The sequence below is a fragment of the Rhipicephalus microplus genome, chromosome 3, assembly GCF_043290135.1.
Source record: "Rhipicephalus microplus isolate Deutch F79 chromosome 3, USDA_Rmic, whole genome shotgun sequence".
Classification (NCBI taxonomy): domain Eukaryota; kingdom Metazoa; phylum Arthropoda; class Arachnida; order Ixodida; family Ixodidae; genus Rhipicephalus; species Rhipicephalus microplus.
Genome location: NC_134702.1, coordinates 13213801 through 13458818, shown reverse-complemented (window position 1 = coordinate 13458818; position 245018 = coordinate 13213801). Strand labels below are relative to the sequence as shown.

At 43.3% G+C, this 245018-nt stretch overlaps 6 protein-coding genes and 1 long non-coding RNA gene across 14 annotated transcripts; 3 read left to right on the top strand and 4 right to left on the bottom strand.

Moving 5' to 3' along the window:
• The first annotated feature begins 2089 nt into the window (after positions 1-2089).
• Positions 2090-43030, top strand: LOC119181932 (carboxypeptidase D-like). 2 transcript variants are annotated; one of them, XM_075888919.1, is made up of 26 exons: positions 2090-2987; positions 5144-5286; positions 7969-8138; positions 8768-8861; positions 10551-10761; positions 11905-12096; positions 12977-13266; positions 13904-14006; positions 15035-15177; positions 16035-16201; positions 21087-21351; positions 22266-22368; positions 23617-23878; positions 24933-25101; positions 25632-25740; positions 26613-26753; positions 29059-29239; positions 30260-30458; positions 32423-32552; positions 33427-33642; positions 33986-34050; positions 34269-34400; positions 35871-36056; positions 38555-38657; positions 39756-40050; positions 42674-43030. In XM_075888919.1, exons 1-26 carry the CDS (start codon positions 2123-2125, stop codon positions 42681-42683), a joined length of 4944 nt encoding a protein of 1647 aa, XP_075745034.1. In that variant the 5' UTR covers positions 2090-2122; the 3' UTR covers positions 42684-43030. The 2 variants fall into 2 exon arrangements, with proteins under 2 accessions (XP_075745034.1, XP_075745035.1); XM_075888920.1 differs by having other exon boundaries at positions 39756-40054; positions 42674-42991.
• Positions 43031-45936: 2906 nt separating this feature from the next.
• Positions 45937-123828, bottom strand: Usp32 (Ubiquitin specific protease 32). Of its 6 annotated transcripts, none has more exons than XM_037433185.2 (32): positions 123645-123827; positions 119005-119132; positions 115632-115737; positions 114921-115042; positions 112817-112976; positions 112206-112337; positions 111259-111366; positions 108798-108907; positions 103960-104043; positions 100736-100819; positions 100565-100626; positions 98761-98866; positions 96634-96888; positions 93509-93637; positions 92436-92718; positions 91563-91726; positions 91099-91180; positions 90670-90744; positions 87570-87708; positions 85673-85778; positions 85157-85260; positions 83912-84187; positions 81910-82211; positions 73886-74103; positions 71605-71808; positions 67794-67984; positions 66751-66837; positions 54991-55111; positions 54683-54874; positions 50216-50683; positions 47956-48048; positions 45937-47044 (listed from the first exon to the last, which is right to left on the bottom strand). In XM_037433185.2, exons 1-32 carry the CDS (start codon positions 123700-123702, stop codon positions 46874-46876), a joined length of 4920 nt encoding a protein of 1639 aa, XP_037289082.2. In that variant the 5' UTR covers positions 123703-123827; the 3' UTR covers positions 45937-46873. The 6 variants fall into 6 exon arrangements, with proteins under 6 accessions (XP_037289082.2, XP_037289087.2, XP_037289083.2 ...); XM_037433190.2 differs by having other exon boundaries at positions 73961-74103; XM_037433186.2 differs by having other exon boundaries at positions 91563-91723.
• A 4024-nt stretch (positions 123829-127852) lies between these two features.
• On the bottom strand, positions 127853-176444 carry Mondo (MLX interacting protein mondo). 2 transcript variants are annotated; one of them, XM_075888909.1, is made up of 20 exons: positions 175728-176444; positions 165396-165502; positions 162432-162505; positions 159313-159438; positions 158626-158758; positions 156600-156695; positions 155960-156030; positions 154263-154700; positions 153377-153823; positions 151084-151339; positions 149547-149719; positions 148088-148181; positions 146834-146877; positions 146227-146355; positions 145783-145870; positions 144448-144547; positions 142516-142639; positions 139791-139920; positions 137616-137727; positions 127853-137009 (listed from the first exon to the last, which is right to left on the bottom strand). In XM_075888909.1, the coding sequence occupies exons 1-20, from the start codon at positions 176072-176074 to the stop codon at positions 136973-136975; spliced, it is 3126 nt and encodes a 1041-aa protein (XP_075745024.1). In that variant the 5' UTR covers positions 176075-176444; the 3' UTR covers positions 127853-136972. The 2 variants fall into 2 exon arrangements, with proteins under 2 accessions (XP_075745024.1, XP_075745025.1); XM_075888910.1 differs by having other exon boundaries at positions 151084-151336; positions 175728-176443.
• A 131-nt stretch (positions 176445-176575) lies between these two features.
• Positions 176576-189025, top strand: LOC119182012 (NFATC2-interacting protein). Its single transcript, XM_037433191.2, has 8 exons — positions 176576-176765; positions 176892-177071; positions 178836-178929; positions 181128-181253; positions 183087-183261; positions 185187-185331; positions 185731-185840; positions 187859-189025. Exons 1-8 carry the CDS (start codon positions 176762-176764, stop codon positions 188021-188023), a joined length of 999 nt encoding a protein of 332 aa, XP_037289088.2. The 5' UTR covers positions 176576-176761; the 3' UTR covers positions 188024-189025.
• Positions 189026-189560: 535 nt separating this feature from the next.
• Positions 189561-225502, bottom strand: LOC119182028 (rabankyrin-5). Its single transcript, XM_075888908.1, has 23 exons — positions 225349-225502; positions 220458-220644; positions 220108-220226; positions 218564-218699; positions 217084-217207; positions 216535-216684; positions 215611-215776; positions 213944-214139; positions 213307-213521; positions 206706-206803; positions 203838-204039; positions 202642-202874; positions 201581-201775; positions 201215-201333; positions 198846-199002; positions 197697-197897; positions 196432-196608; positions 195583-195730; positions 194605-194695; positions 193188-193312; positions 192740-192886; positions 191699-191789; positions 189561-190057 (listed from the first exon to the last, which is right to left on the bottom strand). The coding sequence occupies exons 1-23, from the start codon at positions 225359-225361 to the stop codon at positions 189922-189924; spliced, it is 3426 nt and encodes a 1141-aa protein (XP_075745023.1). The 5' UTR covers positions 225362-225502; the 3' UTR covers positions 189561-189921.
• A 4241-nt stretch (positions 225503-229743) lies between these two features.
• Positions 229744-230844, top strand: LOC142802735 (uncharacterized). The gene is made up of 2 exons (XR_012893973.1): positions 229744-229825; positions 230309-230844. It is a non-coding gene; the product is annotated as an uncharacterized LOC142802735 (long non-coding RNA).
• Positions 230845-241032: 10188 nt separating this feature from the next.
• LOC142803602 (uncharacterized) lies at positions 241033-244146 on the bottom strand. The gene is made up of 3 exons (XM_075888918.1): positions 244037-244146; positions 243135-243427; positions 241033-241496 (listed from the first exon to the last, which is right to left on the bottom strand). The coding sequence occupies exons 1-3, from the start codon at positions 244116-244118 to the stop codon at positions 241227-241229; spliced, it is 645 nt and encodes a 214-aa protein (XP_075745033.1). The 5' UTR covers positions 244119-244146; the 3' UTR covers positions 241033-241226.
• Between the last annotated feature and the right edge of the window lie 872 nt (positions 244147-245018).

Sequence of the window (245018 nt, the reverse complement as noted above, 5' to 3'; positions counted from 1 at the left end):
ACAAAGATGGCACGTCGGATATAAATTTGTTTGGTCCAACGCAGATATAGGATCTCGTTCAGCGCTACACAATTATTTATAAGTAATTAAGTTGGTTTCACACCGCTAAGCGACGTGAATGCTTCAAAGCTTTAAAATAAAAAAAAAGCGAGAAAGCGTTCAAAACAGGAAACAACGTAAACCGCAAGATGTAGTTTTATTAGAGAGCTTACAGGCGGAAAAAGAGAGAGACATCAATAATTATCCCAAGCGTGTGAATGTGCTATTTTTTAAGAGGTGGCTGTAAGACATCATCACACGGATGATGTCTTATATGACTAAGAGTTGGTATTATGTAAAAATGCCTTTTCAGAGCGACGGTGCGTCCATGTTATCAGCGGGATCAGCCGGCCACCACATGGTAGGGGATAAAACTTATAAGACTACTATGGAATGATTGGCGTAAGCTTTCACCACTCCATGATTTTAAATCGAGGAGTGAAGAACGCGTATAGAAAAATACAGCACCGAGCTACACTGCATTGGAAGACATAAACAAATAATTTCGCACGCTCATCCGTCATTTTTCAGCATTTACAAAGCACTGGTCCAAATTATATATATATATATATATATATATATATATATATATATATATATATATATATATATATATATATATATATATATATATATATATATATATATATATATATATATATATATATATATATATATGCGTGTGTGTGTGTGTGTTTAGCAATACATATATTTTTCCTTAAAACTATAATTTATAGGCACTTGTCTTTGCAGCCAGGCGCTGAGGCAGAAACATTCTGCCACTAATTAAACTACTTAGGGATGAATAATTGATAAAAATAGTTAAATTAACTATTATATTATTTTCATGGTGGTTGTTTATATGGCAAAATTGTTCTGCGTCACAAATTATGGCGAGCCTAGTTTTTGAAGATTTAAATGACGACGCGTGGTTTCAGAGATTCATCGTCAGATTTCCAAACCATGGTGCCGGAGAAACCGAAACTAACGCACTGAGTGCAGCAAAACCAGCCAAGTGGGTTAGTTTCGGTTTCTTCGGCGCCGCTATCTGGGAATTCGACGATGAATCTCGGAAACCACGCGTCAAATTTTAAATTAAAAAAAAAACTAGGCTCACCATAATTTGGGGCGTAGAACAACTTTTCCATATAAAAAACAACCTTAAAATTATTATAAGGAAGTTAATTTAGTTATTTTGATCAATTATTCATATTTAAGTGATCTATCCAGTGACAAAATCTTTCCGCTTCGCTCTGTAAACTGCCTGCAAAGACGACAAGTGCCTATCTATTATAATTTTTCAATAAAAAAGTTTTTATTGATTAAAGAAAATACTCTGAGAGATTAGATAGGAAGAAACAGACATAAAAATATTTAGACAAAGAACAAAACCGGCTGACCTCCTCCAGTTTTTTTTTTTTGGGGGGGGGGGGGGGGAAGAAGGGGGGAACAAAGAGCGGAAAACTTGACTTTCGACGTAAACTTGCCGCCTGGCAGGTGTTTATCTTGCCAGCGCCTCATTCTGCGGACAAGTAGAAAGACGCATTATGCCCGAAGTGAGCATTGCATAATTTGCCGGAATCACTGGTATATGTGCTTTCTTACATAGCTTATTTTTGCCGCGACCATATCCTAAAGTTTCAACATCACCACCGCGACCACATACTAATCTTGTTGATACCCATTGCAAAAAACTTCAGGAAGTAAACAACTTAAAGTTTCGGGGGGCTATTCTGGACATCGTCAAATTCTGCCATGTTGTCAGATTGCGCCATTGATCGATGGTAATTGGCCAAGTGAGCTGCTACGAGCTCTATGATTGGTTTAAAATGCCGCCCTTACAAAATCTGACAATACGGTGGAATTAGACCCTCGGTTTCGGTTTCAACAAAACTACATTCTAAGCTTTAACAAATTTAAAGTGCATTTAAGTCATTATTGTGCAATAATTTATTATTATTGTTAATTTATGTAATGTAATATTTATAATAATATATTTTAGCTCTGAGTGCGTGATGAGTGCTATGGAGGCACCGACAGGATCGCGGTTGGGTACCATGGGCGCCTTCAACTGGCGACGAACATGGCACCAAGCCGTGCTCCCGACGTGTATGATCGCTCTTGGTGTTTAATGACTCCACTTGTGATCGCGCTGGTTTCGCTCGTATTTTCGAGTGCAGCGAGTGAAAGTGATGCGTCTTTCCCCGTGCCCAAGTATCTGGACTACAATGAGACCACAACTTTCTTGCACGATCTCGCTAGCAAGCATCGGTCGCTAGCGTCTGTTTACAGCATCGGTAAGAGTGTGCAGGGGCGCGAGCTGTGGGTGCTGAAAATCACCACCGATCCCAACGTACGGAGCATCGGCAAGCCTCTGTTCAGGTACACGGCCAACATCCACGGCAACGAGGCTCTGGGACGCCAGCTGCTCTTGTATCTCGCGGAGTATATGTTGGAAAACTACGGCAACGATAGCCGCATCACGCGACTCGTCAACAACACAGAATTGCATTTCTGCCCATCGCTTAACCCGGATGGATACGCAAATGCGAGCGAAGGTGACTGCGAGGGAGCCAGTCGAGACTCGGGTCGCTTTAACAGCCATACTGTGGACCTCAACAGTAACTTCCCGGGTACCGAAACCGATTTGACAAAAATGACAGTCGGCCGGGAGCCGGAGACGTTAGCGATCATGAAGTGGTCGGTTCTCAATCCTTTCGTGCTTTCGGCGAGTCTGCACGGCGGATTGGTCGTTGTCGTCTATCCGTACGACTATCGCTCGCCCGATGCGCCGATGGACAGCCCCAACCTGACCCCCGATGACGACGTGTTTCGACATCTGGCGGGTACCTACGCGAGGAAACACAGTGACATGTTTCGAAGCCCTCAGTGCCAGGAGTATTTTGACGGCGGCATCACAAACGGTGCAGAATGGATCCCCGTGTCAGGTATGCGACCGCCGCGTAGCTTGTTTGTGTTTTCTTTTTTCTTCTTTCTTACGTTGCGCGAGAGAGAGTCGCTTTAAAAGGTCACATCCACGTCCGTCACACCCGTCGACGGCGCGTCGCATCGCAGCGCGCAACATCCGTTGCCGCTCCAAAATGCAACTTGTCCGCGGAGAGGCTTTGCTTTTTGCTTTTGCCCGCGCTCTGTGAGACCACGTGAACCTCGGCGCCCCTGGGCTTTATCGACCCCGGGCCACGACTCCTTTTTTACGGGAGCGCTGGCGAAGACGCCGAGGAGCAATCACCCGAAAAAAGGAAAAGAAAGAAAAGCGAAACGGGCAGCGTAAAGACCCGTGTGGAACGCGGTGGGTGCTTGCTCCGAGGAAAAACCAGTTACGGCCTGCGTAGCCGAGCAGAACCGAAATCAGGGGGCGGCTTCCGCGCAGAAGGGCCACTGAGTGAAGCTGTCGTCGGGGTTTGCCCGCCGGCCGCGTACTCATTGCTCGATGCTCTCTTTCCTTGATGCTTGTCGCTCGCGTTTACTAGGAGGCAAAATAGTCAGCTCAGAGTGCTTTTCTTTGCTCTTTTTTTGTTTCCCGCAGATAATAGTTCATTTCCCGTTTCCGCACCGGCCCCGCGCGACCGACCGGCCCCCTAAACTGGCTGTGACATTTGCCGTCACCATATGCAGGACGTGCATTTGCCGTGTTCGGAGATCTGTGCATCGCTTTGCAGTTTTTTTTTTCTTTTAGATTATTTTTACGTTGCCGTTGCTATCGAAGTAAACAGACATATCTTCCACGTGGAACCTTTTGCGGCAATGATTTGTGCGCTGGGGATCAATGAATCGACAGCGCGTTATCCCAGATGCATGTAGCGTGATTGAGTTGGACGTCTTCAGTGTGCTCATGTCATAAGCGTGTAGCAGCGCACCCTTGAAAGCGTCGGTCTTTCGCTGGCATGTGGACGGATATGTATAACGATATGCGCACGGGACGAAGATAGATTGGATGTAGCGAACGCCGTCCGCTGGCTGCATTTTACGCACCGTATTTGCCCCAAATACGTGCCTTTGTGTCATTTCCATCAGTTTATTCCCTCACGAGGAAACCGCTTTACTGTATAGGTCTTTTTATTTTTGAAAATTTGAAGACCAGCAGACCGATTTCCAGCCTGCCGTTACGCATTTATAGGTCGTACAAAGAACGCACTGCGCTCATGAATGCGCTCAGTGTGGTGTACTGGGAATCGAACCCGGACCATCTGCACTTGAAGCGGGCGCTTCAACCACTTGACCACTGCAGCGGTGGAGTGCTCGTCTCGAAAGGATGACCTCTCCTTTCCGCTCTCTTCTTTCATCCCCTTTTCACCCCCCTTTCTTTCCAAGGATACCGCTGGGCATGGACTGCACAAAAAAAAAAAAAAAGCAATCCTGTTTCAACCGACCACAGTGCTCCAAAATAAGTACACAAAAATACTAGTCATACCTCGATTATCTACTGTAAACCATTTTGGCATGGCTGCATAGAAGCACAGCCATATGCAATGAAACCTAAAGCCATAGAGTTTCATACTGTATGAAATTCTATGCCTAATGCAATCACTGCGTATCTTGAACACTAGTGTTGCCTGCACTGCAGTTATTATGGAAATAGCAAGCACATTCTCAACAGCAATCCAGTGAAGCATAAATCAGCCTAACACGAACAATTATGTGAACACTTATTCAGTCAACTTTTAGAACTTCCAGCGTTTTGATATAAATGTGTCCCACTGCTGCAGTGGTCAAAGTATGTTATGATGTTTTCAGTATATTTCTAGCTAATCATTGAATAATGATTTGCTCATGCCATTAATTATTAAGGTATTATGCAAGGTTACTCGTTCTGCAATGTCTCGAACTGTGAGACAGCAGTATTTGTAAATAATAATAATAAAAAACATTTTTTTATAATGGGCACAGTTTGACAAACACCATTTTCTGATGAAATTTTTAAAGATGTATATATATTGTCAGTGTGCTGCTTTGCACTGTACGACCTTGTGCGGTTTAGAGAGTGGGTTTAGCTTGTACAGTGATTTAAAGTTGATTTCTTTTTCTGTACCTTAGAGCTGTGCAATTGGAGTCACATTCACTGCTTTGTTTGTTTTTGAAATAGGGAGCATGCAAGATTTCAGCTACATCTACACAAACTGCTACGAGGTCACCCTAGAGATATCCTGTTGCAAGTATCCAATGGCAAACACGCTTGTCAGTGAATGGGAGAAAAACAAAAATGCCCTCTTGAGCTACATGGAACAGGTGAGGAGACCTTATCTAAAGTTTCTCATGAGGCTTTCAGTTTTCAAGATGCCGTATGTCACCCTCGGATTATTTGATATTGGGCATTACATTTATTTGATTTACATGAGCTGCACCCTTGAAAACACCATGAAAATTTTTAAAGGTGGAATGCTGATCACTGCTCTGATATCTGGCTCCTTTCCAGTGCTGTAAAATTAACTTTGACACACTGAATACAGTCTGAGGTCATTTGTGCAAATCGATTGCGATCTGCATGATGATAGAGAGTCATATACTTTGCACGATAACACCATGCTATCCTGTAGAAATTTGTTCTTCATAGGCAAATTGTTTTTTTTTTTATTTTAACAACTTCAAAGCCAAGGCATTGTCTGTATACTGACATTATTGCGTTAGGGTCTGTGCCAGCAAGTTTCACTGCATAATAAAAGCGACCGTTCAGAATGCTTGGCATTCCTGTGTTCTCAGACTTCTTTTTTTTTGTAACTTGTTCATTGCACAGAACTATAATGAAAATCTTGTGTTCTTCCCTGCTAAGTCACTACTTCTTGCTCAACAACGTAGAATCTGCAAGAATATTCATAATTTATTTCTCACATAACAGTGTCAGCACTGACAGTGGAGGTAATCACTGCATATGTAGTTATTTCTTGAAGTTACTCGTTCTGCACTTTAACAATGTTTTTTATAATTACTGTTAATTTAATTTTTCTTCCTCAGCCCTCAGAATAACAGTTCGGAGATTGCAGGGAAGTACAACATGCACCGTGAACGAGCAGTTTTTTCAGAAGCTGCAGGATAAATGCAGCATCATTAATACATCTGCTAGGTGCTGGGACAGAGTTGGTTGCACAGCTGTGCTTCATTCAATACTACTCTTTTTTTTTACTTTTGTGTGTGCATGCACATTTCTTACATTGCTGCCGCTGTGGCTGCTACACGTCATGAGCAACGACAAGCTTTTACTAACAGCGACATTGTGCCGAACAAAAGCATAATTTACTGCAGCCTTTGTAGCAAACCACTTGAAAGTGCTTTTGTATGCCTGTCATGTGCTAAGTTAATTAAATTGTTAATATCCAAAATATTATTGGGTGATTTTTTATTAATGGAGGTTCGTCGGATGATTTGTTCATAGCTTTGGCAGGTGACAGTACATTTTGAAATATTTTGATTAGAACTAGAGAAATTTCTTGTTTCATTTGGTTACTTCATATTATACCCTGCTTAATAATAAAGGAACTTATATTCCTAGATGTGTTTTTAGTGTAATTGCTTTCTGCTTCATCAAAGAAAATAAGCAGATGCCCCTAGAACAGTTAATAACAAGTTTAGGTAATTGCTTGCCTATGTTATGCCAGCTCCTTTAATTGCATTCTCTAGTGGTTACAATATGGAAATGAACACGTGAGGTGCAAGTAAAGGGCTAAAGGGGTATTCTTTCAAAAGACATGGCTGCATCTGCAAGACACCAGAGGTCGTCGCTATAGCTCATGCACTGAACGGAACTGCATTGAAAGGGGTGGAAGTTTGCCCGTGGCACCATTTTCCTTTCCCACTCACTTGAGACCTTGCTCAACTAGTTTTGCTGTGGGCCAGCTTTTGGGGCAGCCAGAGTAGGTCGTGAGCACCAGAAAGAAAATATCAACTGCATACCTGTCATGGAAGTTGCCTAACTGCTCACTCAGGCATGAATGATGCACGTGAATTGAAAGGCAGGTGGCAAGGGTCGGGAAAGTGCTGTACTGGTTTTGCACGCAAAGCATTCGAACAGGTTCCGTGTCCCAGGCATTGGGCATAGTCACACTCGCTCTTTCTTTTTACTTTTTCCGTATTATGCAAGGCATTCCTTTTCTGTCATTGAATTGCTTCTTAGGATAGCAAAGAAATTTAGAAAACAAAGCCTGATTTTTTTTATTCTCTACTAATTTTGCTTACTTCATAAAGAGAGCCTATGAAAAAAAATGGCAATAGAGTTATTACATTCAGGGCATTTTTTGGATATTTTTGTACTAGAAGACACGGGGACAAGCTTGATTTATTCACTTGCCAATTCGTTTGGTGATGAGATTTTTAATTTAGCAACAAGGAGCCACCTTAGTGTAATGCTCACTTTTGTAACTTTCTAGTGTCATATTAAACATATTGCTAGATCAATAAAAATAAAGTGAAAAAAAAGTTGCTGATTTAATATTTTGCTTTATGTTTGGGTTGTCTAATGGAGCCATCTGTTTTTCAGAAGGTTCCGTATTGCACGTGTTGCATCTATGCTTTAGCACAGCATACACAACAAAATGGACTTTTTTATAGAATGTTATGCTGCAGCTGCTATATAGTGCATGCAATAATTTAATAGACAGGAAGGTTCTTTATTATTCTTTGCCTTATTTGTAAAAATGCATGCATGCCCACTCTGTTTTCTCGGTTCTACAGCGGAGCTTGTTCCCATCCTGATAGGCACTTGCCGTAAGAAACAGCTGCACCAAAATACATGCACAAGATGTAGGGATGAAATAAAGGCCGTCATGTTCGTGTTTCATTTGTTTTTACTTTTTGTACATCTTTCTAGTGCCTGTTATAACATAACTAGTATCTGAGTATGATTGTACGCAATGACATCTTTAATTTGACTCTTTCCTCTATGCTTCCTTTCGCATTTGCACTTTCTGCCAACTCAAGGTTCACATGGGTGTAAAAGGAGTGGTCAAGGAATTCCGCACGGGCAAGGCCATTGCTAAAGCTACAGTCATCGTGCAAGGCATCGATCACAACATAACGACCACAGAACGTGGAGAGTTCTGGAGGCTTCTGCTTCCTGGCCAATATTCTCTCATCGTGTCCAGCCCAGGGTGCGTGCCTGTCCCCTTGTCCAATGCCAGTGTTACACAGACAGTATGTGAGATCGGTGATTCGGTGAAATAAGACTGTCTAAAGTCAATCGCTCTTTGTTCCTGTTATCTTTAAAGCCCCTGTTGCCACCCTGTTTTTAATGTCATTAAATGACACAATGATGATGCATTCATGTAATGCAGCAAGTAAGTTATGAACCATTAAGCAGAAGCAATGTTTGCAAGCTGAAATGGGCAAATTTTTGCTGGTACGTATTGGTCGGTTCATTTCATGTGCAGTACATTTAGTAATGCTCTTATCGATAGATAATGTGTGATGAACTTTAGATGTGTGGCACAAGCAAAAAGAAAAAGCAGGAACAAAGGAAAGCGCACAGTCGCTGCGGTCCTTTCCATGTTCTTGCACTTTCTACTCGAGCAGCATGTCTAAAGTTCAAGTATGAACTTCGAGGAAGTGCTGCTCTGTAATTAAGCTTGTGAACCTGTGAGCTCGCATTTACTGAGCATCTATTCCTCTAACAGTTTCAATAGTTTGTTGGCACGAAGATCCCAATGCCTTTTTTTTATTGTAACTTCAAGTAGTATGTTTGAAATGGTGCAGTCCTTTTTACGTCTCTGTTTACGGTCAGGTATGAGAGCACCGTGAGACGCAATATCACTGTGATGACGGGAGCTGCGACATGGGTTGACGTGGTTCTGACACCTGTGCCGACAACCAAGCCTGTGAGTCTTTTTCGTAGCAGCTACAGACTATTTGCTGGAGTTGTGGACAGTGCATTATCTGTAACAGCACATAGCTCCGAGATGAATCGCGCTGCACGGTACTCTCCTGTGGCATTTACTATTGCAGGCATGTCTTTTTGACCATTCCTTCATAGAGCGTGCACGATGCTTTATGAAGTGGCAGTTTTATTTACTTGTCCCTCTGTTAATGTTTCTTATGGCCACCTTAAAAGTTGGTGTCTATTTAGCATATTCCTTTCAACTAAGTTTAGTCTTAACACTTGAGCACTTCTTCCTTTGTGTGCAAGATTTATCCTAGGACAATAATAGCCCTTAATCATTATTAACTGCCGTCATACAAAAGGTTGCTGTTTTAAAAAAAGATTTTACTGTTTGCGTGCATATGAATGTACAAGTCATGACTAAATATAATTGCGAAGAAGTGCCTAGAATTCATGCTGACACTGCTCGCTTGAAAGTGGAGTGCAGGAAGTGAATGAGTTATCTGAGGCTTTCCTATCTGCTGCTTGATAGCCCTTGACTGCTCTCTAGCGTAGCTATGCTGCAGGGATATTTTTTATGCTTTATTTGGAAACCCTTGCTTATCATAGGCTGTGTGGGTATATGCACATCTGTCTGCTGTTTCTACACAGCAGATATGGTGCTGTACAGGAAACTGTTATCATTTCCCATGGAGACATTGGGGCATTGTGCTAAGTGAGTGTATCACAGAAATAGGGCTCCATATTTCTAAAAGGCTTTGTGTTCGTGATAATATTGTGGTGGGTTTGGGCTCCTACACTATTTTTAAATTCTGAAAGTGTGAAGCAAGCTTAATCTGCCCCCCGTTCCAAAACACAAGCTTTCACAGGTTATGTTTTCACAGTAAAGTGCTGAAGAATGAAAAGTATTTGGGTTGTCAAACCTCATCACTAAAATTAAGAACGAGCACAGTCTTAAATTTAAGATGCGCAACAGCTTTCATATTCACAGCAAAAAAGGGGCTTAGAGAAGTATGATGCAACTTTTTGTGTTACTGTGGCTGCTAATTCTTTTGCTACAGCTTTAATTTTTCTTCTGTTATTTGTCATTCATGCCACTGTTCTGCCATGTCATATTTTAGTAAAACTAGTTTAAGAGAGCATCCCAAAATGTAACAACATTTTTTAATGAAAGAGAGAAAATCAGTAGAGATGACTCTGGCTTTATCATTTTATTCAGTTTGTATTACCTAATCAAAAGGCTTTGGTAACTTAGTGTTCATGAGGATATCAAAGTATAGCATACAAAGTGTGCTACTCTGAAGTTATACGACTTTTGCTTAAAAATTGGCAAAACCAATTTCTGATGGGAGCACTGATATAGGATTATAGTCTTTGCACTTGATTCCTACATTACCTGAAAGACGACTTTTTGGATAGGGGTATGGCCTAGCTCAGCTTGGTAAGCAAAAAAATTGGGAGTAAGTGTGTTTTATATAAAAAAAAAACATTGCTTTAGTCCTTTTCATTTGTCCGTCATGATTGTTATTCATGCTAATGTCTAAAGCTGCTTGGTTTGAAAAAGTAAAGTGATTTAATTGCCTTCCTTCTTGCAATGTGTTTAGAACAACGAGCGCAGTTTAGACTTGCACTTAAGTCAAGTCTGCATGTGTCTTCGTAACCATAAGATGCTGTCTTCGAATTTCAGCCCAAACAGTATGCTCCTCTCGATACAGACTTTGTGTTTACCACAAAGCCTGAATTCAAGCACCACAGCCAAGAGGAACTGGTTGCCATCTTCACAAATGTTACCGAGAAATGCCCTGCCATCACTCGACTCTTCAGCATTGGCAAATCTGTGGAAGACAGAGATCTCTACTTCCTCGAGTTTAGTGACAATCCTGGTCACCATGAACCAGGTACAGTTCTTTTTATTGTTGTCCTTGGCACATTCTAGGAAAACGAAAAAATATCTTAGGAACTAAAGTAACTTGCTTGTGTGCTTTGCTTTTTCTCAGTACTCGCTGTAAGATACACCTAGCTTGCATCTAAACTTGCTTATTGAATATTATGCAAACTGCCTGTGTAACCTGAGTAGACCTATCATTTGATTTGCACCGTTAAAACGTTAAAACGGCCATGCGTTGCTAACATAGCTCGAACCTGCACCTTATTAAGTTGGAAAGCTTGCCAACAGAAGCACTGAGATTATCTGCCAGAGAGCTAAAATGTGTTTGTAGCACTGGAATTCTAACTCATCTTGTTCCAGTTTAGGGGACTAACTGATGCTCAAAACAATATAAAAAGAGTGTGGGGCTTAGGAGCACATACAGGTAATCGTTTAGCATGGAAATTTTTAACAAGGGCTTCTTGGTTGCTGCCATAATCCCCTCTAGTCTGCTGTAAATATACTGACCCCCTGAAAACTGGACAGCTGAGGTAGCGACGTCAGCTTTAGTAATCCTGTACAACAGCCCTGAAAGAAAGTGCTCGTTCTCTCCCTTGGAAAGGTCTATTGGCTCAAACCTTTGTTATTTGTTTTAATGGAAAACAAAATTTTCTGTTTTGTTTAGCTGTTTCAGTGAATGATGCTTCACGTATATGTTAAGCACTGCCTAGCAGAAAAGTACTGCTTTTGCATAAGACAGCCCCAAGTGAAAAGTGTAAGAAGCAGGTGATTGTGTTGATAGAGCTTTATATTTTAGACACCCACATAATTTACGAGCTAACTTGTAAAACTACTCCTTCCACGTCTTTAATCTGAATGCTAGATTTAGTGAAGTCTATCAATTGCTGTTCATGTATACTAGTTTGAGCATGTTATTGTTATCAGCAGTGCTGTTAGAGCATAATGACCGGCTGGCTGTGCGACTTTGTAAGTGTAGTTGGCGGTTATTCTTATCGTTTAATCATGTGCCACATGGCTGCTTTCTCTTCTATTTTCGTGACCTGCCAGGATTCCTGACACCTATGTCCATGTGTGGAACCACCCTGAATTCTCTCTTGTTCTTCCTCTCTTTTGAAAGCTACTAGTTTATGTTACTGCATTCACCCAATTCCAGGTGAACCAGAGTTCAAGTATGTTGCGAATATTCACGGAAATGAGGTGATTGGCCGTGAAGCTGTTCTGCTGCTGGCACAGCTCCTGTGTGAGCAGTATGGCAAGTCTCGCCGCTTGACAACCCTTGTGAACAACACACGCATCTTCCTAATGGCTTCAATGAACCCCGATGGCTATGAAAAGGCCAACGTTGGTAAGGAACCTTCGCCAAATGTTTCACTAGCTTCAGTTTTTTTCACTTAAAACTACCACTGTTACTACCTAGTCTAATTTATTGAACACAAGAAATACCAAGGATTAGTGTGTTGATGTAGTTCAGAAGCATTTTTCAGTAATTTGGGAAGCCCTGGTGCCTTTGTGCATATGTTTGTGTAATGCTCACAGTGACATATTCATTGTAGCTAGCCGTAAATTCAGTGCTCTAAATATTCACACATTGTTCCTGATCTCTCGTGAAGTCATAAGCAAGCTTATTGACCAGAAGAAAAGAAGACCCTTTGGCAAAAGCATTGTGCAGCCATCCAACGCATCAATTAAGCATGGACTTCATACAGAAAAAACAAAAGCATATAGCAATCTGCGGTAGGGGACACATGTATGTTAATCACAGAATAAAATACCATAAAGATGAATGGATTTTTACTAGAGTTGAGGTTTGAGATTATTCAGTTGTGAGCTGTACAGCATCATAGTACTAAGTCATATATCAATAACTGCTCAATTTATTCATAGTTATTTATTTTCTCAGCTTTACGTGTACCTATTGTCGTAGCATATTTCCAGATTGGCTGTGAAATAGTGATGCTGAGCTTAATGTCACAGGTTTGATTCTAGCCATAAAAACTGAATTTGATTGGGAGCGAAATGCAGAAAACACTCACTCTCTTAGGTTTAAGTGCATGTAAAAGGACTCCAGGTGAATGACATCAACCTGCAGCCTCTCAGTGTGGAATGCCTCAGAATCAAATTATGGGTTTAGCACATAAGGACACTCGGGGGTTTGATTTTAATCTCGCTCTGCATACATGCGCATGTGCAAGACCTAATGCTACTGTGAAATGCTTGCTTTTCAGGTGACTACAATAGCGTGGTGGGCCGATTCAATGCTCACAATGTGGACCTGAATCGCAACTTTCCTGACCAGTATGAGCCCGAGAAGGTGCACCATCACCCGCGAGAGCCGGAGACGAGGGCCATGATGAACTTCATATTGGCACGGCCCATAGTGCTATCGGGCAGTCTTCACGGAGGTGCTCTGGTTGCAAACTACCCCTACGACGGCAACAAGGAGAAAGTGGAGCGTATCTACAGTGCCACGCCTGATGACTCCCTCTTCCGGTACCTGGCTCGCACCTATGCCCGGGTACGTGCCATGTTGCTCCTCATGTGTGAGCACGTTGTTAGTTTCAGGAAGGTACATTGGTGTGCTAGTTAACATCGATTCATTGTAAAAAACTTGAAAGCACAAACAAATGGTCTTGCATGTGTCCACCCATCTTGCAGAGTGTGGTTACATATTACAATTTATGCACTCCTCAGTATTTTATTCTAATCATGACCCAGAAACTGAGGAGATTGCTGGAGCCCATTTTTTTTAAAAGAAAAACCCCAATATTTGTGTCAGTTAGCCCTCTGTATTGCTTTTAAATTGTGGGATCTCATGTCTGGATGGCACTTAGGTTAACCCTTCCTTGTTGTATCTTTCATTCTTCTCGAGTTTTTGTGGTATATATTTCTTCTGTGAATAAATTCAAGTTTCAGTCTTCACTTGTTTGTTAGTGACTAGTCAAATTACTTTTTAATGCAACCAAATTTATTAATGATTCAGAGCCATATTTATATTTGTTTGACCCTCACTCGTTTGAATGTTGCTTTGTTTCCATTCACACTTGAGGCATTTGGCATGGCAGAAATACTCCTCTAATTCATTGCTTTCAAGTTTGTAGTAAGCAGCTGCTACTGGTTTTGATACTCTTTGGTTGGTTTTACGACTGCTGCAGGCTCATCCAACCATGAGTTTCGGAAAGCCTTGTCCTAAAGGACCCATGGATGATGCATTCAAGGATGGAATCACTAATGGGGCGGCATGGTACAATGTCTATGGTGAGAAGTGTTTTGACTGTTTCCTGTATGATGACTTATGCATTTTCCGCATTCCTTTTTTTTTCTTGGTGTATGCGACTAGGTGTTCAGCGCTTGTGCAAGAGTGAAAGCAAAACTTGGTGTGTTAGTATGAGCTTTCGTATGGTTGCTTAAAATAATTATGGAAAAAAAAAACACCAAACCTGCGTGGAATCTGTGACTGTGCTGCGCGGAAGGCGCAGTACAGTCACAGAGAAAGCTAGAAGAGCGGCCTTTCAGAGCCTTTTTAAAACACTCATTGGGTAACTAGTGCAAACACACTTGCTTGATACCCACTAGGGCAATGATAATAAACATTTGGGTAGTAGGCCGGCATTCGCTATGCTATTTTTCGTCATTCTTCTGAGAAGCGTGGTATTCGCTAAACACTTGCTAGGGATTTCGTGCCAATTGTTCATGCAGTGGCTGACAATGATGAGGAGTTATGCCTCAAGTCGGTATGCGCCACAGTTAATAGGGGAACAAGAACATGCTTTTGTAATGGGTTGGAGCATTGGACGGCCCGCTCGTTACGCTATGCGCATTGTGTGACGACTGGTTGTTCTTTCACTGTTTTAAAACGCTTTATAAGTCGTAATAACGCGATTGCTCTCCCGACATCAAGCCTGCCTAGGGCAAGTTCGCTAACAAGTCACAAGCACCAGCATAGCTCAGTGGTAGAATACTGGGCTGGCACCCAGCAGACCCGGGTTTTGAGCTCCACTGTGTCTTTGGAGCTAGTTTTTTTTTTTTTTCCTAATTTCGTGCGATGTGATTACGAACACCGGCGGCGGCTGCGGAGGCGGACAACTGCACGTGACCCGAATTGTGATCTCATAACAGCTTTCGCTGTAAAGGTGAGCGAAGGTGTAGAATGCATTCTTGTAAATTTTTATAGGGGCTACTACGTCCTCCAGAACACTGCAGTTACCCTATGGCTTTCTTTTTTCCTTAAAGGGGAGAAATGTTTTGTGACAGTTATTCAACTGTCTTCTCTTTTTTTTCTATAGGTGGAATGCAAGACTTCAATTACCTGCATAGCAACAGCTATGAGCTAACAATTGAAATGGGCTGCTACAAGTATCCACCTGCGTCTGACTTGCCAAAATATTGGGATGAGCACAAGCACGCACTCGTGACTTTTATGGAAAAGGTAAGCCACCGGCTGTCTCTAATATACATACAATGTGATGGTTTTTTGGTCACAATGTTATATGTAATTCTGATGGAGTATTTATAAGTTATTTGCTCTGCAAGGTGGCTTTCATCACAAAAGTGCTTTTATTTTACCTTAACAGTTTTCAACTATTACAGTCGAACCCCTTTATAAGAGACACTGATTTATGATAGAAATGGGTATGAGAGAGACTGATGTGCCTACGTCAAAAATAGGGGATGATATAAGAAAAAGCATACATAGTTACTGTGCTAATACGAGACACCTCATATAAAGGACAAGAATCAAATTCTCTATAAAGGGGTTCACCTGTAATGACAGATATGTTAAGTTGTTTGTAACATGTGGCACAGGTACTGTGACATGACCTGTAACATTTCAAAATTGGGGACCAATTACTATTGTCATGTAAATGCAATTAAATGGTAGCAGAAAGGCAATAAATGACAATAAAAAGAAAAAGCATGAACAGAATATGTTGAGCAAAATTGAGAATAAAAATCTTTAATTAGCTACTGCATAGGTCAAATGAGTTACATTGGGCAATTGTTTGTAGTACATCATCGTGCATTCTATATAATAAAACTGCAGTCATTACAGCATTTCAAAAACAACTACTTTCATTATATACCTTTCAATCAGTAACCATGTTTTCATGGTATAGAAAGAGCGTACTTCACGCTTTAGCTACAGCTTAAGCATCATGAAGTAAAACTTGAAGTTTTCATCACTCTGGCTGCAAATGACCCATACGGCCTTGCTCGCTTTGCTGTGATGCAGCGTATTTTAGAAAGTGGTGCAGAGTTTCTATGTTATTTTTAAAATACTTGCAGGTTCACCAGGGTGTGAAGGGATTCGTCAAGGATGAGGAGGGGCTGCCAGTGCCTAATGCCACAATCCATGTCCTTGGAATTCATCATGATGTACACTCAGCTGTGGACGGAGACTTCTGGCGTCTGCTGATGCCTGCGACCTACTCTGTCAGGGCCTATGTTGACGGGTATGACTGCCCGCCTAATGAAGGGCTTCATGCATAATTAAGTGTCGAATGTTGTGTGTATATCCACACCGCATATAACTTCTAACTAAATTGATGGCATGTTTTCACACAAAGTTTGCACAATCTATGTGTCATGCTCGGTTTCTTATTTGGCTGACAGTTTTATGCCACATTTGAGGCTGTTGCTTGGTTGCTTAAAACATAATCAGAAGTAAATGCCGTCTATGAGGACACTAGAAAAAGAAAAAAGTTGATTTCGCTCTGTTGCCATTTTTAAACGTAACGGAAAAACACAATGTGTCTCCTATGACACTATCCCAAAACTGAATTACATTCCCACTTCTTGAAGGCCTTAGTGCTGTTAGGAATTTTGCTCTGTCGCGATGGTAGCGGTGGCGAAGAGCGGCGGGCCGTCCAGCGGACTTCGATGAAGCCTTAGCCCGAAGGTGAAACAGGGAGGCAATCCGTTTGGAAAACAGCAACAAAAGTAGCGTTTACTATCGCAGGTTGTCGTTTTACAGAGCCAGCCAGCACGACAACGTCGGCTGGGGCAAAATCTCCTAACATGGGGCCGGCTCGGCCTTAAATAGCGTCTTTGGTCCATTCTCTTAGACCAGTTCTCGGGCTCGGAGGGGGGAGACGTAGCCGTACCCGGAACTGCAAAGTGGTCCGGCCGAGGAAACGACGTTATCCCCGGACTGCACGGTTCTTCTGCACGGAAGGCGGCGCTGGGAGGGGGGGGAGACAGTTCGTCGAAACAGGGCTCGATCCTGCGAGACGCGCTCCCGAACGAGGAACATGTCTGTGGCACAACAGCACCCCCGCCGCCAGACAATGCATCCGGAGTTTTGAGCCGTCAGCGCGGCTCGGAAGGAGGGATGCTGGTTGACCATCGGTAGCCGTTCCGCTCTCTCCGCCCGTTGAGACTTCCAAAGGCCTGCAGATGTTCACTGGAACGACGGAGTCGAACACAAAGGCGAACCACTCCGGCCAAAGCAAGCACCCTCCAAATGCTGATCAAGTCGCCAGACCAGCAGACACCAAATGTTTCCTCGAGATTACGCTGGGCTAACAAATAGCATCACGAGCAACGAATCTCGGGAGGAATACACAATGTGGACACTCCTTTACAGTGCATGACACTGCTAAACCAATCAGAATTTTTGTTTTCGTGAGCGATTTTCGATTGTGACCCGGGCAGATTAGGGACGATCGAAGCTGCCGAGGTTAACTCAATTTGGCCCCGAATCTACAATTTAGAACACCAAGAGTTTTCGAATCACGCACATTTGCGTCGCCTGCAAGAATAAGACTGTTAAACATAACAAACTTCGTCATCCTACAAGCAATCATTCAATGCGCGCCGCCAACGATCATCACGACAAGAGTAAGCACGCTTGAAAAAACTAAGAAAATAAGACTGAAAATCAAACTTGCGCACGTTAAACAAAACAAAGCGAAAAGTTGACCTACATTTACGTACATACTAACACGTAATGCAAAACACAGAAGGTACTTTAAACAGGGGTTTTTCTCAGCCTTCTCTGTTAAAATAGAACACGTCAACTGTTACCTTTCGAGCTATAAGGAAAACGAAAGTAATAAACCAAACATATCAATTATATCTACTTCTGCGACGACAAGAAAAGTAAAACTTACAAAATTTTAGATCCATTCCTTGCTCATCGGCACAAGACAAAACTAGAAAAAGTTATTCTCAAAATTAAATACAAAAAATACACTCTTGGTATTAGCGAGGCCGCACTCTCTCAAGCGAACTCTGGGGAGTCGCGCATTCCACAGCTTCTGAGGGTTGCGGTCTGGACAAAAGGACGACGAATCACCCGGTTCGCCGAACTCAGCAGCAGCGACTTTTGACCCGCAGCTGCTGAACTCGAAGAAAGGGGCATCTGCACTGCATCGTTTACGCCGCCCGTTCGACCAGTGACCCTTTCGCCACGGTGGGGAACTATAGCCTTTGTTACTGCTCAGGCGTACGCGATGCTTCTCCACGTGATTGCCTCTACGCGGTAGCGAAAAAGATGAGACCAGGCGATGATCTCGGCGTCCGAATTTCACTGAAACTCGGTTTTTCTTGATGGACTTCCCGTCTGATCTCAATCTCGGTGATGGTCTGAGATTCAAACATTTCCCACAGAGCGTTTTCGCGATCCTACGCCTACTACTAAACCCGGCGCCTCGAATGAAAACGTCACAGCATTTAACGGCGGCTTTAGCGTGCTTGGCGTGAGTCGTCTTTACCGCGCTATGCTTATGCCGGCGCCTCTTTCTGTCGGAACTTCTCCCAATACTGGCAGTCTCGGCACACTTACCCACAAGTGTGCTGCCTTCTTTGTGTGGAGTTGAAGCTCCCGATTTGTTAGCTAGCGTTCCCTCGGGCCCGTTGCTAGCTGTCCCTGGCTGTGACAGAACGGGAGTCCCGATGACTTTGCAGCCAACAAGCGCACTTACAGAGCCTTCGATCGGTGGGTGTCTATCGCTGTCGTCGATAGCCTTTGTTTTCTGGCCCTCGAAGTCGGCCTCATGCTCTCTTTCACGAGCTTCATTCTGTAGCGCTTTATGTCGCGCATCCTGCTCAAGCTCTTGTCGGCAGGCGTCAACCTCTAGCGCCCTGCGACGCGACTCGTTGTCAAGCTCCTTTGTACGCGACTCATCTCGATCATTTGCGCTGCGAAGCGGCTCCGTCTCTAGCGCTTCGCGATGCGCCTCGGCGTCCTTAGCCGTGCGATGGGCCTCGGCCCCAAACTTCTTGCGATGCACCTCGGCGTCTGGCTCTATTCGACGCACTTCGGCGTCTCGCTCTCTCTGGCACACTTCTGCGGCTTGTGCTTCGCGACGGGCCTCAGCTTCCATCGCTTTTCGGCATGCCTTATCTTTAAGCGCTTCTCGACGCGCTTCTACTGCTAGCGCTCTTCGTGGCGCTTCAACCTTGTCTTCATCGCTCCGACTTTCCTCGTCAGCATGAATTGAAAGAAAAAAATATCTTATCAAGGCATATCTAACATAACTGAAGTCTCTTGCTTCCTCGAAGGGTAAGCAATTCAAAACATGCGCTATCTTGCGTGGCAACAGCGTGGCGAGCTTCTCCACCCAAAGGTCGCGGCTAACACCAACATCACAGCAGACAACTTCAAAATCCTCAAGAAAATGCGCGATGTTCTCGCCTGTCTGAAAGTTGTGGAGCTGGTGTTTCGCTCGCTCCCACTTAAGGGCTTGAATTTTAAGATCAAGCTCTCTCATTTTGAGAGCATGCTCTGTCCTTTTTCTGCTCTCCTCGGCCTTCCGCTTTTGCTCACAAATGAGCTCCCAAAACTCGTCAGCCTCATCGGCCGTCACATTCTCTGCCCACATCACCTCGAGAATCGCTTCCTTTGTTTTAGCGGACCCGGCGGAAATCCCCATGGCTCCACAAATTTCGAGGAGGTCCTCCACAAGGTATTGCTCCATCGCGATCTCGTTCCTCGTGATGCTCGACTACTGATATTCACCGTACTCTAAAACTAATCTCGTGGTTTAAAGTAGGTGAATATAAATTTTAACCAACAAAACAAATCAAAACAAAACACTCTCCTAACATCTGCCTGTGCTAGAGAGGTCTGGCGAAGTGAACAGTAAACGTTGGGCACTCACCCAACCAAAGTAGCCGACGATGGTCCAACTCGTGGCTGCCGTCGAACTGTGTCAGGCCTTAAGGGATCCGGTCCAACTTGCCAATGTTGAGATCCGGGGTTGCTTGTCCCAGCTTGCCGAACGATGAGAACGGGGTAGCGTATCGCAGCGTAGCCAAACGCTATCACGGCGGTCGTCCTCGTGCTCGGAGATCCGATCCAACTTATCAGCCGTTGAGATCGGGGTAGCGGGTCCCAGAGCAGCAAAACGTTGAGGACAGGGGTCTGATCCGGCGTGCCAAACGTAGGATATCGCATCCCGAAGCTGCCAACCACTGTTATGAATCTTGCTCTGTCGCGATGGTAGCGGTGGCGAAGAGCGGCGGGCCGTCCAGCGGACTTCGATGAAGCCTTAGCCCGAAGGTGAAACAGGGAGGCAATCCGTTTGGAAAACAGCAACAAAAGTAGCGTTTACTATCGCAGGTTGTCGTTTTACAGAGCCAGCCAGCACGACAACGTCGGCTGGGGCAAAATCTCCTAACATGGGGCCGGCTCGGCCTTAAATAGCGTCTTTGGTCCATTCTCTTAGACCAGTTCTCGGGCTCGGAGGGGGGAGACGTAGCCGTACCCGGAACTGCAAAGTGGTCCGGCCGAGGAAACGACGTTATCCCCGGACTGCACGGTTCTTCTGCACGGAAGGCGGCGCTGGGAGGGGGGGGAGACAGTTCGTCGAAACAGGGCTCGATCCTGCGAGACGCGCTCCCGAACGAGGAACATGTCTGTGGCACAACAGTGCCTTTATATCTGTGCTCTGGAGGAGAACAAGTGCATATTGATCACAATTCTGGTTATGTTTTTCATAACACCTAGGTGCTTAGTATTCAAGATGGAATTCACATACTTGGGGGAATAATGCCAGCTATTATTTAAAAACATTGCCATAAACAGTCAAAATTATACATACCCATAAAGTGTGCTATGTGTTCATCATCAAGATGAACACATATTGTGTGGATATTTATGACCTGTCTTAGGCCTACTTCGAAACACATGTAGGGCATATGCTCGCGCATTACTCAATTGTGCACAGCTCCTGCCCAAATGAGGCCCAAATGAGCACTTTAGTGCAGGCAAGTGATGGGCCTTTAATGCTTAGTTACTCAGTACTGTATTGAGTTAGAATGCCTTGTTGGGACAGCAGCTTGTCAGACAACGGAACTCCCTTGGTTTATCCACACATTGCTCTTTTTTCACAGCTTTCCACTGCCTGTACAACGAGTGACTGTTTTGGAAGGCAATGCAACTTGGGCGAATTTCACCGTTGATCGCCGTTATGCCAAGTGGTCAAGGGAGCACGACTTCCTCATTGGCGAAAATGGAGAACCCAAGTATCTGGGTGCTGATGAACTCGCCAACCTGTTGATGCAGCTGCGTCAGAACTACTCTGATATTGTTGAGGTCAAGGACAGCTTTGGCCCACCCGGTGAAACTGCACTGCAGTTCCTGCGAATAACTGTGCCGGTGAGATGACCTACGTTCTGCTTATAAGACTGAATATCAACTGTGACGCGTGTTCATCACAGGCAGCAGGAGTTATGCTTACATATATAGAATATGGTCTAGTTCACATGTAGCTTTGCTTTTTGCCTGATTTCATGTGACTTATCTTTTATACTGGATAATGTTTTATTGGGGAGTTGTGGTGCATCTGGTTGTTGGCAGGGTCTTGCATGCATTGTTTCCAATGAAATAAGAACCAAATAATCCTATTGGAAAGTCATAAATTGGTGCAGGAGTGGGCATATGAAGTTCAGTTTACAAAAGCTTTTCACTCTTGTATAGATATGTATAAATGCTTGCTCTTTTAAATAAATGTGTGCTTCCTAATACACAGCTAATAAGCATGTTTGTGAAATTTCATAATTAGTGTTGTTGTCACTGTAAGGTTCACCTACAGCGAAAAAGGTACTGGAACTGAGCTTATTGTAAGTTCAAGTGAGTGGAAATTCTCCGACTTTGAAAAAAAAAAAAAAAGAAATGTGTTATGCTAAAAGCAGTATCAACAGTTATCAAGCCATTAAATAGTCTCTCAGAAAAGCATATCATATATTCACAGTATTGGAGATCAGAAATTAAAGTGACAGTGCATACTCTAATCAGATAGGAGCTGCTTTTTTTTTTCTTTTCAGCCGATTCTCTCTCATTTTTTTGCTTGTGCAAATTGCTATAAATGTGCAATCTGGTGAATATTAAAATTTTAGATCATCAATGTTGTGTTTAGCATAAACATACGTGAGCATATGTAAAGAATAAACTGGTTGAGACTAAATAAAATTTTCTCATTTTCATTTTCTCATTGTATCTGGCTTGTCAGTGGCTTTCTTCTTACTTTTTTATTGTGAGATTTTTTCTCACTCTTATGATTCATCCTCCAGAGCAAAAAAATGAAGCCAGAAGTTGTCCTCATTGGAGGTCTCAACGGAGGACGTCCTGCCGGAAGGGAGATGTTGATACGCCTAGCCAGGCACCTTGTCACAGGTAACATCTCATGCTAGTTGTGTGTGTTTAACCACTCCTTCTCTAGACAGCTGTGACAGATCATGTCTTGTCATGAAGAGACTTGGTAGCTCAGAACAGAGTTGCGAATATTGGCATGTGAATGCCATTTTGTAGACCTATGTAGACCTATGCATTGTAGGACAATTTATGTCAGCACAATGTGGTCAAGAAATTTTTGGTTGGCTTTCAGAAAACCTTCAGTCTTACCTGTCTCTACTTGGTCAGTGCTGTCAGCTAAATCTTGCAAAACTAGCTTATAACCAATCTCTCGTGCACAAACTTCGTTAGCTGTCAGAAGAAGAAAAAAAAAGGAGAGTTGTGACCTTATAAATTTTATGATCTTTTAACACATATATAGTAATTTTGTTAGAGCATACATAGGAGAACTCAAAACCAACTTATATGCTTATTTTAGTTTGAGGAATTAGATTGCGTCTGGGCAGTAGTATGTTGTCACCGATCGTAACGTGACCCACAGTGGTGGCATGGTGCTCGAATGCCTCCCCGAATCTCGTGGATCCTGGCCACAAAAGCCACTATTCAATGGAGGCAAAGTGCTACAGGTCCTCTGCTTAGACATTAAGAATCCCTGGTGGTCGAAATTTCTTGAGCCCTCTACTACGGCATCTCTCATAATCGTATCGTGGTTTTGCGATGTAAAAACCCCAACTATTACGTAATTATATCTGCGACGTGCAGTATTTCCTCTGACCTTTTAAGCCCTGTTATCAGAAACTTGGCAGATAAGTGTGCTTTATCTTACATTGCTTTTGCATTCAGTTCTGCATTTGTTATGCAGAGTACTTTGCTGATTAAGGAATATAAATTCCTTTGATGTAAGTGTGCAACCATGGACGATTTCATCTTACCGACGGGGGTGCATCTCGATGTGACCAGGCTGCTCTGCTGACTTTTGTGAACCAAACTGATCTGGCTGCTCACTTAGGAATGCTTTTTTTTTTCACGTTCTTTACTCATTTTTTCCAAGTCTTCATAATTTTTTTGTCTCTCTTAGCTTCTTTTTAGTTTTTCTCTCCTCCCATTTTTCTTTTCTTTATCTCTTCTTTTTTCTCGAAATAGTAGGCGGGCCTTTATAGGTGGCAGCTGTCAGCCTGTTGTTTCCCTCTTTCCTCTGTGTCCTGGCATATTTGCGTATGCAAATCAAATATATACATAAATATCCATCCAGGAGGACAGAAGGCTTACGATTGTGCATCTCATGTGCAGGCTACAGGCTGCGATCCCAGCGCATAGTGGACCTTCTGGAAAAAGTGGCGGTGCATATTGTGCCCTCAGTGGACAAGGCGGGCTTCAGCCACAACGAAGAAGGCATCTGCAACTCTGACCAGTCGGAAGAGCTAAACATGGAGGACCACTTCAGCAGTGAATTTACGGGCCAGTTCCCGATTGTGGAAGCCGTCAAGGAGGGCCTGGGAGTGTCTCACTATGTGGCAGGTCTTGTTCTTGATACGGGAGGTGTTGGTGTCAGGTGAGCCCCAGGTCATTTGCTCTGTTGGCACTCAAAGGCGTGGTGTGATAAAATTGGTCTGACTATAGGCAGGTCTCAATAAGTGTCACAGAATGTTTAACCTTCCCTCTGCTGTTTGGACGAATACAGTCATGAGACATCGTAACAAAATGACCGATGATGACTGTACTCATCATAACAAAAATGGAGACTGCACTTGTCATACTTGTGTTTTCTGATGCTCACTAGTCGCTCGCTTGTTCATGTTGGGCAATATGTGTCTGTGCTCTCCTTTTATTGCTACTCTTCATTAATTGCTATGCAGTGAAGCCACTTTCGAGTTACCTCTATTTTTATGCAATTAGTAGAATGAAAGAACCCCACTGAACTGAAAGAATGATACTATTTTATTCAGTAAAAAGAAATCTTTACAAATTGAGCGAACAAATTTTTTGGGTAACTTTGGCCCATTCTTTTTTTTTCTTACAGTAGTGGAAGGGTTAAAATAGTACCAAGCAAAGAAAACAAAAATTTTGGGAAAGCTGAAGTCAATATTATTATAAGCGCTAATATATATAAAATCTGCATGGTTAGGCAAAAATTCGTAGGACAAAAAGATAAGCCATATTTGAGGCAGCTTCAAGTGAATGCAGATGTTTCTTGCCATACTATGATTTCTGTTTGGAATCATTAAAAATAAATTGAACCGTATGCAAGCTATTTCGGTCATTTGTTTCTTTAGTGTATTTTTGAGGTGTGTAAATGTAAACGCGATAAAAAAAGAAAAGGACAATAAAATCAAACGTCACCATCTGTGATGTCTCTTTTTGCAGAAAAAAAATAACAAAAACAAACTGTTTATTGCTGCACTTGGCAGTACAAACTGCCCCTTTCTTGCAGCTATTAATAAGTGTAGTTCACAGTTACAAATTGAATACTATTTACAGTTTCAGTATCATTGCTTTGTAGACAAGTTCCAGCGATTAAGCACTCATTGGCTAGACTCTTCTGCAGCAGTGAAGTTTCACTGATTGTCGCAACTGTGATGTAACTAGCCCGCGGTTGCGATGTGCAGGATTGCTCTGAATGAGACGAATAGTGGCCTGCTAGACAACATGACCATGGATGGCCTCGTAGCTGGCTTCCAGAAAAGGATTGATCAGTCCAAGTGCGAAAAGGAGCTGAGACCTGTTCAAGATGGCTCCTTGCTGCAGTATGCCTACAATAAACACGGGACTTTGATGGTAAACGTGATTTTAAGATGCATTTATAACATACCACACTCCTGGGTAGATTTAGTGTTGTTTTTATAACACATTGTGGCCTTTATGTTATCACATTATGTTAGTTTTAATCAGTTGCTTTTGTCTCAGATATGGCATGGCTTTGCCAACGTTATAAGAAATGGATGAAAGAGCATAAGATTATATCTCATTGCATCTCATTGCTGTTGTAAGATGATTATGTTTTGTTTTTGCTGGTTTCAGTTGCAGGAAGGAAAGGAGGCTTGAGTATTTGAACAGCTTGTTAAAGTTTAAGCAGGCTTGTGCTAATGTGAGATGGACATAAACGTAGTTCGTCATGGCAGAAAAGAAAATTGGTTCCGTGCGTTATGCCAATAAATTGAGGACTCATTTTTTACTAGTCAACATCTTTTCCTCTCTGCCGTTGATGAACTTGGAAATTCATTGAGTAACAGGGTCTTATTATTGTTGTTCCTTTTGTATCTCACTGCTTTTGTAAACATTGGTCCACAAACTTGCTTTTCGTGCAGGCATCTGTGCTATTGGATTGTTGCGACTTCCCTGCCAGAAAAGAAATTCCCAAGCTTTGGATGCGCACACTACACCCCCTTCTTGAATTCTTGGAGGCTGCAAAGACAAGTGAGATTCATTTTCTTCCCTTTTCGATGGCATTACCATGGTGTGCCTCAGTGTACATTTTTCTTAGGCTGGTGCTATAGTGTAAAAGTTGTGTTTCAGGTCCGTTCCTTTTCACACTTTCAACTTTGAACTTTCATTATGATCAGTATCAGCTGCTTGTGTGAAAAAAAAAGTGATCAAGCAACAGAATCAAGTGAAAGAAATCTTTACACCCCCAGCCCTCGATTTATTCTAAAATGTGTACATCAACCCCGATTTTTAAAAAGTGTTTGAAATGTGCCAAGTCACCAAACTTTTCATGTCTTTATTATTTTTTTAATATCTGAAGCAAATTGAACAAGTAGGCATCCTTGGAGCCGGTATAGGCACAGAACAAAAATAGTGGTCATCGTAAATAATAGCAGAAAAAAAGTGGTCCAAAGTTAAATTACTGACTGGGTAACTGTCATAGCAAAACTGCCTTGTTGCCCCACTTGGCAGAATGAACAGTCCAGAAATATCTTTAACAAGGCTGGCAAGTTTCAGTCCCAATCAAACAGATGAACAGAGAGCATGAACTCCGTAGTAGAAGTAAAAACTATGAGGCAGAGTTTAATTATGTATTTGTAAACCGCCCCCCCCCCCCCCCCCCCCCCGAAGATACTATTTAATCTTTTAATGGCCAGTCCCCACAGTTAAAAGCAGGGTAAGAGGTGTCACTCACACAAGAAAATCTATCTTGCAGACAACAAATTTTTTTTAATTGGAAATGAAGAGCTTCTTAACTCCTTGCTTTCTGATTATGATACCGACTTGGTGCATTCTTTCGAGCCCTTTCAGGATTGTTAATACGGGCTTCAGTGTTTTTGTTTTTCCTTCTCTGCTCATGCCAGGCGTCCATGGCAGTGTTACCGACGAGTACGGTACAACACTCACAAAGGCAACTGTTGGCGTACATACGAGCAAACGTCCTATCGAAACGACTAGTGGTGCTTTCTGCCTTGCTGTACCCCCCGGAAAGGTGGTGCTCACAGGTAAGCAGTGAGTGACCAGTATTATTCTCACGGCCACCATACGTGGCAAAACACTGGATTGATTGTGTGTTTGTTTGCTTCCTGACCAATATAAAAAAAAGAGAACGTTTATTGTAGAAAAAGACTGGAGTTTAAAGGTAGCCTAGACAGATGTGCTGACAGAGACCCGTTTTTGACTTATCATCACACACCGAGAATACATATCAGCTCAAGATTAGCATGTTACACTTTGTCATGTCTGCGATATTAAGGTTGTATAGGAAGTTGCCAGGTATTGTTTCAGAGTTGAGACTGATCACTTCAGGAGACAAAAAAAAAAAAAAAAAGTTGTGCTCAGAGCACATAACTGACTCTCTGTCTTCTTTTGTCATTACTTTTCTTTGGTGTTTTGTTGCTTCATCAAACCGAGTTTCAGAAATGCTGTGTACCTATGACTGACATATAATTGAAGCTTCTGGCAAATAACTTATGGCAAATACTCAAGCTAATGTCAAGCTGTTTCATTCATTAGTTTGCATTTGCTCTGGTTTGACATGCGATTTGGTACAAAATATAGCTCAATACATTTACTGTTGAAGAGTGCATATCATCAACAAAGTGGACAAGACCAGTGTACAAGAGGCTAAGAAAATGTCAAGTGTAACCAATTATCCTTTGCTTTGCCATTGTTTTTCTTTTTTTATTTTATGAGCATGCAATAATTATAATTAAGCACACATATTTACACAATTTCTGAAACGGAGTGTCACCTTGGCACTTGTATCGCTTGTGGCTTTGCGTTTCCTTGCTTCACCGACAGTTGCATACATCTTTGCAAGTGTGGGGCACCCTTTTCTGTTTTTTCAGTTCTCCAAGTCTGCATTTTTAGCGGACTGCAACTGCTCCACTCGAAAGAATGGACTCTATTCGTGGTCTTAGCTGCCGCTTACGCACATCTTCTGTCCACACTATAGCAAATTATCACCATTACACTTGTTATCATACCATTTATATAATTTATTTTCTTAGAAATAAATTATAGGTTCTTCGTATATGCACTTGTGTTGATGTCATCATCTGCATGCTCATTGTCATCACTAGTTTATATATATAAAAAAAAAAACGCATCAAATGCCTTCTGTATGAATATCAAAAAAACTGCTTTTGGTGTCTTTTTTTTCTTTTCTCATAAATTCATTTTTCATTGTCTAAAGGAATAAATTGTCTTGAATTCATGCACAGCATAGTTTCTTCATTTTTGAGCAGACAGTGACTCCTCTATGTAATCATTTTTCTGCACGTAGAGAATCCACTCTTCTTTATAATACAGACTGCTGAACTGTTATATTTACACATTGATTTTCGGCTATACAAAACACATACACACAGAGCAGTTGCCCTTCAATGATGTATTGTGTCATCCATGTTCAAGAGTGCCTAAGGGCCCTTTGTAGCAATTTCTAAATAGAGCACTTCGTCTCTCAATACATGCAGCACTGGTGGTGGTGTTGAAAGTAAGTGAAATCTACATTTTAGCCTACGCGTAGCCTCTCTGTGTAACTGCTAGCAACATTTAGTGGCTGTTTGTCATTTGCATATGACAAATGGAGACACATCTCAAATTCACAAATGACTCCTAACCTTAGCAAATATAGTACAGTGAGCATGCTGTGGTATGTGCATGAAACTCCATATGCATGTATGTAAGCATGGTGCCGTGTGAAATTAGCATGCTTATTACATGTTACAATATTGTTGGTGTGGAAGACATCATGTAGCAATAATGATGGCCTAAAGTAAGAATGCTCTAAATAATATCTCAATAAGATGCAATTTCAGACAAAGATCCTTTAAAGAATCCTTGTTCCGAAGTAAACCTTTTTTTTTTTTTTACAGCACTGAGTCGCTCTGTAAGTTTGCAGTCGTGCAGTCAAGCACAATGGACCATATGCCATGTATATAAAAATAAGCTTTTGATTACAGTTTAACTCAGCAATTCATTTAAGTGTGATGCAGTGTGGGTGACCAGGGTACTAAGGACTGTGTCTCCAACAGTTGAAAAATAATGTTTTCATAGCCAAACTCTCTGCTCAACTGAAACTGCTTCTTGCAAATGCATACCATGGCTCTGCCAGGTCTTCCTCATTTAGCCATACTTCTGCTCGCCCCACTTAGTGACAAGGCTAGGCTGTGACCCTGACTTCTGACATTTGTCACCTCATTCCTGAGCTTGCTTGCTTTGGGTAGTTGCCTGTTGCTGTGGCATGAGCTGACGCCAAAGCACGTTTGCCCATTGCATCGTCCTGATCCAAGCCTCCTCTTGCAGCGTCTGCAAATGAGTTTGAGATGAGGGTGGAGCGGGTGACGGTGTCGGCGGGCGAGGGGACCAGCCTCGTGCTGGTACTTGAGCCAGACACGTATGAGCACAAGTACCACAGCTACACCGAGGCCCTGCAGCTGCTCAGATACATCGCCCACAAGTATCCCAACACCACCTACCTCTACAGGCAAGTGGCTCCGAATTTCAGCCATGCGCATGTCAACTGTGTGCAGCATGTGTCAGAGAAGTATTTCTAATAACATGACTAGACACTGTACAAATCTAAGGAAATTATTTAATGTCCTGAATCCTCCCTTGTGTGTGGCTGGACTGTACCATATAGTGTATGGCATGTGACACATTGGCAAACTTGTCTTTTGCAACCACGTCACTGGAACATTACTGGTTTTCAAACAAATCTAATTTAATAATTGGCCTTATGCAGCCGTACAATCATCGCCATGATTCACCATCTCAGCATTGCCTCTTTTCCCCCACCTAAAAAAGAAAGAAAGGGAAACAGGATCTCTATCTGAGCAAGACCAGCCCTTTGTGTACCACTGGCGCCTCTGGCTGGTTCTTGTCAGAAAGTAGCGCGGTAGTGTGCAGTTTTGTTATGATATTAGCACAAAGTTACAAGGAAATCTATGCAGGTTTCTCAGAAAAAAAAAAAGCTTCTTAGCTGATGAAAAGTTCGTACTTGTCCGGAGATTAAAATTAAATGCCGGATTAATTAAATGCTGGAAAATCTGCACCTTTATAAGGCATCATGTTTTATGGGAAATCGGCTGTCATTACAGAGCTAAAGTTTTTGTTGCTAGATAGTATTCACAATGAAATAACTAGGTGTAGTGATGGCTATGTGTTAAGCATGACACCATTACCAGATAATGAATTATTGATCCTTTTTAAACAAGTCAACTGATTAAAGCAATATTTGCTGCACCTTTGCTACCTGCAGTTGCATTAAAATGAAACTGTTATTTCCCAATTCAGCAAGAACTGCTGCGTGAGGTATTGAGGTACGTTTTACCTTGTCCCTTATGTATGCACTGTGACCCATGAAGATGCACTTGGCACGTGAGTAAGCCTGGATGAATTTGTGCCCTGCAATGGACTTTTGTATAGAGGAAGCATAGCAAGTAGACAATATTATTTGTGTTTCATTCTGGATCACAATTTGAACATTCTAAGTAATATCCTGCAGCCTGGGCAGCAGTGCGGGCGGGCGGGACCTGCCTGCACTGGTGCTGGGTGCTACCCCCCGGGTGCACCGGCCAGGTGTCCCCGAGATCCGGCTGCAGGCCGGCCTGGCTGGGGGCCTCCAGCTGGCAGCCACCGAGATGCTCCTCCACTTGGCCCACACACTGGCCACCCGCTACAAGCACAACAGCCTCGTCACCCAGGTACCATACACTGCCGATTCAAACGGGGCTCAGAGTGGCAACACTCCACCAGAGAAGTGGTGGCATTCGTTGAGGAATGCTGCACTTGCAGAAAAGTTTTCTTGGCATTGAAGCGAAAGCGACAGAGCCGAATTGCACGATTGCTACCGTTAATGAAAGCGGCTTCACAATTGCCTCCTTGAAACGAAATAAAACTTCCTCATTTTGTACGGGAAGTTCCTTGAGGCATGACACAGCACATGCTAGTGAGATAATTATATTTGTTTAAACTCAGACAATGTCATTTCGCCCATTTGTATGCGTGAGAAAGTCACGCCTTTCACGTGTACCTCAAACACTAAGTGGCATTCGCACCTTCAGATGAGCATCTGTCTCATCCTGATAATTCCGTCCCCTCGCCTAAAGAACTTATAACAAATCTTATCCACATTTGGTTGTCTAAGCAGCAAATCAAATGCCATGGGATGCTTTTGCCTCCCAGTGATCACTTTCCACAGTGTATTAAATGCACGTCAGACTAAACTAGTACTTTGCATTAGAGTACATGTGCAGAAGTTCCGCCCCCATAGCTTTCCTTTCATTGCCGAGAAAAGTTGTCCGCGAGTATACTTTCTTCATAGCCGCTGTCATCATTGGCTGGTTCTTGTCGGAGAGTACTGCGGTAGTGCGCCATTTTGTTATGTTATTAGCGCAAAGCTACAAGGAAATCTGTGCAGATTTCTCACGAAAAAAAAAAGCTTTTTAGTTGGTGAAAAATTTGTCCTAGTCTGGGAATGTAACCTGGGACCAATCAGTGACTTTCTTGGGTGGTTGCTCTACCAATTGAGCTAACCAGAATGTAGTGTGAGGCTGAGTGAATCGACTACTTGAAACTCACGGAAATTGAGCATTGCAAACCAGTTCTGCAGAATCCCACAAAGTGACAGAAGGGTTATAAAAGAGAAAATACATGGCCCATTTGTAGCACAGAGCTTAGAGAAAACCCACTATCTTATGTTATTCATGTTAACATGTAGTATAACAGTGTTACTGTTAGCAGTTAAAGTGCGTGCAAGAATAAAAGAGAGATGCGTGCAATGGACAAGGTCCCACCAACATACACGTTGCCCTTCACTTCTCTCTCTCTTCTCCTTTAATCCCCTCACCCCTTCCCCCAGTGCAGGGTAGCAAACCGGACGTGCGTCTGGTTGACCTCCCTGCCTTTCATTTCTTCCCTTCCTCCTCCTCCTGGGAATAAAACGAGAAACGTTACTGTTTCGTGAACGATTAACTCGACATTTGTAAGTCCGTACCATTTGGCACTGAAAATCCTGCAGAAGACGAGCATTGGACTGTACAAGAAAATGGAACCAAGAGCAAACTGGTGCAGAGAGCAGCTACCCTTTCATAATTAAGAAAAATAAAATTGAATTGTGTTGAACCGAAATGGAAAAACAGTTCGTGTCAAGGCTTCAGATAATTTCGTTACGTTTATTGCGTTTGGATGCACTTTATTTATTCATTTTATGCTTATCTCACTGCTAGTCCCACTTCATTAATTTGACCTTTTCTATTCTTCTACAGAACAGCTCATGATGCAGTTTCTAACTTGTGCTGGTGCCATTGTTTAATTTTGTGATGCAAACTATCAAATATCTCCACAGTTCACTTTATTGAAGTACCAAGGAGAGTCTGCTAGTTAGTTGTGAAGAAAGCTGTGCATAATTTTTTGATTTCTTTCGTGATTTCTCATTTTGCGCTCGTGCACTGGAAGAAGTGACTGAGATGATTACATTTCTTAGCACACAAGCTGTGGCAATCCGTGTAATCCGTAGTAACGAGTGCAACATTCTTCCTTTGCCAACAGAGTTGGTGATTAAGACATCTGAGTAAGTACCTGATGAGACCTGTATGTAACACAAACGTGTTTTAAGAATCATGGTTCTGTTTGGAAGTAATACCCATTTGTTCCCATGTCATTGCAGATTATGGCATCTTCCAGAATTCACATTGCTCCACTGCTTGATCCTGATGGTATCACCAACTCATCTATTGGAAAATGTGATGCAAATGAATCCAGTCCTAGTGGCAGCAATCTGTTCTTTATGTTTGATGGTAAGTAAGTAGTTCCTGGATCACTTTACAGAGTTCTCATGTGTCTAGTTAAAGAACGGCAGGGCACAATTTGGCACAAGTAAAAATGGATGCAAAGGCAGTAACAAGGCATTCCAGAGTAATGTAATATAAAAGATTTTAAATGCCAACCTGCGATGTGATTATTAGGGTAGCCGTAGTGAGGCTGTGAATTACTTTTGACCAGCTGGTGTTATTTAACATGCCCCTAAATATCAGCACACAGGTGTTGCATTTTACAACCAATGAAATGAAGGGTATTCCAGAATAAGGCTGAATAATTAACGTATCAATGTAAGAAATGAGGAGCGCCATCGTATTCAGGAAACTTAACATGAGCATGGTGCCTTTCAGCTGAAAGATGGATTCACAAACGTGCACAAACATTAACATGCACGCACACACAAAAACAAACAGTATGGACTCCTTTAAATAGAACTAAGGAAGGCCAAGGAAATGGCTTGCCTGTAAGGAGTTTCATTTAGTGAAAGATCAGGTCAATGCGAACACAGCTTGCTCAACCACCACAGACTGCCCGAATTAGTCTGCTAACATTAGCGCTGGAGTCATCAAAGTACCTCTGTGCTTCGTACTGCGTGCTGTTGTGTCTATCTTTATTTACTGGCTTGCGGCCTTCTTATCTGCTCTGTAAATATGAAAGATATTGTGGAGTGTTGTGGTAGTAGCACTTTGCTGCTATCTCCCTCTCTTTACTGGTACTTGTTTTATTGTATCTTTTTTTCTCTCTTTTTTTAAATTTACAGACCAAGTTTATTTGGCACTGCAAAGAAAACACTGCATTTTCCAATGAGACAGTGCAGCTCAAGTCTTCATTTTTTTTTTACACTCATTCCAGGAAGCAGTTCACGTCCGGAGGTTCGTGCTGTGCAACAGTGGACAGATCGGTACCACTTTGTCACCTCGCTTAATGTATTGACTGGTGGCTTGGCACTGGCACTGCCCAAAGGTGCTGGTGCCATCGACACGGCAGTGCTCAGAAGACTGGCCAAGACTTATGCATACCACAATGACGACATGCTTAACGGCACTTTTGCCTGTGGAAGCAAGAGCTGTGAGTGTACAAGAATGCCCACTGTTTTATCTAGTTTTAGACTGCAGCGCTAGCAATATGAGGATAAGCAGCATTCAACCAAGCATCTCAGCATGTGGTTCATTTTTTTTATACAACAGGGTTGAGTATCTTGGTACGTGTGAAGTGTTGAAGTGAATTGAAAAGACAGTTTGTGTCAAGGCTTCTGAAAATCACGTTACGTCTACTGCACTTGCATGCACTTAGTTCATTGCCGATTTTATTCTTATTTTCGTGCACTGAATGTAACAACCTCGGTGTGCTCAAGTTATTGCTTTCTTCAGCATGTCTAGTGATTATTGCAAACATGTGCTCACACTTGCAGACAACACATCTGATGGAATTTTGCCGGAGTCTGCGGACCTAGGTCATCTCAATGGTTCTGTGATGGTAAGTATGCACCATATTCATCACTTGACTTTTTTTTTTCATAGAAAGTCTGTTATATTGTGATGCTTTTATACAACATATTATCAAAGCTTATCAAGAGTGTTCTTTTGTATCAAGAAGCTCTACATTTGTTTTACCTGCTCCTAGTGCTCTATGTTGTCGAAAAGGCATTCACTCCTGCATTTCTAATAGTTAAACATCTCATTGTCGCCTCACAGGACTTCAGCTACAGATATAGTGGAACGTACGAGACAGCAGCCTTCATCTCTTGCTGTCCAGCACCTAACATCAGCGAGTTCTCAGCTCTGTGGGTTCAGAACAAGCAGTCAATACTCAACTACCTTCTCCAGGTCAGTAACTAGACTGCTGATTGGTAGACAAACTTGTGAATGTATGGGGCATATGAACTTGTTTTAACTTTTAATATAAATTAATGCATACCATCAATGTACTGTTAAATTCCTGCATTTTTTTGTGCTCATCACTGAACTCTTTATGTTAGCATGAAGCACACAGGTGTGTACCTTATTGAATCTTTGAGACATTGCAGGTCTGTGTGTGCCGAAAAACTCGTACTTGGCTATTCTTGATGTCTGTTCATTGTAGACAAATATTCCTCATGATGACGACATAGCTGCATTACAAAACATGTACACAGACCATAGACAATCTGACACCCCAGATTTCTCTGCCATCGCAACTTTGACGAGGATGGTCCTCGAATTAAATTTATTCGAATGCAGAAGCATAAAAGAATGTTTCATGTATATAAAAACTTCAATTTTCCATTCCAGCTCATTTGTATTACACTCTTAATAAAAATGTTAATGCAGGTGAAACAGTATTGCCTGACAACCTCTTAACAAGACAATTTTACGTGATACGGGTGCATATCTGTTAGCCAGAAATGGAATTACCTTGATTCAAACTAGTCTAGTCTCAGAATGTGCAATAATAATGTTTTTAATGATGGGTGCAGTAGGCTGGACATAAGCTTTTGCAAGTATGCTCAAACCTTATTATGACAAAGTTGCATCTTACAAGAAAATAAGTTTGTTGTTAATTTGTTGTTAATAAAAATTCGTTATAAAGGTTATTACTAACACTGTATCTACTGGAAGACTATTCTTTTAATTTACTTTGTTATAATCGATATTTTGTTATATCTGTTTTTGTTTGAGTGTAGATTAGTCATAAATATAGAAAAATAATAGTCAATAACGTGTATGATGTATGGTAATGTGTATGGTGCACGGTAACGTGCATGTTGTGGTGATGCTCAGATCACTGCGAGGGGAATTACTGTTTAGACGTCACGTGCGACTCGTGTTCCTTTGTTGTTGTTTTTTGTATTTTTTGGTACACGTGCTATGCTTTTTCCCAAATTTTGTGTAGTCAGGTTTTTCCCCTAAAACTTTAAGCAAGCTGTCACTTTCATTATTTTTGTTTGCAGATAAGTTGGGTACCGCTGTATTTTAGTGAATGTCAGCTCATACACAAATGCCTTCCATCTGGTACATTACTCACATATTAAGAAAGGTGCCACCAAGAGAACAATATTATCTCTTTCAACTTGAGTACAAACAGTGCAGAGGCAGATGACACCTGAAGGGACATGCAATAGTGCCATTGAATGTCTTCTCTTATGTCCTTTTCCTGCACGCTTTTTCCTCTGAAGTCATGAGTCAACCTGACTAGATGCATACACCACTGTGTTCTACTTACATATCTTTATCATGTATGGCCATATTTCTTGATAGTGCTTCTCCAGTGGGGTAGAGGAAAGTGTTCTGACAACCCTGATAACCTCTCAATTGCAGGCCACCCAGGGGCTGGTAGGTTACGTGCGCACAAAGAGCCGCGATCCCATTCCTGGTGCCAACATCAGCATTGAGGGCCAGCCTCTGCACAGGCCAAGCACCAAGCTGGGCGAGTTCTGGGTTCCACTGGGAGAGGGAAGCTACCAGGTGGTGATCAGCGCACCCGACTATTATACCATGACCAAGGTAGGGCCCATGTGGGTGCCTCACATCTGTTCTTAGACATGCAGATGTTTCAACATCAGTAAATGTGGCTGGAAATCAGCTCATGCTCGTATTAAGTCGTTTTTAGAACTTTCCTTGCCTTCCCCACCTCCTTTAACGTTTTGCTTTCACACTTAAGCTTTGGTAGTCATTGGTAATGACTACCAAAGCTTAAGTGCTTGACAGCTGGCAGAGAGGTACAAGAGGTGCTTATGCTGCACAAACAATGCCTAGAGCACTGGCACAGCTAATTTGCATGCCTGTTTTTGTTGAGGCTTTGTTGTGTTACTTAGAGAGAAAATGACATAAAATGCCTGCATGATCGATTTACATGAATGTGCATATATCATCTACTAAGTTTCAATGGCAAGTATGTAGTTGGGATGGCAATTTATATGAATATCAAAGCACATGTACGCAGTTGAGTACTGTAAACTGCACTTCGTGACATTGACATTGCCTTGGGTGACCTGATGGGGACCCCTAATTTCTCGACATCACCACTGAAGTCAAGCTCCAAACTGGCACAGCAAGTAATGGTGGCATAGTTGCTATTGCCATTTTGCCGTGCTTGCCCCAGCAGACTCCTGTGGCAGTTGCTTGCAAGCACATGCCTGCAGTAAAGACATAGAAAGCCTAGAGAAAATCACCACCAGACAACGATGATGATAGCGATGACGCCGCGCAGCACGTGTGGCAGGTGAAAGAAAGTGAGCAGACAATGCAGGCAGCTTGGAAGTGCATTACACTTGTATGTGCTCACGTGGTTAAATTTGTGTACCGCGTTGTACACGCTAGGTGGCGTTTGTTACACCCGGCAGCTTGTCGCATTCGAAGCTCTCCTGAACTTAAACTAGTCTGTAATGAACAGACTGTAAATAATTATCTAACACACACTGCAGCAAGTAACGTGCAATGTTGTGACTTAACAGGCCCCCAGCTAGGTATTGCAACAAAAGAACCCCAGACCAAGATTTTTGTGTCAGTGCTTCTGTGTACAGCAGTTAAGTGGAGTTGTGCTGTCAGCATATTGATGTACTAAAGTGCTTGCTTGGCATCAGAGATAATCGAATAAAACTGACATTTGCTGGAAGAATGTTGTGTTAAACACCTCAGTAAAATGTGCTGAATGAAAATTCTAAACTGCCAAGAGCAACTCTAGCTCTGTTGAAAAATTTTGACAGCTTGCTATGCTAATGCAGATATTAACTCATTGAGAACTGGCCACAGTATGTCACTTACTGCAACAAGACAACCTTGCCAGCATGTGTAGAGGCTCTTGGTGCTGCTGTGGCGCTACTATTACTGCAGCAAAGGAATAGGGGAACATTGGGACATTTTTGGAAGACAGATGTTCGTGCTTTCAACATGGTAATCAGAAACCTTTGGGGCATCCGTACGTTCCCTATAAGAGTGCATATAGCAATTAAAGTGGTATGACCGCATGAGCACAGGGGCGTAGCTAGGGGGAAGCACACTGAGCTCATGGATCCCCCCTTCTTCCCTCCGAATTACAACGAAAACTGTTATGAGATCACAACTCTGGTCTCGCGCAACGCCGTAGTTGTCAGCCGCCGCCACCGCCGCCAATGTCCGTAACCACATCGCGCAAAATAGCAAAAAAAAAAAAAAAAACTTATTTCCAATGACACAGTGGGGCTCGACCCCGGGTCCGTTGGGTGCCAGCCTAGTATTCTACCGCTGAGCCATGCTGGTGCTTGGGACTTGTTGACAAACTTGCTTTAGGCAGGCTTAATGTGTCCGGAAAGCAATCGCGGTAATACAACTTATAAAGTGTTTTATATCAGCGAAAGAACAAGCAGTCAATGCACAATATGAATAGCGTAACGAGTGGGCCTTCCAATGCTCTAATCCATTACAAAAGCTTGTTTTTGTTCAGCTATTAACTGTGGCCCATACCCACTTCAAGCATAATTCCTAATCATTGTCAGACACTGCAAGAACAATTGGCACAACATTCCTCGCAGTAGTTTAGTGAATACCACGCTTCTCAGAAGAATGACGGAAAATAGCATGGCGAATGTCGGCCTACTACCCCAAAATTTTTTATTAATGCCATAATGGGCATCAAGCAAGTGTGCTTGCAGCAGTTACCCAATGAGTGTTTAGAAAAGGCTCCGAAAGGCCGCTCCGCTAGCTTTTGCTGTGACTATGCTGCGCCTTCCGCATAGGCCTGGCGTTTTTTATTCCGCCATGGCATAGGGAGCGAAAAGTTACCATTTCAAAGGGGTGCCCCTCTCAAAATAAAGGAGTTTATGGCTATGCGCCTGCATGAGCACCATTACTTTTACTTTCTGGGGACCTGAGGGGCTGCGGATTACGAGCAGCTTTAGTCCAAATGCAGAGATAAGGTTAAGAAAAAGTTAATCAATAAACGCCATGGAACCAGTAAAAACTTTATGCAAGAAAAATGAATGCATTATGATGCAGAGCACTTCTTCCTGTTTTACACTGCGCAGATTGTGGAAGTCTATGCTGGTCGTAGCACTACAGTCGAGTTCCTCTTGCAAGAGAACATTGTGATTGCTGGCCTGCCAAAACATGTGTTTGTTGTTCTTACAGGTGAGTGAGGAATTTGATGTGCTATTTTTTTCTACTTACTGGCGAGTACCGTACTTATATTCTAATTTTCTACTTACTGGCGAGTACCGTACTTATATTCTAATTTTACTTATAGTAGTTAATTTCATAACTAAACTAGTTAGAAACCTAGCATAGTTAAGTTTATTTTCAACAAGTTTAGACTCTAATCTAACAAACTCGCCTACACATCTACTTAGTAATACTGGCATCGTAACACTACAAAATTGGACCAAGGTTACCCAACTAGCTGATGTTCCAGATACATGACACATAGATTTATACATAAAGAATTATATCCTTATACTATGGAAGGTCTACCTGTCATAAGCATTCCCATACAGTAACTGCATACTTTTTTAACACTAATTGCTTCAAATATTAATTTTTTTCCTCTACCAATCAAAGACAAACTCACTGAAACCTACTGTAACTAACAAATCAAGCAATTTTAAAGCAAGTCTATAAGTGAGATCGAAGCGGGAGTGCTTGCTTCACAAGCAGCACTAATGTCATTCTAGAATTATTGAACTTGTTAATGAGCCTATGTAATGTTACTAATGTATTGCTTTTGTCTTTTACAATTTATTTTCGGTGAAATACTCTTCAATTAATTTATTATAAAATGGTTTTTATAATGTGTTTTTCTAATGGTAATGTATGACATCATTATTGGATCTTATGATGCCAGATAATTTTTCTGTGTTCCTTCCTGTTTATAATCTCTAATGAGAGTGGCAGTGATCTTAGATTTGTAAATAAATGAAATATGTTAACAGTTTCTTGGTAAATATACCTTATGTTAAGCCTTGCATAGGTGTTCCAGCTTAATCGCAATCGGTAGCATGTCGATACAGCTTGGTCAGTGTTGTTATTGCTCGTTATTTTCACATTTTCTTCTTGCGCAGTTAGTGTTAACAAAGAGTGGTGCCTCAACTCGCCTGTGGCATGGCATAAGAAGACGGAACAAAAAACAGTGGCCCTTAGCGGTCTTGAAGTCGTGCCTCAGTTCGTCCCAGCATACTGTGTATGACATCCCATGTGACGAGCGTTTTTTTTTTTCCGTCATTGCTAATGCAGGTTCTCTGGTGCTGCTGCTTATGGTGAGTGCGCTCTGCCTGTACACTGTGGTGATGAGCCAGCGACAGCCCGAAAGGGCTGGCTTCATGCCCGTGCAAAGCAACGGTGGAACGTTGTTTGATGACGATGAGGACGATGACAATGGAATAGGACAGCACAAGAGCCGCAAGAGTGCCAACAACAGTGGCTCTGGTGGCAGTGTGCACAGCAAATTGCTCAAGACAGCGGAGTACCACGACGACACTTCCTCGGAGGATGAAATCTACAACACCCGCAATTGGAAAAGCAGTGCGAAGTGAGTGAGTAGAGGTAACATACAATCTCTGGACTACTCGTACGGGTGCACCATTGTCAAAGTGAGAAAATTGCCTGCAGTTTGCACTATTTAGAATGCTAATTTGTCAATAATTTTAGGGAGCAGTCAGCTAACGCAATGAAGCTGTGCCCTACGTGATTTACCGGCTGCGAGTTATCCCAGTGCAGAGTAACTAGCCTAGAGATATGCATCTCAGGTTGACTACTTTGCTTTTCTTATCAATGAACTTTCTCATTCTGTTTTACCTGACTGGTCTCACCATACACGCTGCACTTAACATTTATCTTGGAGTTCACCTAGTTTAGTACTTGCAGATAGTACTTAATGTTTACAGATGTATTATTTTGTGCACAACTCTAAATTTTATAGAAACCTCCTATAAAATATTCATTTCCTGTAAGGTACAGGAACAGTTCAGGTAGTAGTAGCAAAATTGAGGCTGTTCATTTCTGAGAGAACAGGAACATTGACATGTACTTTTTCAATAACTGTATGATAGACTAATTAGTAACTCCCATACTCGTTTGACATCTGGTGTCAAAGATGTAAATATTACAAAGTCTGAAGCTACACACCTTCATAGTGCAGAACAAAAGGTGTTCAGGCACCTAACCTAAGCACGAGAAAATGCAACAGTAAATTAAAACAATAATAAGGATGTAAAATTTTCACATAATGATGATGTAAGATAATAATAATAATAATAATGTAAGATTCTCACATGTCAGTCAACCTAAGCGCGAGAAAATGAAATAGTAAATTAAAACAATATTAAGGATGTAAGATTTCTGAAACTCTGCTCCTCATAGTGTAGAGAGCAGCAGCAGGTGCTAGCAGGTAGCATGCAGAGTTGCGCTAGGCCAGCATAACGTCTTTGATACCTGCGTCTACGTTTGTGGACATGACTATGGCAAAGTGTTCAGTGTCGTTGAAAAAGACATGCCTCGGTCACCCACACTCCAAGACTGAGCAGCTAAAGTCAACTTTAGCAGCTCCTGTGTGGACAAAATGAAGTGGTGGGGTGCAGTGCGAGGTTGCTCAGGCCTGAAACAAAAGTTTCACGCTATTAGTCTTTTTGAGTCATCTTAAATTACTTAAAGCACTGAAAGCCCGAACTTTCATTTATCAGAGGTGTTTTTATGATGTTCAGAACGAATGTTGCCATATGTAGACACAAATTTTTACTTTTGGAAAATGAAATTTTATATGTAGTGCATAGTTTGAGGGGGCCATTTACAGGCACACAGATATTTTTTTTCCTGGTGATACGATATTAAAGTATATATATATATATACACACACACACACACACACACACACACACACACACACACACACACACACACACACACGAACGCACGCACACACGCACACACACACACAGAGAGAGAGAGAGAGAGAGAGAGAGAGAGAGAGAGAGAGAGAGAGAGAGAGAAGGATGCGCTAACCTCCTCTTTCTGCGGAGAGAACATCGCCTTTTCGTCTGGGTGCACTTATCTCGCGAGTGAACAAGGGTGCGACGCTTGTGGTTGGGCGTTATGGCGACCACAATCAGCACTTACCTTGTGCCCCCACAGCAGGCGGGAGCTGCTGTGGGCTGCGCTCTCAACACGAAAACACGGTGCCAAAAGTGTACCTAGAGTGGCCATGTTGTCTTACATCAGCTTTTAGATTTACGTGAGATTGGATCTAAATGAGTTGACTGCCAGCCTCACTTCGTATATTGACGCTGCCACTACGCTCGAGCCTTGTTGTGGTCATCTACTGTGGCCCGCAGCAGGAAACTTTCTGCTAGCCTTAATTCCTTCGTAAAACATTCGAATATATTTCCATCACATTTTATTGCTTCGCCCTTTTGGAGAGACTGTCACTTTTTTAATCTTGTGCAGGTGTGCTTAACACTTTATGTATAAAGCATGTGATGCTCTTTAGTTGAATTGAGTTGGCTGCCACTCAACTCAAGCAGCCAACTTAGCCAGCTTTCTGCCTTAAACATTCCCTATTTTCTATCGCAAATTATGACATTTGGATGGTCCATACAGAGAGATTTTGACGACCATGTACAGACACGAGTGGCATACAACCTGTGTTCCCTGAAAGCAGGCTGCTTGTTACTCGAGTGTTTTGCAACACTATAGGCCTTATTGCTTAAAAAAAATTGTGCTAGGCCAAGTTTACATTTTAGTACAGGCAACAAATCTGTGCAGCAAGTGCATTGATCTATTTGGTGGTACTGACTAGGTTAGGTCCAGAGCTACAAAAAGCAGACAATATGAGTATACCTTCCTTCAGACAATAAGCAGCCATTTGCAAATGGTGCATTGCTTAGCAGGGAGGTGTATTGATCATTTGAGCTTGGCTGAACTACTAAGTCTCTAATTTTGCTTGCTTTGCATTTGCACTTGTCGTTGGTAGTAACACCCCAAGCGCTCCCTCTCTTTCCCTTGCTTCCACTTCTGGTTGTTTATAGAGTTCCTTAGGTACATTGATGAGATCTGCAAACTGAAAAATCTTGCGCGACACTAGTTTTGAGCTGTAATGTCTTCAGAAATTATGGGGGAGGGGTTCACGCATTACAAATATCTTTGCACTTCTTGTACAGGTCGATATAATCAGCACTTGTGGCATTGACAGTCGAGAACCTCTCCTTGTCACCATCTTTGGTACTGATGGAGCTTCCGGACTATCAGTGCACTCATCGAGGGAGCAGCAAGGAGTGCCAATCGAAATGCCCGATTGCCACCTGCTCAGCTGCCATAGGCAGGGACTGACGTGATTTTGGCATCCAGATGCTTCCAGAGCTTTACTGCATTTTAATCTTTACTTACTTCCGAGAAGAAGGATGTGAAAGCGACATTGTGTTACCTCGAAGCCTGCTTGCACAGATAGCAAATGGAATTGGGCCAGCATATGGTAAAGTAGAGCAATAGTTCAGATATGCAGGTACAGGTGCTTTCTTGACATTGTAAGCCATAGAGTTGCGAACTGGGCATGTGCCGCAACTGGTGACATACCTGGCTGTGAGAGGATTTGCTGCATTCTTGGCTTTGCATTAAAAAAAAAAAAAATAGGCTGTGAGCAGCTGCACACGAGTCTGTAAATATGGTAGGGATAGTCTCCATAAGCGGCTTTTGTTTTTCGCTGAATTATTTACGAAAGCAGGCTTCTAGGAACAATATCGCTTGGGCAAAAAACAAATTCTATGGGAGAAGTGCTTCTGGTTTCATTCCATATACCACCATAAACACATTACATGCACGGTACATGTGAGGGGTCAAGTGAATGTTCGGCATGGATGTGAAACTGAGCACTGCCAGTACTTCAGCAGAGGTTCAAGCCCTGGACATCGTTTTGCTGTTAATAAGTGACAAGCACATATGCAGTCACGATACGTTAAACTGACTGATGTTCTGAAAAAAAAATTCTGTTGTGTACTGGTGATGAACAGCTGTGAATTGAAGTGTGTAGGCTTAAGTTGAACAAACAAGTGTATTAGATTAGTTTGACATTTGAATATACAGCTGTCGAACATTTTATACCAAGAGCGCTTGGGTAGTGCTGGCATATTTTAACACTTTTTTACGATGGTGCAATCACTTTTATTTGTAACCTTGTTTTTTTTACGCTCTTTTCTCTGTATTTTTGGACTTGTGCTACTTTTTTATGATGGTTAACAGCAACCCGACTTCGCTGCTAGCTGGTGTGGCCATTGTGATGATACTAATCGGGGGAGCCACCTGGGTGGCGCTTCATCTCTCACATCTATATGTCTGTGCCGAGATACGAGGAATTGTAGGGTGATGTTTCGGAGCAGCCGCACGCTGGGCCACGTGATATAGCATCTAATATATTTGAGACACGAGTGTGACAAAAGCGAAATTTCCCGTTATTGCGTATCCAGTGCAGTGTGTTGAGCGTGTACATAGAAAGTTGTGAAAGTCTGCACACACGTGCAGCAAAAAAAAAGAGAGAGAGAGAAAAAGTTATACATTGTTTTAGTAAATAGTTACAATATGTGCAGTGGCCTTATTTCATTTCAGTGTATGGACTACTGTGATTGCACCCACACCCAAAAATGGTTCCTGCTAGGAAGCATATTTGTTGAGGTTTCATTCTAAACATAATCAGCCACATTTCTGTCTACTGAGTCAGCGGAGTGAGTTCTTTGGCTTTGTTGTGCAAGTTTTGTAGACCATCAGCACATTTTTTTTACTATCCACTCTTTGTGATGTGTATCAGAAAATACCAAATTTGCATTAATATAACAGCCTTGATCATAATATTTGTCTTTTGACAACTCCAAACAGAGAAATATTACATCTATAGTATGAACTAATACATAGTGTAATCGTATCTATAATCATAAATTTTAAATGAAAATGCTTTAGCATCATGTAATACGCAGTGTGTTGTGGGCATAAATTGTGATGGTAGACTACCCCTTGCACAACACTTTAGGAGGGTGTCGCATCACCATGAGGGTTCAAATCAAATTCAACCAAAGTAGTGGCATCTCATGCAAGCAAGGTTCCTGAAATGCCACCACCACCTTTTTCATGCAGTGCACTTGCATCCATAAATGTGCAGCTGTCTCTAGAAATTCCAAGTTTAGATATTTTGGCGAAGCTCCATTATCTAGCGATTTGAACTAGCTGCACTTTGAAAGGGCAAGCTGCCAAAAAAATTTTGCAGTAGTAGGTTGTAAATTCTTTGGCTTACTAACGCAAACATTCAAAGGCTTACATTAACTTGTGCAAGTCCTGTAATAACGCCGAGACATTTAAGTTCAGTGTGTGAATGTAGCCAGATTCCATCACAGTTGTGCCAGACTTCACTGTGCTACGGTTGTGTCAAAGTCCAACCTTAATACAGGCTGCGCTATTACAAGATTCCACTTGATTACCACGTAACTCCTCCCCATGTTCATTCATACAGTGCCAAAGCCAAAGAGCCATTTTCGCCGAGTCCAACTTCTGTCCTATTTTGTACAAGTATAGATGCTGAAAGCTTTTGCATATAGATGTTGACAGTCCTGTTGTGTGGAATGAGCATTGTACCTATTTAGTTTTCGTACAGCAACTGGCGCACTGGCCAGTAATTTAATTCTTTGGGTTGGGTTAGGCTGTTTGGGAGGTTGCACGTCTTTCAAGCGTACTTAGCAAAACTGTGCCGTTGTCGTGTTGCATGTTACATAAGAAAATTTCCAGACACACACACACACATCCTAAAGCAACCAAAGTTCATGCATAATGCCCAATGGTGTCTGTCTCTTAGTTCTGCTGCTCAGTCACGAGACTTGTTGAAATGTTACCCCCATCTGTTTTATCCAGAATGTACTGCACATCAAGTATGTAACAGATTGTCTATTGTGGGATGTGTGTGTACATGTTACATGTTATGGGAGCAGTGTATTTACAGGACCTTGACAAGAGCTTTTCATTGTAGTGCTTGCAGATATGAGAAGCAGATGCAGATTGCTGGATAGGGTCCGTTTGTATCCCTGTACAGTGAATAACCCTTACACTGGTGGAGGACAGTGCAGTTCATGTGCAGTAGCTGCCTCACAAGACAGTCGGTCCAGAAATTCGGTGCAAAGTCCTAGTGCAATTACACTTAAAAAAAAAAAGTACAACATGCTTACATTGAACGGCTACTGTCCTCTGCCATTTCAGCTTCACACACCTACTACTGCACCCACCCTGTGTCATTGTCATGTCTTCCAAGAAACAAAGTTGAACACATTGTTGACATTTGTTTTTTTTTTTCTTGTAACAAAAAAATTTAACTAAAGTGTGCTCAGATGAGGAAAAATTGCAACTACTCACCTCTAGTCATTCTCATGCAGAAATAAAAGAATCAAAACACTTTCTCCGTGGCAACGAGTATTTTTAATACTTTTTCCATCTTCACTCAATAGACTATACCTGCACAGCCTCTCTTCAAGCAACAAACTAATGAAAGCCGCAATAAAAACAGAAGGTCTGCCATATCACATTAATGGGCACTTCCATGGCCGGCTCTTCAAAACAGGCAGCACAGATATGCATAATTATGTATAATCTTCATGTAGTGTGTATATATATATATGTACATTTATTAAGCATTCGTTTCTCTTTATATTAAACCTTGCCATTTGCTCTTTCTAAAAAAAATGTAAAAACACCAGAAAACTGACTTTTTTGATTAGAAAATTGACCTAGCACACAACTAGCATGACTTCCGTGGCAGCATTTCCTCCTTGTGGCGGCACAAGTTACACCTCTGCGTTGACACTGACTGCAATGGCTTAAGAGAAAAAGAAAGTGCACAAAATAAAAACGATTCATTTCGTCCACCCAATGATGGCTTACAGGTAAATCCTGCCGTGATTTAAGTCTGCAACCACAACACACTCCTGTCAGCTTTATGAACCAGCACAGCTGCAAGCATTCTACTACATCTCGCGTTCGTTTCTTTGTACAGAAGGGAAAAAAAAAGAAAATCTTGATGCACACGTGTATATTGAAGAGTTCAGAGAGCTTTAAAGGCATTTAGAAAATTGGGAAGCTGGGGTAGGTATAGCACAACTATTGTTTAAAACGCAATATAGTGCCACCCACTTCACAAAGATGCAAATTGAGCCAAACGCAAGAAATGGGAGGGCTCATCAAATCCGAGCCTGGTACAAGTGCGTCGTCTTTTCCACAGGAATGGCATGCCTGAACATGGCATTTTTTAGAGTCAATTTTTTTTTTTAAAGATTTTCACACCAACGTGAGTCTGGGAGCAAGAAGGCAAGGAACAATCCTTGCCGACGTAGTGCCTACTGCAAGACGCACATTTTGCGGAAGTCACTTTCAAACTCGTCATCGATGTCCCTCGCGTCGGGAACTTTGCCTTCTGTGTTTGGCATGTATGCCTCATAGTTGATGCCTTCTCGCTCATAGAATAACATATATGCAGAGTCAGAGTCTATTTGATCCAGCTGAACTTCCTGCATGGCAAAAAAGACATGGTGCGAAACATTAACGAAAGCAATGCATTAAAAAAAATACAGTCCTCCAAAAAAACTAATTTAAAACTGCCAGTCTCTTGCAAGTCACACAAATCAAATCACGTTTGTAAGACAAGATGAAGTGGAACTTTACAAACAAAAACACATATCAGTCTTGACAAACAAACCAACACATGTGTGATGGAAGTGAATTTTCACTTTTTTTTAAAAACACATTTCAGAGCAAAAAAATTGCCATTTTCAAGCAACTATTGGCACTTTAAAAAGGAGATGGCAAAATGTGCCATACAAGTTTTAACATTCAAAGCATCGCCGAAGTGTCTCATAATATTTATGGCAAAAAAATATTTTGCAAACAACCATCAATGTAAATTGGAAGAAATGAAAAATTAAAATGACGGTTATCAAATGTGACGTGAAATTAGCTATATATTTGAAATACCAGTACTTGTGGTAGAAATGAGATCAAAGTGGTAAAGCTGAGTGCCACATTATTGAAGTTACTACAGCCACATACAATTAAAGCGACAGTTGACAAACCGTGTGACATGAAAGCAATCTGCCTGTTTCACATTTCACGAAAATACCAGTTCTTACACAGCCAATAAAGCTGCACGCTAGTAGCATACTAGAATACTACAACACAAGATTCTCAGTTTGTTCCACACTCGGTAGTTGGTCGCACAGTTAACGGCCTTCATTAAAATTTTTGTAGAGCTGTTTTGGAGCAGGTTCAGAGCATCCGGAGATTGCGACAACCTCACTGCTACGCACAGTTACAGGTGCCCAAGTGAGCTTGTCACAAACTCACTTGGGCACAATTAAATTTTGTTTTATTCTGGAACAAGCTTCGCCTGAAAATGGTTAGTCACAAGCAACACCCAACTCACCTTGCAACTACTGTCATTGTAGCAGTACCACTTGTTGTTTGGATTGCAAGCATAAGAGACATAATGCCCTCCCCCCAGAATGCCAGTGTGGCACTGCAAGAACAGGAGAAGAAACAAAATTATATTTAGCAAATAGGTTACTAATGCATGGTTACAATTATGTGAGCACTTGCAAGCATTAAAACAACATAAAGGAACTAGTACAAAGAATTCCTGTCATGAAAAGTAAGGTGGCTAAACTAACTAAACAATTAAATATGTACTAGACAAGTCACACGTGTGAAACCTGAATAAAATCTTGCATCCAAAATTAGTGTTGACCTGACACTACGGTTTATTAAAAATTGCTTGGATTGTTAGCTTGAACCACTACAAACTTTAATGTGCCATTAGATACATGCTAACAAGCATACGGGCACAAATAACAATTAAAAAACTAAAACAGCATCACTGCTACTCCTTAAAATATACGGACTGCTAGAATCACTGACACACTGCATTTTCCCATCTTGCCTGACAGCAAAAGCAGCTCTAGTGACTCAGCCTCCTTTCTTGGATATTTTCTGCACAGGCCGACCATGTACTCACATGTGTATCCTTGAGGGGGCATATAAGGGCTTTTGTTTGGATCCGCTGTGGGGGTGCCGACACCCCCTGTAAAGTTGTTTGCGCGGTGTGGCGCACTTGGCTCACACAGAAGCCGTATTTTGGGGTCACAACTATTGAGTGGTAGGCGGCGTTGTGTTTGCGAGTGTAGATCACCGCTATCATAACCATGGTTGTTAGATCAGTAGCACCGGCGGTGACCCCTGGTGGCAAGCTTTGGTGGCGGCAGAGAGAGTTGAGCGAGTCTTTTTTGCGGGTGGCACGAACTATTCTCTCTTGCAGTGAGATCCCGGTGCACGGCACCGCGGGCCGTCTGCCGGGTGCCCTTGCGGTAAGTCAGGCGTTGGCGACACCACCTTGTTTGTCATGTTGTTGAGTGTTGTGTAATATAGTGTAAGGTTGTTTTAGCGTGTTCATCACAATTGATGTATATTAATTTGGCTGACGATACCGTTGTTCTAAACGTAAATAAATGGATATTGTTTGGTTTGTTCCGATTGTGTCTACTGTGTCCGTTCACCTCAAGAGCGTGGCGCTTTCTATATCGAGACCCCACACCGCCTAGCACCGGCGTGTGAAGGCAACTATTTCTACAGTTACTACGAAAAAAAGATTAGCACAACTGAACAGTAGCCGGAGCCTCTAAATTGCAACAAGCTATGCTGTCACCATATTGTAAAGAAACGCTTGTTCATTGTTTGTCAGCAGATGTGGCTATGAACACGATTCCTTTCTTAGGGGGGGGGGGGGGGGGACATTAGGGTCAAGGCTTTATCGTCCGCATTTGTGCCAATCACCTAGAGATCTGTGGATGTGAGACACAAGAAAAAGTTTAACAATACATTAATATCAGCCATAATTGTGAAAGGATGACAAAATCCTTTATACTAGTCAGCGACTTCAACGTACACATTACGGACCTTGGCATCTATCTTTGTTGTCGACGCTCACAGTCCGCTGTCATGGTGCATAGAAACAATTGCTATAGTTGACACGCGAGTGCGAATAATAATAAGCATAAAAATAAACTTTACAATAGACGAACAACAATCATAACTGGGACGGAACAATATAAAACACCTAAAAGCACAAACCCTTTACACTAGTTGGCAATGCAGACATTATGAATCTACATTGAACCAAGCTTGGCCCATTTGTCATCATTCACTTTGTGTGGAGGCATGGAATTTTTCGCCGTAGCTGCAAACAACTGTATTGCTATTTAAATTTTCCCAAAAGGCTGTTTGTTGGAGTGATTTCCTTGATCCACCCCTGCACGCACTATATTGGCGTGCTTGGGAAAAACAGCACTGCGTGTGGCGATCTTGTCATCCTTACAAGAAACGAACTTCATCAGCTAGCAAACATTATTGCTTGTAATAAAAAGCCAATAATTTTCTTTGTATATTAGGACCCTGGTTAGTGTCATTTTCTCCTGAAGATTGATCAACTTCGTAGCATGACGACCATGCACTGCATGAATCAGGAGCACATGAACAAGAATGAACATGAACATGAATGAACATGAACAGAACAAGAACAACAGCACTTAATAACAGAATAAGTGTGCAATGTAATGAAGGTAAATAACAACATGATCAGAGAGGGTTAACATGCTCAGAGCAGCAAAGCGCAATCATAAAATAACACTCACTGCTAGGGCGTACATCTGGTACTTGAGGTCGAGCGGGCTGTACCCGGGATGCAGCCGATGCTTGTGATGGTCTTGAGGCTCACCACCACCGCCAGTGTCAATGTCACCGTTCAACAGCAGTGCACCATTGTGAGGTGATGAGCCAACTGCTGCGACACCTGATGCTGCCTGTGCCTGAGAGGCGGCAGAGAAAGCAGAAGTTGAGCGCAGTTCGGCGACGTCAGGCCGGCTGCGAACTGGGCTTGCTAGGCTGGACCGTGATGGCAGCTCAGGGGCCAGCCGCTTGACTAGAGGGGAGGAGGCCTTCTGCGGCACTGTCTGCTGGTAGCGTCGAAAGCTGAGTGCCGCCTTGCGCGGCACAGGTGACAGGTAGTCAGTTGGGTCGAAATCTTTGAAGGGGAAACGCACAATTTTCTGCGACTTGACCCACTTTCCATTGAGCAGTTGGAAGCGTTTCAGGTGGATGATCTGCAGCAAAAGACAAAACAAAAACGAAAACAATTACCATGAAGGAGCCACGCAAAGAAACAGGCCTTTCCTTTTTTGTCAGCCACATGCAGTATAGTCGAGCCCACATATAACTGCCCCACTTAAATCGAATTTTTGCTTACAATGAATGACATCCACGTGACCGTACAAATGTACATTATTTCAATGGCACGAAATCGCAGTTACAAAGAACATCTCTGAGCATCGTCGAACGGCTACAGTGAACGGAGTGGGGCTCAGGTGAACTTCCAGGAGGAAAACTGCTTTCGACCACCCATTAGTCATAGGCGAGGTGCCCATAGATTCTTAACGCCAACCCCGTTTCCGCAGCCCTCTAGTTGTCACTCTCCCCGACCACATTTCATAACGCACCCCTTCGTCTTTTGTCCCTACGCTACTCTGAGCACCCCGCATCGACAGACGAGGCCCGTGTTTTCACACTGCCATGGATCTTTTTGACGAGTGGTCAGCCAACTAGTCTCCCCTCAGTTTTTGATCGCTGGTTTTGTTACGCTATCACTCACATTACCGGCCTGGGGTGACCAGCCATTTACCAACATTGTTGGCCATCGACTGTACAGGCCGGACCCCGAGCTAACCGCCCAGCCGCAACGCACCTGACGGGACACCTGACTTACCCAAGTGGGCTGCAAATGACTGAATCAGCGATGCTCCTTCACCCTCTGGTGCTTGCGCCAGCGTCACTGCATGCGCTTGCACGCAACCACCGACTTTGCTAACTTTTAACTCGCGATTCGTTCAGTGTTTTGGACCTTTTCTCGCTCACTTCGCACTCGGCTCAGCATGCCTTACGCACATGTTCGGAAGTATAAAAACAGCTTTTACACGGAACCAGTCGCGAATGATAGAAGTCGGCGGGGCCGCGCAAGTTTGCTGGCGCCACAATGCACTTCCTTGAGCTCTGCGAGCGGAGACCGCTCTCCCAGGTTTTCCTACACACGAGTTGCACGCGTTTCATGAACCCTGCAAGCAAGCAAGCAAGCTACTCGACCTGCCTTCTTCCCGTGTGTTTTTATTTTCAAGGTTGCCTTCCCTCCCCTCCGTATGCTCCCCTCTCATCACTCTGTTAAGAGTGTACTATAAACTCTGTTGCAACTCTCCCACTGCTCCACAAGCCAGCCACGCTGGCGACGCTGGCTCGAATTTAGAAGTTTCGTTTTCTGACCCCAACCGGCCCAGAGCAGTTCCATGCATGCTGGCTTCTGCGTCGTACGTGCACGTCTTACTCGCTGCTGTGCGTGTGTGGTCAGGATGGCAGATGGAAGGCCTTTTGTGGTTTGTTGTGCCGCTTGACAAAACGTCGAAATTGTGACCGCTTGGCTCATGCGTAATCCGCGCGTTTAGGTCTTACTATAGGTGCCGTGTTGTGGAGCGCTTGCTCAAATTTGTTGACCTCCCGGCAGCTAACCTTTCGCTTTGTGGGCCGGGATGAAGCCGCATGTGTGCGAAGCCGTTTTCGCGAGGCTGACTTCGTCGATGTTGGACACGATGTCGCGCCTGAAGCTTCCGAACAGAACCATTTTAGCGGCGATTTGTGGCAGCGCGTTGTTGACTCGGACATGGGAGGGCATGTGACACATCTGCTGTGCTGATTTCATTACAGCTGATAATAATGTTGACACTATGGAACCATGCATGGCAAAATCGATTTGGAGGAATCGGACAGTGAGGGTGATAGAACTTTGGAGCTAGTGCCTACAAGCGTGCTTGTACCAGTTTTCCACATTAATAACCCTAGGCAGCCTGTATGGGGAACCAGCACTGGAGTTTTCGTGGACATGGAGTGCTGCCCTGTTGAGCGTGGCCGGGAACATTGGGGCGTACAAACAAATACTAACGTGAACCATGTCTCCGTGTGCAATGATCGGACGAGGAAAAAGAAGCTTTGAGACTGGTGTTATTGTTGTATTCACAAATGCCACAACCGCAAAAAGTATTTAATAACAGGAAAAAAATAGTCCAGAGCATGTATAGTTCAACTCCCTCTGGCGTCGTTTTCCACCAATGGACATGGGTTGGTGCTCTGAAAAATATCACAAGTAGTTTAATTGAAGCTTCACTTGAAAATGTTCAAGAAAGCACATGAAAAGCACCATATATTATTTATTCAGTAGTAACAACCACAATTGTAACGCGAGGGGTGACGTTTTATGATGCCTGGGAATAAAAAATAAAATTTCGGTACTTTGTATGAGAGGGTCAAGTTAAGAAGCAAAAATTAAAAAAAAAGCTCGTCCCGTTCGAATAAATATGGTATTAGTATATCTGACTGTCATGTGCACTGCTCCAGAAGGTTACTCACCTAGAAAAACAGTGATAATCTACGCATGTTCCATTACTGACCACACTGCATGTCAACTACGGAACCACCGCAAAGTCAAATTACTACCAGGTTGTTCAAAAGCATTTTTTTAAAGTATCAGGCTTACATGACTGCCAGCCGCAAGCTTACAAATTATCTGCGGACGATGGTGAGTCAACTTCGTTAGAGCATGACCGCGGCGACTTGTTTGCATTTCCGCTAACACCACCAATCTCCGCTTTACACTGGCCTTTCGTGTGAAGGTTGCCTTAGACATTCATTTCACGATTCACCCTCAGCTTCAAAAACTTATTTTAAGACTGTGATACGGGCATTTTGTGGGTACACGCTAGCCGTTGAACACACCGTAAAAAAAAGCCCGTAGCGGAACAGCTTTTGTTATATATCGAGCAAGACTTGCGGCTACCAACTACGTAAATGATATGTTCCCGCTCAATACAATTGTCACTTGGCTGAATGCTATCTCAGTGCTGCCTGAGAAACTACTACTAATTTTACTTCAATGTAGGTGCACAATGAGCAACCTGCACACCGTGTCGAGCTTCGCAAGCGCTACTTGAGCACACTTACCCGTGAATTCACGCCGTAGGATGCTTGGCACAACGTTGAAAGGTCACAATGTTTCTTCCGCGTCATAGACGTACTTGATAACAAACAGCGTCCCTCCTTTCAACAACAGTCTCGTGAAGGTGCGCACACCACATCGCTGAAACTGTGGGGGAGAACAGTCGCTGGCATCGCTGCTCACCCGCTGCATCCCTGTTTTTAACAGTGTCTAAATCTTCGCTGGTCTTGCGCGTTCCAGATTACCTGCCTACAGCACGACGCACATTGGGCAAAACCGGCGGTAGTGTCGCATGACGTTCATGATGCGTTGCAGCGCAAGCGGCGAGTACAAAAGCTAAAACGTGCCCACAGTACACCTCGCGGCGGGTCTGTCCTGCTAGCTGGCTCTCAGCCAGTTCACCAGGGGGCCACGTCGCGTAAATTTTAGGCGCTCCACCTGGGCAGCGCTGGCTTCCCATATGCCACAGGCATCAGCAAAAGGCATACTGCCCCTTTAAATAAACTCCTCATCGCTTCTGCTAGCACATGCATCACGGACTTTTTTGGGAAAAAAAATTGTGTTTTCACTCGCAACTTTTGTTTAAAGCTGTGTTTCATTTACTAAGAACTTCGGGATACAGCGAACGGATGCCACGTCTAGCTCATGTTCGTTATAAGCAGGCTTGACTGTATTAATGAATAGTGCTCCAGCCAAGCACCTCGCTGGAGTGGTGCACAATCCTCACCAATGGGTACAGCCAAATATTGATGTATAAACAATGGCAGGGGCTGTTCTAGACTAAAACCACCTTGTCTTGCACTATTTCTTGGCACACAAGTCGACATGCACATATTGAAACTGAAGCAAATGGTTAATAGAGAATAAAAGCTCAGACACTTATTGACAAGTGGTAAGGACTAACATGGCAGCTGAACCTTAGAACACGATATCGTAAAATTCCCAGCAAGTGCCCCTCCATTTTCAAGGTTAATTTTAAATTTTACGCTGTTCTGGGAAAGTCTCGTGCTTCTCCTAGACGTCTACTGCATGAGAAGCTAGCATGGAAGTGGATTCCAGGTGTGCCTACCAATATGGGTGGCAGCCGGTATATTTGCAGCTTCTTGGTGGCCAGTTGATGCTGCTTGCAACGCGAGCAGTAGTACTTCTCACGATCACCCAGTTGCTCTTCTTTGGTGAAAGCCGCCAAGCAGTCATGCACGCTGATGGGTTCCACTTTCTGCTGTCGTGTTCGCTCTACACTTGGGTGGTCCACATACACCTGCCAAAACAGGCCTTGTCAGCCTCCACCCAACTGGAAACTCGCATGTTCAACAGCATGCACACCCACAGGGCCGTGCCATCAGCACTCTGTTTTTAGTGAGCCGTGTAACTTACCCTCTCCTGAGAAGCTTGGTACCTCAGGTGCAATGCAGTTGGATCCCAATCAATGGACAGGTACAGAGAGCTGAAGTTGAAGTCCGCATCATCACAGTCGATTGGGCAGCCACGACAAAATCTGTAAAGAACTCTCGTTAGGACATACTTTGCAATGAGCATATGAATCACTTATTTAACAGACAGTGTTAATAATAATAATATATGACGTTTAACATCCTAAATATGAGACAGTGTTACAATATACAGGAGGCAATTGACAAATTAAGTACACAACTTCGTTACACTGAAGGTGAAGGGGCAGCAAAAATTGGTTGTCGATTTGCTCTTTCCTGCAATATGTACACTAAAAACTCGTTAATTTGAGTTCCACGGGGACACTGAGCAATTTCAAATTAAACAAAATTCAAGGTAATGAACGTGAGCAAAAATGGGTGGATTTTTTTTTGGGGGGGGAGGGGGGGGGCATAAAAAATATTTATTGGCTAAAAGTCTGGAATGACCATCTGCCTCTTTTCTCTGAATACCACAGCTGCAGCTCTCTGTTCCAGCGCGCACGGACGTGACGCAGGGAATCCTCTTCACAACGTCGATTAAGTGCCTCCAACACCTCAGAACCTGATGGGCACACACACACTTAGTCTTCCTCCCCTTCTGGCTTTTCAGCAACAGGCTGCACACCGGCTACTCAAGCGATAATGTCCTCATCAGTTGGGGCACCACACACCCATGCACAGGTGTCAACTTCAACGACAAAACTTACGCCCTGAAGAGTGTCGCGAAATGCCACTGGCACGAGCTTCTCAGCCCCGTCTATCCAGACGTCACAACTATCCTGCGCACTTCAAGCTGCAAGTCCACTGTGGTGGAAACAGTTTGCGATTGTGGTCGCCGTGACCTGTTCTCATGCGCACACCAACATGTGCATGGCAGTGAGCAGCGCAATGCCAAAGTCCTTCCTGTCGCCTGCGCACAAGATCATTCTCTCAACTATGCGACGCCGATAAAAGCACTTGATATTCCTTATCACACCCTGGTCAATTGATTGTAGGGCCACAGTCGCGTTTGCTGGAAGAAACACTAACTTTGTTTCTCTCAGCTCAACGTCGACTTTGTGCACCGAACAGTTGCCGACGACAAGAACAACATGTCTGCCGCCCCAGTTCAATTCACCTGTCGAATTTCAATAGCCACTTCCTGAATAGGTCAACCGTCATCCAGGCTTTCCTGCTTGTGGCACACCCTGTCGGGAGTGGCCGAATGTTTTTGAGCCAGTAGCTTGCACCCTTTTCCCCTTTTCTGTACCGGTCATATTCACGGCGACCAGAACAGTGACACACTCCTTGCTGGGCTTGCAGCTGGCACAGCTGTCCAGGTTATCGTCTTGTTTGGCTGCAACTTGAAAATAACGCTGTATGTGGCGAGTAGCTTTCCAAGTACTGCTGCAGGGTGTCGCTTCTCCAAGTGTTCCAGCATCCACTTCCTTTGCCTCGCCAGATAACGTGTGAAATATGAGGTTGAGCTGCTCCCTAAAAAAATAAAACCATCCCTGAGAGGCGACAAAGTTTTCAATGTCCAAGCGCAGGGTAAAATCAGCTGCCTTAGCCATGTGTCACGATTTATCCTGGGAGCACTTGCACGAGATTGGATTGAGAGAGACTGGCGACGGGCATGACAAACAAACACCCTTTATCACACCAAAAAATGAAAAAAAAGTAAAAAATCGAAAGCGAGAACAACCACTCATGAATACACAAAACTACTTCAATAACAGCTTGCACACATTCAAACCAAAACTGATTGTAGCCCAGTCTAAATTCGTTTCTAGGCCTAGCCGCCAGTACTAAGTAAATATGGCATCTCAACAATGAAACATTCCTACAGTTCATCGCGTTGCCACGCCAAGTCTGTGCCCTTTGCTGTGCCAACGCTTAGTCTGTTCTGTTGTCAACGTCCTTCCGGTGCGTTCCTACTGTGGTAGTCCTTTTCCGCCGAACGAGCCACTTGATCTGATTGCTGGGATTATTCCAGTCTTCGTCTTCTCTGGCTCAGTTAGGTGCCGCCCAACTCGTCAATGGCGTCATGACTGTGGTGCGGGCCGGATCTGTTCTGGTTGAAAGTGGAAGAGACGTAGGCCGATCAGGATTGATTGATTGATATGTGGGGTTTAACGTCCCAAGACCACCATATGATTATGAGAGACGCCGTAGTGGAGGGCTCTGGAAATTTCGATAATTTGGGGTTCTTTAATGTGCAACCAAATCTGAGCACACGAGCCTACAACATTTCAGCCTCCATCGGAAATGCAGCCGCCGCAGCCGGGATTCGATCCCGCGACCTGCGGGTCAGCAGCCGAGCAGCTTAGCCACTAGACCACCGCGGCGGGGCATAGGCCCATCAGGAACTGTGGTGAAAGGTTGCGTCAAGTTCGGGCAGCCTCACTAAAATCTTCCGAGATCGACGGCCACTTTCCAGGCATTTTCACCGACAGCCTAAGAACAGGGTGGCTCTACTGCTTCGTCGCTGTAACAACGCTGACCTTCTTGATCTTTGCAGTTCGAAGGCCCAAGAGACAGTGACAGCTCGTTCATTGAGATTTTCCATAGCAGCTCGAGTCGCGTGCCACAAGCCTTCTTGTCCAATGTCGCACGTGAACGTGGCACATATGTGCACCATCGAGGTACTCGCGCACCGACGCAGCGTTCCAGCGCTCGGCACGTGCATCGTGCCCTCTTACTCATGACACCATGATGATAGGCCGCTCAATGCGATACTCTGGGCTCTCATTTCTTTAACCCAGATAACCAAAGCGGACTCCAGTTCCGAGAATTTCGCTGTCCTTAGCATTCTCTGACTGACGCCAAAATTCTCGGCTTCATAGGAGTTTTTAATGGCCGTCCTATTCCGTATATAAGTGGAATGATAGTTATAACTGATGGTCGTTGTATCTGAACTGTCGTAAAAAATTTTCACCGGACATGCCTTTCATAGCTCCAGGCTCAAATTCGCTTTTTCTACTAGCGACAGATGCTGTACATTAAAGGCTTTCAAAAAAAAAATAAAAAAAAAACTTCATTTCATACTCCGAAGAGCGTTTATGGCTTCGGCGTGATGAAGTAACATATTTACTCGCGTAATATTCGCACTCGCATAATTCTCGCACCCCCCCCCCCCCCCCCCCCCCATATCGCCCAACAAAAATACGATTTTTTTCCCTCGAGTAATTATAACACCCCCAAAAATCGCCGTAATAATGTCGTCTGCTCGTTCCAGCCATTGATGATGATAGCACGTGCCATTTGGCACCATCTCCTAAGCAAAGAGCATACTATTATAGCACCGAGATTCAATCCAATCTAAGCCAAGTCAAAGAGGCAAGTGGGCGTTGCGGCGTGTTTTGTATGCTGTGCTCGTAATCTTGTCACGTTATAGGGCGATACTGAAGCTACACGGCTGCTTTCAAGTTGAAAGTGATTGATCGTGCACTAAACAACAGCAACAGGGCTGCCGGTAGGCCTTTTGGAGTTTACCGAGTTTTGTGTTCGCTACCAGTGACGGCAGCTGAAAGCCACGCAGACGCGCTGGGCCTACCACGAGCCTAAGACTGGGATTGATGGTAAACTTTATTTCTTCAGAAGGCAACTGCGGACAATTCTGTTAAATGGCCATCGGCCCAATACTGACGTCCTATGCTTACTTTTTGAGGGCTCCTGTTGAGTGACGAACACTACCGCTATGCCCGCAACGCCCGCAACGCCCACAAGCTTTGCGTATGGTATTCTAATTCTCGACTATTTGCTTGCCCTTTTTGTATCAAATAAATCTTGCCTTGTGTTGAACCTGTGCTCTTATTGTTGAGGTAAGTTTTAATTAGTACTTTTCAAAGCTTGCTGTTAGTTGGTGTGAGAATCCTGATTTGCAGCCACTTTGCTTTCTTAATCGCTCTACGCCGAACGAACACCGAACGAACAATTTCGTGGAAAGTTTTCCCCGCGTAATTCTCGCACCTCGCAACTTTGCATCGGTTTTCCGACAAAAAAAGTGCGAGGATTATGCAAGTAAATACAGTAGTCTGATATCCGCAGTTGCTTCCACAGAAGCGTCAGCTTAACCAGCATGGTTCACATAGCTTCAAGCTGTTGGGAATACTCAGGCGGCATTCCTCAAGCACGCATGAAGTCTACTAGCGTGTCGATCGACACCAGTGCACTTTGCGTGGTCATCGGCGGGGCCGGAGAAGCGCTGTGACTGTTGACCTCGTCATCACCACTACTGTCACTGCTGCCGTAGCACAACGCCGGCGTCTGTCACTTCACATCTGTGAGGATTGCCTCGCCGGTTAGTTCCTCGCAGTACAAGGCAGCACTGTCTGCTGTGAGAAGTCCTCAACCGATGCGACACACCCACCGTATCACCAGCAGCGATGTGCTCTCCCAGAGCTCATCGAGATCCGCGGTTTCCGTGCTGGTCTTGCTGTCACTAGGCAGGGAAGGCTGGTCCTGGTGCACAAAGCCTGCTTTCCTGAAGCAGTCTTGTAAGGTGATCTGCTTCACCTCGTACCACACGCCGCAAACAAAGCGCACGGTCGTTGGAAGGCTGATCTTCAAGTCAGGGGTTCCGTCTGCATTGCCCGACGTACCGGTAGCCGAGCGGTCAATCGCTAGCACCAGCCACTCGCACATGCGCCGCCGGTACAGCGCTTTAAAATGTGCTATCAAGCCAGCGTCTAGCGGTTGCAAGCCTGCCGTCATATTAGGCGGCAGGAACATCAATTCTATTGATGTCAGCTTCAGGCTCACGTGTTGTGCGCTGCAGTTATCCAGCAGGAACACCACCTTCCGCCCCTGGCTTTCGATCACATTGTTCATCTCGAGCAGCCACTCCTCCAACAAGACTCTGGTCTTCTTATTGCTGCGGTAGCGGAACGAGATGTGCCGATTTTTGAAGCAGACTGGCTTCTTCGATCGCCTAATCACGAAGGGCTTCATCCGATGACTACCATCTATGTTCAGGCAGAACAATACGGTCACTCTAACTTTGGAGTGCTTCCAGCCGGGACACGAATGCCCTCTCAGAGCATGCGTCTTCGATGGCATCATTTGAAAAAAAAAAAAAAGGGGGGGGGGGGGAAGGACAGTCTCGTCACATTTATAAATATCTTCGTACGAGAAGCGCTTCATAAGTGTGGGCAGTTTGGTCTGCAGCCAATGCTGCTTTGCTTGGGAGTCTAGAGAAGCCGCTCCCCACCTCCCACCAAGTTTTTGTAAAGAATTCCATGCCAGTCTTTGAACCTTTGTATCCATCCACCTCCGGGTTTGAAATCTGGCCGACCAAGCAGTAAAGCGAGATTTTTTGCGTTCATGGTGTGGGAATTGAGGCTAGCCCGCTGCTTTTGCGCGGGCTTTGCCACCTTTTCTGCCGTTGTCATGTCCCGACATGTCTGCCCTCCTTTGCTGTCTGCCGCGCTGGGAGAGCGGAATGACGTTTAACCCCCTCACCCGGTAGCGGATGTTGACTGTGGCGCTGAGCGCGGAGTCTCCCGAGAGATTTTCGCGCGCTGTGTCAGGAGCGGGCAGAGAGATACTCTCCGGGACTGCAAACGGTGAGCCACGCAATCTTTTCCTTCTGTCGACTCCCGTCGCTCGGGGCTTGTGGGACTTCGCTGACGGCGCCTCGTGCCCGAGGTGAACGCTCACCTTTTGTTGACCCACTGCGTACGCACGGGCGAAGGCAGTACGGTGTCCTAGTGCGTGGCCTAGCTACGCCGACCCGTCTCCCTCCGAAGTCAACGCGAGCGCCTTTGCCCTCGCTCGAGCAACCGGGCTTTGGTCCCGGTGTCTCTATGAATCACCTTTACCGCGGAGACGTGCTCGTGGCACCCTATGTAGTACTTTTGTGCCTGTGGCGTGGATAAGCCTATTTGTTTTCCCGTCGCGCCTTTGCAACAGGCTGTACTGCGTTTGGTGTTGCCACAATAAAGTGTTGCGACTTTGAGCAGTATCGTGTTCTCGCCACGGCAACGGTTAACGCGTGCCCTGCGGCTCGCTAAAACCGGACCCACGCTGGTGGCCTTACTTCTTCGGCATACATGTACACCACAATGGCAAGTATAGGCCCACTGATCGGCACATTCAGTGAACGGATTGTCAAAAACCACTGGTAGAGCGCCTGTTCCAAGTCCGCATACAAAGGCTCCCGTACCCTCTTTCACTCGTCGGCATGGCTGCTAGATCCTGCTTTTAAAAATGCAGTGCTGCCAGCTTTGAGGATTGTCGATATCGTCGACTGCGCGAGCTCATATTTTTTAACAAGGGCACTCACCTTGAATCCTTGTTGCGAGTTTTGTAAAATTTTCAACTTCATGTCAAGCGACATGGCCTTACGCTTCGTCGGTGCCATCTTAGCTGAAGCTTAGCTCCATCTGCGCTGTTCGCGCGATGCAATTGCTGAGAACGTGAGACTGGTTCAGTCTGGTCGGCACAGGCGGGACTCTGCGTGCAGCTTTGATTTTCATATTTTCTCTTTTTTTTTTGCTCTCTCTTCTTTGTCGCAGGCATGGTGTTGGTCACAGGGATCCGGGGCGAGGCTTTGCTTTTCGCATTTATTTTTTTTTTCCGTCTTTCGCTGCGCTCTGCGTCGCTCTTAGCGTGCCGCGGCAACTTGCGATGTTTTCTTCGTCTTTTGAAATTGGCGGGACGCACCGCCGGCGCTGCGCTGCAATGATGGTAAATATGAACTCGCCTACGCTGACTTTTCGCGTTCCTTTCAGTGGAACTTATCTGTGTGAATGTTATGATTATTCTGGAACTTGCCGTCCAAATGGCAAAATTTTCAGCGTTGTATTTGATATACGATGGATAACATATCGTTATATATGACGTTTCCCCCATAGCCCCAATGCAAAAAATGAGACTTAAGTCAACCTATCGTTATAACCAATACAGCCAACTGCCGATTTTCGGACACCAGAATTTTCGGACATGCCTGATAATTCGGACATCTTCGCAGCACCGCCACGAGCCCCATAGAATCAATGCATAAGGAAGTCTGAAATTTCGGACGGTCGAACCAGCCGGAGTCCAATTATCCGGACTTTTTGACACGACGAGAGGTCGGAAACCACGACTGGCCTCCGGTGGAAACCACCACAACTGCCTCACACGCGATTACGATCGCATAAATTCTGTGGTCTACTGTGGCAGCATCTGTTGCTTGGAATCGTTGATCGTTAGCGGAGAAACATACACGGCCTTCGAGATACCCAACACTGGCCGTGTTTATCGTGCAAGGGTGCTTCGCTGAGAATCCACACTACTGTATTTACTCGATTCTACCGCGCCCTCGACAGTAACGCGCACCCGATTTCCTTGATAAAAAAAAAAAAAGGTAAGACATCGATTGCGACGCGCACCCATTTTTCTTGCCGGCCCACACTCGAAAAACGACTCCTTTCGGGAGCATCTTCCATTTAAATATGAGGTACGGGGGGAAGCTTGTGCCCATCTGACGTGTAACAGAGCATTGCCGTCACTGTAGTTTTACCGTGGACCGATGTCAGCACGCGAACTTGCTTCGCCCCCTTCTTCTCGATGGTTGTGGTGCCAGGCATGTCGAAGTAAAGTGGCGTCTGATCGGCATTCCCGATTTGCCCAAGCAGGTAGCCGTTGTTGTGCCGCAAGTTTAGGACGAACCTGTGAAAACTGTGAAGCTTTTCATCGTACTCCTCCGGCAAGTTTTGGCCCATGCCCGTTTCGATTTTGGAGGGAAAAGCCTTTCCTTTTCATAAAGTTAGTTAGCCAGCACCTGCTCGCTTTGAACTGGCTCTGCATTAGACCTTTTTCTAAGGCTAATTGCATAGCCTGCACTTGGAGCAGGTCTGTCGTCACGGGCCGCTGTGCCGCTCGCTGCTCAAGCGCATACTCGCCGAGCAGCCTTTTAATTTTCGGAAACCGACCCTGCTGTGGTCCAGTGAAGCCTTTGCGTGAAGCTTTGCTGTCGACAATCTTCTGCTTTTGTTTCCGCCAGTCCCGCACGCACGTTTCGGGAACTCCGAACGACCGCGATGCGGCCCGATTTTCGTCCGTTCCTGCACACGCGATGACTTTTCTGTTAAAAGCGGCATCGTGGTGCACTCGAGTTTTTGGAGTCGGCCCTTCCATGCCGTCGATGCTAATGCACTACAAGTTGACGAACTCCTCAGCACATGTAAGAAGTGCCGCACATGGGAAACACATAGGCAGAAATGGCCGACGTGCCATGCCGACGCACTTAGGGGGTGGCCATTTTGAAAATGCCGATGGCAATAGAATGACCGTATTTTTTTTTTCGTACTCGATTCTAACGCGCATGCGATTTATGAACTTGCTTAACTGGAAAAAAGGTGTGCGTTAGATTCGAGTAATTACGGTATTTACCCAGAAATTTTTCGGCGCCAATAATGTTCCTTTCGCTTTAGCGCTTGTGCTCGTGCGTGCCACTCTGGCTTCCCGCGCAGCGCTTTCGCGAAGCGTTTCACCTCTTCGAACTAGAACTAACCGTCACACTCCGATTTGGTCTGGCCACGCTGGCTAGCTTGAATGTTTACCAGCGCCACCTCCGGAGTACCCAAGGCACCGTCGCCTGCCGTCGCGCCGTTTCGTTTGCGCAGCCCACATGCTTGGCTAGCCTAGTGTGTGGTTAAGCGATCGTGTTCGTGTAAGTGTGCTCTAAGCCCAGGTGCTTCGTCGCTCGTCAGCAAACTCCTTTGTTCACATCGTGAGAATTTTGCTTGCCTGCGATGGCCCCCACTCCGCCTTCGTCGTCCTCGCCGATGGCATCGAAGCGCGAAAAACAGTACCGCCCGTTAACGATGAAGAAAAAAGCCGCCGTTATTAAGTTAGTGAAGAGTGGCCGATCGTAGGCTGACGTTTGTCAACACTGACAATGAGCTCGACTTGACTTCTGCACAGAGCTAACCGACGACAAAATAGTCAGTCAGGTTATGGCAGATTCAGACGACTCCGATGTCGAAAAAGAGGAACCTACGCCTGCGCTACCTACGACCGCCGAATTGATGCGAGCATTGATGACGCTGTCATCGGTGTACAATGATGACATGACCCTTGCTCAGATCGAGGCGAATGTGATCACATGCAAGCAGAACGCTGTTCAAACAAGGATCAACAAGATTTTCAAGCCACTGCAGCTCTAACGCCGGCTGCTCTGACGGCACCCGCTGTCGGTTGCATGCATTTTTTTTTTTAACGGCTCTTTTCAGAGCCACCCCACTGATGCTTTGGCAGAGTTCCGGAAGTCTGGTACTTCGACCTTGACCCTCTTGATCCGAGAAATCAATGAAATGGTGCATTTTTTGCTTGCATTGAGAAATATTAGTAAAATGGTGCTTTTTTTTTGCTTGCATTCATTTTTTCGGACTGCCCGAATTTTCGGACGGTTTTTCGCTTCCTAGAGGGTCCGAAAAATCTGCAGTTGACTGTATATTGTTATATGTGGTATCGTTATGAGTGGACTGCACTGTATGTTGTCAATGTGCTTGGAGGTATGCTGTGCTTCCTTGCAATTTCATATATGCACAACTTTCCTTGTTCTACCTCTCACAATACCTCCATCTTCTTCTTGACAGTCTTCACATAGTAGTTACTTGCCCTGCGGCATCTTACAACTTTGATGCCGAATAAAACGGCGCTGACGACGTGAACAAACAACGTGCTCGAACAACAAAGTGACGCCGCCGGGTAGGGCCTAGGGCTGCTCCGCCAATCCGCTGCCTCAGCGTCCCGCTGCAAGTGGCGCCAGAGGCTCAGGTAGAGGGAGGGTGATGGAACAAAATCGCTCCCGTGATTTTGGAGGGCATACTTTGCTCGCCCTTTACTCAGAAGCCACCTGAAGCACCTGGCATTGAAGCTAAAGAAAAACCGGTCATGCCACCTATCATACAGCCATAAAAGCTTCCACTGGCGTTTGACGACGATGATGCTTGGTGGTGCGCACTTCGAACTATCCGCAGAGGTGACAATTTCTGTTCAAATTAACGAGATGTTTTACCCATGGTCTCCTGTGCACTGTGGACCGGACTGCAGCGACAATTTCAAATCATCCAAAATGTCAAATAACTAAGTGTGAAATAACGAACTTTAACTGTATATGCCAAACAGCGTTCATAACTGGCTTCATGGCCAATAAAACCAATATGCAGAAATATATGCAGTGATATTTTACTCCAATAATAAAGGTAAGAAGTGTAAACTTAAAATTTAAGGGCTTCTCTTTGGTAGACACAATATTGATGAGAGAACTAAATCATTATTGTACGTTAGTTCTCATCAATATTGTGTAAAACAATGAAGGAATTTCTAGCACTTGCAACATACTACTCTTAACCATCTGACTTGATGGCCTTTGCAACCTCTCTATTTCTCTCTCCCCCTTTCTTTCTTCTTCATATGCAACTGCCTCTTAGTTCTGCCTTCTACTTGACTTGGTGCCTTCTTACAGGGAAGCACGGTTGCCTTGTATTACCGTAATAACTCGAATCTAACACGCACCTTTTTTCCAGTTAAGCGAGTTCATAAATCGCATGCGCGTTAGAATTGAGTACGAACAAAAAAGTACGGTCAATCTATTGCCATCGGCAAATCCAAAATGGCCGCTCCCAACGTGCGTCGGCATGGCGCGCCGGCCATTTCTGCCTATGTGTTTCCCATGTGCGGCACTTCGTACGTGTGCTGAGGAGTTCGTCATCTAGTAGTGCATTAGCATCGACGGCATGGAAGGACCAACTCCAAAAACTCGAGTGCACCACGATGCCGCTTTTAAAAGGTCATCGCGTGTGTAGAAACGGACGGAAATCGGGCCGCATCGCGGTTGTTCGGAGTTCCCGAAACGTGCGTGCGGGACCGGCAGAAACAAAAGCAGAAGATTGTCGACAGCAAAGCTTCACGCAAAGGCTTCACTGGACCACAGCAGGGTCGGTTTCCGCAAATTAAAAGGCTGCTCGGCGAGTATGCGCTTGAGCAGCGAGCGGCACAGCGGCCCGTGACGACAGAACTGCTTCAAGTGCGGGCTATGCAATTAGTCTTAGAAAAAAGTCTAATGCAGAGCCAGTTCAAAGCGAGCAGGTGCTGGCTAACTAACTCTATGAAAAGGAAAGGCTTTTCCCTCCAAAATCGAACGGGCATGGGCCAAAACTTGCCGGAGGGTGTACGATGAAAAGCTTCACAGTTTTCACAGGTTCATTCTAAACTTGCGGCGCAACAACGGCTACCTGCTTGGGCAAATCGGGAATGCCGATCAGACGCCTCTTTACTTCGACATGCCTGGCACCACAACCATCGAGAAGAAGGGGGCGAAGCAAGTTCGCGTGCTGACATCGGTCCACGGTAAAACTACAGTGACGGCAATGCTCTGTTACACGTCAGATGGGCACAAGCTTTGCCCGTACCTCATATTTAAATGGAAGACGCTTCAGAAAGGAGTAGTTTTTTCGAGTGGTGTGATCGCGCAGGCCAGCGAGAAAAATGAGTGCGCGTTGCAATCGATGTCTTACGTTTTTTTTTTCGCGGTGGAAATCGGGTGCACGTTGCAATCGAGGGCACGGTAGAATCGAGTAAATACGCTAATTAATCCACTACATTTTGTTATATTGACTTTTGTAACAGCTGATGTACAAGCTATTGCATGCATGGTGTAACTATGCAAATCTTGCAGAATCTTCTCGGATTTTATAGTCAGGTTGGAAGAAAGAAAACCTAGCACACTCACTTGTACCAAGGACACCAGGCACACATGAATCCATCTTTGTGAACAGCCTTCAACGTGAACGGGTATTCGTATCCAAGGCTATCATCACTTGAACAGGGAAAAAAAGAAAACAGGGAGAAATAAAATTATAACCCCCAGTAGAAAGCGTTTCCTTGTACGACTAAGTACTAAAATGGCACTGTAACTACAAGAGTGAACAAAGTGAACGGCAGTGCACTTTGATCAACACACTGATGGTTATTCATGTAGTTCTAACAGTATACGTAAACACAGCCCCAATCTCGACGTACTTTGGTGTGGCAACAAGCAGGCTACACATGCCAGCGTGAGTGTCACTAGCAGTGAGTCATGTCTTGGCCACTAGAAGTGGTACACTGCACGAGCACTGTCAGTTAACAATGTGAATGCGCAGTGCGCATTTACTGGGATGCAAAAAGACAGAAAATCCATGCCTTTAGCTATTTGTATTTCCAGAGTGCCTAAACTTGATAACAACCCAAGAAAAAAATGTCAGCTGCCCCCACACTTATCGCTGTCCCTGTCACAGAGAATTTGCATAAGCACTATACTCAACAGCTCTTACACCTTTTCGTTAACATCAAGCACTTCTTGAGTGTGGCTGGTCAGAAACTTTAACATCTTGGTAACTTATGTTCCGAGATTCTGAAACACTGCTCTGCCAAACTATGTTTGAGGTCGTAACAACGAACCTTCACCATTTAATATTCATAGCACTTACATCAACCAAAAAAAAAAGCACCTCATGTATGAGTGGAAACCAGCTACCACAACTGTCTTGCACAGTGGCTTTTTGGGCTAGCTGGTTACATGCGTCAAAATGTGGCACAGCGCTAAAACACACATGGACGACGAGGTAGCACTTGTCTTTCTAGTCCGTGTGTGTTAGTGCTGTGCCACATCTCGTCTTTCATAGGTTGAAGGACAGGCGCACTGCAGTCCTGTGGGCAGAGCTGACAACTTTTTAGCAGGTTGCAGCTATAGTAGTAGGGCTTCGAGGAACTTTGCACACAGAAAGCGCTTACCAGTCCTGTGCATGGTTGGGCACAGTAGACTCGGATGGTGGCAGTGGAGAGACTAGTCGGGCCACCTGGGTCCATACAAGCCTGTACAGGTCCTGTCTACTAGTGCCGTCATGACAAGGCAGCACCAGAGGAAGACCAAAAAGTGTCGGCCGCGTCTTCTGGGATGACAGGAAGTAGACGTCTTGCCTCATCTGTAAATGAGAGATTGTGCACTTGGCTTTGAAGGCACCAGAACACTGGGTCATGTGGCCAGCTGCATGCTTCAGTAAAGAAGGCAAGAGAACACATGGGGTAGCTACGAATAAAGATACAGAGAGTGCAGGTAATACATTCTTAGGCTACTCAGCAGGAGTGTGTGAATATTCTAAACTTCGAATATTTTTCTAATAGTGTTTGCTAGTCGATTTAATTCACACTGGAATTTCAATATTTGAACTATTACAACTTCCCAAAGACACAGTGAACATAATAAATAAAGACCCCTTCAGATTTTTGATGTGTTTCACCCCCATCATAATCACGTGTTTTGGCAAAGCTGCCTTCCAGGCTCTGCTACTTTCGCAAATGCATTGACTTGAAAAAAAAAAAAAGAAAAAAAAAAAGGCTAGTTCTAGCGTGGAGATGATAGATCTAGCAGAAGTCGGGGCTCAATTAATGCTGTTCTGAATCTGAAATATGAACAAAAAGTTGGAGAAATCGGACACCGAAGATTTTTAGCATCCAAAATTTCAAATGTTCTTATACTATACTAACGTCCGAGGCAGATCTGGAACTCTAGACTCTGAAGGGAGCCAACCCTTCTCTGCCTCAATAGTTAGGCTTCCACATACGTTGAAAAAGAAAGAGAGGCTGACGAAATAGCATCTTTGCTTTGCACATGTAAAGTGTAGTTGGCAACACTTTGGTTGCACAAAATCATGTACATAAATACCTTTCGGTGTCTGCATTGCCTCATTCTTGATAGACAACTACAGTCGAACACAGTTACATCAAATCCACATATAATGAATTTTTGGGCATATCAAACTCATAAGTTATCCCTTTGACATTCCTTTGTATATGTATAGAAATTCGCACATTTATATCGTACAGTATCTTTACCCGCCTTCGAATAGATCGAACGCCGCATGAGCTGGAAGGTGCGCTTCCGCACTCACCGCACCCTGCTATCTCCCCGGCAGCGCGGCTCTGCGCGCGAGTTGGAAGGCGCACTTTGGCATTTGGCACTCACACGCCCAGCGACCTCCACGAAGCATCACGCCTCCGTCGAAACCCGAAACGCTTGAAAAAAGGTAAGGGCAAGAGGGCGCACACAGCACAATCTCTAACTTGTGAAACGGCTTTTTTTTTTGTTTCTCCTTTTCTTTCTCTCATGCTTTCTCCGCGTACCAGTCGGCTTGGAGAGCAGAAACGAAGGAGCCGACGTCCTCCTCCATTTGCCTTTAATTTGTTGTTGCTATTTTGCAAGGTTTGGCTCCCACCTTTTGCTGTCACCTAGCAGGTGGCCATTGCCTCGCGAGCGCTTTGCTTCTGTTGTCGCGCCGCCTACGTTCCATCACATGTGCAGAATTTCTCTTTTGCATGCGTGGTGTGCAAAGCCACTGCGGACTCCTTGAATTGTCGACTTCTCGTGTAGCTATGGCCAACGTCAAGAAGCGCAAGACCCTTGACTTTGCGACGAAGTTGAAGGCTATTCAGCATGTTGAGGCGGGCGAGAAATGCTTGACTGTCGCAGACAACTTCGGGATACGACGAAGCACTCTGAGCACCTTGTTGAAGAGCAAAGCAGATATCAAAGCAAAAGCGGTGGAGAAGCGAACGTCGAGAGCCTGTCATGTGCGTGCTTCTGCCCACGGGAATGTAGAAAAGGCACTCTATGCCTGGTTTTTAGAAGTGCGCGTGAAGAACATTCCAGTGGATAGCCGAATGCTGATCGCCAGGGCCAAATAGTTTACAGCTGCACTCGGTGAAACAACTTCGCTGACAATGCCGGGTGGCTTCGCCGATTTAAGCAGTGCTACTACATAGTTGGCAAAACCAATTCTGTCGAATGCGAAGCTTTCAGCAGCCAGGACATAGCCAGGACATAGCCTCATAGCCTATTTTCTACATTTCCAGGGAAATTCTGGAGAAAAAAAATTCCCGGAGTCCTCCACTACGGCGGAGTCCTCCATAATCATATGGAGTCCATAATCATATGGAGTCCATAATCATATGGTGGCTTTGGGACGTTAACCCCCACATATCAATCAATTAGTTTCTACATTCTCAGCTTTCTAAATAAGTAGGGCTTGTTCCGACTATTTGTTTTGGGCAGCTGTAGATATTGAAGTTTAACTAGATGCAATCAGATCAGTGGGCACACGAAATTCATCATTTCTATGGCAACGACCATTTCCCGAAAAACCATAATGCTCGACACATGACTGATTCGATGCACGATTTCGTTAACACATACCCTGTTTCTTCTTCTTTTGCTGAGAGAGAAAAAGGTAACCAGAACGCCAATTTTCCTCGCAACGCATATTGCATGACTGTGCGATTTTACTCAGAGGTCAAGGCGAGGTACCCTTCTTGGGCAGAACCTCTCTCTGCTGGCTAAAAGTGATGTTACCAAATCTTCACCATATATCATTGAGACACTAAAAATAAAAAGCTATAATAGTCCCACCAACCTAACGACATCTCAGTTGGCATGAAAAATGAATATGCCAGAAAGCAAAATGTACTGATTAGCACCTAATTACAATCCAAGCTTGTTCAAGGCTTTTTTTTTAATTATCCAAAGGACATTTGCATGATTTGACATCATCCTTGAAGTATCTTCTGCCAGAAACTACAGAAAAATTGCTAGCTGGTGCAACAGAAGCATCCAAAGATTAACATTTCCCAGGGGGTCACACTGCCGGGAAATCGGCCATCTTCAGAAACAAGCCAAGTGAACTGCTATTTTTGAGTAATTGTTGAAAATATCCATCGCTCATAAAAATAACTGTGCTAGAAACCAAGCACTCTTGCTTTTAGAATGTGCCAGGCGGCAAAACTAGTTATTAAGCCCCCGATTTTAAATTCTCACTTGTGTTTCGGTCACTGGTGACCCTTGTTCTATATTCGTGGTAACAAAAGGGCCAAAAAGAATCATTTGGAGCAGAGAAAATATGTACATTTAACCTTGATGCGAGTTTTTGTGGCAGTGCTGATTTCCGCTTAATAGGTAGTTTTACAGCGTAGCAGCCCTATGACAATATAAAATAACTTTTCCAGGCAGGCAACATACAGTAAAATACTATGCCTATTTATCAATTTTAAATACTTAAAAATTTTAGATAGCCTGAATTTGTGTCAAAGCAAATTCGAATACTGTAATATTCACTATTTTGCTATGATATGCAGCATAAATAAATTCATTACCTGCAATAGCATTGAGCTCTCAGCATTATATTACGCCTCAGCTTATCAAAAACAATAGCATTGTATGTGTGACATCCTTTAAATGAAAAGAAAGGGAAAGGGAAAAAATAAATGAAATGCAACCCGAACATGAATGCTTTCACTACCATGCGCAAAAACTTCATACCGTGATGTGCAAAAACTTCATACCATTAATTAATTGAACATAATTTCTACTTTCAAGAATTATTTGCTGGATATATTTTTGAATAGCAGCTCCAAGATGGAAGAATAATTTTTTTTCAGCTTTACAAGAAACTGGACACGATGAAATTATTGCATATGCCATAACACAGGCACAGGTCCTGCAAGTAAAATGAAATGAGAGTGACCAGAAGCTTTGGTCAGCACACAAACACACCATTTTACGGTGGTAGGCCACAACAAAATTCCGCCGAGGCAGGTCAGACAGATCTGCTGCCGAGCAATTGCTTGTGAGGCTAGAGCTCATGCCGGACGACATCTCTGGGTACGCCCCATTCCACGAGGCAAGAGCACCTCCAGATGATGTCGAACCAGGGGTGTCAGGTCGTTCGGGTGGGCCCTCACTCCCCGCCATCTGTGCCTAGTTTGAAAGCAAAAGATGGTCAGCCATCTGTTAGCACAGGTGCGCACGACAGATGCAACTTGTGGCTAGAATATTTGCATGCAGGACTAAGATAGGAGATATATACAGTGGAATGCCAGTGATACGATTCTGCACAATAGGTTTTCCTTCACATTCGCAGCCAACATCCCATGGAAATAATTCATCTTTATGCAGTTCATATGATCACACTATTGGCCAAAGCTAGATGTATGATCACGAATGAGTACTTCGTCTGACATATAAAACAATCCTACTTTTATTCTTCGATATACTAGCCCCCCCCCCCCCCTCCCCACACACATTTTCGCAGATTATCAGCGCAATTGCTCCTTGTCTATTTTTATAAATGTGTACTTTTAAGAAATAAGCACAGTTGTAAGTGTCTACACTTCATGTGCGCGTTGGATGTTTCTAATGTGCTGTCTTCCTTGCACAATTTAAAGGTGTCTAGAAAAAAAAACTTGTGAACCAACCAGCCAAACAACAAGCCTTACTGCATTTTTTTTTTACTTTTCACAACAATTTACTCTTTGAAGAAAAAAGTGAGGTGCAAATTTAGCACTCCAATGATGTTCAATAAAAGTGAGTTGCTGGCTGAATGTGCATATTTTCCTTTTGTATTTAACTTCTTTATTTAATACAGTTTTTGCATAACACATTTTATTACCCGATTTCAATTAAAAATGTATCAACGAGATTCCACTGTATATCTTCGTCACATTCTCCATGCCTAAATAATGAAGAGGGCAACCTATAAGAACTTAAGCAAATACCAAATGAACAGAAAAGTACCTGACATATTAAAGTGAAATCCTGAGAAAGTCCACGTTCCATTATGAAAGAACGCACCTAATGTCACTGTGCACCTGACGTGACTGAGAGGGGACTGGCAGCATTTCTATCCCTTTGCCGTGAGTGAAATGCCAGTGCAACAAACCAGCACCCCTTTAGCAACTCGGTGCTGCAAGTCAGTGTTCCATTGGTGTTACTCAAATATGCCAGTTAGTGTTGCAGTGTTGTTCAGTGTTGCAAGTCAGTGGTGCATTTGTGCACCTTTGGTGCCTGTGGTGCAGAAGTACAGTGTATTACAGTGTACATTTGCACAATTCTAATGCATCGCCAAATGGTACCTCTGACCGCATTTCCATAACTGCCTTAACAAATTTCAATGTATTCAGCTATGATATATGCCTGCTGACTTGCATTAGAAGCTTCCTTCTCTTTACATCAATCGAAGCACTTGGGAGCAAACAAGTATATATTGCTTTTGTATTGGACACAATGACCAGTATAAAGTTAGCATTTAAGTATGACAGCAACACATTTCTATAAACATAACTTAGCAGTACAGTTAGCCCAACTTAGCTAGCATAATATCATTCTTCTGGACAAGAAAGGTGCTCTTAGAATTGTGCAAATATGGTATCTAGTTGCTTAACTAACAAGTGTAATTTTTGCTGCACATCAACACACTGTGCCAATGGCAGCAAGCATACATGCTCTTATTTGCTACGGGTTCTAATTCCTTGTGTGTCAGTGGCCACTTTCACTAAACAAGTAATTTCTCTCAAAGGGTTCAATTACGTACTGTAACCTTAATGTACTGATGGAAAAGTCTCAACAGCTCAGATGGCTGCAAGCCTACATAAGATGTTTTATAAGACCCTCATTAGAAAGTAGGCGAGAAGACAGTTATCAATCAATGAATAACTTGCTAAGCTCATAACTGGGATTGAATGTGGCTTAGAAATGCCCCACCACTAAAGAACAGGCAGCAACAACAACAGCAGTGGTGCCACAAAAGGCAAGGAAGAAAGAACAAAAAAATACGAGCAGCAAACAACAGCAGCAGCAGCAGCGAGTGGGAGGCAGCGGGTGACAATGCCGGAAAACTGATGACCACAAAAAGGTGAAAGTGGAGGCGCTGGCACTACACACACGACGCAACTTGAAGGCATGTACGCAAGGAAGGTGTGCTCAAGGACAAGGCTGAGCGCGTTGGTGCCCGCACGCACAAGGGAGAGCCCGGCCTCATTGTGGTGTCTGAACTTACGACCCTGCTTACGGCCCGGGGCCCACACCGGCTGCCACCCAGTCTGCTGCAGCAAAACAACCCCACGGTGGTCACCTGGCAAGAGGCAGACACGGCTTCCCCAGCACCTGCCAATGCATTGCCAATGTCCATGGGTGACCCACACAGCCCAAGGCCGCCATCTCCCGACGGGACGACACCGTTTGCCATGGGCTTGTTGCTGTGCGGGCCGTTGGCGCCTGCAGTACAAAAGTTGGTGTGGTTTTAGCTTGGCTGTCTTCATTTTCTGTTCTTATGATTCACTGCATAAACATTATACACAATGCTTTTGGACCCATACCATTGGCAGCTAGTTGGGGGTCCAATAACAAAATGGTAGGGGTGTGCATATATTAAAAAATCTAGGATATTTTTTTAATATTGTTTGCTGTTCAATTAGATTCGCATTGGAAATCTTACTATTTGAACTATTAGAACTTCTCTTTAAACTATTAGAGCTTCTCGAAGTCAAACACAGTCAATGTCCAATTGACAGTGGCCCCTTCAGATTTCTTAATGTGCTTCAACTCATCACACACTCGTATTGTTTCAAAACTGCCTTTCAGGCTTTTCTACAATCCCAGCAGTATATTGACTCGAGAAAACGGTGGTTCCAACATGGACATGATAGATGTGGCCGAGGTGGGGAACTCGCTCTCTATATTTCGTGCCGACCGGTTGTGCCTCCGCGCTCTCCGACGACAGCGCAGCTCTGGCCGACTGGTTCGCCCTATGCCATCTCCTGCCGCCAACAAGAGCTCTCGCTGAGTGGTGCCCCGTCCTCGGACTCTTGCGACGGTGTCCATCTTTTCTATTTTCTCCTTCCTTCTGGGTGTCGCTGTCCCTGCGCCACGCTCTCTACTTCCCCCTTTCTATCTCTATACCTTTAATCCTATCCTTTTAATCCCTCCTTACCCCCATCCCTCCGTGAGCTACCGCTGAGGTGTCGCACTCTGATGCAGACAGTTACGAGGCTCACTTTTCTCTTCTTTTCTCTTTAAGAATCACATAAGAAAGGTGGGGCTCAATTAGCACTGTTTTGGACCTGAAACTTAGACAGGAAGTCTGAAAAATCAGACGCCGGAGATATCCAGCATCAGAAACTTCCGGTGTTGTTATATATGTTCACATCTACGAGGCAGATTTGTAACTCCAGACAGAAAAAGAGTACACCACCACGTCAGTTGGGTATACACAGAAATTAAAAGAGTAGAGGCTGAGGAAATAGCATCTTCGCCTTCCATGAGTGAAGTGTTGTCGGCAAAAATTTGGTTGCACCAAATCATGTAGATAAATACAATTCGGCCACTGCATTGCCTTAATCTTGAGAAGACAACTATGAAACACAACCCTGCCAGCGCTACACAAGCGTGCCAAAAGGACATTTTCTTGTTGGTATCTTATAAATGGCATTTTCAGGAAAGCGCACTGGTGTGCACCAGTGCGTCTGTATGTATTCGATAAATCGCACAGGTGTGCACCAACCGTCTTTGGTAACCAGGGCACACCCTGTCGGGGCCCTTTTTCTTTTTTGTTGCTCCGAGGTGCTCCGGAAAAATCGGCAGAGCGACGCTGTGCAATCCCAGCATTCATTGCGTGCAGCGCGCGTAGCCGACGATCAGCAGAGGACGCGCAACGGCTGGTACGGCGACAGCAAAAAAGATAGCGTGCCTCAAACTTTTGGAGGCTTGTTTGTCCAGTTCACCTGATGACGACAGTGAAGATGAAATTTAGCTATGCTTGGTGAGCAGGCACACAGATGAAATACCGAAAAAGCGCAATTTCGTGCGGGAAACCGTCAAGCTCTACTTCGAGTTCGATGTGAGTAATTTTATATATACACATAATTTAAAAGTGGGTGGACTTGAGCTTATTGGCTCTATTCATAGCGGGAAAACAGCGCTCGTCGTGTAGCAGACAATGCAAAAAGCTGGACGAAGCACAGAAAAGCGCAAATTAAAAACGCGCGTGTTACGCTAGGCGGCGCTAGCAGTGCGCACCAAAGAGGTGCATTTTGTCTTCGGTATTTCCATTTGCCCCTCGAGTGAACTGGGGCGTTCTGCCTTTTTTGTTTTTGTTTTGGGGAAATTCTAGACTGCTCCAGGGCACAATTCCCGAAGATACTAAAAGATATGCTTGCTAATTCTCTCCAACTTTATTTTTATTTTCTGCTATTTCACTTTGTGAAGTGTTTTCTAAAAATACTCAAGAAATATTAGTAAAACCTTTGATTCGCACTCCCTCTTCAATACTGAAAGTGACTTCGCACCCAAAATTTTGCTACTCGCACAGCTCCACAAAAAGAACAGCTTACTCATAATAAAAGGCCACTTAAACACATGCTATTGAAATGTACGGTGTGAGAATTGAGGCTAGCCCGCTGCCTTTGCGCGGGCTTTGCTGCCTTTTCTGCCGTTCTCATGTCTTGACATGTCTCCCCGCCTCTGCTGTCTGCCGCGCTGGGAGAGCGGAGTGACGTTTAACTCCCTCACCCGGCAGCAAATGTTGACTGTGGCGCCACGCGTGGAGCCTCCTGAGAGGTTTCGCGCGCTGCGTCGGGAGCGGACAGATACTCTCCGGGACTGTAGACGGTGAGCCACGCAATCTTTTGCGTCCGTCGACTCCCGTCGCTCGGGGGCTCGTCGGACTTCGCTGACGGCGCCTCGCGCCCGAGGCGAACGCTCACTTTTTGTTGCCTCACTGCGTACACACGGCCGAAGGGTGGTACGGTGTCCTAGTGCGTGGCCTAGCTACGCCGACCCGTCTCCCTCCGAAGCTAACGCGAGCGCCTTTGCCCTCGCTCGAGCAACCGTCCTCGGTCGCGGTCTCTCCGTGGATCACCTTTACCGCTGTTATGCCAGCGAGTCCTCGTCAAACGACCGTGCCTCTGAAAAAGGCAATCTGGGTCAAGGCCAGCCCGCAGTCTGCCTGGCGCGATCACCTCGACGGCGTGAACACGCGCGGCGCTCCTCTGGCCCACGTGCAGTGAGTCAGTTGCGCACGTGACAGCGAGCCGGCGTCCTCGTGTCAGGTGGTCTGACGCATGGCGCGGCGGCCCCCATTGGCGGAATCTGCCCGGACGACCCGCGGCGCTTCTGATTGGACACTTTGGTTGGACCCGGTGCAAATAAAAGAAGCCCTGCGGCGTGTCGCGATCGGCGGTCCTATGTGAGAGGCGTCCCCGTGTCGGAGTGCCGACATGTGTGTGAGTCAGCGGTCTTAGGCGAAAGACTGACCTATGTGTTAGAGAGAAGAGCTCGGCTCTTCGAGTCTCTGTCGGCCCCAGTGCCGAAATTGTAACGCCTCTGTAAATATGCTGTACATAAACCTGGTTTAACTCACCGTCGTCTCGTCCGCTCGTCTTATCAGCTCTGCGCAGAAGCAGTCGCGAGCTGATAAACATACGCTACCAAACGGCTGGTGACCTTCCCGGCGGAGTTGAAAGCAGTGGCGCCTCCGGGGCCGTGTTGGCGTCGCCGTCATTCGCAACAGTGGTGGCTTCGGCGGGATCGGTCCGCCGTTTCTCAACAGTGGTTGGCAGCTGCGGGATCGGCCGGCGTCAGCGACATCGATGCGGTGAGTGCCTGATGTTTTCCCCTCAGTTCACCAGACTACTCTAGCTCAGGTTGTAGTAGTTTAGAGAAGGGCTGTGTGAAGCATTAGAGTGAGCTTTGATCGTTTCAAGCAAAGTCGAAGTGCTTTGAAACCAAAGTTAATGCGGAGGGGGTAAACACGGGAGAGTGAAAAATTGCTTGCGCGTCTTGCTAGTTGACTTATAGTGGGTACGGCAAGTAAATTGTTAACAGGGGCAAAAATTTTGACCTCATCACGACCTAGGCGGAGCGCTCTCGTTCAGAGTGATCTCAAGGGGCCAACTTTGTGGTATTCTAATTCGTTACGTTGTTGTACGTGGGAAAAAAGAAATTGAGTTGTCATTTTAAGAGTCTTTTGTCCCACATGTGCCTCTTGATGTAGAGGGAACAAAATTCCGATAAACACGTAGATAGGTATATGTTGTACTATACTTTGTCTGGTGTTCTGTCGGGTGACCGAAGGCACTTGCGTGTGTCGTGTGTTGTCTGTTGTCGATCCGTTCTTGGCAAGTTGCAGAACCATCGACAAGTGCTGAAACCGAAGATGGTCAGAAGAGACGAGTGAAGCTGGTCAGCAAGTTGTGGCGACGAGCCAGTGGAGCTGGGATCCGTCGTCAAAAGTGGAATGTGTTCCCGGACCAGTCTGGAGCTGTATTCTCCCCATGGCCCTGGAGGCGAACCTGGAGGGACCTGGCGAACGAGCGCACCCGACATCCGAGCCCCGTGGAAGCAGCTCGTCTTTCCGGTGCATTGTCTGGCGGCGGGGGTGCTGTTATGCCAGCGAGTCCTCGTCAAACGACCGTGCCTCTGAAAAAGGCAATCTGGGTCAAGGCCAGCCCGCAGTCTGCCTGGCGCGATCACCTCGACGGCGTGAACACGCGCGGCGCTCCTCTGGCCCACGTGCAGTGAGTCAGTTGCGCACGTGACAGCGAGCCGGCGTCCTCGTGTCAGGTGGTCTGACGCATGGCGCGGCGGCCCCCATTGGCGGAATCTGCCCGGACGACCCGCGGCGCTTCTGATTGGACACTTTGGTTGGACCCGGTGCAAATAAAAGAAGCCCTGCGGCGTGTCGCGATCGGCGGTCCTATGTGAGAGGCGTCCCCGTGTCGGAGTGCCGACATGTGTGTGAGTCAGCGGTCTTAGGCGAAAGACTGACCTATGTGTTAGAGAGAAGAGCTCGGCTCTTCGAGTCTCTGTCGGCCCCAGTGCCGAAATTGTAACGCCTCTGTAAATATGCTGTACATAAACCTGGTTTAACTCACCGTCGTCTCGTCCGCTCGTCTTATCAGCTCTGCGCAGAAGCAGTCGCGAGCTGATAAACATACGCTACCAAACGGCTGGTGACCTTCCCGGCGGAGTTGAAAGCAGTGGCGCCTCCGGGGCCGTGTTGGCGTCGCCGTCATTCGCAACAGTGGTGGCTTCGGCGGGATCGGTCCGCCATTTCTCAACACCGCGGAGACGTGCTCGTGGCACACTCTGTAGTACTTTTGTGCCCGTGGCGTGGATAAGCCTATTCGCTTTCCCGTCGCGCCTTTGCAACGGGCTGAACTACGTTCGGTGGCCACAGACAATAAAGAGTTGCGACTTTGAGCAGTATCGTGTTCTCGCCACGGCGACGGTTAACGCGGGCCCTGCGGCTCGCTAAGACCGAACCCACGCTGGTGGCCGTACTCCTTCGGGATACAAATACACCACAACGGTGAACTGCGGGAATTGAGGCTAGCCCGCCGCCGTTATGCAGGCTTTGTCGTCTATTTCTGCTGTTCTCATGTCTTAACATGACTCTCCCCTCCTCTGCTCTGGAGAGCAGAGGAGGGGAGAGACTCTGGAGAACAGGAGTGACATTGACCCCTCTCACCCGGATGTCAACCGTGGCGCTGCGCTCGAGTCTCTCGGGACGTTTCGCACACACGTCGGGAGTCAGTCAGAGGGACCTCTGCGGGACATGGAAGGGTTAGCACACGCATTTGTTTCCCGTCCGTCGCCTTCCTTTGTTTGGGGCTCACTCAGACTCCTCCAACGGCGCCTTGCGCCCGCGGCAAACGCTTGCCTTTCGTTGCCCCTTTCGAAGGCTAGGCCAAAGAGCGGTGTGGTCTATTACGCGAAGTCCTACTACGTCGACCAGTACCTCTGGAAGTCAACGCGAGCAGATTTTGCCCTTGCTCGCACGATCAGGCCCTGCTGTGCTTGATCGCGAGAGCCCGCAGCATAATCTCGAGGGCCAGTTTCTATCAGCGGTGTGTCACCGTGAACCCTTTTGCCCACAAAGATGTGCTCGCGGCACCCTTTGTGTTGTAATTTTCGCTCGTGACGGGGATAAGCCTCGTTTGCTTTTCCGCCGACTTTTGCAATGGGCGCTGTACAGCGTTTTTGGTTCTGCCGCAGGCAATAAAGTGTGGCGACCTGTTTGAGAACAGTACTGTGCACTTGCCACGCTGCGCTCGACGCCTTGACTGTCTGAACGCGTGTGCAGCGGTGTTAGTCGCACGAGGTGACTGTGAATGCAGCCCTGCGGCTCACTAAGACCGATCCCATGCTAGTGGCCATACTTTTTTGGGATATGCTGTGCACTACACAACAAAGGACCATATTGTGACAACAGGAGATACAAATAGAAAGACCCTGTCAGCATTCGTGAAATGTGTTTTTTAAGCAACGTACAAAGTTTTGGCAAGTCTTTACGCTGATTTCAGCTAGCCATTACAGTGAAACCATGTTAATATGTACCAGTTGGGAATGCGGCGTAGCTATGCACTAAATCATAATAGTACACATTAACCACCAAGTATAAATTAACATATCTTGGCTTGTGCCATATTGACCAACAAGAAAATACAATTCCATAGGATTAAGTACCCACCACAAAGCCTTTTCTCTTTCCTTTTTTTTTTTTTTTTGCCTAGATGCAGAAAAGATTCTAGCACACTCGCACAATGTCAAGACTAAAAGGGCGTGAGGCACGTGCCAAATGCTAGAATGCCGCAAGGCAGCGCGAGGTCCCGACGGTGCACATATGCGCCACGTTCACGTGCAGGATTGGCTGAAGAAAAGCCAGTGGCGTTAGACCCATGCTGTGGTAAAAAACACCCTGCAGATGAGGTGTTACTGTGCTGTGGGACTTCAGGCTGTGAAGATCGGGAAAATCAGCGTCGCTGTAGCCGCCCGGTTCTGAAGGTTGTCATCGAAGAGGCCCGGAAAGTGGACATCGCCCTCGAAAGACCCGAGTGAGGCTGCCAGAACTTGCCGCACCCCTTCACAGCAGTTCCCTTTTACTCATGGCACAAACATCTAACAGCATGTGGCCAAAAGCATGTAGTGGCGATGCCATAGAGCATTTCAAAACTACTGCAACTACTGCGTTCTGAATATGCAGCAACTAATACAGCTCCAAAATTAACATTACCGGCTGTCTCCTATACATGGTTACCGAGATCTGCGACTTAGCGAAAAGTTTCAACATGGTGCGATCACAGGGAGCCAATCGTCTACGGGTTAACTGCGTGCAGCACTTTCCCTACTCAACTCATACCGCCATTTGCCATGGGAGTATTTTTTTTTCATTCACTTCACTTCAATATGTGCGCACAAATGCGGTGAGCAGCTCATTGCATTAATTGGACGATGACGAGCTTCCCACAAATGATGTGTGCTTGGGCTGTCACCCAATAAAAGAGTGTAGTATGATTAAAACTGCACTATGCTTGCTGTACCGTACGTGCGCTGTTAGTGTGATAGCATCAATGCAGCGAGGCTTCTCAGCGCCTGAGACCCACAACGCTCAACTTCATAACCACGAGGTACTTCCATTTCTACAAAGCAGTGGGCTTTTCAACGCAGTCCCGCACAACGAAGTGGCAGCATACAGTAGCCCAGCGCGTTCACGTAGTCGCCTATGAAAGTGTGCATAGAAACCCTATGTGACACATGTGCTGCAGCATATAGCTGAAGATACTTATTAAAAGTATTGTCAGTTATACGTCATACTAAGGTGTTTGTTGATGGCCACCACCTCACGCTCATTCTTTGCCGATGCTTAAACGCAAAGGCATTGCTGTAGTCATGCGGAAGTTGGAATAATTGATTGACTTATCTTCACACCTAAATAATAATAATAATTAAGAAAAAAAAAACAGATGCCATTTTGTGGCACATGGTGGTGATGGCAAGTTCAGCGGCACAGTAAACTTTTATGGTGCAAAAAGTTCTTGCTGGATAGGCACTAACTGGTAGGCATAGAACGAACCACTACAGCTTAGGCAGTCAGCAAATGCATTATGCTTTACCGAAACTGTGGAGGATTCCTGTCGACATTTAAACCGCCGGGTACCCATCAATAATGTTTGATTGTACTACATTTTGTTTGAACAACCATCAAAAATGCATCAAAAATAGTGGAGCCAAGGATCCACTCACAAGTAACCACCATCCTCTGTATCTGGGTGAGTGTCTGAGGTTCACGAACATGAGGTGTGACTGTAGATGTGCCGCCGTCATCACAGAAGCCCAAGTTCTCCAGAGGTGGCGCCACCTGATAAGCGTACAGGGCTACTCCACCTGTCATAGCCTGCACTCGACGATCATCTGGCAGGAGGGCACGCACAACGGCGCCCCACACCTCGGCCAGCAGCAGCTGCTGTGGGGCCAGCCCACAAAGGGGAGACAACTGCTGCTTCACCGACAGGTACCGCTCGTCTGGGTTCAGTTGGAGACCATACCTGGACACAAGGTTCAGAGTCATTGCACCATGCCCCCTTTGCACAGCGCCTCCCCAACATCACAGCCATGCTTGATGCAAAGCGAAGGTTTGCATCAAGCATAGCATAATGTTACTCATTCTAAAAAAAAAGTTTTTGAAATAATATCCTATCTCAATAAAAATTACCATGCATGTGATTACTGAATGAAGATTTGTAAAACATCCACCCTACAGGCGAAAGGAAACTAAATGCCAAAACAGCTGGTCCTTTGATCAGGAATAATATTCAAACTTGGAAGCAAAGAATGAGTTACCAGTAATTACAGAAGGATCCTTTAAAAGAAACCTGAAGGGACCAGGAAAGTGTGTTTTGCTTAAAAGGAGTTTTGGCTACTTAGAGATAAACAGGGGTACAATATTCAAGTACAAAACCACTCATATTAGGAACAGTTCTATTTAGTCAGCAACTTCATTTAAGAGAGTTTCCTTTAACAGGAGTCTACTGTATATGGTATTTATGAAATACAGTAGCCTATCAGTAAAAGGAACTGCTGCTTAAATGGAACACGTACTTCTGCCAATATTGATTTTGTTCTTGTATACTGAACCCCTGCTCATCTCTCAGTAAACGGAACTCCTGTTAAATGGAACCTATTTTTCTGGTCCCTCCAGATTCCTTCTGATGAGCCTATTGTAATTACAATTTTATCAAGGTTGAGAAAAAAAGCTTTAGCCTGTAGCTAAAGTGCAGCGGAAAAGAATGACACGAAGTTTAAATATGTTCACAGCAACTTTCTGAAAACTTCCGAAAGGCAGATTCACTTCCCAATAATAAATTCAAGAAATTTACGCTTGAAGTTCTGAACACATTTGTAATTTAATCTTTGAGCCTGTAAGAAACAGAAAGGGTTGTATTTTGACACAATACAATATTTATCCAAGGCATAATTTTTTACTATAATATCTCAAAGTTAATTTCCAAAAGCCAAATTTTTTACAATTTTTTGCTATTTTAATTAGGCCCCTTGGCCATGACACGGTCCCCAAACAATTCGTGGTTTTCAGCAAAAATTTACAGTATTATGACAATGCAGATATGAAAAGTGCGCCATAAAAGAATATTTCAGGGCAAAACAGGCCCTAGAAGTTATCAGCTGTAAATCCCGCCTCCCCGTTGGCGACCACCGATTGGCCACAACATCACATGCAGAAAGGAGCGGTGCCATCGTTCTCTGCCAGTGTCAGCCACTGCAAATCGTTCAATTTCAGTGCCAAGCAGATGAAAGCTCAGCTATCTAGAGTTCCAGCGTTTCTCACTATGGGAGGGGGGGAACTAGTTTGCCAGAATGCAGATACTCTAACATCCACCTGCTTGTTACGTCACGGCTCACGAGCGCGTCAGTGTTGCCCGACTCTCAAGCCACTTGTTTACGTAATAATACTCAATTAAGTGCTCGACTAAATGGGCTAAAATTTCGCCACCCTATTAGTGAATGCACCCACATAACACAAATTATGGTAGAAAATTAGGTGTCATGGTCCGTTTATGGGAACGTGACAAGTTGTTTGAAAGCACTCCAAAAACAAAGCTTGTTCTGTTCACTATCTAAGGAACAAAAGAAATAGTCCATTAAAATAGTGCAATTGAGCGTGAAAATTGACAAAAATTTATTCGTACTGTCGTCGATGAGCACCGAAACAGCACCACTTTTCACATACCTGATGGGCATGCTCCCGTCCAGTCGTACCACAACCACCTCAACGTGCACGCAGCTCTCCATGGGCAGTGGCAGCGAAAGGAAGTTGAAAGGGTCGAAACGGACGCTTGTGTGGCCGCACACCTTGCAGGTGACTGTAGACTGAAGCTGGCCATGAAACAGGTCTACGACCACAGATCGGTTGCGCAGGGCGTGGTTCTCCCAGGCCTCACGAGCGACCTCGTCGTCTGGTCGCCCTGCACTGTCCTTCAGTTCGACGTATGGCTTTTCCTGTACCCTGTTCAGCAAAAAAGCAAAAAAGAGAAAAACTGTAGCCAGTTTTACACCCTAAAAACCATCGTGAGGCATTGTGCACTATACTCTAGGCAAAGTCATCACAAACGATTTCCTAGATGCTTCTTTGTTCTTCAGATTTAGTCGTGCTCATCCCGTGTGACGATATTGTCACGTCGCTCGAGGGTCTAGAGAAGGTTTATTGAGGTCTGAGCAACAGGGCTCTTACCAAGCGTGTCGGTTGGGCTTGCTCGCCAGAGCGGGGACACGCGCGCACTTCTTACTTTAGTGGTGTGAGCCTTCGCCTCGGCATACAACCCACTACTAGAAGTAAGTGGCAATACTCTCATTCACAGCCTCACTGGAACACTACAGTAGTGTTCTAGCAGGGCCATGGCTTATTTCACCAGCCCCAAACTGTGTATCACTATAAAAGCTGTGCAGGAACGCAAGCAACATCATCATCATTGTCATTTGCAATAGATACCCTAGCATGGTTTAATATATTCTGCTACAGCAAAACAAAGCATTGCACACTTCGTAATGTTATGCACAAACAAAAATGTTTCTTTCAAGCGACTTCATGTTTCTCTATACAAGCTAGATAACTCGTGTGAATGTTCTTTTAAATGCCAATGCTCTAAAACCTAAAAGAAATTGAAAAACGCATAGACCAGATGCACACACACACACATGCACACCTGTACCTGTATAAAAGCAGTGAATAAATAGTACAATGCTAATAGAAATATTTAGCGAGCAGTGTGCAATATGAAATATCAATAGAAAGTAGTGTATAACAATTAAGTTAAATATATGCAGGTTGCAACACTGCCCTAAGAAGCAGGACTAGCAGTATAATTTGTGTTGTAAATGCTTTTTCTTTTTGAACTAAGAAGACATGTAAGAGTTAAAAGACCAGTCACAGTAAAAGCCAAGCAAGTTTTCTTCAGTTCTCAACTGCTAAGCCCACCTATTGAGATCCTCGTGTAGACCATCAAGGAGAAATGCCAGCAACTCCTGAGAGTCATGCTGCTGAAAGCCATTGAACCTAGGTGCGTATTTCCCAATTGTCCACTGGAAGGGAACCAGAGTATGTTTCACAACATAAGCACTTACAATGGTTATTGAAATCAGGTGGCACCTGTGGGAGATAAAAAACTGGCCAATTAATCAGTCGCAAATGCTTAGCAGACGTCTATGTAAGGACTACGTCGGGGCATATTTTAATCCCAAGCAAGAAAAAAAAAGGCGGGGGATGTGATAAACAGAGGTATAGCTCTCCCCATTTCCGTAGGCTTAGTACACAAAGTAGGTTTGTATCGAGGGATGTACTTTCAAAAGAAAACATTTTTGGAACCAAACTTGAAAGTTTATTTGCAGTACAGATGTCTCGAGTAAATTTTTGTCAGCAAAGCTGATGATAAGGGTGTCAACAACAACATCTAGAACAGCTGGCACTATTCAAACTCAAGGCATGTCGACTCACCCTTAGTTTGAGAGGGGCAACAGTTTTTGATGTTCCGCTCCACAGGTCGTGGACAAGGTCACCATATCGCTTAGCAATGTGCCCTTTCATTCCTAATGGGTTCATTCTGGGAATAAAAAAATAATAAAAAATTCAGCGGATGAAAGATAAACAAGCTGGCAACAAGGAAATCAAGGAGCTTTATTAGAGCAAGATAGCAACTGGAAAACCAGCTTTGTGTACATATACTCCCTAATGGCACTGGGCACAAAATCCTCTTCGAATTCATCTTGCATACAAAAGCCCTATAGTTTGATCACGCGAACATTTGTGTCGATTTCCTCTAGATATCTAGTGATAAATAGTCAATAGAGAAAAGGAAATAAAACTGAAGCATGAAGAAGGACAAGATCAGTGTTGTCCTATCCTCTTCTTATATCCACTAATTTTTCTTCACCAAATTAAACATTGTTACACACTGATTGCTGCAGTGGGGATTCGCTTGGCTAATATGTACTCACTACAACACTTAAAGAGAGATGCTGCTCGAAGACACTTTTTTTTTAATATTCACCCTAGAGCAATGAAACTTGAGCTGTTTATAGAACTTTTTATGTTGATTTCAAATATATAATTAGTTTTCTTGCAAGCTGCATGCGTTTAGCTCTGCAACATGACAAAGTGAAAACCTTAACCTTTTTGCCCCCCCTCCCCTCTCTTCATCCCTGAACTTCGGTAATTTCTTACGATTAATAGTTCATAATGTTTTAAATAAAGCGTAGAATGCAAATAAATAATTAGGAAGCACATACAAAATATTTATTAGGCGTGAAAAATAATAGACTAAAGAGTCCATATTTCACCTACCCTAGTAAAGGTTTACATACAATTTTTTATTATACAATAAAATATTGAAATTTAAACTGAATAACTGCATTTGTCATACTTTGGAAAAAATTTGGGCAAAATTTCATGTAGATCCGAGCACTAGAAGTGCCCAAAAAAAAGAGGGGCACATTGAAAAAGAGGCAAAATTTGTGTTTTTAGAAAAACGAGTTTTAAAGTTAAAATTGAGTTTTTATTTATGAAAGATATCATTAAATCTGATGAAATTTGACAACCAAAAAGAACAATCTTTCTTGTAGTGGCCACTGCCACTAAAATATGCCAGCATCATAAGTTTGTCCCTTTCGGCTTTTTCGAGCCGAATCCTCACAGACATTACGCTCACAGACAGGGCCATGAAACGCTTGCCTAACTTCCGTTCCATCTGGCAGAGCCATGTGCCAACTGCAAGCTAGGAAGAAGTTCGACAGGACTGCAAAATCCAAACTAAGTCCAATGTCATGCCATTTCGCGGCTCGACTCTTCGGCTCATGCGATCAAGAATGGCGAGCGGCGGCGCATTATCGGCGGCAAGGTGCTCAAAGAATGCACACTTTGGACCTTTATACAGGTACCTTGTGCTCTTTAGATGCCATTTTAAAGCATTTTTCAGTTAAGTCTTGACCTGTATTTTTTTTTTTTTTTCATAACAGTACAGGTACTAAATCTTATCAAAACAGGCAAAAATAAAAAATTGGTAATTTTGAAAAAACTCGCGTTTTTCAACCGCATCTCCCCTTAAACCTTATGCAAGGGCCGTCCAGTCATGAAATTTCAGTCCGCAATCTCCGAGAGGAAATTGCAGCACAGCGAGCCTTCGAAGATGCATCGCCGCCCCAGGACTTCCCAATATTGAGTGGAGAAGAGAGCGAGACAAGCAAGGTGCTAAAGGCAGAGAGGCTAACGCTATGTTAAGAAAAGAAGTTTTCTACGCCATGTCAAGATACTACTGGGGTTCCTAAAACTTGACACGTTCGCATGCCATCAATTTCCTAGCGATCATAAAGGCACGATTAATAATGAAACTACTAACCTGTTTAGTTCATAGAGGTGTTTTTCGTTGATAAAATACTGAGTAAGTGGCCGTGTGTTACTGACACACTGAAGGGCAGCATTCATGAAGCATGTGTTGCCGAGGTTGTTCAAGCCTGTGGCACCTTTCTCTGTGGGACCTGCAACAAAGTCACAAATAAAAGCTGCTGCTACTAATGACAGCGGCTGCAGTGTAGGAAAATTCATCGACTTTACTGAACTGCAGCGGGAAACACCGTCGTACTATTTGTGAACTAAGTGTAATGATGAATGTAGTGGGTCATGCAAAGCTCGGCCCGGACTGTCGCTGATTTCGCTGGCTAGGCCTATGCTCCTACCTGGTCTCGAATAAAACAGTTTTGACTGTCTCAGTTCTTTATTATATAAGTCATTAATCTCATTTGTTCATGCAACCGTCCACAGAGGAAAAGTAAAGTGAATGTTCTCCCACAGAGAAAAGGGGAAAAATGCACACAAGAAAATCCAAGTTTATTCTAGGATTTGAATATGCTCAAGCGATTTATGATGCACAGTCACGTGCTCCGGTTCAGCTAACCCTAAAAAATGCCATCAAGGGGAGAGGTGGAATTGAATAAAACTTTTTTATTTGTTGACCTACAGCAATGCAATTTGGCAGGCATACTCATAGGTGTCTCGAATAGGGAAATATGCAGTTTCATCATGATATCTTCAGTAGTTCTCAAGTTACCTAATGCTACATGGTCCAATTACATGGTCTGCTCGTGGAAAGCCCAGCGCTGTAACAAAACATGCCAGGAAGCTACGAATGGTGTTGATCTTTACTCAAACGAAAGCTACAGGGTATGGCACTCTCAGAATTCTTTAATATGTTCTTTTTTTTTAGAGATCATCGTGGCTGCCGACACACAATGTCAGAAACAATGGCACGGACAAATCATCGTCTAAAAAAAAAAAACAGGGTCATAAAACAGAAATTGAAGATTGCTGTATCCACAAGCAGTGTTCAGGGATTCAGGAAAAAAAAAACAATCAAAATCGGTCCAGTCATTCCCGTGCTACTCTTTCCACGAGCAATGCGCAATGTCCAAAACACACTTGTGAGAAAAAGCCTGTCGAAGTTTTCGACAGGCTTTTTTCAAAGTTTTCGACAGGCTTTTTTCTAAGACACCTAAATACTGTGATCTCAGGTTTGTCTTGTGATATTTGACTTCGTTTCATGATTTACTCCTTTTCATGATTTACAAAGAACAAGTATGGATTTCAAACCAAGTTCTTTGTATGAAGGAGTGGTGTGATAGGTATGACAGAAAAGATTGTAATTGAATAAAACCATATACTAAAATTATTACACATATTTTTGTGCTGAAGTTTGTAATTAGCATAATTAAATACTCGATTACATATATTCACTGAACTTTTCTTTATTTGGAGAGAGGTTTATTGCATCAAAAAAATGGATCACACCACGACGGCCTATGCCTTCTTTCCAAATAACAAAGTTATGGGCAGAAGACTTGTGGCACAGGAATTTTTAGCAGTATAATTAATGACGCAAAACGCGCGTATGAAAATTCGTGCCCCTGATTCATACATGCTCTTTTGCCGCTCTAGTCGTGAAACGCATCATCATACAGCCGGTCACAGAAACTCTAATCTACAGCAATTCATTAACCTCGGAACATTCATAAACGTTCGTGGCGATATCAAGCACGGCTCCAAGCACGTCTGAATCGCATCTCAAAAGCTTATTGAAAGCACTCCATATGACCGTGGGGTGCGCGGCCGTGTGGACAATGCAGCCGGCGCGTAATGCACTTGCCGGCGGCGTTCGTTGACGATGTGCGAACTGTGCAACTACGATGACGAAAAATCGGTGCGCACTGAGCTTGGCATCGCATTTTCGAATGACGACGCGCGAAACTGCTAGCCGCTGTTCCGAGCAATCCTTGGCAGTAAAAAGGGGGGGGGGGGGTGACGAGCTTGACTGTGTTGCCCGCTGCTGCCGATGCGTGAAATGGCCGTACAGAGGAGCTAGCGAGTGATCTGCTACATTCCTTGCGAAGAAGCACGTCGTCAAGAGTGCGCTTGCGCATCGTTCCTGCCCACAGTCTCGCTGTCAGCGGAGTTAGGGCTAAAGCTGACTTCGATGACGCGCCGCAGTCGCAGACCGCACGCCCGCTCATAGTAATCTGATCGTGCATCCGGTGCGGCCACTCGTAGTAATCAGATCGTGCCGCCGCTTACAGCTTTGTTGCTTGCGAAGAAGCACGTCGCCACGAATGCGCTAGCACCTCGTTCCTGCCCGCACAGTCTTGCTGTCGGCGGAGTTAGGGCTAAAGACGACTCCGATGACGCGCGGCGCTCGTAGACCGCGCGCCCGCTCGTAGTAACCTGATCACGCAATTGCTTACTGCTCGTAACTAAAGCGTAATTATATCTTAAGTGATCATCAAGCCGTGAACACGTCATGAAGTAGCAATTTTCGAGAGCCATGTCCTCGCGACGCACAAGCAGCAGACGACGATCTCTCGGAGCAAGCATCGGGCCAATGGCGAGGCGAGCCGAGGCAACATGGCGGCCACGGCCAATCAAGGGCCTCAAAACGACCTTCAAACATTTGCTTTTTGTGCGCTTGTTGTTAAAGGGAGGAGCCAGCTGAGGCGGAAAAGTTAAACACGGAGAAATGCTCTTTCCGATAAGCCCAAGAAGCCGGCTCCCGGCCCAAGCATCGCGAAGCTACAATTTTTCGAAAATTGCTGTTTTCTCGCCATTTCCAGAAATAGTTTTGCTACCTAGGTGGGCGAAACGAATTTTCTGAAGCACTTCTGTGCGGTTTTCAGTGTAGATATTTTGGAACCAGATAGAAAAGGGGTTCCAGAAACTGAAAACTCGAGTTTCAAAAAATCGATTTTCTTGCCATTTTTCGCGATCACAAAGCCGCGTCCCGACCCTTAATCGATCCAGTCGAATTTTACACTAGGAAAATTTCAATTATTCAAGAGAATGAAACTGTACAGTTCTGTGGTATTGCAGGAACGATGCCTAGTTAAAATGGTAAATTTCTAGTTTGATATTTGCACAACTAAGTTAATTCAATCCATTAAAGATAACCTTCTTACCTTGGTTCTTTTGGTCCACCTTGGAGTTGATTATGCAAGACATTTCTTCTGGCCATGTCTGGTCCTTGTTCCTCACTGAAAAGAAAAAAAAAGGTGAGAAAAAAAGAAAGGAGTAAATAAAAATACATGGCAAAGTGGCTAACAACGCTGAGACTAGAATATTCAGAAATTAACAGATGGTTAACCAACACATGGGTCTTTGAAATACTGAAGGTTCTACCTTAATTAACTTTTTTTTATTGTTATTACCCACGGTATATATTTAGCTCCAGAAAGAAAGTTACCTCAACAACCAAAACATATTATTCCCCTTTCGTTTTGATGGCCTCAAAAAACTGTTGCATGGTTCCAATGCAACAGTTGATGTCATCGTAAGCACAAGACAGTCCATAGCATGAGCATTTGAGAATTTACTAAATTAAAGCTCACCTTCGATAAGAATTTGTTCTCCATCTTCAATGCCAAGCTGCTCCAACGTAAAGCCTTCTTCTTCAAGTGGAGACAGATTATTCTTGCAGGAAGGAACAATACAAAAATAGGTTAAAACTTGAAGCCATCAACACAAAGGAAAAGAACTCAAGATGCTCAGAAGGCAACTCACAAAAGCGTAATGTTTGAACACAACTTCCTTCCTCGCATTCTAAATAAATGTGCCGCATAACTTTGTTCAGGCCATGCGACTTTGCAATAACTTTGCATTCACAGATAAATTAGTCACGAGAAAGAGGTCAATCAGACATTAAGGTATCAGAAAAATGAAAAACACATGGCACAAGGTGCGAATCTATGACATATTTTCCAGTTGCCAGAGATTGTGCGGTTTGAAAGTGCTTGTTTTCATGCGAGGGGATGCATAAGTAATGAAAGCCAGGAAGCAAACGTGAGAGGCTCACCTCGTCTTGCAGCTGCCAGAGACGCGTGTCCTCTGGCCTTAGGCGCAGCCTGGTGCAGAGAAAATCAAACACCTGGCGCAGAGTGGATGTCCTACTGAAGGATGCTTGGTAAGCCAGGTACCTCTTTGGACTTGTGCTAGGCTGGCCAGGGGCTACACCACCTACTGCACACAAAAAGGAATTACCACAATCCACCAGTGCATAGACTTTAGACTGCTACAATAACTGCAGCAGTACGTGGAGATATTAGCAAAAGCTAAGATGTTGCAACTCTTGTTCTCACAGTGTAAGCCTCAAAAGCATTGTCTGCACAAAGCACCGATTTAAATATGTTCATTTCCTCAGCAAAAAATGTTTTATGCCTAGCATGCCAGCACAGGAGAGAATTTTTTTTTCCTGCTCTGCCCATCCTTTGAACACATCATTACGCATGCACACGCATCGAGGAAAAACCGGATGATACTACTTTGAAACGCTTGCAGTACGGACACTGTGCAATGCGGCGGTTATCTTGTAATTAGGCAAGTTCCTGGCATGAATTAAACATATCCACTAGGGCCAGTGCAAATGTTGGAATTCCTGATAAGTGTGCTGCCAGGCCTTGAGAGCTATTTCTGACAAAGATGTGGTGATTTGACCACTTGAGCGACGCAAAAAGTGTAAATTTGTATTTTTCAGACGATTTTGCAATCTTTAGCTAGGGAGTCTGAAAAATCAGACATTGTCTCTTTGTCTACAACATGGAAGTTCGAAAGCAGGTGGCTCTATAAAAGCCCCCAAGGTTACCACTACTTGTGTGCAAATAGCTTTTCTGATCCGATATAAATTTCACCCCAGGTTGTCTGTGCACCTTCCGTCTGCAATAGTGCTTACCGTAGGCCGATGCTACACTTCCAACCATCGTCGTCCAGCTGCTGTTATTCGGTTGTCGGGGTCCACACTGTGCCTGCTGGTGGCGCCACAGCCGTAGGCATGGTGGGTACAGCTCCAGCTCTGGTGTGCTGCCACCACTGCGAATGCACTGTCTAGGCAGAGCGGGTGAGCCTCCATACCACTGGAACAGCGCCCGCCATATTGCCTCTGGCACAGCCTCGAAGTCCCTACCACGGGTCAGTGGACGTACAAGACGCCCACCTTCACCAGTCAGAACTGCTGCCTGCACACAAAGGTGGTGGAAGTTGAAGACCACGTCTGTCAGTGGAAGTGGAAATGACTAGCAAGTCACCATCAGAAGCCCACAGCAGTGTTAATGCTACAATGCTGGCAGTTGAAGGGGTAGTGGCACAAAAATTTTGGTTTGGATTTTTTTTATGCTGCAATATGGCACTGGGGCCCTGTTAGCCATAACACAGAACACCCCTTGCTGCAGAATGCGACATAATTACTTGAAGTCTACTTATTACTGACCAGTCTCAGTTTTGGTGTGGCAGAGCTCAGAAAACAAGCCAAATGTGCAACTAACGCCACCTAGCGTCTTAAATGGCACACAGGACTGCGACGCGTGCCACATGTGCTGTGCCATCATTGTCGCTATCGTTGTCTAGAGGCAACAACTTGTTTCCACACTTTCTGCATGTTTACCATAGGTATGAACTTGGGAGCAGCCGCTGAAAGCAGCCCGATTGCACAAGTACGGCAAAAGCACCATGGCAACTATGACGTGATAACAGCTGCGCCAGCTAGGAGTTCAGTCGCAGTTATGACGCCTCAAAAGTTGAGAGTAACTTTCAAGTCATCTGAGATGATGCCAATGTCGCAAGAAACTGCACATAGCACTGGATTGCACATGTGAACTTCAAAATTCTACATGTTATCTCCCAAGCTATATTTGCTGTTGAGGTTTTGTAGAATGAAGTAAGAGGTCCCGGAGGCCATTTCGACAGAGAAATTTTTTGTCAATATCCCTTTAACATCAAAATGAGGGTCATTCACAGTTTTGCACTTACCTTTACGCTGTTGGGGACAACAAGACCAGAGTTGTCAATTGATGGCGGTCGCTGTACAAATGCTGGAACCACTTTTCTAGATACACTTGGAGACGGGTTTAATGATGACGGACATGAAGATTCTGGACACTGCATTTAAATGAAAGAAATGAAGAGCAGTCACTACCAGAAAACCAAACACTGCAACAGAATACGCTACTTGTGCCTTTTTTATGCAGTTGTGTGAAAGGAAACTAGAATAACCCATTAGAGTACAAGCACTCAAATAAAAAGTTTTAAAAACAAAATACCTTCTGCATTTTGATTGATCTCTTATGTCACTTTTAAAGGATGGCTGACTTCACATCACTATGGCTGAAACTAAACATTTCAAACTACATGCTCTTTTATTAAAGAGATGCTAACAAACTCTGCCTAACACTTCCACAGATGAAAACACTAAATTTTAAGAAAACAGGTTACTGCTGGACTTTGTACACCTGTACTTGAGAATTGTGTTCTCACAAATAAAATTCAAGACTCCTCGTACAAATATTGCGGCTGTAAAATGGCTACTTAATAACCTATCGCAAGGAAAATACATGAGTGTTTGCCAGTTGGCAAGTTTATAGTCATGTTTCAGAAGCGGGTGAAAAAAACAACAACAAAATGATGCTGAAAGACAAGCTCCCCAAGCTGATTTTGTCGGAGTATTGACTTGCGGCTTTTGCAAACTAATTTTGCGAAGTGCATAAATGATTGGTTTTTTAGTAGAAAACTCCCAAGAAACCCAACAATAAGCATAATGCAAGCATCAATGCTATGTCTTTTATTTCTCTTTTCTTCCTTCTACCTTTTCTTTTCTCTTGTTCCAGTTGATTCCTTTCTCTTTCGTTTTTTTCTTCTGTGCTTCTTTTATGTGTTTTCATTAAAAGCCACATGTATTGACATGATATATGCACCTCCATTGCACACATGTCATGTTAAGCTCAATAGGTGTGCTGACCGCAGCTTAATTAATTGCCAAATAACTAGGCCCTACAGAAAAATGTACAGCTATCCTCATTCCTTGAATGTACGATGCCAAAAGCAAACTTTTTGTTTATACATTTAAAGCTGCTCATAGCAGACCTTCATATAATGAATTCCTTGATATAACGAAGTTTTTCTATTTCCCGCCGTTACTCCATAAAAGCAAATGTATTTGCGACCTCTATGTAACAAAGTAACAGCGTTTCTATTTCCCGCCGTTACTCCATAAAAGCAAATGTATTTGCGACCTCTATGTAACAAAGTAACAGCGGGAGACATCCTTGGTATAATAAATTTTCACCAATGACAAAATAGGAATTCTGCCCCGGATTTTGTCATTTTGGCACGAGCATGCATCTTCTGCAGTTGCACCACCTATGCACGAAGCTGTGGCAGTGCGCAGGGCCCCGCTCGTGGCCCCGGCAACTCCCAGGCGAGAGCGAGCACTCGTTATTGCGCAAGAGTGTGCGCGACGTAGGCCTGCCCGCACGAGCCGGCATTGCCGCAATTTTTGCGCCGCAGGTGCATGCGCGGATGCGCCCTCCCCCTCGCTCAAAAAAAAAAAAAAAAAGAGAGAGAAGAAAACTACTTTTGCGTTGGCAGTACCATGAATTTAATCAGCGTCACATATGTGGGGCCACGCTGCATATTGCGGGCTCTTTATCAAACAGTTTTGCGTGGTATCATTGTCATTTGCTCTTCGTTTTCGACGCCATGCGCGCATGCTTAGTTTTACGGCGTGCGCGTGGTGCGGCCCCTCCGAGGACATTCAGCTTTGCCCTTTTTTTTCCATATAAAGACAACCGTGGCCGCACTACCGAGGCAATGTCAGATTATGTGCTGATTCAAACTCTGCGGCACCATGGTGACAGTGACTGATCTTCAGAGGTGAACGCATCATGCGCTTGCATTTTGCGTCACGGCGCGAGTTCAAGGAGCCTTTGTGATTAGCCGTTTAGCTCTGGCAATAAACCGTAATGTTATACGAAGTAAGGCTGGCAGCCAACTCTTGTGGATCCGATATCACAAAACTGAAAAAACGTTGGTGTAAGCAAATTCGACCGCTTCATGGAGAAGTGCTCTTTTCACACAGCCTCGTAGCGTTAAAAGAGCACTTATGCTTGCCGAAATAGCACACACGCCAGCGATCGTGACCTTGCTCGTAAAAGCAAAGTTCACCGTTGCTACTCGAGAGCCTCCAACCTTGCGTATTTTCATGCTCGTTTAAGAAAGGTGACTTCCTTTCTGTTTGAGCATTCAACAACAGTTCTAACACGCGGGGAGATGTTATCGTATGCGCTCTACAGGCGATAGAGATTTTTCTGAATTTTTTTAAAGAATTTGTCAATTTCATTATATCCAGGTTTAAATGTAGCCAATTCTGAGATGAAGAATACAAAGAAATTATGTGTCGGCCAAGTTACTGCATGGCACACACTAGGCGCAGCCGTACCAAGTGCTAGGCAACACGAGATGCCGTATGAGGTGCTCATGATTATGATAGTATTCCAGTCAATGGGGAGGATATTTCACACCCCTGAAAAATGGAGGGAGGCGCTTGCTCGAGTAGCAATGCTTTCTCAGGATTTTGCAGTACATTGCCATGATCGCTGCAGTCATCCCAGTCATTGCACACATTGCCGCTGCAAGAATTAGGGAAGATAGTTTCCAAAAAGGTAGAAGAGTTAAGTCATTATTTTCTGCAAGATGTTGAGCTGCAAATGTGAATACAATGCTCATTTCATCAATGCTTGTGGCCTTGTACAATGCAACACACGAAAATACAGTTTATTAGCCCTAATTTTTTTTTTTTTACATGTGGCCCCAAAATTGGCAGACCTCCCCGATTTTAGACAATGGAGTGTGCAGACTGAGACACAAGTTGTGCAACTTTCATGACTGAAGAACTCTGTTGCTCGCTTGATATTCATAAACGTGCACACACAACTCTATTTCCAACTAAGTATTTTAGAGAGCGAGTTAAGCACTTTTTCTGGTTCCTGACCGAAACATGCCAGGAACAAGTGTACCAGTGTCCTAAGCATATGGTTTAATGACCAGGCGTGAACAGGAGCGAGCGTCTCCATGGTAACAGTTTAAGCATGGTAACACACCTGGAGAGCAGAGGACAACCGGGGGCACTTGGGTGAGCCTGGCACACTGGGGCAGTTGGCAGCAGGGTCAAATGCAATCACGGGGTCAACCGAATGATGGCTGTCAGTGGCGAGGCTAGTGACACTGGCCAGCACAACGCTTCCATCATCGGTCGCTGACCGAGCGACACTCGATTCCACTTTGCGCTGGAGACGGCTGGTCACCTTGACACCGCTGACACCGCAGGATGTGGTGCTACTCCCTGCCGCCTGCAACTGCCATCCATGTGAACCTTTGAAGCTTGTACACTCCGCACGGTGTGTCCACAGGAAAGCGGAGTCCAGTTTCGAAATTACAATCAATAAGTTGGGAAACTACAACACAGCAGACGCTCACTTAAAGGGGCACATGGGTCTTGGAAGCTAAAAAATAGTGATCTTCCTGCTTGGTCTCACAAAATTCTAGGCTTGTAGGATGCATAGTTTTGCCAGGAGAGAATATTTACTTCGTGAACTATCTAGTTTCACTCACAGGAAATGCCCTAACTGTCGATGCAGAGAGAAAGAGGGGGGTCTTCAGTAGCTTTTCAGGCAGCTGCTAAGTAGAGGCCGAGGGGAAAGCCGCACCCAGAGTATTCTCCAGGAGCCTTCTGAGCCACTGGCAGTTGTAATTGTGCTCATGCAGAAGATAAAGAGCTTTTTTCACATGGTCATTAGTTTTTCCCATTTTTCTCAGAGCACTTTTCTGGGCTGTCCTCACTTTTCTGGGTGGCTGTTGTCACCCTTCTAATCACCCAATTCTAATAGGATTTTTTTTTCATGTGATAGCTAGGCTTCCAGCCAGAGAGTGCAAGGTGCCTATTAGTACGGTGTTTCTTCACCGTGAAAAATTTTGAAAATCTGGGCAAACAATAGACAATGAATTCATGTTTCATATTTAATGTTTTAGCTTTTATAACTTGGGATAAAATAAGAGTAGAAACATGAAATTATGCTTGTTGCATTCATTAGTCATTTAGGAATATATAAATGTAACATTTAGCTTTCTTATTGTAATACATTTTTTGCCAGTCAGCCCAGAAGTAAAAAACAGGAAAACTGTATAATTTTTTTTTCTGCATGAGATACACAAAAACTAGTTGCATATTTGTAATCAGCATATTAAATTACATATTACCTGCAATTTTCATTACTCTAGCAGTAGTAGCAATAGATGTTTCACACAAAGCCAGCGTGCCTCCTTAAAAAAAATCATGAAGGGACCAGGGAAATATGTTCCGTTTCACAGGAGTCACATTTACTGAGATATGAATAAGGCTTCATAATTCAAATATGAAACTAAATCATATTAAAGGCAGTTGCTTCATTTAAGTGGCAACTCCGTTTGATGCGAGTCTATTTGAAACCCAGGAACTGTGTTTCTTTTTTTATTTATATACATTTTTATGGATCACAGAAGGGAGTGGATCAAGGGGCTCACATCATTATTGGACACTCCCTAAGAAGCCATGGAAAGCATAAAGGTGATTATTTGCAGTTCCTAATTGTATGAGTAATAATTATAAAATAAATAGAAGGGCAAATTGGGTGAGAAAATCCCATGCCATCAAGGACTAAGGCTACAGCTTTTGAAAATGATAAAGTATTAAGATGCACTATCTGAAGGTTTTAAGTTCAGTTATTAGAAATAAGACATTTTTTTTTTGCCTACTAAAACTACAAATAATGTTTTTACCCCCTGCATAGTTTTACTGTCTGTTATTGGGTATTACTGACAGCATCTATGCAGCATACTTGATGCGACATGTGCAAGAAGAAAAGCGCACGGGTACATTTCGTTATACTTCAGAGCCAGTTGAAAGAAAAGCAGTAGTGTCCTCCAGCATGGCTCTAATTAGCTGGTGTGAGCTACATTAAAAGCTCGGCAGGCAAATTTTTTTTTTTTTATTTCACCCCAATTCAGGATGCAGTTGTCGTAGCCAGGAACTAAACCTCCAGCCAATGATATCTTAGTTTCACACTTTGTAATTGTGTATACAAAACGGAGCTCTTTCCTGCAAGTCAAGATTTCAGCACGGAAAGAGTCCACTGATGACTGAGTTACGAATTAGGACCAAAAGAAAAAAACAATTATTCATAAGCACTTACCTTGCAGTCCACATAGTCATTCCATGACTTCCACCAGTCTATTGAAATGAGGTAGAGCATTTGGCCGGGCTTTAGACCCCTTCGCTCTTCTCTCCTGAGCCAACTCCTGTAAATGAAAAAAAGAAAGAAAAATACCATGAAGAAAACATTCCTATCTTTTGTTTTTATGGATCAGTGCTAATGAATTTGTGTTTTATTATGACTGTGTGCAGCAGTAATAAAGAAATCAATAAATAAAAAAATCAATGAGTTTATTATTCGTAGCAGTCTCTTATTTACAAGGTAAAATTGAAGAAAACATCCTGTCAGTTTTTTTTCTCAAAGAACAAAACATTTATAACAATAGCAAGGTTTATTAGATTCTGCTTGAACTCTCTGGACCATGTCCTCATTTATATGTGGCATGATGAATGATGGCATGATGGCATGACACATTGGCATGATGCAATATTCAAGGTAAAGCCTGCTGGGAAAAAAAAAAGAACGGAGTGCTGCAGGAAATGTTACAGGTGTATACTGCAGTCAAGAACTGTTTACTCATCAGCACACGGTCACATGACACACAGTCACATGACAACAGTTAAGCACGAATATATTTTGCTCAATGACCGCAAACAGACACCGACATAAAAATGGAGCAACGCAGGAGTAGGCAAGCAAACGTGCTGTGCCACCTCTTGCTTCAATGCACCTAAGCAGCAGCATGAAATTGCCCAGTCTGCGTATCGACCACAGAATATTCTCAAGGAAGAGCAGTGGCACACCTGTGTGCTCAGCTCCACGAAAGAGAAAGCATGGCTACCAAAAGCAGCCTGTGGGAGATGCGCACTCGACCACAAACCTCCCACGGCCATGCACTGAAAGGCAGTGAGCATCAAGCCACCTCATTTCCCTCTTGGCTCAACTTAAGCGTAATTTACGCAGAGCATGATGTCGTTTAATCCCAACAGGGTTTTTAATGAAACATCATGGCAACACTAACAAAAAAAATTATTGCCGGGAGTGTCCATACAATTGTTAGTACTGATTACAACTTAAAATACAATAAATAAATACAATAAATACAATTAATAAATAAATGAACATGTGATCATGTACCCTTGCAGGGTAAATATCAAACATACGGCAGTTATCTTGTAAGCAGGAAAATACAGCATACAAGTTATATTTCTCAAGAAAATTACAGCCATTACCAGTGCATGCATTTTGTGGCTTGCAGTAATAAAAATGCAAAAGTGATGGAGTGCTTCATTGTGACCCATTTTTGCCATCTGCAATGATGAGTGATGTTCTAGACGGTGAAAAATAAGTCTGGCTGTCGACATATGGTTTCAATGCTCAATTTAAAATGGGCTCGGCAGTTTCGCTATCAAGCATAAACAAGCTCTACCCTTTCCGGAAACTGCCACAAAAAGCCTTTTTATTGATAGGTGCTACAATATTTTGTTACAGTCGCATAAATTTCAAGTCCCAATTTCATCATCATCATCAGCCTGACTACGGCCACTACAGGGCAAAGGCCTCTCGCATAACCCGCCAACCAACCCGATCTTGTGCTTTCTGCTGCCACGTTATACCTGCGAACTTTTCAATTTCATTAGCCCATCTAATTTTCTGTCTCCCCCTCCTGCATTTGCCCTTTTTGGGAATCCGATCAGTGGCCCTTAATGAACAGCGGTTATCCTGCCTAAGCGCTACGATATCCTTAACCCCCTTTCATTCCCTGATTTACTCTCCTCTCTTAAGGTTACACCTATCATCTTGCCAAGTTCAATTTACGGTGTTACGGACAATGCAGGCCTACCTGACGATGTCGCCTTCCTCCTCCCTTGAAGATGGTCGCAGACCAAACACAACATGGCACACCTACGAGATGACAGAAGTGCATGCACACAGGTTATGAATGTTATATCCTGCCACTGCAATTGAACCGGATGTAAATTTTAAAGAAACAAAGCCACCCGAGTTAACTCACTTGAAACATTAGGTTGAGCAAACTGATGGTAAGGTTGTTGCCGACGGTCCATACAAGGTACTCGTCCAGGGTAATGAAACCGGTCTGTCGATGCACACAGAAAAATAAGCAAGAATTTAGTAAAAAGTTGCATGTGGGTGATTCTACAAGAGATTGTACACGCTTGTATAGACAATATTTTTCTTTTGCCTAGTTTTTTATATGTTACGTGGTATATTTGAGGTGCACGGAACCAAAAATTTTATTTCCAAATACTAATCTTAGCTAGTAAATAAAAAATATTTGAAGGTGGCAGCATCAGCGTCTCGCTATTCCTTGCCGCAACCATTTCCCGATTTCCCAGACGAATTAAATGCACACTGTGAACGTTGTGTCAAATGTTTTTTCTTCTTGCTATAATACGCATCACAGTAAATTACATCCATGCTTTTTTTAAGCTTTTTTGTAGAACCAAGAACTTCGGAAAAAAATGGCAAACTCGATCAAGATAAAAAAAAAAAAAAGTACCTTTGATGCACCTTGGCACATTTATTATTTCATGCAAAAATTTAAAAAGAAAGTGCCAATACAGAGCAATATCTTTTCAACATTTATGCGAAAGATTGTTTTCCTTGCCGCAGCGTAATAGGGAAAAAAAAATAGTCGAAGTGAGTTTTTTAAAATAACGTCAGTTTCAAAAAAGAAAAAAAGTTCATAGTTCCAATTTTAACAAAAATTTTGTAATGAAGTTCGATTACGTCACTCAATAAATAGTTTCAATATTACATGTTTTCATTTTCTTTGTTCAGGAAATACAGCGGGCAAAAGTGGTCTCCGCTGAGGGTGCTTGGTTTATGGTCTTTACTAGTTGTCCAGGAGCCTGTACTCTACAAAAACTTCCAATTCTAATGTTTTGCAGTAGCAAAACAACTTCATTCTAATAGCTTGCATTGAACAAAATTATATTGAGATTTTATAGGATCTGGGGTGCCTCCTGCACGACAGGCCAGAGGACAGGCACCCTCCAAAGTGATAATGTGCGGCCAGTTTGCAGCCTATAATGTGAACTTGCGCCAACATTATTTTGTTACCAAGACCATGTGAAGCACTGCGAGATGTTTTGGATGACCTTGCCAAAACTAGCCAGGCGCACACAGTACAGCTTATGTAATCGGTGCCGAGAAAGCCTTATCCATAGCTGCCTGCTTCCATAAAGAGCAGGTGTGCCGTTATAAAGGTGCTTTTGCACTGCCTGTTTCCCTTGCATGCCGTGCAGTAGATTCGGAGACCTTCAAACACGTAGTGCAATGCACAATCTATGTAAATAAGCTTTTGGAAACATTACCTAAGCCATCTACCAAGCCATTCATTTTGTTTCCTGTTTTCACCCATCGCGCGTCACTCTCAAATAACTTCTTGCTGTATTACCTTGTACCCAGCGTTTCTGCTGTTAGAAAATGTGCAGGTCATTTTTTACATCACAAAACCACCACGCCATTATGAGAGACGCTGTAGCGAAGGGCTCCGGAAATTTGGACCACCTGGTGTTCATTAACGTGCACCTAAATTTAAGGTCCCTCGCCTCTACCATTTTTCCACCATCGAAATGCGACCTTCCCGGCTAGGATAGAGAACTGCACAGGGGCACTGGTTGTGCCAGACAAATTTTGTCCTTCAACACACAGGGTGGGCCACACGTTATCAGAGTAAAAACTTTAGAGGGTCCTCTTTTTAAAACCTGTAACCGCTAGGCGTTCTTGAGTCATGACAGCGCCATAGGAGAAGCGACAGAATGAATACGACACAGTTCAGTACAGTCGTCTTGACTTAGTACAGCTGTTCATTATGCACAATGCATGGGGCTTATAGCTAAGACCGAATATTCTGTGCCGAATATTAACGCATTCACAAGAAGATTGCCAGAAAAAAAAAATTTCATTGCGCAAATGTTTTGGACGTTGAGTCTACTGAAGCTACTGCCAGAGGCTCAGGCTATTCGTGGAACCAATGAGGTTTGCCAGCACTGTTTTACGCACTTCAAGGAAATCATCTCTTCATCCGGCAAGAAGCCCGATCAAATAAAACCTTTCCGAGTGATAACTTTAAACAAATTTTTCCGAGCACCACAAGAAGAGTTCGATTCTGTTTTGAATCCAAGAATACAAAACGCATTCTCTTGTCATTGTCATAATAAGAGATGCACGTAAATATTTCTTAGCTTGTACCAGCCGTTGCCTGCTATTTTCCTTCTTTTTTTTTAAGGAACGGCGTAAGTGTTCACAAACCAAAAGGCGTCATTACCGCACTGACGGCAGCGCTTTAGCAAGGCCACTTTGGCCCACTGTATTTCGTGAACAAAGAAACTGAAGACATAATATATTGAAACCATGTATTGAGTGGCATAAGCGGACTCCGATAAAAAAGTTTTGGTTAAAATTGGAACCGGAACTTTTTATCTTCTTTTTCGAAAATGAGCTTTTTTGAAACAACTTGCTTCTTTAACTATGCATATTTTTTTCCGCTATCACTCTGCATCTAAGAAAAAAATCTTTTGCAGGAACGTTGAAAAGATATTGCTCTAATTGGCACTTCTTTAGAAATCTTAAGAAATGCACCAAGATGCATCAAATATGCCGAACATCTTTATTTTGGCCCAGTTTTCCATTTTCTTTCAGAATTTTTTTTTCTTTCTGGAGACATGTTAGAAAAAGCATGGATGTATTCACTGTGATGCGTATTAAAAAAAAGGAAAAATTCCGACACAACATTTAAAAGCGCATTTAATTCGCCTGAGAAATCGGAAATGTTGTAAAAAGCAATGGCGAGACACGCGTGCCGCCACTTTCAAACATTTTTTCGGCACGCTGGGATCAGTTTTTGGAAATAAAATTTTCGGTTCTGCGCACCTCAAATATACCCACATAAGAAAACAGACAAAACAAGAATATCATCCGAACACGTGTGTTTGGTCTCTTGTGGAATCGCCCATGTTATGCGGATGCACATAATTTTCAAGTGCTACACAAGTAGAAGCTTACTCATGTACTGCATGGCAATACTCTCGTACAATGCAATCAGTCACTCATTATGCTGTAAGACATGTCTCATCTACAACATATGATTAAGTAAAAATTAATTAACAAATGAAAAAGAAATCTGGCATGAATATGAAATTGTCTACACTGCTTAAGCCTTTAAAGAAAAAAAAAACTGGTTGTAGCATTTCAAACGAGAGAAAAACAAACCTTGCTGGGGTCATGCTTGTCAAACACTTCTTCAATCATTGGCTCCACATGTGTCTTTGCAGGAGTCATTTGCAAGTGGAACAGCTGAAAACGAAATAAATAAGCGCTTGTAAACCCAAACAATATTTTGAATGAAAAAAACAAAACATTAAAAACTTACTTCGAGGTACCTCATCTGAAACTGGCCATAAAGTGCAAGTCAATATTATAATAAATTTATTTATTTGGAGTATGATGCAAAAGAGAATGTGGGCACACATCAATCTATCAACCTGTTCTTCACACATGCAAATGTGGATTTGCACTACCTGTTGATACAATGACACCTTACCAATTTAACACATGTCTATCCTTGAGCCAATGCCTGATGTTTTGAAACACATATGATCAAGAGTCACTGCAGCTTGAACATAAGAAGTCAAAAGAAACAAATAAACACATTTTCACATGTATAAGCCACATTAAATAACTGGTTTCACAGCAGCGTGAGCCATACTGCCATGAATCCAAACCAGATGGGGAAGATCGTTTATTGCCTGCATTTCATGTTTTATTTTTTTCAATCCATTACAACAGGTTGTAGCACTGAGCATAGAGACTTAAAATATACCACAAGAAATGTGCCAAAATGTGCTAAAAGCACACAAGTGTACTGTTTTCAAAACAAATGTAGAGTAAAATGAAACATTACAGGTGAGAAAAGCACCTCCTGATTATTTGGTATTCAGCTCTATATTCAAAGCTATGCTTTTGTATCTTATTCACATTCGAAAAATTTATTTTGCACCATTGCTATATACTTTACTAAGACTGCAAATATTCATATACATTTAAAGAGGCAGACTGGTTTTAGACATTTTTCGCTTATTTTTACAGTGATCTTGATCAAACTGCACAAGATTATGCAGTTTTTTTTTTTTTCAGATTTCAAATATTTAATTATTATTCTTGTAACTCATCTTGTTCATGAGATAACTTAAATTGAATGCCTTGTGTTTGAGGCCACAATAGAAAAAAAAGTGCCTAATTAAAAGTGATACTTAAAATATGCCAATATAGACTAATTACTAGATTGAAAGTATGCAAAAGTTTTTTTTGTTTTTGGGCCTTTCTTGGTTATTTTACAGCAAAATGAACTATCTGTTTTCAAAAGCAGTTGTCATTGTGTTACAATTTTATTGAGTAATTAATTAAAAATATTTGTGCTCTAAATTCTGCTCCCATGCTTGCATTCCACACACATAGAGGTTTTCATTGCAAAAAGAATTATTGTTTTACCTGCCCTAGCTGCAGAGATATTGAGGCCTCAAAATAGAACAGTCGTAAATTTACTTTTTGAGAAAAATGGAAAAAACTGACAAGACACATCTTGTTCAAAAAGCAACAATCATGGTGCACATGTTTTGCAATGCTCATAAGGCTCTCATAAATTAATAGCAGAGCTTCTAACATAGGTTCCGACAAATTACAAAGAAGCCTTGAAGACGGTTCCCCATTTTTTTGCAGGTTCTGCATGTTATTAACAGCACCGAGAATCTGGACAGTTAGAATGACATTACAAAAAAATTACCACATCCTGGTGCGTGAAAATTTGCAGAAAGATAGAAAAATGCTTACAGAAACCAAATATAAATTTTTAAAAAATGAATTTTTTGTCACTTTTTGGTCCCAAAGACCAGTCTGCCCCCTTAATAAACGTAAAAGTATAATCTAGCACAATACGATAAATATTAAAAATAAACTGAATGTGTTCCTGTCTGCGCAAAGCAGCTGAGGCTTCTTCACACTCTCTGCTACCTTCTCCGCTCTAAGTGTGCTCCACAGATTGCGTAATTCAGCACAAAATAAGCTCCGGTACGAAACAAGCACTGTAAAAGCCGGAATGTAGGTAGAATTTTTTTTTTTAAACGTGATGAAAAGTCGACTAGTCATATTCGAGACTCCAGCAATTCTTGCAGCGCCTAGGGGCAGTATAGAGAAGCTGCGTACTGAGGTCCAAACAGTCCAAGCGCCAGTTGTAAATGGTAGGAGAACGTTAGGATGGTGCCGCCCGTGCAGAAAAAACGAACGGCCAAGCATATTTATTTTTTTCAGGTGAGGCACCAGTGTCAACTTGTTAACTCGAACCGATTAAATGACCATTGTATCCAGTGACTACATGTTGGTGCGGCGCCCGAAGTATGTAAACAAATTTCGCAGAGACCCGGTGCGCCATGCGCATCACACACACAACCTGACCACTTGAACGCCGCTTGCGCTTGCGGGACCACTGGTGCAGGCTAAAATAAGATGCTCCACATCAACAACCCGCTCCCCTTTTACAAAGCAGTGCGAACTGCAATCACACAGCGGAAAACTCAATATTTGTGTTAGCGACAGCAGACGCAATGACCTCCGTGAATACGCCAAGCTGCAACTCCGCAGCGCCCTCTCATGTTCATTTGAGTTGCGAATACCGGTCATTGGCAGAAAAAAATGAAGCCTCGCAATAATGGGCTGCTGAAGTCAAAAGCCTCCATTGCCATCGTGAGCATCAGCAGCAGTGCCGTTGGGAAAGGTTAGGCAAGGCCTACAGTGTACTAGCAACGCCATTTTGTTTTGGTTATTTTTGTAAGTGTGCTGTATTCTTTTTCTATTTCTTTCAGAAACGAGTGGTAGTCTATGACAGTTTACGATAGGCCTTAACAAAAAAAAAGATGCTAAAGTGCACGGCAACCTGGCGGCACAATGGCAGTTCAGTGCATCAGAGAAAAGCGTTCGATACTGGAGGAGCCAAAAGCAGCACATCACATACTGCAGCAATTAAAAAAAAAAAAAAAAAAAAATTTCGTGGATGGACTTTAGAGCACCCCTAACTGGAAACTGCTCGCCAAATTCGTCTGGGGGCTGAGTGCAGGGTCGCTACCGTGACAGCGGAGTGCACCCGTGTGATAGCTATCGAGATAGCGCTCGACTCCGGGCACACGAGGGTGCAATTCAAGGCCTTTGTGCTGAAGCGGCGTACTTCTGAGTATTGAAAACAGACCGAAAATTTCGATTACAAGCTGATAGGGTATCAGCGCTTCGTCATCAGCTTCATCGACAGCATTGCTACATGATGGGACACATGGGAAACGCAGACAAAACTCCGTTCTGGTTCGATATGCCTTGGAACCGGACTGTGACCACTAAAGGATCCAAGCAAGTGAAGCTCTTGACAACGGGCAACGAGCATTTGAGATTTACTATGATGCTCGCCTGCACAGCCGATGGAAAGAAGCTGCAACCTTATATCATCTTCAAGAGAAAAGGTCTACCAAAAGAAGACTTTCCCAGGGATGTTATCATGAAAGTGAACAAAAAATGGTTCATGAATGAGTCCCTTATGCTTGAGTGGAACCGGCTAGTGTGAAATCGGCAACTCGGTGCTCTTTTTTAGCGACCAAGCATGTTGGTGCTCGACTCATTTTGAGGCCACCTCACAGCGGATGTAAAGAGAGCTCTGTCGGATTGCAATACGGGCCTTGTCATGATCCCTAGAGGACTAACATTAATCCTCCAGCCCCTGGACATAGTGCTCAATAAACCCTTCAAAGATCACGAGCGTGAGCTCTACAATGAGTGGATACTGGGCGCCAATCCCAAAACTCCCGCTGGCCGCCTACGATGTCCACCGCTCGGGACCGCTTGTGGCTGGGTGTCATCAGCTTAAAAATCTCTCCCGGAAAAAATGGTGTGCAAGCCTTTCCGCATTGAATGAAACAAAGGACGATGCACTCTGGGACGTAACTAGTAAGAAACAGATGTCGTCGGACTCAGGTTTGGACAAATCTGAGTGACAGCACTTTGTGGCCTTCTGGCATTGAACTACAGAAGATTAGTGTCGAAATAAAACGAAACGTCACCACAGTGCAGCTGGTTGTGCCACATATTTATGAAGGTAAGGGTGCGCCCGGATACTTTGTGCCACATATTTATGAAGGTAAGGGTGCGCCCGGATACTTTGCTATTTTTAAAATTTTCTTTTTCGAAGATTAAAGGTTGGGGGGGTCTACCTATATTCCAGTTTGTCCTCTATTCCAGTTTTTGCAGTAAGCTCAGTGAACAAGCTAACCATTCAGTCAATGAGTGCACATATTGGTGAACTGCAAAGTTTGCAACTTATGTGACGAAGGAGAACCTAGGGGCTAACCCAAAGAAAGCAAATTGCAATGACAATGCCTGTCTAGGCAGTACAATTAAAATGGTAATACTTAATTTACTATGGCACACAACCTACGCGGCTTCTCCGAGTAAAATTTCCATCTGTTTGGCAAGCAGCACAATATGTCAGCTCAGGTAAACCGTAAGAGAAAAAAAAGAAGAAGAAAAGCACTGAAAACTCTTGTGACACTATGAACAACTTTTTATGTTCATAAGACCAAAGCTAAGATTTTTTTGGCCGGAAAAGTACCCTGGTGTGCTTACTTATGTATGTCTGTGAGCTATATTAAATAGATTGCATAATTTTTACTTATAAAACATTTTCACGTCTTTTTTGGGGGGGATATTGCTTGATGTTACTTATGAGTAAACCATGCATATGTAACAAAACTGATTCTTTATTCACTCTATGGTCATGCAAAAGATTTCCTAAATGGAACCATCTAAAGAACTTAATTCAGCAATAAAAAATATTCCAATTTTTAGAGAGCACTTCGTGAAAAACTAGACCCTCCTATGGGGAAATCAAAGCCATGCTGACTCTGCGGAAACAGTGCTCTGCAGAAACAGGCCGAAGTATTCTCAAGCAGTAAATGTTCAAACTGGGTTTTCCGCCCTTCCGCACTGCGTGATATAACACAAACGCAAAGGATCACCTCGTCAGTTCTTTCTTCCTGGTGAAGAACCAGAAGGAGATTCAGCATGTTGGCCACCTCTTCCCGCGAAAGCATACCGTCCATGTCCTGGTCAAACACCTTGAAGCAGACTGCACAGCACGAAAAATGGAAGGCTTGCATCTCCCCAGCACAACAATTGGGAAGAAAAAAGTAGATTTCTCATGACTACTACACCCAAGCGACACGGCCAACTGCCAGTGGCAAGAAATAGTACTAGCACGCGATAGAGTAAGTATACACTCCGTATTAACATTTCCCCCCTTCTTTTTCTTTGTGAAATGTGATGCCAACACAAGCCCACTTCAGTTTACAGGGAACAAAAGACCTTGTGAGTTGTTTCCCAGTCAAAAAAAAATCCATGCATCATGAACAAGTTGTAGGTGAAAACTGTTTGGCACTATGCCATGACTGCCTCTACAGCCTTGACAATGAAGTGCAGCACGTAGTGCGCACATCATGAAATTGGACATTAACACTTCACTGTGCGAGTGTCCCACTGAAATTTAAGAAGAAAGCCAAATACTTACTACAAGTAAGATATGGCTACAACTGCACTTGAACCTCATTATAACCAAGCCACATCTGCCACCAAAATACTTCGTTACATCCAAGAATTCGTTATAAGCATATATTCTTGACACTGTATCTATGACAAAGCTTCACTTGCTCTGTTACGACCAATGATTCGTTATATTCAGGATCCCTATATCAAGGTTTGAGTGTACTACAGAAAATGACACTCGTAACGCAAGTACAGTAGACGCACCATAATTCAAACTTTGATAATTCAAACTTTCAGTTAATTCAAACAAAATTCAATTTTTTGGTTGGCACTCTATACTTTCAATATATTTAAAAGCCTCTCAAGTCATACTCATAATTTGGTTAATTCATACTTTTTGTGGTTCCATACCGGACAATATCTGCTGCTTCCCACTACTATTTAAAAATTTGTGTGCTTCTATAATCTTAACAGTCTAAAAATGACAAATAAGCTCTTTAGGTCTTAGAGATAAAAGGCTTTGCTAGTAAACAAATGTTCTAAATGAAACACATGTATGGTAAACCGTGATGCTTTTGAACTGGTCTAGAGAGGTTTGAACTGAAGGCACATATATCAAAGAAGCAGTTGAACGATTCACGATTTCTTTAAAATGTCTGATCAGCAGTAAATGGCTAAAAAACTTGTGGAACTTACACCTCTGCTTTTTGACTATTGGGTGCAGTTAGGGTTTAAGAATGCTTAAAAATTTTTTTAATGTGATAAAAAATCAATGCTTAATCATAATGTTCTGTGTAACCTAGCCCAGATTCACATATCTGAGAACTTCTGATAATTCAAACTTCTTGATAAATCAAACAAAATTCAGGGGTCCCTTTGAGTTTTAATTAATGAGAGTCGACTGTATGCTTGCCTTAATATCATTCATCGACAAGCTAGTGAGAGAGAGTCAAATAGTTGTACCGTATTTACTCGCATAATCCTCGCACTTTTTTTGCCGTAAAACCGATGCAAAGTTGGGGGGTGCGAGAATTACGGGGGAAAACTTTCCACGAAAACGTACAGAGCGAAAAAGAAAACAAAGTGGTAGCAAATCGGGATTCTCACACCAGCAATTAACAGCAAGCTTTAAGAAGTATTAATTAAAACTTATCTCAACGATAAAAGCAGAGGTTCAACACAAAGTAAGGTTTATTTGAGAGACAAAAAGTGGAAGCAAAAGGTCGAGAATTAGAATGCCATACACAAAGCTTGTGGGCGTTGCGGGCGTAGCGGTAGTGTTCGTCGCTCAACAGGAGCCCTCAAAAGGTAAGCGTAGGACGTCAATAATGGGCTGATAGCTATTTAACAGAATCGTCCGCAGTTTCCTTCTGAAGAAATAAAGTTTACCATCATTCCCAGCTTTAGGCATACGGCAGGCCCAATGCGTCTTGGTGGCTTTTAGCTGCCGTCACCAGTAGCGAACACAAAACTTGTAGACAAACGGCGGCCCTGTTGCCGTTGTTTAGTGCATGATCTATCACTCGCAACTTGAAGCAGCCGTGTAGCTTCAGTATCGCCCCATAACGAGTCAAAATTACCGACACAACATACAAAACGCCGCAATGCGCACTGGCCACTTCGGCTTGGCTTAGATTGAATTGAAAATCCGTGCAATAGTACGCTTGATGCTGAAAAAAATGGCGCGCGCTATCATCATCTTTGGCTGGAACGAGCAGACGACATTATTGCGGCAGTTTTTCGGGGGTGCGATAATTACTCGAGGAAAAAAAGAAATTGTATTTTTGTTTGGCGATGTGGGGGGTGCGAGAATTATGCGAGTGCGAGGATTACGCGAGTAAATACGGTACTATGACCCCAGAGAAGCCAAAATTGTCTAGGTTTTGTTACACAGTCGTTTTACATTACAGTTGAAAAGAAACCAACTTCAGAGCTCACATTTCTGCCTCTCGGTGAGTGGTCCCCTGCAGCATGCGGAAACACCACAGGCCATTTCCTTGAAGTCGATGTGGTTGTCCCTGTTCTCGTCAAAGGCGTTGAATATCCCTAGAGACAAAACACGCAGCTGCAGTCACCCATACCTAGGCATTGCTAATAATTTCATTTCACCTCCAAGAATATCTTACTTAACATGAAATCCCGAGCAAACGCCCCCTTTTACGGTAAAAGATGGTCGCACAAGATTTGGTGGGGGGCTTGCTTGGTTGTGGTGATGACCAGACCTCAATACGGGGGTTAAAAAGCCGCCAACAAGTGCTTTTAATGAAATGCTTTACTGAGTATGCACGCACTTACTGTTTCTACCGAACTGATGGGAATCGAGTGAAGTTTTATGTTATAACAGGGGAAAAACATATTTGAAATGTTACAACACATCTACAGACTCGGAATTTGGGTTCCTGGTAACCGTCTTACGAATCTGTTGCAAACAACACATTGAAAAGAAAAGGAAGAGGGGAGGCGGGAGGGTGTACTCGCTCGGTCACTGGTGTGTATATTAATCCTCCCAAAATGGGGAAGGGGGTGCTTGTTTGGGATTTTACGGTAGTATGTAGTAGAAATACTACATCCATAGTAGTATTTCTGTGATATACAATTCAATGTATGCATTTTTTTTGTTTTTGTTCAGCACAAGCACCAGTTTGTGATCGTAGTTAGCTCTGACAGTTCTTTTATAGAGATTTTCAGCAGTACTGTTAAGTGGATGGCAACTTACATTTTGGTTTTTACTATACAAAGCCACCCATACAGTAATGGTAAATGTCTCCCAATACATCAAACTAAAAAATATGTTTATGGGTTCACTCTAATACTTTTGCTAGTGAACGTCTACTTAGTATTCAAGCCTATGCTCAAAATGAGCTGAGACACAAGCGACAGGGTACCTTGGCAAAGAACAGGAGGCACAGGTGGTGAAATGAGTGGCCCGAGCATTTCAAGGTCAAAGCGCCCCGTCCGGGATTGAGTCTTGAGTTGCCAGTAGCGTTTCTCCAGCTCTATGATGTCTGTCTCTTCCACTGCACAGCAGCAGGGCATGCACAAACAACTCTAGGACACATTTCACAGGAAGGGGGCAAGGCTTCTATTCCGTAGCAATAGCCAGCTGCTTCTGCAGCTGAACCTCTTTAAAGAAAGCCTGATATAACAGACATGTGGGCATAAGAGACGCCAGTACGCACACATCGAAATGGGGGGTTGATCAGAAAATTAGACCATGATACCCAGCTTATAGGAGACCCCTCAATTGACGAGCGAGAACTGCTCCCTAGAAAATAAAGTTGTTTCTCTCCCTCTCTCTTGCTCCCGAGTGCATCTAATTTGCAAAGAGGTTCTTCTGCAGTTTTATTAGGTCAGTATTTGGGTGCTACGTGCCAACACACATTCCTCTGTAAGTTAAACACCTTGGTCCATACATTCCCATACACTTCATGTTCTATTTAGACATACTCTACAATACATTTAAAAAAAAAAAAGAATCTGTGATGTGGCCACTCACGGTGAGTAACTCCAGCCAGCGTCTGGTAGAAGGTGGGCGTCTCCAGATCGTTGGACAGAGTCACAGATGATGGTTCGTTCAGAAGCCATCTGGTGAGGGAGGTGGCATCTGGGTGCTGCTCAAGCCATTCCTGGAACTCCTCAAAGGTCACTTTCTCACTCTGGATAGAAAAAGAATTGCAAAAATATACGTAACACATCTCAACACAACACTGTACTTTTACACCAACAAGCACAAGTGTAACAAGCAAGGACAAAATGTAATGCACATTAAAAGCACTGATGCAAGCACCAGCTTACTTAAAGAAGCTTTTGTTCTCAGCAAGGAGCAGAATGCTCAAACAAAGAAGTCTCATACGAGCCTGTATTAAAAGACTCAAACATATATTACAAGATATATTTTCTGTATTCCTAAAACGAAATGCAATGTTCACTAAAGAGAGTGGCAGGAAAAGGCAGTATATCTGTGGCAGCACACAGCAGTAGCTACTGAAATTTATTGCAAAGTGCCAACACATAATGTAGACAGACTTTGTTTGAAAGCTTCTCAATTCTGACTGCTATTCTGAACTTAAAACACTGGCATTGGTCTGCACCCTAGAATGAACTAAGGTAGGTACATGCATGCAATCCTTAAATGGTGGCAAGCTAATATAATATGCAGCTTATATTGTAAGTAGATCAAGTATTGGGCTCAAACACAAGTGTTGGGCTCACAAACATGACAAACAAGAAAAAGCACTAACAGAGTTCAGGTTCTCACCAATTATGCATTCTGGAAGCACCTGCATTTTTTCCCATTTTGAATATGCAGAAATAGTGCTGCTGGATATAGCTAAACCTTAAGCACACCCTTGAATAAATGCCAAATGACAGTACCAATTAAAACAACATAATGACAGAAAGAAAGGATCGCATAATTTGTAAACTGCATTAGAACCTACCTGAGTCAACTCATATTTCACAGAGAAGTACTATCCCAGAAAGACACAAGTTTTAGTAGTGTCTGAGGACAGGAAATTTACATTGATAATCCGTCAGTGCTCCAGAGTCCAAGAATCTCACTTGAACACCCAATTTTCGAAACCTGAAACTCTGTTCTTTTTTCCATAACGTCATGGTCAACAACATCCACAGTGCTTCCTATGTTCAAGATAGTGATACTTTGTTACAATTAAGTGCGTGTCACTGCAGTAATCTCAGCCAATGATGCAAATCAACTGTTGAAACTGCTTGCTTACAGCAAATAAATTGCAGTAACAACTTGCCATTTCAGATTTCACCAGACCTGGAAAAAGGTCTGAATTAAGCAAATGCCGAATTATCAAAAGTATCAAAAAAAAAAAACAATTAAGAAATCGTGGCTACATCAACAGACTTTCATATTCTTGAAGATTATGTAGATCTAATATTTATTTTTCATAAGGGCAGAGAATTTGCACAATCCTGCAACTTTGTTATCAATGCAGCTATCAATGCACACAGCACTGCCTAGTCTCGGTAGTCTGTGGACGCTTTTTTCGCTCTTTTGTGCCACACATTTGTGGCGCTTCACACGCCGCGCCCTCCGAGAACCATTCAAATTAACCGGGTTGTAACCGAATACAACCAAATTAATGAGAGTTTGACAGCATTAAACAGAGAGCATGCTAGCCGGGACCAGAAAACACATCTGAATCCTTTGATTTTTTTTTAATTAATAGGGATTGAATCGACAAGCTTTCACTGTACTACATGACACTGCTCACAGATTTCGTAGTACAGTCATGTAGCTAGCAATCTAACCTGCTGTTTACTTAACCTAATAGCTGCCAATGACATCATTGGTCAAGAAAATTACCGCACGGAAGGAAGCAGACAGTGGTCTCTTAAACATCCTCTACATTAGGTGCACAACTTAAAAACCCAATCTCTCTACATGTTACCCAAGTTTACCAGAATCCTGCGCAGCACAAGCTGTGCAAACCAGAACAAATATTTGAAGCCCAAATTCACATTGAGAAGAATTGTCGCTCTGTGACAACACTAAACCAATGCCCCCCCCCCAAAATAAACCTTACCAAGAGCCACAACACATTAGAGAAAAAGAGAGACAAGTGCCACACCTCTAGAAAGCAGTCAGCCACCGCCTCGGGAATGAAACCGCCATCGCAGGCAAGCACCAGCTTGATCATGTCATTTTTGTGGATGTGTGTGCCTCCTTCGTTTGCATACAGGTTGAAAATAACTGCAAACACAACAGAGACAAAGGTGGGGAAGGGGGACACCAGGAACCATGTACACATTTCCACCTTTCCAGCGAGCACTCAAATCTTCGTGTATTTCCTCCCTCAAAAAAATGACGAGGCCAGAAAGGATGTGCAGCCAGCATGCTTCTTTCTACCAGTGTTGACATGCAGTCACCGGAATGTTGCACCAAGATCGTTCACATCAAGTGTAGCAACTGAACTAAGCCACTTAACACACGAAGTGATCGGCAAGCTCGAACGGAAGATAGTGATCCAGCAGCCAGACAGGCATCAACTGTGAAGGAGATAGCGTCTCGAGCATGTCGAATGGAAGGAGAAAAGCAGTGTTTGGAAATTCGGAAAGAAAAAGAATGGAGCAACGAGCTAGCAAATGTGTTAGTCCAGAAAAATAGCGCAGGATGGGTGGGTCGTAAGACCATGCATTCATGTAACCTAATAAAAGAAGGAATGATCGAAACCAAGCAAAGATAAGGGAAAGGTTGAATACAGGAAAGTCAGAGGAGTCATCTATGAAACGAAGGCAGGCTATGCGAACAAATTGGTAGGAAGTGGTGCAGTGGTACACACATCGGATGCGCTCCTCGCGGGTGCCTCGTGTGAGCAGCACCAGGCCACAGAGTAGGTCCTTGAACGTGATGCCCTTGCTCGTGCCACCACATGCCTGGAAGATGTGCTGGACACAGACAAGAATCGATGCGGAACCTCAGTGAAGATTTGGAAAAGCGCCTCATTTACGCACAATCACTAAAAAGAAGTGAGTGCACCGAGTAGAGTGCAGGAACAGTAAATGGCTTTCAATCACATTTGGCTGAAAAGCCTGAGGCACAGCACGCTCCCGCGAAAGGAAGCAGCGAAAGGCAAAACCATAATTCTGGTTTGGTGAGGTTACCAAGTTGCACACTGCACATAAAACAGGCACACATGATGGCGACTAAAAAGTGCCACAATATATTTATGTAAAATATCTGTGGTCAGCTTCGACATTGCAGTTTCCTTTCAATAAGAACAATCGTGAAACTCTCAACAAGAACACAACCACTGTAAAGGGTGTGTTACTCAGTAACTAATGCAAATGCCCCCAGAAGTTTTGACATTAAACAATAAAACCGTTCATATATAAGGAGAGGAGGGAGAGGGGCAGAGCAATATTTTTCTTCCTGGTTGTTAGAAGCCATATCTCTAAGACAACACACAAATTTACAAAACAGCACTCTTGATGAAGTTTTCGAAGACAAAGCAGCTGCTGCAGTAATTATCGTAACAGGCATGCAAGAGGTTCACAAATACAATTTTTATCCCCTTAGGTCCATCAAAACAGGCACTGCTACTATCGACTGAATGCAAATTGCAACGAAATTCCACTACAGCCAAACTTAGTAGCATGGACTGTCGAAGTCCTGGCAAAGCCAAAGTACTGATAGCTGTTATATCCTTGTTAGATTCTTAAATGACACCCAAAAAAAGCTTGTACTTTTGCATGTTACTCCTGACAAGCGATAATGGCTTTTATTAATTTTGTTTTCCAGAATTGTTATTAAAAATGGTTATTTTGGCGAGCTTCTCATGACACTCCTGTTTGTATTCAAAACATCAAATTATGCACAAAGCTTCCTCTGTACTTACACTATCTACAAAGACCAGGCTTTTTTCGAGGTCTCCAGTTTCCTTGCAGCTGGCTTATATAAATAACATTAGTATAACTGGCTTTGTGAGCCAAGACAAGCTGCACATGCTAGCCATCTGTGCGACAATGACGAAGAGAAATACGCATCTTTGTTGTGTGAAAATCAACATGTAATCATGTGCAGTAAGCCCTGCTTTTATACAATGTTGCCCACAGGGTTAAATAAAGGAAAGCTCCAGATATATCTTCATTGGAGCCTTACGGCACATTACCAATACCTCATGTTTATTCATTATCTCATATTTACTCATTCCTTAGGTTAAATTAAGCCAGTAAAAGTTGCTACAAGGGCAATAGCTGTAAATAAGTAAGCAAATAAATAAATAAAAATGAGGCCATAAAATTCCAAGGAATGACACAATCTTAAACTGTACGCAATAGTCTTGTCTCAGAAAAAATGTAAGACAACATCCACTGCACGAAAGATAAGCCTACAGAGGAATTTGCACATGCAAGACAAAGCAACCACTATGTGGGAAGAGAACTGTGATAAGGCAGAACCATCGCAGTAAATGGTAGAAAAGGTCGTATAACATGGTACGTGCCGCACGTAGTAAAAGACACCAGATGATCGAAAAAAAAAAGTAAGCCTTCATAACTATGCAATACCGGCACATGTGTTTCGCAGCCATTGTGATAACACTGTTCAGGCACTGAAGTCTTTACAACGGCCCTACAATCTTGAACCTAGAGTGACTAGGACCACTAGTAGCCAAGTTATATTGATGTTCTAGAGAGTCGGGTTAGTTCCATTTTCATACATACGCTATATGTCAAGGCAGAAACACCTTTCTGCAGTTAAAATTACATTTGCATGACTAATCAACAAAAACTCATTAATAAACTTTAATATTATTCACTAGAAGGCAGTTCACATGAAAAAGTTGTAGTACATGCTAATTTCTGACATACCCATTTTTTAAAGAAATCGCAAAAGTTGCACGTAGTTTGAGATATTCATTGTCGAATTTGAGTGGTGATATCGAGACTGGCGGCGCTCAGGGTCAAGAAATGTGGCCTCTTCGATACGTCAGACCAGAACTATCCACAACAGGGAGTTGCCAAAATTTGAAACAAGGTGCATCGAAGAAGAACTTCTTCAGGAAAATCGGTAAGCATTCCGAAATACACAAGTAGCCAGCTTATTCGTTTGGTGCAATGTGTAGTTCTTATTCGTTTTTTTTTTTTCCCTAAACCATAAACAGGAGCAAAAAACTACTTGGCCCCGCCTGCAAAAAGAAGCACCACAGGGGTGGCCACAGAGTTTTGCGCTTCACAAAGGAAAATGTTGACATCGCATTTTTTTTTAGCACAGCTTAAATTAAACATGAGCACCAAGTGTCACAAGAAAAAATAAAGCAATCTGCAGTGCGACCCAGATTACTTATACCACTTTTCTATATGGACGGGATGCACTCCCATTAAAATTTTGTCATCACCTTGTCACGTGTAGTTCTGGCCGGACATAACTGAGTGGTTGCATTTTTTGCTCACTGTGCAGGGTCAGTTTTGGCGTGAGCCTTAAAACTCGATGATGAATACCTCTAATTACGTGCAACTTTCATGCTTTCTAAGAAATAGATAAGCCATAAACCGGCATGCACTCCCATTTTCTAATATTAACACCTGCCCTCACGTCAGCAACTAAACAATAATGAAAGCGCTTTTGTTAATTACTCACATAAGTCTCATTTCAACATCGGAAAAGTATTTTTGCCTTTACATGGAGTTTGTGTGTGAAAACAACGAAAATTCTTACAGTCATGGAACTTTACTAAACAACAATCTGTATAGTAAAAAAAAAAAACATTCTGTATAAATAACAATTCGACAACATTTGATATGATGAGAAACGTGCAGCACCAAATACTATTCGAGAATGTCTGCCCTATAGAATGCTAATCAATACAAAATATATTACTTGTTTTAAGCATTATTTCTCTGTATTCCCTCATAACCACAAATATGATGGCTCACTATTACTCCTATCACATGGCAAATCTAATGTCACTTGTACGCTGTCACACAAATAGTGAAGTACGCATGTGAGTATGTATGAAATTTGCATTTTCAAATAAAAGTTGCATTTTTCCTAAGCCCACTAACGTACAGTGTGTGCAAGGTGCAACAAATTTAGTTTAACAAGCAAATGAACCTTTGAAAGCCTGGTACTCGCAATAATGCTACTGTCTATTGCGCTGCTGAACCCAAGACTAATTATGCCAAAAATTAGGCAATCATGACAGACTGGCTTACCTCGGCTAGCTTGAGTGGTACAAATTCGCCAAGCACTTCCTTGATGAATGCCTGCCTGGTGATGATGCCACTAAGGTTCGATGCCCTCTTGAAGGCATCTCTTAGCCGCTTCAGCTCAGATTCAGTCACTGCAAGTCAATGGAGAGAGTGCGTGAATGGCACCAGCTTTAAAGCTCTTCTGACCCACCCTCATTACTCTTGTAAAAGCCCTTATCTTCCTTTTTCTTCTCGCAACATCTACCATAACGATTCATTGTCTAATTTATATCAAAGTTAGAAAGTAAATACATTGTAGCGATCAATCAACACACACAAGAAATACGCATCAATATAGCTTTAATCTAAAGGTCATTGTAGCCAGCCTTGCTGTTCTATGGTCTTCCTAATTTTTCCCCAGAGCCTGTTTTCCATCAATGCCGTCACAATACGCATGCTTGATTGTCAACAAAGATTGCTTTGATTGATTAAATATCAGCCATAGAATGCTCATCAGTCATCAGAAATGTGCTTGGCATAAAGCCACAATGTGACACATATGGTCAGCTTTAAAGCATGACCTCATAAAGGGCCGCAACAAAAGCATGTTAATTGATTGATATGTGAGGTTTAACGTCCCAAAACCACCATATGATTATGAGAGATGCCGTAATGGAGGGCTCCAGAAATTTTGACCACCTAGGGTTCTGTAACGTGCACCGAAAACAAAAGCATGTTAAATCAACATGAATGAATAAAGGTATCCTTCAACCCTGTAATGCCAACAAACAGTTATGCCTTCAGAAATATTGCAAGAAAATGCTGATTGTTTTTACTCTTCTTGTGCAGTTCATCTTAAGGAGAATATAAATGAAATTTTGTTTGAGGCATAACATAATTAGTAACAATTGGAAATAATTAATTATTACCATATAATATGAGTCACTGTACCTTTTTTAAAAATTGAAAGAGAAAATAAATGAAAGAGCTTTTGTTCTTCAAAATATGTGAAATCTATAATAGCTGCTTATGAAACCTATTAGTAGCTTTCCGTAGCTTTAATGAGGTATTATATTCAAAGTATCATGTATGATACAGAGGGTATTACAGGGTTAAAATCACTTTTGGCTATTTTAATGGTTATAAATAGAAATATCAAGGCTAAAGATACATTTTATTGAATGCTGTGCCGAATGATCAGTGGCTGCACGTTGGGTAACATCATGAATTTCAAATAAGTATCCAATGAAACGGCAGCCACTTGCAGTAAACTGTTGAAATTTTATTATGCAACAATTCACAAAAGCTATCAAACTTCCATTGCAAGGTACTAGAGCATGTGAATTTTTTTCGTATTAATTATTTTTGTGCAGGAATTACTTTAAAGTTGATTTGATTGATATGTGGGGTTTAACGTCCCAAAACCACCATTTGATTATGAGAGACGCCGTAGTGGAGGCCTCCGGAAATTTAGACCACCTGGGGTTCTTCAATGCGCACCCAAATCTGAGCACACGGGCCTACAGCATTACCGCCTCCATTGAAAATGCAGCCGCCCCACTACTTTAAGAAATTAACATTAGACAAACTAATTATTTTTATGCAGCAACTACTTTAAGTGATTAACATTAGACAAACTCCAGGCTAAACACATTTCAATGGGCCTCATCTTTGTCAGAGTAACGTGCTTGGTGAGCACTTATTGGAATACAATGCAACTCTTGACACACTTAATAAATAATGTGGGGTATGCATGTCAGCCTTCCCTCAGATATTTGATGATGATTTTTTTGTCAGAAAGCCAATTAGGCAACAGCATTCTAACAGAGCGAAGACAGAGATATGCCATAAAACATTCAAAGAGCAAACAGCAGGTTTATAATAAAATCTGTGCATGAAAGAAAGGCAAGCAAGCAGGACCATGAACACAATTAAGAAAAAAATGTTTAGTTTTTAATAGTAACTTACCATAAAAAAGCATAAATTTGTTACCTAGGACAGGTTGCATAGAAAACTAACAATTAAGTGTTTACTAAAAGCAAAACTTTTGCTAAATTTTCAAGTTTCTTTAACCGAAGAGTGCTACATAGCGAGATTTTCAGAGTCGAGTCCGAGTATCAAGAGAATGGTTCAAAAGCCTGATTTAATCAAAGCTGGACAACAAGCTAAATAAAAAAAAGAGAGAAGCTTGTTATTTAATGCAGCATTTAAAGTAAGTCTGAACACACTACTAAGTGGTAAACGTAAAAGTTATTTCCCCACATTGGTCTTCAGTGTTCTAGAACCGAAAGCCTAAGCAGTAAGCCAAGCTGATTCAATGCCTGCTTTGAGAGGCCCAAAGGTACAGGGTTGTCGAAAGTATGGTGGACAACCTGTTATCAAAATTAGAGTGCGAAACTACTAATCGTAGCTTTTCCCTCAAAGCAAAAGCATGCCTCTAATGAGCACACAATGAAGGGCATGATAAAACTTCTATACACTATTTGAAGACGTGGAAATGATGCAGTGACACCCAAAATTCGATAAACATGTAATGTAATATCCCAGCAAGATAAAAGCAGTATAGTCTTCAAAGGCTATGAATGAAGAATGACTCACTCGAATAAGCAAGCAGAGAGTACCCAGTTTAGGGAATCAACTGGGCCAGGTACACAAGGCACCACAACAGCGATTTGGCTGCAGTAATGACAGCTCCCTAGAAGCTGGCCACATAGATTAAGACACTGCAATGTGTCTAGCATTCTGATGATGATATGACAAGCAAGTTTTCCGTATGCCTTGAATTAATCGACCCTCTTCCGACTTGTCTTTGCACAAAATGCCAACTTTGAATAGCTCCATAATACATACTCCAAATATTGTGGATTTATTTCCTACTGATCTAATACAGCTAAAAATAAATCAGGAGTACACGTGCGCAATGGTAGTACAGTCAACAAAACTTTCTCAGTAAAACTAAGGGTTGCACTGTCTTCTCCTGGCAGTGCAAAACAACACCTGCTGGAGATTGCATGCAATAAGCATCAGCCTTGCTTTCCTGATAACGGACAGAGCCACATCTTCATTAAACAAGAAAATGCACACTGCTTTTGGTCATTACTGTAAATGATGCATTCATGACGTTTACTGCAAATACACAACATATAGAACACATAGAAAAGACAAAGACAACTCCAATCGCATCAGTGTTTTATTTGAGCTTTAATGAAAGTATGTTATACCAATGAGGCTGTGTTGTCTTGAATGTATCTTTTGTGTATTTCCTTAGTGTGTGCCACCGTCTATTATGGTGGATATCTATTTTCTTTATAATTATTATAAGGTGAGCTTTAACAGTATGAGGAAATATGCAACATGCTCACATCTCTGAATAAAATCAGTGCAGGATCACCAGCAGTTAAGTAGAAAGATTTGTTAAACGCTCAGCATATCACAGCAATTCTTCAGAACACTGGAATAGCTACGCCAGAAAAACGACTAAGTACGTGCTGAAACGAAATGCGAGATGCTCAAAATGTGTCACCTTCTCGAACTATCTCAGCGGCTATAGAAATGTTGCCAATAAAATGTTTTGGCATTTTATTTACATAATTTTAGGTAAACGAATCCCACAGAGTACTGCTAGTAACTTCTGCTTAAACAAAAATTTTTCATTAAAAATGTTTACAGCAGAGGTTGAAAAAGACGCGCAATCAACATCACAACCACAAGTTCTAAGCTACCATGGAGCAAAACCAACGAATCCAAACGATTGCTAACCGTCCAGCAGATACAAATGATTGATGAGAAGTACAACTTAAAAATGCTAGCACCTAGTTGCCTACGATAACAAAGTAAGCCACATAATTCTAGTTTCGATAAGGTCAGAATAGAAAAAAAAGCTACTTTTGTGACATATTTAACACTTCAGTAACGCCTACCAAATGCGCTTTTGTTTTTACGAGCGCACGTTTTGTTTTTCACAATCGGCAGCTTCAGAACTATAAACATAAGGAAATTCGGCCAGTTCCACTGCGAATGATGAGCTCACTAATGAAGGGTTTTTTCCAATGTTATGCGGTCGAAGTAAGCGCAGAACGAGCGTAATTATGGCACAAAAAGTTTCAGTTCGCGAACAAACTTCGGGCAAGAACGGCTCATTTATGACCGTATAGGGATGATTCACCGCGGGCGGCGAATCATCAGTAGTTATAAAATAAAATGTGTACCAAGCAAACGAAACTTACCTAGGCGATTTACACATTCCCAAAGACATCTAGGAGTAACAGCTGACTAAGCCAGGGGACACGTCCGCTGCCTTAGAGAAAAGCGTTTACTCAGATTACACAAGTAAATCGCGTCAAAGCACTGATAAGTACGTCGGAGTTCAGTCCGCAATCTATTCGCGACGAATACCGGGCATAACTAAAGGGACGAAAAATGTGGACGTTCTGAATGAACGAGTAAACAATCGTGAGATAACAAGCAGCACTACTGGAGCTCGGAAACATATGTCAACGCTAGCGTAAATGTACAGCTCTCCTTGATGTTTGGCCACTATGAAAAAGGCCGCTGTTTGTCCGCAGGTAACTTTTCACGCATTATTACGTAAAATCACCGTCATTTTTCGACAAGTAGTTTAGGCTTAGCGACGCCGATGAGCCCCGTCGAAGGCGAAGTATTACCTCTTTTCGAAGCATCCTCATTGGTAATTGAACAAGGCTTCGAGTCTCTAGCACCCATGGCACACCTCCGTTTTACGGTAGCTCCATACCGAGGCTTCTTCCAGTCATTTGAACGAAAGGAATGCACAACCACTAGCACCGTACTCCAAAATGCTAGCCATGCTGGTTGGTCACATGACTAAACACACGAGTGTTTTTGGTCAGGTGAACGTCGGAGTTGTGCAAGTTGACGGCAGATGTCAGGCTCCTTTGAAACCACTATCATCATCAAATTAGGTATTGTAGGTAATAGCGACTTGCGCTAGTACTAGAACCAAGCGTTTGCACACCTACCTTGCACCTATCGTACATTTACATCGTCGTTCGCGTAGGGCTTCCATCGCGTCGGCGTCTTCTGGCAGCCGCCGCCGCCGTTTTTTTCTATTTCTAATGTCCCTGCTGAAGCACTCCGCACAGATACTGCATCGAATGAAACTTGCGCCCGCGGTGTTTATCACTGAAAATAAATATTTCATCAATAACTGGTTACGGTTATATAGAAATCTTAATTGGTGTTTGCCGCCGGTCTGTTGCCTTCTTCATATTTAGTGGACAGGCGGCGATGTATGGTTTACCCGTTCATGATAATGGTAGTTCTTGTAGACACGAAAAAGTTCTTACGGCCGATATAAACAGCTTTGCTGTTAAAAGAGACTATTTAGTGAGTGGTTCATTCATTCTTTGGGACAAGGAAAGCAGCTTTCTAGATAGAAACCATCGTGAGAAAGCAACTAAACAGAACACACAAGCCCAACAGTAAACTCTTCTGAAGCTTTCTACAGCCATCGTAACGATGCGCCCCTCTGCTTATTATGGGTACCACGTGCAACTGCACTATCTTCTTTTCTAGCGCTCCCAATCCCACACACACACATTTTTCATCACAAAGCTTTGCTGGCTGTAAGCGCGCGCCCTCGCGATTTGTTGTTTTGTGTTCACATTCGCGCATTTTTTTTTTTTTTTTCAGATGGATCCGTATTATAAACTTGCCTACCACCGAGCTCGCATTCATTCAGTTCTAAGTCATCTCTAATTGTCATCTACTAACTGCATTATCACCATTATCACCGCGGTAATGGCACTTCCTGGTTGACGAATGACGTGCAGTGCGCCAAAAGCGCGGAAATCTAGTGAGGAAAGTTGCCAGAGCAGAGTTTTCAAGAAAGACTGCGTGAGCAAGCCAAAATGACGATTACCTTATGTATTGAATTGGTGCGTTCCCTACAGAATTAGGGCATCGACGAACCCTACATAAACATGATGGAAGAACTCTACAGTGGATCCACAGTCATCATAGAGTTCTCCATAAAGAATTAAAGCAGCAGTATCTCAATAAAAAAAAAAAGGTGTATGTAAAGCATGGAGATTTGATCTCTTCAATGCTATATGCCGCAGGTTTACAGGAGGTCTGCAGGGCCCTAGATTGGGAAGAGTTTGGGACAAGAGTTAATGGAGATTTTAGTAACGAGCAATTCACTGATGACATTGCCTTGATGGGCAACTGAGGGGACAGATTACAGTTCATGACTACCGAACTGGACACACAAAGTAGAAGAGTAGGTGTGAGAATTAATATACATAAAACTAAAGTAATGTGCAACAGTCTTCGTAGAAAACAGCACTTTGAGATAGGTAGAGAAATGCCAGAAGTTGTAAAGAAATACGTCTTCTCAGGACAGGTAACTTGAAATGCCGAAAAATTTGAAGGCCTAAAAAAACAAAATTGTGCATAGACATAATGCTGAAAAGTACTTGTTCCATGCTGAAAACCACTGAAATTTCATCTGTTCAGAGGAAAACTGACTAAGACGCAGTGTGGTGTGTTCCCAGAAGGAACAAGCTAATGTCATCTGCAGAGGTGGTTATGTTTATATGTTTGACAAAAATGTAGGTTCTAGACACTATTGGAGGAGTGAGAAGCGAGAATGATGCAACACCACGGTAATGATCACCCCTCCAGCAGAATCCTGCCTTAGTAATCTCAAGACAGTGATCCCCATGATCCATTCTACTTCAGATCATCACCATCTTAAAAAGGGAGCAAACTAGGCTCGAAAAAGTGCCAAGGGAGCGTTTAAAAAGCAACCCCGCTGCTTATAAAGCAAGAGCCAAGGGATTAAGTGGAAATCATTTGGCAGCTTGTCTGGGTAATGTGTGATGTCAACGTTTTAGGTGTTCAATAAGGAATTGGACACAACTTATTTATCTGAAATACAAAATTGCTCCGCTTTGTGATGACATATGCAGAAACATATATACATATAAATATATATAATATTTCTTTTTTGAATGCATGAACTGTATGCGTAGGGAACACGACTGTTAGAATAAAGAGCAAAAGCGTGTGCACATCGTACAAGGACCAAAACCTTTGTCTTAGCAAGACCCTTTATCTTCCACTACGAATTTGGTGGTGCAAGAATTTCGACTTTTCAGCATTCCGATCTTTCAGTGTTCAGATCTCACGACATTTCAAATTTTTGGTTTTTTTGACATTTCGACTTTTTAAATTTTTTATGTTTGGAATTTCGGCATTCTGATAATTTGGCATTTTTATTTGTGTTGTTCTAAATGCAACCGGTGTGCGCGCTATCAGCATTACATGACATTCTTGATAGGAAAGTGACAAACACCCAGCAAAGAGGTAAGGTGACAATTATTGCTGTGGGACAGAATGACACCATAAGTACGCCGAATTTAAAATGCTGTTATAAAAGGTCACACTTTTCCTTAAAGGTTGCATCAACTAATGCAAATGACTCACCCCACGTGGTCAACGTTTTAAACCAAGCTTGGCTCCTGATGCAATCACTGACAGACTTATATCTGTCAACGTTGGTCATTACAACAGCCTGTGATTACATCTGACAAACATACAGGAAAATTTCCCAATGTTCATGACAGATTCTGATGACTTTGCAAGCAAAAGCAAACAGTTCATTTTCTTAACCATTAAGGTCACACTAGCACAAGGACACAACTCACCACAGGTCTCCTCATAGTTTCAGAAGCATGCAGTTGACATAGGCACACCAAGGGAAACATAAAACAAAGCCACTTTATTGAACTAAGGCACAAACTTTCCTTCCTGATCCAATAATTTTCTGGTAAACTTTTGCTATTGACTTGGAATGTAGGCAGGAATCTCCTGGTCGATGACTGCTGTTAAACCAGAGAAGTCACATCATACACAAAATCTATTTGAAGCAAGGGTTGAAAAGAAGTTTTGGCTTCATGCCGCAGTTCTTCCAAGAATGAGGTGCAAGACTTGAGACGGCATGTGTATGTGTGTGAGTATTCATTTCAGAAAGTTTCAATTCTCCAGCCTCCCAGTTATTTTACCCCCATCCACATTTCAATTCTGGTCCTGAATTTCTGGCACCAATAACCCACATAGTAGACTGAGGCAAGGACGCTTGAGTTGGTAATTTTTGAAACTTGTTCAGATTTCTTCATACATAACCAGGTCGTGCAGTGAGCAGTTCGCTGGCGTAGCCAAATCATAATTGATATGTACGAGTCCTTCAGATGCACATTTCAAAGGGATCAATCACTGAGTGGGTAGTACATGTATATTGAAAGCGGTGGGCAGTGAAGTGGAGCAGTGTGACGGCAGTGCTTCATGCTATAAAGCACTATTTTTAGAGCTAAGAAAAAAGAAAAAGTCACCAGTCAAGCAAATAAGGACATAAAATCTGTCGCACAAACCTATAATTAGGATTAAAAAGTGAATACAAGATTCTTTATTAGAAAAGTTGCTTAGGAAAGTCACTGTAAACATTAATGAGAAGTGATTAGAGGCATCTGGATACACATTGCCAACATTGGCTAATGTTTAAAACTTTTGTCTAATTTTGGTTAGTATTAGATAATGCAGATGCATGTTGTGGTACTTGCACAATTTGCCTTAGAAAAAGTCGCCGTATTCTTTTTATATGAATGTATTTGTAATGAGCCAACACCGGTGAGAATAATTTGAGACTTACTTCGTTATGTCAAAGTTCAATCGTATTAGCATTCATTGCACCAAGCAGTAGCAAAAGCACTAGTTCCTCTGCCTTACCTGAAGATCCACACAATTTCAGCATGTTTTGTGGGTCCAACTTCATGTCTTGTTTGCCCAACGGCATACGCAGTGGTGTGAGTATGTATACAATGAGAAAGCAAAGTAAAAACTGAGTCTGCTCTTTATTTGCAGAGACAACACAGGGAGGGCAGGGCATACAGATCCCTGAACACATCACTGTGTTTAGAAGCAGGCAATTCATTAAATGCCTCAAGGCAAGTTTATATTTTTTTTTTTCGTTTTACAAACCAAGGCAGATTTTGCTTTCCTTAACACACAAAATTAAGTTTGGCACACATGCACGTTTCTATTATCATGCAGAATTGTACGTCTGACATTATTCATGATGCCATATTTCATCTAAGGCTCTACCAAGTATACACATATAAAGAAAGACACTATGTCAGGCACAATTTGGTGACTAGAGTTAACAGACATTTAACTTGAAATTCAGTACAGTGTCTCTGAAAAAAAAATGATAAAAAAACATGGACAGCATAGACTTTTGTGTAGTTGTGACTCAAAGTAAAGAAGTGAGGATCTTATTATTTGTCCTCAAGCAGCTGGTAATCTGGCTATTTGGCTAGCTCAGAGATGAAGTGACCAATGTTACAGCTAGCAGAGCTTGCACATTTCTGCACCACATTTGTATTTGTCCAGCACTTTTGTCATGAGTTTGCCCACAGCCCATCATTAAGTGCATGCCATTTATAAACCACTCATCAAAGCCCCAAAGAAACAGCTCTTACTAAAATTACAGGAAATACAGAAAATCAAAAAGAATAAGCTATATGCTAAAGGGCCAAATAACACAAAATAATGGTTATTGAAAACATAACAATCAAGAAAGACACTGCACATATGTACACAAACATACATTTTTCATCTTTGAAAAGATTATAGCTGCTCCCAATACTGCTTGGCATGACTCCAGATGACAGGAGCCATAAGCATTGTTGGCATAACTGTCGTTGAAGTGCACAAGTAAACAGAAAGGAAGACAGGACAAGCGCTTCCTCTTTTCCTTTCTGCGCTTGAACGACAGTTATACCATGCATATCCAACTAACCCAACTTTCGATTCTGTTGCAAGCATTGTTTTCCCACAAGACAAAAAAAAACGTTACCCAAATTTAAAACGATTCAAACAGCAGACTTAAAATGCTTTCATTGGTGTGTTAAACAGGCTTTTGGAACTACTTCTGTTATCAGAACAAAATTATTTTATAATAAATAAACAGTGATGTTGCTATTGCAACATAGAAGCCAGATACAGATTGCACAATTAAAAAAAAACACTTAATTTATACAAAACAAGCCCTTTAGGAACATGTTTATCAACCGTCACTCACGCTATGATTGAGCGCACTCAGTGGTAAGGCAGCAATAATCTCTTCAAGGTCATATGACACTAGAACAAGTTGGTTCACTATTTATAACATAGCTCAATGAAACTGAGCAAACTCAAACAACATCTTGCACGTTTCTGCAGATCCCAGCAGTTCGTGCTTTCCAAATGAGCACTTCTATACAAAGGTACTCAAATACAAAGGTATTCGAATACTCAAATACAGAGCTACTGCTCTGCTGAAACAATGAAAATGTACTCCAAGAAAGCTAGAAAGTAGAATAAAGCAGATGCAGAACTTCTATGTACTTGTTCTTAAGAGCACACGAACTTAAAACTGCAATGTGTCATAAAAATATATGCATTCAAGGCGCCTGCCTAAGCCAACACACAATACACCTGATTCTGCATTAATGAATGCCAGGTTTTTTTATAGAACATAAAATGTGTAGGGATGTTCATGTGCACGGCCACTATTGCGTGACAACAACAAATGCTTCATCCGCATATGTACTCCCTTGTTTCAGATGTAAAGAAACAGCAGTTCCGTAGTTTCAATAGGTAGACCAGCATAGTTCTATTAATCAACTCGAGCTAATTAGATTTCTTCCTACTTAGTTTGTTGCGAAGAACTAGCTGTGGCCAGTGGGCACACATTCCTACTGTCCGCACATTAATTTTGATCTTGACATGGGCCTACTCGGGACAAGTGAACCTTGAGTAGTCGGCATGCAGGAGCCCTAAGTCACGTGAAACAACACTTAACATACAGAAATGCACGACTGTTTTATAGCAACAGTGATCAGACAGTTATTATTGACTTAATTATACCAGGTAATTAGTTTCATCAATGTCCGAATGCACTAATTTTTTAAGTTCAATACAGACGCAGTTGCTAAATATAGAATATTGACCTCGATTATGGTTTACTATAATAAACTTGCCCCTTAATAATGTGCACTTTATACTTAATATTGTGCAGGCTAAAGGTGTCCGAATGTTCCAGTCGGTTATGAGACCAATTGTATAGGCAATAGCTTAACTTGAAAGCCACCCGTACTGTCGTTAAAATCTCAAGGTAACAAAACAAGTTTTCATGTACGTAACTGGCAGAAATGCCCAACTTTCAGCTTAAAACTATCTCAGTGCACCACAGGGTGAACTGGCAATGTAGTTAGCGTAGGTGTGAAACACAATTCTGTTCACAATGGTTACACAATAGTTCAAGAAAACGCTGTATTATATCAATTGCAGTGGACTGCACAGATGGCGATACATAGCTCATGGTTATAAAAAGCTGCCTGCGAGTGATGATAGTAGACATCGAACACAAATAAATGCCCATTCTGTGAATGTCAGCTCTGTAAGCCCCTCTTTTATTTTCACTTTTTTTTTTCTTGATTGCCGGAACCATGGTGCTCATTGTCTCGTTACAAGTTCAGACGCTTGCCAGATGTACACATACACTTTGCTTTCTACTTCACTTGTAAAAATGGAGGACACATAGCACAAGCAGGGTTAGAAAGAAGCAAGTACTGCTAAAAATAATGCAACCGTGACTTTGTGCATGCTTTTTTGTGTACTATTAATGCAACCATTTGGATGATTCCAACAGCTAACTTGTCAAATATATCAAAACCAAACTAACAGAAGCCAATTGCATTAGCACAGTTGTACATTCCTGTCTGAAAACTTAAGCCATGGCACACCCATTCAATTATTAGTCCCTCAGGTGGGCATGCTAATGCTTAAAGGGGCCCTGCAAGACATTTTGAGCGTGGTCAGAAAACGTTGCGGATCGGTAGTAAAGGCTCTCAACAACACGCGAGCCAAATATTATAGCGCAGCACACGACCTGTAATTCACAATAGATGATCAAATTCAGCTAAAAATTGCTTTCTCTACTCTCGACAAATGACGTAAGATGCTTAAAAACCACTCCTAGCAAACCTATCTATCAGCCATTGCCTGATTTGAACATGGCGCGCTCGGTCGTTACAGAGATCGCCACGGCAGGCTGCGACTTGTCCACGCGTACGCGCGTGATCACACGAAAAAAGTTGCGCACTCGAAGAAAAAAGAAAAAAGTGCTCATGGTCATGAGGCGCGCCTGACGTATTTTCTCTGCGCCTACCATCTCTCCCTGCATGGCCTCTAGCACTTTCGTTGGGACGAGAGAAGAGAGAATTCAGTTGCAGCCCACTCCACTCGCACTGGGCAGATTCTTAAAATTTTTGTGGCGTTGAATTCGAGAGGCAATAAGGTCTTCCAGTGAATTCATTCCACGGTTACTTGAAAAAGTGACCCCTTTAATTGTCACAATATTTTAGTGTGCATCCCATCTTTGACGGTTCCTCCCTTTTTCCCACCTAGCTTGCCATTGCCCTTTTATTCTTTCAGTCACTGCTCTGCACATTCTTTCAGCACAGCTCTGAAGTGGTAACACTGTATTGTCGTGAACCTTGCAATTTATTGCAGATGGCGGATATCGCATAATCACTAAGGAACGTACACACTTAGGCAACTAAGCAGCTTTCCCAGCGGTTTGCAAGACAGTGAAACAAATTTCATTAGTATGGTGGCCAGAAATATTATGCCTGCCTAGACTGACGAGACCGAAATTTGTTTTTTTAACAAAAAATAGGCTAAGGAGACACGAGAGCAACACAACCAACATGATTATAAAGGGAATACCCAAAAAGTATTTTCACTGATGTTCCCAGCTGTGGAAGCACCAAACAGAAAGCATGCTAAAAGGAAAGTCAGTTTCTTTTTCACGTAAAGATTGTCTTAAAATAAGCACGTCACCTAACATGAATGAATGTTGGGTGATTTCTGAAATGGTTATTCACCCAACAAATGAATGTTGGGTGATTTCTGAAATGGTTATTCAGTTTTTATTCTTTCATGCATTGCTTTGTTATGAATATTTTTGAATGTATTTTAGAGTTGTGATTCTATTATTTGCTGTCATGGGCCACATGCGTGTTTCTTTTTGTATTGTCGCTTTCCGCTGCCTGTAATGTTTGTAATTTTTTTGTAAATTTGTAGTTTAGATTTTTTCTGGGTGAAGGGGCCAGTCAAGCTGTGAAATGCAGCTTTTTTCCCTTCGCACCAAACCACGTATACATTGTATTTTCGTGTACTTGTCACGTGGTTGAATAAACTCAAACTCAAAACTCAAACGTCAACTACCCATGGTACTTTTTATCGTAGTACAATAAGTCAGGAGGAAGATACAAAGAAAAATCTGAAAGATGGTATTAACAGGTTAGCCCCAAGTACTGCAAGCTGCTTGACTGGATTAGATTAAAATCTCTATTAGTTAAGATGGTGAATCGCAACTAGTTAAGGATGGTGAAAGTAAAAGATAGATGAAATTCCCTGGCGTGAAAGTGAATGATGGGAGCAGGTACAGTTATATCAATAAGACTGGAAGCCATTAAGCAAAGAAGATCTAATAAGCTGCAATCATATACAAGACAAGGCACACAGGAGCTTTGTTTTCCAATGGTATACAGCCAACAACTGTTATGTTTTCATATGGCCTGCGACTTAGCACCTGACTGCCTGCGACTTAGCAATGTTCTATAACCACTTACGCACGCCAAATGCTTTCTGTATTGATTTGCAATCTCAGGCATGTCGGAGCGTGTGCTGCTGGACTTATCATAGGGTGCTGTGCAAAGGCTGCACTTTCTTGTCACCACCTTGAGAAGTGCAGCCCTTACCCAGGACAGAACGAATTTGGCTTAATTTTTCTGATGACGAGTGTGAAATGAACATAAAGACAGCTCACCGTATTCTTTCATAACAGTGCACGAATGCAAAACTGAGCGCTATCTTATTACCAACCACAGTAAAGCCTCGTTAATTTGAAGTCACTGGGGCGGCGAGAAATCTTTGAATTAACACAACATACAAAAAGTGGGATGCAAGAAACTTAAAACTATTTAAAGTAATCAGTGCTTGTAGTTTGCTGTGCTGGCTAGCTTGCGGCTCCAATATGTTTTCCAGCAATGCTTGGTCTTTATTTTGCCGCAAACACAGAGGAATGACGGGCTTCGCTGCTGCCACCAGGGAAACAAACAAACAGAACACGCTGTCGTGATCAACTAAAATGTGCGCCTGCGGAAAACAAGACATCTTCACTGCAACACAGTAGTGACACGCGAGCAGCATGTCGCCTGCTCTTCGCTGCGTCGGAACGTCATGATGTGACCATTCGCATATTCTTTCCGATTTAATTAAGAATTTAATAATCGCCAGTATGACAAAACTCGTGATGTGTTTTGGCTGGAAAAATTATTTTCGAAACTTTCGAACCTAGTTTTCGAAGCAGGTGTTGTTGAAATAGTGATTCCATTGAATAATTTTAATTAGAATGAATATAAATGTTAAGGCCAAACTAACCTGCACAATAATTTAAAAAATTGAAACAAGGCATGAGCTTCCAAGGGAAATAGAAGCAACCTTGAAAAGTAGCAGCATTTGACTTTCGGTAGAATGCAAGCGACAGCCTGTAAAATATGTTACATTTTAAAGTTTACCCTGCCTAGAGCATACTATAAGACGATATTGATAAGGTTTTAAACTAAAAAAAATGCCAAATCGATGTGAGGGTAATATGTTCATTTAACCTTCAAGTGGGGCTTCATGGCAGAGCTAATTCCCCTTTATAGAAATAATCACGGGTACAGCACCCCTCCGCTACAGTGAAACCACCTTTACAAGAAGAGATTTGCAGTTTATATACGTATATTCGTTCATTTCGAATACTTTGACATTTTGATTACTTTAAATCTGCATCGAAGCAAATTCAAAAATTCTAATATTCGTTTGAATACTTGATGTGCTCGAATATTCACACCGTGCCTGGAATTTCACTTTTTCCATTTTTGTTTTCAATTCAATTCTTTTTCCCTAATTTTGAGCTGCCAAGTTTCCGATCAGTCTATGTGGTAAATTTTTCACAGCTTAACTGGTAGCATATATGTGCAGAATTTTTAATTAAAAATTAATTAATATTAGGCACTTTAAGACTCAGAAACCAATTTCACCAGTACGTGTTGTACTGAAATATAAAGCAACATGCTTATGGGTTAAGGTTTCTCAGATGTTTATCAAGCAGTAAAATGTGCTAATGAGGTTTGCTTTAATGTGATGTAACAGTACATACTACAGTGGCCATATTAATGGAAGCTGAATGTACACAGAAGCATAGAGTGGCTACCTCTTAAAGTTACTGTGCTACTGTGCCAATGGATTCTCTACAACAGCACTTACAGCTCTAGATTCAATTGAAAAGGGTAATCGTTATACAAAGCTCTGGGAAACAACACAGACAGTACATTTGTAGGCATGCCTAATGGTATATACAAACTATCTTTCAAGTATACATGCTGGTGTAACATTCCATGTTTTTTGCAATTTTTCAGCCATGCTGAGAGAAGATCAGGGAAACTCCTGAAGTCACACACAACCCAGCTCTATAAAGTGTTCCAAAGGAAGGCAATAAATTAATAAGCATTCCTGCAACTGGTGCCGGCACAGTACAAAAATAGTTTTTTAAGCTGTTACAAAGTGCCCCTGGTAGCAAAACACGACCAGTAAAGGTTAAACCTTTTTTAATTAAATAATGACGGTCTAGCATCTCTGCACTAATGCAGATTGTGATGTTACAAGTCAAGCACATAATGCTGTCCTGCTGTCCCTACCAGTCTACAAGTGCTTGATGACACACACTGGACTGGAGATGGGTAACATTGGTAAATTTTGCAAGCCACAGAAAAACAATGCTAGATTCCAATACATCCAATACACAAACTACTTAGGGCAGGCCACAGTTTTTCAACCATACGTTTCGCAGAACTGCCGATATGCTCCATATACCAAATTTATCAGAATCCCAACAAAACATTTTCTCTAAATCGGGAAGATTTCTCGATTCCCGCAACACGTGCCGGCGAAGGTACAGACTATACTCCATCTCAGAAGTTCCTTTTAGCACTGTGAATACTACGGGGCCTTTTATCCAATAGGAAGGCCGATTAGCCTCAACACATGTATTTAACCGCGTTGTGTCTTGCTCTTGGTGTCTCCCTGGCGTCTGCTCGCATACGTAGGGCGAGCAAAGTGAACAGACAGCATCACCGAGAAAAAATAATGGATGCACCCATTGCATTTGGTGCTCTCTGCTTTGAGTTTATCAAGTCGGCCATCATGCGCTGTGTGATTTGTAAGCTACAAATTAAAGCTGTTCTCTGCTTTAGACTAATGGGACAAAATATATCCGTGACTATATTGTGCTAATTCCGAAAACCGTTATGAAATTCTTAATGCAGTCTTAGCAGGCGGCGCTAAACAAACGGTTACCTCAAGAATAACAACCAAAGGTACCTGATGCTTTGTCCTCAGCCTGAAATGGCACAGGGCGATGGCTCATTCAACTATTCGTTTGCTGCGGCCAGCGCAGTGGGAGAACAGAAAGCACTAGTTCGGATTGAAGCTGGTGGTGACATCTGCATGGGCGCTGCCAAGTTGATTTGTAATCGGTTGGCCAACGGTTACTGATATGGCAATTAAAGACAAACGACATCAATGCAAAGAAGAATAAACAATATTATGTATCGATGTGATGTAACATGGGCCAAACAAGCATAAATGTCTCAATACTACTGAATGTAAAGTAATTATTTCTGAAACTATGTTTTGGTGCACAAGCACGCAGCTTGCTTGCATTCCATAGCCTTGGTGGTACTGAATGGTAGTGGTGAGATGGAGAATAATCAGCAGCATTTTCTTGTATTATGCACTGCAAAAGACTGCATGCTTGGCAAAACGAACAGTGCATTTACTTTAGCGGCTTGATATTTTAGACAATACTGCGGCCACGGAATTCTTCGAATATCCTGTTTTTGCACGATCTTCAGTACGCTAAATCATGCAATAAAAATGAAGACTGCAACAACGCACTCTTCATCTGCTGCTGCACGCAGGTGTCATGTCAATTTGCTAGCCTCTGTAGATTTTTGTACGAGCATGTCGGAACTTCAGAACGGAGTTTTACGATTGGCATGATTGAAGTACAGTGGACTCTCAGTAAACGAGAATCTGTTAAACAGAACTGCTGCTTAAATGGAACAACTGCCTCTCATATAATTGGCTTCATACTTGAATGCTGCAACCCAGCTCACCTCTCGGTAAACGAAACTTCTGTTACATAGAACACGTTTTCCCACTCCCTTCAGGTTATGTTTAATGAGAGTCTACTGTATTCAGAGGTGGGCAGTGGCTTTGATAGGTGGCACCCATCAAATGTGTGAAAGTTGCCAAGTAAGTAAAAGGTAAAAAAAAATGTTTTTGTTGACAGCAAACCTGTAAGTAAATATAAAGAGAGAGCAAGGCGTGTTATTCATGTACCGAAGTAAGGCGTGTTATTCATGTACCGAAGTATCTATAAGAAAACCATACATACAAGTTATGCTGATGACAGTGTGTACAAAAAGGTCACATATGAGGCTAAACAAAAGGAGGAGGTAATTCAGCAAAGCAGAAGCAAGAGCAAGCAATCGACAAAAAGGCACAAGTGCTGAGAGAGAATCTCTCTCGCAATCACATAATCTTACACTGCAAGCTGCCTCCAAAAGGAATGGGCATTCTCGGCATTTACAAAACACAATGCAGCCACACGGTGGCCCCAGTGGCTGAGGGTAGTTGAAGTGACTTATCTGTGCCACTGCAGACAGGAGTGGCATATCCCAGCCGAAAAGGGGAAGCCATGGCTTCACTGCAAGGACTCTAATCTTAGCCAAGGCGGGCTGACTTTTCTGCGGACCACTACTTGCACTGTTAGTCGGTGGTTTCACAGGAACTGTTACCTTTCCTTCCGACGCTGAGTTGAGAACTTGAACCTTGTACAGAAAAACAAAAGTGTGGATGATAAAAGAAGACATGATGAAATATGTCCGTCAGCATGGCTGGCAGCTTGAGTGATAATCCTGCTATAGTTATTAACCGGGCTCCACTGCGTTTAGGGGTATTTTTTATTGTAACAGCTACACTTCAATTGTAAGTTAGCAGGTGAAGTATGTTTATAATTATGTATGCATGCCAGACACAAAGCAACCAGCTGCATACTAGTCAATGGTTATCATAAGTGCTAAATTCTTGAAAGTTGAGAAGTATTGGAAGAGTTTGGCACATGCAGGTGAACAATTATGTTCTTATTAGCTGCATCTGCAAGGCACAAACAATAATTTTGTAGAACAAAACTGGTTAAGGAAATAAAGTTTTTTTATTCCATTCCATTCCAAAACTGGTTAAGGTAAAATTGTTCCCCTGCTATTTCACTCCTGAAACTTCTGCAAACACTTGCCACAACAAGAAAAAAGTTTTTCTAAAGAGCTTACCAGAACGTTTCAATAATTTCATTCTAAAAGGGGGAAAGAGAGAGAGAGAGAGAGAGAGAGAGAGAGAGAGAGAGAGAGAGAGAGAGACCATATACGCTTTTAACTCACTGTGGCACTGACTCCCTCTTGGTAACTGCCTGTGTGGCTTCCTCTGGTAGCCGACTTGGGTCAGAAAGTATGTTTGTAGATTTGCTGAGGTGCTTCAATGAATCCAGGACACCTAGTGAAAATGACAAAATGTGAATATATTATGTGAATACAGTGATCTGATTGACAAAAGTCATTTCCACGCAGCTTCTGGCGCAACTGAATCCTCCCTTTGGAGTAGCAAATCTCCCTTTCGAAGCAGTTATCAGCCCCACATTTTCAAGTTTGAGTTTCTAATCAGAAGCAGTTATAATAGGGAGTGCAAAACATATTGCTCAGTGTAACTAATGAAGTATAAGCCTGCCATATACACACTTGCACTGTGCATATGTAAAAGGAACTACACCATAAAAACACAGATCGGAAAAGCAAAACGTACAAGGACTGACACAGAGATTTGGGTCATTTTTCTTTAGATGCGAAGTAGCTTCTTGACTAGCCTGTGTAACTAGCCCTCCATTTGAATGCAACGCGCACCGCAGGTGTTGGCGCGGTGCTAAGTAGGTCACGCTACTGCTGCGCATTGGCGTCATGCTCTCTTTGCAGTGCGCCGCTGACGTCACTCTCTCCCTCGCCTACCGGAAGCTCACCACAGCACCCGCAGCTGCCGCTTTGTCCGTTCGCCTGCAACACCTGCCGCGACTGCCGCTTGCTACACTGCCGATCGTCGGTTCACGCGCAATAAACCTGAAGCGTGCCTAACGTACGCGTCGAAACATGTCTGCATGTGTCACAAGACTGACGCCAGCCATCGCTTCAAATGAATCTTCCAGCGCTCATCACAACACCCACGTTAGCGCCTTTCAAACCGTGACGCCACCTGTGCGCAACGCTGCTGCTCGCATCTCATCAGGGTTATCTTCAAGCAGATGATCCGAGTTTTTTTTTTTGTCTGAGTGTTAAATATAAGTTCTATCTAGGGTGTCAGAATCAACTACATAGCTCATACAGAACCTTTATATGTTGCATGACTTGCTAAATGTTGATACTTTTCAATCAACTGTATGATAAAGGATTCTCTTCCACATCTGTATGCAGACAGAAAAAACGAAGTTCTGATTAACAGAAGACATGTATCAATTCAATCATTGAATCAGTATTTTTCAAACAAGTTTTCCTTGCAGGGGCCACCAAGAACTCATAAGAGCTCACTTGCGTGAATCACTGTGTGAGAGAGTGTCGATTTCAGTAAATGTTGATTATATAGGGTTTGAGAATCGTTGAACAGGTGCAAATTGTCACTGCCAGTATTTTTTCTCTAGTTGGGGCACGAGAAACAGACATTTCACTTTGTAGACTCTTACAAATTACATCTTCTGGTTGATACTCCGGGAAGTTCAGGAGAAAGCTCAAGTCAGTTCACAAATATGGAGGTTTATCTCAACAAGAGGAATGTGGTATGGACAATTTCCATGAAAACCACCTCCCATAGAGCGGACAATAGTAGTGGTCATACAGAAGATGACGAACTAGGTCATGTCCTGGTGGAAGGCAACATTCATCTGATGGTTCGTGCAACATGTAAGGGCGCTCGAATTTTTCAGTCCCTGTTAAAATGTTTTGCTACACGACTCTGGTGCCTACTGGAAGTTGCTTCCCCTCTATGTAATGGCATTGTGCTGTCGTGCTTTAACGTAATGAGCTAGTACCAACTGGAACAGTTCACTATACTACTAAAGTGATTTCAGCAAAGTAGTGCAGTAGTGTGAGAGATGGTGTGAAAGTACCAGGAGACATGGTTACACAAATGCCAGAGGAACTTGGTTCTTCTTTTTACCCCAGGGACAACGATGTTGTGTGCAGTTGACTTTGCGCGCTTAACGGTGCGAACTAAGGGACTGCACTACGGTTTTCTTCCCGCTTGCTTGAATGCAGTTCTGTTTATAAGACACAACTCACGAACGGCATAAGCTTCGGTTCCTGGCAGAGGTTAACAATACTCTATATTTTGGCATGGCGAGTGAACTTTCCTATACTTGCAGCGTGTTTCATTAGTATGCCACACTGATTATGCAGATGGGATAGCGTGCTTGCTGCACAGAAAGTGCAATAAGTGTCCCTTTGTTCCTAAGAAGCAGAAGACCCACCTTCTCACACATAGTAGAACTTAAGAGATAATCTAGCTTTATAACTTACCTGGCCTCAGAGCCCTGAGCGAACAGTACTGCTCAACCCAAACGAGCACCGTTTTGCACATTTCGTCGAACCCGGCCTTGGAGACGGTCTGGTTGTATGACTCCAGCAGCGGCTCCAGAAGAAGGCTGAACTGTGCATGGCAGTTTTACGAGTCATGGAAAGGTGACAACTAGAGCTGTGCAAATAGCAACATTTTAGGTGCAAAGCGAATTGGAATATTGAAGTGCGAGTGCGAATCAAATATAATATTTCTACAGTATTTTTCGAATACTCCAAAGCAAAATTGCAGAAAGAAAGTTGGAGAGGATTCCTCAGCACACTCTTATGAGATAGCAACATGAAAGTATTTGTTTGGCTAGGTCAATAAAGCACTGGTGGGGTGGTGTTTCATAATTGTCTTATTAAAAATGAATCACTACAAAAACCAAGTCATATATAGCACATACTTTGGTACAACCAAAGTGTTTCAAAAGCACTCAACATGTGAAAGACAAATTGGTGCTTCTTCAGCGTCTGTTCCTCTTTCAGCTTTTGTGGAATCCCAACTGACGTTTCAGACAAGGGCGCCCCCTTAGAGTCTGGAGTGCCAAATCTGTCTCCTTGTAGACATCAATATATAAAAACATTTGAAATTTATGATGCTAAAAGTCTTTCATGTTCGATTTTTTGAACGTCTTGTCTGGATTTCAGGTTCAAAACTGCATTAATTTAGCCCCAACCTTTGCTGCATCTATCATCTGCATGTTGGAACTAGCATCTTCTTGAGTCTATACATTTGCGGCAATAGCAGAGCCTGAAGGGTAACTTTGTCACAACACAAGAATGTGATGGGGTGAAGCGTGTTTAAAATCTGAAGGGATCTCGGCCAATCTGATGTTAACTGTATCTGTCTTGGGGAACTTCGAATCATTTAAATAGTGAAATTCTGGTGCAAATCAAATCTAATAACAAACACTACAAAAAACATTCAAAATTTCGAGTATTCGTACATCCCTAACGACAAACCAATGCCTCCTACAAAAGACATGCCTGTGATGTGAGCTGCAAAAGCATTGTCCTATGCTTCCCGTTTTCATCCTTTCCACCCGGTCGACCCGGTACAGTTGCTAAAGCCTCTTGCGGCGACTCCTTGCAACCTGAAGCAGCGCCATTGATAACTCGAGAAGATGACGTAACACGCATTGGCAGGAACAATGCCAGTGTTGTTGAAAGCAACGAAGGAGTTGATCAAACTTGAGAGCAACGAAATGCATTTCGAATCCACTAGCAACGTGACATCGTCAACGAGTTGACGATGCTGCGTAAAAACAGAGATAGACAGAAATAAACGCATGAAAAAAGCGTTACAACGCCCGTTCTTGGCAAGCTTTTCTTGCCTTGATTTCATGCGTTCATAGAAATAGTCATGTGTTTTCGAGCCATATGTTGATCTTTCCAAGAATACCAGTTTGGCTGCGTGCCCAAATGCTCGCCGAGCCTCAGAAAAAATTCGCACATACTTTTGGAGAGCTATTTGAGTGACTCCAGGCGATATTGAGAAATGACTGGGCGCCAACACGTAACGCTGTATTGTGCACTGAGAAATAACTGACAGGAACGCTGCCGCAAAGCTAGTCGAAAGAAAACGCCTGTCGCGAAAAGCTCTTAAACTTCAGTCGAGCTTTCTACCATTAAATGACTGGAGTTTGTTGAACTAACGCTCCTTCAACTCAATCCACGAATGCGCAACCTAACACCCACACGAAGCAGACAGCTGCGCCGCTCCATCGACACAATGTTGCTGTCATCGTCGCTCTTGATGGCTCCGGCAGTACAGTCGCTAGCACTACCACACAGCGCCTGCTGAAAACATGTGGCAGCGTTCCTCTGATGGCAAAGCTGGAAATGTCCTAGGCATAGTATTTTTCTAAGATGCGTTAACAAGCAGATGAGAAGAGCTAGCTTACAAAAACTGCACTTACATATAAAAAGAGAAGACAGCACACAAATTTCTTAATAAGAAACTAAGCAAGCTGAACAGCTGGCTTAAAAAAGAACAACCATAGTAAACAGGTACTAAGAATATGAAAGCTTAGACACACATTCGAAAATTTGCCTCTGAGCTTTATGGCAAGCAACATAATTTAAAAGTTATTACTGACACCAATTTTTGAAGCTGAGTTTATTGTGCCATGCATTTCTGCCTACTGCTGTATCCAGAAAAAGCTCTGATCATGTCTGAGCTGAGAAAATGCTCAAAAGGTATTATATTTTGATATTAGGTTAACATTCACATGGCACATCTACAAACATCAACATTAGCATGTTACTGAGCTGTAGTGATAATTGTCGCAGCTTTATGCAGCAATATGTATAGTTGTGCTGATGCCAGTTGCTAAAACAGAAAAAAAATGTGGAGTTGTTATTTGTCGTCAGTGTCAAAAATACCAGAAAATTCTTGTGTTATTTAGAAGCACTGTTTTGGTGAGTAAATGCATGTTTTTGGAAGAGACATAGAACCACTGGTAGAAAGTTTGCTGGCTTTTTGCTCAAATAAGATTTCGTTTACACTGCTATGTCCTCAAATACACACTTTCAAATAAAAGCATATATGCTGCCTTGCACACTCGCTCGCCAGCACCTTTTAAAACTTATATAATAAATTTCGATTTGGCCCTATGGAAGAGAAACTGGAAGCAAGCAAAGCAATATATATATATATATTAGCACTTATACCAAAGGATACAACCCAAAACTTCCAATTCTGAAGTGTCCTGGCCCGCACGTATTCTTCGAAGCTTTCTTTTAGATGATTCGTTCGTTGGCACGGCAATGGAACACCTGTTGCAGGGAGCTGGTTCTGGTACAAGCTGCCATGCGATAAAACAATGAGAAATAAAGAAATTAGCTTGTGTGTATGTGTTTCTCTATTTGTGAGCATGTGGGATTAACTGATTTTCTAGAATGTTCTCAAGATTTAGGAATGGTAAAACTGGAAAGAAAAGTGCATGTGTATCCCTTAAAGCCCAAGTGCCTATGAAACAGAAACATACTGGAACGTATAAAAGGTGTGTTTTCAGAGAGCGCAGAAAAAAAAAGTTGCCTCAATATAAAATTTTATGAGTGCATGCATCACGAAAAGTTTGCGAAAATGGATCGTTTCAATACCAAAACACATACACACAGTATCACTTGCTGAAAGCAATGTGTAACAAGTTATTTCAGTCAGTTAGCAGTGCTCCAATAGCACATCTCAGTACCGTATTTACTCAATTCTACCGTGCCTTCGATTGTAACGCGCACTCGGTTTTCACGACGAAAAAAAAAAAGATTAAGACATCGATTGCAACGCGCACCCATTTTTCTCGTTGGCCCGCACGATCACACTACTCGGGAAAACGACTCCTTTCGGGAGCGTCTTCCGTTTAAATATGAAGTATGGGGGAAGCTTGTGCCTATCTGGCGTGCAACGGAGCATTGCCGTCACTCTTGTTTTACCGTGGCCCGATGTCAGCATGCGAACTCGCTTCGCCCCCATCTTCTCGACGGTTGTGGTGCCAGGCATGTCGAAGTAAAGAGGCGTCTGATCGGCATTCCTGATTTGCCCAAGCAGGTAGCCGATGTTGTGCCGCAAGTTTAGGACGAACCTCTGAAAACTGTGAAGCTTTTCTTCGTACTCCTCTGGCAAGTTTCGGCGCATGCCCGTTCGCTTTCGGAGGGAAAAGCCTTTCCTCTTCATAAAGTTAGTTAGCCAGCACCTGCTTGTTTTGAACTGGCTCCGCGTTAGCCCTTTTTCTAAAGCTAACTGCATAGCCCGCACTTGGAGCAGTTCTGTCGTCACGGGCCGCTGTGCCGCTCGCTGCTCAAGCACATACTCGGCGAGCAGCTTTTCAATTCGCGGAAACCAACTCTGCTGTGGTCCACTGAAGCCTTTGCATGAATTTTTGACAATCTTCTGCTTTTGTTTCCGCCAGTCCCGCATGCACATTTCGGGAACTCCGAATGACCGCGATGCGGCCCGATTTTCGTCCGTTTCTGCACACGCGATTACTTGTCTTTTAAAAGCGGCATCGTGGTGCACTTGTCGAGTTTCTGGAGTCGGCCCTTCCATGCCGTCGATGCTAATGAACTACAAAATGACGAACTCCTCAGCCCACGTACGAAGTGCCGCACATGGGAAACACATAGGCAGAAATGGCCGACGCGCCATGCCGAAGCACGTAGGGGGCGGCCGTTTTGGAAATGCCGATGGCAATAGAATGACCGTATTCATTTTTTTTTTTCGCACTCGATTTTAACGCGCATGAGATTTATGAACTCGCTTAACCGGAAAAAAGGTGCGCGTTAGATTCGAGTAATTACGGTACTTAATGATAACCAGTTTAGCCAAAATGAAATGTTATTGCAAGAGGCCTTCATCTATCTTTGGAAAGTAATAAATGATCCATTGATCCTGTCTAGTAAACATTCTAATGATGACAGCTGGCTGACTTGAACAGAAAAAGTTTGCTAGCAAATCATAACTTAAAGCAAAGAAAATAAGCGTTTTATTTTGTGCAAATGAGTAATTCAACCTGATGCCTCCTGCAAGTGAGATGGCAGTGGTTATAATATCATGCTGTAAACATGAGGCCATAAAAAGAAAGAAAGAAAAACTACTACATACAGTACTACTTACCTGATTTCCTGGTTGAAAGACTCAATCTGTTTCTTCAACCTGTCTGCTTCTTCCTGCTGCTGCTGACGCTCATTTTTTAGTGTTCGGATGTACTCCCCAGCTGCATTTTAAAATGTATACAATCACTTGCTTGTTCGATTCGGAACTCTAGACGCAACATCAAGGAATTAACAGCTATGCCTCCAATAATTACATCAAAGTGTTAAGACAATGTGACAATCCCTTTGAGCAAGACTTGCTAAGAATATCATCATAATGTTGAGCCCATACATACAAATGATGATAGTGCGTGATTTTTTATGGTCCCATGGATGGATAAAGAGTGCCACCAGATGCAGTAGACTCTCGGTAAATGGAAATGCCATAAAATGGAATAGCTGTCTAAGCAGAACAACTGCCTCAACTACGATTGGCTTCACACCCAAATATGCTGCAACTCTGTTCATCTTTCAGCAAGCACGGAACTCCTCTTCAATGGTACATACTTTCTTGGCCCCTTTAAGTTTACATTGAACAAGAGTTTACTATGCATTGAGATCGAAGAAGGATAAATATAGTTCTATATACTACTACCGTATTAATCATTATAAACACAAAATACGCTAGTCTGATGTTTACCTGAAAACTCTACACGTCTCAGGCAGCCAACTTTTTTTTTACATCTAAGAGTTAGAGGCTCGAAAGATTGCTTATTATTCCATTCTCATCCACACCTTCTTGTAGAATATGCATACACATATTTGACACATTCTAGACCACTGTCACTAAATAAATGTCTCATCAGCCAAATTTTGCAGACTGTTTAATTAACTGGAAGTTTCTATGTAGATGATGTCAACATTGAGTTGAAGCCATCTAATGCTCAGCAAGTCTGTTTACTCAAACGAATGCAGACTGAATGCCTCATCGATAACCAAAACACCACCAAAAATGCTCATTCCCAAAATTAGTAAAGGGATACACCCTGACATATCACATTTCAGTCCTCCAGTGCTTGAGCACTCGGAAGCTGAACAATGATGTGTGAAATGCAAGAGCATCTCTCTGCGGATTTAAGAACAGTTACTTGAACACTTAAGAGATTCTCAGGATTCCAGCTAATTTGAAACGTTTGAATACTGATTGCCTTCAGTCACACAACCGAAGTATCTGTGCTGAAGTTCATATTACTTGAAGAGTTTGTAGGTGGCCACAGGAACAGCAAAACTTGTTGTCGGTCAGTAATGTGAAATTGGCCGATATATAACTAAAGCCATCTCAAATCTCACATTTTAAAAACTGGAAACACTCATTATTGAAGCATGGTCTATTGCAAAGCAACTGAACTGTAGTTACCTTGTTGCAGCATCTGTGCTTTGCTGACCTTTGAGTCTGGGTTTTGGCTCAGAGAGGGCAGCAGATGCCGCAGGGATTCAAAGCCATTCTGGAACGAGCATCGTATACTTGAAGCCCACACCATGCAATCATGAATGCACCATTTTTTTATGTGCCATGTGCATTGCTTTGTTTCGTTGAAGTCAAATTATCAGAGAGCTTTGAGATTTAGGAGTCAGGCCCCATGTTCATCTAATTTGCATAAACGTGTCATAGATGTTTTAGAATAGTGTTTGTCTTCGGTGAACTGAAATACAAGTGAATAACTTGCATCTTCACGAGATCAATGCAAAGCATACTTCCACATGTAACACCTTTGAAGGATGGTTTCACACGTGACAGTCTACTCATACAATTAACGTAATTCACTCAAAATACAGATATTCTAGATTTTGTGAATCTTACCTTGATATTGAAGCGTCGCTTCTGTTCCGCATTGATGTGGCACACCCTTCGGTGCTCCTTGTACTGAAAGCGTTCCTCGTCTGACTTCGGCCTAAATGGCTTTGCTGGACTTGAAGAAACTGAGCCTGCCTGTGTGCAAATGTAGAATTGTTGAAAATTAAAGTTTAAAACCAGCTTTAAAAAGCTCCTTCATACACCAGCGTACTTGCAGCATTAGGAGTTCTATAGTAATCTAAAACATGCAATTTTTCCAAGCACTGCCTCAGCTGTAGGGACTTATAAGGTCAGCATGCCACCGACATATGGGCTTTCAGAGAACTCTGTCTATATTCAGCACTTACACATTGAAGCACTTGTGCAATGAATGCCATTTTACCACCTCACGAATAGTCACAAGTTAGCTGAACAGTTATATGCCTTCATGCTAAGAGCTCAAGATGGAAGCAACAAGCACTCATAACACTTTTGTGACACCTTTAAGATTAATTACAATAAAATTGACCCAATTTCCTTAGTTATGCGAAGTTATACCTGTTCTATTTAGGTGCATAAGAATTCAAAGGTGATCATAAAACATTTTTTAGAATATGTTTTACAAAGGACTTACAGGGACATCTGTAGCCTTGGCTTGTTGACCGACTACAGGAGCAGCTGGAATGCCAAAAGATAATTTCTCTTAGGCAACTATAAGAATAAAAGAACACAAAAAGCTAACGCACCAAAAAAGGTAGATGATCTGGCCTTGGTTTACTCATGCCAATCGCTTAAGTCACCTTTGCAGCACTATACTGTTTGTTGTCCTTCCGAAAGAAAAGAGTGCTAAGATTGAGAAGGGGGGGGGGGGGGGGGGGGGCTACCAACTTTTATGGAATGCAGCTTATTTCATTCTTCAATTACACACAAGTGCATGCACCTCCTAATAATGAGTCCCAGTATCTGAAGACCGTTATCTAAAGACTTTGCTGACAATTATTCAGAGCTGCCTATGACATAGCTGTCGTCCTAAATAGACAGCTCTGAATGATATTTAATCGAGCAAACTATCGATGCTTATCAATGCCTTAATAGCTATCTTCTGCATAGACCCTCACACGTGCAACACTGATAGGTTCACCTATTGCCTGGGGTTGCACAGATAAGTGTTCATGTCTTTTTTTCTTTCTGCTGTTCGGTGCATTCGAGGTATTAGTGGACACTTCTGGTGTTTTGACTGCCTTTTAGGGGCGAAGCTCCTCACACTCAAAGAGGGCGTTCCTTCTGATTCTGCCAACCGCGAATACTCCACTCATTAACTCCGAACTGCCGCTCCGCGGCACAGTTGCCAATGGTTTCGGCAGCAGCGATAACTTCCCTCTTAAAAGAAGCCGACTACTGCCTGCGCGGTGCTGACATGGCGTAAAATCACAGGAGCAGAACCGTGGCCGTTGTTATGGGCGCAAGTTGAAGCAAAGGCCACTGACCACTATTGCACATGTGGGTTCGTAAAACTACTGCCTGCTAGAGCTGCTAACACTACCTAGCACCTAGCACAGAAGCGTGCAAACACCTGATGACGATGATAGCACCGCGTTATGCTGAAACCAAAACTGAATTTCGGCCGAAAATTCTTGGGACCAGCATATAGTATGGGGCCGAAAATTCGTACCCTGATATTTAGACAAAAGAAAAAAAAAAACTCGGGCTATACACGGGCTTTTACGGTATCTCAGCTCGTAATGAACCAATCTAAAAAATTCTTGTGCTATAACGTTCTTCATTGGGCATGCAACAGCTTCCAGTGAGTTGCAATTTCTTATTTGATAGGGTGAGGGACCCTTTAAACACAAATGTTCACATATGCAGGTAATTTTTGTTCACTCACTTGGATTGAGCTGTTTTGAAGGAATGGGCATGGATGATGACATGATGGATGCTGAGCCAACTATAAGGTTACGCTGCATGTTTGTACTTGAGATCTGAAAAAACAAAGGAAGAAAGAAAGAGAGATGATAAGCTACAATCATTGAAATGTTGCAGCTTAAAGTTTCAGCCCAACACAATAGGCTGTCAACCTCATTTTTGTATGCAAAAACAAGGCACTCGACCTCAAGAAACCACAAAATATGCCGTTAGTTAACTCGTATCTGGTCATTCCCAGCTTACAAAAGTTCTTGGTCCAGCCACAATCAGAAAATAAATTCTCCTTGAGCACGGTGATGTACAAGCACACAACAAGTAATGTCCTTTTAATAAGACGAGCACTTTGTGCCACTTCAGGTCTTGTCTGCAAGACACACCTGCATAAGCATGCCTTTAATGTTCCTAACTGTGGCAATTTAAAATACAGAACACAATTATTAGCCCATCTTCAATCCATTCTCCCTCTTTAGGCTGGCCTGCTTGATATTCATGAGTGATGACTACAAGCTTGGCACTGGGCACGCCCAGCTTAATATGTAGTTTCAGCAGTGACTGTAATGACAAATGCATGTAGGTAGCCATGACATACTCTGCAGGTTGTTAAAAACAGAAAAAAACTTCTACTGTTCAGCCTCCTCATGTTGACCCGAGCCAAGTACCAGCTTGCTGGTCCCCTCAAGCCCTTCACTTCCCCTTTCAGCTACTTTCTTTGCCATACGTCACTATAACTGCACTCTAGAGCGTCTTGCAGCAGAACAGCAGAAGTTCCCGCTGCCTTCAAGGACCCAGACTCCACCTCCTGTATTTTCTTAACATTTCAAGCAAGAATACGCAGCGAGTTCAGAACTTCAGAATGTCATTATAACTGGCAGTACTAAACGTGGCAGCGCTACGAGCTATAGGAGGGCCACAAATTTCAATCTTTTACTTTTCTCCGAACCTTTCTGCTTATCCAGCGTTGGTCATGACATCACCACGTGCATGTCATGTCAGCCACAAGAACAACCAGATCATCTACGCCCTGGTTTGAACGCTTTCTGCCCTCCCTTCTCTCACGGCCGGCAGGGGCATTCGCCCAGCAGAAGAGGTGAACCAACAAATGTAGCATAGTAAAGAAAAGAGTAAAACTAACAAGAGGCACTTTTGGATAATCAAATGCTCGCAGGACCATAATTATTGTGGCAGCATTTGAAAAAATTCTCATGGCGATCTGTTCTTGCGGGCAACTGTAACCCCACAATTAAAATTCGGCTACTAGGTGGTTTCAGGCCCATTAAGATTTATGCTCTTGAAAAGTTGCAACCAGCTTTTCAAAAGGACATGCAATAACTCTACAGCAACCATGAATATTGTAATTGTGACTGCACAGTGGCTTGTTGGACCACTGTGTCACTATTCGATGACCACATAAAAAAATTCACCTGAGAGAGTGTGACAGGAGAGATGACGAAGGCCTGTGGCTGTGCAACTGTTGCAGGTAGGGATGGTGCCACAGAGTTAATGATGGTAACTGTGGGAGGACTTGGGGCTCCCCCTGTGCTGTTTGGTGTGTTACTCCCACCTGCTGCCTGAGCTTCCCATGAAAAGCCATTTCCTGTGCATAAAAGAGCAACGGAGGACAACTTCCATTAGTGGCTTGGACCACTTTCTTGTCCTGGGAATTCATAACTGCTGTCACAGAGTTTCCTACTCTTACATTTAGGTAAGACTGGCACTGCAACATGTTGTATGCACGGCAGTGCTGGTACAGTAAAATCTCGTTAATTCGAAGTCACTGGGACTATGAAAAATCTTTGAATTATGTGAGTTTTTGAATTAACAAAACATACAAAAAGTGTGATGCAAGGAACTTGAAATTCCTCAAAGCATAATTACGGCTGGTTGTTTGCTGTGCTGGACGAATCAGAATCAAGAATTGGTACACTGCACCCAAAGTTTTCTAATTAACTGGACTCCATTAAAGTTTGTTGTGTGTTCTTTCCTTTCACTGTTAGCATATACTCTACAGGTGAGCAAAATTTTGTTCTGAAAAGTAAAATGGCTTAATTGGATGTGTTTATGAAGCCTTCGTTTTAGAAAACCTCTATTTGCACATTCGTAACTGCTTTTTAGCTGAAGTCTCACCCAATGACAACCAAGCCTTGAAGACACATATACCGTCATTCCCAACATGGCAAAGCACCCCTTAGGAAGTTCACACAGATGGTGGCATCAGATTTCCCTCTAGGTATTATTGTGAGAAACCGACTCCTACACAAAAAGATGCCAAGCTTAAAATGTACTGTATAATCGCTACACCGGCTTTAGTTGACCTTCTTTAGCACAGTTATAAAAGGCCCCCTCAACATGGTTATGATTGATAACGAACTAAGGACCCACAAAGAACACTACAAAAGTCAAGACAGAATGCTAGTATAAATTCCCTCTATAAGGTAATAATTACTTAAAAATTTTATGGCAGTGAAAAGGCTGGGAGTGAAGCACTGGTCATCTTTAACTTGAGAAAGATAAGCCCTGATTCTTTGACCGTGATTCCCGAGAGTGATTCTTCGACCGTGATTGAATTCTTTACGCAAGTTGCATAAGTGAAGGCATATTGAGCGCATATTGAGCGCATAAGTGAAGGCATATTGAGCGAACAGACAGAGACGACAACACAATGCTCTTTTATGTCCCTATCTGTTAGTGCACAATACGTCTTCGAGTTCTGTTTAGCAACAAGCCCGAAAAATGGCAATGCAGAAGTGAGCCAATATGTGCGGACAAATTTTATCGTGATTGGGCTTCATTGGGAGCAGCAGCGCGCTGTGTGACCTCTGTATAGAAGTCTGACCTGCCACACTCCCTTATACTGAAATTTTGTGCTACGTATCGATACTGACCTATGTAGGCAAAGAAAAAATTTGAGTGAATATTTTATGCTTTGCCTAAGACACCCAGTAGCAGTGAGAGGATTACCTGATGCTAACAGCTGAGTGAGAACAGCACTTTGTTGCAAAGGTGGAGATACTGAGTTGGATGGCATGGATCCTGGCAATGAAGACACTGACACCGAGAGCTTGGGTGTCAAGACCTGTGGTGGCGAGTTGACTTGGGGTAGCTGATTTAGAGATAAAGCCTGCTTTGCAACTGGGGCAGTAGCCAACGCCGTGGACATTTTCGAGTTGCTCTGCGGTGTAGACATGCTGCGAGATCTGGTCCGGCTCTTTGGCTGCTAGATGAGAGAGAGAAAAAAACACCACGCTTAGACTTTGAACGTATTGTTCTGTAATGACAATAATGCCTTCAACAAATATTTTCAGCTCGTCAATAAGGAGAATAACAATCTGGAAGCATTATTCTTGTATCGCAATTAATTCTAATGAACTTCAACCAGGTAACTGAAGCCAAAGTATTACTTCAAACAAATAAAATCCACAATGTAACACAGATGATATTCCTTACAACAGACAGTAATAGTCAGCACAAAAAGCCTGTTGGGTACAGTCTTAGTAAAATAGATGAGTACAGCCTCAGTAAAATAAATTGAGTAATTGCACCATGCACTTCTGCAAAGGACCGTTATCAATGATCATGATCAATGCCACAAATGGATGGCTTCGCTTAATAGGCTATTGAATGTGTTTATTAAAGAGACAATGAGAACAATGTTCATGCAAATTATACTGTATTAAATATTATAAACCTTGCCTCCCTACAAATATTTCCTTTTGACAATTTACAAATTTCCTACAGACAACTATCTTGCTTTCGAGCATACAGTCGCCGACCGATTTTTCGGACCTGGCGGGGACCGAAAAAAAGTACGAAAAATCGAACAGTCCGAAAAATTCGTTTTCGCCAAAAATCTGAAGTTTATTGCATCAGGCAGGTTTAAAAAAGTCCTTGATGCTGCCTTGCCTCAAACTACGCTTGGAGGCAATTTGGTTTGCCCGTATTTGCGCCAAGGTGACATCGTCGCCGTAAACGCTCGACAAAATTGTCACCGCGTTGGCGATCTCCGACGGCTGCGGGCGGTCGTCGTTGTCATCCGACGACAACGACGACCGCCATCCGACGACAACGACGACCGCCATCCGACGTCGACCGTCATCCAGCGATATCTAGCTGCGAACGTCCACTCTCTATTAGCTTGATTATGGCAGCTTCCTTCTCCATCGTCAGGGTCGTATACTTCCCACGCTTCTTCACACCACCTGGCTCCCGCGATGGCACAGATAGCGGAGCCATGGCACCGAGAACACAAAATTCGATGCCGCAGATAGCCGCTGCGAAGCACACAACGTCTCGACGCTACGCGACACAACACGTGCAGAGTGGCGACTGAAAAAAGCTGCAACGACAATAAAAGAATCCTTCTTTCGCCTCCTCCCCGTGCGATGTGATGACGATAGTGCTGACCGAAGACGAAAAAACGGCGTCCATCACCGCGTCTTTTAAAAAGTGAACACGGCCTCCGAAACTTAAAACATGGCGTGCGCATTCCAATCTCGGAGGCAGGAAAGGCATCTGAAGACCAAGCTTAGCCAAGCCGACAGAAAATCCAACATGGCGGCGTTCACAATGGCTTGGAGCGTGGCACAAAACAAGCGATTTAGTCCGAAAAATCGAACTTTCAGGGGCAAATTCGCCCGAAAAATCGGTCGAAACAATGCATTAGCTCTATGGAATCGCTGACGGTGCATTTATGAAGTCCGGAATATCCAACAAGTCCGAATTTTTGGAGTCCGGAAAATCGGTCGGCGACTGTATATCACAGCATCATAAAACGTACAGGCACAAGGAGAAAAACATAGGCAGCCCAACTAACACTACCAACAGCCGTCATATTGATCTCAAGGTAGCAGGGATGCTGTGGAGCTGATGATAGATAGCGAAATGTGTGGCAAAGACCACATGGTGTAAACTTTTGTGTGCCGCAACGAAAGAAACAAAATCGAAGAAAAAAGAAATGGACAACACAAGCATTTGTGTTGTTCTGTTTCTTTCCTTCTCCAAAAAGCATTTGTGTTGTTCTGTTTCTTTCCTTCTCCAATTTTTTTTCATTGTAGCGCACGAAAGTTTACACTACGTACAACCAACTGGCCCTTACCTTTGCTCTTAAAGAACACATGCTCGAGCATTTTTCTCTGTGAGTACCATGCATAACAGTAAAAATGCATGAATCCTAACCCTTCCAGCGTTCAGATCTCCAATAATGTGTTGCTGTAAAATTTTTCTCACACAATTCGATAGTCCCCATAATACCCACCGTAGCAACCTTTGGCATGGCGAAGTTCATGTTCTTGCCCGTAGCAGGGACCGCATTCTCAGCTGGCATGAAACCACCTGCCAATGGACGCATCAGGTTGCTGCTGCTGCTGTACTGGCCTTCAACAGTCTCCATCGTTTCTTGCGATGCAGGATACAATGGCCGCTTGGCTGTGGCACCCCCCTGCACAACCTTTTCACCTGCGTGGTGCTCAGCTGCCAGCCTGGCACTTTGCCGCAGGCCATTTACGCTAGCCTGTGGCACAACAGATACTGGCGCTCGTGCAAATGCTTGCAGCTCAGTTGCAGATGGCTGAAATGTACTGACTGGGGGACGTGGCATAAGCTTCGGTTGAGGTCGTATCGACTGTTTGGGCACGTACTGGGGTACTTCGGCTCCAAAAGGTACAGTTGCTAACGATGGTCTGGGAGCAATTGCCAGGGGAAGCTGGAAAGAGCAGGAGGAAAAAGGTTTAAGTATCACTGAAAAGCATGAAGCAATAACACGAATAAATAGTTCAGTACTATGCACAGCAATACTCATAAAGGTCATTGTTCAGAGGAGCAAGAGTTCCGCAACATGTCTAAAACTAAGTAAATAATCTGTGCCTTATTTGGCATTTGTCCAAAATGAGGCTTAGACACAGCAAAAAGACCCAGTGAAAAATGGAAGCGCACTCTGAGAAGCTGGCAAGAGGAAAGCAGAGTGTTGCAAGAGAGTAGCCGAGCTTATTCCCATCGCTGCCAAAGGACACGCCAAATGAAAACGCACATACAGCTGCAGTTGAGTTTCGTATTAGGGAGTACCGTAATCGTTGGTAACTTTTTGCTCTCTTTCTCCGCATTAACTGTTTAATGAGCCATCACAAACAAGACCCGGTTCTTGCCTGTGCCGTCTGTTGGGCTGCAAATCCTGGGGGGACTACTTGCGAATGTTGTGGTGGTGGCGGTGCTGCAGCAGCTGCCTGTTCCACACTTAGAATCATAGGGGCTGCCGGTGCTTGCCTCAGGAATTCGTAATCACCCAACCCAGCGGCTGGTGGCGAAGGCTGCTGCGGCTGCTGCTGCTGTGCAGCCGACGCTAGGAGTCCCTCGATGCTGTTCACTACTGCTGCTGCTGCTGACTGCTGAGGTGACAGTGTGGGAGCAAAGGAAGAAGCCTGGCCCTGCAGCGGCTGCATCTGCGGCGACTGCTGTGGTGCCTGCGGTTGTACAGTTGCGGGTGTAGGCGGCGGCTGCAGTTGATGATTCGCTACACCTGCCTGCTGCCGGGAGGAAGCACCGAACACAGAGGCCGGCCGCTGCTGCTGCTGTATTCCGAATGGCTGTAAATGAAAACAATAAAAACAAATTAAATTTTACTGCTTTGTTATTGGGTTTAGTTCTTGTAGGACACGTTTAAAGAATAAAAGAAAAAAAAACTAATCTAGTATCAGAAAACTTGAAAAAAAGAAACACTCCAGTTTTTTAGTTTCAGGAAATTAGAGAACAGTGTAGTACAGCGTAATATATAATACATTACATTACATTTTTAATCAACGAAAATATCTTAAATGAAATCACTCTTTAAATGGAAGAACTGCCCCTTATGTGATTGGTTTTTTTTTGGGAGGGGGGGGGGGGGGGGCGTGTATTCTGCACTTTTCTTTATCTCAGTAAACAGTACACCTGTTAAACGGAACATATTTTTGTGGCCTCTTTAGGTTTCACTTAACAAGGGTCTGCTGTACTATAGTATGGTATAGTATAGTACAGTATGGTATGGTATAGTATAGTACTTGGCCGGACGCTGTCTGGCTAAAAATTTATGTATGCTGAATTTATGAAGAGCAAATGTTGAAGCACACTATGTAATAGCAAACCTACCAATTGTATACATTGACTTTCAGTGAAAGAAAGTGTGCAACGCCGCAACTTTATATTGACTCCACTGACACGAAGCATGTGTTTGAATTAGTGGCGTATAAATGCTCTCATGACAACTGTATTGGTGGGCTGAAATTGAAAGAGAATTGCAAGTTGAGCAACAGTTACAGGAACAGCTCACATACACTGGTTTGCTGGGTATGCGAGAGCACCATGAAGACATCTAGGTAAATTAACCGGAACATAAAATAAGATTGACAACATAGCTGAGAACTTTTTAATAAACACAGGAATTTTTGGAAAAAGATGTGCGGGAGAAAGACCTTGGCTTGTTCAGCATGTCTGGCGCATTCCTATGGCATTCTAAATTGTAGTGCACTTAATTTAGAGAAGACACCTGTGCTAGTGTAAAAGCTGACCTCATAACAAAATCACAACAAACGAGACCGCATATAGTGTGTTGCAACTACAGTATTCTTCCAAATCAGATAGAAACCCATGTATCTAAATTTCGCTTTAAATGATGCTCACAGCATGCAGACTTGTGAGTATGCAGACTTGTGAAAGTAACCTATAAAGAACAAGTACAGGGAAAGAGCTACAAAGAATTGATGGGAGATTTGAAACTAAGCAGCCCTGATCTGATGCAAGTACAATGTAGCCTGATTTGAGCAAAATATAAGAAAAAAAAATAAAGAGGGAGGAGGGGAGCTCTAACCTGAACAGTAGTTGCTTCAGCACTGAGTGAGCCTTCTTCCGGCAATGTTGGAAGCTTTGAGTTGAAGTAATCTGCAAGTTAAGACATACACATGCTTGTGAAAGTAAATAATAGGGTATAATTAAAGTTTAAAAGGCAACTTTGCAATGTCAATATCTAGATTTTTCCATGAATAATTTTTTATGATCTTAAAATATGGCTGGTTTGAAAAACAGTATTAGGTCACAAAAGTTGGCCAGTTTAAACGTTTCAGAAAAAATAATTTAGAAAAATAATTTACTCGGAATAATAACCTTACAAGTTGATTCCATAGTTATTATTTCAAGCGAGTTATTCTGGACCTTAAGAATGAGAAGCTTGAAAGAACTTGTCAACGAATACGTTTTAGCAGCAATTATTCTTCGTTGGACACAAAGAGTCACACAAGACAGTGGACACTGGCAGTTATGATGATGAATTATCAGTTTACACCAGAGCAAGTGAAATAAAAAAACGACAATTCCTTTCTCACAAAATGGTAGCTTTAAATAAAATGGAAGGGGGAGGAGGGCAGTGAGGCAAGAGATGAACAAAGGGAAGGAAAGGGCAATGTGGGCATAAGTGAGCAAAATGCTTCAAAAAGATGAGTCCAGTCAATCACCTGATAGAGGTTCTAGTGTGTCCATGAAATCCTCAAATGCTGGCTGCAGCTGAATAAGGCCTGGCTGAATGAAGTCTGCTATGCCAGCCCTCGTAGCTGTGAGAGAAACATGCAGAAATGCACACAATTAGCACTCAAAATAACAATCTATGCTGTAACACCACAAAAAAAGTGCACGCACATGTACACACACACGCACGCACACAAACACAGACACGCACACACACACACACACACATAGCAGGAAAGAGCGAGAAGACTCTCGGTCAATGAAATTTCTTAAAAAGAACTGCTGCTTATATATGTATAACAAATGCCTTTAACATGATTAGTATTGTACTTGGGCTCTGCACACATGTTGTTATCTCAGTAAAAGAAACTCCTGTTAGATGGAACAAATTTTCTTGTTCCCACCATGTTCTGTTTCATGATAGTCTACTGTACATACATATATACTGTAGAGAAGCTGCCGAACCCTGAAATGGGTCGAACTCTCAAGTGCTTTCTAGTGGGTCTACCCAAAAAGGACGCCGCTCGCGCTGAGAGACCATGCTCGGCCGTTACTGTCGCCATTGTGTATGCTCGCTGTGTGCGGGCTAATAAACGCCATAACAAATTGGTGGAGGTGCTGGGTACATGAGCGCAGTTCCAAGGGCATCAAAGGGGATCATTACACTCTCCATGTAAGCTGTCGCGAGCTTGCCAAGACTTTTACAACGCATGAGCAAGAGCGACAGAAGAGTATTCGCGATGGCTCCGCCACTTCTGAGCCCACATTCCTTCCCGGTTCCCTTGTATGGCTCTCAATCCCGACCTCTGTAGCTGGCCTTTATTCCAAACTACTCCCGAAATATGAAGGTTCCTACCGTGTGATCGAGTGCACATCTCCAGTCAACTATCTTATCGAGCCAATTGAACAATCTTCGGATATGCGCCGTCGCGGGCGCGACATAGTCAACGTGGAGCGCCTGAAGGCTTACTATGACCCGCTCGTAGTGAAAAGCTGATAGGTCGCCAGGCGGCTCCCTGTTCAACCCCGGGGTAATTGTAGAGAAGCCGCCGAACACTAAAATGGGTCGAACTCTCAAGTGCTTTCTAGTGGGTCTACCCAAAAAGGACGCCGCTCGCACCGACAGTCCGTGCTTGGCGGTTACTGTCGCCATTGTGTATGCTCGCTGTGTGCCGGCTAATAAACGCCATAACAAAATGCAACCAATTACAAGGGTACAATGTGATCCAACATCGTGTGAATTTCGACAAATCATGAAACAGTGGCGTTTTACTTTCATTTTATTGTGTTAAAGCTTTGTTAACTCTGGATAGCAGTACCTGGAGTCCGCAGTGACTCTCCAGCTGTTTTGTAGGATAAGAACACGATTCAGCGATATTTCATTGCCGTCTTACTTAAACTACTCGTACTGTTTCCCTTGATATCTAAATAAGATACCAAATTTGTGCCTAATGCTCAGAAACTTATTGATAGCCCTGGATGGAGTTTGCATATTGAAGACCTGATCGATATATATGTTCTTGATAAATTATTATAGTTTCCCAACTTTCATGGCGACTAACAAAGTAACCAGCTGATATGCCGGCACACTAAAACTAACGTGGACTAAGAATGTCAAGAACATCAGAAAATATCGAGTCGCCACACGAGTAACAAATATTTTTTTTTTCAAAAACATTAAAATGGGGTAAAACACAATGTGAACCTAACACTTCATGAAAGACCGCACCATCACAATTCGAAGTATACATGAGCTAGTAGGGCCTTCATACTTCCCACACAAAATTGTAAGAAATCAGTCAGTGCAAGGCCGCCGTTGCATCTTCATGTATTGAAACAATGGGCATTTAAGTAATCTGCAGCGCTTCTATGCCCAACACGCATTTCAGACAGCTACATGCAATGGTTTGACGTAAGCAAATAGTGAATAATAGAGCAGGAGGCAATATAAGCTCCAATGTCTCCACCACAATGTCATGTGGAGAAGACCAATTACACAAAGCAACACAGGCTTACCGATTTCCCTTGGATTTGGAAAGTCAAAAGGCTGGTTCAGGCTGCTGAAGAGGCTTTCTGAGAGGTCCATGAAAAAGTCCTCATCTATCAAACCTCCATGAGAGAGCCAGCGGAGGTCCAAGTCTACAGGATTCTACAATCACCCACAAGGCCAAATTAGTAAGTAAAGAAAATGCACACCAACAGTCCGTTTAGATGGCAGAGCTATGAACCAGAAGTGTGTAGCAGTATGGTTGTGATATAAGCCCTGTGAATGAACTTGTTGGCAAATTCACTTACAGCCTTATATTGTAAGACAATGACAGCAACTACGAGATTGTTATACTTTTGAACCAAATATTCAATGAAAAATAAATGCACTTGCCCTTGGTTTTCTCTTTTGTTATTTGCTTAAAAACAATAAAATACTACACCAGTGCTTATACTGTCATAAACCCTAAGGAAGAATTATGCTCTTTTTTCCACATGAAACATTTTTTGTGTGCATAAAAAAAATAATTGATTAAGATACTGCCTATATGAAATGGCTCTAATGGACATCAGTGGCTCAATGGAAATATGTCCCTGAGGAAATTTTATGAAACTGGTGTTTCAGAGTGAACAGCATGATAAAAACTCAATAAACAGAAACACATCAACAATATTTTCCTGAAACGAATGTACACAACATAATCTGACATGACTCACAGTGCTGGAGTCATCCCCAGTCCTAAACCGCGAGTTCTTTTTGCAGAAGAACATTCTCCACTTCTTGTACTCGGCGGTGATATTGTCGAAGTTGCGCTTCCAGTACTTGCCCTCCATGACAATGGCCTGCAGCAGAAGCAGGTCAAAGAAGAGCATAAGAGTTTGGAAACATGTTGAAATTTGATAGCTTTCTTGGGCTCATCATAGAATATATTAAGCTGTAGCAGATCCTGCCTAAGACAAACGTTCAGTGTGCATAAGATCGCAAACTTATTTTCAAATGGTATCTGGCTGTCAATAGCCACCTATATATAGATCATTAAATCAGTGCCATGGAACACAAGCCAGAATTCATATCTCGAAGGCCTCCACCAAATGCCTGAGAGGCCGCCTTAAAAAATTATGTATGTGACTGTGCAAATGAAAATTTTAACAGTCAAAATATACGCCCAAAATCTTTTATGCATGTAATCTCTCAGAACCCCAGAGCACACATGTGGATTCATTAGTTAAGGTTCGCCATTACACTGCAATAAAAGGAGCTGCTGTTTTACAACATTAGAAAATGAGCGCAACGTTGTCATCAAAATATATGCCTCAAGAGGTTAGGATCAGTAACAACAACCTTAGCCATCCATTAGTGGATCTGTAAAACATTGTCATGCGGAAACGCTCAGCCCAATGATATATGCTCAACTATGGTGTGGTCACCCCAAACTGACCATTTTACCGTGCCAGCCCATTTATTTGTTTGCTCATGAAAATAAAAGTTATGCGAAACCATTGCTTGCAGACAGAACACACTCGAACACCGGTTGCATACATTGCCAGATTGGCGCGCTTGCGAATTACATGTGCAGCAATATTCCGTGATCGTGGCGTGAGGGTGTCGCAAAGAACCAGGCCAAGATGGGTCAGCCAAACACACAAATCGGGATGTCGAGTCAAGGAGTTGTTTGCGGAAGCATTTACCATACGTAGGAGCAGATTGAAAACATCGCATTCGAGTAGAGCCCAGAAGGAAACAGCGCCAAGGAGTTATCAGAAAAAAAAAATGCATAAGAGGGCTAGGAAGGCAAGATAAGTCTGGGTACACGATTGAACGACACAAGTGTCCCCTGCTATCAGAATGGGCAACACGAGGGTTGACGGCCAACCATCACGAGGGCCATAAACTTGGAACGGGAATGCAGCCGGAATAAACCAAACAAATGGCATAGTGACAATGAAAGAGAAAAATGTGAACACTAGGCTCTTGCTCAGACGACAACTGTTTGCGAAAAATAGGGCAAATGGTTATAGGTGCATTGAAAGTGAACACACGGTGGCATGACTTACAAAAAACAATAAATACATACATACATGTGCTACACTTATTAATATAAAATCACTGCACTTATTGTTGTGAAATCACTATGGCAAACTTTCGAGCAAAGACACCATTGGAAAGATGAGATCATTTCTCAAAAATTGACTGCTAAATCAGTAGGTGCATCACATAGAGTCGAGCGAAAAACAGGGTGAGAAAAAAGCTACAAACTCTGAGGGTATGTGTGATCATTCAAGGGTGTAGTGAGCAGTATGCATCTACATGTGCACATAAAGATTGCTGTTGAAATCTGCTCTTTAAAGGCCAACAGCAATGAAGTTTTACTTTGGCGGAAATGGCCATAAATACGTAGTATATATACGGTAAGTTACGATAACGACAGTGAAAAATCTTGCAGTCGCGTATTCAATTTATAATTGCTGCTCTAATTGTCAGCAAGCAGACGAAGTGGAGCTCTAGCGGTATGCCCAGGTAAATCGGACAGAACCGATATAATGATTACTACAGAACGTCTCCGCGTCGCTCCTTGTGAGCAATCCTCTTTGCCGTTGAATCGCTCTTTCCTGCGTTGAAACCGTTTTCAATGCAGCGCGTTTGAAGTGCGCCTGTGCGTTTGTGCTGCCTTGGCACTGACTAAAAGCTACGCGTTCGAAATGCGTTCGTGCTGCATTGAAGTCGATAGCAAGTCAAGTTCCAAGTCAAGCAGCGTTTCTGAATACTGGGGTCAGACACTGCAAAGCCACCTGTGTGAAGCCCGGACCAGCATTCGATAAGAGGCATGTTCACGCAGCTTTCCTAACATGTAAAAAAACACACACTAAGGGGTGCGTACGCGACATACGTGCTCAAGGAGCAAGGAGCAGACGATTTTTCTGTCGTTCACATCACTTACAGTCAGCCGAAATGCCGTCGTTTTTTCTAGTATCCAACTCAAAAACACCGTCGTTTGCAAGCTTTTTTTCTAAGGTAAGCGCTTGTATTTCGAAGGCGACACTAGGCAGGCAGCACTACCTCTAGCTAGACTACCTATGTATTGACTTTTTGCAAAGTGCCAAATTTAGTTGCAGTTGGCCTTTAATGATGCAACAATTTTAAACACATCAAGTGTTAGACGGGTGAAGGAAACTATACAGGCTAGTCAAATAGTACTTGCATGTGAGCATGTTTGTCCGGCAAGTGCACAAGTTTTTCATCAGCTGTGCTGAAGAATGAAGAGCTCTACCATCTTGCTAGGCATCAGCATGATTAAAGCTTTCGCATATCTTTACTAAAGACATTTGCGTCTATGCATGACACCTCTTCGGCATCCTAGGAAAACATTTATTTAAATGTCGATTGCAAGTGAGTGTCTTTCCTGTCTCCATCATTCCTTTTCCCTCTCTGCTTGCTGCTAAATGACTCCATGCAGTCAGTCATATTTGCATAATGCATGTTTAATATTTAATAAATTATTACAACAAAAATTACATTGTGTTGCAAGCAATACATAAAAAAGCAAAATTATTTGGGCACAGTTGTAAAGTCCATGTTCTACACGCTTAATTGAGCCAGATACCTGCTTACACATATTCGAACATGGCGAATTATATTCACTTATGACTATCAGAAATACAAGGTAAGTATGCCCACTAAAAACAAAATATGCAGCAGAAATCCCTCAATAAGATTCAAACTTGCTGCTTAGGTTTCAACTGCTTACTATAGCACAAAAGCAGTAGCCATAGTAGTGATGTACAAGTGCTCACTCAATTCCAGCAAACATACATTTATGCAGAGAAAACACACTTGCCTCAGGTTTGTTGTGAGTGTCTCCTTCAAGTGGCGATGCAAACTGGCACACATAGGGACTTCTTCTAGCCACAACTGGATAATGAAGATGGAATAAAACAGAGGTGCAGCACTCTATGATGAGAAATGTCTCTATGATGAGAAATATAACATTAACAATGCAACCTTGGATTTGACAGCTTTTGATGAAAAATGTATGACTATACATTTAAATCACCAATCATTAATACTTCATGAATATAAAACATCAATTAAAGCTGGACATGAATCCATGTGTTAAAACAAGTGTTTAGCTTTTCCATTATATTAATTTTGAGATACACGAGGTACAGCATATGTGTAAGACAAACAGTCTGCATTTTAGGGTGCTTGTGACATGTATTGATCTTCCAAGATAACAATATGCTAAGACTTCTACATAGCAATATTATTTTTAAGAGAGGAACAGAGAGAAACAGCTTCATTTACAGAAAGGCAGAGAGTTATGCCTGAATGACAGCATGCTCGAGCCTGCTGCTCTACGCAGGGGGAGGGGGAAAGGGAAGAAAAAAGTACTGGATAAGGATGGGGATGTAGACACGTGAGAGTATGCAGTCCAGTTGCTTTTAAAAATGCTGCGACTACTCTTATGACCACAGTTGCACTGTTGGTGTCATAGAGTTTCCTAAAATTAACTAGAGGAGACTCTGGCGCTGCGATCGTTCAGTGACCATGGGAATGATGGGTAGTACACAAATTTGCCTAGTCTTCGTACTTGAGGGTGGCGGATCGTACTTGCGGCTTCGTTTATTGCTGTGTGTCGGTTTTGTTTTGAAGGAAAAAACGAACCCTTTTGAACTTCGACCCGATTTGAAAAGGTAAGCCCCAAAAAAATGAGGTGGTGAAGCACAACCGCTGAACATTTGCTGATTTTTGTTTCGCCAGAAAACAGCTCCAAGCTACACGAACACACACGGAGCCAGAAGCAGGCCAGAAATACGGAGATTAGACAGTGTACTACCCATCATTCTCATGCTCGCTGAAGCGCCATGCGTTGCAGCTCCCACAGACATTAGCGCCAGAGTCCCCTCTAGTGTATATTAGGAAACTCTATGGTTGGTGCCAGGCCAAGCGCCCAGCACAGTCTCATCAGTCAATTACATATTGCAAGATCGTTCAGTAAAAAAAAATCAATGCTTGTCATTCATGTATGTGTGCACCGGCAGCCAAAAAATATGTGCTCAAGTGTTTCTGACATGTGACAGTGTTCACAACTGGGACCGGTGTCACTGCGGCCGACGATATGCGTGTAATGTCTTGTATAGGCCACACCATGACGAAAGCGGTGGGTCATACTTGTGATGTTTTGCTTCAATTTAGGGAGCATGCAGATCCTCATTGCCGAATCGAATGTGGCCTGACTTCAAAGATGCACACGACATACCATCCAACTTTTTGCTTCTGCTTGTAACTGATGAACAAAACAATACACAACTTCAGCTGCCTGTAATCAGTGGTGTCGTTAGGAGGTTCTTTGTTGCAGAAGAAGTCTTATGGTCAAACATCATGGGTTTTGTTATTCTATATTCCACCAGCTTTGTTTCTTTTGAAGCAGCTTGGACTATGCTAGCTAAGACACACAGTATACAGACATCTTTTTTTTTTTTAATTTCTTAGCAAGTGTCAGTGCATTTTTTGCAAACAGTCTTTGTATTTGGATACCTATTTCTTGGATACCTAATTCTTGATTGGTACCCTTTATAGTTAACCTGATTTGTTCACTAAGCCTATAGACTTATACAACAGCCTCGGTACAAGACTGATTCTCTTTGCACTGGTAATACTAAAAATGGTAAATGTCTCTTTTGGAGTTTACAAGAAATCTCGTTTGACAGATATATATAGCTTGTCCTTTTGATCAAATGCATCTTTTGCTTAGCAGTGAGTGTGAATTTTTGTCTCGCAAACTAAACCATTTATTGAATGAATCTAGTTTTATGGCACAACTACTGTAAAATCCTGAGCAAGCTCCCCTCCTGTCTTTTTTTTTTTTCCCAAGCTTATCTGCACTGCAGAATCCCGCATCAGCAAATTGTGGGTACGGACTACTTGGCATTCGATTTCGTAGAATGATTGCAGCGCAAGGAAAGACACGAGACAAGACGAACGAAAAATGATTTGCAGCAGTAGTTCCCGGGAACCCAAGTTATGAGGGTCTTTAGGCATGTCGATAATTTCTTAGTACTTTCTCAGTAAGGTGCCTTGACATTGCATTCTGAGTTGTCACAAATTGTTGGAACATTCGTAGAACAACTTTCCCCATTTGTCATAGCACATCAAATCCCACACGAGGATTCCTTCTGGTTCAGTAAAAACGGTAAATTCATGCATATTCAATAAAGCATTTCATTTGAAGCACACTTTTCTCCGAGAGCCCTTTGCCACCATCTTGAATCTCTGACCGAGCAAGGGCTTTCGCCGAATCTTGTCCAATCATCTTCCACTGCAGGGCGAAGGAGAGGGGAGGCTTGCACGAGATTTTGCTACCCCCATGTAGATTTTGCTCTTTCCAGCTGTGCATGCTACAAATCATGTGAAATTGCCCACTCCATAATTTTTTGATATTGTGTAGTCCACTCGGTACCTTATCGTTCACATGATTTTGTGTGTGGAGGAATTTTTGAGCGGTTGGACTGTCAAGCAATACCATAGTGTTTAGAGAATTAATTTATTATATAATATTTTTATCGATATCAATGCACTACATCCCTATTACCAAGTCATGTAACTAAACAGATGAATGTATTTCATACTTCCCCCTCAAACATGTTGGTAAATTTCAATGCTGCAGCCATCCGGTACATGCTACCAGCAGCTTAGTTCAGTTTGCTTTTACATGGCACACAAAAAAAAAAAAAAAAAAAAAACATAGAGGAAGAATCTCGCAAGTAATGAGTCTTTCATCTTAGTGAAGAAAACCGCTCACACTGCATGTGCCAAGCTCGCCAGATGATGTTGTTCAGACGAATCTTGTCCTTCAGGCGCAGCTTCAGTCCCTTGAATGTTTTCCACTTAGGTGATGTCAGCTTGCCACTAAGAAGAAAAAAGTCATATTACAAGCGCTCCTTCAACGGCCTAATTGACACTTCAATTTTTGTAACATATTACACATGCCAAAAATAAAAAAAAAACATGAGAATAATTGCCTTTCAGTTATCATGATACTGGTGATAATAATAGACAATGATGCAACACAAGGTATAGAATATTAGAAATTATAATGTAAATGTGAAGAAAGAAAAGTGGATAAAAAGATAACTTGTTGCGAGGGTCTCGTTCTGGCAGACTTGAGGCCTTTAGGTAAAATACCAGAGAAAATTGGTCAGCTGCCAGTTTGTAATAAGGTCACATGCTACGTGATTCCAACAGACAGAAAAAGAGTGTTCCGCACTCGACGTCATGGCTACTGGCGACACTGACTAACACTCCCAGGTTAACATCCCCTACACTTTCCTTGGCATCATTGTATGTTAGTTCTCATTATTACTGTGTCTAACCCCCTCCACGCCCCCCCCCCCCCCCCCGCCAAAGAGCCCTTAAATTCCCACTTTTTTTTTTTTCAGTTATCACGGGAACATGTAGTCAGAGGTCATTGATATATTTGGAGAACAAAATCAGATTGATTTACTCACGAAAAACGGTATATTTTATTTTGTATCACCTATGCATAGCTAATAGACTGTACGTAATTTAATAAAATTACCCTCGTATAACAAATTATAAGTTTCCCAAATGGCTTCTTAAGAAAAATCATTATCCAGAACCATTCTTCATATGTACTAGCACTTTCAGAAAAATTATAGTGAGTAAGATTATGATCATTTTTTATTTACGAAATTAACCAATCGTTACCATCAAAAAGTGGCAGCATGTACAACTAGGGCAATCTGCAACGATTTTTTAGCATGTTCAACTTCATGCTTTATACAAAATCTCGATGGTGTGATGCTGCAAAATGGTTCTAGCAGGAGTTTAAGAGAGAGCAAAAAGGTCACCGTATAAACACAGCTGTTAAAAATGACGAGTAAGGAATTTCAGGTTCACTGTCCTCGCATTAAACTTTTAACACAATCCTAGATCAATCACTATTGTTCCACACATCCCTGGCCTACAATCTCAATTAGCACGTTTGTTTTTTTTTACACGCATGAGCTTTCGACCTGCAGTTTCAAAGACGTTTTTTAAGAAGACTTTTGCTAAGAATTTTAGCAGTTCTTCGTCACCATTTGAAATGTCGAAATCGCACGACCTGAAATTCTATTTGCACAGCAAGTTCTGTTCTGCAGTGATGCCTCTATGAATAAAAATCCACCATTGCCCACTACCATTAAAGATAGTTAAGATCCGAAGAAGGCGGTACACTACAAATGGACCTTAAATAAATACTGACATGGAAATTTTCACTTTTGTTTTTGCCTCAAATGAAAGGTCAAGCTTGCAGGAGCCTAGAATATGTACTGCTAAGCCTGATTGCACACTAAAAAAGTAACCATAGAATGTTTTTTAAGGCTAGTTTAAAGGCCAACTCCGGCGATTTTTCGAGGTCAATGAATCTCAATGAAGTTCGCTGCGTATGTCCTTTGCACATTTTCGCCCTTTGTGTCAAATCACAGGTTTCAGTGATGCACTGATCGTTTATAAATGAATTTTAAAGATTGCCTCGAAAAGCTCACTTGCCTTGCCAGAATTATTGGCAACACTGTCTATGTGACGTCATGTTTGGCATGTCAACGGAAGTGAAGCAGCTGATGGCATCGTTACTTTGGCCGCTACAGCGTTTATTGTGCCTTCCACAAGTCGACGGCGGCGGTGTTTGGCACGGGCATAGCACGAGAATGCTTTCTTCCTTCTTCTGTGGTGTTTGGCCGGTGCTTCACTGAACTGGCTTTCACAGTTTTCATACTCCGCGCCGGCGGAACCAGTATTTGGCCTCCGGCTATACCAAATAGTATGTCATAAGCAGACAGGGCGCTCGGTTGGGTTTCGGTTTCGGTATTGCGCATTTTTGCTTATTAACAATTATTTTCAAACTTCCTGAGCATTTCAGCTATTGGGCTTGTGACAAGAGTGTCTCAGGAACATAGAAACACCATAACCTAGACGTGGTCAGAAAATCGTCGGAGTTGGCCTTTAAGTTCCTACTAAACTCTGACGTCACAACACGGCTTGAGCTTTTAATCATTTTTTAAAGGAGCACTGACATCAAATTTCAAGATAGAGATGTGCCCATCATTCGGTCGCTTGGTATGCATAGGTCTTCTTGGCCAAGTTTGAACGGCATCCGTCGCGTAGAAGTTATTTTAATTCGATGTCAAACAGCGTACAAGCTAAGGAGAAAAAACGGAAAAATGACTGCCCTGCGACATCGACACTAGTGCTACGTTGTGGGGGTGCTGACACCCCCTGTAAAGTGTTTGCCCTGCGTAGTGCACGTGTCTCGCACAGAAACCGTATTTCGGTGGTGATAACCGCCGGACGATAGATGACGTTGTGTTCACGTTGAGTACCACTGTTGGTAGAGTGGTAGCACCGGCGGTGACCCCTGGCGGAAGCCAGGCCTTGGCGGCGGGCGAGAGTTGAGCGAGTCTCTTTTGCGCGTGGCGGCTGCTGCGACCGGTTGTCCATAGCGTGGGTCCTCGGCACGTGGCACCACGGGCCTGCGCGCCGGGGGGCCCACGTGGTAAGTCAAGCGCTGGCGACGCCGCCTTGGGTGTGTCAGTGTGTTTATCATGTTATTGTGTTTGTTTGTCGTGTTATTGTGTAAGGATGTCCTAGCGTGTTAATAACGATTGATGTATCGATTCGGCAGACGATATTGTCGTTCTGAAATTAGGTAAATAAATGTATGTTGTTGTTTGGTTTGGTACCGACCGCGTCTACTATGTCCATTCACTCTAAGAGCGTGGCGTGCTGCTCGCTCGCCATATCGAGACCCCACAACGTGTTCGGTGAGATGCATTCCACCAATACCATCCTGAGTGACGATGCCCCAGTAGCAATGACGTGTACGATCCAAGTGTTCTTATCGTGGCACCGACTGGCGCCGAAGCGCAGAAATGCACTCGCTCGTGGCGTCTGATCTCCGTCGCACCGGTTCGAATGATTTAGTAAAATTATCAAGATGTATACCACCTTTAAAAGAACGGCAAAAAAAAAGAGCATGATCGAATGGGTGCTTCTGGGTCAGCATGTAGGGGAATCGTGAGTTGCAGTCGTCTAGTTCGAAGCACGGAAAAAGCGCAATGAGGGTGTCTTTTCATATCATGTATGTGTTACACATCAACATGACCACAAGCTATCAAAAGTGGAACAGTGTATAGTCGGATATCAACACTAACAAGTAACACGCAGGTATCATTGAATTTTAGTTCGTTTGTAGACTTTCCCTAGTCTACAGTTCATCTGTAGATTTTGCGTCCACATAAAAGTTGTAATACTATGTTAACCACGAGAGGCTGGATAGGTGGGGCCATCTGGAGGCTCAAAAAAGAACCTGGCAAACAGGAAATGTATTCTATTTTTCGGCTGATGCTCATTCGCGATAGCCATATTGAATTGACCCCTTTGCATGTACCTTAATGCTTTGCACGCCAAAACACACCAATATAGCTAACTGAGACACACGAGCGAACATGGCTGAAGCGTGCATCCTCTGGCACCTCTGCAGTGCTGCTTGGAATCGCATCCATTTCGGAATTACTGTTCTACAAAAGGTCAATCGAAGCAAAAATAATTCGCGACGTCGCGAATGGCGGAAATTCCAAGCTCCAGGCTATCGTATTGAACCCGAGTCGACAATTTGTACGGCGACGACAACAATGCAGGTGACAAGCCATGACTGAATGTGTCCGCCTAGCAGACGAAATGTTTGCGGAGCAGCTGAGACGGACGTCACTCTTTTCTGTGGAGAAGTGGTCAGCTGTGGCGTGATTTGGAGGTGACCGCGAGGTAGCACCACTGCTGGTGCTCCCAGCGCTAAAAGTGGCGGGATTGCCGGCCGCTTTGAATAGTGCTGGATACCAGTGATACAAATCAATGAAAGTAATAGTTATTCATCCCTCAGTTGTGTTTTAGGTCGTTAATCGCTGCTACGGGGTCTATACCTACTCGCTGACGCAAAAATCTTGACATGAGTAAATTTGATGTCAGTGCTCCTTTAAGCTCGCCAAGATATTGTGACGTCTCCACGGCTGTTCCGCACCATGCCTCTGTTGACACATAAACGGCCATATTCTAATTCTTGGTGCCTGATGCCATCACAACTAGCCAGAATTCTGCGTGAAGTCACCAGAATTAGCACTGTAGCCTGACGTCAAGCTGGTGTTGGTGTGGGTAGGTGTGCCATGAGAAAATAGACTTTGATATCAAAATAAAATATCAGCATTTGCTGAGCTTTGCACTTGCCCAGGGCTGTCTTTGTAGATAGGAGATTTGTATGACAGAGAAAACTTACCTTTGAAAAATAATGTCACGACCTCTTTATGCTATTGAAATTTTTTAGAAACCTTCAGCAAGATTATCACTGAAAAGCAAGTTGCTACCTTCTCGCTCTCTCTCATTCTATAGTTAGAACCATGGGCACCACCATTGACTGTGAACAACCCTGCTGAATTCCAAATCGTTGTTTGTCACGGTTGACTATCATTACAAACAATGTGCACTGATTATTAGTGCACAGAGGACATGAGACTGATTTCTTGAGTTAGCCAAACTCTAACTCTTTTCTTTCATTACAGAATATCTGAATTTTGTCAATTGCTTTTTAAATGACAATCCTGGCATGGGGACTTTTTCTAAATTCACCTCGGAATGCTCGACACACCCTCAGATTATGACAGTTTGGTAAATACACCCACAGATTTACATAGCTCACTAGTGCCATATTGTCTCTCAATGCACTTGAATTCCTTGAAGAGACTGACAAACAATTTATACGATACCTATTTTCTTTAGTGCAATGAAAAGCTTACCGGTCAGAATGTCTAGTCATGAACTGGTAATCTGGACAATGCCGTGAAACATTTGTAAGCAATTTTTCTATCTGCAGAAGAAGTTGTACATACACATGACAATGCATGCCACAAACAGTGAGCGCAAGAGTGGTTCGTATTCGAGCCTGGAGGTTCACTGTACATGCGTGCACTCCATTAGCATTCGCTGTGGTTCGGCATGGGCCAATGGCTGCCGTGAAGGCAGCGCCGCGTCTCAACGTGCAACTCCCTTTACTTCGTAAGCAGCACAGAATAGAGTGGGGATAGATAATAATATACATACTCTAACTTTGAGGACTGATTATGGCATGCATGACAGCATCAGACTACGCAACTACGTACAACAAAGTGATCGTCTGAATAATCCATCTTCAAGGCTCTTTAGCTGGGCTGCGTGACATACCCGTTTTCTGTTACTTTTGAAGGGACACTAAAGATAAACAATGATGTGGTTTAGATTGACAAGCTGCACTAACTCTAATGCCATAAGTTTCACTGTCATGAGTACACTACTAACAGAGAAAATTATTAAGGTTGAACTTTCATTTTAATTTTTGCACCGAAATCTCCGCACATGACAAGAAATTTCAAAATGTCTTTCTTGTACTTTCGCGATACTGGCTCGATGAAATTTTCCGAGACTTCGTATGCTAGGTCTAAGCCAGCCACAGATGACAATACACTTTATTTATCAAGTAGAAGCTATGTAGAACCCAGTAGACACCTTCAAAATTTACTACGTCATGGTGTTTGGTGTGAGAATCTTATCTCCAACTGCATTTTTTTTTCGCCCGTTTTCTTGCTTATCAATCATCCTGTGACAATACGTATCAATCATCGTGTGGCAATATGAGTGGTGTTTTCGAGATTGTAAAATTGTATTTTACCAATACGCAAAAAATCATTTTGCTCTTTCGTGTCCCTTTAAACAAGATTAAAATATAAATCCTGCTCACGATACAAAAAGGATTCTGAAATCTGTCGCCATATTTCCTGGACTTTTCATTCCTACCAGGATCTAATCACAAGTTTCCGCCAGTTGTCAATCCCTTTAAGGTTGTATAAATGACTATGAATGACTATCCCTCAAGAGGAAGGTATATAACAGCTGTATATTGCCGGTACTTAGCTACGGAGCAGAAACCTGGAGACTTACAAAGAGGGTTCAGCTTAAATTGAGGACGACGCAACAAGCAATGGAAAGAAAAATGGTAGGTGTAACCTTAAGAGACAAGAAGAGAGCAGAGTGGATGAGGGAACAAACGGGGGTTAAGGATATCATAGCTGAAATCAAGAAGAAGAAATGGACATGGGCCGGGCATGCAGCGCGTAGACAAGATAACCGCTGGTCATTAAGGGTAACTAACTGGATTCCCAGAGAAGGGAAGCGGGTTAGGAGGAGATAGAAGGTTAGGTGGGCAGATGAGATTAAGAAGTTTGCGGGTATAAATTGGCAGCAGCAAGCACAGGACCGGGTTAACTGGCGGAACATGGGAGAGGCCTTTGTCCTGCAGTGGACGTAGTCAGGCTGATGATGATGATGATGAAATGACAACAGCCTACTGAATACAAGATGCACCTCCACGAGTGTCTCTATTATCATTACCATCCTTTTATTTCTGCTCTTTTTTTCCTCCCATATGCTCTAAAAAAAATTTCAGCTGAAAATAGAACATATCTAACGCGACAAGGGTTTTCAGCTTTCAAAGAGAATAAATTCTTGCTCTCCTTGACTTTTATGCAACATGTCTCTTTTGTCAGCACTGGATATTGTGAATGAATATTGTGAGGCCAAATAAAGTGTTCACAAATGCTGCTTGAAGAGGATAATGTATCTTCACTTTTGCTTAAATAATGTGGTCTGCCTTTACAGAGCCTTCATAATGAAGAATATTCGTTCAATATCATGGAGGTGTCATCATACAAGGGGCCATCCTGTATGCACAGTGACCAATGCTTAGCTCCCTATCAGCCATTTCACCAAAAGTGGTTAAAAACATTTACTAAAATCTAAACAAGTTTTTGTCAGCCTTAAACTGCAAGTGCTACCTACAATTCAGGCATCCATATTACAGCAGCTCATTGAAAGTGGTTCGACTGGCGAATTCACAAGTAGAAATCAGTGCCAAACAAAATTTTGTTGCAAATAACATCAATATTTTAGAATGCTAGACAATGTAATCATAACTGTTGGAGCATAATGTCCAAAAACCATAATATGATTATGAGCGACACTGCAGCAGGGGGCTCTGGAAATTTTGGGCTTCTTGGGGTTAAAGCCTTTAACATGCTTTCAAGATTACGCGGTATGACTCAAGAAACAAAAACGCTGACTACAAGAGCTGACAAAACCGAACGAATATCACTGAAGCAGTGTCATGCGCAGTCAGCTGCTTATTAAATGCAGCAATGGTGCCTCCACTGCTGGGTAGTTGCATGGTCAACAGAAAACAGATCTAACAAGCTAAAGCACAACTTTAAAGAAATGATAACTAGTTTTCACTTTAGTGCATATTGATAACACAGCCATGGCACATGATTGTATCAGTAAGAATAAGGTAATGACATAAACCCAAGTGCAACAGCGCGGGCTCATTGTATATTATTATTCTGACTAACAAATGAGAATAAGAAAAACTTAATTGTAAAAAAAAAGGATTTTACATGCCCATACCATAAAGAGGGAAAGTAGTCATCTTATTCAATAGTCTGTTTCGTTCAGATAAGCAAGGGTGCTAGATCATGAAAATGCTAAATTTCTCTCTCCACATAAAATTCCATTGGTAGTGTTGGTAACTCGCATTTTTGAGTGCACATTTGCTACTGAGATTCCGTTGCTCCAATTAAAAATACTGAATGATGGCTTTTGTTTTCAGGCAGCAGACTCATGCAAAATATGCTATTCTGAATACATGCATGCCACATCGTAATAAAATCATTGTTTAGACAAAAAATTTTGACCTTATCACCTCCCTTATCTTTCTGGTTTTAATTGATGGCAGGTTATAGCTTGATGTGCAGCTTGAAATAATAAATAATCAAGAACACAGCTGCCAGGTGAGATAAAAATATTAGCCAGAAAAGGCAGTTTTCTAATATAGCACAATGTCTTGGCTAATTTTTCTGCGGCCTTGGCAACAGAAAAATTGATCAGCAATTGCATCACTCACAAAAGTAACTTCTAGATAAAAACCAATCACTTTGAGCTGATCAGCATGAGACCAACCTGGCTGCACTGCCAGTGGGATTCAGCGAGCTTTTCGTTGGTTTATGTTATCTAATGTCACAAAGCGACTCTGGCTAACTGGTATATATGAGTTATTAAACGAGCCCTGCAAAACTTTTCCAAGTAATCATCGAATGACTTCATGGAAGGAGCTTATTGTCACACAAATTGACTGCAAAAAAAAATTTCCAGAATATGCCACATATGAGTGGAGTTACAGGGTAGTATTCGTTGCCAGCGTGAAGCTCTTGCTCCCTCCTTTGGTGACGGAGAGCACGCTGAAAGCTATGCAGGGAGGGGGATGACATGGGGGCAAAAAAGTGTGTCCCTTCATCAATGCACATTACGACCTGTTCAAATGTGTGGCTTACTTTAAGTGTGATCGTTCGTGCTCGTGTGGGCAAGCGGTGACATCTCATGGTGCCCACTGTAACTATGCAGCTCATGATGCTCAAATAAATCAATGGCTGGCGATCTTGGGTTTGGGACATCGGGTTATCGAGAGAAGAGGAAACGATTTCTAGCTGACTTTGAGAATTGTAAATTCCAGGCTGCATGCTGCGCTGTAACGCTTGGCTCAAATGATTTAAGGAGCCTCTACTGCTTGTGGACAGTATTTTCTGATAAAGCTGAAAAAGTGTTACAGTGAACATTGAAAGTGAGCATTTAGCAATGTCGTTCAAGATGCAAGATTAAACGCAACAAAGCGCCAGTTCAGGTTTTTTTTCTTCTCAGCTGATCATAAGAGTGTGCTTCAGAGCTGGGATTGCATGATAACATCAAGATTAGCACGTAGCCTTGGATAAAAAATTCAACAAAACCATTCAAGTCATCCTAGCCTTGCATAACATAACAAGTTCAACAAAACCGTTTAAGTTATCAAATCTTCATGGCCTTCACAAGAAGTAGTCATCAGGACATGAACCAGTGCTGTAGAAAATAATCTTTTTCTTCTAATGCTACAGCCGGATAGGAAGAACATGACGATAGTTATGGAAGGAGAACAGAATGATGACAAAGGGACAAGAAAGAACAAACTAGCCCAAACTGCCACACTTCTAAGGAAGAACGTGTCACGCAAAATATTAGTTTTTGAAAATACTGCAGTAAGTAAGATTATTAGACTGTGACAATGCTTGCAATGGTTCATCATGCAAGTCTACCCACCGATAAACATTAATGCAAATCCAAATTTATGGTGTGGACACGAGGCTACAAATAAAGTGTTCATAATTTATTTGAAGATTTACCGAGTTCCTGTTATGCATATAAGAATGTAATGATTTACTCTAAACACACATCGGCGCATCGCGTAAATGCTCGCCATCACGTCACCTTTATAATTATTGTTACGGCAGCGCACTACTTCGAACGTGAGGAGGTTTCGGATCTCGGCAGAGGTGCGGAGAACGACGTGACGCGGAAGACACACCATCAGCAAATAATACAGCCGGTGAAGACTTCTTTAGCACGCTTTCAATAATGTTGGAATCGCGGCGATGAAGCCTTGCTAGAGTAGACACAGCCAGAATAGAAATGTCCATACTATTCAAGGGCAACTCGTCGCGTCGCGCTGCTACAATGTCGTCTGCCTATCAATCATCTTTATCGCGCTGGATAGACTTTCTTTGTAATCAAGGGCAACATGCGAGCCGATATGCGCCATTTCGCTGATGTCAACATGCACCGCGCCGTTGGAAACGCGCGCCTGACAACAGAAGCAGCCCGTTCGGGGCAATACATTCCTTTCCTTTGGGCAGGTGAATAATTTCACGCGTTTTCTCCAACATGCTCTAAGTGGTTTCGCGTGAAACTGTTCGGTCATAAATGTTCATCGATCGATTATCTGGGTCACAGACGGGCTCGTGAAAGCAACGGCAAGCAGCCAGCAGAAAATGTGCGCCGAAATCTGTGCTCGAGGAAGCGCACCGCGAACAGCTGAAGCGTGCACTTCCGAAAGAAACGACCAATGGTCTTAGCATGTCATTGATCTCGAATCACGAGCCAGTTCGTGTAATAGTGAAAAGACTCGCATGCTTACCTGTATGCCAGAGTCATGCACTCGAAGAGCTTGGTCAGCGAACCATCGATGGCTATATGGCACGGCGGCTTCAAATGTTTGTCCACTTCCATTCCCTCGTCAGGGTCGAAAGAGATCTCTTCGACGGCTTCGGCCAAAGGGGCGGCCAGCGAGCCGGGCACTTCGGTCGCACAGTCCGACTCGCTGGCTCGCGCCACTTCGTCCGTGTTGTCTGCATCGTCGATGTCGGATACCATAAAGTGTCCGCTGTGGATGATCTCCGTCGGAGCCTTCCGGGACAGCCTTGCCAGTTCGTCCTCTTCGAGAGGCAGCGTCTCCCGGTTCAGTTGCATGCTGCTGGCAGTCATGATTCACTCGCGGCGCAGATCTGCTACCGAAACACCCCGACGACACACATTTCTCACTTCACAGCTGGAGCTCGAGCTAGCACTACGCGCCATAGTGGCGTGGCCATTACTTTCCTCTGCGCTTTCCCTCCCTCGCGCTCTTGGAAATCGCAACCGAAAGCAAGTGAAAGTGAAAATTTTGTACTCTCGGTAAATATGCCGCTTTAGTTGAATGTGTTTGGTATCTGTAGTTGTACCTAATTGAGTCTACCTGCACAGTTGCTAAATTTACTAAATTTTTGTTTAAGCCACACTGTTTTCTTAAAAACATATTAATCTCTTGCGCGCTGAAGGTACTTGAAGTGAGAATAGTGCCACAAACGTTGAAGAAGATAAAAAAACAAAAAAAAAACTACGGCATGGGCGCTGTGTTCCTAATCAAGTGCGAGTATCTAAACGACGAAAACCAATGATCGCAGCAGTCGAAACCAGCCAAAACCGTGGTTAGAGTGATTCTAGCCAAGCCAAGCCCAGCCGCCCAGCATTAGGTTAGCCGGGTTGTATTTTGATTGTGTGCCGTTGTGTGCGGATCATAACACTATTTTTGTTCAGTAGTTTGTATAAATAAAACAACGCTACTGTCCGCTTGATTATTCTAGCGCTCGCAAGAATAACGTCTGGCAAGGAACGGCGCCGCAGAATCTTCTAATGCGTAAGTTTATGAGCATTTGAAGTAGGCACTTGCGCGCGCTATTTGCCCGGCGTCTGTTTGTTTCTCGCGCTTATGAAGGCAGTCGTCTGTTGTGTGTTGAAATAAACCTCCTGATTTTCGTTTTAGCTCGAAGACGCAAGATCACGCCTTCCAGTCAGCCCGTCGAATTGAAGCAGGAGGAACAGTCTGCAAACCAGAAAGAAGAGCAATTTTTCGACGTCGGCAACTCGAGGAACCTGTTTGGGTCGAATATCTTCTCTAAAGATGCCATTCTGGAGGTGGAGAACCGCTTAAAACAATCGACAGGTATGTATTATTTTCGCATTTTTGAAGTCTGAACTTTGAAGATTTGATGAAAATTTGGAAATGAGAGCGCTGCTTGACGCTATGCTAGTTGACGGCATCGCTTCGAGTTTATTGTGTTATGTGCGCACGCTCGCTAGTCATTTTGCTGCTTGTTTTGTAATACTTAAAGCCGTGTAAATACCGCATTCTCCAAAGTGGAACGGAGCGGTAGTAGTTTTGCCGAATCGCAGAGCAACACGTCGCACAGCTGAAACAGGAGAGTCCACTTTTAACAGCGGCGCTGTCTTTAGGCTGGGATTGAGTCCATGTGGTGTGCATAAAAAGCCGCGCGCTTATGCGCCGCAAGAATTAAGCAAATCCGCTACCGAGCAAAGCAGGTGCTAGGGAAGGCTGATTCGTGAAAGGGAGAGAGCAGAGCGAAGAAATGTGGTGGGAGGTGATCGTTAACTCTGCTTGCCAAAGTGGAGAGGAGGAAGAGAAAAATTAAACGGAAACCAAATAAAATTTTGTGGCGGGGTTTCAACTTTGGCACCCATGGTCCGAAGGCAGCCATCCTAACCACTCTGTTATCCAAGCCCGGAAGCCAAGCAAGCAATTGTGGAAACCATACGATTGTGTTGCTGTGGGCTAGAGAATGAGAAGCATATCCAGAGAGAAAGAAGGAAGGAATAAAAGACGGCAAGAAAGCGAAAAAGGTAGATCATAGCCATGCATAGTAGCTGACCTCATCAACTACAAGGTGGTTTTCGGCCGAAAGCGAGACAAAACAGCGCACCACAAGCAGGTTGACGGGACAGCGGGGCTTTAGCCAGAGAATCGGGATATTTGGTAACTTCAAGCATATTTCTGCTATAATTTTCTTTCCGACCTAATAGACTGCTGCGGTCGCATTTCGATGGGGGCGAAATTCCAGAGGTTTGTGCACTTTGCGATGTCAGTGCATGTTAAAGGGGCCCTATGTCACTTTACCTAGTAATGATCGAATGATCTCAATATCCTAGTTGACTGACTCGCGAATTGACTGCTGCAAATAAATGTTTAGAATGTGCCACGTACAAGAATTTTTCGCACCCCCTCAGCACTTTCTTTCTCTTCATTCGTCCCAGCGAGCGCTCTGTAAAGATATACCGAAACAGGGGAGGGGGGAGGTGGTGACAAGGATTAAAGCAGCTAAGTTCGTACATCAGCATGCGTGTTGACCTTCATGGAGGCATGCGATTCTAAATCAGTATGGTTGCAACTTTGTTGGTGTAATAGCTTATTGCGTGTAACTCTGCCAGCGGGTGTGCCATGTCACCCCACGGTGGCCGTTGTAACTGTGCTGTTCAGGTTGCTCAAATAGGTCAACGGCCGTGAACGAGATGAAGCTTATGGTATTAGAATGAGTGAGTTGCAGCTGACTTTGAAACTTTATTGTAAATTTTATGCTGTGTGCTGTGCTATGTTTGCTCACATGCTTAGTAACCACGACTACCAATGGGCAGCATTTACTGACCATCTTGAAAAAGTGTTGCAGATCCCCTTGAAAGAACACCAAGCGATCAAAATTCCTGGAGCCCATCACTATGGCGGCATGACTCATGAACGTGTTGTGTAGGGGGCATGTAAAAGCTTAGATACTACTACTTATTGTTCATGATTTAATATCTTGTGTCTTCCTAAACTATTGTGGATGTGTGAAGGAAAATTGCATGAGTGTTTTAACTTGCATTCTGTAATGAAAGTGACTCTTGCCATAGAAGTCAAATTTTTTTTCGCTTTAAGGAAACCAGAACACTGAGCTTGCCAGCAAACGTACACCAAGGACGAAGGCTGCCGCCGAGAACCTGCACGAGGCTGATGATGAGTGTATCGTCCTGTACGTACAGCTTTTTTTAACATTTATTTATTCATTGTTTAATACTGTTATCTTGCATAACATGATAATGCACTAGTGAATGCATACATATTGTTTTATACTCATTTTTTTTTCTCGTCACAAATTTTGTGCAATTGTTCTTTCTGATCATTCAATGTTGCTGGGATTAATCAACCTCTATTGTGGGCCCAATGTTCAAGTTATGTGTTCACAATATACCTTTTTCAAGCAGTCTCAGAATGCAATGAGAGTGCGTGGAACACTACGGGAAAAGTATGTACACCAAGCGAGTGGCTGTGTGGTCACACAGCGCTGATTGGTGCCGTGGGAGCACAAAACGAAAGAAACACATCACCATTTGTTGACTTTTCCTTTAATACACACACGAACGCACCTGTATGTGTCTCTACGCACGAAATGTGATATGAATAATGTGGTCATTGTTGATATTAGCAAGCGGAAGTTTTCAGAACGTAGCAGTAAAGTGGCATGCATGTTATTAGCGTGCTGATACCGTCAAGACATGCCATCATAAGCAATACGAGCTGGAACACTGAATTCGTATTTCTTTAATGATTATTTGCAAATCATGAATGTGATGTATGGAGTTGCTAGAGATACCTTTCTTTGCGGAAGGAATTAGGCAATACCTTCCTGCTTCAGTATTGTAGGAGGTCCGTCCTATGTACGGCTGACGCAGAAGCCTAGCTAATGTTTCAGCCACACACAGTCGTGTGTGGCTGAAACATTAGCTAGGCTTCTGCACGATTAACGTCTCCTATTTGTAGCTAGTCTCATTGCAGCTACACTGGTTCGGGCGAATAAGGCGACATGCTAAGTCAACAAAACGTCTCTTTATTGCTAGGCGTTCGCAATAGCTTGCAAACGTTGCGAGGAGATAGTGCAGAAAACAAGGGTAGATGCTTGTTCCTTGGTCGTTGTCGTCCTCGGCTCGCAGGGGGGTTGCAGGTTCGGCCTCCTTCGTTCCTGGTCGGTGTCAGAGAGAGCGGCGTGCGGCCGTCCGCACGCTAGTTTTGTCCACTGACCTGGTTTCCCTCTCCCTGACGAGAATAATACCTTTTCTCGCTGAGGGAGGGGAAACCCATTCCACACGCCGGGAAAGGGAGAATCGCGAGCGTTGGCCGTGGAGGTGTTCCCGCAGCTAGGCTTTCATGCTGCCGTAAAAAGGGAAAGAGAGACTGGGTGCACGTGCTCCCCCACAGTATTTATTGCCATTAACACTTTTGAACTTGCCAGGTGCATTTAGTTTCTACATCCTTTGAAAGGTAATTTTAGTGCTCCATCTCGTATTGCTTACAAGTATGTATATCTTTGATATGGTCACGTGTGAGCCAACCCATGAAAGCACAACTGGCGTGTGTAATATCCAGCATTTGCCATTAGCATCGTTGAGGTGTGGTTGGCGCTTTTCATTTGTTACACATATGGTGCGAGCAATAATTGTGCTGTCCAGGCGATGCATAGTATTTTACTAAACGTCAACTCTACTAACTATACTGTCTTGTGTGCCTATAAATATGGGAACATCATTGTACTTGTCGACAGTGTCAATGGATGTTACTTGTAGCTGTTTTTTTTAGGTAGTGCTTGTACAGTAACTACTGAAGTGTACAGTGCTGCCATTGTCAGCGTTGCGTTGCGCAGCTGCTGAGTTGGTTCAACCATGGCATGCAGAAACGCTTGACAGATGTAGATCACGGAGGGGCTGTCGCTGCTAAACAAAGAAATTCGTGGTTGAATTATGCAGCAATTTGTAGCGCTTTGCCAAATTCGCTTGAATCTGGCAAGCACTGTAACGGTCCAAGCGAAAAGGTAGGGTCAGACCCACGTACTTTTACCATGGGTGCTCTCTTGTGCCCGTTCTTAGTGCTTGTGGGCTTCAAGAAAGATTGTTTCTTGACTTTAAGGCTGTTGTGCATTCAATGAAGTTAACCCTCTAGCAAGAAAAATAACCATTGTTGTTGTGCATCGCCATTTCCTAGGTTCTTTTAGCTGCCTAATGTAAAACATGGTTTCACCATATTTTCTGACAACTGCTTTTTTCCTATTGGAAATACTTTTGTATCACATTCTAATATGTCTTTTCCGAGGGCTATACTTAGAACAAACTAGCGCATCCATTTATGTAGTGGGGCAGCATACATAACCTTGAACATCCCAACTGATGTCGCTTGCAGGTCCCAAAACAGCAAATCAAGTACAGGCAGTGGGAAGTCTCTTAGAAGAAGTAGAAGAAAACGGGTCCGGCAACAGACACCTTCCTCTCCTGTGGGTCCCACTAAGGAGACATTGCAAATTTTGCAGTGAGTATTTTTCTTCTGCTATACAGTTTTTTAAAGTGCGATTGGTCGTTTTGCAAAAAAATTTAAAGTAAAAGCTTGTTTACGAGTGTTGAAGATTGGGCGAGTTGGTTCGTCGTACTTGAACTGGTATAGCGCATTACGGGGAAGAAGAAACGGCCGAGCAGACCGACACAAGAGGACAGAGCGCTAGTCCTCTTGTGTCGGTCTGCTCGGCCGTTTCTTCTTCCCCGTAATGCGCTATACCAGTTTAAAAGCTTGTTTGTTTGACCCTCATTATATCAGATTGCCGAATCTTTTGGACATTTTCTCTGGTCTCTTCCGAGATATTGTCACGAGCTAAGTAGATGCCTGAGGATGACGACGACGAAGTGCTGAGGGGAACGTGCTCGGACTGCAGCAGCGTTGTACGCATTTGCTCGTCAGTATATTCACCATGTATACTTAATTCCCCGTAACATCATGCATTGTTTATTGTAATCAAACTCTCATTAATTTCGTCATATTTAGTTACAATAAGATAAATTCGGATGATAGTGCAGCAAAGTGTGAAAACGGTGTTTGCAAACAACTGAAATGATGTGGTGTTGACCGCATCACTATGTCTATTATTATACACAGTTTTGTCCACATGCTGATCTCACACTTAGCAGCTTCGTTTCAACTTAATGAAATGCCCGTGCAGTGTCACAAAACTCAAACATGGCAAAATTGGTTGAAGATGATCGTTCTGCCGTGGCATGCATGCTGGCATAAAACTCGTTTGCTAGGTGGTAGTGCACGAATGATCAGTCGCTGGCCATTTTTGCAAGAGAACTACCGCCATGTGCTCATGGTCATGGTGGTACATAATAAGGGAGGACTGCAGAGCGTGCTTTCGTCTAAATAAATACAAAAGCCTGGCACCATGGTGCATTGAAAACGAAGTAGCAGGCAGATGAAAATTACAGCTTTTATGCTGCTCTTGTGCAAAATAACTACTGGAGTTACATAATTTTTAAGACTATGACAGTGTCTTGATGTAACAGACATTTGTTCATGCTTTTTTTAAATAGGTTTGGTAATTCGGCATTTAATGAATGCAGAAAATTTTTCGTTTCCTGTGAAATCCAAATCGAAGCGTTTTTACCGTTACGTTTAAGACACCTTTCTTAGTTCCTAGTGATGAAATAAATACACCATGCTTGATATGGCGAGATTTATCTAATTGTTTTTTTTTTATAGAAATGTTATGGTTAGCACAAGATACACCGACTTCTGTAGTTTTCACCTTACTGGTTTCTGGTATGACAACCTAATTGTTGCAGGTTGCCTGCTCAACACTTTCGAAATTCTTTGTTGTTTGAATGGGAAGTTTTTTTCATATATTGTTACGCCACCGAGCAATATGCTTGGATAAGAGCACGAGGTCATATGAAACATGATGAGCGAGGTTAAAGAAATACCTTCAATTACACAAAATACAAAAATACATAAAACTTCCGTTCATAAATTTGTGACATTGTGAAAGTTGTCAATAGCAGAATTGGAAAGGGTATTTGAGGGTTCCTGGATGGCCCATAATCTCTGCTTAGGAGTTAAAGATAAACCAATGCGCAGAACGTTTTTTGTGTTACGCATGCTGCTAGTCCCAATCCTGTACATTTGATCATAATTGAATGTACAATTCTTGAGTTCAGTCCCTTCATTTAAAGCTCAAGTGTTCAGTTCTTACCTCAAAAATAGTATATTCGCAATTGTGTTCTTTTCCGTGCGCCTGTCGCAGGCAAAGTATAATGGCACATCGTTTATGTACGGTCAACTTTTCAACACACTGCGTCCACTTCTTTATTGCAGGAAATTGGAAATGCTGGAAAAAGCGACTTGCCTGGACATTACCTCATCAGACGACGACTCAACAGACAGCTTGGTGTGTCTAGATGAAAGCCCTGTGTCACTGCCAAAAGAAGAGGAAAACCTGATTCTCATGGTGCAATGCCAGTATCGAATGCTCATGTACACCATACCTCGGGTACGCTGTCTTCACTTAGCAGCTCATGTTCAGTGCAATCTTGCAAGCTGAGAGTGCCGTGAAACCTTACATAGATTAGCCAATTGCGATTCCCTTGAATGTTTAAGCATTCTTTCAGTTTTAGTTCTTATTGTCCAGACAGTAATAGCCTTCGAGGACAATCCCTACATACATAATTCGTTAAGTGCTGTGGACCCATTGAGATCTACAAAGACAAAATAATGGTATGTGTCCGAGGCTGGATCGGCCTGGTGCTTAAAAACATTCTGCAATTCATTAACGTTAAAGAAAAAGGGAACGGAAAATGCATTCAGACAGGCATAATGTACAACTCCTGTGAAGATGTACTTCCAATAAGAATAAATACAAAGGTTAAGAAAAAACTAGATAATTAAAAAATCAAAGGAAACAAAAACTCTTTGTGTATTTTAGAGATTATCAATCTGATTAAAAAAAGGGCCAGAATTAGGGATTGCATATAGATGTTGCCTTTGCCAACATTAAAGGAGGCACCCATACTGTGAAACAGCGGACGAACAAACCAATCGAAATACAAATGCACATCATGCCTTATTGAAATTACTGTTTTACTTCGTCAGTACGTCGATTTTTTTTATGGTGCCTGCATGGACTATCTATAAATATGAAGCAGTATGTTTTATAATTTATCTCGGAAGAAGCAAACAACTTGCATGTTTGAAGAACCATTTCCAAGACAAGGGCCATAATACAAAAAAGAAAAGAACCTTCAGTATTTATGACATCACACTGGCCACTAATGTCAATATTGTTATTGTCGACATTAAGGAACATTAAGCTTTGAATGAGTTGTGGTTCTAGCTAAGCTGATTTGATGCAATACAGGACTTCAAGAAAAAGAGCAGCCTTAAAGGGCCACTCACCAGGTTTGACAATTTTGAGCTGACGAGCGCAAGGCTATATGGGGAATTCACGATCATGTCTGCCAAAACTTGCAATGTCACGCGCCGCGCAAATGGGTAAAATTCCAAGATAAACGCTGCTTTCTCTTCTTTTCGCGGGCATGCACCCAGAGAATGAGGGCATGACGTAGACGTAGAAAGTGCCCTACGTAGGTGGTAGTGCTGTGATGTAGGTCCTCAGCATATACGACTGTGCTCCGACATCGTCAACAGCAGCTTATGACAGGGCAAAAATTATTTCACACGACATGTGTAGCTTGTGTAATTTGTTGATTTAATAGATTAATAAAACTTGAGATAAACAATGAGACACGAAAAGGGAAGGTGCCCATCTTTTTCCTTTTTTCCCCCTGTAAATTGCAACGAGATGCGGGGCTAATGTGCATGCGTTCTTGTCCTCTGCGGTTAGCCCATCGAGAAGACGCCAGCCTTGAAAACAAAATTAATGGTCCTTCACATTGGAGCACTCAATATGCTCATCTGTTATACTGAGTCTAATTCCAAACATGCACGCACCGAGGCATCTGTCCTACAGTAACAGGCAGTGTACCACAAAATAACGCTGGTCAACAATCTAACGCGGCTCACGTGCTTGGGGGTAGGGCTAGCTTGCGAACATCACGCGTACGTGACCTCTTGCTCAGATGTCAGAGAGGGTAGGGAAGAAATTTGGCTTGCGAAGGTTACGTGGGACGAGCGGCAAGGGTTTCACGCCGCTTCAGAATACTTATTTTCGCGGCTCGTATGGGACCGACTGAAAAAATTCTGGTGACATAATGCTCTTCAAACACACAACTGCGAGCGTCTAACTAGAATTTGTTATGAGGCCTGGTGAGGGGCCCTTTAAATCAGTATTTAAGGTCATTTTTTTTAATACTAGAAAAAACTACCATATCATCTTACGCTGCTGAACAAGTGTTTTGTCAGTTTAAAGCAGATTAAGGACCATTCGGTGACCCACATTTACCACGATTCCCCGAACAGGACAAACCTTTTGCCGAGATCTTGGAGAAGCTGGCTGACGAGTGTGGTGTGGAAACACGTCAAGTGATGCTGTTGGCAAAGGAGCAGCCTGTCCAGCCCGAGGACACACCACAAAGCCTTGGCTTGTCATCAGCCGACAGCCTAAGTTAGTTCCAAACTCATGGTTGTTTTTTTCTGTTTTCTCATTCCTTAGGTGTCTTTGGAATGGCAGCTATGATACCACTTTTTAAAGACTTATTGCGAATGGGAATCATTAGATGAGGAAAATGGCATAAAATTATATAACGCAAGTGATGCACTGGCAGTTCCTATGTTGCTTGTGTAATCTGAGGGAGCAGACAAAAGGAGGCATAGACCAGGCTTGATTGAAGCGATCCTTGCCTTATGTTTGTTATGGAATTGATAGGAAAGTTTCCATGAAAAGTATTAGGTAAAAAAGTTGGATTGTTTGTGACATGTCACATTTCAGGAGTTGTGTGTGTGTTTACTCAAAGAGCAGCTTGAAGAAGCAATGTGTTAACACTGTGTTGTTTGGTTTCTGCAGATTGCATCATAAGGAAGTATGCAGGTAATTCCAGCAAGACAGCAAATATTATCACGCTGAGGTTCCAGTGTGCCCACAAACATGGCTCAGAGAGCATTGAAGTAGCCCCGGTAAGTGTTTGCGACCAGTGAAAAATGATGAAGCACCGTAAGTGTAATTATATTGCCTTTAAAAGGACACTGTCAAGTGAAACAATGACTTGGTTTATATTGATAAATTCACTCTGAAACTCTTAATTTTATAAGCTTCACCATCACAAGTTCATTAGTATTAGTAGCAGAGAAAATCAAGATTGAAGTTTCATTTTTAAATTTCGCACCGAAATCTGCACGTGTGATGTCATGAATTTCAAAATGTATTTTTCGTATTTGGTGACATTTCCTTGACGAAATTTCCTGAAACTTCGTATGTTAAGTGTATGGCATTCATTGATTGCAATGTAAATACTTCATTTTTAACGATTATAAACTATGTAGGACTCGGTAGACGCCATCAAAATCTATGTCACGTTTTTTGCTGTGGGAACCTCAAAGTGGTGTCTCCACCCGCATTTTCTTTTACTCGCTTTCCAAATGTCACGTCGTGGTAAGAGTGGTGTTCTTGGGTTTGCGAAATTGCACTTTACTATATTACACTCAAACTTCATTATAATTTAATTGCATCTTACACGAAAATAAGTTCATTATATCCAAAAATTAGTTTTGCAAGACTATTCTTCATTCACTTCTTTATAACCGCATGTCGTTATATCTGGGTTCGCTATATCAAAGTTTAAGTGTAGTACACGAAAAATCGTTCTCTTTAGTGTCCTTACTCTGTAAAAAAAAATGCATGGAACTGCGGAAGGTTTCCTATAAAAGTCATCACTTAAACTAAATACAACACAGCAGGGCCCACCTACAGGGCATTTCTTTTATTTTGCATCTATGGTGCTTTTCTACAGAATAGCCATGCCGTGTAGTAATGATTTACACAACAGCTTTCGGGCGCAATGTTGAATGAAAACACTGCGGTAATAATTTCGCATTTTCGTGTTTCTAGTCTACGACATGCCATTTTATCTACATGCGGTATACTGTAGCTCTTTGTTGCAGAAATATGTCACTGTGCTTATTCAATAGCAAAAACTTTCCCCGCCGCGGTGGTCTAGTGGATAAGGTACTTGGCTGCCGACTCGCAGGTCGCGTTCAAATCCCGGCTGCGGCGGCTGCATTTTTGATGGAGGCGGAAATGATGTAAGCCCGTGTGCTCGGATTTGGGTGCACGTTAAAGAACCCCAGGTGGTCTAAATTTCCGGAGCCCTGCACTACGGCGTCTCTCATAATCATATGGTGGTTTTGGGACGTTAAACCCCACATATCAAACAATAGCAAAAACTTTTTGCCAAAATAATAATTGTTGGTACTACTTTACTACATCGAAGCATGAGATTTAATGTTACATTAAACTACTTTGCATATATCTAGATCCTTCCTTCTCATGTGACATACGAAGTAGTGTCAGCTACTGTATCTACAGGATTGTAAATCGACCTATCTTATCTAAATTTGAAATGTAAAGTTGGGGAGGTCAACTTATAATCCAAACAGGCGAGGAATAAGACATGCTGTGGCATGGTTACAATATCCTTCCGGCTCTCTACTACAACATATACTGCATTTGTTTGTGTGTAACCCTCCCCTAACCCTCGGCACTGGTTCGTGGAAAATTTAGCTTTTCTGCATAGCTTTATACACTGCTGTTAAACTAACTTTACGCACAAGAACTCGAATTTGTTTTCTTTCGACATAAGCTCGAAATGCATTTGCACGCTTTTCTTTTTCTTTGTTTTGCCATGCGATAAGGGGTCAACCTACATTTGAGTCGTTACATACAGTCTGCATAAAGTACACAGGAATTAGTTACTATGGAATGAGCAATTCTAGCTTAACAGGTTATCCATAATTATGCAATCGTTTTAAAAGAAATTGCAGCTCGCTGGGAGCTGCACTTCTGTTGTGCACTGCTTTCTTTCCTCATTGTTTCCGCAGCAAACAGCATAGCATGGCTGGTATTTCACCGTGATCACAGTCATTATTTCTCGTGTGCAGGCACTTCAATAACTTGCCATCATTTTTATCCTTTGCAGGACGAGCCTTTGCAGAAGGGGGCCAAGACGTTTGCCGAAAAACTTGGACTTCCATTTTCCAAGCTTGTTTACAAGTTTGACGGAGAGAAAGTGCAGCTTCGCAGCACCCCAGAAGAGCTGGGCATGGAAGATGGCGACTGCATTGATGTTTCGATTCGATCTTGAAGCCAAATGTTTGGAGCAACTGCGGTCCCACGCAAAATTTTCGAAATTAAATGTATTGGCAATATTGTGGGGAGTAGGAGAAGGGTATGGATATGTACATCTAGGAGTGCATTTTTTAAATTTAAGATACAAGAAAATTTTTCACTTTCTGCTGTAAACTGTACCTGAAAACTTTCTTTACACCCACAATTGTCATGCAGTGTATTTTTAAATTTATTAGACTCATGATAACACTGCTGTTTTAATGCATTCAAAGTTCACCCATGCATTCATTAGTGCATTCAGGGCTTTACCCTGCAGTCGTTTCTCGCCAGCTGTTTGTTCACTGTGCCCTATTCTATGAAATATGTTGCCATTACTTAAGGATGCTTTGCATTTTAATTTTATTTGAACTTTTAAATATTTAACCTTTTTGAATTTTATTTGAAGTGTACCTAGGATCAAACAGGTTCTGGGGCAACTTTTGTTATTTGTAAATGATCTGTCACACGGCACAGTTTGTATTGCACAGATGAGCTGTTATGTATTATTAATTTACTTTGCTAACGTGAAGCATTTTTAGTGCGTAACCGGGGTCGAGATGCACCTCAATGTTTATTTTCATTGCTAAAGCTAAGTGGATGACATCTGTGTTTCTGGTATATCTAAATCGTTGCCGCCCACTGAAGGGCAGAAAAAGTATGAAATTTCACATCATGATTAAGTGTGTTGAAGATATTTAACACTGCACATGCCTTGCAGAGAAGCTAAAAAAAATTTTTCCTTGAAGAAGGGAAAATGTCGGCTGCCCTTTTTTGAAAACATTACGACATGGTTTCTCAAAGGATGTAAAGCTAAACCAACATTGAAATCGGATGAGTTTCTGTACAAAATTTAATTTATTGTTAAAAAGTTTCTGAAGGTGCATCTTCTTCCTGTGTGTAAATACGAGTAAGTTGCGACGTGTTCATGTTCGAAGGAAATGTACATTTGTGTTAATAAAATGGTATTTTATTATTGCAACAGCAGTTATATGGACACTCAGCTGGTTTTTGACATCAGCTTCTTCAGTCTTATTGAGGGCTCGTTTACCTACTCTCAAGATGGTGCAAACAACCCGAGGGTGTAGCGTGGTGAAGGGGTGCCTTCATTTAGTTCATGTCTGTGCGTGTGCCCAAATCTGAGCACACGGGCCTACGCCATTTTCGCCTCCATCGGAAATGCAGCCGCCGCAGCCGGTATTCGATCCCGCGACCTGCGGGTCAGCAGCCGAGTACCTTAGCCACTAGACCACCGCGGCGGGGCGACACTCAGTGAACGAAACAATTGGTTAAAAGAACTCCCTCGAATACAATCGGTGTTTTACTTAAATTCTGCCCCCCAGTTTATCTCCTTTTAAATGAGCCACCTGTTATATGAAACAGTTTCCTGGTCCCTCCAGGATTTAACAAGAGTCTTCCGCTGTTGTCATGAAAGCAGCACTGCTTTTCGGCGTGCAACTTATCTAGTCCAATTAGATCTTTATTTATACAAGACAGTAAAGTGTGTTTTAATGCTCTTTGATGCAAAAAACACTGGTTTTTATTTGTTGTCCCATGTACAACTGGGAGACGTTTGTGGTCGTCTCCCCTCCCTACGAGGCTATCTGGGAGGGGCTAATATAATTGTATAAATAGTTTATTACAGAAAAACGGGAGTTGTGTTCCCTTTAGAGAAGAGAGAGGCATATATGCATACGTCTTTGTACAAATGGTATAGCGTAGTATTTAACACGCCCTCTATTCCAGGACAAGAAAATAGAGTGCGACTTTCGTTGAACTGAGCCGCGGTGGGACATACATTTCTTTTTTCCTCTACCAGAACCACCTTTTAAGCCTGAATGTTGTGGCAGCCTGACGAATAGTTTCTCTCGCCGGCTGTCAGGTGGCCGATGCACCCAACGTCAGCACGTCGAAGCACACCCCGCATACTCGCACCGGTTTGTTAAGGTTGAACTTGAGAATTGGAATGTCTTTCTCGGAACACTTGGCACACAGGATTCTTCCGCAGTGACGACTGAAATGATAAAAGCATTCGATAAAGCGCAGCGCCGCACAATGGCCAAAATAAAGGTTTACTGGTAACTAGGCCGATTACTGCACATTTTGAGAAGTATTACCAGAGAATGTGTTATACACAGCAGCCTACAGGAAGAGCGAATTAAAAGGGAGGATGGAAATTGAACATGCTTTGTAGAAGGGCGCTAGAATGCACTGACACACACTCAAGAATCCCACAAAAAGTTCCTCCCCACATGTACATGACACGACTACCCTCAATTTCGTCAGTTTTTACTAAGAAAAAAAAAATGTTTACGATTTCGTTAGATTAAGAATTTGGTTACCCTAGAGTGCGGCATAATCAAGCTAACAATTTATTACTCACAAATAAAGCTTACTAACCAGAACAGAGTGCCACTGCTCGCAAGGTTTCTGGTAGTACTACTGCAGAACTAATTCCTTTTCTACTCGAATTTTTTTTTCTCAGTGTAGTGAGTTAGTACAATTTCACTTCCAGTACCTGGTGCTCGAAAGAATGATGTGAGAACAAAGAGGATGTAGACGTTTGATGTGCTTGGTTAAATTTTTCATTGACAGGAAACACAGCAACATATATAAAAACACGTGCCTGCTCACTTCATACAGGATACCAGAACTTTTGAGAGACTAGCACGGCTTCTTTAGGTCATCTCTGTGTGCAATGAGCATGTGCGACTGTTTTCATACATGTGTGCAATGTTTCCTGTCAACATAGTCTACTAAAATTCAGAACATGTGTCTACATCCTTTTCCAGTTGGCCTGCCTCCCCCCCTTCCTTTTTTTTGTGCGATGTAGTTGAAGCCCTGCACAATGCCCACTTGAAAGGGGCCTCAAAATCATTCTTACTGGATTTTTCTATAAAGAAAAATATTTTAAAAAGGTCTCAATATTTAAAAATTCAGCTATGGTGTTTAACATTCCAAAGTGAATCATTGGCTATGAGAGGCACAACAGCAATGGGTTTTGAGATTAGTACAGACCACACTGTTTTCGTTCCCGTTTCCCTTAAGCAGAGTTTAGGGGCATTTTTTTCACATTCCGTTCTTACCAAATGACTGTCAGCGCTGTGACTAACGAATATTAGACTAACTACAGTGCTGTAGTTTGCTTTTCTTTCCCGTCCCCGTTTTCGTTGCGCTAATATTCGTTCAAGATGGAAGCACACCAACTCGCACAATTGCCCCTTCTGATGCTGTGACACGAACTTGGAGGCGGTGTGCTGAACAGCAGAATCCCATAGCTACAGAGCCATTACAGCAAGTCTCATCCTATTACAAAAAAACACCCCAACACTAGTACTCTTGGACATTCTGCTTGAACTTTAGTTTCGGTTGCATGGATAAAGATAGTTATCAACCTAAACGACCAAGTGGGTAAGTTGGCAATTCATGTTACTTAGAAACATGAGCATGAATAAGCAGGGGCTATGCAAAGACAAGGTCCTTGTTCTTTTCTAGCTCTTGTTTAATTCGGATTCAAGAACAAAGAACAGCAACATGCTTTGTTATCGTAAGGCTAAACGATTATACTCGAATGAATACTGAAGTTCCCGATGCAAACCCTGTAATGTCTAATCAAATTAAAATGCACAAAAACTTTGAAGAAATAGATGCTCACCAGTGGTGTTTCCTAGTTTTAATGCCAAACTTGTTGCCACACTCCAGGCAGACATCCCCATCTGACCATGGAGGTTCCTTTGGCAGGAAATCTAAGGGAACAAACAAAAATGATCTGCTTAAACTAGTTGTGCAACTGAAAAGTGGACTCGTCTTGAGAACAATATTTGTTTATTTATGAAGTAGGTACTTTGTCATAAGGCATTACAGCAGAAAGGCTACAGTACATATAATCAAGCACACAAAAACACATTAATAAAATTTACAAACACAGTTGTTGCTCTTTAATGTAAAGTTACATGAAGCCTGTTCCTCAACTTGAATGATGTATTCTACACCTAACAGTCGGGAGTCTACATAAGCTTGAGAAAGCATATTTCTTTAGTGAGGTTGATAGAGCATAATAGCAGAGAATTTTTTTCAATACGTTTTTGGTAACTTGATTGTGTGCAAGCTACAGGTACTATTAAAACTACAATCAGCATTAATGCATGAAAGGCTCTATGCTGTGTTTCATTATAAAAAAACATCTGTTGAAACCCAACTGATGTGTGTAGATGTAGGGTATCTTTTGTACAAAAACTATTTAATATACTAATTAGTTCGCTTGTTTCATGTAACTAGCGTCCACTGTTTGCCTGTCAGATATCATAAAAACAAACAGGTACCACAAAACAGCTTCTTCTTGATGCTGTTTCAAGATTCAAAAGAATGTGGTATGGCTCGTAAAGTGAAGTCAGAAAAGATTCATCTGCACCGCTTGGCTGAATTCTCCTCAAAGAAAACTTGATAGCATATACGGTTAAACCCAGACAAATTTAATCTGAAGGGGGATCGCAGAAGAGTTCCACATATAGGCAGCTAATTCAACATATAAAATATTTTATATGCCAAAAATGCAAAAAAAATTTTACAACTCTTTCACATAAACAACGAATTTGTTATATGTGCGTTCGAATATATGCAGATTTGATTGCATAAAAAGGGCAATGGCGATTGCAGCTGATAATAAGCCGCGACTTGAGAACATAGCAGAACTTGCCTAGAAGCCGTACTAGAAGCTGCTTGGTGGCCACCTGGTAATTGAAGATGTTGACCCCAGCTTGGTTGCAGGCACCCAAGCATGCGCCAGCCCGTACGAGCGACCGGCACAGATTGCCATTACCTTGCATGTATGCCAGCAGCAGAGCTGTGGAAAGCGAATGGAGCATGGCATTTGGACACTTGCAATCTGAACGAACCAGCAGTTTTATGAAGTAAAATGACATGGTACCCAGGTTATACCTTCATGTGCAATAGTAAACGCTTGTTTTTGCTGTTAAAGAACCACTCGTTACGACACATTTTCACCTGCAAGCCCTACCAAGAAAAATGTAGACAAGCGCTGAACACTTCGACAAAACCCAAATGTGTGCTACCAAAAATCCGAAACCTTACAATCAATGCGTTTTTAGTGAGCTGCGCACAAGTGCTAACGCAAAATGACTCACGAGAGTTTCCTTCAATGTCGGGTTTGTTGATGGGGTACTGCGGCATGCATTCCAAGAAAAGCTCAAAAATGGCTGCTGCATTCTCTTTGCCATGCTGACAGAGCACATGCAGTGGGTTTTGGCCTCTGTAGAAAAAGGAGATGGGAAGGGCTGTCACATATCATGGATGAACTTCTACGATACCATAAATTGTAAAATGGAACCGTCCTGTGCAATTGACGATATGTGAAGTGATAACTGCAGCCGTAATTGTTGGTCCTCTTCGTTGTAAGTTGCCCTTGCCATGAATTAATATTGATAAACAGGTGCAGGGAACTAAATACATATGCCTAGCCGAGAATGGTCTAGGAAAATGTTCGTGTGAATGTTGTGTCATATTAAAGCAAGGAAAGTGTATTGACATACTTTTCTTTTTACTCTTTTTCTGATTAGTTATTCAGCTCGCTAGGGTAAGGGTGGCACAATACTGTCATTCTCTTTCTCACCCATGGCACGAGACTTGACAATGCAGCTGTGCTATAAATGCAGTGTCTCAACTTCCGAGTCGGAACAAGATTGTAGCTTTTTTTTTTTATATCCAGTTACTGAGAGAGGCTATTTCAAAAGCCACACAAACAAGGTGCATGTTTGTAAAGAGAGACATAGTACTGGCCAAAAAAGCAAGCAATTACAATTTACCTGTCTTTGAAGTTCTTAGCGTTCCATAGATTTAAACTCTAAGAAGTACACCCTTAAGTAAAGATAGTACTTGAAACATTCAACAACACCACACTTTTTCTCAGACTTAGCTGGCAAGATTATGCTTGAGCACTGTACTTTACTGTGCAGTACTATGTCGGTAGAATATAATAAATAAAATGAAACAAAAAAATTGAGTTGTAGGCAATTGATTTTTCCACTCTAGCTAAAATAACGTCGGCACCAACCATTCCGTCATGTACGCTCAGACCTCGATATAACGAACCCAGATATATCATATCAGTTATAACGATGTAACTGAAGAATTGACTTGCAATAGATAGTGGTAGAAATATACCTTTATAAAAATTTTTGGATATAACAAACTTTATTTTTGCGTTAGATGCAACTTCGTTGTAACAAACTGAGTGTAAATAGTGCACCTTGGTGATGCAAGAACACGAGAGCACTATAACAGAAGTGGCAGCAGTTCAATCTCCAGTTTAGTTCCGTGCTTGCTCGAACTCGCAAACTTTCCTGAAGATAGCCAACAAATCTCCAAGATGCATCTCCCTTTGAAATGAAACTAATACAATTAATCCTGCCTTGAGTTTGTCAGAACCTTAAGCCTGCAAAAAATGTGGCGAAAGCACTCCTTTAATCTTCCAGTCATGGAGTCTGCATAGAAGCCTGACATGAAAGGTATGAGAGAAAAAAAAGTTTCCTTGGAAACACTTGCCTCATGTTCACTGCTTCGGCATTGATTCGGCTTTCCGTGAGCAGCACCCTGCACGTTGCTAAGTGGCCTTTTAGGCAAGCAACATGAAGAGCTGAAATGTTGGAATATTTCGCGCTTTGAGTAGTGGTGACGCAGAACGACTGATATCATATTGCCGAGACATGAGGTGTATGGCCTCACATATACGAACGAAAAAAATTTACATTCACCTTAAAACACAAAATCCCAAGGCAATCTATCGAAGTTAAGCCCAATGTGGTCAAGCCTGCTGCGTTTTGACACCTTCTTTATTGGTTGAGAGCAAGTGCAGTAAAGAGGTGGTTCAATAGGCTGGTTCACATTTTGAACGTACACACCTCGATATCTGCGAACAGAGTTGCCTTGGCACGTGCATATTTGCCCCTTTTCAGATGATGTACTGCATGTCTGTTAGTGGCAAACTGTGAATTACCCTTTCCTAAAAAATACCAATTGCTGCAACAGGTTACATTAAAGTGCTCTTGTCAGAAAAAGATGCCAAGATGTACTTTTAGTTAAACATTATCATAACGAATCTTTTTATTACATCTTGGATTTCCAGGTGCTTTTCATGTTATTGTCCATGCAAACATGGCAAGCACAACTAGGTCTTTTAAATATCGCACTTCTATTAACAAAATACATTAACAAAATACAACGCCTTGTCGCGATCGTCTAGTAGCTAAGGTACTCAACTGCTGACCCATAGGTCGCGGGATCGAATCCCGGCTGCGGCGGCTGCATTTTCGATGGAGGAAAAAATGCTGTAGGCACGTGTGCTCAGATTTGGGTGCACGTTAAAGAACCCCAGGTGGTCTGAATTTCCGGAGCCCTCCACTACAGCATCTCTCGTAATGATATGGTGGTTTTGGGACGTTAAAACCCACATATCATATCAATCAACAATATACATTAACAAAATACAGCTATAGTTTAAGTTTATAAATAAATAATAGTCACCATTATTGATGCCACTGTCGGCCAAATCGTAATCAATATTATTTTCTATCAGCACGCTGCATATTGCACTGTAATCCTTGGCTGCAGCCAGGTGCAAAGCAGTCTGCTTCTGCAAGGTCAAGTCGTTGACATTGGCACCAGCCAGGATCTATAAAAAAAAAAGAGCAGTCTCAAAACAATGCATATAACCAAAACAAAATATTTTCGGGATGCTTCATCAGGCAATCATCCAAAAAACGGCAGAAAGGAGAAAATGAAAGCTTGCGATGAAAATATCCGTAAATAGGGTTCATGTACTCGAACCGACAATTTGACAAGAGGACTCGTCTTCTTTAAGCATGGAACTTGCAAAATGTACACATCGAAGAAGACAAGCCCACTAGTTGAAACATCGCCCCGAGCATACGACCCTCAATTAAAGATTTTTGCATCAGGCAATAATGAAGCACATCACTACAAGTGGTCATTGTGTGGTACTAGTCATCCACACCAAATGACTCAAGGTGAATTCATCTGCAAAAATTTACACCAATTAGTTCAAACCATGCTGAAATGATAAAATTTTGTCCAGAACTGCATTGATGCATGTGGTGAAAACTACAGCAAAGAATATGCGAAATGACAATTTACTATAACATGGGTTTTAATGACACAAGACGTGGATTTGGGATTTTATAGGTTACCAACGAATCTAGCCTTGCGAGATATGCAGGCAACTGCCCCGCACTGTTTCCTCTTTTCTGATTGTCTTGAACAAGACATGGACACAAGGTAACTGCCAAATGTTATTGCTCAGGGTAGCTACCGATCTACTGATGCCTTTTTTTTATATAAAAAGTAGAAAATTACCAGGTTGCGCACAATCATTTCAGACCCTGCCTCCACAGCCAAGTGAAGTGGAGTGAGCTGTGAGGCATCTTGCGTCCTTGAGTGGATGTTGACGTGGATGCTCAGGAGGAAGAGCACGCTTTCGATGTCACTCTTTTGAATGGCAACATGGAGGAAATTACGGCCTCGATTATCATACTGGAAAAATGCAAGAAAGAAAAGAAAGTAAGCTAATGTGCCAGACACACATGAACACTTCTTGTGAGTGCACACACTATGATTGAATAGAAAAACAATCCTGGCAGAAACCACTTCAGTGTGATCATTCACATTAAATGCAATCAGCGTTGGACCAATGTACAAGGCAATACGCATTGCTAACATCACTAGACTGGGCAACATATATAATAGCTGGTATTCATGCAAATAATGTGCAATAAATGACTTTTTGTATATATTTGCAGTAATACTATGCGCTGTATATTTTCTTATCAGAAGTTTTGGGACCACACATATTCTTTCACTTTTTACTGCAAAAAAATAAGAATAATGAAAAACATCAGCAGTCTTCCTGTAAGGTGCTCATAAAAAGATTTTAAACCTGTCCTTTTAATAAAATGTGACACCAACAAAACATTAAATATATATTCAGATATACAAGTAAATATACAACACATATAGTCTGCAGAACATTTATTAATGGCTTAATAAATAATCATTCAGTTCGAAGCACTAACAAACACTGAAGTAATGTCTATCACGAATTGAACTCCATATAGTCTGGTTATATCCTTGCTCCCAACAAAGAGGACTTTTACAGTACTATGCCATTAGCGGTCTAGAAAGCATACTGCAATAAATCAAGAACAAATGGAATGGGAGCGCAATAAATATGCATGTGCCTGTGAAATTCTCAAGAGCCCAAACTCATGTAACCAGAAGTGTGTCTGGGCACTTCGGAGGGGTGCTTGAAAACTTGTCAGCTCTTGGAAATGCGTACCTCCTCTTTGACATTTATATTTTCGAATCCTTGACAAACTCATAAAAGTGCTCCTAAAAAAGCTCCAAAATACTTGCAAACGTGCACACAGCAACATGTCCGTGTTTAATACAACCAATAGTAAAATACATCAAAAGCTCTGGTTCCTTTGCAATTGCAGCAAAATACTAGCAAGCTTGCCCCCACTTCCTAAATTGCTCTAATATACCTCTGGCTCCATGTTGGACACCAAGCCTATAATAGTGTCTTGATGGTACGACTCCTAAATTGAAACGGTGTCACTTGCCTGTTCAGGGGCAGTCGGTTCCCGCGCAATAATGGTCTCTGCAGCCTTGTTGTTACGTGTGGTCATGGCCATTGCAAACGGTGTCAATCCTTGCTTGTCTCGCAAGCTTAGATTGATAGCAGGGTGAGCAAGAAGCAACGAGATGATCACAGAGTTTTGGTTGCTGATGGCAACATGCAGTGGCGTTCTACCTTCAGAGTCCTGGACAGAAGTTTGATACGAGTTGGGATACAAGTACGAGATATAGCTGTCTTTATTGAAAATTTAAAAACAAATTTTGTTTATACCTCTGCTGATTTGAGCTTAACCTTTGCTTCTGTGCAAATTATTGTTGCACCAGTTTCACAAAAATGATAATATCATGAATGCGGCTACAACACAAAAAACACATTCACTTGTTGCACATAGCCCTTGTGAAGTCAACTGAATGCTGATTAAACACCCACTGAACTTATGAACGGTTAGAAATTGCAAAGAGTCCTTGTGAACTCAAGTGCACGTGGATTGAACACGCATTCAACTTATGAACAATGACAAGTTGCACAGAGTCGCCATGAGCTCAACTGAATGCAGATTAAACCCAGACTGAAGTTATGAACACCCATCAACATGTAATGCGCAGACATTTCTTTATCACACGCATCTCAGGGTGTCACCACAGAGGCTAAAAGCCACCAGTGTCACCATCATCATCAGCCTGACTACGTCTACTCCAGGACAAAGGCCTCTCCCATGTTCCGCCAATTAACCCGGTCCTGTGCTTGCTGCTGCCAATTTATACCCGCAAACTTCTTGATCTCATCTGCCCACCTAACCTTTTGTCTCCCCCTAACCTGCTTGCCTTCTCTGGGAATCCAGTTAGTTACCCTTAATGACCAGTGGTTATCCTGTCTACGCACTACATGCCCAGCCCATGTCCATTTCCTCTTCTTGATTTCAACTATAATATCCTTAACCCCCGTTTTGTTCCCTAATCCACTCTGCTCTCATCTTGTCTCTTAAGGTTACACCACCAGTGTCACGATAAACCAAATTATCTAGCCAATACAACAAACACAGCAAAGGTTCTCATTGGTTGCTTCTCCTCCAATAACAACACATCATTCCACTGAATGTCTTCAGGCACTTCATTCAACCTGAGCGACTTACCTGAGCATTTACGTCCGCATTGTGCTCGATCAGTGTTTGAACCACTGGCTCTAGGCTCCATGCGCAAGAAAGGTGGAGTGGCGTTTGCCCGTCAAATGCTTCTTCATCACCTTCACCATGAGGCCCAGGCCTTCTAGGACTATTGAGGTCGCAGCCACTGAAAAATATTACGAGAAGGACTTGTGTGTCATCACACATTACACAATTAGTGAGAGCTCCAGCCATGCACAAGATTTAATTGATTGATATGTGGGGTTTAACGTCCCAGAACCACCATATGATTATAAGAGACGCTGTAGTGTAGGGCTTCGGAAATTTCGACCGCCTGGGGTTCTTTAACGTGCACCCAAGTCTGAGCACACGGGCCTACCACATTTCCTCCTCCATCGGAAATGCAGCCGCCGCCAGGATTTGATCTCGCGACCTGCAGGTCAGCAGCCGAGTACCTTAGCCACTAGACCACCGCGGCGGGGCGTGCACGAGATTTAAGAATGGCGTCGTTGCTATCTTTGTTCGCATCGTTACAGCAACAAATATTGGTCCGACTCGGTGTGCGTTGACTGCATGCGTACTCTCGTGGTTGCCCATGATCGTGCTCGACACGACCGCATTGGAGTTCGCAGTGGTCGCGGCAGATGCAGTCTAGGTGCACGCTGCTCGCGTGTGCGCCTTCACAACACGTTGTTGCCATTCACGAGTGCACGGCCAGTGACGACGAGCGGTAGTTTAGTGTTGAGCTTGACGTCAAAAACGCATGGCTAGGATTCTTCAAGGTAGTGATTCTGCCGCGGCTCGCACATTCGTCAAATCTACCGGCAGCATCACAATGGATGGGCGAGCTGTCGTCAGACATACCAATGGCAATAACTTTAGCGGGATGTGCGTGTGGTGGCAGAAAGCGTGTCTCCGGTGCAGGCACTATTGTTGCTACAATAGGGTTGTGCGCTCTCGGTGTTACCAGCTGCCGAGAAACGACCGAGTTGGTAGCGGAATTTCGAGGCAATCCTAAGCAAGTTCCTTTTTCTTATGCGGTAGTAGTCGCAAAAACATTGTCAAAGCAGAAATATCCAGAAAAAGTATTTATTATGACGAGACTTTTTTTTACATTATTTTCTATGAGCGACTGACAAGGTATCGAAAATTATTCGTTGTGGCTGAAATTTCATTGCAGCGGACTTCATTGTAGTGGGATTCGACTGCACACTACTACGAAAATGTAACCGTCATACAGCATTACAGCTAAACATAATCCATAGCTCATATACCCGGTCACACGAGACACTTTTGATAGCATTGAGCCAAGAAAACATTTACTTACAACCCCTCTTTGTGTTTCAGAGGGTAGTCAAACAAACACACTCAAGAAGTCAATCACAAAGGGCTTGATCAGGACAACATGATCTACCGTATTTACTCGCATAATGAACCAACCCCCCCCCACCTTGGTCGTTCAAAAAAAAAAAAAAAAAAAAACACACTTTTTTTAATGTACCTATCCGTTCACTTTATTTTGGTATGATAGCCAGTGCCGTTGACGATCGAAACAATGTTAAATCAAGCAGTTATATCACAAAATAACAATGCGATAAAAGTAAAAACAGTTTCGCAGCCATTCTGAGCAGCTCGAGCGCGGACGTCAATCAAAATTTAAAAGTTGCGTCTTTTGCGGCAAAGTGCCATCTGTTGAATGCAGGTGAAACCTCCTTGCTTATAGCACCACGCAAGCACAGCGGCACAAAAACAAAGCAAAAAACAAAGCTCGTGGCCTCCAAAAAGGCGGGCGCGATGCTCAGAAACACGCCGTACGCCCGCCATCTTAGAGGCCATGCAAAGCGCAACTGCACCCACTGCACCGACGGCGTGTCGTGCACCCGCAAGGTTTACCGCATGGTTTGCATGTCGCCACCAGACGCTGCGTTTTTGTCGTCGGGTTTGTTGTTGTGAATATAGTTGGGACACCTGCTGTGCAGGGCGCGTTCGGCTGGTACGCTGGCTACACGGCTGGTTAGAAACAGCATGCGTTGGAGCATGAGAACCGAGCGGCTGGATGACACTTCGGCGTCGATCCATGCGCTTTCGTTACAAGAGAAAACAAAAGAAGCCTCGGGCTACAAAAAAATTTGTTGCGCATTTCTATTTCATGGGCCAAAATAAGCAAAGGTGTCACACGAAATTTTTGCTGTTATTACTTCCATAATTTTTTCTCCCACATAATAGTCCCTCTCCCTAATAGGTCTGAACTTTTACAGGAAAAAAAAAGTGGGTTCATTACGCGAGTAAATGCTGCATGTCACTGGTGCATCGAAGAGAGAAGCCAGCAGTGCGTAGTATAAATATAAAAAGCAAGCAGAGGATAGCACAAGACGCACCTCCTAACCAGGAAGCAGGCTACAGAGTCATTGTTTTCATCAATAGCCCTGTGCAGCAACGTTTGATAGCATCCACCGGGACCCTCTGACCAGCAGTCTGTATCGCAGCCATACTGGACCTAAAAAAAATTCAGAGAGATCCAATAATGCAGCTGAATGAGAGCAATTTATTAAAACAGCACAGTGATGAACTGGTATTTAGACAAGATGTAGACAATAATCTATTTTCGCATTAGGCCGCAATGAATGAACTCTGCTAATGAGAGATCACCGCTAATCTGAACACTTTGCAAGCCTGTGAAGTGCAGACCAGTTTGCTAAAAAGCAGACGGCAAGCACACCAGTCACAAAACAAGCGGCACTCACTAGGACAGAGGCAACATCTTCCTGGCCACCTTCTAAAGCCAGCCAGAGGGCACTCTTGCAGCTACTGGCTTCATCTGTTATCGTCATATCAGCACCTCGCTCGCACAAAGCCTTGACCACTGCCGGCAGGTGGCGCTTGATGGCAAGCTGAAGTGGACTCTCTCCATCCTGAGTGCGCAGGTTCAAGTCAGCACCCTGCAAAAAGGACGGGCAATGCTGCTAAGACAACCCGTGCAGTGGCCACTAACACAGTTCCTACAGTCAACATGACGCAAACAAAGTGGCACATTTTCTAAGCAACGACACAAAAAGTAGTGCCACAATTGTATAGCGAAAATTGCATCATTGCCACAGCCTGTGCTGTGGTGGTGTGCTTCTTTCTCATCTGTGCCGTGATTGAACCCTTGTTTCTTGGGACTATGTTTTACCGACAAGCCCGATTTTACAATTTAATGGTGCAAGTCGGACGAGGCTTAATCACTGCACACCTAACAAGTACATTAGAATATTACACACCCTAGACTAGTGCAACATTTCAGCCTGTCGTTGCATAAGTCAGCACCAGCAGCACATTGAAAATGCAAAATGAGGAAACGACAAAGCGTATGACCCACATCAAACCATGCCAAGTGTACCAGAACCATACACTGCTCCACACACCCATTCCCTGCATTTCTTTGTTGCACCATAGTTGTAGAATTTACATACACTTGATTCAATGATTCATCTGCACTTCCTTTTAAGTGGCAGACAGCAAGGCAACCAACGTAAAGCTGTGTTCACCACTTTTGCGATTCCCTTACCCTTTTGAGCTGAGTCCTAATCTTCCTCAGTTTACCTGCACTTTAAATTCCTTATGAGAGCCGATAGGACCAGCAATTTTTGTGCTACTGTGACGAAAACACTTGGATTCGCCTACTACATCCCTGCGTCTGCACCTAACTAAGCAGTGAACAAGCAAGAACAAGGCCAATTCACTTGAATGAGAAGTTTTTGTTAAGACTGAAAGCTACACCGACATAATTCAAGAAGTCTGTATTGGTTACAAATACCCAACAGACCTGGTCCAACAGAAATATGGCTCCTGCCGTGTCCTGGTGCAGAATGGCACGATGCAGCAGAGAGAGGCCTTCGGCATCCACCACGTCCAAGCTGGCTCCTGCAGCAAGTAACTCACGAGCCATGTCGTGCAGGCCCAGCTCGAGGGACAGGCTCAGCGCTGTTTCATCTTTGGAATTCTTCAAATTCAAGTTGGCTATCAGCAGCCCTGCCCCGGGCGTCTTCACTGCCAGCTCTGCACGCAAATGGTGAAAATCTGTACAATAGCAATTTACAAGGGCTGCACATGTTTGAATATACGACCAAAAGTCACAGCATTTGAATTTACTTCGACATGAACTAGACATTTTGCAAATTTCGAATATTCGAAACTAACGAATACACGTATCTTGCCACATTTAATTCACCTGAGAAGCTGATTTCACTTCAGCATGGGGGAGCTATGCTGTGGAACTACTTAATCGGGGGAAATCCACAATGCTGTGAAACCACACCTAGACGTTAAGTGTCCATATGTGAATTTGATTGGCGATTGTACACATGCCCAGCCTTGACAGTAACCACAGTAATGGACCTCACAATCTCAGTCCACTTGGGGAACAGTGAATGTGCCAACAACACATGATCTACTGTCAAAATTGCCCATTGATGCAATAAAGTAAAGAGCCTGTGTTGCTCAACATCTGCCGTGGTCAGCATCATTGTCCACAAGTTGGAAATTCTCAGCAATAAAAAAAATGAAAATCGTGGTTTGAGCAGGAATTGAATCCAGGCAGTCTACATGGCCGTCATGTATTCTATTACAAACTTGCGACTGCGCTGGAAGAAGCAGCTAAAAGCTAATGCTGGGTGAGGAGTCTAACAAATGTAATATCATGCGGCAGAAGCATATAATCGCATTAGGCATCACACCATGTGAGCTGTGCAATGTATTGGCGGTTCAATGCTGCCCCCACATTAAAAAGGCCTGTGCCTCCCTTCGTGTGTGTTTTACTTAGCCGCTAAATCATGTCCTTCAGTAAATACCAACTAAGCCAGCCAACAGTCTTGTTAAAGATGTCGCATCAATTTCATTTAGTGTGCTAACAGCAGAATTTCACATCCTGGCTAGTGCTGCACAAAAACTTAGTAAATGCCATAAAAGAAGCACGAGGACAGCATACAGAGACTAAGTCCCTTAATGTGTCCAGCCCAGTACCTTTATGTCGGAGGATGCTGCGAACTGCCTCAACATGCTTGTTGAGCACAGCCCTGTGTAATGGTGTTTCCAGGTAACGCGCATCTTCGTCATCCGACGCAGAGCCCAGGGTCTGCTTGTTTGGGTCAGCACCACGCTCCAAGAGCGTTTGCACCAGTCGTGCCAAACCTGCCTGACATGCAGCATGCAGGGGAGTCTCTCCCTGCATCGCAAAGCACAACACCACTTTTTTTATAACACACAACTAAAATAAAAGTAATCGTGTACAAAATAATGTGCATAAAGTGAGAAACAGATGTCGTGGGACTCAAGTTCAGACAAGTCTAAGTGACAGCACTTTGTGGCCTTCTGGCACTTAACTGCAGAAGATTTGTGTCAAAATAAAAAAACGTCGCCACAGTGTAGCTGGTTGCGTCACGTATTCATCAAGGTAAGGGTGCGCCGTGATACTTTGCTATTTTAAAATTTTGTTTTTTGGAGAATCAAAGCTGATGGGGTCGACCTATATTCCAGTTTTTATGTAATTAGGACATATGGAAAGTGCTACAGAAAAAACAGCTCACAATTAGACATCATGTATAGTTGGAACTAACTACACATCCGATCCAAATATCTGTGCACCAATTGCAACTGGTATGGCCATATGTCTGCGAATTCACCCATTAGTTGACTCACCTGGACTCGCTCAACTCAGATCAAGCAGCGAGTCTGGATGAGAAATTTTTTTGGAGAATTTCAGTCCGATTGAGTCTGGTTGAGAAAAATTTTAGTGCGTCCGAGTCTGAGCGAGCCCGGTAGAGGAAAATTTTGGCAAGTCCGAGTGAGCCCGACGCCTTAAATGCAATTCTTGAGCGAGTCTGAGTGAGCTGCACACTTTTTACAGAGCTACGGTTCCACTTACTCAACTTCAGCAGCTCACATTTACACTTATTCCAACTCACCACGCATACTTCAAAGCACACGCCTTCATGCACCAGCTCAATTTTTATTGATCAGAGGCATGAGTTATGGAGGAGGAGGGGGTGGGTACCGCAACCTCTCCCTAACCCCCAAAAACTCTTTCTCAGAAATTTTCAATAAAGAAACTGCATGTGAGTCATCTCTCTCAATAAAAAAAAAAAGTGCTTAATGGATTGCAACTACTGATATCTCATATTTCAAAGTACGAGATCAGAAGGCGTTAAGTAGAGCACCAATTACGTGAGATATTGGTGTTAAAGAACACTCGCACCGAGTTATAATAAGCCAACCGTATACCAACGAACTTGTGAGCCTGCTCACTCTGACTGAAATAGAGCCGCGAGTCTGAGCGAGTCTGGCCGGGGTAAATTTTAGTCAATCTAAGTCCAAGTGAGTCCCAAAAAGAAAGTATATTTCACGAGCAAATCTGAGTAAGTTCCACCTGTTTTGTCAACTTATGGGTGTGGTGTAACAGAAAATAGTGCCCTTGATTCACTTCACAGAGTTACCCTATTTTGCATCTCATGTCTGCACAAAGGTTCATTTGTGTGTTCACTTTGTTCACACAAGGCTAAGGTGAATATATGAGCGCTTCAAATATTTGAGTGAATATTACAGCATTCTAGTTCACTTTGATTCAAATTTATGTTACAGAAATTTCGAGGTATTATAAATGAATGCATAGGTGTATATTAACCGGCATGTGACCCCCTGTAAAAATTATTTCACTGCTGTGTGAAGGTGCTATGCCATGAAAACATCAAGAGAAAATTTATACTGCCACAAAGCCTCATATCAAGGTTAAATGAACATATTACCCTCATTCATTCATCATTTTCAAGCTGCTTAAATGCTCTTGGTAAATTTTAAAACGTAACCTACTTTAATGAATATCAGTAACACTGTACCGAAAGTCAAATCCTGCTAGTATTCAAAGTTGTTCCCACTTCCCACCAAAAAGAACGGTATTTGCACACGCCTCATTTCAACATTTAAAAAATATAGTTGAGTTTAATTGGGTCCTGACAAATATACAGATTTTTTTTCTATTTGCAATATGTGATGCACACTATCTGAACATGATTCGAAATTATTCAACCAAATCACTATTCGCTTCGAACCATAAGTTTGCTATTCTCACAAGCCTAGTTTACACTGCTCAAAGCCAGTGCACCACACAGCCAAATATATTAAAGGGGCCCTGAAACATTTTTTTGAGTAACCATAAAATTAATTCACTGAAAAAGCGTATCACCTCACAAATTCAATGCCGCAAAAACTTTAAGAATCCATCCAGTACGAGCGGAGTTACAAAGATTTGTCACACGCTGCAATCGCATTCTCTCTTCTCTCGTCCCGACAAAAGCACTCGAAGCTAAGCAGGGAGGGATAGGAGGGGCAAAAAGAAAACGTCAATTGTGCCTCATGACCTTGAGTATTTTCTTTTCTTTGAACATGCAGCTTTTTCAGTGCGATCGCGCGCGCACGCGTGGATAAGTGACGGCCCCTTGCGGCGACCTTTGTAACAACCGAGCGCGCCATGTTCGAATCAGCCAATGACTGAGAGATGGGCTTACGGGAGTGATTTTTGGGCTAATTCCGTGATTTGTCGAGAGAAGAGAAAGCTATTTTTAGCTGACTTTGATCATTTATTGTGAATTCCAGTCTGCGTACTGCGCTGTAATATTTGGCACGCGTGTTGTCGGGAGCCTCTACTTCTGATCGGCAGTGTTTTCTGACCATGCTCAAGAAGTGTTGCAGGGCCCCTTTAACACAGTAGTTGCAAAAAGAATGAGTGCAAAGCCTGCATTTTACGGTGCAACAATGAACATTGAATTAGTACAAGGAGAACATTCTCACGTGGAAAAAAATTTTGAGAACATAATAGTGTACTGTACTCATGCTCACCTTATTATTGCTTAAATTACATTGAGCCCCCCGTTCAGCAAGGAAGATGCCAGCATTTTCATTGCCAGCACGAGCTACTAGATGCAGTTGGGAGTCCCCTGCAATAGATGCAAGCAACCAATATACAGTAGACTATCGGTAAACATAAATCATAAAACAGAACAGCTGCTTGAATGGAACTCTCTCTGATAAGATTGGTTTGCTACTTGTGTTCTGTGCCCCTGTTCATCTCTTGGTAAAAGAAACTGCTGTTAAATGAACATATTTTCCTGGTCTCTTGAGGTTCAGTTCAACAGAACTCTACTGTGTATATAATCACCTACTCATAAAGCAGCACAGATAACGCAACTGTCTTTACAGTTGCGTTATCTAGCCTAACTTTTGCTTCTAGTGCCTTTACAAAAATATGACTATTTAGACTCACACTTAGCCTGAGCCCTTCTCACCCAATTGAAGAATACAATCCAAGACAGTTCCAGGGCAAATAACTTTGATCTTGCAGTGTCACTAAAAAACTTTGATTCCAGTGAAATTATTCATGCCAGATTAAATCTTAAGTCAAACCGACATGTGTCACGGTTACTGCAGTTGGTGAAATATCACAAAAGTTTGACACACGTAGCAGCTGAAACAATTATCACAAACTAATGTGCTATTATTAGTTTTAAAAGGGTATAAACTTGAACTTGTTGGCTTGGCTTCATAGCAGGGAACAGTGCAGATACACAGCACAAGAAAGACTGACAGGACTTGGTGCTGCTGACAGGCAGTGCCAAGTCTTGTCAGTCTCTCTTGTCTCGAGTATCAGCACTGTTCCCTGCTACGGTGCTATTAATCGCAGCATATATACTGGGCTCATCCGACACACAGTAATGTTGTGCTTCCACCCCCGAGTGTTTTAAATTTCTTCCCCTGTACCACACTGTACTTTTACAGAAAAAGCTGTTATGAGATTACAACACGGGTCGCGTGCGCGTCGTAGTCCGCCACCGCCACCAGTGTCTGTAGCCACTATCGCACGAAATGAGAAAAAAAAAACTAAATAACAAACATCAAAGACACTATAGGATTCGAACCTGAGTACCCTGCATGCCAGCCCAGTAATCTGCCACTGAGCCACGCTGGTGCTTGGAACTCCTTTTCAAATTAGCCTTAGGCAGGCTTGATGCCAGGAAAGGAATCGCGTTAATATGAGTAATAAAGCATTCTAAAACATCAAAAGAACAACCAGTCGTTCCATCAAGCCGCTTGTGATTCGCACATTTGAGCCATGGGGAATGCCGTGGCGTTCTATGTCCTGTGAGCCTGATTCGAATGAAGGCATTCTGCTCCACCGAGTCGCACACAATTGGCCCATTTGAGCTGTGATGAATGCCGTGACCTTCTATGTCACGTGAGTCAAATTCGGACAGAAGCGTTCCGCTCCATCGAGTGGCACGCGATTGGCCAATTTGAGCCGTTACGAATGCCGTGACGTTCTATGTCATGTGAGCCAAGGTATCACGTATCAGTTTTTGTCCGTTTCTCGGATGGAGGTGAAGGAACGGTTGGAGAGACCATCCAAAAAGGAATGGATGGTTTTAAATGGCTGCAAGGCGGCATAGATTGGATTTAAATGTGAGCGCTTTGCGCCTTCCAGTATCCGGGTACATTGAGAACATGGCGTCGCAAGCGGCCTCATGCACTTACGCTATGGCTCAATCCCCTCTCCGTTGTCGCAGCCACCCCGTCTGTCTGTCCATCTGCGTTGTTGTAGACAGGCAGACAGACACACGGACAGGCAATCGGACAGACAGCCAAACGTACAGACAGACGAATGGACGAACGGAGGATTCACGGTTTACCGATGAAACTCTTTCAAGCTTCACCCCACTCATCATAATTCACTCCGTGGTGTTACGAGCGTGCTGCATCCCTTGCAGAGGCACTGAGTGCATCCGTCACGGACACTGGGCGCGTCCTTCGCAGATTGAAGACACTGCGCGCGTCGCACAGAGACACTCGACGCGTCTCTTTTCACACGGGGCGCATCCCACAGACACTGGATGCACGATGTTTCAATTCGCTCAATTGGTCCTCAATCTGTCATAATTGTGAGGCAGGCCTCCATTTCTTACACTGGCTGTTCGCTTCCCCTTGTCCTCGCGACCGATGCGGACCACCCACTTTTTGACATAACGAACGGAACACCTCTGTCCGGATTTGGAACTTGTATAAAATTGCACCACAGGTGTCACATAATGAGAATTGTGCAATGAGTGGGTCGTCGAATGCTCCAACCCTTCACAAAAGCTTGATCTTCTTCACCTATTAACTGTGGTCCATACCCACTATGGCAGATTGTGGGGACTACAAAAGCTTCTGGCGTAATTCTTCCTTGTCATCAGCCACAGCACAATAGAATTCCACGAAGTTTCCTTGCAAGTGTGCAGCAGGTACCACGCTTCTCCGAATGACAAAGTATGGCAAAGTGAATGCCTGCCCACTACACAATAGTTAATGGCATAGTGGGTACACTGCAAGTGTTCTTGCAGCAGCTACCCAAAGTGTGTTAAAAAAAAAAAAAAGGCTCTGAAAAAGGGAATTCCTAAATCAAAAGGTTAGACCACTTGGCAAGGAAGATCAAAGAAACTTTTCATATTTTAAGAGGACTTGTAGCAGAGAACATTTACAGCCGAGCCCGCTTATAACGTACCTCAGCGTGACACGACATCCATTCGCTGTATCTCAAGTTTGTAGCAAATGAAACGCAGCATTAAAGAAAAAGTTGAGTGAAAACAAAATTTTTGTTAAAAAAAAAAGTCCGCAATGCCTGTGTTTCGAAGTGCAGAAGGGGTAAGGATGGTCTTGAGTTTATTTAAAGCGGCAGCAGGCTCTTCGCTGAAGCCTATGGCATAAGCTGCTCAAGGCTTTTAATTTATTTTAAATATTTATTCTCATCCTAGAGATGGCCTCACTGCTGTTTTTGAAGAAATCTTAATGTAGCCGATTGCTACAAGCACGCCTGTGGGCACTTGCTCGAGTTGTCCTCGCAATCCCATTTCTCCAAATTACTCTTGCTGCGCAGATCATTCACAATGCCCCCCATCTGTGCAAAGTTTCGCAGTGTCGGCATCAATATTGGCTGTAATGAAATCACAACAGATGTGCCACATGTCCTCCCACGTCAAAGTCGACGATGCGCTCCCACAAATTGGCGTCAGAGTGGTCCTGTTAGAAAGCTTCAGGCTTGGCATCGGTTCCAAAGTCGACGAAGCCAGCCTCTCAAAGACGGTTTCGCACTCATGTAGCCGTCACTGCCGCCCACGAAGCCTTCACCATCTCCACAGCTGAATACAGGGACACGCAAAGTGGAAAGTTAGCTGCCAGGCGGTCAACAACCATGAGCAAGCACTCCACATTCTTACACTCATGGATTATGTTCAAGTCAAGCGGTAACACTTTTGCCGTTTTGTTGAATGGCAAAAAAAAGCGCGGAAGGCTTCCTGTTCTCCACCCTGACCACAGACGCACACCAACAGCGAGCAAGACGCGCACCAGCGACATAGAAGCCAGCACGTAACTGCTCTGCTGGGCCCGTTACTAGTCAGAAAACGAAACTTTTGAACTCGAGCCAGCATGTCAGAGCAGAGGAGATGGGCGGAGTGGCGATAAAGAGAGGTGAGCAGACTTGCGAGAGACATGCGAAGGAGTTGCGTTAGAGTGAAGACAGTGGAGCATGCAGCGGGAAGGCGACGTTGAGAACCAAAACATGCGGAAAGGCAGGTCGGGTGGCACCTTTACAATCTCTTCCTGCAGTCACTGGTTGAAGTTGGGAGGGACTGTAAAGGCGCGGTCAAATAGCTTGCTTGCAGGGTCCATGAGATGCACAACTTGCACGTACAAAAACTTGGGAGCGTGGTCTGCACGCGCAAAGGTCAAAGAATCAAATTGTGGAGCTGGTGGACTTGTGCGGTCTCGCTGACTTCGATCATTCGCGATGCAATCTGCGTAAAAGCCGTTTTTACGCTTCCAAACATGTGCACAGGGCATGCTGAGCCAAGTGCAAAGTGGATGAAAACAGGTCTTAAACACGGAATGAATTGCAAGTTATCAAGGAGGAGGAGGAATAAATGAGGAAGGACAGGGAGGTTAGCGCAAGTTATCAAAGTTGGTGGGGTAGTGCAAGCGCGTGCACTGGGACAATATGACACTGGTGCAGACAAGACACGGCGCAGACTATCGGGTACAGTCAATGGTTGATGATGTTGGCAAATGGTCTGGTCACTCCAGGCCGGCGACGCCAAAGAAAGTGTAACAAAGCCAGTGATCAAAAGCTGAGGCGAGATTAATTGGCCAACCGGTCTTCGGAAGATCAGTGGCAGTCTGAAAACACAAGCCTAGTCTGGCAATGTGGGGTGGTCAGAGTAGTTGGAAGACAAAAGACGGAGGAGGTGCGCGACAAAAAACAGTCTGGGAGAGGGGCAACTAGAGGGGTGCGGAGACAAGGTTAGCATTTAACAATAAGAATCTATGGGGGAATCTAAGGAGATGACAAGGACTTGAAGAATTACAGGCCGATCAGCTTGCTCTCTGTACTATACAAGCTAATTACAAAGGTAATTGCTAACAGAGTAAAGAAAACATTAGAATTCAATCGATCAAAGGAACAAGCAGGATTTCGAACAGGCTACTCAATAATTGACCACATTCATACAATCAATCAGGTAATAGAGAAATGCTCAGAGTATAACCAACCACTATACATAGCCTTCATAGATTACGAGAAGGCGTTTGGTTCAGTAGAAATATCAGCCGTCATGCAGACACTGCGGAATCAGGGCGTAGATGAAGTATATATAAACATTCTGGAAGAAATCTACAGGGGATCAACTGCTACCATAGTGCTTCATAAAGAAAGCAACAGAATACCAATCAAGAAGGGTGTAAGACAGGGGGACACAATCTCCCCAATGCTATTTACCGCGTGCTTACAGGAAGTTTTCAGAAGCCTAGAATGGGAACAGTTAGGGATAAGAGTTAATGGAGAATACCTTAGTAACTTGCGCTTCGCCGATGACATTGCATTGCTGAGTAACTCAGGGGACGAATTGCAACTCATGATTACGGAGTTAGACAAGGAGAGCAGAAAGGTGGGTCTTAAAATTAATCTGCAGAAAACGAAAGTAATGTACAACAACCTCGGAAAGGAGCAGCGCTTCGAGATAGGCAATAGTGCACGTGAAGTTGTAAAAGACTATGTCTACTTAGGGCAGGTAATAACCGCAAAGCCTAACCACGATATTGAAGTAACTTGAAGAATAAGAATGGGGTGAAGCACATTCGGCAAGCACTCTCAAATTATGACAGATTGCCACTATCCCTCAAGAGGAAGATATATAACAGCTGTATCTTGCTGGTACTTAGCTACGGAGCAGAAACCTGGAGACTTACAAAGAGGGTTCAGCTTAAATTGAGGACGACGCAGCGAGCAATGGAAAGAAAAATGGTAGGTGTAACCTTAAGAGACAAGAAGAGAGCAGAGTGGATTAGGGGACAAATGGGGGTTAAGGATATCATAGTTGAAATAAAGAAGAGGAAATGGACATGGGCCGGGCATGTAGCGCGTAGACAGGATAACCGCTGGTCATTAAGGGTAACTAACTGGATTCGCAGAGAAGGGAAGCGGGTTAGGGGGAGACAGAAGGTTAGGTGGGCAGATGAGATTAAGAAGTTTGCGGGTATAAATTGGCAGCAGCAAGCACAGGACCGGGTTAACTGGCGGAACATGGGAGAGGCCTTTGTCCTGCAGTGGACATAGTCAGGCTGATGATGATGATCTATGGGCACTTCATCGATGGCTCATTGGTGGTCGAAAGTGGTTTCCCGGTAAGTCACTGGAATGCCAACTCCATTTGCTGTAACTGATCAGTGACGCTCAGAAACATTCATTGTAAGTGCAATTTTGTGCCACTGAAATAATCTATATTTCCTTAGTCACGTGAGCATCGTTCGTTTCAAGCAAAAGTTCGTTTTAAGTGGGGCCATTTTATGTGGGCACGACTGTATTTCTATAACTATCCCACATGGAATGCGAAGTGCCAAGTGCGGAGAAAGACCAGCAAGTGAGGTAAAGAACAGAAAACTTCAACTCAATGTATTCTAAGCTTTTATCAACATGGCATTGTCTAAAGCCAATACTCAATGAGGAGCTAATGTATCAGCAATTTGTTGAGCTTTAACTGATATGACCTGATTGGTGCATGTTTTGAAAAGGCTGCATTGATGAACACCCCAATATACGCAAACTGTGACAAGGGTTCAGACGAAGTTGGCAGCAACTGGTTGCCACTGATAACGCAGAAATAAACAAAGGTAAATTTGTTCACCTTCTTGCTTGATCTATCCTTTATTCTAAAAGCAGTTTGATACCTCTTAGACAAATATGTGCCTACATTTAATGCTCTTGTAAGAAATAGGGTCAGTGCCCACAAGCATGTGTTGGCTAGCATTGCAGCCAGGACGTGCAAGATATGAATGATCTGCAGGGTTTGGTTTGGGAGACATGACATCAAAAGTGCGACAGAACACTAGCAAGGAACGCAAAGAGCCAACAACTTACCTGTTATTTTACTCACAGCATCAAGGCTTGCTCCACGGTTGGCTAACCGGCCGGCAAAGCTCTCCTCGTCATATGGGCCATCGCCGAAGTGAAGCGCAAAGCCAAGCGGCGTGTGCTGTTCATTGTTTCTCAGTTCAGAGTTGACAGCCTTACTTTCAAGCAGCAGGCAGAAAACACCCATATTCTTAGCTTCTATGCTCCGATGAACAGGAGTACTGCATGAAGAACATCAGTACAAAAACAATTATAGGTGCTTATTCGGCTTGTGCAATTATTACAATAGTTGGATCTGTTTCATTTCAAATTTGAATTATCAGAACTTTCTAAGTATTCAAAATGAATGGACATATATGTATTAATCTGCATACAGCCCTCTGTAAAGGTGGTTTCACTTCAGCGGATGCTGTACCAGAAACAGACCTTAAAAAAAAAATCGCACTTCCGCGACGCTCACTCAAAATTAGATGAACATATTACCTTCACATTGATTCACCAATTTTTTAAAGTTTAAAAGCTTATTATACCAGCTTATATGCTCTATGTGTAGTAAATTTTGAAAATTAGCCTATTTTACCAGTTACAACTTGCATTTTACAGAAAGTCACTTTCCATTGCTCACTTTCCATTGCTCACTCACTTTCCATTGCTGTCTTGGGCATTGACGTCAGCACCATGCTTGAGAAGGCAGGCAGCCACGCGAACCATGCCTTCAGAAGACTCGCGGCTGCTTTCGAATCCAGCAACCATGTGCAAGGCAGTCTCCTTCTTCAAAGGCACCGCCAGCTCCACCGAAGCATTGTGCTCTACCAAGAACAGGGCCGAGAACTCGTCCCCTGCAGATGGTATCAAAATTGCTAAATTTCTCTCTACTGCACACTGTGTTGATTACACCTGACAAGTTTGCTACAAAGCTAACTATATAAAGATATATTAAACCCTATGGTTATCAAACTAGATATGCTGAAATACTGTAAAACTGCATGTCCATGGCAGTAGTATAAAAGCGAGATATGAGGAGCAAAGCTTCAACAAGGGCAAGAGTGTTCTCACATCATCCAAAAATAGTGCTGCAGCAATATAGTATGTACTCATGTTTGATTGATTGATTGATATGTGGGGTTTAACGTCCCAAAACCACTTCATGATTATGAGAGACGCCGTAGTGGAGGGCTCCGGAAATTTTGACCACCTGGGGTTCTTTAACGTGCACCCAAATCTGAGCACACGGGCCTACAACATTTCCGCCTCCATCGGAAATGCAGCCGCCGCAGCCGGGATTCGAACCCACGCCATGCGGGTCAGCAGCCGAGTACCTTAGCCACTAGACCACCGCGGCGAGGCTTGTACTCATGTTTAGCACAGCTTACATATACATAATTTTATATGCAACATTACGATATCTATCTACGCCATCATAAAAGAGCAATCTGCTCAATTCACATGGAAAAAATTAGATGAGGATTTATGATAGACGAGGATTTCAGTGTAGTTTGTGCTGTACACCTCCCAAGAGTAATTCCTGGGTACAACCTTGATTGAAAGAAACAAAGGCAAGTAATTTTACTTCATAACACTGTACTATACACTGTATGAACTACACCAAACAAAACATACAGATAATCAATAAATTAAAACTAATTATATAACTTTGATCACCTGACAGTGGTATGAAACAACGAAGCTGGAGCAGTCTTATGGACGCGCGACTTTTGTAGTAAAATAGCAGGGCAAACGAAGACACTTGTGTCATTGTTCATTCTTCAGGTGTTGTTTTTGTCCTGTGCTAGCCGCAACAGTTGACCGAAACAATCTGCTTCAGCTGGAGTTTGTCCTTGCATGAGTAATGAATCTTTCGTTCTACTTCGAATGTGGGCATGGAAAAGGACATAGAAAACTAGTCAACAACAACAGCAATGCTGACGCAGATCTGGGGAAGCAGAGTGCATGAGTGCTGCTCATTTGTGAATGCTTACACGCAAGGCATGGCTCAGATTGACACAGCTGAGCACGTATTAATTTTACGGCAGCTGCCAGCACTGGAGTGAGCATTTGGTAGTTTCCAAAGCAACCATGTGTCTTACTCACTTCCTGTATTTGAAACAAAGGTGTTTGATCCTGGATAAATATTGCAGAAGATTCAGTCATCACGTATACATTAAAAATACCGAATAAAGCTCTCACAGCTGTCCATTCTTAAACATGGTGACAACGAAATAATGCTGCGCCTACATAATAATTTCAGTGCACAGAATTAAACTGCAACTGCAAGGACTGTACAGCTGCAGTGAGTCGCATGACATGCACCTCTTTCAATGGCCTTGTGCAGCAGAGTGTGACCCTTGAAATCTGTTGCGTTCACGTCAGCTCTATGGTTAAGCAGCGTGCTGGCAATGCCTTCCTGACGAGAGGATAGGGCCAGGTCCAAGGGCAGCTGTCCGGTGTCGTCCAGTTCATTCAGCTTGCCAGGCAGCTGGATGAGCAAAGGCCGAGATCGATTTGTGTTTTTCTAATGTCGCGAAGCAGCACAGTTGCTATGACATGTCATAGCTGAGGGCTTCAAATTAATCGGGCTACCGTGTATTATACTATGTTGCTTCGAAAAGCTTGAGAGGTTTATTTATTGTTTGTTTAGTAAATATTTTCAAAGTATGAAGGCATGAGGATCAAATTCAGTTACGCAAGGGGATACTGCAGCACTACTAAATCAACATTCTACAGGAGAAGGTTCAAGAGTCAGTAGATATAATGAAATTTCCTGCTCTAAGTACAACAAGCGACAGGTAAAGAGCAGATGTAATGTAAAAGAATGAAAATACAAAATAATGATACTGTTAGTTGAGGAAGTGAATAACATGAGTGAAAGATAGACATGTCAATATTATGAATCAGATATACAGAGCAAGAGAAAATGCAACTTCATGCACAAATTGCTCAACATCAACAAGCAAAAATCAATGAAAGCACGATTCATCTGCTCGTTATAGCCAACTCAAGGGTGATTGGGGATGCTGTAGTATTCACACGTATGTACACATAAAGGTTCAGGGATCAGAAAAGCTGGCTTTACAGATCAAATAAAACAGACCACTGTGCGGGTACCTAACATACCCCGAGGAAAAAAAAGAAAGATAACAAAAGTCTTCAAAAACTTAGTAGAAGTACGGAGCATTAAAACAATAAGCAAGCTTGGCGAGATTCATTTTGAACAAAACATAGCAGCTAACTTACCAGGGAATCAAATTCTATGAGGTACAGAAAAACGACGTCTTCCCGATGGGTTCTGATGGCTGTGTGCAAAGGGTAGCGTGTTTTTGCCTTGAACATGCTGTACAGCAGAGGGGCACTCATGTGGGCAAAATCTTCACTTCCAAAGTCATTCTAGAGGAAAAAGAAGAAGGGGACGAGTAGTAAGGCATCTTTACATGCAGTTTGCATGTGGAACATGAGCCAGTTTCAAAGAACGAAAAAAAAAATCCTCCCCACAAATGATCTATCAATCAATTAAATAAAATTGCACAGATCAATCAATAAAATAAAATTTGTTATATCATAAACTGCTTAACAGCAGAACTATTTTTGTAGTAGCATAGAGGTGAAATTACAAAACAATGATGTACAACTATACGTAAATAAAAACACGATACACATCAATATATTCATTATAACTGTACTATTATCATAAATGTTTATCATGCAAACAAGACATTATACTGATGCCAAAACAGATTAAAAAAATACAATATCTTTGTAGCTCTTGAGATTAAAACTCCTACTAACCCAATGATTAGAAATGAGTTCGGAACAGTGACGTTGCAAGTTATGAGCACCAATCTCATCAGCCAGCTGGTAGTATCTCACACAGTTCTTGACATTCACAGATGACACGAGGGATTCTTCACACCTGTGAAAATGTATGCATGATAAAAACAATGTGAGATAATTACTAGGCTTATGCATATAACAAGTGTTGGGTTCGAAGTGAATAGTGATTTTAGACGAACAATTTCGAACATCATTCGAATAATATGTTTCATATATGAAAAAAAAATGGACATATTTGTCAACTTAACCTACCTGCACAATATATGCTTTTTTTTTTTATTGAAACAAGGCCTGTGCAAGTGGCAAATGCTATTTTTTTGGTTCGAAAGAAGAGGAAACAGCTTTGAATTGTTGCAGAATTTGACTTTAGTCAAATGCAAATGATAACCTGTAAAATATGTTACGTTTTAATATTTGCTATACTTGAAGCATGTAAGTCAAAACTATGAATCGATGCGAGGGTGATATGTTCATTTTACGGGGACTCACGACAGTGCAAATTTTCAATAGTTTTCATGGCTTAGCACCCATTCACTACGGTGAAACCACCTTTACAAAAAGTTACATGCAATTTAATGTGTACAGTTGAACAGGTGCTTTCATGGCTTAGCGTATCTCCATTGCGGTGAAACCACCTTTACAGAAATTATACACTGACAAATATAGACTTATATGTTCGTTTTGAATTCTTTGAAATTTCCAATATTTTAAATTTGAATTGAAGCAAATTCAAATACTATAATATTTGTTCAAATATTCAAAGCATTCAAATATTCACACAAGCCCATGATTACTCATGTTTAGACTTGTCAATGTCAAGGAGACCGTTTTTTCAACTATGAAAACCATGTAAGTGGCTTGAAACTGTGATAAGTAACTGGAGTTGAGCAGTTAAAGTGTTATCCTAAACTCCATCCACTGAATCAATTCATAACCAATAATACCCAATAGTGTAGCATCGACCAGCAAAGATGCACCACGTTGTTTAGCGTTGCACAATCATCAAGGGGACAAAAGCTACAAGACCCTTCTGGTGGCAAGTTATATAACTGTCCACTTTTATTTCTTCCCATTTACAATACAATTACTCCTAATAACATACCCCTCTACTTTCCCTGGCATTACTGTCTGTTAGTTATGATTGATACTGTGCAAGAAAAATTAGCCCTTAAATTGACATTTTCCTTCTAAGATATAGCACAGCTCTTCACTGTAAGTAAAAGCATAGTGAAGATAAACACCGAGTTTTGTGAAAGATTAGTTTTATAAAAACTAAAACAACTTGAAGGATGTTAGACTGCATTTGGACAGCACACACATGCACAGAGAGAGAGACGTACAGAGATTCTTGATTAGCACCACATACTGAATGGTAAAGACCGATAGTGTGCCTATGGCAGACAAGTAACAAGACTGCCTTTTGCAAAACCAGCACCTGCTCAGAAGGCTGTCCAGAGAGAAACGCTTAGCAGTCTTCATCAAATCCAGTAGAAAGCCATCCTGAAGCCCAGACTCCATTTGGTCTGTGTAAACCCAGCGCAGCAATACCAAGCCCACATCTGGCTGGATGTCTGGAATGCCACCAAAGAATGCATCAGAAGGCGCATAGCGTTCCTTGAAAATTTAGCACACAAAATAACAGCACAGTGGATCATATAAGTAGCACCAGAAAATGCGACAGGCCAAGAATGCTTAGGAGTTATTGACAGGAGAATCGAATGCATCGGCAAGTCAATGTATAGATTTTATTTTCCTTTTCTCCTTCTAGCTATCCCTGTCCGAATTTTAACCCTGATAGGGTGCTGCAGTGTTGTGAAAATTTTTGCTCTGCTAGGGAAGCATTGTGTTTGTGAAGTATGACTGATGCCAATATTTTACTGTACACAAATTTTCCACATTGATCGGCCTATAGGGCCTTCCTCAGAGCAAATTTTTTTTAAGCTGTGCATTTTTTTTTAGCTGTGCAACAGCAAAAATAGAAAAATTGTGGGGAGAGGTGAAGACTGACTGAAAGGGCACCTTCAAAATAAGGTCAAGGAAGTACCTTTACCGTATGTATGTTTGCGCAGCAAGTTGTCCTCCATACAACAGATGCCAATCTTGGCCATTTTGCATTAATATTTCACATGAGTGAAGCGAGTTTATTACTAATGAACCAATAAGGCAACATGATGGTACAGGCCAGAAGGAAAAGTTTTTTAAAAGTGCTGGAAGGAATGAGAGGCAGGTGCATCCAAATTTTTAGCTAGGAGTCTCCCCTTTATACTTAACTGGTTATGGGTAATTAGAAACACATTGATTATACAGCGTAACAAGTTCTGCGCACATACACGATCAGTCCGAAAAGTAATGTCAGTAATCACATCGTGAAGTGATTGCACATCACAGTAAGCCAAGGCCGGCTGGAATAGATGGAAGGCGAAATATCTTTATGCACATACAGTCCACCAGCCGTCGGTGACCACCTCCAGGTTAAGGTCAGGCTTCTACGTCAAAATTGTTTTCATTTGCTGTGCAAGCCGTAATATAGTGCTCTTTGGAATAAAGGTGAAAGGATTAGCACCAATTTCGATGGAAAAGTCGGCAAGTCTGTTGTGTAAAGACATATGGTCTATGTCTTAACATATACCATATCGTAGAAACAGCCTATGGTATTGATAGTTTGTCGCAGAGTCAAATATTTCAGAAAACATTATTTAGGACAGTTGACAAGACCTAACGAGGCTCGTGCCACGATTCTGAAGGACATTCTTGAAGCGGCATACCATGACACTTTCGACACTTGAAAAACTCGCTGGAAGCAACTTATCGACTAAGTAGGTGCCTATTTCCATATATCTTGATGTGTCATATGAGTGCCACTTACATATATATTTCTTAATTGGCTAACATAAATTACTTTTTGAACATGACCTGTAAATGGTCTGCATTGCATGCAGAGCAATGACAGACACCTTAGGGCACATGAATGAAGCAAACCTGTCAGGTCCAGTGTGTCAACGTCAGCCAGGTTTCCTACTCCCCACGTTTGGCTTCGGCAAGACAACACAAACTTGTGCGCTCGTATTGACTTCCCATTCAGTTGAACTGTCAGGTCACTGAAAATGATAAAGAAAGAAACATTATTTAAGCCATTGCAATGTTTTATTTTTTTCAGCATGACATCTTCGTAAAACAATTTGACACTTTGCAAATGAACTAAACTGCAAATTTCCAGTAATACTACTAATACATACTTTGATGCTACACATCCTAAAATTAACATGCATGACCAATCCAATATGCTGCACCACAGTCGTGCAAGGCATACTACGAATGGCAGTGTTTACCTGTAGAGCTCCTGATCAAACAGACTTGCCACGGTTTTGAGCAGGCGAGAGACGAAGCTGTCCGAGTCTGCATTGCCAGATGCTGCCACGGCCACATTGTACTTCCTTTCAACATCTGCGCAGCGTGCCTGCAGCTTAACATATTCCTCACGCAGTAGGGACAGATGGCGCTGGAGTTTGGCTACATCTGAAAAGGACATGCAAGCTTTAGAGGCAAGAGTGACTGATGACCAACGTATAATGAAATCCTAACAAAGCCTGCTGACAAAAATCAAGAGTGAAGAAAAGCTGATGCACTTTATTAGAAACCAGTACTTTAGAACAACAACAAAACAAATTCACAGTTTTTGTGAGCCTGAACAACGAATAATGAGGCACGCCGTAGTGGAGAGCTCTGGATTAATTTTGACCACCTGTGATTCTCTGATATGCATTGAATTCTCTTGTATGTTGTTATATACATTGAAATCTATTCTACACAGTCATTTTTGCATTAGCCTTAATTTAATTGTGGCTGCCATGGCCAGGAATCGAATACACACCCTCGGGCTCAACAGCGCAATGCCATAGATGCTGAAGCCACCCTGACAAGTGACCCCTACAAGAAAGTTAGTTCTTAATAGTAACAATTTCAATCATTTTATGTACCAAAACCATGGTATGAATATGAATATCGCCAAAGTGGAGGACTCTAGAAATTCAATGACATGGAGCTCTTTAGCATGCACCTAAACTTAAATACATGGCTATCTAGTATTCTGCCACTATTGAAATGAGACCACTGCAGCTGAGATCAAACCCACAGCCTTCAGTTCAGTAGCCGAGCATTGTAAACATCTTAACACCACAGCAGCTATCCGTAGGTCGCGGGATTGAATCCCGGCTGCGGCGGCTGCATTTTCTATGGATGCATGTTAAAGAACCTTAGGTGGTCGAAAGTTCCGGAGCCTTCCTCTACGACATCTTTCATAATCATATGGTGCTTCTGGGACGTTAAACCCCACATATCAATTATCACCACATCAGCTATATAAACAGCATATTTTTAGATAGCTGTTTGTTATGCATGCAAGATTGATTTGTGGGGTTTAACGTCCCAAAACCAACATATGATTATGAGAGACGACGTAGTGGAGGGCTCCGGAAATTTTGACCACCTGGGGTTCTTTAACAAGCACTCAAATCTGAGCACACGGGCCTACGACATTTCCGCCTCCATCGGAAATGCAGCCGCCGCAGCCGGGATTTGAACTCGCGACCTGCGGGTCAGCAGCCGAGTACCTTAGCCATTAGACCACCGCGGCGGGGCTATGAATGCAAGAAGATGTGCTCAAGCAGACATTTCATCAAGTGATATGTTTCGGTTTGAATACACTGTGCAGCAAAAAAATGCCAATCAAGACCAAAAACTAAATTAGACTAGGGGAAAAAGACCTCCAGTTAGGCAGTAATGACACATCAGTCAGGCTGCAAACCAGAACAGTTCATTCACATCAGAGCAAAGTACAACTCTTGCTACTCAGTCAAGCTGACATAAAATTACCGGCCACTGCATAGTTCATATGTATCCGCTAAACCTTATACCAGGGCATTCCCTCTAGAAATTGAAAAAAATAATTTCCGTGACTAAACATGGCTACTTCACAGAACTGTCATAGTTGCTTAAAGTGAAATGCCCAATTCTGCATGCAGAAACACCCTATGTTCACTCAATGCGATGAAAACTCTGCCTACACTAGCAGTCATTGCGGAGAACAGTGCCATGTTTTAGTGTTGCTGTAATACTTTTGCATGTTCGGTAAATTTCACTACAGCGTCAAAAGAAAAAAGCAAGCCAGGAAAACTTGTAATGGCATTGCTAGGCTGGACAGCTTTTCATGACAACAAAGCAGCCTGACAGCATGACAAGGCATCTCGTGTTCACCTCTGCAGACTTTCTTCCAATTCTGCATGCAGAAACACCCTATGTTCACTCAATGCGATGAAAACTCTGCCTACACTAGCAGTCATTGCGGAGAACAGTGCCATGTTTTAGTGTTGCTGTAATACTTTTGCATGTTTGGTAAATTTCACTACAGCGTCAAAAGAAAAAAGCAAGCCAGGAAAACTTGTAATGGCATTGCTAGGCTGGACAGCTTTTCATGACAACAAAGCAGCCTGACAGCATGACAAGGCATCTCGTGTTCACCTCTGCAGACTTTCTTGACCCTTGTGCCACTATTCATCAAAGGGGTACTAACACGAAAATGTTTGGTTGTCCTGTTTTTTGCATCAAATAAAGGCCAAGCACTCAAAAAATGTGCTTATCCCTCAACTTAACGAACCCAGATATAACAAATTATTGGTTATAACAAAGAAAATTAAGAATAGTCTTGCAATAGATAAAGCTAGAAATATATATACTTATAACGAATTTTCTGATATAACGTAGTTATCTTGCTACAAGATGCAACTTTGTTATAATGAGGTTTGAACGTATTCCTAAGCACAAGTGCACCCTGACAGTCAGGGTGCACTAAGCACAAGTGCACCCTGACTTTAGCATGCGTTTGAATGCTAGTTTTGGTTCTGACTGTATTCTGATGTCACAATAAGGTACGAGCTTCTCGTCATATGCTTGTGCAAGATATCGTGACTTTACCACGGCTGTTCGGCACCATGGCTTATTTGGCGATGGGAAAGCGGCCATGTTTAATGTTTCGTTAATGCACAAGTGGCGATTAAAGAAGTTGTGATGCTTGACGCCATCACAACTAGCCAGACAGCTCCAAGATTGATTGATATGTGGGGTTTAACGTCCCAAAACCACCATTTGATTATGAGAGACGCCGTAGTGGAGGGCTCCGGAAATTTTGACCACCTGGGGTTCTTTAACGTGCACCCAAATCTGAGTACACGGGCCTACAACATTTAGACAGCTCCGTGAAGTCACCAGAATTCGTATTGTAGTATGATGTAAAAACAGTGCCTATGTCACTGGTATGCCATGGAAAAATTGACTTTATCATCAAAATAAACTTTCTTACTGGCATTTGCTGAGTTTCACACTTGCTCTGAGCTGTCTCTGTAAACACGAGATTTGTATTGCAGTGTAAAAAAACATTTGAAAAATGGTGTCAGTAACCTTTAAGCTTGTGTCTTTAGGCTTGTTGACATTAGGTGTGTGCATGCCTTGGTTTTTATAGCTAATGATATACCAAAGCACCTTTGAATTTGATCGAACTTTCAGCTGCAATAATGAAAGTATCATGTTCAGTAGTCGTGACTATGCACTACCAGGAACATGACAAAAGGATAACGGAAGAAAGACACACACAGGGTGGTGCACATACTAACACTGAAGTCCTACCGACAAGCTCCCATAGCTTTACATGCCCAGTATTACTCTTTTAATGTGAAATAGACAGGCATCGACACTTTCTTTCGGGCTTGTCGGTTCATTATGGAGCGAGGAAGTACCAGCACTCTGACGTACACTCGTGTAGCGGTTATGGCGCTTCGCTGCTGACCCGGAGGTCGCAGGCAGCAAGATTTGCAGAAGGCGAAGTGCTAGAGGCTGGTGTGTGGCGCGATATTAGTGCGCGTTAAAAGATCGTCCAGATGATCAAAATTTCCACAGCCCTCCACTACAGTGTCTCTTTAATCATATTGTAGTTTGGGAATGTAAAATGCCAGATATTATTGTTGAAGCACTGGTGCAGACCGACACGCACAAGAGAAACAACACATACACAAAAGTGCTGAGTACATGTAGTTTCTATTGTGGCTGTCTGCTTGCGCTGGTACTACTTTGCTCAAAAAAAGGCAGGCAGTTGGGCTGGAATGTGCAGTACAAGCACATCGATTTTATGAGCCATAGTTTATGGGCCACCACGTGTGCTCATACTGTTGCATCCATTCACACAGTAATGTAAGCAATCAAACAAGGCAAAGACATTTATGAAAGTTCACAAAATAGAAACCTCTGCAGATTCAGTAGGTGAACCTAATTTGTAAATCATTGCTATTCAAGTCTGCCCTTACTGATGGAGCACTGAGTGTTGCTATATAATGAATAGTATAAATCTCACCAGTTATAATTCATCAAGCAATCACGGCTATTACATAAACATCCGGAAAAGGCCACGGGCGATTTATACGAACTCAGCTGAGTGCACTCATAGTTTAAAAACTTTGGATTGGTGGAACTTTAGGAACTTTCGGGGATCCATATACAAGTAATTAGGTTACGTCATGCGACATAACATACGCAGGCAGACATATGTGGCACTTCTTTTTGTGACACTACCCCATTACTGAAACTAACCTAACAGCTGAGCGTTCACACATGAAAGAACTTCGGCACTTGTGAGTGGCGACGCCCGCCTTGGCAGCCCCATTAACATGAAACCCGACCAACACATTCTTAAACGAATCGAAGATTGTGCATCGCTTTCGTCTACGAATCACTGTTCTTTGAAAATGTTCCGTCAACTATGCCCACCAATGAACAAGTTCAGAACATTGGCAACAGACTGGTCCACTGAAGAGGCGGACACTGGCACACCGACCAAGTGACAGGCCTTGCACCGCAGCGACTAGTGTGGCGACATATTCCACAGCATCAATCGCTAAAGTATACGTTTAATGTAACTGCCACAGTTCGTTCTGCGCTGAGCTAACTGCGTTGTAAAGGTTGAGTAAACAAACGCCGGAACACAAACTCAAAAAGAAAACATCTAGGGAATCAAGTTACGCTTGCTTTACCGCACTAGCTGACGCCCATTCCCGTTCAGTTTCAAACACGCGCCTTGTATAATATGCAGAGTGCGTACCTCTCAGTGACACGAAAAAAGTTACATATCATTCATATCTAGCGAAAAGCAAGGCTAAAAGTAAATGAACGTAATACCTCCTTCCGCCATCGCCGCCCCGTGGTGACAGGGAAGGAAGGATAGAGCAGCGCCAGGCAGCGCACGCGAGTCGCGTAGTCGCAGTCGTCGCAGCGGTCTGGCTGGCACTGGCTGGCTTGTCAACTGGCTGAAGACGAATAGCCTCCGGCAAAACTGCATTCATGCAACAGCGCTCACTGTAGCAGAACTGTTGTCACTCTTTATTTAAAGCAAAAGCTGTGTGAAGTAATCCAGCAGTACAGCACTTACGGGTTTCGGTTTTGATTACCTGTTTTTTCGCTAGCCTCCCTGGGGCTGAACGATCCCTTCTACAAATGTGTAAACGTGGTATGGAACTTCTAAGGTACCCATGACGACTTCTGAGAGACGAAAAATGCTACGGGAACTTCAAACTTCGCGGCCACTATTCCGAGAGCATGCGCTGGACCAAACAGAGCCTGTGTACGGATTTCAAGCTGGACGGTTGTGCCCTCGCGATCTCCGACGCCAGCGTAGCTCCAGCCGACTGGTTCGCCCTCCGCGGTCTCCTGACGCCGTGCAGCTCTCGCATTGTGGCGCCCCGCCCTTGGACTGCTTCGACCGGATCCCCACTTTCCTATCTCCTTCTTTTTCCGTCGCTTGCCTGTCTACTTCTTCGTCTATTTTCCTTCTATTCTTTTTATCCCTCCTTCCCCCCACCCCTATAAGGCACTGCGCCGTGTCGCCTGAAGGCAGACAGAAATTAGGTGCCTTTTTCTTCTTCATTATAACCACTACCACCACCCACGTATACGAAACCGTCGCATACTTGGAGCGCAAAAACAGACAAGATACATAAAAACTAAATAGGACGAGCGCTCGATCCCTTCTCGTGTATCTTGTCTGTTAAGGAATGGGATTCAGAAGTTTTGTGTTGACGTGAGATTAGGTTGGAAAGTACGTCGACTAACACAGTGTAAAGAGCGCATTTTGCACTCTGTGTTTGTCGTCGTTCTTTAGAGTTTTGAGCGCTGTTGCTTATGTTGCTACTCTTTGTGCTCCCCGGGTCTTTCAGTAGCCCCAGTGTTGGTGGTGACGTCACCATTTGCGTATGGTCGCGTTCTGGTCGCGTTGACACGCTCGCCGCTATGCAAAGCAGTTCTTTGACTCACGTGTGTAACGTCGTACGTACGTGCGTCCGTACGAATGCGACGCAACCCATTCCCCTCACCGCAGCTGTTGGAGTGGTGCCAAGTAGGTCACGCCGCAGCTACGCGTTCACGTCACGCTCCCCTTGGAGTTCGCGCAGACGTCACTCTCTCCCTCACCTGCCGCGCGCTCGCCGCAGCGTCCGCAGCTACCGCCTCATCCGTTCATCCGCAACACCTGCCGCTACGCCGCTCGCTACACCGCCGACTCGTCGTACGCGCTGAAGCATGTCTGTACGTGTCACAAGACGTACGCCAGCCATCACTTCAAACAAATCTTTCAGAGCTCACCGCAGCATCCGCATTAGCGACGATCAACCCTTGACGCCACCCGTGCGCAACGCTGCTGCTTCGCATCACATCAGGGTTCCCTTTGTGAAGATGCTGTGAATTTCTTCTTGCACGGTGAGGCTCGAGGGGCACTCGCAAGGAGGAGAGGCGAGCCGAGAAACGGAGCGTAGCAAAAAAAAAAAAAAAAAAACTAACAGCGTATCCACGGAGTGAATGCTGATGAGAGAGCAATGCGTCCATCTGTCCGTCCGTCTTTCCTCTCCTATCACACTAGAGCATGCATAGGACGGACGGATGCTTCGCTCCACTCATCATCATTCACTCCGTGGATATGCTGTGAATTCCTCATTACACAAAAACCACTAACACCATCTGGTGATATCATTTCCAGGGACATACAAACACAGTGCAATTTAGAGAGCGATTCTTGAAACTAACTAGAAGTGGCTACTACAACAGAACTACGAGGGAACGACCCACACTAGAGAGCTTCGCCCGTACATTAGCGAACTGAGCGAGGACCTCTTTTGTATCATCAAAAGCGTACAGCTTCGATATTCATCAACCTCTCCTGCTCCTCATCCTACGGCACTGTTTCGAAAAATTCTCGCTGCTACGTGTTTGTTGACTCATAAAAAGCTGCAACATCGCTGTAATATTTCGGCTTCTGTGTGGTTTTCAACCTTTCCTGCTCTTCCTCCTACGGCACTGTTTCGAAAAATTCTCAATGCTACGTGTTTGTGGACTCGTGCAAAGCTGCAACATCGCAGTAAAATTTCGGCGTCTGTGTGGTTTTAACAGCCTCTGAGTTGAGCAGCTTTAAGCCACTGAACATGACACACGTTGATGGAAAATATGAAATAATGATACGAAAACTACGAAATAGACACGCGAAGCGAATCACGGCGAATGTAGGAAGCGCTGGGGCTCGTTCTTACCGTAAATCAACCATGACATTGCCCACTCGTGCATGTAACTTGCACGTGACGTCACAGACAGGTTCTCTGGGCTTGGTACCTGAAGATAGCAGCCTCCGTTTCTTGTTGTTGTTTTTTTTTTTGGTTTGTCAAAAACACCAAGGGGAAATAAAGAGTTGGAGGGAGAAGCGGTACTAATTTGATGTCACCGCTTCTGGCTCCGCGCCTAGAGTCCATGATGCAGCATCTCAACCAGCTGGTACCTCCTAGTCGCCTAAGAGGGGAGGGGTCAAAGTTAGCCCCATACGTAGAGATCGCAAGCAATAAGTTAGCCCCATCATAGCCTCCTTTATTTTCTGTGCCCGCGCAGTCAGTCCGCCGGGCCCGTTCGGCCGCCTCCCGCATCCTCCTCTCTTTTTGCGTCTGCTGTCCGCCAGGGGCGCTCGCATCCCAGAATCGAACACGTAGTCACTAATCTTTTAAAGGGTGTCTATAAAGGTAACAAGGTAGTTATAAAGTGGGAAAAACAGGTATCCAAGCCTGCAGAGGTAAAACGGGGGCTTAGGCAGGGGTGCCCCTTGTCACCCTTATTATTCATGATGTACCTACAAGGATTAGAGGCAAAATTAGAGGGAAGTGGACTGGGCTTCAACCTCTCTTTAGTCAAACAAGGAAAACTTATTGATCAGGCACTACCAGCATTAATGTACGCAGATGATATAGTGCTAATGGCCAACAACAAGGAAGATTTGCAGAGATTGATGGACATCTGCGGTAATGAGAGAGATAGGTTAGATTTTAGATTCAGTAGGGAAAAATCAGCAGTCATGATTTTCAATGACAACGAAGGTAGTGAGCTTAGAATACAGGAGGTCACGCTAGAGATAACAGATAAATACAAATATCTGGGCGTATGGATAAGCAATGGGACCGAGTATCTGAGGGAACACGAAATATACGTAACGACTAAAGGTAACAGGAATGCAGCAGTCATGAAAAATAGGGCACTGTGGAATTACAATAGGTATGATGTTGTGAGAGGAATATGGAAAGGGGTCATGGTTTCTGGGCTGACGTTCAGCAATGCGGTCTTGTGCATGAGATCAGAAGTTCAAGCAAGATTAGAAATTAAGCAACGTGGAATAGGTAGGCTTGCTTTAGGAGCTCACGGGAATACACCAAATCAGGGAGTACAAGGTGATATGGGATGGACATCATTTGAGGGCAGGGAAGCTAGCAGCAAGATAAAATTTGAGAAGCGATTGAGATAAATGGGGGAAGAGCGTTGGGCTAGGAAGGTTTTCAGCTACTTGTACATGAAGAATGTCAATACAAAATGGAGGAAGCGAACCAGGAAATTGACTGGTAAATACTTAGAAAACAGCAGGTGGCGAAACCAAAAAGAACTATCGGTTAAGAAAAAAGTGAAGGAAACGGAGACTCACATGTGGAGAATGGGCATGATTAAGAAGTCCGCACTAGAGATCTATCGAACTTTTAGCAGGAAATTGCCAAGGAAAGGATCTATGATAATACTCGGGGTAGTTCTCTACTGTTTGAGGCCAGGACGGGAGTACTGCGAACCAAGACATATCGGGCCAAATACGAAGGGGTCGACACAGTATGCAGTGCGTGTGGAGAGGAAGAAGAAACTGCCGAACACTTGATAATGTTCTGTAAAGGGCTTCACCCTATAGTTCAGGATGATGGCGCAGAGTTTTTCAAAGCACTGGGGTTTAGGGACAGCGAGGGCAAAATAGACTTTAAGCGGGTAGACTTAACTAGAAGGAGGTTATCTGATTGGTGGCTAAAGTCAAGGCACGAGTGAAAATTAAACCCTTCACTGCGAAGTACGAATCCTCAACTTCATTATATAAAGAAAAAAAAAACATAAATGTAATGGTTAGTTCACTAAGTATTACGGCTAGGTGGCGTTAGCCGCCGCCCGATCTAAAGGGTACAGCCACATCCATCCATCCATCCATCCATCGAGTCGGCGCATTCAGCCCAAGGAGGATTGATTCAGCCGCGGCGACGCATCTCCAGGAAACCTTTGTTCGTGTCGCATACGTTTGCAACACCAATTATTTACGACCAAAACGGTACGTAGTACTTTCAGCAAGTATAATTGTAACTGTTGCTTCATTGTGTTGCGTGAGCAGATGACACGCGGCATTAACTGAGTGCGTATAAACCACGACCGGCTTTATAAAGCCGGTCGTGGTATAAACAAACAACGTCGTTTGTACCCCGCGTTTGCACGGCCGTTGTCAAGCGCGGCTATCATTTTTCGCGCTTCTTTCTGGCAATACTTTTCCGCGCACCTATCTTCGCAGCGTAGTACTTTCAGCAAGTATGATATTTAACTGTTGCTTCATTGTGTTGCGTGAACAGATGACACGCGGCAATAAGTGCGTGTAAACAAACAACGTCGTTTGCACCTCGTGTTTGCAGGGCCGGTTTCATGCTTTGCTATCATTTTTCGCGCTTCTTTCTCGCGAGGCTTTTCCGCGCACCTATCAGCGTATTTCGCTAAGTAATCAGGAATGTTAGTTTACGGTTTCTCTCGTTTCTGTCTCGTGCAGCGGCCTACGCACACAAGTCTCCGTGGTTCATTCGGCTGTGATGACCCGCGTCAGGTGCGATGGCGTACTGTTGCGTGCCCGGTTGCAAGTCTTCAAGCAAAAAGAAGGAAGTAGGAATTTCATTCCACGAAATTCCAAGCGACGAGGAGTTGCGGCAAAAGTGGATAAAAGTCATTTCACGAGACAATTGGACGCCGAACACCACTTCCTGCTACTCAACCGTGTGCAGTCGTCATTTCGCTGCTTCTGATTTTAAGCAAGGATGTAAAACACGAAGGCTTATGAAAGGTGTGGTGCCTAGCGTATTCGAAGAATATCCGCGCTACTTGCAGCCTTCGACAAAAGCCCCGAGAAGTGACGCGGCGATCAGAAAAAAAAATTGTGATTGTGATTGCTGCTTGTGAACAGTGTCAACGAGGGTACTAAAGCTCGTCAGACTGTGTGCGTGTGAGGAACGTTTCGATCGACGCCCTCTTGTTCGTTTCCGCAGGTTGCGAATGAATTAATACGCAATAAACAAGTTTCTCTACCGTTTCCTTGAAGGTATGGTGTTCTGTTCAATGTGCTATCTTGCGTACTTATTCTTTCTCTCTTGCATATGTTCTCTCCTAAATATTTAAGTGGCACACGGGAGTGGTATCACACTTTTGTTTTTTAAGCTTGCCGCGCTTACAAACGCGCAACGAAGGACCCGCCCGTCAGTGCCGGCGGTAGCACCGGAGTCAGTGAACAGGCTCTGCCGGATGGATGGATGGATGGATGGATGGATATGGCTGTACCCTTTAGATCGGGCGGTGGCTAGCGCCACCAAACCGTAATACCTAATGAACCAAAAACTATATTTATTTTTTTTTCCTTAAAAAAGAGTTTGAGGATTAGTACTTTGCAGTGAAGAGTTTAATTTTCACTCGTGCCTTGACTTTAGCCACCAATCAGATAACCTCCTTCTAGTTAAGTCTACCCGCTTAAAGTTTATTTTGCCCTCCCGGTCCCTAAACCCCAGTGCTTTGAAAAACTCTGCGCCATCATCCTGAACTATAGGGTGAAGCCCTTTACAGAACATTATCAAGTGTTCGGCAGTTTCTTCTTCCTCTCCACACGCACTGCATACTGTGTCTACCCCTTCGTATTTGGCCCGATATGTCTTGGTTCGCAGTACTCCCGTTCTGGCCTCAAACAGTAGAGAACTACCCCGAGTATTATCATAGATCCTTTCCTTGGCAATTTCCCGCTTAAACGTTCGATAGATCTCTAGTGCGGACTTCTTAATCATGCCCATTCTCCAGATGTCAGTCTCCGTTTCCTTCACTTTCTTCTTAACCGATAGTTCTTTTTGGTTTGGCCACCTGCTGTTTTCTAAGTATTTACCAGTCAACTTCCTGGTTCGCTTCCTCCATTTTGTATCGACATTCTTCATGTACAAGTAGCTGAAAACCTTCCTAGCCCAACGCTCTTCCCCCATTTCTCTCAATCGCTTCTCAAATTTTATCTTGCTGCTAGCTTCCCTGCCCTCAAATGATGTCCATCCCATATCACCTTGTACTCCCTGATTTGGTTTATTCCCGTGAGCTCCTAAAGCAAGCCTACCTATTTCACGTTGCTTAATTTCTAATCTTGCTTGAACTTCTGATCTCATGCACAAGACCGCATTGCCGAACGTCAGCCCAGGAACCATGACCCCTTTCCATATTCCTCTCACAACATCATACCTATTGTAATTCCACAGTGCCCTATTTTTCATGACTGCTGCATTCCTGTTACCTTTAGTCGTCACGTATATTTCGTGTTCCCTCAGATACTCGGTCCCATTGCTTATCCATACTCCCAGATATTTGTATTTATCTGTTATCTCTAGCGTGACCTCCTGTATTCTAAGCTCACTACCTTCGTTGTCATTGAAAATCATGACTGCTGATTTTTCCCTACTGAATCTAAAATCTAACCTATCTCCCTCATTACCGCAGATGTCCATCAATCTCTGCAAATCTTCCTTGTTGTTGGCCATTAGCACTATATCATCTGCGTACATTAATGCTGGTAGTGCCTGATCAATAAGTTTTCCTTGTTTGACTAAAGAGAGGTTGAAGCCCAGTCCACTTCCCTCTAATTTTGCCTCTAATCCTTGTAGGTACATCATAAATAATAAGTGTGACAGGGGGCACCCCTGCCTAAGCCCCCGTTTTACCTCTGCAGGCTTGGATACCTGTTTTTCCCACTTTATAACTACCTTGTTACCTTTATAGATACCCTTTAAAAGATTAGTGACTACATGTTCCACGCCTAGTGTGTCCTGTATTCCCCACAATTCCTCTTGAACCACGCTATCGTACGCTCTTTTGATATCCAAAAATGCTAGCCACAGGGGCCTGTGTTCCTTTTCTGCTATTTCGATGCACTGCGTCAGTGAGAACAGATTGTCTTCCAACCTCCTGTGTTTCCGAAACCCATTCTGCAGTTCCCCCAGCACCCCCTCATCCTCTATCCACGTCTGCAGTCTTTCCTTTATAATCTGCATCGCCAGCCTGTAGACCACTGATGTCACTGTTATAGGACGGTAGTTGTTTATGTCAGCTTTGTCCCCCTTTCCTTTATAGATCATGCTCATCCTGCTAAGTTTCCATCCATCGGGAACTTCACCATCGATTATTATTGTGCTCACTGCCTCTCTCAAAGCCTGCTTAGGCTTCGGACCTAATGTTTTTATCAGCCTAATTGGAATGCCATCTGGGCCTGTTGATGTACTACTAGGAACCCTTTTCTCAGCCCTTTCCCACTCTTGTTGTGAAAATGGAGCCATTGCACCACTTGATTCGTCCTTGTCTATTGTGGTCCATAGAGTACTTCTTTGTTGAAAGTTTTCTGTCACTTTTGTTCTTATATATTCAATAGCTTCGTCCCCTTCTAGCCTAGCACCTTGGGCTGTATTTATAAATCTCTGCTCTAGGCTCGTCTCATTTCTTAGGGAGTTTAGATGGTTCCAAAATTTCGCAGCTGCCTTTCTATCTTTTTTATGTACTTCTGCCAGCCACTGAGCTCCCTTCCTTCTAATCTTTTCATTGATCAGAAGGGATGCATCCCTTCTACAGCTTAGAAAGGTTGCCCATTTTCTTTCAACATCATCTGTCGGTTCACCCCGCTGCTTAGCATGTCTGTATTCCCTAGAGGCTTCCTGACGTTTTGCTATGGCTCTCTTAACTTCCTCATCCCACCAACTTTTGGGTTTGTGTCTTCTTTTCCGGGGTGACTTGTCACGCGTCTTAGCAAGCTCTAGCTCAAAGAGTTTAATTAGATTCGTGTATGTCCACACTGTCTTATTATCCTCCGTGATTACTTTCTCAATTTGTTTAGTGGCTATTTCAATTTGCCTTTCTGGATAAAAATTTTCCTGTAGTTGCTCATCTTGTCTCCTTCCCACTTTCACTGCTCTTCCAAAACTTAGCTTGATACGTTTGTGATCGCTACCCAGACTTCTGGAGCCACCTTCATCTATGTGCATTCCCCTAAGCTTATCATACATCCTATGTGACATCAGTGCATAATCTATCGTCGACTGAACCCTTCCTACCTCCCATGTTATTTGCCCTTCACACTTCTCGGTACTGTTGCAAATGATCAAATCAAGCCTTTCACGCATATCCATGATCATTTTGCCTGTCGGGTCGGTATACCCATCTATATCTTCTATGTGCGCATTCATGTCTCCTAGTATAATTATCTCGCACTCTCTTCCTAACTCCTGAATGTCATTTGATATACACTCTAACATTGTCTGCTTTTCCTCTCTGGCCTTTGCTCCCGTCCACAAGTACACAAAACCAAGGAGTGTCATTTGACCTGCCACTTTCCCTTTTAGCCATAAATGTTCCTTGCACTCCTGCTTGACCCTTTGCCAGTCTGTACTTTTATGAATGAATGCCCCAATACCACCCCCCTTTCTGCTGCCTTCGGTTCTATTACAATATTCCCACGCGTAGTCCGGATTGTTCGGAGGTTGTTCCATGTCCCTGAGATGTGTTTCTACAAAACCGTATACCATCGGCCTCTCTTCCCTTAGCTGTTCTTCTATCTCTTCCCACTTCAGCCTGTTCCTACCACCCTGCATGTTAATATACCCTATGTCTGAATTGGCTAGGCGCTCGTGACTACGTCTATTTATGCCCCGGACTCTACCTATCTTAGATATTGGTGCCACTTTGGAATCGTATCTGTCCATACCACCTGTCGAAGAGTCAGTCTCCCTGGTTGTTTTCCTCGTTACTAGCTATCCTGCACCCCGAAGGGCTCGCTTGCCCCCCAAAAAAGCAACTGCGCGTCCTGCAAGTCGCCAACCCACCTCATGACCTAGCCGCCCATCGAAGTGAATTCTGTCTCGTTGAAAACCCCCCCACCTATGCACCTCTCTGTTTATTTCCACCACCTCAAAGCCTTTCTCTCGACTCATCCGCCATATCTCTTGGTTTGCGTTGACCACCGCTCTTTGCAGGTTGCTATCACGCACTGGTACCTCCGGTATCGTGCATATCACTACCTGTACCTTAGCAGAAGTGGCGCGCATGTCATCGACGCCTTTCGCCAGTGTGGCTGCTAGTCCTGCTGCATCTACATTCAGGACATCGTTTAAACCGCCTGAAATTATCACTAGGTTTCGTCTATCAGCTGTCGTTTTGAGCTTTGCGCTCGCTTGCCTCATGACTGCTTCCAGCTTGCGTCCTGGGAACGCCCCTACTGCAACCCTCTTGTCACCTCTTACCCTCTCTTTGATGGCTTCTGTGCATCGATTTAAATTCGAGTCCCCGGCGATTATCACATGCTGCGACTTTTCAGCTGGAGCGTTCTGCACCTGGGGGCTACTTGCACCTGTGACGCCGGCTGCTTTGTTCCCTCCCTGCCCCACCACTACCTCGCTGAAGCTGGGCCTTGCGACAGTTGAACCGGCTAAACCTGTTTTTTCCAAACTTGCTTGCTTTTCCTTCTCCACCGTTCTGGTTGCCGGTTCCCTACTGTTCTCTCGGTAGGTCGCTTCTTTGTTCAGCTTCGCTAGCGCTTCCTCGGCGGACTTGTCTTTCTCCCATTGCCCTCGTTTTCTCTTGCTCTGTCGCCAACTCAGTCTCGAGCTTGGCGATTCTCATCAGCAGTTCACTCTGGGCAACCATCATTTTCTCCATTTTTTCCTCGACCTCACATTGCCTACACTTCGAGTCAGCCTCTTCTCCATCCGCTTCTACGCTTGGGTTCACTTTCAAACCCACTCCACATCCTGAACATTTTACAGACTTTTAACCATGCCTTTCTGACACCAATTGTCCCTATACTCGATAATTACTAAACTCGAGCCCTGCACTACGAGAAAAAAGAAAAGTCTAAGCTCTACTACAAAAATTTGCGTGTTCAATGTACGCGCACCTCCCCCGCGGGGTGGCAAAAGAAAAAAAACAACAACAAAAATTCAAACACACACACCCGCACTAACTAATAAATACCTGGTGACTGGCACCCGAAAAAGCCGTACCACAAAATAAGTGCTACGAAGATTTCAACCGCTGCCTTATAACTATAAAGACAAGCTCAAAACATGTAAAAACACTTATCTGCGCAGTCGATCCGGAGCGCTCAAAAAACACGTCCATCCACCTTGACAGCCCGAACGAACTCCGGTTCTGGGAAGGCAGCGCCGCCTGGTGGTGATTGCGGGAACTCAGCCTGACGGTCGGCTCCCTTTGATCCCGGCGGCAAAGCGCAGGCACAGAAAATAAAGGAGGCTATGGCCCCATACATTGACATAATAAGGAGGGGGCGCTGCCACGCGTGAAAGGGGGGGCGCGCAAAATTAGTCACATACATTGACGTAATAAGGAGGAGAGTGCTGTGACGAAACTTCGCCCCCCCCCCCCCCCCTTGAGTGAGCGGAACCCCGCGCACGCCTATGAGTATACTATACAATGTGTTTCTGCTGTTGACCCATCTCATCCTGCGCCCTCAGTTTCGGGGTAGCAGCTTGTTATCGTTGCCGTTTTGCCACTGCTTCCCGAGCTCTCGCCTCCAGGGTACCTTTCTGTCTGCGTAGACATAAAGCCGCAGTATGCCACGCTTTCGCCTCCGGCTTGTCGGCATTGTCGCTTTGCTGTTGCTTCGCGAGCCGTGGCCTCCGGGGTATATGCTTGTTGTCTGCGCCGGCGTTGCCCTTCCAGGGCGAGGGCGTTGTTACATGTGTAGGTTAACTGATGGCCAGGCGGTAGTGACTACCGTGAACAGTAGGCCATCAGGCCCGCGAAGAACATGAGAACATATTGAGCCCTTAGCCCAGGTACGCCCAGGACGAACTGTGGTTTATTGTCTTCAAAACAGCCACTTCGCCGCTGTGCCAGGCTTGCACAGCTCAACACAACTATCAGCGCCGCGTGGGGGCGCTGCATTTGAACCAACATTGTAACAGGCGTGTTCACATTAGTTTTCGTGGCAGAAAGAAAATGAGTTGTCTGGACCGCGCTTATAGATGCGAAGTATATTAAAGTTGAGCTCAATCCGGTGTGCGGCATGACCACCTCTTGTTGCGCATGACCGTCTCCTTACCCTCCCTCTCGCCTTGCAAAGTCGTCGCAGGCAGCGTGTGCTAGCCAACTCTCATCCCGGCCCTGTCTCCTGGCCTCCAAGGTAGTGCCGGTGGGCGATTTCTCCTGTGCGTTGCTGAACAATACATATTTGCAGCATGTGCGTTAACTAAAAGCGGACTGCGGGCCTCTGTGTCCAATCGGAGCCTTCTGTCTCTCATTGTTCAATAGTAGCGATTCGCATGTTCCAGTAGAAAACACCGGTCCAGCACTGTGTTCTTTCCGCCCCCCCCCCCCATTCCCTGGTTTCTCTCCTGGGCAGCGTCACGATAAGCGGCGGCGTTGATGTAAGCGTTCGCGCCCACTGCTTCGCAGATCTACACATGGTTCTCTTTAGAGGGAGATGATGTAATTTTTCTTCATCGTCATTGCATATATTGGGCACTTTGCATGATCATCACCGTCATCGACAACGCACAACAGACAAGCCTAGACGCAGGTCATTTGCCCCTAAATAATATAACGTAGCTTGCACATTTTCCCAGTCTTATTTCTCTATATTTTTTTGTTTACCACGAACTCAAGGCTGTCCAGAAGGCCCACGATGCGGCGGTGAGGCTGGGCCTCCCCGTCCCAACGTGGGAGCGGCCCGCGATCCTACCCCTATAAAACGGGGGTGGAATCCTTCAGGACCCCAATAAAAGTTTTTCATCCATCCATCCACGAAGGTGTTTTTCGTCATCCGGGGTCCACCAAGACTTCAATGCCGTATGTCCGTTAAGGAAATGTCTAAAAATGCACACGATAAGACTTCAAAGAAAAAAAAAAGGAGTGGTGCCTTAGCACGGCTATGCCAGGATATAAGTAGCGTGAGCTACGGATGGATGGATGGACGGACAGATAGACAAACGGGCTAGCGAGTCAAGCACCAGCCCACCAGGGACACGTCACCCCAGGAGCTTCCAAGTCTCTGGCACACCAGCAGAGCGCCGTATGATGTCACTGTTCCTCAGTCATGCGCAGCACGGCGCTCGATGAGCCACGCGAAACTGTGAACTGTAAGGGCTGTCCAGAGAGCCCACGAAGTCGCCGAGAGCTTTAACCTCCCGGTGCCATCGTGGGCGGGGCCCCCAGACGGTACCCCCTGACGGGGGCATTCTCGTCTTCTCAGGACCAAATAAAGTTCTTTGACTGACTGACTGACTGACTGACTGACTGACTGATGGGTGCGTGTGGGGAAAGTTTGGCTTTCTCGGCTCTCATGCACTGGGCAGTCAATACGCACACACAATGCTACGAAAATTTCATTTTGAAACACCTTATAATATATTCGCTGCATTCCAAAATGTTTGAGGCTCGTGTCTTTAGATTTATCACTTAGGTGCACGTTAAAAAAAAAAGAAGCCCAGGTGGTTGAATTTCCCGGAGTTTCCCACTATGGCGTCCTTTACAATCATATTGTGGTTTTGGGATGATAAGTACCACTTCACTGTGTGGTTGTCAAACTCTTCCCGAGAACCATCATATGTTCGGTCACCATGACAATGAGATTACCGGCCATCTGGTAGCGGCTAAACACTTCGGCGCTGCGACGTGTGTAGTGTGTTAGTACCAGGGCCTGAAAGCTGTTTACGTTTTTTGTATGCCACATGAGTGCGGCTTGAAGCGCTAATTTATTATTTATTTATTTATTTATTTATTTGATGCTGTCAACCCCGTGCTTGGGGTCATTACAGGGAGGGTGTCACAAAGTACATAACGTTCGCACAAAAAAAAATCAAAAGCACATATAAATACGAGATCAATAACCAACAATAAAAAAATAAGAAACAAACAACAGCGACTACACACATAAAAATCAACGAATAAGTGCTCACAACAGCATTTAGCACGCATCACTACAAAGAAAACCATCCAATGCATTTTCAAAATCCACTGATGTTTGTTGCACAACCGCATTGGGTAAACTATTCCACATATCTATTGTGTCTGGGAAAAAGGAGTGGCGGAAAGCATTCGTGCGTGTGAAATAAGGTTGAATTGCTCTACTATTATTAAGACGATCACATCGCCTTCCAGGGGGCTGAATATATAAATCCTTATTTATCTTTGTTTACCCGCTTATAATCTTAAAAAGAAATTTGAGGCGATGTTTTCGCCTGCGATATTCCAGACTCAAGCCCAAAGGACTTCAACAAAGCTGTGACTGAGTGTGTGCGTCGGTATCTACCGCATATGAAACGGGCTGCTAATTTTTGTATTCTTTCAGTTTTTGTCTACAACACCTTCTGGTGAGGCGACCATACAATACTAGCGTACCCTAAGACAGGACGTATGAATGTTTTGTAAGCAGTTAGCTTTACATCTGGTGTGGCATGTTCCAGTTTTTCTTTTTTTAGGAAATACAGTTTTTTGTTTGCCTTAGAACAGATGTTATCGATATGCGAGTGCCAATGAATGCAAGAGCGTGGGTATACCTAAGCCACTTGCTGTTCCCGGCACTAAATATCTGTATTATCTGAATAGTATTGTGGGGCTTCCTTTGATCTTGCGTCAAGAAGGCGTCTTCATACCATCCTCTTGGAGCGTCACCACACTACGTTGGATCTGCTTTGTTGGCGCTTTCGGGAAAGTGGAGACAGCATGAACGAATGGATTCGCAACGTGTGGTATGTACATTGAGTCATTGCCCGTCATAATGGGGTGACGTCACCGAGGAGTAGAGAGCCCTTATAGTCTATTGGGCAATATCGCATTGCTTACTCATGAAGCCAGGGATCGCTGACCGGTCGTGTCATTCGAGCAGTAGTTTCCTGCCGTGTGCACCGCGCTTGAATATACGTGTCACAGGGAGTTTTCCAGGCGTGTTTTTTCGCGTTCTTGCCTGCCTGCAGGCTTTTACGAAGTGACTTTTATGTGTGCTTGGTGTTCTGCAGCGTTTGGACAGCGCGCACATCCTTTTATGTGCTGTTGTGTGTGGTTTCGCAAGTCGTGAACTGAAAAGACTGCCGGCGTGTCATTTCACCAATCCACTGCTCATGAGGATAAATCACGGGAAAATCTTGTGACTAATAACAAGTTTCCCACCACCGTCGTTTGCAGCAAGCATTTTCTTATGCCTATATGTCAGCGGACTATAAGTGACTATACGGCAGATAAATGCGTTAGCCACCCTGCGGTTGCCTTGCTAGCAAAAAAAAAAAAAAAAGAATTCGCTCCTATCTGCTGTTCATTGAGCTTGTGATAGTAAGTAGACATGTGCTCAGTTAAAATATTTTTAGAGACCATGTTGCGCAGATCTTAGGGTTATTAAGTAAATGTTTTCAAAAAATAAACCATTCAGATTGCGCCTGTTTGTGTTCTCTTCTGTCTCCCCGTGTGCCTGCGCAAACATTTCAAGAAAGGTAGAAACAGCCCCCCATGCGCAGGCCGTAAAGGAAGCGATCGAGCCTCCAGAACGGCCATGGTGCAGTTTTGTCAACGCCATCACACACGGCGAGGTGGCGACCTTAGTGACGAGGAAACTCGGCGTTTATCAGAACTTATGCATTATAAGTCGTAACATATATTCTTATGATATTTATTTTCAATGAAAATGTGTTACATTATTGTAATAATCCTGGTTTTACGTCCCTTAATTTTTTACGCGGTAGAGTTAAAGAGCTCGTTTCGCAGAAATTCCGGCGCGGTGTCAGCGTCGCAAGTCCAGACCGTTCTGTGACCATCCTTATGTTGATGGAAAAAAAAATGAACGCATTATTATTATTATTATTATTATTATTATTATTATTATTATTATTATTATTATTATTATTATTATTATTATTATTATTATTATTATTATAACGCCCAACGCTCTGAAATCTTAGATGAAGATATATCTGAGCACAAATTTATGTGAACACACCTAGTGTATTTTAGAAGCCTGGAAGGTTTGAACCCGCAAACACGTGCACATACAAGCACAAATACTTCAAAATAAAGACCACATTTGTTTGCTCGTATTAGGAATAGACGCTGACATACCTTACGAGGTTGCTGCCGCTGACGGAGGTGCGCTACCTTCAATTGATGGTTGTCAGCTTTGAACATGCCCTTTGAAAGTGGATAATGGCCTTTTAAAATCGGAATTCCTTGGTCCAAATTATTAGAAAAAAAATTAACTGGCGAGGGTCCAATTTGTTTATTATTTTTCGAAAACGCGGACAGCTATTTGTGGATAATGAGGGAAGCTTGTTTCGCAACATTCGTTCCGTTTATTAAGGAGCGAAGGATCCGTGCACATCCGCCACTTCGAAGGGGTATACGAAGGGCTTCCTTTTTTTTTTATTTTTTCGTTGACGATGACGTACGCGATGATGAGGCCCGCTTTAAATCATGTACTTGTCGTTGCCGTAGACAGTGATTCCCGAGTCTCCCGCGGCCGCGTCTCGTGGCGCCAGGTCGGACGGTTCCACTGGGCCACCGCCAGAGGACACGCGCGATGCGACCAGCCTTCGCGTGCGCTCCCAGCAGATGCCGCTGATGCACACCGCGATGCACACGATCAGGATGATGAGGAAAGACGTGGCCAGGATCAGCGGCATCGACTTCTTGGTCATGCTCTTGAAGCTGTTGTTCGGCACGCTCGGGTCCTGAGGCTGCGCGTTGCGAGAGAAGACCTATGAAATGCGCTTCAGGAGGATCAACTCATACTAGACCATGTACTATACTATACGATGCGAGTGCTCATCGAAGAAAACTACATGGTTGGAATTTCAGGATACGATGTCTCTCATAATAATATCGTGCTTGTGGGACGCCAAATTCAAGATACGGATGATATCGTTAACGAATTCTAGATATTTGCAATGAGATATATGCCCCGAGATTCGCAACGAGGAACTTCCGGTCGCCCGGAATGTGTTGCGCGACTGGGAATAGCCTTCACTGGAGACGACCGGTCCACGAGAGATTTTCGTCACTGAAAGAAGAGTATCGCATCCCGCAAGCAACCAAGCGTGCTTACGAGAGAACGGCGTAGAAGCCCAGCGTTGGCAACATGACCGGCATACATAACAGCAGCGCTGCCATTCTAGTTCGGCCGTGGAACACTACCATGACTGGACAATAAAGGGGAGACGAATGCGCTCCCGCCTACTTCTCCGGCCATGATAAAGCGCGTCTCTGAAGAGTTGGCACGCGTAGTGGGCACATCGCGGTTCCTTATTCTATGATATCACCGTGCGATAGGTAGCTGCAACGTAAACGCGGCTTTTTCTGTCGCTGATGTGATTGCGACGTGCTCCCGGTGTGAACTTGAAGCGTGCAACTCGGGCAGTTATTTAGACACTTTTAGTTGGGCGTACGCAACGAGCCCACATACGCAACACTGCCACGGGAGAGAACTGCGCATGTGCAATATACGCAACGTATCGATTTCAGAGATTCGCGCGTACGCCCGCAAAAAACAAAACAAAAACGCGGCGTGCGTAAACGTGACGAGGTGAAACGTACGCGGCGTGACGCTCTCGCGGTATCTCGATTGAAATAGGAACCAGAGATAGCAAAACGGCAGCGATGCATGGCGTCGAACGCAGAGAACAACAAAGCCGGCCCAAATCGAGTATATTTTACTTTGAGGGACGATGTTGCGCTGCTAGCGGAAGTACAAGCCAGCGATCCGTTTAGGCATCCGGAGCAGTGGGAAGAGATTGCTTGGCGCCTCAGGGAAGTCCTGACAGAAACCATTTACAGCGCGCTGTGTGCGCGAGCGCCTGGACCTGTTGCTGTTTTATTTCTAATAACATACGTCTAGTTGAATCAAACGTATCTTGGTACGGTCAATATACGGTGAACTAAAGGTGTTGTTGAGCGCTTCGCATGCAGCGTACGCAACGTATACCGTGCCGCGTACGTAGGCTCGTTACGTACGCCCAACTTAGTGTCTATTTCGTAGCGATGCGTACGGACTATTTTACGTAAGACGTACGGGCGCCGCCACCTTGTGATAGTAGACGAATGTTTTCTTATTTTTCTATCTCGTGACGTGAATTGATAAGGTCAAAGGAGTAGTCGATTGCGCCAACTCGACGGTAATCATGCGCATGCCACCGCAGCTCTGTTCATTTAGTCGTTGATGATACAAAACGGCAGCAGGGTGGCACCGAAATCCGACTGTGAAAACGGTCCACGCGTTTTCGTGCTTGACCAGCGCGACGGTTCAGCCGTGTTACGGAAGGCTGTCCGCGAGGGATGGACGATCGAGCATGAAATGGCGGCTCTGGAAATGGGCGTGCCTTGAAGTAGTAGTCGTAAGCGATCTCGAAGCCCGCCGCCTTGCGGACCCGCTCGTCGCCGGATACGCGGTACGCTCCGGTGTCGTTGAGCAGCTGTCCGGGCGAGAGCAGCACGATCTTGCCCGGCCTGCCGACTTCGGCCACAGCCATGACGCCATCGTCGTCGCCGCCGCCGCTGGAGGGCTGCTTGCTGCCTCCTGACTGCGGTGTTGCCGAGTCGCTCTTCTTGACGCTGCTGTCCTCGGCCACTATCCGCCGCCAGGTGAGCTCGGCGACCGGAGGTTCTCCGTCGTCTGCGCACCGCGAGCAAGAAATATCGTTTGCCTTTTGGCGTCCTTGTAATCGCTTATATCGTACGCTGTGCGCAATAGATGTCAGCTGGTAACAGAGAACACAGCTCTATGATACGGTGTGCGACATATATGGTACAAATCTTGCGAAGGCGTGCTCATATATAATACAAGAGCGGTTCATTGCCGAGGGGAATGTCGGAGCGAGTGGCGCACTACGTCAGCAGGCTCTGTGCAAAACCTTTTGCAGCCACCGGCCGGCAATGGCGCCGAGCGGCAATGCCGGCAGCGCTATTGCCGAATAGTAAATGGCTCCGATGTTCCTCGAGATCTGTACAGTGGACTGCTGTGTACATAGCGAGTAAAGGGAAGCGAGCCGGGCTACACGTGCTATACAGTTGCTGGTGATGAGCACTGTCGACGAGTACACAGCCGATGAGCACACTGTTGAGTGTACAGCTAACGGGTAACTAGTACACTCCTGCACTCGAGAACAGACAAGCGTCGTATTCCCCAAAGCGGTCAGCGCACGCTTAGGAACTCGTGTTTGCCAGCTCTAGCTGCGTGATGTCGGAGAACCATGCGATGCAGTGCAGCCATGCACACACTCACGGGAGGCGGCATGCCCGCGGCGTCCGGCGTCCAGCAGGAGGACGGCCACCAGGAGCGCCCGGGCGAGCACAGCCCACGACATTGGAGGGGAACGCAGCGCCGGCACCTTCCTTGAGGAGCTCCCCGCTCGCGAATGTCTTCTTCACGCAGGCGCGCGTGGTAAACTAATTAGGTGCAGTGGGTATGCCCCTTCCCAACCGCGACGGCTCATCAGACGGCGCAGGCCAGAAACTTGTCAGCGGGTTGTTTTGGGGGCAAGTATATATTCCGGAAGTAGTAATATAATAATTGTTTAATTGAGCAGTTGGAGTGCTGGACTTCCCTCCCTAATAATTGTAGTGTCCACGCAAGCGCTAGAAGTCCTACAATGATGCCGAGTCATCCAGCGGACGGACCTCCTTAGTACTATATATAACAAGGATGCTGCCTTCATCGAATGCTATTTGGAGTACACACGGGACAAAAAAGACTGACAGGACCTAGCGCGTTATGATGCCAAGTAAACAAATGAAGTTTATACCCTTTCAAAGCTATTTGTAGCCCGCGCGATCTGCCGCCGTTGCTCCTCACCACTTCAACTTCGTCGTACTAGGAACACATCGCTACCACGCAACCATTAAACGCCTGTTGTGTCTTCGCCTCGTCTTTGGTTGTTATGCCTTTCTCGACTGGTCAACCTAGTTCAAGTTCTGTGTGCCATGGTGGATAAGGGCTTACGGTACCCGGTTGCAGACCCACCGGTCGCGGGTTCGATTCCGGCTGCGGTGGTCGCATACCGGTGGAGGCGGAATGGCAGAGGCACGTCCGATGTCAGAGCACGTCAACGAACACCAGATGGTCGAAATTTCCGGAGCCCTTCGCTACGGCGTCTCTCATAATCATATTGCGGTTTTGGGATGCAAAACCACTTATATAATTATTACATTGGCTCAAGCTCTTCCATGGCTTTATGAATGAGAGTTCACTACGTAACAGGGGCACG

Bases quoted from the DNA above. Each gene is read 5' to 3' on its own strand.
- LOC119181932 (XM_075888919.1), top strand. From the start codon at position 2,123: ATGGCACCAAGCCGTGCTCCCGACGTGTATGATCGCTCTTGGTGTTTA. The intron at 23,879-24,932 runs GTGAGCCCCAGG...TGCGATGTGCAG, and splicing joins ACGGGAGGTGTTGGTGTCAG to GATTGCTCTGAATGAGACGA. The intron at 26,754-29,058 runs GTAAGCAGTGAG...CTCCTCTTGCAG, and splicing joins CGGAAAGGTGGTGCTCACAG to CGTCTGCAAATGAGTTTGAG.
- Usp32 (XM_037433185.2), bottom strand. From the start codon at position 123,702: ATGGGTGCTAGAGACTCGAAGCCTTGTTCAATTACCAATGAGGATGCT. The intron at 91,727-92,435 runs GTAAGCACTATT...TTTTGTGTGCAG, and splicing joins AAGTGTAGCATCGGCCTACG to TAGGTGGTGTAGCCCCTGGC. The intron at 55,112-66,750 runs GTGAGTGTGCTA...AGTTCTTTACAG, and splicing joins GCCTGGTGTCCTTGGTACAA to ATTTTGTCGTGGCTGCCCAA.
- Mondo (XM_075888909.1), bottom strand. From the start codon at position 176,074: ATGACTGCCAGCAGCATGCAACTGAACCGGGAGACGCTGCCTCTCGAA. The intron at 148,182-149,546 runs GTGAATTTTTTT...TTGTTTTTTCAG, and splicing joins CTCCTGTCACACTCTCTCAG to ATCTCAAGTACAAACATGCA. The intron at 144,548-145,782 runs GTAACTACAGTT...TTTAAAATGCAG, and splicing joins AGCACAGATGCTGCAACAAG to CTGGGGAGTACATCCGAACA.
- LOC119182012 (XM_037433191.2), top strand. The intron at 181,254-183,086 runs GTGAGTATTTTT...TCTTTATTGCAG, and splicing joins GAGACATTGCAAATTTTGCA to GAAATTGGAAATGCTGGAAA. The intron at 185,841-187,858 runs GTAAGTGTTTGC...TATCCTTTGCAG, and splicing joins AGAGCATTGAAGTAGCCCCG to GACGAGCCTTTGCAGAAGGG.
- LOC119182028 (XM_075888908.1), bottom strand. The intron at 213,522-213,943 runs GTGAGTGAGCAA...TTCTTCATGCAG, and splicing joins GCCCAAGACAGCAATGGAAA to TACTCCTGTTCATCGGAGCA. The intron at 191,790-192,739 runs GCAAGTTCTGCT...TTGTTCCCTTAG, and splicing joins GCTTCTAGTACGGCTTCTAG to ATTTCCTGCCAAAGGAACCT.
- LOC142803602 (XM_075888918.1), bottom strand. From the start codon at position 244,118: ATGTCGTGGGCTGTGCTCGCCCGGGCGCTCCTGGTGGCCGTCCTCCTG. The intron at 243,428-244,036 runs GTGAGTGTGTGC...CGCGGTGCGCAG, and splicing joins CCGCGGGCATGCCGCCTCCC to ACGACGGAGAACCTCCGGTC. The intron at 241,497-243,134 runs GCACGCCCATTT...CGCAACGCGCAG, and splicing joins CTTACGACTACTACTTCAAG to CCTCAGGACCCGAGCGTGCC.